At 54.4% G+C, this 279,552-nt stretch overlaps 7 protein-coding genes across 11 annotated transcripts; 1 reads left to right on the top strand and 6 right to left on the bottom strand.

Annotated features, from left to right (window-relative positions):
- Window positions 1-28,402: 28,402 nt before the first annotated feature.
- On the bottom strand, window positions 28,403-37,703 carry TNFAIP2 (TNF alpha induced protein 2). Its single transcript, XM_068991287.1, has 11 exons — window positions 37,357-37,703; window positions 36,426-37,068; window positions 33,777-33,891; window positions 33,544-33,666; window positions 33,278-33,378; window positions 32,582-32,680; window positions 31,864-31,987; window positions 30,868-30,990; window positions 30,556-30,711; window positions 30,249-30,370; window positions 28,403-28,625 (listed from the first exon to the last, which is right to left on the bottom strand). Exons 1-11 carry the CDS (start codon window positions 37,697-37,699, stop codon window positions 28,484-28,486), a joined length of 2,091 nt encoding a protein of 696 aa, XP_068847388.1. The 5' UTR covers window positions 37,700-37,703; the 3' UTR covers window positions 28,403-28,483.
- Window positions 37,704-49,316: 11,613 nt separating this feature from the next.
- LOC138095035 (exocyst complex component 3-like protein 4) lies at window positions 49,317-73,941 on the bottom strand. Its single transcript, XM_068990997.1, is given in 15 exon segments — window positions 49,317-49,806; window positions 50,831-50,952; window positions 51,576-51,728; window positions 51,805-51,924; window positions 52,724-52,838; window positions 54,333-54,413; window positions 54,615-54,715; window positions 55,074-55,105; window positions 55,108-55,195; window positions 55,433-55,544; window positions 56,486-56,732; window positions 56,735-56,876; window positions 57,342-57,427; window positions 72,258-72,407; window positions 73,845-73,941. Coding segments are annotated over 15 exon segments (1,839 nt in total). The 3' UTR covers window positions 49,317-49,613.
- Window positions 73,942-86,719: 12,778 nt separating this feature from the next.
- On the bottom strand, window positions 86,720-98,898 carry LOC138095034 (tumor necrosis factor alpha-induced protein 2-like). The gene is made up of 14 exons (XM_068990996.1): window positions 98,841-98,898; window positions 97,554-97,656; window positions 96,793-96,971; window positions 95,856-96,504; window positions 93,184-93,298; window positions 92,933-93,055; window positions 92,673-92,773; window positions 91,974-92,072; window positions 91,179-91,302; window positions 90,195-90,317; window positions 89,883-90,038; window positions 89,578-89,699; window positions 87,832-87,964; window positions 86,720-86,767 (listed from the first exon to the last, which is right to left on the bottom strand). Exons 1-14 carry the CDS (start codon window positions 98,896-98,898, stop codon window positions 86,720-86,722), a joined length of 2,133 nt encoding a protein of 710 aa, XP_068847097.1.
- Window positions 98,899-102,268: 3,370 nt separating this feature from the next.
- On the bottom strand, window positions 102,269-111,039 carry EXOC3L4 (exocyst complex component 3 like 4). The gene is made up of 11 exons (XM_068991419.1): window positions 110,634-111,039; window positions 109,126-109,777; window positions 108,074-108,185; window positions 107,714-107,836; window positions 107,262-107,362; window positions 106,980-107,060; window positions 105,388-105,502; window positions 104,468-104,587; window positions 104,239-104,391; window positions 103,486-103,607; window positions 102,269-102,463 (listed from the first exon to the last, which is right to left on the bottom strand). The coding sequence occupies exons 1-11, from the start codon at window positions 111,037-111,039 to the stop codon at window positions 102,271-102,273; spliced, it is 2,178 nt and encodes a 725-aa protein (XP_068847520.1). The 3' UTR covers window positions 102,269-102,270.
- Window positions 111,040-122,330: 11,291 nt separating this feature from the next.
- On the bottom strand, window positions 122,331-125,249 carry LBHD2 (LBH domain containing 2). Its single transcript, XM_068990995.1, has 3 exons — window positions 125,181-125,249; window positions 123,461-123,617; window positions 122,331-122,425 (listed from the first exon to the last, which is right to left on the bottom strand). Exons 1-3 carry the CDS (start codon window positions 125,247-125,249, stop codon window positions 122,331-122,333), a joined length of 321 nt encoding a protein of 106 aa, XP_068847096.1.
- Window positions 125,250-153,244: 27,995 nt separating this feature from the next.
- CDC42BPB (CDC42 binding protein kinase beta) lies at window positions 153,245-256,079 on the top strand. Of its 5 annotated transcripts, none has more exons than XM_068990915.1 (37): window positions 153,245-153,419; window positions 194,070-194,161; window positions 199,930-200,013; window positions 201,925-202,020; window positions 210,454-210,602; window positions 215,704-215,797; window positions 217,640-217,840; window positions 219,307-219,555; window positions 220,846-220,925; window positions 222,906-223,072; window positions 223,151-223,270; window positions 224,041-224,174; window positions 224,539-224,781; window positions 226,788-226,898; window positions 227,911-228,155; window positions 228,225-228,330; window positions 228,708-228,832; window positions 229,210-229,315; window positions 236,008-236,156; window positions 237,392-237,486; window positions 239,159-239,238; window positions 242,315-242,404; window positions 242,675-242,752; window positions 243,949-244,054; window positions 244,559-244,695; window positions 245,201-245,340; window positions 246,500-246,581; window positions 247,716-247,932; window positions 248,047-248,109; window positions 249,086-249,679; window positions 252,141-252,238; window positions 252,313-252,397; window positions 252,492-252,609; window positions 252,681-252,798; window positions 253,146-253,254; window positions 253,336-253,406; window positions 255,837-256,079. In XM_068990915.1, the coding sequence occupies exons 1-37, from the start codon at window positions 153,245-153,247 to the stop codon at window positions 255,966-255,968; spliced, it is 5,139 nt and encodes a 1,712-aa protein (XP_068847016.1). In that variant the 3' UTR covers window positions 255,969-256,079. The 5 variants fall into 5 exon arrangements, 4 of the variants coding, with proteins under 4 accessions (XP_068847016.1, XP_068847015.1, XP_068847018.1 ...); XM_068990914.1 differs by having other exon boundaries at window positions 249,086-249,682; XM_068990917.1 differs by lacking the exon at window positions 226,788-226,898 and having other exon boundaries at window positions 249,086-249,682.
- Window positions 256,080-258,835: 2,756 nt separating this feature from the next.
- AMN (amnion associated transmembrane protein) lies at window positions 258,836-269,091 on the bottom strand. The gene is made up of 12 exons (XM_068991502.1): window positions 269,049-269,091; window positions 268,237-268,355; window positions 268,083-268,127; window positions 260,922-261,009; window positions 260,596-260,813; window positions 260,326-260,463; window positions 260,035-260,143; window positions 259,832-259,914; window positions 259,475-259,652; window positions 259,192-259,381; window positions 258,994-259,087; window positions 258,836-258,922 (listed from the first exon to the last, which is right to left on the bottom strand). The coding sequence occupies exons 1-12, from the start codon at window positions 269,089-269,091 to the stop codon at window positions 258,836-258,838; spliced, it is 1,392 nt and encodes a 463-aa protein (XP_068847603.1).
- Between the last annotated feature and the right edge of the window lie 10,461 nt (window positions 269,092-279,552).

The raw sequence follows: 279,552 nt of genomic DNA, 5'->3' as shown, positions 1-279,552 counted from the left end.
CCTGTGAGGAGGCCTGTTTTGTGATCTGGCATCAGGAACTTATCCTCCTAGGCCATGTGACTCGTCAGAATCCCCAGGGCAGGGCCAGGGTGCAAACTGGCCTCAGCCTCACCCGCAGGCTGTTCTGATTCCATGGCTGGCTGGACCTAGTTCTGGGCCCTGGAGGAGCTCCTGGGCTTCTGGAGCACAGCCCAGCATTGGGCCCCCACAGCAACGAGCAGCCCCAGGGTGTTTCCAGGGGCTGAGTGTGAACACAAAACCACTGAGTCATTTCTTCAGGTCCCCCATTCTCCTGGCACCCAGGGGGAAGGCAGAGAGCCTGACTTTAGGCAGAAGTTGCCTTTGCAAATCTCCAGGCAGTGGCCACACACCTGTGCCATTGCCAAGCAGTGGAATTCAGTTGGTGGTGATCTCCAGAGTTCCACCTCTTAGTGTCTGATATATATATATATATATATATATATTTTTTTTTTTAGCTCTCAAAACTTGAAAAACTGGTTGGAAAGAAAACTTTTCACTGTCTCATCTTCCTTTTGAAGCAGAAGTTATCAGTAATTTCTGCCAGTTAAGAGTTGAACAGAGTCAATTCAAATTTTAAAAGACAGGTCCCCAATACCTTTAAAAATTGCACCAAAGACAAAAAAACTTAGGGAAAAACCTGACCAAGGAGGTGAAAGACTTATGTGCTGAGAACTCTAAAATATCAATAAAGGAAATGGAAGATGATTCAAAGAATGGAAGATAGCCCATGCTCTTGGATTGGAAGAATTAATATAGTTAAAATGGTCATGCTACCCAAAACAATCTATAGATTTATTGTGATTCTTATCAAATTACCCATGACAGTTTTTACAGAACTAGAAGAAATAATCCTAGAATTTATATGGAATCATAAAAGACCCAGAATTGCCAAAGCAATCATGATGAAAAAGAACAAAGTAGGAGGCAAAACTCTTCTAGACTTCAGAGGATACTACAAAGCTACAGTAATCAAAATGGCATGGTTTTGGCACAAAAGCAGACATAAGGATAAATGGAAGAGAATATAGGGCCCAGAAATAAATCCAGACACCTCTGATCAATTGATCTTCAACTAAGGAGGCAAAAATATACAATGCAGGAAGACTGTCCCTTTAGCAAGTGGTTCTGGGAAAGTTGGACAGTTGCATAAAAACCAATGAAGTTAGAATACTCCCTCATACTATACAAAAAACAAAATGGCTTAAAGACTTAAACATGAGGCAAAACACCATAAAAGTCCTAGAAAACAACATAGGCAAAACTTTCTCTGACATAAATTGTAAAATGTTTTCTTGGGTCAGTCTTGAAGCCAATAGAAAAGCAAAAATAAACAAATGGAACGTAAGAAATTTGCAAGCTTTTGCACAGCAGAGGAAACCATACACAAAACAAAAAGACAGTCTACAGACTGGGAGAAAATATTTGAAAATGACGGAACCAACAAGGGCTTAATTTCCAAAATACATAAATAACTCATACAACTCAACAATGACAAAATCCAAAGAATCCAACTGAAAAATGGGCAGAACAAAAGAAACATTTCCCCACAGAAGACATACAGTTGTTCAACCTTGCCAGGTATTAGAGAAAAGTAAATCAAAACTACAATGAAGTAGCTTCTCATGCCAGTTAAATTGGCCACCATTAAAAAGCCTACAAATAACACATGGTAGAGAGAAAAGGGTGGAGAAAAGGGAACCCTTGTACAAAAACTTAGCAGTGGCCAAAGGACTGGAAAAGGTCAGTTGTAAGACAGTAGGTGCTGAGAGACGGCATCAGAGGCAGACAGACCGAAGCTGGGTGGCCAAACTATTGGAGCTTCAGCTTCAGCATCAGTCCTTCCAGGGAATATTCAGAGCTGATTCCCTTTAGGATTGACTGAGTTGATCTCCTCACTGTCCAAGGGACTTGTGTGTGTGTCTGTGTGTCTGTGTGTGTATCTGAATCACTTTGCTGCATAGCAGAAATAAACACAATTTTGTAAGTGAACTCGAATTAAAAAAAAATATGATAGGCTCCCAGGCTCTATTTAAAAACAGACTGGCTTCTCTGGTGATGCGGTAGTTAAGAATTCACCTGCCAGTGTGGGGGACATGGGTTCAATCCCTGTTCTGGGAAGATCCCCCACGCCTCAGAGCAATTAAGCCCGTGCACCACAACTCCCGAGCCCACTCTCTAGAATCCACAAGCCTCACGACTGATCCCACAGCCACTGAAGCCCGAGTGCCCAGAGCCCCTGCTCTGCAACAAGAGAACCACTGCAATGAGACGCCTGAGCACCGCAGCTGGAGAGGAGCCGCCGCAACTCGAGAAAGCCCGGCCAGCAACGAAGATCCAGAGCCGCCTAAAAGTAAAAATCAGTAAAACCAGTAAAGAAATCTTTCAGAGTAAAACAGGCAAGAGGACATCTGATCTTATTTAAGATGGAAGAGCAAGGACCAGGTTTATCCTCTGACTTAATCAAGTGAAAACCTCAGCAAAGCTAGCGGACAACAGCTTTAAAGACACTGGGCATCAGGCCGTGAAGACAACAGACAACAAGGGAGGTGCGCCCTCTGCTGTGCACGCGAGCACCAGCTGGGGTATTTCCAGGACAAGAAGCAAGCAGGGGACCCGGAGTCTCCTGAGTGGAGTCCAGGACTAGATGCAAGCCCAGGACCCGGCGTCTCCAGAGCAGAGTCCAGGAACCACGCGCTGGAGCCCACAGGGCAGAGTGCTGAAGAGGAGAGAGACACAGAGAGTTCTGGAGGCCTGCACAGGCTGCCCTGCAGTGTCGGCTGAGCCCCAGTGAGCACGTGCTGGGTCAGGACGGGGTGGGGGGCCGGTGATCTACCCAAGGCTGGGAGAGAACCACCATGAGGACTGGAAACAGTAGCAGCTGGCGCTCACACAAGGCGGGGGGTAGTCGTTTGTACCATCAGCCAGAGTAGGCATGTCTCAGCTCAGGAGCAGGGAAATTACCCCGGACCAAATGCTTCTTGGACCCTACCTGTGAAAAGTGAAAATGTTAGTCACTCAGTCAGGTCCGACTCTTTGTGACCCCTGGCCTGTAGCCTGCCAGGCTCCTCTGTCCACGGGATTTCCCAGGCAAGAATACTGGAGTGGGGTGCCATTCCCTTCTCCAGGGGATCTTCCTGACCCAAGGATGGAATCGGTGGCTCCTGCATTGCAGGTGGATTCTTTACCATCTGAGCCACCAGGGAAGCCCTGGACCCCACCTAACAGAGCTTAAATGCAAATCCCAAAAGGATCAGACTGTTTCCAAGTAACTCAACTGCAACCAGAACAAATATCAAGAATAGTTGCAGGATGTAGAAATATCCAGCACCAAACGGTAAACTTCACATGGTCTGATTCCCATCAGAAAGTATTAAGCACGCAAGAAATAGGAAAATAGAACCATAAGGAGGAGAAAAAGCAGCCATCAAGATGGACCCATAAATAATACAGTTGAAAGAATTAGTCGGTAAGGATGCTGTCACACAAAACTCAGTTGTCAAAGATATATGCCCCCCAACCCCCCGTGTTCACTGCAGCGCTATTTACAACACTCAGGACACGGGCGCGGGAGGGGAAGGGGGCGCCAGAGGGTGAGATGGCTGGATGGCAGCACTGACTCCATGGACATGAGTTTGAGCAAGCTCTGGGAGACACTGAAGCACAGGGAAGCCTGGTGTGCTGCGGTCCATGGGGTCCCAAAGAGTTGAACACGAGTTAGTGACCCAACACCAAGAAAATTAAACAATGAAACAATTTAAAAAAACCCAAAAAGTTGACAACAATAAGAGCCTACTGTAAAGCACAGGGAACTCTATTCAGTGCTCAGTGGTGACCTAGAAGGGCAGGGAATCCAAAACAGAGGGAATATTTGTGTATCTGTGGCTGAATTCATTTTACCATAGAGGAGACATTGACGCAGCAGCGTCAAGCAACTGTATACTCTTTTGAAAAAACCCAATGGTCTACACTCCTGTATAAAAGGTAGAAATTGTGGAATTGGTTTAGAAAAACAAGACCCAACACTATGCTACCTACAAGAAACCCAGTTTAAATGTAAAGACACAGCAGCTTAAAAATAAGAGGAGGGAGAGAGATATGCCACATCAAATCAAAAGAAAACCGGTATTACTCTTACAACATCAGGCAAGATAGATTTCAGAGAAAAGAATGTTATCAGAGACAGAGGACAAAGGAGTCTATTAAAGAATGATGATTCTGAGCATACATGCACCTGTCAGCGAGCTGCAAAATATCCCATAATGAAGCCAAAACTGATGGAGCTACTGAGAGAAAGAGATGAACTCACACTTACAGCAGGACGTCCCAGCACCTCTCTTTCAATACAAGGACACAGAAATCGGGAAGGAAATAGAAGACACGGCTAACACTATCAACAAAGTTGACATTCATAGAACATTCCTACCAACGACAGCAGAATACACCTTATTGGCAAAGGCACACAGAACATTTGCCAGGAGAGATCATATTCTGAGCCATAAAACAAGTGTCAAAAAATTTTAGAGTCATACAAATATTTAAGTCACACAAAGTATGTTTTCTAACCAGAGTAGAATTAAATTAATAAGCAGTAACAGGAAGATCTCTAGAAAAAACAATCCTCAAATATTTGGTAATGAAAGTCATGCTTCTGGGACTTTCCTGGCGGTCCAGGGAATTCTGAGTAACTAGTAAACACACGCTATGATGTTACCCTAGCTGCCATGGTGATCAGAATTCTGCTTGTAAACAGGATACAGTGTTCCCAGCATAAATAAGGCATAAGGACTGACCCATCTTGAGGCAGTGGGCAGCCTGGGTGAAGGACACACACAGACCTCCAGCACTGGGTGCTGCTGGGACCTCAAACGAAGCTTTTAAAATGACACCTATTCCCTTTGATATCTGGGAAGGTGTCCTGGGAAGGTGTGCCTTGAGCAGGGAAAGGGGCACGTTCAAACCTCCCTCGACGGCTCCAGCCTGTCAACTACAAAGTGGCATTTGCCAAGGTGGGTCAGTCAGCAGAGAATCCACCTGCAACGCAGCAGAGCTGGGTTCCATCCCTGGTCAGAAAGATGCCCTGGGGAAGTAAAAAACCGACTCCAGTATCCTGGCAGGCTAAAGTCTGTGGGGTCACAAAGAGTTGGATGCAAGTTGGCAACTAAACCGCCACCGTCGGCCTCTCCAAGGATTAAGTCATGCCCTGCTGAACCTGCTGAACTTCAACACCCCCTGAAGGCGTTCAGGGTGCAGAGCGGAAATGTGGCGCCCTCTGCTGGGGTGGGGGGAACTGCCAGGACAGGTCCTCACATAGATATTTTCCGGAGCCGATTTTACGAGCCCAGTTCTTGTATCTCCCCGTATCTGAAAAGCACTAAAGTCCCCCATGGTGACCCCTGTTCCACGTGACGTGCAAGGCTTCACGAGACGAGTGGAGACTTTCCGGGAAAATACGTGCGTCCTGGCGTGTATCCCCCTTCACCAGAATCACATGGATCCTGACTGTCCCCTTTCTCTTTGGAGCAGTCCCTCAGAGCTCTCTGAGGGGCTGGCTCCCAGGCTGCAGCCCTCATTTTGCCCCAGATAAAACTTCACTCGCAACTTTCAAGCTGTGTGTTTCTTAGTGACAAGCCCTAAGGGCTGCTACTGCTCTGGTCACGATGGGCCCAGGGCAAGTGTATGTCCGGCACCGGGGAAATGGCCTGTCAGCCTCTCAGGAGAGGGTGCAGGCCCATGCTCCAGAGCCCCCTGGAGCTGGTGTTGTGGTGGCATTTCTTCCAGAACTGAGCAGCAGGACAAGCTCTGGATGCCCCTCTCCTCAAAGTCTCGACCTGCCCCTCCCCCCGCCCTTAGGAGGACTGCTCACCGTATACGCTGGGCAGAGAGCCCCAGGGCTCCATATATGTGTGTACCTGCCGCCTTTGGACCTGAGAACTGTCCTACATCCGGAGCTTGCGAGGGGCCATGATTTTTCCACGGACGAGCCAGTTAGCATCAGCCTTCTGCTTGCTGGCTCCGGAAGCTGTTACTGTCCAAAATGCTATCTCACGCACACACGACACTCTCTGGCCATCACTATGGGTTAAAAGGATTTTACAAATACAAAATGTTTCTCCTGTGGCCACATGGAACATTTTTGCCGGCAATGTCCTGCTAAACAGAGACAATAAGCCATGCCAATTAACCCCAGGTAGCTCAGGACTAGACCTCAGCTCCACCACCGCAAAAATATTAACCCCTGATGTGCCAGTTACGCCGATTCCAACGGGAGTGGCTGGCCCCCTGCCTGAGGACATTCTGCACTTGTGCTAGGGCGTAGCTTGCTTTCTTTTCAAGAAATTTCGGTGGTGTCTGGTGTAGTAGATTCTGATTATACTGGAGAAATTAAAGTTTTGATCTTGCCGCCTGCTAAAACTGTGCAAATTAATAAAGGTCAAAGAATATCACAGCTTTTGTTTTTACCTTATTATCAGACAGAAAAACCTTGACTTCTCAAGCTAGGAGCCCCAGAGGATTTAGATCTAGCTTTTTGGGTGCAGGAAATTACATCTTCTAGGCCTTTTAAAGATTTTTTAATTCAAGGAAATAAAATGTCAGGGCTGTCAGACACTAGAGCAGTTTCTTGCATTGCTGGAAAAGATTGGCCTAGCTCCTGGCCCACACATACTACTGAAAATGACTTGGTGGGATTAGGAAGAGCCCCCACAGTAGCTAAGAGTGCAAAAATATTAGATTGGAGGTTTGAGGGTATCTGTAGAACTTCCCAACTCTATGTAGTTCCTTTGCTCCCCTTTACCCTATGGGGGAGGGATGTGTTGTCTCAAATAGCAGATGCTCAGAGAAGGATTTTTCTCAATTTCTTAGTTATCAACAGGCGGTACAATTAACAATACTTTATATATTGTTATAAGTACATAATATAAATATACTTGCCTAATTACAGTTTGCCTAATTAGGTATGGGTATAAATAAAATATAATAAAGGTATACCTAATTCTATTTATAAATCTATACTTAATGTGTATATGAATATGTATACTATATATACATATTATATATATACTGTATAAATGTATATATTGCAGTAATATGGTATGTATGTGGCTGATATTAGTTGGTATAGATTGGTGTGCTGTGATAATATATATTATATATACTGTATAATTATATATGTGTGATATATATTATTACACTATATTGGTTTGTGTTGGTTGGTATTAGTTGTGCACAGGTTGTATTGCTGTAATATATATTAATTAATATGTTAATTATAAAGATTAATTCAAGTATATTGATTTATATATATTATATGTCAATAAGTTTATACTTCTTGTCATATATAAATACATATATAAATACATTTTGCACTTAGGTATATCTGTATACCTAAATGAGATAAAGAGGTTATGCATGTATTATTTAAATTTATACAGAGACCTAAACTAAACATTAGACCTAAATTAACATATCCCTAAATTTATGTTGTTAAAACATAATTTAAGTATAGTTCTCCCCATCAAATTTTACAACATGCGCTCTTTGTAATAAATAACTTAAATGCTGATTCGTCTGGAACAACAAAATGCAAAGCCGTTGGTAAAGTGGAAGGACCTCCTCTCCGGGCAATGGAAAGGTCCCGACCCATTATTAACTGGCGATCGAGGATGTGCTTGTATTTTTCCACAGGACGCAGATTCACCAGTTTGGATCCTGGACAGGCTGATTCAGCATGTCGCAGTCCCCCAGGCGCCTGGTTCCTCTGCGGTCACCGCCACATGGAACAGCCGCGCCCTGGGAGCCGCGGGCGGGGCCAGCCTGACTGACAGGACCCAGTGCCCCGCCGCGCCCACCGGCAGGAGAGGCAAGATAAACATCGAGATCCCGGCGGGACGGACAGCTGCTGCAGCGCGAACTCCGACCAGAAAATCATTCTACTTATTCTGCTTTGGCTTGTTTATCCTCTCCCTATGTGTTTCTTTTCACTAATGACTCTGGGAGACTTAATATACAAATGAATCATTCAGGTGGACCTAATGCAGTGACCTGTGAACAATGTGTGCGTTCATCTTGCTTAACTCCTCAATATAATGTTTGCTCTCTTGTGGTGTTCAAACGTCCACCCTATCTTATGGTGCCTGTAACTGTAACTACTTATTGGTATGATAATTATGGTCTGGCTGTGTTACAACTACAAGATTTAATGTGAATGCGACGGTTTGTGGGCTTACTTATCTTAGGAATATCAGCTTTAATAGCTGCAATTGCTTCTGTTACTGTGGCGGCAATATCATTGACTCAACAAGTGCATACTGCCCAATATGTTGATACTATGTCTAAAAATGTCTCTCTAAAGCTGGCAACACAGGAAGCTATCGACAGGAGACTAGAAGTGAGGGTAGATGCCCTAGAAGAAGCTATAATGCATATTGGGACTGAATTATGGGCTTTAAGAGTGAAATTGACATTGTCTTGTCATGCCAACTACCGGTGGATATGTGTTATACCTCTGAAAGTAAACGAGACAGATTATGACTAGGAAAAAATTAAAAATCACATTTCAGGTATCTGGAACAGCTCAGATATTGGTTTAGATTTAGGGAAACTTCATAATCAGATTCAGACCATGGAAGACTCCCGATTAGATTTTACTGCTGCAGGAGCAGCTAATGACTTTTTCCACACCTTCTCTAACTTTATTTCTGGAAAGAACATTCTGTCTACTATTTTTAGCTATGCTGCTGTAGCTGCTGTGATTCTGCTTCTCATAATTATTCTTCCTTGTATTGTCAGGATTCTTCGACAGAACATTGAGAAGCTCACAACTGAACTACATCTGGCTGTCTTAAGAAATAAAAAAGAGGGAGATGCCGGGAGCCAGCACAGGCGATCCCACCCATGACAAGGTCCTGCGGAGAGACCTGACGGGCAAGGCGAGTCAGGTCTCAAGGGGTCCTCTGTCTGAGCATCTACCCCGAAACCAAAATCTGTCTGTTTACTGTCTGCTATACTATACTCTCTGACACTACAGGGGGCTATCCCCGACCACCTTTCTCTGGAAAAAGTTAACTTAGAGCTCCAATTGACAGTCTCCTGCGTATAACAGGAATGTTTCAGAGCAAATCCCTCTGATGGCTCTCTAACTTGCCTGACAGATTCCCCTGGACTTTTACAACTGGTGATTGTTTACGGCCCCCAATCGCGAAAGGCACAAAGCTTAAAGCATCTTAAAGATATAGAGCCTTTTGTAAAGAGCTAAAAATTATATTGGTGATGGGTTTCAGTGTTGAGTCAATGACTGCTGCCAGGTCTCCATATTCTTTATCTTTTAGGCACCTGAAGGATATTAATCAATGTAATTGGGATATAGAAAAAAGAATATAGTAGTTTTGATATTAGCAACACTAGACTTCTGAGTTAATGAATTTTCTCTTCGTTATAAATCACTGTACCCCTCTTTCATTGTTATAAATTCTGGTGTCCTTGCTATGTAAGAATGTAACTTTATTTAGTGCTTTCTGAGAGTGGCGCCAGACTTAGGGAAGAACAACACTATTAAGACAAATAAATTTTCTGGTTGATAGACCCTTATCAGAAAAGGGCCGTAAGATGTTAATTGGCCTTCTGGCCAGAAGATAATGTAAATCACCTAAGACCTGTGTATACAACTAGGTATGCAGAGAGAAAGCCTGGTCTTGATAAGAGTCAGGGCTGCTGATGCTACATAATTTTGTATTATCCATTGATCCCTATGTACAAAAAAAGTATAAAAAGCCTTTCTGGACAATAGAGGATGGGCCAGTCACTGGAAAGACTAGTTTCCCCCGTGTCAAATCTCTCTCTCTTTCTCCTTCTCCCTCCCTCTCCTTTTCAGGCTGAATTCCCATCTGGAGCATGGAGGCTGGCCAAGTCTACTTACTTGCCCTGGCTTCTAAGACTCATGCGAGAGGGGCATGCTCCGCTATTCAATTGTGCACTGGTGGCCTATCGTAGATGGTGCGGACCTCTTGTCTCGAGGTTTTATTAGTTTTCCATGTAAACCATGTTATTCAGCCTCTTTTCTCCACTAATTTTCCTACTATACTATTCTAATCTAATCTCTCTTTATATTTCTAATTAAATAGTCCTTTCCCAGACTCCTACTCCGTCCCCGCTTCGAATTCCCTGGATCCACCGGGGCTGGACCCCGGCACCCCACCGTGCCCTGACTGCCACCGTGACCTCCTCTTTATCTCAGTAATCGTGTCCATCCTGTCTCCGATGGTGAACACAGGGCAGCCTCTCCTGCCAAGCGCGGTCTGCAGACGACAGCCGTCCCCAGGCTCTAATAGGTGCTGAAGCCCGTCCAGTTCACTGCCTGACGCAGAGCCTTCTCCAGGACACCGGGTCTGGTGGAAGCTCTCCAGCCTCACCTTGCAGCCCATCCCACAGGGCCTTCAGCGCCCCTCCCTCAGTCCTCTGTGTAAGGCCTGACCCTGGGAGCCATGATGGGCCGCCCCTCCTCTCCTTCCCACCAGCGGGGGAAGTCCCTAATGGAGGGAGCCTCCCAGATCCCGGGGACTAATGACAGCACACTTCACCAGCTAAAGCCACCCCACCACATCCACGTAGAAGGACCTATCAGCCCACGACGCCTCAGCCTGGCGACCTATCCTAACCCCCGTCCATCTAGTCTGACCATCCCTTGCAATGAACATATAAAAACCACCCTCAACATGGTCCAGGCACAGACTTCTTTGACCTGCCTCATTCGGGTCCGGGAACCACGCCCGGGAGCACTTCGCCATTAAAAAGCCTGTTACACACTCTTTTTGGGGTCCTGGTCATCCTTACCTAACATTTGGCACCCAACGTGGGGCCTGAGGCAAGGGCATAGAAGTTAAATCCCGCAACGAGTGGGATTTGTGGCCCCCTTGGGTCTGGCCTGCGCTGGACCAGGTCACCCCGTCACCCCTCTGGGACCATTCAACCATCTGGCAGGATACAGGGTAAGTTCGATCTGTCGGGCTCTGGGAGTTGTTGCTCCCATGGCGATTATGCCTAGGCTGTCCCGGTTTCTATAAATGGCGGCCGCATCCAGAACCCTCCTCCACAAGCCAGGCTTGCTATTCCTCAGTTCAGTTCAGTTCAGTTGCTCAGTCGTGTCCGACTTTTTGTGACCCCATGAATCGCAGCACGCCAGCCTCCCTGTTCATCACCAACTCCCAGAGTTCACCCAAACCCATGTCCATTGAGTCAGTGGTGCCATCCAGGCATCTCATCCTCTGTCGTCCCCTTCTTCTCCCGCCCCCAACCCTCCCAGCATCAGAGTCTTTTCCAGTGAGTCAACTCTTCACATGAGGTGGCCAAAGTACTGGAGTTTCAGCTTTAGCATCATTCCTTCCAAAGAAATCCCAGGGTTGATCTCCTTTAGAATGGACTGGTTGGATCTCCTTGCAGTCCAAGGGACTCTCAAGACTCTTCTCCAACACCACAGTTCAAAAGCATCAATTCTTTGGCGCTCAGCCTTCTTCACAGTCCAACTCTCACATCCATACATGACCACAGGAAAAACCATAGCCTTGACTAGACGGATCTTTGTCAGCAAAGTAATGTCTCTGCTTTTGAATATGCTATCTAGGTTGGTCATGACTTTTTACCAAGGAGTAAGCGTCTTCTAATTTCATGGCTGCAGTCACCATCTGCAGTGATTTTGGAGCCCCCCAAAAAAACTAAAGTCTGACACTGTTTCCACTGTTTCTCCATCTATTTCCCATGAAGTGATGGGACCAGATGCCATGATCTTCGTTTTCTGAATCTTGAGCTTTAAGCCAACTTTTTCACTCTCCTCTTTCACTTTCATCAAGAGGCTTTTTAGTTCCTCTTCACTTTCTGCCATAAGGGTGGTGTCATCTGCATATCTGAGGTTATTGATATTTCTCCCGGCAGTCTTGATTCCAGCTTGTGTTTCTTCCAGTCCAGCGTTTCTCATGATGTACTCTGCATAGAAGTTAAATAAGCAGGGTGACAATATACAGCCTTGACGTACTCATTTTCCTATTTGGAACCAGTCTGTTGTTCCATGTCTAGTTCTAACTGTTGCTTCTTGTCCTGCATACAGATTTCTCAGGAGGCAGGTCAGGTGGTCTGGTATTCCCATCTCTTTCAGAATTTTCCACAGTTTATTGTGATCCACACAGTCAAAGGCTTTGGCATAGTCAATAAAGCAGAAATAGATGTTTTTCTGGAACTCTCTTGCTTTTTCCATGATCCAGTGGAGGTTGGCAATTTGATCTCTAGTTCCTCTGCCTTTTCTAAAACCAGCATGAGCATCAGGTAGTTCACTGTTCACGTATTGCTGAAGCCTGGCTTGGAGAACTTTGAGCATTACTTTACTAGCATGTGAGACGAGTGCAATTGTGCAGTAGTTTGAGCGTTCTTTTGCATTGCCTTTCTTTGGAATTGGAATGAAAACTGACCTTTTCCAGTCCTGTGGCCGCTGCTGAGTTTTCCAAATTTGCTGGCATATTGAGTGCAACACTTTCACAGCATTATCTTTCAGGATTTGAAACAGCTCAAGTGGAATTCCATCACCTCCACTAGCTTTGTTCATAGTGATGCTTTCTAAGGCCCACTTGACTTCACATTCCAAGACATCTGGCTGTAGATGAGTGATCACATCATCATGATTATCTGGGTCGTGAAGATCTTTTTTGTATAGTTCTTCTGTGTATTCTTGCCATCTCTTCTTAATATCTTCTGCTTCTGTTAGGTCCATACCATTTCTGTCCTTTATCGAGCCCATCTTTGCATGAAATATTCCCTTGATATCTCTAATTTTCTTGAAGAGATGTCTAGTCTTTCCCATTCTGTTGTTTTCCTCTATTTCTTTGCATTGATCGCTGAAGAAGGCTTTCTTATCTCTTCTTGTTATTCTTTGGAACTCTGCATTCAGATGCTTATATCTTTCCTTTTCTCCTTTGCTTCTTGCCTCTCTTCTTTTCACAGCTATTCGTAAGGCCTCCTTAGACAGCCATTTGGCTTTTTTGCATTTCTTTTCCATGGGGATGGTCTTGATCCCTGTCTCCTGTACAATGTCACAAACCTCATTCCGTAGTTCGTCAGGCACTCTATCTATCAGCTCTAGTCCCTTAAATCTATTTCTCACTTCCCCTTTATAATCATAAGGAATTTGATTTAGGTCATACCTGAATGGTTTAGTGGTTTTCCCTACTTTCTTTAATGTAAGTCTGAATTTGGTAATAAGGAGTTCATGATCTGGGCCACAGTCAGCTCCTGGTCCTGTCTTTGTTGACTATATAGAGCTTCTCCATCTTTACCTGCAAAGAATATAATCAATCTGATTTCAGTGTTGACCATCTGGTGATGTCCATGTGTAGAGTCTTCTCTTGTGTTGTTGGAAGAGGGTGTTTGCTATGACCAGTGCATTTTCTTGGCAAAACTCTATTAGTCTTTGCCCTGCTTCATTCTGTATTCCAAGGCCAAATTTGCCTGTTACTCCAGGTGTTTCTTGCCTTCCTACTTTTGCATTCCAGTCCCCTATAATGAAAAGGACATCTTTTTTGGGTGTTAGTTCTAAAAGGTCTTGTAGGTCTTCATAAAACCGTTCAATTTCAGTTTCTTCAGCGTTACTGGTTGGGGATAGACTTGGATAACTGTGATATTGAATGGTTTGCCTTGGAGACGAACAGAGATCATTCTGTCGTTTTTGAGATTGCATCCAAGTACTGCATTTCGGACTCTTTTGTTGACCATGATGGCTACTCCATTTCTTCTGAGGGATTCCTGCCTGCAGCAGTAGATATAATGGTCATCTGAGTTAAATTCACCCATTCCAGTCCATTTTAGTTTGCTGATTCCTAGAATGTCGACGTTCACCCTTGCCATCTCTTGTTTGACCACTTCCAATTTGCCTTGATTCATGGCCCTGACATTGCAGGTTCCTATGCAATATTGCTCTTTACAGCATCAGACCTTGCTTCTATCACCAGTCACATCCACAGCTGGGTATTGTTTTTGCTTTGGCTCCATCCTTTCATTCTTTCTGGAGTTATTCCTCCACTGATCTCCAGTAGTGTATGGGTCAACTAATGACCTGGGGAGTTCCTCTTTCAGTATCCTATCATTTTGCCTTTTCATACTGTTCATGGGGTTCTCAAGGCAAGAATACTGAAGTGGTTTGCCATTCCCTTCTCCAGTGGACCACATTCTGTCAGACATCTCCACCATGACACGGCCGTCTTGGGTTGCCTTGCAGGCATGGCTTGGTTTCACTGAGTTAGAGAAGGCTGTGGTCCTAGTGTGATTAGATTGACTAGTTTTCTGTGAGTATGGTTTCAGGGTGTCTGCCCTCTGATGCCCTCTTGCAACACCTACCATCTTACTTGGGTTTGTCTTACCTTGGGCATGGGGTATCTCTCCACAGCTGCTCCAGCAAGGCACAAGCGAGGCTCCTTACCTTGGACAAGGGGTATCTCCTTACCACCACCGTTCCTGACCTTCAACGTGGGATGGCTCCTCTAGGCCCTCCTGCGCCTGCGCAGCCACTGCTCTTCCCACTGCCTGTCAATTTGGAGACGTCCATCTTGGCTGAGTGGCCCTCTCCTCGCTGGGTTGATGGCCTGTTCGGGGATGCCTCACTGGGCCACTCCCAGCCCCGTTAACCAAAGGTCCAGGACCTTCATTTCATATTCGCCATGGGGGTGGCTGCCTCCAAGGCCGACCAACCAACCCTGGTCTACACCGCTAGAGTGTTTACCTGCCAACCTCAGAACTCTACATATCTCCAGAGAAATTCGTTCCAAACGCTTAACCATCCTTTGTTCTGAGGCATGGTCCCAATATTCTTTAGATAACGGCTCACAATGGCCGCCCACCGGAACTTTCTAATTTAACATCCTCCGTGACTTAGATAATTACTGCCAGTAGACGGGAAAATGGTCTGAGGTACCCTAGGTACAGGCTCTCTGGCTGTTGCGCTCCCGTCCCACCCTATACACCCACTGTTCCCCTTCTGAAATTCTTCTAGCTGCCACCCTTGCCAGTCTCTCCCATGTCTTCCCCTCCCCCACCGCCCTCACAGCCCCGCCCTCCTGTGACAAAGCCGCCTCTATATTCACCCCTCCCTTCGTGCCCGGCTTCACCGACCTGTCCCACACCAAGCCCCCCTCTATCGCCCTTGTCAACGTCTCCCATGTCTTCCCCTCCCCCACCGTCCTCACAGCCCAGCCCTCCTGTGACTACGCCTCTCACCGTTCCCTTGGCTCCACCTCAATACCCACCCCTTCCTCCATGCCCACCCCTTTCTGGCTCACCAGTCAGCTCACACACGAGGTCGCAGACCGCTCCCAATCTGCCGCCAGCTCCCGTGCTTCCTCTCCGCCAGCTGGCCAGCCCGGAGGGTCTCACCCATGTCCACGTACCCTCTTCACTCCAAGACATTGCCCATATTGAACAGCGGCTAGGCTCCTACTCGGCCAACCCCTCCAACTACATCAAAAACTTTACCCAGCTGTCTCGGTCTTACGCCCTCACCTGGCAAGACGTATTTGTCATCCTGGGGTCCACTACCACCCCAGAGAAAAGAAAGGCCATTTGGGCGGCAGCAAGAGTGGTTGCAGACCAGAGACATGTAGCCCACCCTGCAGACCCAGCCCGGCCACCCGGAGCGGCTGCTATTCCAGACGCAGACCGAGACTGGGACTGTCAGGAGGGACAGAGAGGCGGAGCCAACACTCAACACATGGGATAATGCCTATTGGAGGAAATAGACACCACCTCCCTCAAGGTGGTAAACCTACTTAAGCTAGATGAGATAACCCAGGGCCCTGATGAAAACCCAGCAGCCTTTCTTAACAGACTGACAGAGGCTCTCACCACCTATACCTGGATTGCCCCAGATTCTCCAGCAGGGGTTACTACCCTAGCCAACCGTTTTATATCCCAATCAGCTTCAGACATTAGGAAAAAAAAAAAATTCTCCAAGGCTGAGGATGGGCCTCAGACCCCCCTCAGAGACCTGGTAAAAATGGCCTTTACGGTTTACCACGCCTGGGAAGAAGCCACCAAAGCCAGCCGCAAGGCAAGTCTTAAACAAAAAGCCGAACTCCAGGCTAACCTCCTTGAGAGACACACCCAGACACTGGTAGCAGCCCTGCGGCCAGCCACGGGACAGAAGGTGGGTCCCCAGAAGCCACCGCCAGGAGCCTGCTTCAAATGCAGTCATGAGGGCCACTGGGCCCACCAATGCCCAAATCTCGGCTCCTGACAAAGCCCTGCCCTCGTTACAAATAGCCGGGACATTGGGCGAGTGATTGTCCCCAGGTGACTCAGGCCCCGGCCTTACCGGGCTGAGGTCTGGGCTCCCAAAAGGACATTTCCTCCCTGCACCCCACCTTGGGACTTCTCTCCTTTGATGAAGATTGATGGCGCCCAGACTCAGGGACCCCCATAACCCAAGCCGAGCCCAGGGTAATGCTTCAAGTGGCAGGTAAGCTATCAATTTCTTGATGGATACGGGGGCTACTTACTCGGTCCTTCCCTCCTTCGGGGACACCTTGCATCCTTCCCAGGTCTCGGTGGTGGGTATAGATGGCACGTCTTCACAACCCTTGCAGACTGGGCCACAGCCCTATCAGCTTGACCACTTCCTGTTCGCACATTCTTTTCTGATGATCCCTTCATGCCCCACTCCCCTGCTGGGGCGGGACATTTTAGCTAAGCTTAGGGCCTCCATTCACCTACCGCTCTCATTTTCCCAATCTCTCCCCTTGCCCCTACTCTTCCTCTGCTCCCCTGAGGCTCCAGTTGCCGACCCTACCATCTGGGACACTGAAATTCCTCTGGTAGCAACCCATCACACCCCCATCCTGATTAAACTACGTGGTCCTTCCCACTTCCCAAGCCGCCCTCAATTCCCCATCTCTCAGACTCATCTATGCTGTCTTAAACCAATCATAGACCGTCTCTTAGGCCAGGGCCTCCTAGTCCCCACGGCCTCGCCCTGCAATACCCCCATTCTCCTGGTACGGAAAGCTGCTGGCAGCTACCAACTGGTCCAGGACCTTCGACTGATAAACGAGGCCATGATCCCTCCCCATCTGATTGTCCCCAATCCCTATACCTTACTTTCTGACATCCCTAGCAAGACGACTCACTTTACTGTCGTAGACCTCAAAGATGCCTTTTTCACTATTCCCTTACACCCAGACTGCCAATTCCTCTTTGCTTTTACATGGACCAACCCAGAAACCCAACCGTCCTCCCAGCTGACATGGACAGTCCTCCCCCAAGGGTTTAGAGACAGCTCCCATTTTTTTGGCCAGGCTCTGGCCCAGGATCTGGCTACGTGCCCTTTGGCCTCTAGTGCCCTCTTACAGTATGTGGATGACCTTCTGCTCTGCAGCCCCTCACAAGCTCTCTCTCTGATACATACCACCACTCTTCTTAACTTCCTCAGCTCTAAAGGATACCGAGCATCTCAACAACAAGCCCAACTCACCCAGACCTCTGTAACTTACCTAGGTCTAAAGATTACCCCAACAACTAAAACTCTAACTACTGACAGACTCAGCCTTCTCCAAGACGTCTGCCTCCCTTCTACTGGGGAACAAATCTTGTCCTTTTGGGGGTTAACAGGATTCTTCTGGCACTGGGTCCCCAACTATGCTTCACTGGCTAAACCCCTCTACACAGCTCCAAAAGACACCCATACTGGACCGCTCTCTTCAGAAACAGAGGTCCAAAAGGCTTTCTACAACCTCCGCTCAGCTTTGCTGTCCCCTTCCCCGCTCTTTCTGCCCAATTCCAACCCCCCCATCACCTGTATGCTGATGAAAAAGGGGGCCTAGCCTTTGGAGCCCTCACACAGCCTGCGGGCCCTGAAATGCTGCCAGTGGCATTTATCTCCAAACAGTTAGACCCCACCGCCCGGGGATGGTTCCCCTGCCTACACGCCCTGGCAGCAGCAGCTTCTCTATACGCAGATGCAAAAAAGCTAATTCTAGATCAACCCCTAACTATATTCTCACCACACCACCTGGCTGACCTCCTGGCTTCCAAATTCCTGTCAGACCTTAGCGACTCTCGGCTCCAGCAGTTCACCATTACTAAGACACCCCTGCCTCCCGCCAGTGAGTGACATGCCCTGTCCAATGCTTGTCTGGCCTCATCCGCTGTGGCTGTTGCCAATCGCAACTTTGGCTCTACTCTTCACCACTGGACTGGCTGTCACGGGCCCCTAGGACTGGCCGCCCACACTCCGACTTTCACTGGCCCTTACTTACCTTATCATCTGTTCACTACTCCTGGGGTGCTATTCCTTTGGAATGACCTGACCTGGCCATATGTCTCTAGCCTGCCTTGAGGACTTTATCTTGACCCTACTACAAGACCTCTGGCTGGCTACCCCAATTATTGACTGTGACTCTTTCATCCAGGCAATTTCTGATCTGCACTTACAGGAGACCTTCCTCCTTTTCACAAAAGCTCAAATTGATTTTTTCTCCTTTATCACTCTCCTCCTAATATCATAGCTAAACATGCTCTTGTCACTATTCCTCCAGGCCGAGAAAACACAGGTGGGACAACCTACACCCTGCCCCTGGGGCTACACCAAATGAGACCACTAAAAAACTGGGTTCACAGCCTACACTTATGTCCACCGAGACTGCTATGTCTCACCCACCCAGCCATGCTCCCATGGGGGTAAATGGTATTGGACGGCCAAGAGCCTTGGGACTGCCAAATCAAACTCAGCCTCTAACTGCTATAAAGCTAGAGACAAAGACCTCTGTTTCACCATACAATCCCACTGCGATATGACAGACGGAAAGGGGGCCCAAGATCAGAGACAAAAATCCAACATAAGCTCCAACAGGACTTAATAAAGTTGACAGCTGAAGCCTCTAATCCACACCATGAGCCCAGTAAACTCCTACCCTGGGTTGTGCATACAGCAAGGTGAAAAATGCAGAGTCAACTCAACATCCATCTGTATTAACTTTTATCAATATCAGGTTCCTTCCTGCAAGAGTCTTATTTTTTCTACATTATCTTCTGGCCTGGAGGCCTGTTGATATTTTATGACCGCTTTTTGATAAAGGTTGGCCAGCCAGAACAATAATTTTCCCTTGAAGTGTTTCTTCTTAAATTCCTAGCCTTCATCACCCTGAAAGTACAGAGTTACATTTTTATGGAGCAAAGATTCAGTGGGTTACAGCAAAGAAAGAACTTATTAACTCAAAGTCTAATGTTGCTAATGCTAAAGCTGCTGCTTGTGTTTTCTACATCCTGACTATATGCACTCCCAGGAACACGATGGATAAGGGATGTGAGAACTTGGCAGCAAGCATTGTCTCAACAATGTTGCACGAGTCTGGATAATCCTGCCAAGTAAGCTAGAATGCTAACAGGGGGTTTGAAACACTCTTTTCATGCCCAGGAGATTTATCACCTAGAGCCCTAAATTAACTCTTTCCAGAGAAAAGTGGTCAGCAACAGCCCCCTATTAATGTTGGAAGAGTTGGTGAAAGGCATAAAATAGTAAGACAGACAGATTCTGCTTTTGGGGTAGATGCTTGGGCAGGTCCAGGGGGTCCGTCGAGTCCTGAAGCCTTGCTTATCAGGATTCTTCCTGCATGACCTTGTCATGGGTGGGATCTCCCGTGCTGGCTCCTGGCATCTCCCCCTTTTTAGAGCGGCCACAGCAGCATAGCTAAAAATAGTAGACAGAATGTTTTTTCCTAAAATAAAGTTAGAGAATGTATGGAAAAAAAATCACTTGCTACTCCTGCAGCAGCAAAATCTAATCGGGAGTGTTCCATGGGCTCTGTCTTCCCTTGAGACCCCGACTGTTCCTCGCCCAACTGATCCCAAAAAAATAGATAGAGGCCCAAAATCTCACTCAAAATGCCACTGAAGTAACCTGGCCAATGGGGCCCTTGACCACCGAGGTACTGTACCTCCCAGCCAACACCTCTTGTGTTCTGGCCAATGACACCTCATTAACCACAGTGGCCTGTGATGGCTCGAGACGAGACCCCCCTATCCCCAAACCCTCCAATATGAGGAAAACCCGGGATAATCTTTCTCCGCAATCAAATCACCTTGTTACGATGCTTCCCACCCAACGGGACTCAGCCTTACACCCCAATCTTCCTTCCTGCCTACCTGACCTTTCTGACACCCCAGGCAATGGAGGACCAAACCCAGTCAACCTGCCGCCGGCGGGCACTAGCTGCAGCTCACCTGCTCCTCGGGGGACGTTCATTCACGGCCTTAGGACTGGGGACGGGAGGACTGGGATCAGCCACACACTTCTACTATAAGCTGTCCGCAGACATCAATCAAGACCTGGACAAGGTGGCAGATTCCCTGATGGCATTACAAACCCCGATAACCTCTCTGGCAGCAGTGGCTCTCCAAAATCAAAGGGCCCTAGACCTGCTAACAGCTGAAAAAGGGGGAACCTGTCAGTTCCTAAGGGAAGACTGTTGTTTTTTTTTTTTCATTAATGCCTTGGGGATAGTTCAGAACAAGGTCCGAGAGCTGAGAGAGAGCATCAGACTTGGACAGGCCGAGTCAGATGGTTTTAGATTTCTCGGGATGGTGGAAGTCGTCTTGGGCAAGACGGCTTCTCCCACTTCTCGGACCCCTCGCAGCCTTGTTTCTCATCCTGTTGATAAGACCTTGTGGTTTTCAGATCATCCTCTGGAGGTTCAGGGAGCTGACCCAGATGGCTACTGGACAGATGTTGATGGTAGCCGCATACTCCAAGCTCCCGTCCAGAGACCCTGAGGCCCCCTAAAGGTCACTGGGATCCAGCCACGACCCTCAGCCACAGCGACGCCCCAGTTCAGCAGGAAGTAGCCAGAAGCGATAACGGCGCACCTTATCTGATCAAAAGGGTCAGAATGTAAAGCCGGACCCCGAGGGCCACAATGGGCCTCCCCTCCTCTCCCTCCCGCTGGCAGGGGAAGTCCCTAATGGAGGGAGCCTCCCAGATCCCGGGGACCAATGACAGCACACTTCACCAGCTAAAGCTGCCCCACCCCAGCCATGTAGAAGGACTTGTCAGCCCGCGACACCTTGGCCTGGAGACCTATCCGAACCCCCGTCCATCTAGCCTGATCATCCCTCACAACGAACGTATAAAAACCACCCCCAACACCGTCCAGGTGCAGACTTCCTCGACCTGCCTCGTTCGGGTCCGGGAACCCCGCCCAGGAGCACTTCACCATTAAAAAGCCTGTTACACACTCTTTTCAGGGTCCTGGTCGTCCTTACCTAACACTCTGCCAAGGAGGCCCCGGCATCCACCTCCTTACTGAAGGCCGCTGTCACAGGCTTCAAGCCGCCGTGCCAGCGGTGAATGTTGACTGCGTCCTTGCCAGGCACTGAACTGGAGTCCCGGTTCAGTGACTCCGTGTGAGTCACTCATTTCTATCCATCTGTAAATGTCCTCTGCCCATCCCCCTGACAGTCTCATTACCCTCAAGCTCCGTTCCCAGAGTCCTCTTCCTGCAGTTCGGGTGCCTCGGCCCCTTTGGTCAGGAAGCAATTTGCTCCCAGAGACGACATTTCCCTGCTGGGCTGCTTCCAAAGCTGACACTGTTTATCTGGGTTTCCCTGGTGGCTCAGACGGTAAAGAACCTGCCTCCAGTGCAGGAAACACAGGTTCAATCCGTGGGTCGGGAAGATCCCCTGGAGAAGGGCATGGTGACCCGCTCCAGTGTTCTTGCCTGGAGGATTCTGTGGGCGGAGGAGCCAGGCGGGCTACAGCCCATGGGGTCACACAGAGTGGGACACGTCTGTGCGTGCGGGCACGGGTACACTAGGTTTGTCTGGTTGATCCGCTTGGAGGTAATGAGGCACGACAGGGACAGGCCTGTAGAGAGACCTGTGACCTCCTTTTCCTTAGAGTATTTGCTCTAGAAGTCATTGTACACCCTTTCTCTGCACCCTTGAAATGTCTGAAGCTTAGTCACGTTGAGGAAGACGCTCAGGTTATCTCGGCCACCGGGTGCCAGGGCAGGGGGTGGGCGGCCATCCAGGCTCAGCTCCCGGGGACCAGGGAGCCACCCGTGCGAGGATGAGCTGCCCCCAGGGGAACCCGCAAACATCGCATTGGCCAGGATTCTGTTCCTCAGCAATTTCACCTACTGGTTTTAGCGTTCTTCACATCTTTGGTAGACCACTGTACTCAGGACTGTCCCCAGGGGACTGTCAGTGGTGAGGTGAAGTTCTCCCAGCAGGGCAGGAGGGGCGAGGGAGAGGTCTGCGGTAAGGATACGCTGATTCCTGGGCAGTGGTGAATGGCTGGCTGTTGGTCTGGGATAAGAAAGGGGCGAGACTGAAAGACTAGTAATGAGGAGGTCTGGGGAAGAGGCATATGAGTGTGAGGGGGCTGGGCGCAAAGCAGGCAGATCTTTGTGCCACCCGAGCCCGCCCGACACCCCTCCCCTCTTTTAAGGAAGTACTTGACCACATGGTAGACAAGATGGCTTGTCCAGTAGACGACAGGGGCCTCCTTCCTCAGCCCCTGTTTACACAGGGGGCCATGACCAGGGACAATGGGGGCCAGGCTGGAGGCTGGGTGGGGGCTTCCTCTCCCTGAGACTCAGCTCACTGATGACCCCTCCAAAGGCCGCCCTGTCATCATAAGAGCTGTTGGCCCTCAGTGTGACACCATCCCTAGAGAAGACAAGCCACTCACTTGCCCAGTTGATTACATGAGACCTCTTCGAAGCAGGAGATGGAGAAATGCTTCCTCAACAGGGCAACGCCTACTCTGGATATAGACTTTCTCTGTGCCCACAGTCGCTCTGCCAGGTTACCTGATGTCTGATCGATCTTTCGTAGCATCACCTCCGCGTCAGAAGAGCTGTGACAGCGGGCTGTGACTGCAGGCTCTTCTGTTCTGACACAGATCATGTCGCTGAAGCAACCAGGCAGAGAGAAGATCAGGATTCCCTTCAGCTAAGACGTGGGCTGGGGACGTCACCCTGCGGGGCTGAGGCTCTGTTCCCCAGCGTGCAGGGTACGCCCTGAACCGATGGCCCATATATACTACATCCAAGTAGCTAGAGGCACTGTGTGGAGGTGGGAACAGCCGCTCTCATCACTCCCGGAAACCCAAGGGAAGCTCTTTTACTTCTGGTCCCCGAACATTTAGGTCCCACTACATTGTTATCCAGGGGATGAAGTCTTGCCCCAGGAACAGTGTTCCTCTGAACACAAGCTGGAATCAAGATTACTGGTAGAAATATCAATAACCTCAGATATGCAGATGACACCACCCTTATGGCAGAAAATGAAGAGGAACTAAAAAGCCTCTTGATGAAAGTAAAAGAGAAGGGTGAAAAAGTTGGCTTAAAGCTCAACATTCAGAAAACGAAGATCATGGCGTCTGGTCCCATCACTTCATGGGAAATAGATGAGGAAACAGTGGACACAGTGTCAGACTTTATTTTGGGGGGGCTCCAAAATCACTGCAGATGGTGACTGCAGCCATGAAATTAAAATACACTTACTCCTTGGAAGAAAAGTTATGACCAACCTAGATAGCATATTCAAAAGCAGAGACATTACTTTGCCGAAAAAAGTCCGTCTAGTCAAGGCTGTGGTTTTTCCAGTAGTCATGTATGGATGTGAGAGTTGGACTGTGAGGAAGGCTGAGCGCCGAAGAATTGATGCTTTTGAACTGTGGTGTTGGAGAAGACTCTTGAGAGTCCCTTGGACTGCAAGGAGATCCAACCAGTCCATTCTGAAGATCAGCCCTGGGATTTCTTTGGAAGGAATGATGCTAAAGCTGAAACCCCAGTACTTTGGCCACCTCTTACGAAGAGTTGACTCATTGGAAAAGACTCTGCTGCTGGGAAGGATGGGGGCAGGAGGAGAAGGGGACGACCGAGGATGAGATGGCTGGATGGCATCACTGACTTGATGGACGTGAGTTTGAGTGAACTCCGGGAGTTGGTGATGGACAGGGAGGCCTGGCGTGCTGGGATTCATGGGGTTGCAAAGAGTCAGACACGACTGAGCAACTGAACTGAACTGAACTGAATCAATCTGTTAAGTTCACTGATTACAAAACAAATGTCTGTACAAAACTCCTTAGATTAACACTTTTTGCCCAGGACCTTATAAGATAATTTTTATAGGGAAAGGTCTGATTCACAATATTGGCTAAAACCATGAAAAGCCTAGTAACAAGTTTGAAAAGAATTTTTTAAGACCTATATGACAGCAACTCAGTAGAGAACACTTAAAACTAAAAATCAAGGAGGAGGACCAGAATTCACAGGTAGAGTGAAAGGGGCTGCCTGCGGTGGTGAGGGTGGCAGGGGCAGAGACCTGACTTTTTAATTATGAGCTTAGAACTGTTATTTGACTTTTTTGAACAATAGTTGCCTTGCTGACCTGGTAAAAATATAAATTCAAACTTAAAAATTTCACAGGACACAACAAATTTGGTGAGGAGTTACAAGATAATTTTGAAACCTTGGAATACATTTTTAAAAATATTGAAATGTCCTTGAGAAATTTTGTGCTAAGTTACAGTCACACCAATGGTGGGTGCATGTCTTAATTCCCAACACTTTTCTCATGTAACCCTGGGAGTGAGTGTCATCTAAGGAGTGAGGCACCTAGGGCACCAATTTTATGTGCGGGCTTGGTATTTGCGTGATCCTGAGATGAGCACCTCTTTAAAGTTTGTGTCCTGGTGCTTCACTGTTTGATCCTGGTCCTACCCCTGACTGTGTCCCTGGGCAACTGCAAAGATTACTGCCACCATGAAGACTTGAAAGAAGCAGGAATGGGAATGCCTATTACGTTCCCACACACCCCGTTGGATGGATCTGGGAGAAGGACTCTGGACTGTGAGAAATGGAATCAGGCGGTGACTCCACTTGTATCTGCTGTCCCAGATGTAGCAGGTTTACTGGGGCAAATCACAACGGCCCTGGCACTAGGCATGTGACTATTAGACTCGTCACTGTCTTCTTCTCTGTACTAATTATCAGGGACCGTCAGAAACAGTTTGCTTTTACCTGGCAGGACCAGCAGTATACCTTAACAATCTTGCCTCTTAACTATGTAAATTCTCCTGCTCTCTGCCACAGTATATTCCACAGAGATCTCTACTATCTTTCTTATTATTTGTAACTGGTGCTTTTTTAAAAGCTGAGGAAAACTTTTAATTTGCATATGAGTCACCTAGGAATTCTTCCTTTATGAATTCTAATCCAGAAAGTCTAAGGCAGGCATTCTGCATTTCTAAAAATGTTCAGGGGAATGCCATGTTGCCAATCTTTTGGCCACTCTGATAGTATCAAGGTCTTAACACACTGACTTTTTAAAATACACTCACACAAAAACACAAAAATTTTGTTTTAATCTATGCTTAGCTTACTTTTTTGCAGAAAGAAATTCTTTTTTACATTGTGGTAATATACGCATAACATAAAACTTCCTGTTTTAACCAATTTTAAGTATACAGTTTAGTAGCACTGAATACATTTATGCTGTTATGCAACCATCACCATCAAGTATCTTGAGAATTGTTTTCCTCTTGCAAAACTGAAACTCAGTTCCCATTAAATAATAACTCCCCATTCCCTCCTCATCCTAGCCCCTCACAACCACCATTGTATTTTTCAATGAATTGATCTTATTCAACTGATCATTACAACTGGTCGACCCATTGATGGCATCATGCTGATTAGATCTGATAAAGAGGAAATAGGAAGTACTTCAGATACGTTAATAAGATACATGTGAACTATAGGATGGGTGATAACCCCTCCCCCACAAAAAAAATTTAGGGGCCTGTGATTTTAAATTTCTGGGAATTATTTGGTATGGAGATTTTTAAAACATCCCCTCTAAGATGAAAGGGAAATTGCTGCATGCTTTACCAGCTACCATGAAAAAAGGGCTTCCCTTTTGGCTCAGCTAGTAAAGAATCTGCCTGCAATGTGGACCACTGGGTTTGATCCCTGGGTTGGCAAGATCCCCTGGAGAAGGGAAAGGCCACCCAGTCCAGTATTCTGGCCTAGAGAATTCCATGGACTGTATAGTCCATGCTGTTGCAAAGAGCTGGACACGACTGAATGACCTTAACTTTCATGAAAATAAAAGAGGCAAATTCTTGGTAGGTCTTTTTAGACTTTGGAAGCAACACATCTTGGTGTGCTGTGAGATGACCCATCTGCAGAGTTCCCTGTTGGTAGCCAGTTTCAAGAAAAGACCAGAGCCCACACTTGGAGCTCAGCCTGGGGTGGCCTGTCCCTCCCTCCCCTGGGTGCTCCCCACGATCAGTGGGTCCATCCCACCCGCATCTCATCCCAAAGGGCCTTCCCTCTGGCTCTGGCCACTGATGTCCAGGCCTTTCCAGCTGGACCCCAGACTCCGCCCACTGTCATCGGTCCTCTGGCCGCCCCAACCCTCAGCTCTCTGGAATGAGCTCACCAAGGTTCCCCTTTGCCTCCCAGGGACTCTGCCCTTCTGCAAATCCTGGGCCAGGATGGGGGTGTAGAGGAGAGCTGGGCCAGCTGTGATCACAGCTGGGCCCTTCGAGGTCAGTTCCAGGAATACAGAGCCAGTTCCCGCTGGGCCAGACACACAGAGCTGAAATGTCGCTGTCCCCCTCTTCTGCAAAGGACTGTGGGGGAAGTCAGACAGGTTCGTGATCACCACCTCCAGGTGAGGAAACTGAAGGGTGAAGTGAGGGGCCTTGGCCCACAGCAGACCCTCCCAAAGGTCACGCTCACAGGTGAGAGGTGGGCAGGAGGCGCTTGGGGATAGAGTCTGCCAGACCCCAAGAGGCTGAGAAAGCCTCTCCCAAGAGAAATCACTCCACAGTCACTTTTGAAATCAGCTTTATATTAAGCTATGAAAACCAAGAGTTTGTTCTTAAAAAAACATACAAAAGCATACTATCATAAAATAATAACATCAAACCTGCAAACTTCTACAAATGTACAAAGGCCTTCGTGAACCATTTACACGGGCCAATTTCTGGCCACAGTACCTGGAAAGAGGGGGACAAGTCCAAGAGAGCCGGCTACAAACCCAGTCACAGAGGGGCGTTCCCGCAGGCACAGGCGGGGTGGGTCACGCCTGAGGCTCAACTGCCCCAGGCCGAGGAGGGTGAGTGAACCTTTGCTTTCCTGGGGAGGATAAGGCACGCTACAGGGCAGGGGATGGGTGAAGGCTGTGGTGGGCAAAATAATGTCCACCCCATAAAGATGCTCACATCCGAATCCCTGGGCCTCTGACTATGTTAGTTTCCACGGCAGAGGAATTAAGGCTGTCAGGTGGAATTAATAATGAGCTGACCTTAACATCAGAAGAGGATCCTGGAGTGCCTGGGTAGGTCAAAGGTCATTGTCTGGTGGGTTAAAGGTCACCACCAGGGGCGAGTAGGAGGGCAGTGCTGAGATGCAAAAGGGATTTGACAGGCCGTTGCTGGTTTTGGAAATGGAAGGGGGCCACGAACCAAGAAACTTGGGAGGCTGGCCTCTAAAAACTGGAAAAAGCAAGGAACTTCCCCGCCAGAGTTTCCAGAGGAACCGCCTGGCTCAGCCCACCAGACCCACGTCAGATTGCTGACCTCCACAACTGAAAACAAGTTCTCGTTTTAGGCTCCTAAGCTGTGGAAGTTTGTTAGATTGGCAACAGGGAACTGACCCAGAGGCCAAGGGGTCAGAGGTCAAGATATTCCTGTCCCGACCTCAGCCTGACTTCCAGGGAGGACCCACAGATGCATCTCTGGGTCGGCCCCTTGTCGGGGGACGCAGAGCCCGAGAAAACCCAGCAGGTCCTGGCCCTCCCAGGCCCATCCTCAAGGGACACCGAGGGGAATGAGAGGGGTCGGGGGCTCGGACACTGGCTTTGCCCCACTTGCCCTGTCCTCCAAGGCCCTTTTCCAGTCCCCCCACCTTCCCAGACAGGAGCTCATCTTCCCCTTTCTCCTCCTCCAGCTCTTCCTTCTGCCCTACTCACAGGCTGAGGCCGGCTTGACGCAGCCCTGGACCAGAGCAGGCAGGAGGGATGAGGCTCGGGCCCACTCAGGAGCTGGGGAGGCTGGAGACCCAGCCTGAGCAGGGCGGTCCTCAGACAGGTGTGGCAGGACCTCGAGGACAGGCGGTGATCCCGGAGCTGGGTCCCCGAGCCACACACCCTCCTGACCCCTCCTTAAGGGCGTGCAAGCTCCACTCTCATTCACAGAGCTTCCCCTCACGGCTCCTGCCCCACAGGAGGGGTCAACACATCATGGCTTGTCCAGTTCCAGCGGCCCAGGGGCCCACACCTCGGCCAGGCCTGGGCAGAAGCAGCAGCAGGAGGCAGGACTCCCGGAGGGGCCGCATGGGGCTGTGACGCTGGTGCTGGTCTGACGGCCCCCAAACGGAGTGGTGTCCCATGCTCGCCAGGCGCTCCTAAGGAGGTCAGGCCACAGAAAAAGCTAACCAACCTTTATAAGCGAAAATAGAGCCTTGGAGGGCTCGTGTGCCCCCGTGTTGATGTCTAGAATGCTCCGGATGCTCTTGGCGTCACTGCTGGACAGGTTCCCCTTGATGGCCAGGATGGCACTCAGGTGGCCCTTGCTGGTAAAGACAGGGTCCTGTCAGTCTGGCCCGCTCACCAACACCCCTGCTCACACCCCTTCCCAGCTCCCCAGACTCCTGGCTGGAGCCACAGAGCCCAGCAGCCAACCCCCCTGCCCACGAGTGTGCCCTACTCTGTTTAACCCACTGTGCTTGGGCGGCATGGGCCACAGTGCCTCCAGAGGGTGCCAAGCTCCTGCCCAGTCTGGCCTTTGCACTGGCTGTTCCTCCCAGAATGCTCGTCCCCAGGTCCTTGAGGTATCCAGCTCCTTCTCACCCCTTAGCACTTAGCTAACATGTTACCTCCCCGTCAAGAAGCCACCTGCCAGTGCAGGAGACACGGGTTCCACCCCTGATCTGGGAAGATCCCAAATACCACCAAGCAGCTAAGCCCATGGACCACAGCTACTGAGCCTGTGCTCATGAGCCCTCAAGCCCGCGCTCTGCAATGAGAGAAGTTACTACCATGAGAAGCCCGGGCACTGCAACTCGAGATCAGTCCCCACTTGCTGCAACTAGAGACAAGCTCACGCAGCAGCAAACACCCAGCACAGCCAAAAGTAAACAGTAAAACTTAGAACAAGTCACCTCCCCAGAGAGGATTTTCCAGCTCTAAAGTCAGGACCTCCGCCACTCACAACCTTGGTTAAACAATCTTTAAAACTTCCAAACAGTACTCCTTCGCTGGATGACTTCATCATTGCTAACCCTCATCTGACTGTCTGTCAGAAGGCCTGGTGTGCCTTGTACCTCCTTGCATCCTGGTGCCTAAACAGAGCCGGGTAGCTAGTAGGAGACCACTTGATAACTGCTGGCGGGCTGGGTGGATACAAGGATCGGTGAATGGATAGATGATAGGGGGCCAGGTGGATGACTAGATGGGTGGATGGATGGATAGATGGAAGGACGGACAGATGGGTAGATGAGTGCGTGACCAGATGGCTGGATAGCTAGATGGGCGTCCAGATGGGTAAGCAGGGGCCTGTATGATGGGTAGATGGAGGGGCGAGTCTGTAACTGGATGGGCGGCTGAACAGGTGGACCAGATCAGCCAGCAGCTGGACCAGGCTATAATGGGACAGGCCGACCACACCAGAGGACTCAACCCACAGAGACCGCTGCCCTGGCTCACCGGATCCTCAGGCAGTCAGGGATTGAGCCTCCACTCTAGAACAGAGGCCCCAGGACACAGTTCAAGCCTCGGAGGACCCCTAGGCTGACTGGCGGACCCCAGCTTCACTACGGACGTGCCACGGCCTCCAGCAGGTCCCTGGTCCCTCTGGTCTCGGATCCCCCTCTGAAGGAAAGGCTCATGTGGTGTGGAGCCGGATGCCTTGGCTTTGTTGTCTCGGCTCTACGACTGACCAGCCACGTTACCCTGGACCCATTCCTCACACCCCCCAGGTCCCATCTGGACGATGGAGGTGAAGAGGGTCAGCCCCAGCAGGTGGCAGCGAGGACCGAATGAACAGCCGCTGTAAAGATCTGGGCACAGTGGCCAGTATCTATCTGCTCTCTGTCCACCCTCAGGGACTCACTCTGCACACCCTCAATGCTCCGAACGCAGCAGGGAACCACGGGACCACGCTGCCTTCCCTGGGTCCTGGAAGCCCCGGTTCTCACCTGAAGTCAGGGTACAAGGTGGCGTACGTGGCCACCTCAATCTTGATGGCACTGGGGTCTTGCAGGCGAATGATCTCGGCAAGCGTGGGGAGGGCGTGGTGCAGCCAGGTGGCCGGGGAGCCCTGCGGGCACAGGCTTGTTGAGAGAGGCTGGCCCTGCCCGGAAGCGCGCCCGGGGGCCCAGAGAGGCTTGGGTCGGACCTCATCAGGTTTGGAGAGGCCCAGAGGGGCTATCCTAGCCCGTGAAGAGCTTGGAGCAGGAGGGCAGCCCACCGTAATGGGAGGGTGGGGGGTGGGCGGGGGCTTACATTCTGGGCGCAGAACTGCTGGATGTGCTGGGCGTTGGCCTGGACGAGCCCCGCCAGCTGCTGCTGCTGCTCCGCCGTCTTGAGGACCAGGCGCCGCTTGCAGAGGCGGGTGATGTACTCCTTCACCAGGTGCAAGTGGACCGCCTCCAGGAGCTCCTGGGTGGGCGAGCGAGCAGGGCCATGGGAACCCACCACCTCCCTGAAGGCCAGGTCCAGGGAGGGGCAGATGCCAGAGCGAAAAAGCACATCCGGGTGTGCCCACACACACGCCTGCCTGCGTGTCCCCCCACCGGCAGCCCAGCACCCCCTCACCTCTCGGAAGCAGTCCTGCAGCTCTGAGAACTCAGGCATCCTCTCGGCCACGGCGGAGATGATTTCCTCCAGGATCTGCTGGGGGGCAGCCCAGCGGGTCTGCGTGAACTTCTTGAACAGGGGCTACCAGAGAGAGTCAGGCTGTGTGGCCACACCTGGCAGAGGAAGGGCCTGCCCAGTAGACACGCACGCACAGACACACACGGGGCGGGGACACGGGTCGGGTTATAGTAAAGACTCCTCCGGCGCTCCAGCAGGAAGTGGAGGCCGGGTTTGCGTCCCCTTCTCCAAGGCTGACCAGCCAGGACTGCCATCTGCCTGCCCTGAGGCCTTCTCCACCATCTCCCTCCTTAAATAAATAAATTCCTGCATAAACACAGCCCTGTGCTTGGCTGGGCCTATGATGATGATGACCCTGCCGAGTCATCCAGGGTCACCGCCTGGCCACTCGCAGCCGCAGGGCACTGGGGTGAAGGGGGGCTCCCCCGGATGGCAGGCAGGAGTGCCCCCTCTCCCTCCCCTAGGACCCCGGCCTCCTCCTGGGGTACAGGCACTAAGGGTCTCTGGGGATGCCCTGGCCCCCGCAGATGTGGCGGGAGCCGCCAGAGGCTCTGAGTGTCCTGGCTGGGAGGCAGGGTCCGGCAGGAGGGCCTGGGGGCGTCAGGGGAAACTACAGGCAAGCTTGAGGACTAGGTGGAGTCCAAACAGGGAGGGGCTCTGAGGCTTCTTGTTCCCACCCCAGGGCAATCCCGAGGCTGAAGGAGGGGGTGACTTCAACATCACGGGGGCCACCAGCCTCCTTGTATCTGCCCAATGCTGAGACTTTCTCCAGCCAGGTCTTCATTTCTGCTGCCCAATGCCCCACCTCACCCCCCCAGGCCCTCCCCAGCACCCCCACCACTAGACTCAGCATGTGCTGCTGACCACCCCCCAGGCCCTCCCCAAGGAACCCGGCACTAGACTCAGCACGTGCCGCGGGGCAGGAGGCTGGACTACCTTCAGGTCCCCAAACAGGCTCTGGAGCAGAGTATCAAAGCCATGGCTTTTTAGCTCATTCAGGGGCCTCAGCAGGGAGCTCCGGAGGTCTGGTGGTGTCTGCCACCTCTGCTCCACAGACGTTCTGGAAGCACAGGAGGCAGGGAGGTCACGCCAGCCCCATCCAGCCTGCAGCCCTAAATCCAGACAGCCCAGGAGCCCCAGGCGAATCTCCCTAAACCATCGCTCTAGAACCCTCCCTGGCTCCCCTGTCCCAGCAGGAGCAAGACCAAGGCACTCCATCCAGGCTCCCTAGGCGGGACCCAGCCTTCCCACCTAACACCCGCCTAACACCACATCCTGTTCTAACTGAGGACAAGTGGCTCAGCCTCTCCATAGCTCAGGGTGCTCATGGTTCAATGGACACAGTCACTGTATCTGCTTAACAAGGTTGCTAACAGCATAAATGAAACCCTTTGCGAGAGCGCCTGACCCGCCAGCACTAGACAAATGCTTGCTGTTGCCCTGTAAGCCCGGGCATTTCCTCTCCAGCTGCTCATTTTAATTCAACATCGCTGCTTAGGCTGCTCCTCCTCCCCCATCCCAGGCACCTCCCCCCGGCCCGCCCCTCTGCACCCCCGCCCCCTCCCACCCTCCCCACCCGCCGGCTTCCCGGCCCTCCCCCCACCAACGCAGGCAGGCAGCCGCAGTAACTCCCCACACTGTCCAGCGCCCTTACCGGAAAGGGAGGCAGTTGTTGATGTTAGCGATGACATTGGCCCTGTAATTTCGCAGCTGTCTGCATCGCTCCAGAAACTCATCAAAGGCGCGCTGGTAGCTGGTGGAAGGGAAAGGGCACACGTAGGAGCAGCAGAAACACTGGGACAAGGGCAGCCTCGCAGCCGCCCGGCCAGCCTCCCGCTCCACACGCGGCCCCTGCGGCACACGGCGGGCGCAGTAGGCATCCCGGAACTGGCTTCACACGCTCAGCCCGGCGCGGCCAGGGCCCCTGCAGAGCTCCTGGAGAGGGCGCTGCAGAGCCCCAGGCCCCTCTAGACCTGCAGGCAGAAGGGGGAAGGCGGGCAGCCAAGAGAACTCGGGGCGCGGACCGGGGGCATCACCGAAGGGGGGCCAGGCCCTCAGTCCCTTGCGGGGCGTCTTTGCAGTTGGAGGCTGCTCTTCCTGGCACTTTGCTGACCGGGGTCGGGGGCGGGTGGGGGTCAGATGACCTGAGGCTCTCAGTGCCCTGGTAGGTCGTGCAGGGGAACAAGGACTCCTGCTCATAATAACAGACACCCTAGTGGCCGGGAGGGGGCGCTGGTCTAGCTAACATCCCCTCCTGGGGCCCAAGGGAGGGACTGGAACCCTGAGAGAGGGGGCGCCAGGGACCCCTCAGCCCCCAGCCCTGCTCTGGGCATGCATGCCCATCACCCACCTCCTGAGGAACCTGGCCAGCTCTTCCAATAGCAAGGGCTTTATCTGCGTGCCCAGGTCCAGGGTGATGCTCTCGGCCTTGTCCTGGCCCTGGGAAATGATCTGCAGGGGTGGGGGTGGGGGGTGAAACTGAGCAGACGCCCACCTGCTCTAGGGCTGGGGCAGGGGTGGCCATGGGTAAGACATGGAGCAAGGGGGTGTGTGCTCAGTGGCAGGCGCGTCTGCCCACAGGGATGAGGCCAGTGCGGGCAGGGCAGCGGGCGCTACCTGGATGATGTCGATGGCCAGCTCACTGTGGCAGCGGCCGTCCAGCCTCTGTGGGGCCTCATCCTTGGTCCAGCGCTCCGACTCCAGCTCCAGAGCTCGGGCTGTCAGCTCCCTTATGCTGGCCTGGAGGGGAGGAAGGGCCCTCTCAGGGTAGGGCGAAGCCCACGGGGGCGTCCTTGCCAGGCTCCCTGCTCGCCCCCCCTCACCCCGCCCGGCACTGGCCCTGGACTCACCACCTCGTTGGAGAGGAACGTGGCCTCTAGCAGCCGGATCTGGGTCTGGGGCAGGAGGGTCCCCAGTCTGACTCCCTGCAGCTCGGGCGACAGCTTGGGGCTGTTGAGGATGTCGCTGTGGGCAGAGCGGCTGGCGTGAGGAAAACCAGAGCTGTCCCCCCCGTCCTGGCCAGAGCCCTGCACAGCTCAGTTGCCTTCCCTCCAGTGCCTCCCACCCCTGCCTCTCCATCTCGTTTCCATCCAGGCCCGAACCCCGGATCACCCTGCCTCCGTTCACTCTCTCCCCGCGTCCACTCTTACTCCAGGTCATGCTCCTGACACCCATCAGCCTCGAGGCACCCGGCCAGAGGCACCCCACGGCCCAGCCCCCATCTCCCGCCTGGCACACTGAAGGACCCTCCTCCAGGCTCCCTGCCTTGCCTCCAGCAGTGCCCCCTCCCCCTGCTGCGGCAGAACCGCATTTCCGGTCTGATGGCCCTGCTCCGAGGGCTCCCCCTCCCCTTCTCACCCTCTGTCTCCTTCCCACCATCCTCCACCGTGCTCCCACTGCACCCCACCAGCCCTGCCCTGCCTTCCCCTCAGACCCGCTCTGCCGCCCCCAGAGGAGGGCCAGTCCCAGCAGGAACGGCTGTCTGCCCCTCCCCAGCCTCTTCCTGGACGGAGGCATATCCACCCATCCTTGTGGCGCTTCCATTGGGTCCCAGAGCCCCCTGGGGACTGCCCAGCCCTGGCACTTCCTTAGGGCCTTTGTCTGCCCGGAGGCTCAAGAATAGCCCTTTCTGCTGCCAGCACCCCTGCCCCACCAGCCTGGATGTGCTGTGTCCCTTTGCTCCCCAGACTTCTGGCCACAGGGACCTCCACGGAGCCACCCGGGTCTCCTCCTCTCAGGGCTCAGGTCAGGCTGCACTGACCCCACGGGGCCCCAGGTTAAAGCCCCAGAGGTCACCAGGACAGGAAGGTGGAGGGGCAGACGGGACAGGCCCGGCACTTCCTGGTGAGTCAGGACCAACAAGAAGGAACCCGCTCGGCTGGCGGGACTCTCTGGCATCCCCTGCCCCGGGCCAGCTTCCCTGCCCTCCTTGACTCCTTACTCACCACCCCAACCTCGTCCTCATCGGGCCCCTGCTGGAGGCTGACCCACCAGCACCAACCGAGACCACTAACATCCCTGAGAGCCTCAGACATCGCTTACAGGGTCTACACCTCCAGGCTTCCTGCAGGCTTTATGCTACAAGTGGGGCCAGCCCCGAGCTGATCCACACTGCAGGTTAAGTCTCTCCCCACCCAGGTTGATCAAATGAGGGACATGCTTGTTGCAGGAAAATAAGGGAAAAAAGAGGTGTCGTGCTGTTTTTTTCCTCCAGTTCTTGACCTGTTCCTGATCTGCCGTCTGTAACTAAGTTTCTTTATCAAAAGATTAAACCTCATTTGAGAATTACATGCTGCACCTATAGTCCCCTCAAAACATTCTGTATCTGGGGCTCAACTTCACAGCACCCTCTCTGCAAACCACCTCTTCGAGTTTTTCTCTCCTCTGCATTATAGAAAGAACGTCTCACTACAGTCCACAAAAGACAATGGACCCAACAGCTGGGCCAGCAGACTGCCAGCCCCAAATTACTGGGCTACCCAATGCCAGCCTGATGACTATTTTTGAAACAGCTGAGGAGAAGCACGCAGGATCCTTACCCCTCTGTTCATCTCCAACCACACACTGCGAGCCCCCAGCTATAGGATCCCCTAGGTTCCTCATGGAGCCAGGGACACAGTTCTGGAGGCAGGAGCCTGCTGTGTTTTTGCCTCTGTCTCCAGATTTTCTTATCCAGCTTCAGTGGGCAGAGAAAGCCAAGATACTGGCAGCAACATGCTCAGGGATGCATGGGGTCTGGGTGTATCAGGGGATGCCCGGATCTGAATCCAGTTGGTACCGGGGATTCTCCACGGCAGCACCAGGCACCGTCCAAACTGGGAGCTCCAGGCCTCGGTGGCCAGAACTCAGCTCTGCCACTGGGGGACACCCTGCACAGTGGGGATTTCCCCAACAGGCCCAGTGCCCCCCATCCCGCCTGGGACTGCTCCCTCGGCCTGCTTTGAACCACACTGCTCCCAGAAGGCCTCCCAGCTCAGCCTTGGGCCATGCAGGGCTGCTCGCTTTGCTGGGAACACCACCCCGCCTCTCCCTCTCCCGGCCTGTCCTCGCTCCCCCCTGCCTCACTCCCTTACTTCTGTTAGACTGTCAGCGGCCCCAGAGCAGAGCCCCTGCCTCCTGCGGCATGTAGAATCCTGCACCTCCTCCTCCGAGCTGGCTTCCTGGGCTGACCCAGGCCAGGTCAGGGCCCCTGCTCCTGGCCACAGCCCTTCCTGAGTCTTGATCACAGGCAGCTTCACCCCCTAACCCAGACTGGAAACTCAGGAAAGAAAGATGAGGTCCTTGCCCCCATTCTCTGTGCCTCAGTTTCCCCAACTGTGGGATGCAGCTAAGGCCAGAGAGACTAAGGATTCCCGGGGCAAAGCAGACCCATCGGAGGCCCTGCCCATTTGATTCCAGGCCCGCCTGGGCCGTTCTCCCAGCGGACTCCCTGCACTTGGTGACACCCAGGCCCTGCCCACCCGGGGAACGCCCGCCTGGCACCCCGCGCCCGAGCTCACTTGGGGTAGAGGTTTTGCACCCAGAGCAGCAGCATGGAGGTGTCTCGCGGGCACAGCTCCAACTGCGTCAGGGCCGCCAGCTGGGCCGCGAATTCCGCGTGGTAGCTCTCGGCATAGGCGGCCACCACGCTGAAGTCTGCGGGGGAGAGCGGCTTGAGGCGCTCCACCACGGCCTCCAGGTCCTCCTTCACGGTGCGGCCCATGTGCAGGAAGGCGCGCTCGGCCTCCGTGCGGCCCTCGGCGTCCGCGGCCGGCCGCCGGCTCAGGCGCTCCGCGGCCGCCTGCGCCACGCCGTCCCGCCACAGCTGCAGCCAGCCTCGGGGCCGCGTGGCCGCCAGCCCCGGGCACCCCGGGGGCCCCGCCGCCGCCGCCGCCGCCGCGCGGTCCTGGCGCTCCTGCTCGGCCAGCACGGCCAGCGCCTGGCGCAGCCGCTCGGGCGCCGCTTCCAGCGGCCGGCGCAGCAGCCCTAGCACCTGGTCGCGCAGCAGCGCGTACAGCGCCTCCACCTTGCTCTGGCGCCGCACCAGCTCCTCCTCGCTCGCGAGGCCCGCCGCCGCGGCCTCCTGCAGCTCCAGCTCCAGCGCCAGCAGCGGCCCCGCCGCCTCCAGCCGCCCGCGCTCCAGGTCGGCCTTGAGCTCCTCCACTGCGGCCAGAACACGGCGTTAGCGCGGCCTGGGGTTCTGAGACCCGCCCCCCGCCCTGCTCACCTCCCAGGGGCCGAGACCCCCAAAACATGCGGGGTGTCCCAGCCCGGGCAGGGGACACCAGGCTCAGATCCTGAGATCAGGGGGCAGCAGATGAAAGCAGGGAGGGGAGGCCCTTCGACGCCCACGTGCCCTGCCCCCTCTGTCCCGGCTGATTGGGGCATCCACTCCAATGAGCCCCCATCCTACACAGATCCTGCCCTCCTGGGGAAGGGGCTCCCGCCTACCTGTGGGCAGCTGGGCAGGCGGCCGCGGACTGGACTCAGACTCGCTCTCAGTCTCTGCTAAGCTGGGCTGACCCTTCTTCTTCCTCCCTTTGGTGAAGACGCTGAACATGGTCGCCAGGCCTTTCGACTTCTTCTTCTTGCCGGCCTCTTCTTCATCCCTGTCCGCGGCCACCTCAACCTCCAGGGATGGCACTAGGTCCTCAGAGGAGGTCTCCGACATGGAGGCCTCAGACTCTGCCTCTGAGGTAGAGGGCAACTTCTGGGCACTTCTGGGGAAGTCAGGGGCCCCGGACACAGGCTGCTGGCCTGGGAGTCCTTGGAAGAAGGTCAGCATCTTCAGCATCACCCCGACTCAGGCCTGCAGGTTGACCAGCGGAGGGAATGAGAGGGTCAGTGGTTGTGGAGGACTGGCCCCTGGCTCCCCAGCCCAAGCGTGCGGCCAGGTTGATCTGTTTTCACCTGTATGACCGCCAGGGCTCTGGCTGTCTCCTGGCCCAGATGGGTACCAGCAACTCAACCTTCCCCCTGGACGCCACTTCCGCAGAACCCGCAGGCCCTCCCTGAAGCTCCAGACAGAAGGGGACTTCGTTTTGGCAAATCCTTCCTTGTCAGCCCATCCTCTGGGCAGGGAGGGGGACCACAGGCTCACTGAGACTCTGGGGGAGGGGGCAGAGCTCGGCTGCTGGCCCATTGCACAGAGCGAGAACCGAGGTCCAGAGCAGTCACAGGGCGCTAGGGGCTGGGCAGAGGCAGGAATCCCGCCCCAGCCCCATCCTCCGTTCTGCTGGGTTCTCCTCTTGACTCGTGTGGCTTGGGGTCCCAGAGGAACGCGATGAGCAGAAACAGGGCTGCTCCCACTGGGACCACGAGGCAGGCAGGGCCAGACACCGATTATGACCTTGGGGGGGCTCAGGTTTACAGAAACCACAGTGCCCCCTCAAGCCCTTTCCCAGGTTGGAGGGACAAGCGGCCCAAGGAGGCGCAGGCCTGTCTGAGGTCACACAGCAGCTCAGAGAGGAAACTCCAGCTTCGCAGCTCCACCGCACCCGCACCCGTCCTGCTCCCCAACTGGGGTGACGACACCACCACAGAAGCTTCCATTTCCTGGGCCCTTCCTGAGTGCCCATCCCATCACTTCCCCACTGCCTTCCAGGAGGGGTGCTATTTTCCTCATCTCAAGTAACTAGCTCACAGAGGTTTAAAACGCCCCCATGGTCAACAGCCTGGAACTCAGCTCACCAGGCACTGGGCACCGCCACCAGCCAGAGAGGCAGCACCCACGCCGGCGCCTTGACCGTGGGGGAAGCCAGGCCCGGACGGGTGGAGGGGAAAGTGGCTGACCCTAAGGAAGGGAGGGGGGCAGGGCTGGGAAAGGGGAGCAGAGGGGAAGGGGCCTCCTTGGTAACTGGGGTGACCCATAACAGGGCCTGCCCCACCACCCAAGAGTAAATACACCAAGTCGTGACTCATACAGCACGGCTTCAACTCGGCCCTGCAGCAGCCCTGCGAGGCACACAGGGTGATCCACCCCTGCAGAAAGGGGAACTGAGGCGGCAGGAGGTGGGGTAGCGGGTGGGATTAGGCCCCTGAGACTGTCCACAGCCCCTGCTGCCTTCCCACCAGCCCAGCCACCTTCGCCCATCCTCCCAGGAACGCTTCCCAAAGCCCCGAGCTTGACCAGAGACACTCAGTGGCCAGGAAGCCAGGCTTTCTCTCCTCTCACAGCCTCACCAGATACCGGGGGCAGAGTCCTACACTGCGGGGTCTCAGCTACCAGCCGGTGCCATTTGGACTGCGAGTTCCCCTCCAGAACCAAGCTGAGGGTCCTCCTGGGAGCCCCAAAGCCAGGGTCCCCAGGTGCAAGGCCACTGGGCACTACTGCCCTGCCCATCCCTTCCCTCAGCATCCCTCCCAATCCATGTCGCTTTCATGCCAGGCACCCACAGGAGCTGGTCTGGCTGTTTGGCAAGGGCCGCTCAGCCTCACCCTGGGCCCAGGCCCCACCTCTCCCCGCACACACAGCCCCTCCCCCGCTGCCAGGGGAGGAGGAGGGCCCTCCCGGGTGGCTGTGGACCCACCGGCCTCACTTCTGCCTCACTGCCCCGCCTCCTCCGTCCCTAGGCGTGCCAGGCTCCCGCCAGCCTCCCGACCTGGTTCCTGCAGGTCCCTGCAGGGCATCACCACCTCCTCCTCGCCTCTGGGGCACAAAATCTCCTCCCGCGCCAAGGTCCGCAGCAGCCCCTTTGGCCCCCGCCCAGGCCTTCACTCTGAGGCCGCTGGTGCAGCAGAAAGAGAGACCACTGTGGGCTTGGCTGTACCATCCACTAGGGTGTAGACCAGACACCACCCTTCCTTCATAGACCTCAGTCTTCCCATCTGTGCAATGGGGAGGAGAAGCCCTCCTCACAGTGCTGCTGAAAGGAGGCTGTGAGGGGAGCACACAGCCGCATATGCTGGCCCCTGGCCAGGCCTCAGTGAGGGTCTGAGTCTTGTGTCCCAGGGTCTGTCAGGCTAACCCTGGTGGCCGGACACAGCATAAGAGGGCAGGAGAGGCATTCCTTTCAGCCGAGGCCAGTGGCTGGGCACACTCAGACAGGAAGGGGTATGCTCCGAGTCACACCGTGTGGCCACAGCCTGGGGCACCTCCCTGGTCCGCCCAGCTCCCCCAGTTTCTATGCGGGCACACACACTCTCACTCTCCTCCCCCGGGTCAGGACTGAGGTCCAGGCCAGCCTCCCTGGTCCCTGCACGTGAGGACATTCGAGCTCGGCAGGTGAAGTGACTCGGCCTCTGTCATACAGCCAGGCGCCCCCACCCCGCCCTGGGCCACCCCCGCCCCTCCTACTGCAAAGGAAGGGACACTAGGGCCCCTTCCCACAGCCCCCTCCTCCCGGCTTTCCCAGGACCGAGCCCTCCGCTGGGAGCATCTAACTCGACCCTCTGCACCCTGACGCAGCAGCTGAGCCCTAAGGCTTCAGTTTCCCTAGAAGGGCGGGCTGAGGAAGACCTGGGGTTCTCCGCCGGGGTTCCCTCCATCGCGCCAGCCACCCCCTAGCGGGATTGGGCCGGAGACGCGGGTCGCGTCGGGGCGGCTGGGCAGCCGCGCGGAGAGTTTGGGGCGGACGCACCGGACGCACCGCGAGCGCAGGTCACTTACTGTGTCCCGGCCGAGCCTGTCGCCTCAGAGCCGGGCGCCGCCTGAAATAGACGCAGGCTCCACCCCCGTCGGGCCGGCCCGCCCCGCCCGCCGTCCCGCGGAAAACCCCCGGGCGGAGGCCAAAGCCGAGAGAGTGTGATGGGGGGCTGCCCGGGTCCCCGCGCCCGGGGCCGCGCGTGCACCCCCTGAGGCGAAGCCTGCCAAGCTGGGGTGTCCGGGAAGGGCTCACTCTCTCCCACCAGCCTGGGCGGGGTGTCGGGGCTGGGTGCGGCCAAGCCTGAGTGGGGCCCCAGACCCGCACCCCCCAGCGGACAGTATGGGTTCGGTGCTGATCCATTGTCCGACAACAGCTTCTGATTGGCTGACTGGAAGGGGCTCTGCGCTCAGAACCACTTTCAAGCATCACAGAGCCAGCACCTCGGGCAGCTCAGAGGACCTCCTAGCAACCCAGCTCACCCCCAACTGTGGGGAGTCCGCTTCCTCCCGCCGGGTACTGGGGACTGTCCCACCTAACTCTGAGGCTGACCGCTCGGAGGATCACCCCTTCCAGAAAGGGTGTTCACACCCTGAGGGTCACTGTGGCCACACACATCCTTGGGGAGGAGGCTCCCTAAGGGACCGGGTGCTGGTCAGCCTTTGACAGAACACCCGCGCTGGTGCCTGGCATACACTCTCATTGCCCAGGCTTCCTTAAAAAGGGGAAATGGCTCACAAAAGTGAGTGACTTGCCCGAGGTCACACAGGCAGTAAATGGGGGTCCGAACCCACAGCCAGGCCTGCAGGACTCCCACTGAAGCGCTTTCCCTTTCTGGGACCCAAGCTGGGTCAGCCCATGCTCCTAAAGGCACCAGCTGGGGGTCCCAACAGCTCAGGCTTGAGTCTCACTCAGCCTGGCTTTGTCCTCACTTGGTGTGGCCTTCAGCAGGTCACATTGCTTTCTGGGCCTCAGTTTCCCATCTGAGGCCTGTTTCTCTGGGTCAGTCAAGGGGCCGGAGGGGAGCTGGGGAAGAGGACCTCTTCCTTGTTTCACATCCTAGAAATTCCTGCCCTCTGAAAAGGACCTTGCAGCTCAGGAATTTCCCGTCTGGGCACTGGCTTCCTTTTTGCTCCTGAACAGAGCTTCTGCTCCTCCCTCCCTTTTGTGTGGCCCCCTCCCCCTCCCCTCTGGTTCCCTGGTCCCCCGGGAAACTGGGCACAAAGCTCTGCAGCCCGGGAGGCACGGCCAAGTGGGCAAGGCAGGGGGGAGATGGGGGTGCCCCTTGGAACTGAGAACTTCCTCTTCCTCCTTGGGAAAGGCGGCCAGGGGCCAGTTTGGGGCTTGGGCATCGATCCTGTCTCTGGACAGTGTAGGAGGGGGTTGGGGGGTTGTTGTGGGAAGAGGGGGCTTCAGGAGGCTGGAGTAAGCCAGACTCTAGCCCCTTCTCGCCTGTGGCCTCAGGGGTGACATTTTTTAGATCTGAAACAACAGTCACAGGGGGTCATTCCAGCTGCTCCCAGTGCGTCGAGTGGAAGACTGAAGGACTGCCCCCAACCACAGCAAGTCCATCCAGCCGGAGAGGGTAATGAGGCCACGACCCAAGGGGTCCTGGCTCACTGCCTCCGTGGCTGTCTGCTGTGGCCTCATTGGGCAATCCCCAGTCCTCCCTGCCAGCCTCCTTTTCTAACCCCAGATTGGGAAATCGCTGGAGAATCCAGAGTGCTCTGGGTCATGGAGGAGGGGACGGCGTCAGGCTCACAGACCCACCACCCACTCAGAGCTCCAGACTCTGACGGGCAGGGCCAGGAAGAACACGCCCGGGCAGGCTAGGCACCCCCTTACCCAGCTGCCATGATGCCCTCCCTCCCTCCCTGGGGCCCCACCCGAGCTCCAGGCTGCAACCGGGGCATGGGAGACGCTGCCTCGCCCTCCTGTGGCAGTCACTTCCCCTTTCCCTGAGTTCTGGCATGAGGGTCAAGGGTCATGTCCGTGAAGCCCCCAGCTCAAGGGCAACCCTCTAACAATAGGGCTGCGTGGAGAGCCAAGGGGTGTGACCGTCAGTGGGGCCCAGGGGGCAGGAGCTATTCTTACTCCCTCTTGACAGATGAGGAAACAGTCCTCAGGAGACCAGACACTTCCAGAAGGAGCCAAAGGCCAGCCAAGAATTCCACCCTCAGCAGGAAATGAGCATCAGATGCGAGCTGGGAGTGTCCCTGGTCAGCTGCTGTCCCATTACCCTCCTCCCCAGGGGGCTGGGGCTCAGGCTGCAGGCCGGTTCCACCTGGCAGGAGGCCAGCAGGCAGGGGTGGACTCCAGCAGACCCCCCCAAGTCCAGCCCAGACGTCAAGTGCCCCCACACCTGGCCCAGAGCTATGGTCTGCTCTTTGCATGCAACCCAGGACTTGGGAGGCCCCGGACACCCCATGCCTTCCGTCTGCTTGGAAATGACAGGTGACTTTTCTTACTGTTGTAGAATCCACGTAACCTAATGCCCCGTTTGGACCATTGTAAGTCCACAGTGCAGTGGCAGTAAGTCACACGCTGTTACGCAGCCGTCACCACCATCCAGCTCCAGGACTTTTTTCACTTTGCAACACTGAAACGCCATACTCATTAAACACGACCTCCCCTTTCTCAGCCTCCCTCCAGCCTGGCATCCGTCAGTCTACTTCCCATCTCTCTAAACTTGACCACTCAAAGTAGCTCATACAAGTGGAATCCAACGGACAGTGTTTGTCCTTTTGTGACTGGCTTACATAACTTCGCATAAGATCCTCAAGGGTCATCGTGTTGCGGCATGTGTCAGAATGTCCTTCCTTTTAAAGCTTGAATAGCGTTTCACTGTTTATCTTTTCATCTGTCCCCAGACACCTGGGCTGCTGCCACCTCTTGGCTGTTGTGAATAATGCTGCTGTGAGCCTGGGAACTCAACCAGCCCTGCCAGACCCTGCTTTGGGTTCTTTTGATTAGACAGCTGACTTGTGTCCCCCTCCACAGGCATCAGGCTCTTTCCTAAGTGCTTTGTATGCGTTAACTGGTTGCATCAGACAATCTGATGAAATGGGTGCTCCTTAATTATCTCCTTTCCACAGACGAAGAAATCAAGGCACAGATAGGTCCAGTCACGTGACGTTCATTGGTGGAGCTGCGAGCCCGCACTTAACATATTGTTGTGATTCGGTCATTCATGCATCTTCCACGGTTTGCAACCCCACGGCAACCCTGCAGCACACCAGGCTTCCCAGTCCTTCACTATCCTGGAATTTGCTCCAACTCATGTCCATTGAGTCAATAATGCCATCCAACCATCTCATCCTGTCACCCTTTTCTGCCCTCCATCTTTCCCAGCATCAGGGTCTTTTCCAATGAGTGTGCTGCTGCTTATCCCCCTGATGTCGATCAGAGCTTCCCAGGTGGCTCATGGGTAAAGAACCCACCTGCTAATGCAGGAGACTCAGGAGACATGGATTCGCTCCCTGAGTCAGGATAATCCTCTGGAGGAGGAAATAACAACCCACTCCAGGATTCTTGCCTGGAGAATCCCGTGGACAGAGAAGCCTGGCAGGCTCCAGTCCATTGGGTTACAAAGAGTCAGATAGGGCTGAGTACGCGCACACACACAGATCAACTGAAATACAGCTTGATGCATTTAAGTCAGATGCAAGGAAGGACTGTCTGCCGGGCAAGGAAGCTTAGATGCAGAAATGGAAGGTTTTTTTTTTTTACTGCCCTCTACTCCTTTTTCATCTTTGAAAAAAAGAAGTATTTCCCAATCTGTTTCATGACCTCGTGCGGTCGGTTAATTTGAGTCTCCGCCCTCAGCCTGCCCGGCAGCAAGAGGGGCTGACAGGGGCCAGAGAATATAACGCGGGTGGTGTGTGCTGATCGTCCTCCCTCGATTCCCCCTCCCGGAGCTCCCAGGGCGAGGGGGAGGGGACGGCAGAAGGGCGCGCATCCTGCCACAGGGCTCGGCAGGTGCAAGAAAGCCCGGTGCGTGCGGGATGGGACTGGAACACACCGGGGCTGTGGGTCGCTGGGTCTGGCCGCCCCTGGACCACCGGGCGGGAGGGCAGGGCCCGGGGCGGGGCTCCTCCACGGCCCCGCCCACTTCCCTTCCGGCGGTGACTTTGCGCTTCCCAGGCCCCAGCTCCGCTCGCGCGCTGCTTCCCTCCAGGACACTTGCTGGGGCCTCTAGTTTCTCGGGGCTGTCCCCGCTCGCTCCCGAAGTGCACTGGGCAGAGCCATGGGATCCTCTGTTGACAGGTGAGGAAACCGAGCCTTGGAGGCAACAAGTGGACGCAAAAAGCGGAGGCCTTGAGGCTGGGATCTCTGCTGCCACCCAGCCTCCCCCAAAGGGGAAGTCACTTGCTCAGGGTCATTGGCAGCTGCACCTGACCTCGGCCCGAGTCTCCTGACCACCCGAGGACCACGGGATGGTCAGGTCAGCTGACCAGGAGCCACCCTCCCAGGACCGCCCGTCCCAGGAGAGCCCCCAACGGGGCAGGTGCACGCAGACAGGCAGTGTCCTCCCAGGCCCCCATGAAGCTGTCCGCTTGTTAACAGCCCACCCTTCCTCCAGGGAGGAAGCCAGGCCCTGCACTCCTTTCTGTGTTTGCCTGATGGGGAAAATGAGGCCTGAGGAGAAAGAGCTGGAGGTGCTAGAGGTGGGTGGGGCCACATGGGACAAAGCAGGGCCCGCTGGGCATAAGAACCCCAATCCCAGTGGCCTGCTAAGGACGGCACTGCCTCCAGGGCACCAGGGAATCTACTGGCCCCAGTGGCCTGGGCTCTTTCCTAGAAGGCCCTGGCTTTCCACAGCAGTTTTTGGCGGTGATGCAAATTGACCTACTTCAGACCCGGGGCTGCCCGGGCTCTTCTCCTCAACAGCACAGTTTCCGGGAAAACAGCCTTGCTCCACAAACAGTCCCACCAGGGACAGAGCGGGTCACATGGCAGGAGTTGTGGGAATCCCAGTGCTGCGCAGGGCGCCAAGGCCGAGGGCGGAGGGAACCTGCCCCAAACCACCACCGGGCCTTCCCCTTCCTCCAGTCTGGGTGCTGGAACACCTCTCATCAGGGAGCTCTGCCCTTTCCTCTTTGGAGAAGGAGGGCACGATGGTGGGGGCTCAGGCACGGAGACCATTTGGGCCCTGGGGCATCCCACCACCTCCATCTATGGTTCCTGATTTTGGCTGAACTGAGCAGTTTGTGGGGGCTCAGTTCCCCTGAGGAGGGATGGAACCCGAGCCCTTGGTGGTGAAAGCGCAGAGTCCTAACCACTTGACCGCCAGGAAGTCCCCCATCTGGGGCTTTAGACACATTGCTTCTAGCACCCCTTTGGCCTCAATCCTTTCTAGAAACAGAGCAGACACTCACTTAGGGGGCTGCCAGACAGGGCTTCAAGGAGCGGGTGCATCTAAATAGCAATAACTGCCATCCTGAGGGAGTGCAGACAGGCAGGCTGGGCCTCGTCCTGCACATTTGCACTTTCTCCCGTAATGCTCCCCACGTTATACCAGGAGCTGGGGCCCAGAGAGGTGGAGTAAGCTGCCCGACGTCACACAGCTAGCAAGGTGCAGAGCTGGGCTCCCAGCCCAGAGGTGTCTGAATCCACAGCCTAATCCTTTTTTAAAAAAATTTAAATACAGTTGATTTACAGTTGATCTGCAATCAACTAATCTATATTAATTTTGATCGCCCTGCCCAGTACCAGGGCACAGGCCGGCCACCCAGCGCTCCACACTGGAAGACGGCTGGGGAAGCACCATCTAGCCCAAGGCGGCCCAGTCCCAGCTCCTCCCCCCGGGCCAATGGACGGTGGGCAGACATTGACCTCGGTGGGAGGGGGACCCTCTGACTTGCTGGAGGTCCCTAAAGGACTCTGAGGTAGTAAAGGAGGAGGTGAGAGATGGGACAGCGTGGCTCTGGGGACCCTGCAGCCCCCTCTCCCCTGGGGCAGCTATGGGGGCTCTGTGAGGACTGCATCCCAGCTGCCAAGGGGGCCGCCCACGTGTCCAGGGGCCCCTTGAAGTCCAGGAAGGAAGGGGCCAGGGTTAGCAGACCAGGGAGGAGGAGGGAGAGGATGCGTGGGCACGGAGGTGGCAGGCTGGCTGCCCCTCCCGGCGCCCCACCTGCAGGGTCTCTGGCTGATCCCACCTCCCCCTGAGCTCCGCTCCTGCTGGGCACAGCCTCCCAGCATCTCCTGTGTCACAGAGGAGGGTACCCAGACTCAGAGAGGACTGGGCTGGCTCACCTGCTGTAGGAGATAGCAGCAGAGACCGGAACACCCTTGAGCAGGGTTGGCCCAAGGCTGGGCGGAGGGCCACAGAGGGAACACGCCCAGGTGGAGTGAGGGGGACACCAGGTCCCTCCTGTCGCCCAGGCTGTCTTGGGTCAGCAGATTGGGTTTCCTGTCCTTGAAGCTGAGCGTCCTGCCTTGGGCAGGCTGGCCCCCGCACCCTTTCACCCCCAGCCTCAACAAGGAGCCACAGGCTCAGGGCCAGAGACGACCCTCCACCCACAATGGAGCCCCAGGAAATGTGGGCAATGGTAAAGCCAAGCTGAGCCCAAGGGGGAAGAGCAGGGGGCCGCGCAGGGGGAAGGGGGTGGCCAGGCTAGCTGGGGCCTGGTACCCGCGCTCTGGGGGCACGCAGGATGTCCTGCTGCACAGAGGAATGGACACTGGGCAAGCACCCCCACCCCCCCATCCCTGGGCACTGACAGGGGCTGGCACATTCCAGGAACACACACATACATGAACACACACACACACATGCACACACACTTCCTTATCAGCCAGACAACCTGGTCCTCAAGTCCGGAAGCAGCTCGGAGAGCCAGCCCTCTCCCTCCCAGCGCTCGGCCCGGACAATAGAATGGCCAGGGAAACACTTGGCTCTTCGTGAGGCCTCCTGGGACGTGGTGGTGGGCAGGGTCCTGAGCACAGACCCCCATCCCGGGACAGGATGGCCAATGGCAGGGCCCTGGACCCGAGCCAGTCGGGGTGCCCTGGCCTCCGTCCTGCCTGCAGTCCCCGGCCTCCCTGGCTGCACCCTGCAGAGTAGCTGCCGTCTAGCCTCCTATTGACCCCAACTCAGCCCTGGGAAGCCGACCCCAGCCCCTCACGCTCTGCTGGGCTCACAGGAACACAGCCGGGGCACACAGAGCCACCTGGGCATGGAGGGTCCTGCCAGGAAAACCCTGCCTTTCTGGCTCTGGGCCTGGGTCTCCGCCTATAGCCTTCCCGCTGCCACTCACAGGCTGCTTAGCCCCTGCTGGCCCCGCCTCCCGTGGGGGTGTTCCCCACTCACGGCCCCGCCCACCTCTGGACTCACTGACAGACCCCCCCTAGCCCTGCACCCAGGGTCTTTTCTGCTTCTTTGTGCCAGGCCCATGGGAACATGGGGTCACGTGGCCCCAAACCTGGCTTTATGGCAGGCCCTTGCTTCACTCCTCCTGGCCTGGGAGGCACAGGCAGCACCCCCATTTCGCAGCTGGAAAAAACAGGTGCAGAGAGCTGACGAAACCTGCCTACAGCCTCTGACTGGAGAGCAAGTGGCAGAACTACGCCTGGCTCAGAAACCAGCCCGGGACCCTCTGCCTGCAGCCCAGGGGCTCAGGCAGCGCCAGGCCCGTCGGTCAGGGCCGGGGCCGGGGCTGCAGGAGGGGTCTCCTTGAGGGGCCGGGGACGCAAAGCTGTCGGGGGTGGCAGGGGCTCCCCGTGGGAAGCTGGCCAGGACCAAGCCAGGGCAAGGCTTCCTGTAGCACGGCTCCTACCCGAACTCTGCCGGCCACCGGGCTGACTCGTGGGGTCAGGCTGGCCTGTCAGTCCCCTGCCGCTCCCGAGGGAAAGAGGTGCCCCTTGGATACCTGCCCACGCCCCCGCTGGCTGTAGCACCTCAGGCCACCCGTGCTGGGGCCTGGGGTGATGCAGCGCAGATCCCCATCCTGTGCTGGCCTCAGTTTACCCAATGAGACTAGGGCTACCTGCCAGCGTCAGCACTCACACGCCCCGACCCCACCCCACAACTGTTCCCAGGGCCTGGAACACCAACCTCTCCTCTTCCTCCTTCTGGCCCCGCCTCTGGCCAGGCTGTGCCTGGCACTTGCTCCTGACCCCCCAGGAAACCAGCAGGAAGGAGGGTGGGGGAGAGGCAGCTGATGGGGCCTCCATCAGCACCTCCCTGTCAATCTCCCACCTCAGCACCCCCTTTCTTGGAGAGCCCCAGGTTGCCAATGCAAACGGGGCTTCCTAGCAGCCTTGCTTGCAGGCTGGAGCCAAATTTCAGTGCCACGGGTTCGAGAGAGAAAGATGAAGAGGGAGGTTTGCAGGGGTCAGGCCTGAGTATGCTCCTTGCAGCCTCACGTTCAGAGCCAGGACTGGCAGGGTCCACCCCTCCACACACTCACTCCAGGCTGACACCTGCCCTGTGGTAGCATACAACTTTCGCTGCTGGGAAGTCCCTCGCACATCTAACCCAAACACCTCAAGCTGTAGAACAAGCTTTGGCCTTTCCTTATCTGCCAGGATGCAGGCTGTAGGGCAATGCTCACTTGGCACGTGAGGCCAGGGGCCTTGGGAAACCAGGGTCAAAGTTTGTTTTGCTCTGTAACCATGGCGGTGGGCTTTCCCAGTTCAGACTTGCCTCAGTCTCCCTGTTGGTACAGTGGGCAGGAAAAGGCAGTCAGCACAGAACCTCTGGCCAGCCCCTGGGTGCGTGGGGAGACAGACCTTCTGTCTGCAGTCAACTTGGCCCCGCGTCTCCTTAGACAGATAGCATTTTATTTCATGTTCATATTAAAAATAAATACTCTGTTCTTCATTTTCACATTGGGGTGGTGCCGGTCAGTTAGGCACGGAGGCCTTCCCGGGTGGGCAGTACCAAAGGGAACTTCTGCACCAAACCCTCCTCCAAATGCCTGGAATGCCTCTCAGGCTTGCTGGCATGCCTGGCATGACCTCCCCTGGCCATCAGGAGGAGGAGGATGGACGGTCCCCCACGGGGGGCTTCAAGCCTGGGGCTGCGCTGGGGCTGCCTCCTGGTCCCCGGCTTGGGGCTCGGTCCCTAGGGGCAGGTGGCCACCCCTCCGTCCCCCGGGGCCGCCCCCTTTCAGGCCAGCAGCGCTAGATGCAGGTGACCAGCACGTCCACGCAGGTGCCCAACTCGATCTCCTCCAGGAGCACGCGGCCCCCAGTGGCCCCGGATCCGCCAACCTTGGCCGCAGCCCTCAGCACGGCCTGGGCGTGGACCAGGAAGTGCTGGTTCCGACGGCAGCCCAGTCGGCGCAGTGCCAGGATGGCCAGCACGTGGTCCTGCCTGCAGAGACACGCGGGCCCCCGCTGCAGACTCGACAGCTCCAGTGACACCCCGGACCCCAGGGCGAGGGGGACCCTGGGGCTCGGACTGGAAGCGCTAGGGCACCCAGCATTCCTGGGGGTGCCTGGGTCTTGAAGGGTGCAAAGCCCGGCGGAGACGGGAAGAGGCAAGCCTGATGGGAACGGCCTCTGAGCCCCAGGCAGAGGTTCCGGAAACCTAGCGGACCTAGGGAGGCAGCAGGGCGCCGCGATGCCAGGAGCGGGGCAGGCAGGGGAGTCAGAGCCTCTTCCCCTGAGAACCGTGCTGGGGAGCCCTGGCCCAGCGGCAAGCAGAGAGGCACGTGGGGTGGGAAGCTTAGCTCAGTGTGCCGCCCCTCCCGCCCGGAGCACCCCAAAGAGCTGGAAGCACTGTCTCCCGCAGCCAGGGAGGGCTGGCCAGCCTGTGCAGGAAAACCCCGAGGGGCCAAAAGGGGAACCTTCCTCCTGTGCTCAGTTACTCTGAATCAAGGCCAAACAGATGCAGCGGGCTGGGATCAGAGGATTCTCAGATGGGGCGGGGCGGGGCAGGGGACCAGGAAGGGGCTAGGCCTGGGCTTTCTGTAGCCTCCCCATCCTGGAATCTCCAAGGCCATGGAGAGATTCAGCTGGGATTTCCACGTGCGTGATGACTCAGCACCCCCCCCAACACACACCCTAGGATCAAAGCCTTCTTCCTGCTGGCAGGTCTCTGGGCTTCCAGAAAGGGCTTTCTCCTGGAGCTGGGGGCCTGTGCCTCCCCCTAAGACTCGCTGGAGGAAGGGCTCTGGCTCCCTTCAGACTCCAGGGACCACAAGACTGAATGAGGACAGTGAGATTAGAACAGCGGGGAAGGGCAGGGACGATCCCACCAGGGCCCCCACAGCCTGAGGGTCCGGGGCCCGCAGGTCGCGCTGCTGGCACCTGTGCACGGAGGCCGGTGCTAGTCCGAGCCCCGCCCCGAGGCCCCTCCCCGTCTCCCGTCCCAGAACCAGTTCTGGGGTAGGAACCTGATGTCGGGGTAGCTTCTGATGAGCGTCTCCAGGTGCCGCCTGATATCGTCTTTGTAAGTCTCACCCAGTATGCCAGCCACGCATGCGATAGCTTGGCCCAGCCCCGGGGCCTGGGAGCCCTGCGGAGACGCGGCGCGGTGGGCCACCCCTGCCCCCGCCTGCAGCCCCTCAGTGAGTGCCCGGTTTAGCCCTCCTGCAGCCACCACCGCGGCCCCACCGGGACTGCCTCCCGCCCCGCGGAAGGTGACGCCCCCGGCTCTGGGTTCCTCTTCCCTCCCCATCCCACGGCGCAGAGGAGGCTTTCCGTGTCTGCTCAGGCCGGTGAGCCCAGGCCCCGCGGGGAAGGCCTGCCTTGCATCAGACGGGGAGTCGGGGACCAGCGGCCCAGATGAGGGGTGTCTGTGTGAGCAGGACATGCCTGAGCTCGCTCTGCTGGGGGTGGGGTGGAGGAGAGGTCCCACACAGTCCCGGCCCATCAGACAGGGCTGCGACCCTCATCCATCCTCTACACCCCCCACAAAGTACATGCAAATCAATGCAAATATATGCAACGTGTCCTCCCCACCTGGCCCGGCCCCTGCACGCGGAGAGTGCCTTGAATCCTTTGCCAAAGCCAGCCCACCGGGGAGTCTCTAACAGGGGGGAGCTGAAGTCAGACTGAGGGGTGCGCTGCTGGAGGGTTCGCGGGCTGGAGAACCCCCAAGAAGGCCAGTGCCCCGGGGCAGTCGGGCGATGCTCCTACCAAGCCCTGGAAGGTGCTGCTGATGGCCTGGACCTCGAGGCCCATCTTCTGGGAGCCGCTCCGGCGGTCCACACCCCGGAGCCGCTCACGGGGTCGCAGCGCCTGCGCCAGGTACTCGCGGACAACATAGCGGTGCACCTGCTGCAGAGTCTCCTGGGGGTAGAGGTCAGGGTCACCGGGAGGAGCCCTGGGCACGCCCCCACCAGCGTCCGCCCCCGCCCCCGGATACCTGGGCCAGGGGTGGGGCCATGTGCTTGAGGAGGCCCGAGAAGGCCACCACCTTGTCCATGAGGGGCTGCAGCAGGTCCTGGGTCAGCCAGGCCTTGGTGCACAGGGCCCTGAACAGCAGCTGGGGGCAGAGCAGTGGGCAGTTTGCCGAGGGCTGACCCCCAGCACCCACTAGACCCTCCCCTGGGCACCCAGGGCATGGCTCCGGACAGGGGCGATTCAGGACAAAGGGCGAGCTGGCATCAGGAAGAAAGTCTGGGGAGCTGAACCCCTTTCTACGGTATCTTGGGGACAGCCCCTGTCCTTGCTCTAGACCTTTCACTGATGAGAAATCTCTGAGACTGCCTCCTCCAGGCCGGCTGGCCCCGTGGGCATGGTTGGAGTTTGAGCCTCTAGCCAGCCCTTGCCTTGGGAGTCCTGGCGGTGCCTTGAGGGGCTGGATGAGGCACCATTCCCTAGATGCACCCGCTCTGTGGAGAGGGTCCTCAGAGAGTCTCAGAGTTCGTCTCTGAGAGGCGAGTGAAAGCGTTAGTCGCTTAGTCCTGTCCGACTCTTTGTGACCACATGGACTGTACCTCCGTCCATGGGATTCTCCAGGCAAGTGTACTAGACTGGGTTGCCATCCCCTTCTCCAGGGGATCCTCCTCACCCAGGGATGGAATCTGGGTGTCCTGCAATTATAGGCGGATTCTTCACCAGCTGAGCCACCAGAGAAGCCCAGGGCGTGAAGGAAGAAGGCAATTGTTCCCAACTGTTCTTGCTCAGCTGGGAACCTGTCTGGGTTCCCTGCCTGCCCCCGAAACACCACCCCAACACGCCCCTACGGTAAATGAGTGCTGTGACTTGGGCCCCCAGGCTCCAGGACACAGGGTGCACCTGCTGGGCAAGGAAAGTGGAGAGAGAAGGGCCCGCCCCCTCACCTGCACAGTGCCCTGAAAGCCCTGGAGCAGCCGTTTCTGAAAGGCTCGGGTGGCAGCCCCCAGGGCCTTCTCCAGCTCTCCAAAGCTTTCTGGGAACTTGGCCAGAAGGTGAGTCCTGGGGAGGGGGAGGGGCCAGGATTGGGGAAAGTGGGCAAGGGCTCACGGCCTGGCATACAGCCGTGAAGGCTGGGTGCCACCCCAGCTCCGATCACTCAGACTATAGTGTGAAGGGCAGCCCCCTGGGGCGGCACAGTGGAGAAGCCCTGGGAACGGTCACGTGAGGGGGCAGAAGTGCGCCCGGGAGCCGAGCACGGAGGGGTGGGCTAGGGGAGTGTCGAGGTCCCACCGCATGGCAGGGCCCCTGTGGCAGGGCTGAGCCAGACCTCATCCCTCCTGGCGACAGAACAGTGCAGCACAGCCCCTCCTATCAGACGCTCGGGATAGTTGCTCAGTCGAGTCTGACTCTGTGACCCCATGGGCGGTAGCCCGCCAGGCTCCTCTGTCCATGGGATTCTCCAGGCCAGAATACTGGAGTGGGTTTCCATTCCCTTCTCCAGAGGATCTTCCCAACCCGGGGACTGAACCCAGGTCTTCTACATTGCAGGTGGATTCTTTATCCTCTGAGCTCCCAGGGAAGCCCTTTGAGCCTCATAACTGCCTCTCCAAATATCACAATGTCCCCATTTCATCATTGAGGAGACAGGGCTACGCTCTCCAAGTTTGCAGCCCAGGGACACAGAAAGTGAAGTCTCTCAGTCGAGTCCAACTGTTTGTGACCCCATGGACTGTAGCTCGCCAGGCTCCTCCATCCATGGGATTTTCCTGGCAAGAGTACGGGAGTGGGTTGCCATTTCCTTCTCCAGAAAGGCAGGCTAAATTTCTATCAGGGCTTGACCAGAGATGGCCTACACCAGAGTCCCCTGTGCCCAGGACCAGCCTGGCACAGTCTAGGGACAGAAGAGTGTTAGTGAGCCAGCGCCTGATCACGGTCATGCTTTGGGTTCCCAGATCCAACAAGTACTGCCTGCGTGACTGTCGACCAGCGGCGATGCCTTTCTGAGCCCCCACACTGCATTCCCGTCTGTCTGTGGGGACATCACACCATCAGCAGTAGCTGATGCTTCTTCAGCTGGGGACACTATGGCTTGGCCTGGGGCTGAAGGCTCTGGCAGCCCGCAGGGGAGGGCCATTGCCCCCTGGAGGTAGAGGAACCCAGGCCCCAGCACCAGCAAGGCCCTGAGGGTTGGGGTCGGGAGGGAGGCAGGCTTCCAAGAAGAGAGAGGGTCCTTCAAAGTAAGAAGGCTGAGCGGGATGAAGGGAGGAGAGAATGGAGCCCGGGGTGGCAGGGATGAGCTGGGCAAGGGTGGCTGGAACCTCGGCCTCTGCTCAGCCCTGAAGCTCCCTGCGTCCCTGCCAGGGCCTCAGCTCTGCGGGGCCAAGAGAGGACCCCACGGAGGGGACAGGGGCGGGGACGAACACGGAGACAGAGTCCCCTCCGGAGTCCTCCGGGCAAGGCCACCAAGGGGCCACAGGGGCGGTGTCTGCGTTGCGGTTCCCAGGGCTCGCGCGCCCCCTGCCGGTCGCGCCTGGCACCGCGGGACAAACCCACCTGAGCTCTTCGCTGGCATTGACGCTGGCGCACACGTGAGGCTCGCTCACTGCTCCTGATTCCAGAAAAGCCTTTTCGAACCTGGGGGGCGGGGTACGCAGGGGCCTTGGAGACTCTCCCCGGCTGCTAAGACCCCGAGCCCGCCCTCTAGTCTTCTCCCTCCCGGTTGACTGGAATCTCGGATTCCGAGGTAATGGGATGGGTGGGTCCCCCCCAGGGACAACCAACGTCCACACCCTGGCCACCCCGCCCACCACATCCCGGCCTAGGATCCGCCCCCACTTTTTCAGGAAGAGCCCCAGCGCCGGCGCGCAGATCTCCAACGTGGTGGCCTCCAGTTCTTCGGAGATGGCACCGGCCGCCTTCACGTGCTCCGCCACGAGCTGCGAGCGAGCGCCTCTGAGTACTGGATCCCGATGGCCCCAGCGCCCAATCGTGTAGCAGGGACGTCTCCACCCTCCCCGCTCTGCCTCCCAGTCTCGGCTCCGACTTCCAGGGGCCCCGATTTCCAGAGGGTCAGCCCTCCCAGCTCCGCACATCCACAGGGTCCCTCAACCACCCCGCTCAGCTGGGAGCTGTGGCCTCGCTCTCCCAGTCAGGTCATGAGACCCGAGGACTTCTGCCCGCGCCCCACGTGGGGCCTCAGGCTCCCGTTCGATGGGGAGAGGCTGTTGTGACTGTGTCTTATAAGAGAGTCTCCACCGCCAGAGGCCTAAACCCACGGCCTTCCCTCCGGCGCACCATGCAGACGTCGAAGGACAGCGGCGTGTGCAGAGGCCCTGAAGCTCTTCGGGCGCCTCCGCAGCCGCCCAGCGACTCTGCTCCAGCTGCAGGATGCCATCGAAGCAGCTCGCGATCTTGGTCTGTGCGGGCCAGGGAAGGGGCCGCGGTGAGACCCTCCCAGGAGGGAGACCCCCTACCTCCAAGCCCTAGGGCACGCCCTTGGTGACAAGGGCACCCCTGCAGGGACACAGGCCCACGCCCGAGGCCGTAGAGCGGAGAGGCTCGGACCCTGGGCACTGCGCCTCCTTACCCCGCTGGCATTGACCACCCCCTACCTGGACCCCGCCCCCTTCGGCCCGGCCCCGCCCTGGTCTCACCTCTGGGAAGCTGGTGTAGTCGTCTTCCAGACGGGCCCAGAAGTCCAGTGCCAGGAGCGGGGGCAGCGGCTCCGAGGGCAGAGCCTGGTCCTGGGAGCCCAGGAAATCAGGACTGGAAGGCAGGGCGGGGCCTGAAGGTCTGGGCGGGACCCTGATGTGGCCGCGGCTGCACCCACTGCCCTCTGCCTTGGCTCAAAGCCTAATGCCATCGCTGTGAGGCCCGGAATCTGGGCTTCCGTTCACACGCCCGGCACCCCAGCCCGCCCTCCGGGATTCCGTGCCAAGCGCCTATCCACTCGGTTTCCCACCTCAGGATTTCCTGGCTAAGCAGTCGGCGGAGCGTGCCCCGAAAGCATAAAGAAGGCAGCCCGGATGGACCTCGACCAGCTTGCTTCGGGAGTGACCTCCACCCTCTCGCTCGGGGTTCAGCCAAATTGAGCTCTAAACGCCCCCAGGACCTTGCAGTTCAGGGTCCAGCTAGGATCCAGCCCACACCGGGGCGGGCGCCTGTCTGCAGCCACGCAGAATATTAAGGAGCCCAGCACTTTGGCGCCCCTCCAACTGCCCGCCTGCCTGGGGAGCTGGGGAGCGCTCAGGGGCTCGGGGGACCCACCCCATCACGTTCTGCAGAGCCCTGAACCGAGGTGTCCATCCAAAGCAAGAGTGGGGGTGAAAGCCAGCCCTCAAGAGCGCGGTGAGCCGTGGTTGTGTCCAGCCTGGAGGGGGCGCCCGTGGCCAGTTCACTCAAAGGCCCCGCGTGGACTAGGGGGGACTCCCTGGGCTCGCCGCCTCGGAAGCAACCCCGCCCATAGCGCTTTCCAGCTTCTGAACCGAGAGGGAGAGCACCAGTGTCTGGGAGGGGGAGGAGAGAATGTCAAAGGGCTCCCGGATCTGGGATCTTGGGTGCCTAACAGCCAGCACTCTCCCGGGGAGGAAAAGGAGGAGAAAGGTGCCCTGTGCCCTTCAGAGCAGGTTCCGGAAGGCCTCGCGGGCGGGCAGTGCCAGCCCCTCCTCGCCCTCGCCCCACCCCCCGGCCGCCGGCCCGGGCCTCACCTGCTGTAGACGCTGGCGGCCCAGTCCAGCAGCACGTAGAGCTGCTCGCAGCCGCGGGCGTCGTGCGCGAGCTCCTGGAGGCGCCCGGCCACCGCGCCGTGGAAGGCACGCAGGTAGGCCTCCCACGCCGGGAAGCCGGCGGCCGCGTAAGCGGGGTGCACCTCCCGCTGCACCGTCTGCAGGTCGCGGCGAACCAAAGCGCCGAGCTCGGCCAGGAGCCGCGCCAAGTCGGGGGCAGCGTCGGCCCCCCGTAGGCCTCTCTGGCGCCCTCCTGCCCCACGGCTTCCTCCCAGTACTGGCGCTTCTGCTCAAAGCGGAGCTCAACGGCCCCCGAGGAGGACGTCCACCCCTTTCCCTGGATGTCCCAGCACTGGACGGGGGTGGGGTCAGGCTGAAAGGGCCGGCCCAGGCCACCGGGGGCTTATCGAGGCCTTGCAGCCCACGGGGAAGGCTGTGGGAGGGGCCTTGGTTCTATATTTAACCAGGGGCTGGAGGCTCCTAACTCCGATTCTCACCCATCGATCTTCTCCCCGCTGCCCCTCATAGAGGACTGGGAGGGGGTCTCCAGGGCGTGGGGGCTTGGACGCAGGGCCCTCACCACCCCCAGGCTCCCTCAGGTTCTGCTCACTCCCCACCCCCTTTCAGCCCCTCCTGCTGTTGGGGAAAAAGAAGAGAAACTTCTTGGCCTGCTGGGACCTCCCACCCTCCCCACTGTGTAAAGACAAGTTCCAGGTGGTGGGGGGCCAGCAAGTTCTCACTTCAGCCCAGGGAACTAGGGCCCAAAGGTGGGCAGGACCTGCTGAAGTCACTGACCAACCAGAGGCTGAGCCACCCCCCTTTCCCCGGCCACCCCCACCAGGGGGACAAAGGCCAGGTTGGAGCCAGCACCTGACCCTTGGGTGATATTGGGCCGGAGCGGCCTCTCTGCAGGCCTCAGTGTGCCTGGGGTGATTGACACCAGGATGGGCAGGGCCCAGTCCCTAATTCACCCCACTCCCCACACCTGCCAACAAGGTGTCCGTCCAGGGGACAGACATGCAGAGGGATGCCAAGGCCTATCTTCCTCTCCCAGAGGCGGCTCAGCAGCTGGAAGGAGGCTGTCCCGAGGGAGAGGCCGGCCCAGGTGCTTGATGCAAGCCTTATCAGCCCCGCCCTGGCCACAGGTCGTGGTTCCCCCAGATGCCAGGACTCAGGGACCATGCCCTCAGGTCAGCCCCGACACAGCAGGGAGCATTGTGCCAGTGGCCCTCTGACCCCGCCCCCCCCCCACCTCCCACAGTGCCCCACAGCGCCCAGCAGGGGCAGGAGTGGTGATGAAGGAGCCATTCGAGGGGGGCCGAGCCTGCCCTGCTCTGGGCTCTGTCTCTAGGGAGTGTGGGGGCAGGACAAGCCAGCCTACGTTGGTTGGCAAGAGCTCACATTTAGTAAGCACCTACTGTATGCTCGGTCCAATGCCTGGCCCTGTCAGATCCCCATGACAACAAAGTGACAGGGTGACATTCTCCCCACTTTATAGATAAGGAAACAGGCTCAGAGAGGGGCAGAGTCTTGCCTTAAGCCACACAGCTCAGGGGCAGGGAGTCAGGACCAGCCCAGGTCTGGCTAGGAACCTGGGAGCAGGTGCTGAACCCTGTCTCCCAGTAGCAGCAGCCCAGCGTTGCTGCCCAGGGAACCCTTTCTTCTGGCAGAGGGTCTGAAGATGGGCAGGCTGCCAGATGCCAGGAGTGGCTTCAGACTTGAAGTTCTCCATGAAGCCTAGGGGATAATTCTGGGGGAAAAGGGGCAGCTGGCAGCTGGGTCTCACGGGAGGTAACAGAGGCAGACGCTTGAAACCCAGCCACCCTGCCTGACCACCTCGTCCCAGAGCCCATCGAGGCCCCCTGGTGTTCCCTCTGCCCCCTGCTCCCTGAATCCTGCTTCAGCAGCTTCCCAAGTCATTCTTGACCTTCAGGAGGCACCCGTCAATCAGGTCACTCTCCTGCTTTAAACCTTTCTGTGGCTCCCCACAGCCTGGCATTTGAAGCCGCCCTCTCCCCCCTGTGCGGGCCCTCTTGGGAATCAGGCTGGTGTCTTCTGTCCTGGGCCCCTGTCCGGGGCCTGCCTCCCCAGCCAAGGGGCCTCTTCCTGGCTCTCTCTCTCTGTTCTGTTGCCCTGAGTGTTCAGAGGCCCTGGCCCCTGTACCTTGGCATCAGCTGAGCTTCAGGAGCCAGGAAATGCAGGCCTGGGCTTCGCCCTGAGGCCCATGTTCTCCAGGTCAGGGTATCGCGCCCACTGCAGGGCCAGTAACAGGGGTGGGAACACCACCCAGAAGCCATGCTTACCGGAAGCTCCCACCTGAGGCCACCCTATCTGTGACCAAGTCAGGTCTGGGCTCCCCTCACCACTGGGTATCTCCACCCTAGCTTCTACCCACTTTCCCCAGGCCTGCCGTCCTATAGCACCTCTTCCCACGTATTCCATCGCAGTCCCAATCTTTCCAACTCCCCAGGGCCTGGGCATCACCTCATCCTTCAAAGCTCCAAAGTAGCCACCTGGGGCAGAGGACTGCGTCTCCCTCGTACCTCCCACCCGTCCTCCCCCCATCACCTGGTCACAGGTCCTACCTGTACTCCTTCCTAGACCCCCTGGATTCCATCTCCTTAGAGGGGTCGGGGGTCTTGCCAAAATATAACCCTCCCTTAAAGCCCTTCTCTGCAGGTAAGATTCTTCTGAAATAAGGAAGAAGACAAGCATGTGTGCTCTCAGCATTCAACATTTGCCTAGAAGATCTAATTAAGTCAATAAGGCAAGAAAAATGAATAAGAGGTATAAATATTGGGAAGGACCTGATAAAAATGTCATTATTTGGAGGTGATATGATTACCTGCTTAGAAATAGCTTTCTTAAACTCCAGAAAAGCCTATTTTTAAAAAGTTCTTAACCAGACATGGAACAATGGACTAATTCAAAATTGGGAAAGGAGTACGTCAAGGCTGTATATTGTCACCCTGCTTATTTAATGTCTAAGCAGAGTCCATCGTGTGAAATGCTGGGCTGGATGAAGCACAACTGGAATCAAGACTGTCGGGAGAAATATCGATAAATTCAGCTACGCAGATGACACCACCCTTATGGCAGAAAGTGAAGAGGAACTAAAGAGTGTCTTGATGAAGGTGAAAGAGAGTGGAAAAACTGGCTTAAAATTCAGCCTTCATAAAACGAAGGTCATGCCATCCCGTTCCATCACTCCATGGCAAATAGATGGGGAGAATGGAAACAGCGACAGACTATTTTCTTGGGCTCCAAAATCACTGCAGATGGTGACTGTAGCCGTGAAATTAAAAAACGCTTGGTCCTTGGAAGAAAAGCTATGACGAAGCTAGACAGCATATTAAAACGCAGAGACATTATTTACTGACAAATGTCTATAGACTCAAACCTATGACTTTCCCAGTAGTCATGTATGGATGTGAGAATTTGGACCACAAAAAAGGCTGAGTGGCGAAGAATTGATGCTTTTGAACTGTGGTGTTGGAGAAGACTCTTGAGTCCCTTGGACTGTAAGGAGATCAAAACCAGTCAATCCTAAAGGAAATCAATCCTGAATAACTATTGGAAAGATTGATGCTGAAGGTGAAGCTCCAATCCTTTGGCCACCCGATGCAAAGAGTCGATTCATTAGAAAAGACCCTGGTGCTGGGAAAGATTGAAGGCAGGAGAAGAGGATGACAGAGGATGAGATAGTTGGATAGCATCACGGACTCAGTGGACATAAATCTGAGCAAACCCTGGGAGATGGTGAAGGACGGGGAGGCCTGGCGTGCTGCATCCATGGGGTCGCAGAGTCGGACACGACTGAGCGACTGAACAACAACAAAGAGGCGCTTAAAGCCTCGCTTCTTGAGGCTTCCTGGTGGCTCAGTGGGAAAGAATCCACCTGCCAATGCAAGAGAGGTGCGTTCGATCCCTGACCCGGCAAGATCCCATCTGCTGCGGGGCAACTAAGCCCTTGCACCCCAACTATCGAGCCTGTGCTGCAGAGGCCGGAACTGCAGCTACTGAAGCCCGCGTGCCTAGGCCCCGTGCTCCACAGCAGAAGAGACCACTGAAATGAGAGCGGCCTGCCCGCCACAACAGAGCACAGCCCCCGCTGGCCAGAGCTGGAGAAAAGCCCTGCAGCAATGAAGGCCCAGCATAGCCAAAAATGAATACATAAGAACCAATTTAAAAAGGCTTCCCGTAATACAGCAGCAAAAGATAGCCCTTGTCCCCACCCTGCGCTGCTGTCACCCTCAGGAGAAGCACACCCTCCTCCTTAGCGCGGCATTCAAGGAAGCACCTGGCCCGATGTCGGGAGCCGCGTTAGGCATTACTGACAGAATGGAGGCACGGCCCCAAACCCCTCTCCTCATTCCGCAGGCATGGACCTGGGATGAAGGAGTTAGGCCTTGTGATTCTGACTTGTTCTTTCCTTTCTTCGGTTGAGTTGACTGGAAAGAATGTTAAGGTGATTATTGTGCTTGACAGAAGCATGAGAAAGCACAAAGCCTTCTACACTTGTGCCCAGAAAATAATCTATAAAATAACCATTGACACTTGTTCAAGGATCTTTACAAAGAATGTCCCGGGATGAGCACATGGGCCACAGCTTGAGGCCATGGGAAAGATTATTATCTGAGACCTATTTGTGAGGGGAATGTTTATGGCCAAAGGAGTTTGCTGAGTTTAGGGTTTAGGATTAATTAGGAATAGCTAGAAGCCTTTTTAGGAGATGATGATCTTAAGATGCTAGGGGCAAACAGGATTTAGGAAGATAAGAAATAAACTAAGAAATGTAGCATGTTCAGTTCAGTTCAGTTGCTCAGTCGTGTCTGACTCTTTGCAACCCCATGAATCGCAGCACGCCAGGCCTCCCTGTCCATCACCAACTCCCGGAGGTCACTCAGACTCAAGACCATCGAGTCAGTGATGCCATCCAGCCATCTCATCCTCTGTCGTCCCCTTCTCCTCCTGCCCCCAATCCCTCCCAGCATCAGAGTCTTTTCCAATGAGTCAACTCTTCGCATGAGGTGGCCAAAGTACTGGAGCTTCAGCTTCAGCATCATTCCTTCCAAAGAAATCCGAGGGCTGATCTCCTTCAGAATGGACTGGTTGGATCTCCTTGCAGTCCAAGGGACTCTCAAGAGTCTTCTCCAACACCACAGTTCAAAAGCATCATTCTTTGGCTCTAAGCCTTCTTCACAGTCCAACTCTCACATCCATACATGACCACAGGAAAAACCATAGCCTTGACTAGACGGACCTTTGTTGGCAAAGTAATGTCTCTGCTTTTGAATATGCTATCTAGGTTGGTCATAACTTTCCTTCCAAGGAGTAAGCGTCTTTTAATTTCATGGCTGCAATCACCATCTGCAGTGATTTTGGAGCCCAGAAAAATAAAGTCTGACACTGTTTCCACATTTCCCCATCTATTTCCCAATAAGTGATGGGACCAGATGCCATGATCTTTGTTTTCTGAATGTTGAGGTTTAAGCCAACTTTTTCACCCTTTTCTTTCACTTTCATCAAGAGGCTTTTTAGTTCCTCTTCACTTTCTGCCATAAGGGTGGTGTCATCTGCATATCTGAGGTTATTGATATTTCTCCCAGCAATCTTGATTCCAGCTTGTGCTTCTTCCAGTCCAGCGTTTCTCATGATGTACTCTGCATAGAAGTTAAATAAGCAGGGTGACAATATACAGTCTTGACATACTCCTTTTCCTATTTGGAACCAGTCTGTTGTTCCATGTCCAGTTCTAACTGTTGCTTCCTGACCTGCATACAGATTTCTCAAGAGGCAGGTCAGGTGGTCTCTTATTCCCATCTCTCTCCAAATTTTCCACAGTTTATTGCAATCCACACAGTCAAAGGCTTTGGCATAGTAAATAAAGCAGAAATAGATGTTTTTCTGGAACTCTCTTGCTTTTTCCATTATCCAGCTGATGTTGGTAATTTGATCTCTGGTTCTTCTGCCTTTCTAAAACCAGCTTGACCATCAGGCAGTTCACGGTTCATGTATTGCTGAAGCCTGGCTTGGAGAATTTTGAGCATTACTTTACTAGCATGTGAGATGAGTGCAATTGTGCAGTAGTTTGAGCATTCTTTGGCATTGCCTTTCTTTGGGATTGGAATGAAAACGGACCTTTCCAGTCCTGTGGCCACTGCTGAGTTTTCCAAATTTGCTGGCATATTGAGTGCAGCACTTTCACAGCATCATCTTTCAGGATTTGAAATAGCTCAACTGGAATTCCATCACCTCCACTAGCTTTGTTCATAGTGATGCTTTCTAAGGCTGACCTGACTTCACCTTCCAGGCTGTCTGGCTCTAGGTGAGTGATCTCACCATCGTGATTATTTGGGTTGTGAAGATCTTTTTTGTACAGTTCTTCTGTGTATTCTTGCCACCTCTTCTTAATATCTTCTGCTTCTGTTAAGTCCATACCATTTCTGTCCTTTATCGAGCCCATCTTTGCATGGAATGTTCCCTTGCAAGAGATTCCCTTGGTATCTCTAATTTTCTTGAAGAGATCTCTAGTCTTTCCTTTTCTTTTGTTTTCCTCTATTTCTTTGCATTGATCACTGAAGAAGGCTTTCTTATCCCTTCTTGCTATACTTTGGAATTCTGCATTCAGATGCTTATCTTTCCTTTTCTCCTTTGATTTTTGCTTCTCTTCTTTTCACAGCTATTTGTAACACCTCCTCAGACAGCCATTTTGCTTTTTTGCATTTCTTTTCCATGGGGATGGTCTTGATCCCTGTCTCCTGTACAATGTCACGAATCTCATTCCATAGTTCATCAGGCACTCTATCTATCAGATCTAGACCCTTAAATCTATTTCTCACTTCCACTGTATAATCATAAGGGATTTGATGGAGGTCATACCTGAATGGTCTAGCGGTTTTCCCTACTTTCTTCATTTTACGTCTGAATTTGGCAATAAGGAGTTCATGAATTGATGCTTTGGATCTGTGGTGTTGGAGAAGACTCTTGAGGGTCTGTTGGACTGCAAGGAGATCCTAAAGCAAATCAGTCCTGAATATTCATTGGAAGGACTGATGCTGAAGCTGAAGCCCCAATACTATGGCTACCTAATGTGATGAGCTGACTCATTGGAAAAGACCCTGATGTTGGGAAAGATTGAAGGCAGGAGGAGAAGGGGACCACAGAGGATGAGATGGTTGGATGGCATCATGGAGTCAATGGACAGGAGTTTGAGCAAACTCTGGGAGATGGTGAAGGACAGAGAAGCCTGGCGTGCTGCAGACCATGGGGTCACAAAGAGTTGGACACGACTTAGCGACTGAACAACAAAGATATGGGGGAAAGACGTGAGCTTCCATGCTCTCTCCCAGACCCCTGGGCAGCTTTGGGAGTGGTCTCAGAGGTCCGGTGCCTCGGGATTGCCTGGATTGCTGGTAACATGGAGCTGTAGCCTGTGGCTTTGCTCTCTTAGGTTAGCTGGTCTCCCCAGAGTTGGAGAAACATTTTCTATAGCATAGTTTTAACCTTATTTCACTCTACTCGAGAATGTAATAGTTCCTTAGTCATTTTATGAATTTCACATCTAAGTGGTTTCCAATATTTTGCCTTCTTTAGCAGTTTAAGGTAACTGCTGTGTTTTTATCTGGAGTCCATGAGCATTCCAGGGACTAATTCCTCAAAGAAGATGTGATACGTGTGATGAATGTATATATCATATCTTCTTTGGAATCTAAAAAAAAAGTGATACAAATGAACTTATTTGCAAAACATAAGTAGACCCACACACATAGAAAAGAGACTTATGGTTACCAAAGGGGAAAGGTGCACGGGAGGGATAAATTAGGAGCTTAGGGTTAGCAGACACACACTACTGTATATATAAGACAGATCAACAACAAGGTCCTACCACATAGCTCAGGGATCTATGTTCAACATTTTGCAATAACCTGTAATGGAAACGAATCTAAATATATATTAAATCTATACATCTGAATATCTATGTATGTGAATCACTGCTGTACACCTGAAACTAACACAACTTTGTAGATGAACTATACTCAATGAGAACCAGCTTAGTTGATTAAATAAAAGAGCTCACCAGGTAGACCAAGGCTGACTGAAGGCTTGTTTTCCGGTGATTTGATCAATAACAGTTTTGAGTTGACTTTTAGGATCTGCACCAGATGTCCCCACAAAGCAAGGTGGGGGTGATGGGAGCTTTTAAAAGAGGAGACGTCCCAGCTGTTGGTGGTGGCTGGCGTTTTTCTCCCTGTTGTCAACCCCAAGCACTTAGCAATACCTTCTGCTGGGGTCTCACGTGCTGGAGGCTATCCCAGAGGAAACAGCTGAACAAGCTGTGCTTCAGTCCTTAACAGCATCCAACGATGGGACAGTTTATAAGGAAAGCCATACCCTACAGATGTTAGGTCAGATTTTATTAGTAAGCAGAAGCATGATATATATATAAGATATATCGAAATCCTAAATGTCCAGCTGGAAACAGTTTTATGAAGTCAGCTCCTCCTGTAACCAGGAGCCCAGAAGCCCATATCAGGACTGCTCACACCTCTGCTGGATCCTCAGCTTGAGCTTCTAAGACAAGGCACGTGGCTTCAACTTGAACCGCAAGCTGACTAGAAGGCTGGCCCTGGGTGCGAGTTACAGAGGAGACTTTCTAAGCATTCAGGGCTCGGGCCAGGACAAACGTCTTCCGTGCCACCCTTAGATGGAGTTCTCCACCTCAGCCCACCCTCCCACTGAGAGTCCAGTCCTTCCTGGTCCTGGAGTCTCAGTGCTAACCTTGCCCAGGTCCCGGCCTGCTAGCCCATCTCTCGTGGCTGTTGCAATGGAAAACCTTTGGTGCCCCGGATGAGCAAACAGCCCCAGGGCCCATGGCATCAGTGCTACCCAGCACACTGGTTGTCAGAGTCTTTTTCATTTTTGGCCAATGGACTTTTCTCTTTACTGGGATCCCGATTAAGGATTAAAGGACTTTTGTTACAGTTCATCCAAAAGTTCTAAATGTTTCCCTCAGGAAACGTCTTAGGGACCCCACTCCCCTGGATTCTGGGATGGTATGCGGCACGGATCTTGCAGTGGTGCCTGTATGCTGTGTCTGGATGGAGGCCCTTTGGCAGAGGAGCCTGGGGGTGGGGGGCCTGTGCGTGGCCACTGAGGCCCCCCAGCCCCAAACCTGCCCTTTCTCTCTGCAAATGCCAGCAGCCCACAGTCCACGCTCCACTGCTTGTGAGTCTGCAGAATTTCACGAATGCACTTAAAGCCTTGTCTGCTCATTGCACTAGCACAGCCCCAGCTGGATGAGATCTGGAGACCCTCCCCCACAATTCCCCAGCAAGCCAGGAGCCCAGGTTTCAGGCCTCAGGAACACATGAGTCAACAAGGTCTTTGGATAAAGCTGTAGTTGGAGAAGCTCACAGCAGCGCAGGAGGCAGGCCCAAGGGAGCAGACTGTGAGGAGGCCTGTTTCGCGATCTGGCATCAGGAACTTATCCTCCTAGGCCACGTGAGTTGTCAGAATCCCCAGGGCAGGGCCAGGGTGCAAACCGGCCCCAGCCTCACCCGCAGGCTGTTCTGATTCAGTGGCTGGTTGGACCTAGTTCTGGGCCCTGGAGGAGCCCCTGGGCTTCTGGAGCACGGCCCAGCACTGGGCCCCCACAGCAATGAGCAGCCCCAGGGTGTTTCCAGGGGCAGAGGGTGAACACAAAACCACTGAGTCATTTCTTCAGGTCCCCCATACTCCTGGCACCCAGGGGGAAGGCAGAGAGCCTGACTTTAGGCAGAAGTTGCCTTTGCAAATCTCCAGGCAGTGGCCACACACCTGTGCCATTGCCAAGCGGTGGAATTCAGTTGGTGGTGAACTGCAGAGTTCCACCTCTTAGTGTCTGGTATGTTTTGTGTTGTTTTGTTTTGTTTTTTTTAGCTCTCAAAACTTGAAAAACTGGTTGGAAAGAAAACTTTTCACTGTCTCATCTTCCTATTGAAGCAGAAGTTATCAGTAATTTCTGCCAGTTAAGAGTTGAACAGAGTCAATTCAAATTTTAAAAGGCAGGTCCCCAATACCTTTAAAAATTGCACCAAAGACAAAAAAACTTAGGGAAAAACCTGACCAAGGAGGTGAAAGACTTATATGCTGAGAACTCTAAAATATCAATAAAGGAAACTGAAGATGATTCAAAGAATGGAAAGATAGCCCATGCTCTTGGATTGGAAGAATTAATATAGTTAAAATGGCCATGCTACCCAAAACAATCTATAGATTTATTGTGATTCTTATCAAATTACCCATGACAGTTTTTACAGAACTAGAAAAAATAATCCTAGAATTTATATGGAATCATAAAAGACCCAGAATTGCCAAAGCAATCCTGATGAAAAAGAACAAAGTAGGAGGCATAACTCTTCCAGACTTCAGAGAATACTACAAAGCTACAGTAATCAAAATGGCATGGTATTGGCACAAAAGCAGACATAAGGATAAATGGAAGAGAATATAGGGCCCAGAGATAAATCCAGACACCTCTGATCAATCGATCTTCAACTAAGGAGGCAAAAATATACAATGCAGGAAGACTGTCCCTTTAGCAAGTGGTTCTGGGAAAGTTGGACAGTTGCATAAAAACCAATGAAGTTAGAATACTCCCTCATACTATACAAAAGATAAAATGGCTTAAAGACTTAAATGTGAGGCAAAACACCATAAAAGTCCTAGAAAACAACATAGGCAAAACTTTCTCTGACATAAATTGGAAAATGTTTTCTTAGGTCAGTCTTGAAGCCAATAGAAGAGCAAAAATAAGCAAATGGAACCTAAGAAATTTGCAAGCTTTTGCACAGCAAAGGAAACCATAAACAAAACAAAAAGACAGTCTACAGACTGGGAGAAAATATTTGAAAATGACGCAACCAACAAGGGCTTAATTTCCAAAATACATAAATAACTCATACAACTCAACAATGACAAAAACCAAAGAATCCAACTGAAAAATGGGCAGAACGAAAGAAACATTTCCCCACAGAAGACATACAGATGTTCAACCTTGCCAGCTATTAGAGAAAGCAAATCAAAACCGCAATGAAGTAGCTTCTCATGCCAGTTAAATTGGCCACCATTAAAAAGCCTACAAATAACAGATGGTAGAGAGAAAAGGATGGAGAAAAGGGAACCCTTGTACAAAAACTCAGCAGTGGCCACAGGACTGGAAAAGGTCAGTTTTAAGACAGTAGGTGCTGAGGGAGGGCATCAGAGGGCAGACAGACTGAAGCCGGGTGGCCAAAGTATTGGAGCTTCAGCTTCAGCATCAGTCCTTCCAGGGAATATTCAGGGCTGATTCCCTTTAGGATTGACTGGGTTGATCTCCTCACTGTCCAAGGGACTCTCAAGAGTCTTCTCCTACACACACGCACTTGTGTGTGTATCTGAATCACTTTGCTGTATAGTAGAAATTAACACAACGTTGTAAGTAACTCGAATTTAAAAAAAAATGTGATAGGTTCCCAGGCTCTATTTAAAAATAGGCTGGCTTCTCTGGTGATGCGGTAGTTAAGAATTCACCTGCCAGTGTGGGGGACATGGGTTCCATCCCTGTTCTGGGAAGATCCCCCACGCCTCGGAGCAATTAAGCCCGTGCACCACAACTCCCGAGCCCACTCTCTAGAATCCACAAGCCTCACGACTGATCCCACAGCCACTGCAGCCCGAGTGCCCAGAGCCCCTGCTCTGCAACAAGAGAACCACTGCGATGAGAAGCCTGAGCACCGCAGCTGGAGAGGAGCCGCCGCAACTTGAGAAAGCCCAGCCAGCAACGGAGACCCAGAGCTGCCAAAAGAAAAAATCTGTAAAAGCAGTAAAGAAATCTTCCATAGAAAAACAGGCAAGAGGACATCTGATCTTATTTAAGATGGAAGAGCAAGGACCAGGTTTATCCTCTGAGCTAATCAACTGAAAACCTCAGCAAAGCTAGCGGACAACAGCTTTTAAGACACTGGGCATCAGGCCGTGAAGACAACAGACAACAAGGGAGGTGCGCCCTCTGCTGTGCACGCGAGCACCAGTTGGGGTATTTCCAGGACAAGAAGCAAGCCCGAGACCCGGTGTCTCCTAAGCGGAGTCCAGGAACCACGTACCGGATCCCACAGGGCAGAGTGCTGTAGAAGACAGAGACACACAGAGAGTTCTGGAGGCCTTCAGAGGCTGCCCTGCAGTGTCCGGCTGAGCACCAGTGAGCACATGCTGGGTCAGGACGGGGTGGGGGCCAGTGATCTACCCGAGGCTGGGAAAGAACCACCGTGAGGACTGGAAACAGCAGCAGCTGGTGCTCACACAAGGTAGGGGGTAGTCGTTTGTACCATCAGCCAGAGTAGGCATGTCTCAGCTCAGGAGCAGGGAAATTACCCCGGACCAAATGCTTCTTGGACCCCACCTGTGAAAATGAAAATGTTAGTCATTCAGTCGGGTCCGACTCTTTGCAGCCCCTGGCCTATAGCCTGCCAGGCTCCTCTGTCCATGGGATTTCCCAGGCAAGAATACTGGAGTGGGGTGCCATTCCCTTCTCCAGGGGATCTTCCTGACCCAAGGATGGAATCGGTGGCTCCTGCATTGCAGGTGGATTCTTTACCATCTGAGCCACCAGGGAAGCCCTGGATCCCACCTAACAGAGCTTAAATGCAAATCCCAAAAGGATCAGACTGTTTCCAAGTAACTCAACTGCAACCAGAACAAATATGAAGAATAGTTGCAGGATGTAGAAATATCCAGCACCAAACGGTAAACTCCACATGGTCTGATTTCCCATCAGAAAGTATCAGGCATGCAAGAAATAGGAAAATAGAACTATAAGGAGGAGAAAAAGCAGCCATCAAGATGGACCCATAAATAATACAGTTGAAAGAATTAGTCGGTAAGGATGTTGTCACACAAAACTCAGTTGTCAAAGATATACGCCCCCCAACCCCCAGTGTTCACTGCAGCGCTATTTACAACACTCAGGACACGGGCGCGGGAGGGGAAGGGGGCGCCAGAGGGTGAGATGGCTGGATGGCAGCACTGACTCCATGGACATGAGTTTGAGCAAGCTCTGGGAGACACTGAAGCACAGGGAAGCCTGGCGTGCTGCGGTCCATGGGGTCCCAAAGAGTTGAACACGACTTAGTGACCCAACACCAAAAAAATTAAACAATGAAACAATTTAAACACTAAAAAAACCCAAAAAGTTGACAACAATAAGAGCCTACTGTAAAGCACAGGGAACTCTATTCAGTGCTCAGTGGTGACCTAGAAGGGAAGGGAATCCAAAACAGAGGGAATATTTGTGTATCTGTGGCTGAATTCACTTTGCTGTACAGGAGACATTGACAGAGCCGTGTCAAGCAAGTATATACTCTTTTGAAATAACACAATGGTCTGCACTCCTGTATAAAAGGTAGAAATTGTGGAATTGGTTTAAAAAAACAAGACCCAACACTATGCTACCTACAAGAAACCCACTTTAAATGTAAAGACACAGCAGCTTAAAAATAAGAGGAGGGAGAAAGATAAGGCACATTAAATCAAAAGACAACCAGTGTGACTCTTACAACATCGGGCAAGAGAGATTTCAGAGAAAAGAATATTATCAGAGACGGAGGACAAAGGAGTCTATTAAAGAATGACGATTCTGGGCATACATGCACCTGTCAGCGAGCTGCAAAATATCCCATAATGAAGCCAAAACTGATGGAGCTACTGAGAGAGAGAGATGAACTCACACTTACAGCAGGACGTCCCAGCACCCCTCTTTCAATACAAGGACACAGAAATCGGGAAGGAAACAGAAGACACGACTAACACTATCAACAAAGTTGACATTCATAGAACATTCCTACCAACAACAGCAGAATACACCTTATTGGCAAAGGCACGCAGAACATTTGCCAGGAGAGATCATATTCTCGGCCATAAAACAAGTGTCAAAAAATTTTAAAGTCATACAAATATTTAAGTCATGCAAAGTATGTTTTCTAACCAGAGTGGAATTAAATTAATAAGCAGTAACAGGAAGATCTCTAGAAAAAACAATCCTCAAATATTTGGTAATGAAAGTCATGCTTCTGGGACTTTCCTGGCAGTCCAGGGAATTCTGAGTAACTAGTAAACACACGCTATGATGTTACCCTAGCTGCCATGGTGATCAGAATTCTGCTTGTAAACAGGATACAGTGTTCCCAGCATAAATTAGGCATAAGGACTGACCCATCTTGAGGCAGTGGGCAGCATGGGTGAAGGACACACAGACCTCCAGCACTGGGTGCTGCTGGGACCTCAAACGAAGCTTTTAAAATGACACCTATTCCCTTTGATATCTGGGAAGGTGTCCTGGGAAGGTGTGCCTTGAGCAGGGAAAGGGGCACGTTCAAACCTCCCTCGACAGCTCCAGCCTGTCAACTACAAAGTGGCATTTGCCAAGGTGGGTCAGTCGGCAGAGAATCCACCTGCAACGCAGCAGAGCTGGGTTCCATCCCTGGTCAGAAAGATGCCCTGGGGAAGTAAAAAACCGACTCCAGTATCCTGGCAGGCTAAAGTCTGTGGGGTCACAAAGAGTTGGATGCAAGTTGGCAACTAAACCGCCACCGTTGGCCTCTCCAAGGATTAAGTCATGCCCTGCTGAACCTGCTGAACTTCAACACCCCCTGAAGGCGTTCAGGGTGCAGAGCGGAAATGTGGCGCCCTCTGCTGGGGTGGGGGGAACTGCCAGGACAGGTCTTCACATAGATATTTTCCGGAGCCGATTTTACGAGCCCAGTTCTTGTATCTCCCCGTATCTCGAAAAGCACTAAAGTCCCCCATGGTGACCCCTGTTCCACGTGACGTGCAAGGCTTCACAAGACGAGTGGAGACTTTCCGGGAAAATGCATGCGCCCTGGCATGTATCCCCTTCACCAGAATCACATGGATCCTGACCGTCCCCTATCTCTTTGGAGTGGTCCCTCAGAGCTCTCTGAGGGGCTGGCTCCCAGGCTGCAGCCCTCGTTTTGCCCCAGATAAAACTTCACTGGCAACTTTCAAGCTGTGTGTTTCTTAGTTGACAAGCGCTAGGGGCTCCTACTGCTCTGGTCACGATGGGCCCAGGGCAAGTGTATGTCCGGCACCGGGGAAATGACCCGTCAGCCTCTCAGGAGCGGGTGCAGGCCCATGCTCCAGAGCCCCCTGGAGCTGGCATTGTGGTGGCATTTCCTCCAGAACTGAGCAGCAGGACAAGCTCTGGACGCCCCTGTCCTCAAAGTCAGGACCTACCCCCTCCCCCCGCCCTTAGGAGGACTGCTTACCGTATACGCTGGGCAGGGAGCCCCAGGGCCCTTGCTCAAAGGCCACGGATATGCGTCTACCTGCCGCCTTTGGACCTGAGAACTGTCCTACATCCGGAGCTTGCGAGGGACTGTGATTTTTCCACGGACGAGCCAGTTACCATCAGCCTTCTGCTTGCCGGCTCCGGAAGTTGTTACTGTCCAAAATGCCACCTCATTGCGCACACGACCCTCTCCTGGCCATCACTATGGGCCCCACCACGCCCTGACTGCCGCTGTGGCCAGCTCTTCATCTCAGCAATCGTGTCCATCCTGGCTCCGACGGTGAACCCGGGGCAGCCTCTCCTGCCAAGCGTGGTCTGCAGATGACAGCCGTCCCCAGGCTCTAACAGGTGCCGAAGCCCGTCCAGTTCACTGCCTGACACAGAGCCTTCTCCAGGACACTGGGTCTGGTGGAAGCTCTCCAGCCTCACCTTGCAGCCCATCCCGCAGGGCCTTCAGCTCCCCTCCCTCAGTCCTCTGCCAAGGAGGCCCCGGCATCTCCACCTCCTTACTGAAGGCCGCTGTCACAGGCTTCAAGCCGCCATCCCAGCGGTGAATGTTGACTGCGTCCTTGCCAGGCACTGAACTGGAGTCCCGGTTCAGTGACTCCGTGTGAGTCACTCATTTCTATCCATCTGTAAATGTCCTCTGCCCATCCCCCTGACAGTCTCATTACCCTCAAGCTCCGTTCCCAGAGTCCTCTTCCTGCAGTTCGGGTGCCTCGGCCCCTTTGGTCAGGAAGCAATTTGCTCCCAGAGACGACGTTTCCCTGCTGGGCTGCTTCCAAAGCTGACACTGTTTATCTGGGCTTCCCTGGTGGCTCAGATGGTAAAGAACCTGCCTCCAGTGCAGGAGACGCAGGTTCGATCCCTGGGTCGGGAAGATCCCCTGGAGAAGGGCATGGTGACCTGCTCCAGTGTTCTTGCCTGGAGGATTCCGTGGGCAGAGGAGCCTGGCGGGCTACAGCCATGGGGTCGCACAGAGTGGGAGACGACTGCCCGTGGGTGCACGCGTACACTAGGTTTGTCCGGTTGATCCGCTTGGAGGTAACAAGGCATGACAGGGAGAGGCCTGTGACCTCCTTTTCCTTAGAGTATTTGCTCTAGAAGTCTTGTCATTGTACACACTTTCTCTGCCCCTTGAAATGTCTGAAGCTTAGTCAAGTTGAGGAAGACGCTCAGGTTACCTCGGCCACCAGGTGCCAGGGCAGGGGGTGGGCGGCCATCCAGGCTTGGCTCCCAGGGACCAGGGAGCCACCTGTGCAGGGACAAGCCACCACCAGTGGGCCCCGCAAACATCACATTGGCCAAGACTCTGTTCCCCCACAATTTCACCTACTGGTTTTAGCGTTCTTCACATCTTTGGTAGACCATTGTACTCAGGACTGTCCCCAGGGGACTGTCAGTGGTGAGGTGAAGTTCTCCCAGCAGGGCTGGAGGGGAGAGGGAGAGGTCTGCAGTAAGGATATACTGATTCCTGGGCGGTGGTGAATGGCTGGCTGTTGGTCTGGGATAAGAAAGGGGCGAGACTGGAAGACTAGTGATGAGGAGGTCTGGGGAAGAGGCATATGAGTGTGACGGGGCTGGGCGGGAAAGCAGGCAGATCTTTGTGCCACCCAAGCCTGCCCGACACCCCTCCCCTCTTTTAAGGAAGTACTTGACCATGTGGTAGACAAGATGGCTTGTCCAGTAGACGACAGGGGCCTGCTTCCTCAGCCACACCAGGGTTTACACAGGGGGCCATGACCAGGGACAATGGGGGCCAGGCTGGAGGCTGGGTGGGGGCTTCCTCTCCCTGAGACTCAGCTCACTGATGACCCCTCCAAAGGCTGCCCTGTCATCATAAGAGCTGTTGGCCCTCAGTGTGACACCGTCCCTAGAGAAGACAAGCCACTCACTTGCCCAGTTGATTACATGAGACCTCTTCGAAGCAGGAGACGGAGAAATGCTTCCTCAACAGGGCAACGCCTACTCTGGATATAGACTTTCTCTGTGCCCACAGTCGCTCTGCCAGGTTACCTGATGTCTGATCGATCTTTCGTAGCATCACCTCCGCGTCAGAAGAGCTGTGACAGCGGGCTGTGACTGCAGGCTCTTCTGTTCTGACACAGATCATGTCGCTGAAGCAGCCGGGCAGAGAGATCAGGATTCCCTTCAGCTAAGACGTGGGCTGGGGACGTCACCCTGTGGGGCTGAGGCTCTGTTCCCCAGCGTGCAGGTTACGCCCTGAACCGATGGCCCATATATACTACATCCAAGTAGCTAGAGGCACTGTGGGGAGGTGGGAACAGCCGCTCTCATCACTCCCGGAAACCCAAGGGAAGCTCTTTTTCTTCTGGTCCCCGAACGTTTAGGTCCCACTACATTGTTATCCAGGGGATGAAGTCTTGCCCCAGGAACAGTGTTCCTCTGAACTTAAACCTGTGAACCCCATCTGGTCACGTTGAGCTCTGTATTCTGATGGACCGGCAAACAAAGGAGTTACTTTCCTGGTGGGGGTAGTTGGCCCTGGTTATCCTGAGAAGTGACGGTGCTGCTATTCAGTGATGACAGAGAGGAACATATCCGAACCCAGGGCTTTCTCTGGGGCGTCTCTGGGTGCTTATATCCTAAGGGAAAATGGAGAATGGCTAACTGTTACAACCATCTTTTGACAAGAGAAAGGCGACGCCGACTCCTCAAGTCTGACAGTCCTGGTCACCCTACCAAGCGAGCGACCTGAGCCAATAGAAATGAACGTTGAGGGAGAGGAAAATCCCGTGAGAGGCGGAGGAGGAAGACGACTCTCAGCTGCATCTCTAGTCCAGTTGCACCAGTGACTCGGCCTCACCCCTGATTTTTGTGCAGTTAGCCCCTTCTGGAGATTGAAAGAAACTGAAGAAACAGACTTCAAATGTGCCGTGAGAGGGTCTGAGTGGTGCAAGAGGCGGACCGTATGTAGCTGACACCTCTGATGCCCTGTGTCCCACACCATCAGCCCCCTCTGTCTTCAGCTGGAAGTGTAACAGGCAGTTCCATGCAACCTCGGGTTGATAGCATCCCAAGTCAAGTGGGCACCATGCAACTTATCCACTTCTTAAAGCAAGGCTGGGCGTGCTAAGTCGCCTCAGTCGTATCCGACTCTCTGCAACCCCCCGGACTGTAGCCCTCCAGGCTCCTATGTCCATGGGATTCTCTAGGTAAGACTATGGAGTGGGTTGTCATGCCCTTCTCCAGGGCATCTTCCCGACCCAGGGATAGAACCCGCGTCTCCTGTGGCTCCTGCCTTGCAGGCGGATTCTTTACTACTGAGCTAGAGAGGAAGTCTTTTTTAAAAGTACTTTATTTTATTTTTGGCCATGCCCTGCGGCATGTGTGGTCTTAGTTCCCCAACCAGGGATCAAACCTGTGCCCCCTGCACTGGAAGTGCAGAGTCCCAACCACCTGGGGCACCAGGAAGTCCTGTAGGAGTTGCTGTTGAGTTGTTTTTTTTTTTTAATGACCTCAAAGTCTTTCATGCTCCTCTTTTCAAAAAGTGGCATCTCTCTGCTCCTTGTTTTCAGGTTTGGACATGTGACTTGCTTTGGCCAAGGTAATGTTAGCCAACATATCACCAATAGAGGCTTGAAAACTCCTTGTTTGTTGTGATTTATCTTTTCAATAATTTTGTATCCTATGGTGTATAGGTTGCTGAAGCTGAAACTCCAATATTTTGGCCCCTGATGTGAAGAACGAACTCAAGGGAAAAGACCCTGATGCTGGGAAAGACTGAAGGCAGGAGGAGAAGGGGACAAGAGGATGAGATGGTTGGATGGCATCACTGGCTCGATGGATGTGAGTTTGAGTAACCTCCGGGAGTTGGTGATGAACAGAGAAGCCTGGCGTGCTGCTGTCCATGGGGTCGCAAAGAGTTGGACACAACTGAGCGACCGAACTGATGGTTTATAGTCCAATATGGTCGGAAGAGTCAAATAAAAGCATCATCACCAAAAACTTGAAAGATGCGTGGATGGTGGTCTCTCCAAAACATTCATTTGATTCACCTGTCTGGCATGTACAGGACACGTAGCCTAGATGAATCACGGCCGATGCTGATGGGCTAATGTGAACTTAGGTGTAGTTCCAATTGTAGCTGACATGCTGGGCATGGTTAGTTTTTAGCTGAAGCAGACTGACCAGCCCTCTGGAATGTGATATACAGCTGTTGATTCAGTGAGTGGTTTAGTCTCAATACTTATGAAGACAGAGAAGCAAAAGCAACTCAACTCTATGCACCAAGGAGATCAATACCCCTCCTCATCTCGCCTCAGCTCCGAGTTACTAATAACTCTGCTGCCCTCTGTCCATGGTCAGGAGAGCTCTAATCCTCTTGATATTGTGCATGATGGCATGCTAGTTCCAGGAGAAGGAAATGGCAACCTATTCCAGTATTCTTGCCTGGAAAATCCCATGGACAGAGGAGCCTGGCAGGCTACAGTCCATGGGGTCACAAAGAGTCGGACACAACTCAGCAACTAAGCGTGCACGCATATGCTAATTCACTAGTACGTTGATGACACTGTGCTAATGGGATCTGTTAAACAGGAAGACGCAGGTACTTTGGATATTCTAGTGGGTCTTCTATGTGCCAGATAAGGGAAAGTAAAGATTACTCCATGGACTGGCACAGCAGCAAGTTGGTCAGGTCCAGGGGTCTGAGCATGCCGAAACACCCGCTAAGGGGAGAGAAGGAGTGGAAAGAGCGCTGCCTCTTGTGTCTCCACCACCGAGGAAGAGGTGCAGCTGGGTCAGGGGCTCTTGGTATATTGGAGGCTGCAGATAGTGGTGTCACAAAACCACATCATTAAACGTTGTTGTGTCTGTCCCAGGCTGTTAACAGGGGTGCTCTTAGCCAGGAGTATCTGAGGCACTGGCTGCGTGCTGTTACAGTAAACACCACAGGCCTTCTGCCACCAGGACCAGTGCTGTGACTGGGCTGGCCTTGTGTTTCTTGTTATGATTGCAGGACACACGTCAGCAAAAACCCCTCAGGGAACTTTGAGGAACAAGCTTTATTACTCACAGGTCCTGGAGGGTGCACAGCACACCGAGGACCACACAGGTTGTGGGAGAGAAAGAGACAGACAGAGAACGTGGGGGCTTGCCCTTGTCGTGGTCCAAAGATGGAGTCTGGGGTTGCATGGGTCACTCGTCATTGAAGCACGAGAGCAGGAGTTAGGGTTTAGTTTTCCTCCACGTTGTCAGTTTTCTAGATTTCCCACAGTGTTCCGAAAGGGGAACTTCTTGAGTGTGGCAGGCCTAGTTCCTTAACTTGCTGTTTTGATAGTAGCTGTTTCATACAGCTGGTAATATGTTTATTTAAAATGGATGTCTTCTGAAACAGATGCCTCAGCACTTACATTGCAATCAAAAGTTTAATGTTATGTACTTATATTACACATGTCTTCCCAAAAATATAAACCATTAATTCTTTTAAGTGCATTATTCTCCTAAATTTCATGTAAAACAAGATTTGGAGTTCCAAACCAAAGTTACAGTAATACTAGCTTTGCACTAGAAACTGTTTGTTTTCGTTTTTGTTTTTGTTTTTTAGTGTATCCATCACTTAATTCGGTAGAAAACAAGCAAAGGTACAGGTACCAACCACTCTTACAATAACACTAGCTTTTATAATTGCTCATGTATTTACCTTTACTGGGATCTAAACTTCTCCATGTGGCTTCACCTGGGATGACTCCTTTGGGCATCTCGTGCAGGTCAGGTCTAGTGGTCATGGAGTCTCTCAGTTTTGTTTGTTAGGGAGTATGATCATTCCTGGTCTTCCCAGGTGGTGCTAGTGGTAAGAATCTGCCTGCCAATGCAGGAGACATAAAAGAAGCAGCTTTGATCGCTGGGTCAGGAAGATCTCTTGGAGGAGGCCATGGCAACCCACTCCAGCATTCTTGCCTGAAAAATCCCGTGGACAGGGGAGTCTGCTGAGCTACAGTCCATGAAGTCACAAAGAGTCAGACACAGCTAAAGCCACTTAGCACACACGCACATGTTCATTTCTCTCTCACTTTTGAAGGACAGTTTTGCTGGATATACGACTCTTGGTTGACAGGTTTTTACATTTTAGCATTTGCATATATCGGCCCACTGTCTTCTGGCTTACAAAATTTTATATATATATCTGGCTGTGCCAGGCCTTAGCTGCAGCATGTAGGATCTTTAGTGGTGGCATGTGGGACCTAGTTCCCTGACTAGAGATGGAACCCGAGCCCCCAGCATTGGGAACGCAGTCTTAGTCACATGGCCACCAGGGAAGTCCCATGGCCTCCAAATCTTCTGGTGAGAAATCTGGTGATGGTCTTATTGAAAATCCCTTGTATGTGATGATGTGATGATTCACTTCTCTCTTGCTGTTTTCAGGAGAGTGAAAAAGCTGGCTTGAAACTCAACATTAAAAAAAAAAAAAGATCATGGCATCTGGTCCCATCACTTCATGGCTAATAGAAGGGGAAACAGTGGAAGCAGTAACAGATTTTCTTTTCTTGGGCTCCAAAATCCCTGCAGAGAGTGACTGCAGCCATGAAATTAAAAGACACTTGCTCCTTGGAAGGAAAGCTATGCAAACCTAGACAGTGTATTAAAAACCAGAGACATCACTGTGCAGACAAAGGTCTGTATAGTTAAGCTATGGTTTTTTCAGTAGTCATGTACAGATGTGAGAAGTGGACCATAAAAGAGGCTGAGTGCCAAAGAATTGATGTTTTTAAATTGTGGTGCTAGGGAAGACTCTTGAGAGTGCCTTGGACAGCAAGGTCAAACCAGTCACTCCTAAGAAATCAACCCTGAATATTCATTGGAAGGACTGATGCTGAAGCTGAAGCTCCCATACTTCGACCACTCGATGTGAAGAGCCAACTCACTGGCAAAGACCCTGCTGCTGGGACAGACTGAAGGCAGGAAGAGCAGGGAAAAATTGGATGAGATGGTTGGATGGCATCACTGACTCATTGGACATGAATTTGAGCAAACTCTGGGAGATAGTGAAGGACAGGGAAGCCTGGCCTGCTGTAGTCCACGGGGTTGCAAAGAGTCAGACATGACTTAGCAGCTGAACAACAACAAATTGTACTTTTCAGCCCCAGAATTTTGGGGAGGAGGGAGTTCTTTTCAGGTTTTCTCTTTGCTGGTATTTTCATTTTGTTCCCGCATTGTTTCCTTGACTTTCTTAGCCTCTTCCTGTCTTTGAGCTTCTTTAAGATAATTGTTTTAAAGTCTTGGTCGAGCTTATCTGCCATCAGGTCTTTTACAGAAATAGTTTCTGTTGGTTACTTTTCTCCTGTGAAGGGGCCGTATGTTCCTGTTTCTTTCTATGTCTTGCGATTTTTTGGTTGTACAGTGGGCATTTCCAATCGTAATGTAGTAGAAAATCTGGAAATCAGATTTTCCTCCTTCCCCAGGGTTTTCTGGGTTTTGTTATTGTTTTTCCTTTTATTGTTGCAGGCTGCCTCTGTGCAGAGGATTAGCCTGAGGTGTGAATATAATATCTTTGTGAGTCTTTCCTGAGTATGTTCTGTCACTTCCGAAATTTCCCCCAACTATGCAGTTCAGGCTCCTAAAAATGGAAAAAGCAAAAAATGAAGGTGGGAAGGGCAATGGCTCTTTGAGTCCTCCGCGAGCCGCTTTAGCTAGCGGGGGCGGGTCCTAGCGGGGGCGGGTCCTAGCGGGGGCGGGTCCCGCAGCTGGAGAGGGAGGCGCGCAGCCACGATGGCTGCCACCGCTTTGTGCACCTCTGTGATCAGACACAGCACCAGTGATCAGAGCACAGGTGCCCAGGATTTGGAAGGCAGAGTCCTTTTTGCCCACCTAAGCTCCCACCTGCTATGTGCAGGCCGCTCCAAGAACATATAAATGGCTAGCTGCCAAACGCCTGGGAGAGGAGGATGGGTAGCCGCTACTGTGCTAAGAGCTGAAATTGCCCAAAACTAATCACCAACCAAAATTTATCATCCAAATATTCCAGAACTTGCAAAGAACTTGCAAACCTTCAACAGACTCCAGAGTTCCAAAATAATTGCTTCAGAAACTCCATCCATGTGATTGTTGTCTAGGTGGGGAGACAGAGTTCTTGTTCTTCTTCTATCATCTTCCCAGAATCTTCTCCAAGGTGTATTTTGTACAGAGATTATGCAATGCACATATATATGTATGATGTCCCCAAATGCAGGATTGTTCACTCAGAAAATCAAAGAAACTGAAAGCCCTTTAGAACAAATGATACAATCTGATAAACTCACTGATTAGAAAACAAATGTCTGTACAAAACTCCTTAGATTAACACTTTTTGCTAAGGACCGTATAAGATAATTTTTTATAGGACAAGGTCTGATTCACAATATTGGCTAAAACCATGAAAAGCCTAGTAACAAGTTTGAAAAGAATTGTTTAAGACCTATATGACAGCAACTCAGTAGAGAATGCTTAAAATTAAAAATCAAGGAGGAGGACCAGAATTCACAGGTAGAGTGAAAGAGGCTGCCTGTGGGGGGGGGGGGGTTGGGGTTGGGGGGGGTGGGGGGGGTGGGGTTGGGGGGGGCTCGGCACATAGCAGGGGACAGAGAATTGACTTGAGCTTAGAACTGTTATTTGACTTTTGAACGATAGTTGCCTTGCTGTCCTGGTAAAAATATAAATTGAAACTTAAAAATTTCACAGGACAGAACAAATTGGTGAGGAAGTTACAAGATAATTTTGAAACCATGGAATACATTTTTAAAAATAAATATTGAAATGTCCTTGAGAAATTTTGTGCTAAGTTACAGTCACACCAATGGTGGGTGCATGTCTTAATTCCCAACACTTTTCTCATGTAACCCTGGGAGTGAGTGTCATCTAAGGAGTGAGGCACCTAGGGCACCAATTTTATGTGCAGGCTTGGTATTTGCGTGATCCTGAGATGAGCACCTCTTTAAGTTTTGTGTCCTGGTGCTTCACTGTTTGATCCTGGTCCTACCCCTGACTGTGTCCCTGGGCAACTGCAAAGATTACTGCCACCATGAAGACTTGAAAGAAGCAGGAATGGGAATGCCTATTACGTTCCCACACACCTGACTAGCCAGCTTAGCCTGTGCAGATGTTGGATGGATCTGGGAGAAGGACTCTGGACTGTGAGAAATGGAATCAGGCGGTGACTCCACTTGTATCTGCTGTCCCAGATGTAGCAGGTTTACTGGGGCAAATCACAACGGCCCTGGCACTAGGCATGTGACTATTAGACTCGTCACTGTCTTCTTTTCTGTACTGATTATCAGGGACCGTCAGAAACAGTTTGCTTTTACCTGGCAGGACCAGCAGTATACCTTAACAATCTTGCCTCTAAACTATGTAAATTCTCCTGCTCTCTGCCACAGTATATTCCACAGAGATCTCTACTATCTTTCTTATTATTTGTAACGGGTGCTTTTTTAAATGTTGAAGAAAACATTTAATTTGCATATGAGTCACCTAGGAATTCTTCCTTTATGAATTCTAATCCAGAAAGTCTAAGGCAGGCATTCTGCATTTCTAAAAATGTCCAGGGGAAGGCCACGCTGCTAATCTTTTGTCTACTCTGATAGTATCAAGGTCTTAACACACTGACTTTTTAAAATACACTCACACAAAAACACAAAAATTTTCTGTTTTAATCTATGCTTAGCTTACTTTTTGCAGAAAGAAATTCTTTTTTACATTGTGGTAATGTATGCATAACATAAAATGTCCCATTTTAACTAATTTTACGTATACAGTTTAGTAGCACTGAATACATTTATGCTGTTATGCAACCATCACCACCAACTATCTTGAGAATTTTTTTCCTCTTGCAAAACTGAAACTCAGTTCCCATTAAATAATAACTCCCCATTCCCTCCTCATCCTAGCCCCTCACAACCACCATTGTATTTTTCATCTCTATGAATTGATCTTATTCAACTGATCATTACAACTGGTCGGCCATATTGATGACATCATGCTGATTAGATCTGATAAAGAGGAAATAGGAAGTACTTCAGATACGTTAATAAGATACATGTGAACTATAGGATGGGTGATAACCCCTCCCCCACCAAAAAAATTTAGGGGCCTGTGATTTTAAATTTCTGGGAATTATTTGATCTGGAGAATTTTAATACATCCCTTCTAATAAGAAAGGCAAATTGCTGCATGTTTTACCAGCTACTGTGAAAAAAGGGCTTCCCTTGTGGCTCAGCTAGTAAAGAATCTGCCTGCAATATGGAGCCCTGGGTTTGATCCCTGGGTTGGGAAGATCCCTTGGAGAAGGGAAAGGCCATCCACTCCAGTATTCTGGCCTGGGGAATTCCAGGACTGCATAGTCCATGGGGTCACAAAGAGTTGGGCATGACTAAATGACTTTCACTTTCATGAAAAAAAAGAGGCAAATTCTTGGTAGGTCTTTTTAGACTTTGGAAGCAACACATCTTGGTGTGCTGTGAGATGACCCATCTGCAGAGTTCCCTGCTGGTAGCCAGTTTCAAGAAGAGACCAGAGCAAGGGAAAGCTCTGCAGGTGGAGGCCACTCTTCCACACAAGCCACTGTACCTGTTGTGTAGATTACCACCTATAATCCGGCAGATCCAGTGATGCTCAAAATACTCATGACAGCATCCTTAGGAAAAGCACAGCCAGATCTCTGGAGCAACCCTCCGCTCTCTTCTTCAGCTGACTGTTTTCCTTCTGAGAAACTGCTGGTGTGCATTTGGATTCAGTGGAGAGTGAATCCCCATCCATGGACATCCAGTGACCACTCAGCATGAGTTTCCCATCATGAGCTAAGTGTTGTTTGACCCACTAAGCCAGAAGGTTTGATGTGTCCAGTAGCTTTTCCATCATCGCATGGTCTGAATGAAAGACTCAAGCTCAGGCAGGCCCAGGAGGCACAAGCATTGGATTGGCCAAAAAGTTCGTTGGGTTTTCCTAGAAGATGTTACAAATGAACTTTTTGGCCAACCCAGTAATAAGAGTAGAAAGTGACTCCAACACCAATTCCTGTTGCATCGCCTCGCCTCCCTTCTCTCAGCCTATGCCTGAGGCCTCTTGGGCTGTTGAGTAAGAAACACTCAAGCCTGATTGTCTGCGGGTCTGTGGATACGCTGGTTCTCCCTGGAAGTGCACTGCGGCCCCACTCAGCAGTGACCCTGAAGGGTGCTGGTGAAGGAGCCTCCACCCAGGCTGCAGAGCTCGTAGCAACATGCTTGGCTGTCAACTATGTGTAGAGGGAGAGATGGCCAGAGAGATGGATTTACTCTAATTTAGACAGTGGCTAACACTTTGGCTGGAGGACACCAAAGAGAATTGGGAGTTTCTGACAAGAAAGCCTGGGGAAGAAGTGAGTAGATGGACCACCTCTCAAAGTGGGTGCAGACAGAGATCTGTCCCCCGTGTGAAAGCTTATCAAAGGGCATCCGCTTCGGAAGCGATTCGTTAATCAGGTGAGAGGACTAAGGTCTGTGTACTTGTCATCAACCTCTGTCATAGTTTGCTCCAGCTTCCTTAACAAAGTGCCACAAACTGGGTGAACAACAGCAGTATGTGTCTCACAGTTCTGGAAGCCGGAAGTCCAGGACTGAGTTGCTGGGAGGGTGCTCCTTCTGAGTGCTGGCAAGAAATGTGCTCGTGCTTCTCGCCTCGCTTCTGGAGGCTCCCTGGGGGCCTTTGGTGTTCCCGGGCTTGCAGGAGCATCGCCCCAATCTCTGCTCTCATCTTCACATGGCGTTCTCCGTGTATGTGTGTGTGTTTCCAGCTCTCTCTTAAAATCTACATATTGATGTCCTTTTGGCTGTGCTGGGTCTCAGTTGTGGCATGCAGGTTCTTTAGTTGCACTGTGTAGGGCTTAGTTGCTCCATAGCATGTGGGATCCTAGTTCCCGGTCCAGGGATCGAACCCACGTCCCCTGCATTGGAAGGCATAGTCTCAACCACTGGACCATGAGAAAAGTCCCTCACCTTTCTGCTGATATAAGATCAGCAGTCATATTGCGCTGGGACCCACCCTAATGACCTTATTTTAGCTGATTACCTCTGTAAAGGTGGTGTCTCCAAATGAGGTCACTTTCTCGGGTACTGGGCATCGGGACTTCAATATGAAGTGCGGTGGGGGGACACTGATCTTGCTGCGTGGCCTCCGGGAGGGGCTGTGGCATCCCACTCCCAGAGTAGCTGTGGGGGGGGCTCCTGGTGACTGTCAGCCTCGCCAGGCACTGTTGTCACCCACACACTTGGGGTTTGGCAGTCTATTCTTTTTAAATATTTTTAATTTTTTGACCATGCCGTGTGGTCAAAAAATGACCAGGGACCAAACCCGTGACCCAAGGGACCCCAAACCCATGACCCCACAGCAGAAGCTCTGAGTCTTCGCCACTGGACCACCAGGGAAGATCCGGGAGATCGGGGCAGCCTAATGAGCCACCCTCCCTTCCTGCGCATCTTTCAAACCAGAAACCCCAGCCTTCCCCCCAGGACTCCCCTGGCTGCCAGGAGGCCCCGCGGTCCCCGTCGGGATGGGAATGAGGCTTCCCCTGCCTCCCTGCCCTGGGCCAGCCTCACCTCCCCGTCTCAGCCCTCACAGACCAGGCCTCTCCCTGGGCACCCTGGCACTCCTCGAGGGCGCCCTGGCCTCCCTGCGGCACCCCCGCTCTGCCTACAGCAGCCAGAGTGTTCTTTCCGAGTCACAATCACAGCAAACGGCCTCTCCAAAGTCCCTAGTGCTCCCCCCTTTACAGTGAGTGAGTGGAGTGAGTGGAGCCCAACGCCCAGCCCCAACCAAGGCCCTCTCGGCGCCAGCCTGCCGCTTCGGGGGGGGGCTTGCTTGACTCCCCACTCCCGGCCAGCCCTGCCTTGAGCTCTTTCTTTCCCTAAAACCCGAGCCCTTCCCCGGTCCTAGGCTGTTTCCCTTGGGGCACTGCCCCTCCCCGCTCTGCGCACACGCGTGTGCCCCCTCCACAAGCCCCCGCCTCCCAGTGAGTACCGCCCTGGCCACAGCGGGACGGCCCCACCCCCATATCCGCTGCATCACCCCAGGCCATCTGCCCCGCACTTGAACCTGGACTGTTTATTAACTTGCTCCCTGTTCCTTCCGGGCCTCCAGGGATGTGAGCCCTTCAGGGAGAGCCCGGGCCACCCTCCCCACTGCCCCCCTGCAGGGACAGGGTGGGGTTGGAGGGTCCCATCCACGCTTGTCCCACCGCTGACTGTGGCCTCCCTGCCAGTTCACAGGAGCCTGGATGGGGCCAGGGCGACCTGCCCTCTGTCCCCTCTGCCCAGTGACCCACTCCTCGCCTCTGGGGCGAATCCTTCCCTTAAAGGAATTTTCCTTCTGTGACCAGGAAGTTACTGATGCAGAGCCCTTGGTGGAGGGGCCCGAGCTGGTGACCCCGCGGGACCTTAGCGGCTCTCCCCCTCCTACAGGGACAGCATGGATGGCACCCCCCACAGCGCCAGCATGGAGTCCACCTGGCCCGCTCCCCGACCCCAGGGCCCCGTCTCTGACCGCCTCTGTTCTCCTTGGACCCTGGCCCACCCTGCTGCAGGGAGGCTGGGGGGGTGCATCTCAGCACACTTTGCATTTTGGGGCCCAAATCCATTCTCTTTGGTCCATGAATATCTGCCTGGATCAGAAAATTTCCCCCTGGTCTTCAGCTTCCTTGAGCTCTCCCCTCCCCCTGCCCTCTCCTCCCATGCTCCACAGGGGGAACTCGGCGGCCATCCCCTACCCCGAGGCTCCAACCTGCCCAGGGCCCACACTTGGAGCTCAGCCTGGGGTGGCCTGTCCCTCCCCTGGGTGCTCCCCACGATCAGTGGGTCCATCCTACCCGAATCTCATCCCAAACGGCCTTCCTTCAGGCTCCAGCCGCTGATGTCCAGGCCTTTCCAGCTGGACCCCAGACTCCGCCCACCGTCAGCATAGTCATCCCTCCCCCGCCCCCACCCCGACAAGCCTCCAGCTCTCTGGAATGAGTTCACCAAGGTTCCCCTTTGCCTCCCAGGGACTCTGCCCTTCTCTAAATCCTGGGCCAGGATGGGGGTGTGGGGGAGAGCTGGGGCCAGCTGTGATCACAGCTGGGCCCTTCGAGGTCAGTTCTAGGAATACAAGAGCCAGTTCCCACTGGGCCCGATGCATGGAGCTAAAATGTCGCCGTCCCCCTCTTCTGTAAAGGACTGTAGGGGAAATCAGACAGGTTCGTGATCACCACCTCCAGGTGAGGAAACTGAAGGGTGAAGTGAGGGGCCTTGGCCCACAGCAGACCCTCCCAAAGGTCACGCTCACAGTGAGAGGTGGCCAGGAGGCGCTTGGGGACAGAGTCTGCCAGACCCCACGAGGCTGAGAAAGCCTCTCCCAAGAGAAATCACTCCACAGTCACTTTTGAAATCAGCTTTATATTAAGCTATGAAAACCAAGAGTTTATTCTTAAAAAAACATACAAAAGCATACTATCATAAAATAATAACATCAAACCTGCAAACTTCTACAAATGAACAAAGGCCTTCGTGAACCATTTACACAGGCCAATTTCTGGCCACAGTACCTGGAAAGAGGGGGACAAGTCCAAGAGAGCCGGCTACAAACCCAGTCACAGAGGGGCGTTCCCGCAGGCACAGGCAGGGTGGGTCATGCCTGAGGCTCAACTGCCCCAGGCCGAGGAGGGTGAGTGAACCTTTGCTTTCCTGGGGAGGATAAGGCACGCTACAGGGCAGGGGATGGGTGAAGGCTGTGGTGGGCAAAATAATGTCCACCCCATAAAGATGCTCACATCCGAATCCCTGGGCCACTGACTATGTTAGTTTCCACAGCAGAGGAATTAAGGTTGTCAGGTGGAATTAATAATCAGCTGACCTTAACATCAGAAGAGGATCCTGGAGTGCCTGGGTAGGTCAAAGGTCATTGTCTGGTGGGTTAAAGGTCACCACCGGGGCCTTAAACTGGAAGAGGGAGGTAGGAGGAGAAGGCTGAGATGCAAAAAGGATTTGACAGGCCGTTGCTGGTTTTGGAAATGGAAGGGGGCCACCAGCCAAGAAACTTGGGAGGCTGGCCTCTAAAAACTGGAAAAAGCAAGGAACTTCCCTGCCAGAGCTTCCCGAGGAACCGCCTGCCTCAGCCCACCACACCCGCGTCAGACTGCTGACCTCCAGAACTGAAAGCAAGTTCTTGTTTTAGGCTTCCAAGCTGTGGAAGTTTGTTAGATTGGCAACAGGGAACTGACCCAGAGCCAAGGGGTCAGAGGTCAAGATGGCCCTGCCCCGACCTCAGCCTGACTTCCAGGGGAGGACCCACAGAGGCATCCCTGGGTCTGCCCCTTGTGAGGGGAGGCAGAGCCGGAGAAACCCAGCAGGTCCTGGCCCTCCCAGGCCCATCCTCAAGGGACACCGAGGGGAATGAGAGGGGTCGGGGGCTCGGACACTGGCTTTGCCCCACTTGCCCTGTCCTCCAAGGCCCTTTTCCAGTCCCCCCACCTTCCCAGACAGGAGCTCATCTTCCCCTTTCTCCTCCTCCAGCTCTTCCTTCTGCTCCATTCACAGGCTGAGGCCGGCTCGACACAGCCCTGGACCAGAGCAGGCAGGAGGGGTGAGGCTCGGGCCCGCTCAGGAGCTGGGGAGGCCGGAGACCCAGCCTGAGCAGGGCGGTCCTCAGACAGGTGTGGCAGGACCTCGCGGACAGGCGGTGATCCCGGAGCTGGGTCCTCGAGCCACATACCCTCCTGACCCCTCCTTAAGGGCGTGCAAGCTCCACTCTCATCCACAGAGCTTCCCTCAACGGCTCCTGCCCCACAGGAGGGGTCATCAGGACACAGCTGTTCCAGTTCCAGCGGCTCAGGGGCCCACTCCTCAGCCAGGCCTGGGCAGAAGCAGCAGCAGAAGGCAGGACACCCGGAGGGGCCGCATGGGGCTGTGACGCTGGTGCTGGTCTGACAGCCCCTAAACAGAGTGGTGTCCCATGCTCGGCAGGCGCTCCTAAGGAGGTTAGGACACGGGAAAAGATAACCAACCTTTATAAGCGAAAATAGAGCCTTGGAGGGCTCGTGTGCCCCCGTGTTGCTGTCCAGAACGCTCCTGATGCTCTTGGTGTCACTGCTGGACAGGTTCCCCTTGATGGCCAGGATGGCACTCAGGTGGTCTTTGCTGGCAAAGAGAGGGTCCCATCACTCCGGCCTGCTCACCAACACCCCTGTTCACACCCCTTCCCAGCTCCCCAGACTCCTGGGCTTCATGGGCAGCCAACACCCCTGCCCATGAGCATGCCCCACTCTGCTTAACCCACTGCGCTCCAGCGGCACGGGCCACAGTGGCGCCAGAGGGTGCCAAGCTCCTGCCCAGTCTGGCCTTTGCACTGGCTGTTCCTCCCAGAATGCTCATCCCCAGGCCCTTGAGGTAACCAGCTCCTTCTCACCCCTTAGCACTTGGCTAACATGTCACCTCCCATCAAGAAGCCATCTGCCAGTACAGGAGACATGGGTTCCACCCCTGATCTGGGAAGATCCCAAATACCACCAAGCAGCTAAGCCCATGGACCACAGCTACTGAGCCTGTGCTCATGAGCCCTCAAGCCCGCGCTCTGCAATAAGAGAAGTTACTACCATGAGAAGCCCGGGCACTGCAACTCGAGATCAGTCCCTACTTGCTGCAACTAGAGAAAAGCTCACGCAGCAGCAAACACCCAGCACAGCCAAAAGTAAACAGTAAAATTTAGAACAAGTCACCTCCCCAGAGAGGATTTTCCAGCTCTAAAGTCAGGACCTCCCGCCACTCACAACCTTGGTTAAACAATCTTTAAAACTTGCAAATAGTACTCCTTCGCCGGATGACCTCATCATTGCTAACCCTCATCTGACTGTCTGTCAGAAGGCCTGGTGTGCCTTGTACCTCCTTGCATCCTGGTGCCTAAACAGAGCAGGGTAGCTAGTAGGAGACCACTTGATAACTGCTGGCGGGCTGGGTGGATACAAGGATCGGTGAATGGATTGACGATAGGGGGCCAGGTGGATGACTAGATGGGTGGATGGATGGATAGATGGAAGGACGGACAGATGGGTAGATGAGTGTGTGACCAGATGGCTGGATAGCTAGATGGGCGTCCAGATGGGTAAGCAGGGGCCTGTATGATGGGTAGATGGACAGGTGAGTGTGTAAGTAGATGGCCGGCTGAACAGGTGGACCAGATCAGCCAGCAGCTGGACCAGGCTATACTGGGACAGGCCGACCACACCAGAGAACTCAACCCACAGAGACTGCTGCCCTGGCTCACCAGATCCTCAGGCAGTCAGGGATTGAGCCTCCACTCTAGAACAGAGGCCCCAGGACACAGGTCAAGCCTCGGAGGACCCCTAGGCTGACCGGCGGACCCCAGCTTCACTACGGACGTGCCACGGCCTCCAGCAGGTCCCTGGTCCCTCTGGTCTCGGATCCCCCTCTGAAGGAAAGGCTCATGCGGTGTGGAGCCGGATGCCTGGCTTTGTTGTCTCGGCTCTATGACTGACCAGCCACGTTACCCTGGGCACATTCGTCACACCCCCCAGGTCCCATCTGGACGATGGAGGTGAAGAATGTCAGCCCCAGCAGGCGGCAGCGAGGACCGAGTGAACAGCCGCTGTAAAGATCTGGGTACAGTGGCCAGTATCTATCTGCGCTCTGTCCACCCTCAGGGACTCACTCTGCACACCCTCAATGCTCCGAACGCAGCAGGGAACCACGGGACCACGCTGCCTTCCCTGGGTCCTGGAGGCCCCAGCTCTCACCTGAAGTCAGGGTACAAGATGGCGTACATGGCCACCTTGATCTTGATGGCACTGGGGTCTTGCAGGCGAATGATCTCGGCAAGCGTGGGGAGGGCGTGGTGCAGCCAGGTGGCCCGGGAGCCCTGCGGGCACAGGCTTGTTGAGAGAGGCTGGCCCTGCCCGGAAGCGCGCCCGGGGGCCCAGAGAGGCTTGGGTCGGACCTCATCAGGTTTGGAGAGGCCCAGAGGGGCTATCCTACCCGTGAAGAGCTTGGAGCAGGAGGGCAGCCCCCCACCACGGGAGGATGGGGGGTGGGCGGGGCTTACGCTCTGGGCGCAGAACTGCTGGATGTGCTGGGCGTTGGCCTGGACGAGCCCCGCCAGCTGCTGCTGCTGCTCCGCCGTCTTGAGGACCAGGCGCCGCTTGCAGAGGCGGGTGATGTACTCCTTCACCAGGTGCAGGTGGACTGCCTCCAGGAGCTCCTGGGTGGGCAAGTGAGCAGGGCCATGGGAACCCACCACCTCCCTGAAGGCCAGGTCCAGGGAGGGGCGGATGCCAGAGCGAAAAAGCACATCCGGGTGTGCCCACACACACGCCTGCCTGCGTGTCCCCCCACCGGCAGCCCAGCACCCCCTCACCTCCTGGAAGCAGTCCTGCAGCTCTGAGAACTCGGGCATCCTCTTGTCCACGATGGAGAGGATTTCCTCCAGGGTCTGCTGGGGGGCAGCCCAGCGGGTCTGCGTGAACCTCTTGAACAGCGGCTGAGAGAGAGGGTTAGGCTGTGTGGCCACACCCGGCAGAGGAAGGGCCTGCCCAGTAGACACGCATGCACAGACACACACGGGGCCAGGACAGGGGTCGGGTTATATTAAAGACTCCTCGGGCGCTCCAGCAGGAAGTGGAGGCCGGGTCTGCGTCCCCTTCTCCAAGGCTGAAAAGCCGAGACTGCCATCTGCCTGCCTTGAGGCCTTCTCCACCATCCTCCTCCTTAAATAAATAAATTTCTGCATAAACAAAGCCTGGTGTTTGGCTGGGCCTATGATGATGATGACCTTGCCGAGTCATCCAGAGTCGTCCAGGGTCACCGCCTGGCTACCCTGAGCCACGGGGCACTGGGGTGAAGGGGGCTCCCCCGGATGGCAGGCAGGAGTGCCCCCTCTTCCTCCCTTAGGACCCCGCCTCATCCTGTGGTACAGGCACTAAGGGTTTCTGGGGATGCCCTGGCCCCTGCAGAAGTGGCGGGAGCCGCCAGAGGCTCTGAGCGTCCCGGCTGAGAGGCAGGGTCTGGCACAAGGGCCTGGGGACGTCAGGGGAAACTACAGGCAAACTTAGGACTAGGTGGAGTCCAAACAGGGAGGGGCGCTGAGGCCTCTCGTCTGCACCCCAGGGCCCTAAGTGGCCCTCTGAGGCCAAGCCCGAGGCTGAAGTAGGGGGTGACGTCAAGGGCGGGCCATGGCCCCATCACAGGGGCCACCAGCCTCCCTGCGGCTGCCCCGTGCCGCGCCTCCTCAAGCCAGGTCTTCGCTTCTGCCGCCCACCCCCTCATCCCACCCTCCCAGGCCCTCCCACAGGCCCCCCAGCACTAGACTCAGCACGTGCCACGCGGCAGGAGCCTGGACTACCTTCAGGTCCCCAAACAGGCTCTGGAGCAGGGTATCAAAGCCACGGCTCTGGAGCGCATTCAGGGGCCTCAGCAGGGAGCTCCGGAGGTCTGGCCTTGTCTGCCACTGCTGCTCCACGGACGTCCTGGAAGCACAGGAGGCAGGGAGGTCACGCCAGCCCCATCCAGCCTGCAGCCCTAAACCCAGAAAGCCCGGGAGCCCCAGGCGAATCTCCCTAAACCATCGCTCTAGAACCCTCCCTGGCTCCCCTGTCCCAGCGGGAGCAAGACCAAGGCACTCCATCCAGGCTCCCTAGGCGGGACCCAGCCTTCCCACCTAACACCCGCCTAACACCACATCCTGTTCTAAGCGGGACCCAGCCTTCCCACCTAACACCCGCCTAACACCACATCCTGTTCTAACTGAGGACAAGTGGCTCAGCCTCTCCATAGTCAGGGTGCTCATGGTTCAATGGACACAGTCACTGTATCTGCTTAACAAGGTTGCTAACAGCATAAATGAAACCCTTTGCGAGAGCGCCTGACCCGCCAGCACTAGACAAATGCTTGCTGTTGCCCCTGTAAGCCCGGGCGTTTCCTCTCCACCTGCTCATTTTAATTCAACATCGCTGCTTAGGCTGCTCCTCCTCCCCCATCCCAGGCACCTCCCCCCCGGCCCGTCCCTCTGCACCCCCGCCCCCTCCCGCCCTCCCCACCACCCGCCGGCTTCCCGGCTCCCCCCCCCGCCCCCCCCCCCGCCCCCGACCAACGCAGGCAGGCAGCCGCAGTAACTCCCCACACTGTCCAGCGCCCTTACCGGAAAGGGAGGCAGTTGTTGATGTTAGCGATGACATTGGCCCTGTAATTTCGCAGCTGTCTGCATCGCTCCAGAAACTCATCAAAGGCGCGCTGGTAGCTGGTGGAAGGGAAAGGGCACACGTAGGAGCAGCAGAAACACTGGGACAAGGGCAGCCTCGCAGCCGCCCGGCCAGCCTCCCGCTCCACACGCGGGCCCCCGCGGCACACGGCGGGCGCAGTAGGCATCCCGGAACTGGCTTCACACGCTCAGCCCGGCGCGGCCAGGGCCCCTGCAGAGCTCCTGGAGAGGGCGCTGCAGAGCCCCAGGCCCCTCTAGACCTGCAGGCAGAAGGGGGAAGGCGGGCAGCCAAGAGAACTCGGGGCGCGGACCGGGGGCATCACCGAAGGGGGGCCAGGGCCTCAGTCCCTTGCGGGGCGTCTTTGCAGTTGGAGGCTGCTCTTCCCGGGGCTTTGCTGAGCGGGGTTGGTTGGGGGGGGTGGGGTCAGATGACCTGAGGCTCTCAGGGCCCAGGTGGGTGGTGCAGGGGGACAAGGACTCCTGCTCATAATAACAGACACCCTAGTGGCCGGGAGGGGGCGCTGGTCTAGCTAAGACCCCCACCTGGGGCCCAAGGGAGGGGCTGGGGCTCTGAGAGAGGGGGCGCCAGGGACCCCTCAGCCCCCAGCCCCGCTCCAGGCATGCATGCCCATCACCCACCTCCTGAGGAACCTGGCCAGCTCTTCCAACAAGAAGGGCTTTATCTGCGTGCCCAGGTCCAGGGTGATGCTCTTGGTATTCTCATGGACCTGGGAGATGAGCTGTAGGGGTAGGGGGTGAAACTGAGCAGAAGCCCGCCTGCTCTAGGGCTGGGGCAGGGGTGAGCGCTGGTAAGACATGGAGCAAGGGGGTGTGTGCTCAGTGGCAGGCGCGTCTGCCCACAGGGATGAGGCCAGTGCAGGCAGGGCAGCGGGCGCTACCTGGATGATGTCGATGGCCAGCTCACTGTGGCAGCGGCCGTCCAGCCTCTGTGGGGCCTCATCCTTGGTCCAGCGCTCTGACTCCAGCTCCAGAGCTCGGGCCATCCACTTCCTCACGATGGCCTGGGGAGGAGGAGGGGCCCGCTCTGGGTAGCTTGAAACCCAGGTGGGCGACACTGTCAAGCTCCCTGACCGCCCGTCCTGTCTGCCCGGCCCCCCTCAGCCCCTCCCAGAACTGGCTCTGGACTCACCACCTCGTTGGAGAGGAACGAGGCCTCCAAAAGCGAGATCTGGGTCTGGGGCAGGAGGGTCCCCAGTCTGACTCCCTGCAGCTCGGGCGACAGCTTGGGGCTGTTGAGGATGTCGCTGTGGGCAGAGGGGCTGGCGTGAGGAAAACCAGAGCTGTCCCCCCCCCGCCCCCGTCCTGGCCAGAGCCCTGCACAGCTCAGTTGCCTTCTCTCCAGTGCCTCCCACCCCTGCCTTCCCCGAACCCCGGATCACCCTGCCTCCGTTCACTCTCTCCCCGCGTCCACTCTTACTCCAGGTTATGCTCCCGACACCCATCAGCCTCGAGGCACCCGGCCAGAGGCACTCCACGGCCCAGCCCCCATCTCCCACCTGGCACACCGAAGGACCCTCCTCCCGGGCTCCCTGCCTTGCCTCCAGCAGTGCCCCCTCCCCCTGTGGCAGCAGAACCGCATTTCCGGTCTGATGGCCCTGCTCCGAGGGCTCCCCCTCCCCTTCTCACCCTCTGTCTCCTTCCCACCATCCCCCACCATGCTCCCACTGCATCCCACCAGCCCTTCCCTGCCTTCCCCCATGCCCCCCACCGACTCTGCCGCCCCCAGAGGGCTAGTCCCAGCAGGAGGGGCTGTCTGCCCCTCCCCAACCTCATCCTGGATGGAGGCATATCCACCCATCCTTGTGGCGCTTCCACTGGGTCCCAGAGCCCCCTGGGGACTGCCCAGCCCTGGCACTTCCTTAGGGCCTTTGTCTGCCCGGAGGCTCAAGAATAGCCCTTTCTGCTGCCAGCACCCCTGCCCCACCAGCCTGGATGCGCTGTGTCCCTTTGCTCCCCAGACTTCTGGCCACACGAGCCTCCTCGGAGCCACCCTGGTCTCCCCCTCTCAGGGCTCAGCGTCCCGCTGCACTGACCTCAGGGGGTCCCAGGTTAAAGCCCCAGAGGGCACCGGGACAGGAAGGTGGAGAGGAAGAGGGGACAGGCCCGGCACTTCCTGGTGAGTCAGGACCAACAAGAAGGAACCGGCCTGCCTGGCGGGACTCTCCGGCATCCCCTGCCCCGGGCCAGCTTCCCTGCCCTCCTTGTCTCCTCACTCACCACCCTCACCTGGTCCTTCCTGGGCCCCCGCTGGAGGCTGACCCACCAGCACCAACCGAGACCACTAACATCCCTGAGAGCCTCAGACACTGCTCACACGGTCTACACCTACAGGCTTCCTGCTGGCTTCATTCTACAGGGTGGGGCCAGCCCCTACCAGAACCCCTGAATCGATCCACACTGCAGTTTAAGTCTCTCCCCACCCAGGTTGATCAAATGAGGGACATGCTTGTTGCAGTAAAATAAGGGAAAAAAGATGAAAAAAGAGGTGTCGTGCTGTTTTTTTCCTCCAGTTCTTGACCTGTTCCTGATCTGCCGTCTGTAACTAAGTTTCTTTATCAAAAGATTAAACCTCATTTGAGAATTACATGCTGCACCTATAGTCCCCTCAAAACATTCTGTATCAGGGGCTCAACTTCACAGCACCCTCTCTGCAAACCACCCATTCAAGTTTTTCTCTCCTTCTGCATTATAGAAAGAAAGTCTCAGTACAGTCCACAAAAGACAACGGACCCAACAGCTGGGCCAGCAGACTGCCAGACCCAAATTACCAGGCTACCCAACGCCAGCCTGATGACTGGTTTTGAAACAGCTGAGGAGAAGCACGCAGGATCCTTACGCCTCTGTTCATCTCCAACCACACACTGCGAGCCCCCAGCTATAGGATCCCCTAGGTTCCTCATGGAGCCAGGGACACAGTTCTGGAGGCAGGAGCCTGCTGTGTTCTTGCCTCTGTCTCCAGATTTTCTTATCCAGCTTCGGTGGGCAGAGAAAGCCAAGATACTGGCAGCAACATGCTCAGGGATGCATGGGGTCTGGGTGTATCAGGGGATGCCCGGATCTGAATCCAGTTGGTACCGGGGATTCTCCACGGCAGCACCAGGCGCCTCCCAAACTGGGAGCTCCAGGCCTCGGTGGCCAGAACTCAGCTCTGCCACTGGGGGACACCCTGCACAGTGGGGATTTCCCCAACAGGCCCAGTGCCCCCCATCCCGCCTGGGACTGCTCCCTCGGCCTGCTGGGTATTGAACCACACTGCTCCCAGAAGGCCTCCCAGCTCAGCCTTGGGCCATGCAGGGCTGCTCGCTTAGCTGGGAACACCACCCCGCCTCTCCCTCTCCTGGCCTGTCCTCGCTCCCCCCTGCCTCACTCCCTTACTTCTGTTAGACTGTCAGCGGCCCCAGAGCAGGGCCAATGCCTCCTGCGGCATGTAGAATCCTGCACCTCCTCCTCCGAGCTGGCTTCCTGGGCTGACCCAGGCCAGGTCAGGGCCCCTGCTCCTGGCCACAGCCCTTCCTGACTCTTGATCACAGGCGGCTTCACCCCCTAACCCGGACTGGAAACTCAGGAAAGAAAGATGAGGTCCTTGCCCCCATTCTCTGTGCCTCAGTTTCCCCAACTGTGGGATGCGGCTAAGGCCAGAGAGACTAAGGATTCCCGGGGCAAAGCAGGCCCATCAGAGGCCCTGCCCCTTTGATTCCAGGCCCGCCTGGGCCGTTCTCCCAGCGGACTCCCTGCACTTGGTGAGACCCAGGCCCTGCCTGCCTAGGGAACGCCCGCCCGGCACCCCGCGCCCGAGCTCACTTGGGGTAGAGGTTCTGCACCCAGACCAGCAGCATGGAGGTGTCTCTCGGGCACAGCTCCAACTGCGTCAGGGCCGCCAGCTGGGCCGCGAATTCCGCGTGGTAGCTCTCGGCATAGGCGGCCACCACGCTGAAGTCTGCGGGGGAGAGCGGCTTGAGGCGCTCCACCACGGCCTCCAGGTCCTCCTTCACGGTGCGGCCCATGTGCAGGAAGGCGCGCTCGGCCTCCGTGCGGCCCTCGGCGTCCGCGGCCGGCCGCCGGCTCAGGCGCTCCGCGGCCGCCTGCGCCACGCCGTCCCGCCACAGCTGCAGCCAGCCTCGGGGCCGCGTGGCCGCCAGCCCCGGGCACCCCGGGGGCCCCGCCGCCGCCGCCGCCGCCGCCGCCGCGCGGTCCTGGCGCTCCTGCTCGGCCAGCACGGCCAGCGCCTGGCGCAGCCGCTCGGGCGCCGCTTCCAGCGGCCGGCGCAGCAGCCCTAGCACCTGGTCGCGCAGCAGCGCGTACAGCGCCTCCACCTCGCTCTGGCGCCGCACCAGCTCCTCCTCGCTCGCGAGGCCCGCCGCCGCGGCCTCCTGCAGCTCCAGCTCCAGCGCCAGCAGCGGCCCCGCCGCCTCCAGCCGCCCGCGCTCCAGGTCGGCCTTGAGCTCCTCCACTGCGGCCAGAACACGGCGTTAGCGCGGCCTGGGGTTCTGAGACCCGCCCCCCGCTCTGCTCACCTCCCAGGGGCCGAGACCCCCAAAACATGCGGGGTGTCCCAGCCCGGGCAGGGGACACCAGGCTCAGATCCTGAGATCAGGGGGCAGCAGATGAAAGCAGGGAGGGGAGGCCCTTCGACGCCCACGTGCCCTGCCCCCTCTGTCCCGGCTGATTGGGGCATCCACTGCAATGAGCCCCCATCCTACACAGATCCTGCCCGCCTGGGGAAGGGGCTCCCGCCTACCTGTGGGCAGCTGGGCAGGCAGCCGCGGACTGGACTCAGGCTCACCCTCAGTCTCTGCTAAGCTGGGCTGACCCTTCTTCCTCCCTTTGGTGAAGAAGCCATACTGGGTGGCCAGGACATTCGACTTCTTCGTGCCGGCCTCTTCTTCGTCCCTGTCTGGGGCCACCTCCCCCAGGACCCTGGGGGAGGGGCCAGAGCTCGGCTGCTGGCCCATTGCACAGAGTGAGAACCGAGGTCCAGAACAGTCACAGGGCGCTAGGGGCTGGGCTGAGGCAGGAATCCGGCCGCAGCCCCATCCTCCGTTCTGCTGGGTTCTCCTCTTGAGTCCTGTGGCTTGGGGTCCCAGAGGAACGCGATGAGCAGAAACAGGGCTGCTCCCACTGGGACCACGAGGCAGGCAGGGCCAGACACCGATTATGACCTTGGGGGGGCTCAGGTTTACAGAAACCACAGTGCCCCCTCAAGCCCTTTCCCAGGTTGGAGGGACAAGCGGCCCAAGGAGGCGCAGGCCTGTCTGAGGTCACACAGCAGCTCAGAGAGGAAACTCCAGCTTCGCAGCTCCACCGCACCCGCACCCTTCCTGCTCCCCAACTGGGGTGACGACACCACCACAGAAGCTTCCATTTCCTGGGCCCTTCCTGAGTGCCCATCCCGTCACTCCCCACTGCCTTCCAGGAAGGGTGCTATTTTCCTCATCTCAAGTAACTAGCTCACAGAGGTTTAAAACGCCCCCATGGTCAACAGCCTGGAACTCAGCTCACCAGGCACTGGGCACCGCCACCAGCCAGAGAGGCAGCACCCGCCCCGGCACCTTGACCATGGGGGAAGCCAGGCCCGGACGGGTGGAGGGGAACGCGGCTGACCCTAAGGAAGGGAGCGGGGCAGGGCTGGGAAAGGGGAGCAGAGGGGAAGGGGCCTCCTTGGTAACTGGGGTGACCCATAACAGGGCCTGTCCCACCACCCAAGAGTAAATACACCAAGTTGTGACTCATACAGCACGGCTTCAACTCGCCCCTGCAGCAGCCCTGCAAGGCAGACAGGGTGATCCACCCCTGCAGAAAGGGGAACTGAGGCAGCAGGAGGTGGGGGTTGCTGGGATTAGGCCTGTCAGACTTTACACAGCAGTTTTTGGCAGCAGTTTCTGGCAGCAGTTTTTGGTGGTGATGCAAGATGAACTGCTTCAGACCCTGGACTTTCCCGACCTGGAAACCCAGGCTCTTCTCCTCCACGGCACAGTTTCTGGGAAAAAGCCTTGTTCCACAAACAGTCCCATCAGGGACAGAGCGGGTCACGTGGCAGGAGTTGTGGGAATCCCATTGCTGCGCAGGGCGACCAAGGCCGAGGGCGGAGGGAACCTGCCCCAAACCAGTACCGGGCCTTCCCCTTCCTCTAGTCCGGTGCTGGGACACCTCTCATCGGGGAGCTCTGCCCTCTGCACTTTGGAGAAGGAGGGCACGATGGTGGGGGCTCGGGCACGGAGACCATTTGGGCCCTGGGGCATCCCACCACCTCCATCTATGGCTCCTGATTTTGGCTGAACTGAGCAGTTTGTGGGGGCTCAGTTCCCCTGAGGAGGGATGGAACCCAAGCCCTTGGAAGTGAAAGTGCAGAGTCCTAACCACTTAACCGCCGGGAAGTCCCCCATCTGGGGCTTTAGACACATTGCTTCACCCTTTTGGCCTCAATCCTTTCTAGAAACAGAGCAGACACTCACTTAGGGGGCTGCCAGACAGGGCTTCAAGGAGCGGGTGCATCTAAATAGCAATAACTGCCATCCTGAGGGAGTGCAGACAGGCAGGCTGGGCCTCGTCCTGCACATTTGCACTTTCTCCCGTAATGCTCCCCACGTTATACCAGGAGCTGGGGCCCAGGGAGGTGGAGTAAGCTGCCCGACGTCACACAGCTAGCAAGGTGCAGAGCTGGGCTCCCAGCCCAGAGGTGTCTGAATCCACAGCCTAATCCTTTTTTAAAAAAATTTAAATACAGTTGATTTACAGTTGATCTGCAATCAACTAATCTATATTAATTTTGATTGCCCTGCCCAGTACCAGGCCACAGGCCGGCCACCCAGCGCTCCACACTGGGAGACGGCTGGGGAAGCACCATCTAGCCCAAGGCGGCCCAGTCCCAGCTCCTCCCCCTGGGCCAAAGGACGGTGGCCAGCCATTGACCTCGGTGGGAGGGGGACCCGCTGACCCGCTGGAGGTCCCTAAAGGACTCTGAGGTAGTAAAGGAGGAGGTGAGAGATGGGACAGTGTGGCCCTGGGGACCCTGCAGCCCCCTCTCCCCTGGGGCAGCTATGGGGGCTCTGTGAGGACTGCATCCCGGCCGCCGAGGGGGCCGCCCACGTGTCCAGGGGCCCCTTGAAGTCCAGGAAGGAAGGGGCCAGGGTCAGCAGCCAGGGAGGAGGAGGGAGAGGATGCGCGGGCACGGAGGTGGCAGGCTGGCTGCCCCTCCCGGCGCCCCACCTGCAGGGTCTCTGGCTGATCCCACCTCCCCCTGAGCTCTGCTCCTGCTGGGCACAGCCTCCCAGCATCTCCTGTGTCACAGAGGAGGGGACCCAGCCTCAGAGAGGACTGGGCTGGCTCACCTGCTGCAGGAGACAGCAGCTGAGACCAGAACACCCTTGAGCAGGGTTGGCCCCAGGCTGGGCGGAGGGCCACAGAGGGAACACGCCCAGGTGGAGTGAGGGGGACACCAGGTCCCTCCTGTCGCCCAGGCTGTCTTGGGTCAGCAGATTGGGTTTCCTGTCCTTGAAGCTGAGCGTCCTGCCTTGGGCAGGCTGGCCCCCCGCACCCTCTCACCCCCAGCCTCAACAAGGAGCCACAGGCTCAGGGCCAGAGACAACCCTCCTTCCATAAAGGAGCCCCAGGAAATGTGGGCAATGGTGAAGCCAAGCTGAGCCCAAGGGGGAAGAGCAGGGGGCCGCGCAGGGGGAAGGGGGTGGCCAGGCTAGGTGGGGCCTGGGACCCGTGCTCTGAGGGCACGCAGGATGTCCTGCTGCACAGAGGAACAGACAGTGGGCAAGGCACCCCCCCCATCCCTGGGCACTGACAGGGGCTGGCACATTCCAGGAACACACACATACATGAACACACACACACACGCACACACGCTTCCTTATCAGCCAGACAACCTGGTCCTCAAGTCCGGAAGCAGCTCGGAGAGCCAGCCCTCTCCCTCCCAGTGCTTGGCCCGGACAATAGAATGGCCAGGGAAACACTCGGCTCTTCATGAGGGCTCCTGGGACCTGGTGGTGGGCAGGGTCCTGAGCACAGCCTCCCAGCCCAGGACAGGATGGCCAATGGCCAGGGCCCTGGACCCGAGCCAGTCGGGGTGCCCTGGACTCAGGCCTCCCTGCAGTCCCTGGCCTCCCTGGCTGCACCCTGCAGAGTAGCTGCCGTCTAGCCTCCTATTGACCCCAACTCAGCCCTGGGAAGCCGACCCCAGCCCCTCACGCTCTGCTGGGCTCACAGGAACACAGCCGGGGCACACAGAGCCACCTGGGCATGGAGGGTCCTGCCAGGAAAACCCTGCCTTTCTGGCTCTGGGCCTGGGTCTCCGCCTACAGCCTTCCCGCTGCCGCTCACAGGCTGCTTAGCCCCTGCTGGCCCCGCCTCCCGTGGGGGTGTTCCCCACTCACGGCCCCGCCCACCTCTGGATTCACTGACAGACCCCCCCTAGCCCTGCACCCAGGGTCTTTTCTGCTTCTTCGTGCCAGGCCCATGGGAACATGGGCTCACGGGGCCCACACCTGGCTTTATGGCAGGCCCTTGCTTCACTCCTCCTGGCCTGGGAGGCACAGGCAGCACCCCCATTTCGCAGCTGGAAAAAACAGGTGCAGAGAGCTGACGAAACCTGCCTACAGCCTCTGACTGGAGAGCAAGTGGCAGAACTACGCCTGGCTCAGAAACCAGCCCGGGACCCTCTGCCTGCAGCCCAGGGGCTCAGGCAGCACCAGGCCCGTCGGTCAGGGCCGGGGCTGGGGCTGCAGGAGGGGTCTCCTTGAGGGGCCGGGGACGCAAAGCTGTCGGGGGTGGCAGGGGCTCCCCGTGGAGAAGCTGGCCAGGACCAGACCAGGGCAAGGGTTCCTGTAGCACGGCTCCTACCCGAACTCTGCCGGCCACCGGGCTGACTCGTGGGGTCAGGCTGGCCTGTCAGTCCCCTGCTGCTCCCGAGGGAAAGAGGTGCCCCTTGGACACCTGCCCGCCCCCCCACCCCCTCGCTGGCTGTAGGACCTCAGGCCACCCGTGCTGGGGCCTGGTGTGAGGCAGTGCAGACCCCCATCCTGTGCTGGCCTCAGTTTCCCCACTGACACTAGGGCTGCCTGCCAGCGTCAGCACTCACACACCCTCCCCCCCAACCCTTGTTCGTGGGGCCGGAACCCCAACCTCTCCTCTTCCTCCTTCTGGCCCTGTTCCTGGCCAGGCTGTGCCTGGCACTTGCTCCTGACGCGCCAGCATCCGAGCAGGGGGGAGGGTGGGGGAGAGGCAGCTGGTGGGGCCTCCATCAGTGCTTCCCTGTCAATCTCCCATCTCAGCACCCCCTTTCTTGGAGAGCCCCAGGTTGCCAATGCAAACGGGGCTTCCTAGCAGCCTTGCTTGCAGGCTGGAGCCAAATTTCAGTGCCACGTGTTCGAGAGAGAAAGATGAAGAGGGAGGTTTGCAGGGGTCAGGCCGGAGTAAGCTCCTTGCAGCCTCACGTCCAGAGCCAGGACCAGCAGGGTCCACCCCTCCACACACTCACTCCAGGCTGACACTTGCCCTGCGGCAGCACACAACTTTCACTGCTGGGAAGTCCCTCGCACATCTAACCCAAATACCTCAAGCTGTAGAACAAGCTTTGGCCTTTCCTTATCTGCCAGGGTGCAGGCTTGCTTAGAACAGGACAGAGCAGTGCCCACGCCTGTGGGACAAGGCTCACTTGGCACGTGAGGCCAGCGGCCCCGGGAAACCAGGGTCTGTAACCACAGTGGTGGGCTTTCCCAATTCAGACTTGCCTCAGTCTCCCTATTGGTACAGTGGGCAGGAAAAGGCAGTCAGCACAGAACCTCTGGCCGGCCCCTGGGTGTGTAGGGACACGGACCTTCTGTCTACAGTCAACTTGGCCCCACGTCTCCTTAGACAGATACCATTTTAATTCATGTTTAGTTTAAAAGTAAATACTCTGTTCTTCATTTTCACATTGGGGTGGTGCAGGACAGTTAGACAGGGAGGCCTTCCCGGGTGGGCAGTACCAAAGGGAACTTCTGCACCAAACCCTCCTCCAAATGCCTGGAATGCCTCTCAGGCTTGCTGGCATGCCTGGCATGACCTCCCCTGGCCATCAGGAGAAGGAGGATGGACGGTCCCCCACGGGGGGCTTCAGGCCTGGGGCTGCGCTGGGGCTGCCTCCTGGTCCCCGGCTTGGGGCTCGGTCCCTAGGGGCAGGTGGCCGCCCCTCCGTCCCCCGGGGCCGCCCCCTTTCAGGCTAGCAGCGCTAGATGCAGGTGACCAGCATGTCCACGCCGGTGCCCAACTCGATCTCCTCGAAGAGCACGTGGCCCCCGGCGGCCCCAGAGCCCCCGGCCTTGGCGGCAGCCCTCAGCATGGCCTGGGCGTGGCGCAAGAAGTGCTGGTTCCGACGGCGGCCCAGTCGGCGCAGTGCCAGGATGGCCAGCACGTGGTCCTGCCTGCAGAGACACGCGGGCCCCTGCTGCAGACTCGACAGCTCCAGTGACACCCCAGACCCCAGGGCGAGGGGGACCCTGGGGCTCGGACTGGAAGCGCTAGGGCACCCAGCATTCCTGGGGGTGCCTGGGTCTTGAAGGGTGCAAAGCCCGGCGGAGACGGGAAGAGGCAAGCCTGATGGGAACGGCCTCTGAGCCCCAGGCAGAGGTTCCGGAAACCTAGCGGACCTAGGGAGGCAGCAGGGGGCTGCCATGCCGCGATGCCAGGAGCGGGGCAGGCAGGGGAGTCAGAGCCTCTTCCCCTGAGAACCGTGCTGGGGAGCCCCGGCCCAGCAGCAAGCAGAGAGGCATGTGGTGTGGGAGGCTTGGCCCAGTGTGCCGCCCCTCCCACCCGGAGCACCCCAAAGAGCTGGAAGCACTGTCTCCCGCAGCCAGGGAGGGCTGGCCAGCCTGCGCAGGAAAACCCCGAGGGGCCAAAAGGGGAACCTTCCTCCTGTGCTCAGTTACTCTGAATCAAGGCCAAACAGATGCAGCGGGCTGGGATCAGAGGATTCTGAGATGGGGCGGGGCGGGGCAGGGGACCAGGAAGGGGCTAGGCCTGGGCTTTCTGTAGCCTCCCCATCCTGGAATCTCCAAGGCCATGGAGAGATTCAGATGGGATTTCCACGTGACTCACAACCCCCCAACACACACCCTAGGATCAAAGCCTTCTTCCTGCTGGCAGGTCTCTGGGCTTCCAGAAAGGGCTTTCTCCTGGAGCTGGGGGCCTGTGCCTCCCCCTAAGACTCGCTGGAGGAAGGGCTCTGGCTCCCTTCAGACTCCAGGGACCACAAGACTGAATGAGGACGGTGAGATTAGAACAGCGGGGAAGGGCAGCGACGATCCCACCAAGGCCCGCACAGCCTGAGGGTCCGGGCCCGCAGGTCGCGCTGCTGGCACCTGTGCACGGAGGCCGGTGCTAGTCCGAGCCCCGCCCCGAGGCCCCTCCCCGTCTCCCGTCCCAGAACCAGCTCCGGGGTAGGAACCTGATGTCGGGGTAGCTTCTGATGAGCGTCTCCAGGTGCCGCCTGATGTCGTCTTTGTGAGTCTCGCCCAGTATGTCAGCCACGCATGGGATAGCTTGGCCCAGCCACGTGGCCTGGGAGCCCTGCGGAGACGCGGCGCGGTGGGCCACCCCGCCCCCGCCTGCAGCCCCTCGGTGAGTGCCCGGTTTAGCCCTCCTGCAGCCACCACCGCGGCCCCACGGGGACCGCCTCCCGCCCCGCGGAAGGGGACGCGCCCTGGCTCAGGGTTCCTCTTCCCTCCCCACCCCACGGCGCAGAAGAGGCTTTCCGTGTCTACCCAGGCGGGTGAGCCCAGGCCCCGCGGGGAAGGCCTGCCTGGCATCAGACGGAGAGTCGGGGACCAGCGGCCCAGATGAGGGGTGTCTGTGTGGGGAGGACATGCCTGAGCTCGGTCTGCTGGGGGTCGGGTGGAGGAGAGGTCCCACACAGTCCCCGCCCATCAGACGGGGCTGTGACCCTCATCCCTCCCCTACACCCCCCACAAAGTACATGCAAATCAACGCAAATATATGCAACGTGTCCTCCCCACCTGGCCCGGCCCCTGCACGCGGAGAGTGCCGCGAATCATTCGCCAAAGCCTGCCCACCGGGGGGGAGGGGGTCTCTTACAGGGGGCGAGCTGAAATCAGACTGAGCGGGGCGCTTTTGGAAGGCCCGCGGGCTGGAGAACCCCCAAGCAGGCCAGCGCCCCGGGGCAGTCGGGTGATGCTCCTACCAAGCCCTGGAAGGTATTGCCGATGGCCTGCGCCTCGAGGCCCATCTTCTGGGAGCCGCTCCGGCGGTCCACACCCCGGAGCCGCTCACGGGGTCGCAGTGCCTGCGCCAGGTACTCGCGGACAACATAGCGGTGCACCTGCTGCAGAGTCTCCTGGGGGTAGAGGTCAGGGTCACCGGGAGAAGCCCTGGGCACGCCCCCACCAGCGTCCGCCCCCGCCCCCGGATACCTGGGCCAGGGGTGGAGCCATGTGCTCGAGGAGGCCCGAGAAGGCCACCACCTTGTCCATGAGGGGCTGCAGCAGGTCCTGGGTCAGCCAGGCCTTGGTGCACAGGGCCCTGAAGAGCGGCTAGGGGCAGAGCGGTGGGCAGTTTGCCGAGGGCTGACCCCCAGCACCCACTAGACCCTCCCCTGGGCACCCAGGGCATGGCTCCGGACAGGCGTGATTCATGCCAAAGGGCGAGCTGGCATCAGGAAGAAAGTCTGCGGAGCTGACCCCCTTCTCTACGGTATCTTGGGGACAGCCCCTGTCCTTGCTCTAGAGCTTTCCCTCATGAGAAAACTCTGAGACTGCCTCCTTCAGGCTGGCTGGCCCCGTGGGCATGGTTGGAGTTTGAGCCTCTAGCCAGCCCTTGCCTCGGGAGTCCTGGCGGCGCCTTGAGGGGCTGGATGAGGCGCCATTCCCTAGATGCACCCGCTCTGTGGAGAGGGTCCTCAGAGAGTCTCAGAGTTCGTCTCTGAGAGGCGAGTGAAAGCGTTAGTCGCTTAGTCGTGTCCGACTCTTTGTGACCACATGGACTGTACCTCCGTCCATGGGATTCTCCAGGCAAGTACACTGGAGTGGGTTGCCATTCCCTTCTCCAGGGGATCCTCCTCACCCAGGGATGGAATCTGGGTGTCCTGCAATTATAGGCGGATTCTTCACCAGCTGAGCCACCAGAGAAGCCCAGGGCGTGAAGGAAGAAGGCAATTGTTCCCAACTGTTCTTGCTCAGCTGGGAACCTGTCTGGGTTCCCTGCCTGCCCCCGAAACACCACCCCAACACGCCCCTACGGTAAATGAGTGCTGTGACTTGGGCCCCCAGGCTCCAGGACACAGGGCGCACCTGCTGGGCAAGGAAAGTGGGGAGAGAAGGGCCCGCCCCCTCACCTGCACAGCGCCCTGAAAGCCCTGGAGCAGCCGCTTCTGAAAGGCTCGGGCGGCAGCCCCCAGGGCCTTCTCCAGCTCTCCAAAGCTTTCTGGGAACTTGGCCAGAAGGTGAGTCCTGGGGAGGGGGAGGGGCCAGGATTGGGGAAAGTGGGCAAGGGCTCACGGCCTGGCATACAGCCGTGAAGGCTGGGTGCCACCCCAGCTCCGATCACTCAGACTATAGTGTGAAGGGCAGCCCCCTGGGGCGGCACAGTGGAGAAGCCCTGGGAACGGTCACGTGAGGGGGCAGAAGTGCGCCCGGGAGCCGAGCACGGAGGGGTGGGCTAGGGGAGTGTCGAGGTCCCACCGCATGGCAGGGCCCCTGTGGCAGGGCTGAGCCAGACCTCATCCCTCCTGGTGACAGAACAGTGCAGCACAGCCCCTCCTATCAGACGCTCGGGATAGTTGCTCAGTCGAGTCTGACTCTGTGACCCCATGGGCGGTAGCCCGCCAGGCTCCTCTGTCCATGGGATTCTCCAGGCCAGAATACTGGAGTGGGTTTCCATTCCCTTCTCCAGAGGATCTTCCCAACCCGGGGACTGAACCCAGGTCTTCTACATTGCAGGTGGATTCTTTATCCTCTGAGCTCCCAGGGAAGCCCTTTGAGCCTCATAACTGCCTCTCCAAATATCACAATGTCCCCATTTCATCACTGAGGAGACAGTTTGCAGCCCAGGGACACAGAAAGTGAAGTCTCTCAGTTGAGTCCAACTGTTTGTGACCCCATGGACTGTAGCTCGCCAGGCTCCTCCATCCATGGGATTTTCCTGGCAAGAGTACGGGAGTGGGTTGCCATTTCCTTCTCCAGAAAGGCAGGCTAAATTTCTATCAGGGCTTGACCAGAGATGGCCTACACCAGAGTCCCCTGTGCCCAGGACCAGCCTGGCACAGTCTAGGGACAGAAGAGTGTTAGTGAGCCAGCGCCTGATCACGGTCATGCTTTGGGTTCCCAGATCCAACAAGTACTGCCTGCGTGACTGTCGACCAGCGGCGATGCCTTTCTGAGCCCCCACACTGCATTCCCGTCTGTCTGTGGGGACATCACACCATCAGCAGTAGCTGATGCTTCTTCAGCTGGGGACACTATGGCTTGGCCTGGGGCTGAAGGCTCTGGCAGCCCGCAGGGGAGGGCCACTGTCCCCTGGAGGTAGAGGAACCCAGGCTCCGGCACCATCAAGGCCCTGAGGGTTGGGGTCGGGAGGGAGGCAGGCTTCCAAGAAGAGACAGGGTCCCTAAAAGTAAGAAGGCTGAGTGGGATGAGGGAGGAGAAATGGAGCCCTGGGTGGCAGGGATGAGCTGGGCAAGGGTGGCTGGAACCTCGGCCTCTGCTCAGCCCTGAAGCTCCCTGCGTCCCTGCCAGGGCCTCAGCTCTGCGGGGCCAAGAGAGGACCCCACGGAGGGGACAGGGGCGGGGCCGAGCACGGAGAGGGGTTCCCCTTCAGAAGGCCTCTGGGGATGGCCGCTTTGGGGCCGCAGGGCCGGCGTCTGCGTTGCGGTTCCCAGGGCTCGCGCGCCCCCTGCCGGTCGCGCCTGGCACCGCGGGACAAACCCACCTGAGCTCCTCGCAGGCATTGATGCTGGCGCACACGTGAGGCTCGGTCACCGCCCCGGACTCCAGAAAAGCCTTTTCGAACCTGGGGGGCGGGGTACGCAGGGGCCTTGAAGACTCTCCCTGGCTGCTAAGACCCCGAGTCCGCCCTCCAGGTTTCTCCCTCCCAGTTGTCCGGAATCTCGAATTCCGAGGTAACGGGATGAATGGGTCCCTCCCAGGGACAACCAGCGTCCACACCCTGGCCACCCCGCCCACCACATCCCGGCCTAGGATTCGCCCGCACCTATGCAGGAAGAGCCCCAGCGCCCGCGCGCAGATCCGCAACGTGGTGGCCTCCAGTTTTGCGGAGATGGCGCCGGCCGCCTTCACGTGCTCCGCCACGAGCTGCGAGCGAGCACGTCTGAGTACTGGATCCCGATGGCCCCAGCGCCCAATCGTGGCGCAGGGACGTCTCCACCCTCCCCGCTCTGCCTCCCAGTCTCGGCTCCGACTTCCAGGGGCCCCGATTTCCAGGGGGTCAGCCCTCCCAGCTCCGCACATCTACGGGGTCCCCCCCGCTCAGCTGGGAGCTGTGGCCTCGCTCTCCCAGCCTGGTCATGAGACCCGAGGACTTCTGCCCGCGCCCCACGTGGGGCCTCAGGCTCCCGTTCGATGGGGAGAGGCTGTTGTGACTGTGCCTTATAAGAGAGTCTCCACCGCCAGAGGCCCAAACCCACGGCCTTCCCTCCGGCGCACCATGCAGACATCGAAGGACAGCGGCGTGTGGTAGAGGCCCCGCAGCTCTTCCGGGGCTTCCGCAGCCGCCCAGCGACTCTGCTCCAGCTGCAGGATGCCATCGAAGCAGCTCTCGATCTTGGTCTGTGCGGGCCAGGGAAGGGGCCGCGGTGAGACCCTCCCAGGAGGGAGACGCCCCCACCTCCAAGCCCTAGAGCGCGCCCCTGGCGACAAGGGCACCCCTGCCGGGACACAGGCCCACGCCCGAGGCCGTAGAGCGGAGAGGCTCGGACCCTGGGCACTGCGCCTCCCTACCCCGCTGGCATTGACCACCCTCTACCTGGACCCCGCCCCCTCGGCCCGGCCCCGCCCCGGTCTCACCTCCAGGAAGCTGGTGTAGTCGTCTTCCAGTCGGGCCCAGAGGTCCGGTGCCAGGATCGGGGGCAGCGGCTCCGAGGGCAGAGCCTGGTCCTGGGAGCCCAGGAAATCAGGACTGGAAGGCAGGGCGGGGCCTGAAGGTCTGGGCGGGACTCTGATGCGGCCGCGGCTGCACCCACTGCCCTCTGCCTTGGCTCAAAGCCTAATGCCATCGCTGTGAGGCCCGGAATCTGGGCTTCCGTTCACACGCCCGGCACCCCACCCCGCCCTCCAGGTTTCCGTGCCAAGCGCCCCTCCGCCGGGCTTCCCACCTCAGGATTTCCTGGCTAAGCAGTCGGCGGAGCGTGCCCCGAAAGCATAAAAAGAAGGCAGTCCGGATGGACCTCGACCAGCTTGCTTCGGGAGTGACCTCCACCCTCTCGCTCGGGGTTCACCCAAATCGAGCTCTAAACGCCCCCAGGACCTTGCAGTTCAGGGTCCAGCTAGGATCCAGCCCACACCGGGGCGGGCGCCTGTCTGCAGCCACGCAGAATATTAAGGAGCCCAGCACTTTGGCGCCCCTCCAACTGCCCGCCTGCCTGGGGAGCTGGGGAGCGCTCAAGGGCACGGGGGACCCACCCCATCACGTTCTGCAGAGCCCTGAACCGAGGTGTCCATCCAAAGCAAGAGTGGGGGTGAAAGCCAGCCCTCAAGAGCGCGGTGAGCCGTGGTTGTGTCCAGCCTGGAGGGGGCGCCCGTGGCCAGTTCACTCAAAGGCCCCGCGTGGACCAGGGGGGACTCCCTGGGCTCGCCGCCTCGGAAGCAACCCCGCCCATAGCGCTTTCCAGCTTCTGAACCGAGAGGGAGAGCACCAGTGTCTGGGAGGGGGAGGAGAGAATATCAAAGGGCTCCCGGATCTGGGATCTTGGGTGCCTAACAGACAGCACTCTCCCGGGGAGGAAAAGGAGAAAGGTGCCCTGTGCCCTTCAGAGCAGGTTCCGGAAGGCCTCGCGGGCGGGCAGTGCCAGGCCCTCCTCGCCCTCGCCCCACCCCCCGGCCGCCGGCCCGGGCCTCACCTGCTGTAGACGTTGGCGGCCCAGTCCAGCAGCACGTAGAGCTGCTCGCAGCCGCGGGCGTCGTGCGCGAGCTCCTGGAGGCGCCCGGCCACCGCGCCGTGGAAGGCACGCAGGTAGGCCTCCCACGCCGGGAAGCCGGCGGCCGCGTAAGCGGGGTGCACCTCCCGCTGCACCTTCTGCAGGTCGCGGCGAACCAAAGCGCCGAGCTCGGCCAGGAGCCGCGCCAAGTCGGGGGCAGCGTCGGCCGCCCCCGGGGCCTCCCCCGCGCCCGCCTGCCGCACGCGCTCCTCTGCGCTCCGCCGCACGGCGTCCTCCCAGTACTGGCGCCAGCGGCGCGGCGTGCGCAGAAAGTCGCCGTCTGCGGGGGGCTCCGGGTGGGCCTCTTCTTCCGCGCGCACCACTCGGGCCAGCTCCGCGAGCGCGGCCGCGTCCACGCCATCCGGGCCCAGCGTCTCGCGCACGATGGCGCAGATCTCCGCGGCCAGCCCGTCGTAGTGCAGGCACACGTCCATGGCGCGCCGCGCAAAGCCCGTGGGGTCCTGCTGGAAGGTGCACGAGGCTTTCTCGGTCACTAGCCCCGTCTCCAGGTGCCGCAGCCGCTCGAAGGCGGCTAGGAGTTGCCGCTCGGAGATGAGGTCTGCGACGGACGTGCCTTTTGCAAGGTCGGGCGAGAAGAGGGCCAGTGAAGGGGGCGCTCCAGGTAAGCTGGTCCCCAGAGCGCCCCAGAGCGCTACGGAAGGCCTGCACCAGGAGCAAGGGACCCGACTGCTCTATGTCCTTCGGAATTGCCTATGAAGAGGCAGATCCCAGGTCCCAAGCCTGGTTCAGATCATGCCTGGGATGGTTCCTGCCTCCCCTTGCCTTCAGCCCCTACTTCGGCCGCTGCTCCCTGCATGGAGCTGGACCTGGTGGCCTCCAGTGCAGTCCTGACTCAGCTCCAGTGGGGCCAGAGCTCAGTCTGGGCGTGCCCTTGGATGCCCAGGTTCCTGCCCGCAGTGTCCAGCTTCAGCCTTTCTTGTTCCCCGCTGTTCCCCGCTCTGGGCCAGCCTCCACCCCCAGGAGCCCTCCACTTTCTCCTGCACGCCCTCTTCAGGGCTCATCTCCTGGGTGGCCCCCTCATCTCGCCTCCAGGTGGTCTTGGCTCCCAGGCACCCTCCGTGATCCTGTGATCTGACTGGGCCAGTGCCTTGTCCACCAGTCCGGTTTGGCCAGGAGCCAGGCTGTGGAAGCCCGTGGAGTTCTGGGGCCCTGCAGATCTGGGTTCAAATCTCATTTTTCCACTTCCCAGCTGTGAGACGTGAGGCAAGTCACTTAACCTCTCTGAGCCTCACTTTTCTCGGCTGCCCTTGTTGAAACGCTGGAAGAATTTTACCGTGCAGTTGTGCTGGGGCACGGGTTTGGGGTGGCTGAGCAGGGTAACCCATCAAGAAGCCTGGGCCCCACCCCCCCCACCCCCCACCCCCGCCTTGGTTTCCTCCCCTGCTCAGTGGGGGCGGGGCAGCCCTCACCTTTGGCTTCCTCAGGCCCCGCCCCCGTGGACAACCGCCGGCCAACATCTTCTTTGGCCTTGGAGGACCCCTTCCTGCTGCAGGCTGGCCCTGGCTCCGAGGTCACCCCGGTCTGGTCCACGGCAGGGCAGTTGTCTGGAGTGCGCCGCAAAGACCCAAACAGGAAGCGGCCGCTGAGCCTGAGCACCCCTGCATCTCCCCGGGAGGCTCGAACCGAGGCCCGCTGGCTCGCCCTCGAGAGGGCCCGCCGCAAGGTGCCCAGGCCAGGCCTAAAGCCCTCGTGCTGGGCGCCGGGCGCGTCCTCGCTGCTCGCCCGCCGGGCGCCCTGGGCTGGGGTGTGCGGCTCCACCGGCTCCTGGGGGCGGTGCAGCTCCAGCCCAGAGGCCTGTGTCTGTGGCAACGGCATCTTGGCAGCAGCGGAGCTGGGGGTGAAAGGGAAGCTCAGGAACTCGGGGTGGGGTGGTGGTGGGGCGACCAGTCCCCGGGAGCAGACACCAAAACCCCATGAGATCCGCAGGGGGCGTGGGGGGGCCCAGGCGCTGATCAGGGAAGCTTCCCACCACCACCAGAGGTGACCCCAAAGCTGTCAAAAGGAACTGTCGCCAGGCAGCTCCCGTGGCCTGAGCCGTCCTTATGCCAGGATGCAGCTGCTTCTGCAGACACGGACAGCTACTTCTATAAGGAAGCCTCCCCTGACACCATTTTCCATGACGGTCTCCCCTGAGTACCCACCCACGCTGGGTCTGCCAAGCCAGACCCTCCCACCAGAGCTGGAGAGGGAAACGAAGGTGCAGATCCCAGGGCTTAGCCCAGCCCGCAGCCCACAGTCCCCAGAGTGGGCTCAGCAACCACGGCCAGAGCTTCCTGAACCTCGAGTCCTGAGGCCTAGCGTGTCTACCCCCTCCACAGCGCCTTCACTGCCCCCTCACCCCTCAGCTCACCCCCTTTCAGCCATCACACTCACTGCTTCTGCTCAAAGCGGAGCTCAACAGCCCCCTGTGGAAGACGTCCACCCCTTTCCCTGGATGTCCCAGCACTGGACGGGGGTGGGGTCAGGTTGGAGGGGGCTGGCTCAGGCCACCCAGGGCTTATCGAGGCCTTGCAGCCTGCAGGGAAGGCTGTGGGAGGGGCCTTGGTTCTATATTTAACCAGGGGCTGAAGGCTCCTAACTCTGATTCGCACCCATGATCTCCTCCCCGCTGCCCCCCGTAGAGGATGGGGAGGGGGTCTCCAGGGCGTGGGGGCCTGAGCACAGGGCCCTCACCACCTCCAGGCTCCCCCAGTCTCTGCTCATCCCCACCCCCTTTCAGCCTCGCCTGGCTGTTGGGGAAAAAGAAGAGAAACTTCTTGGCCTGCTGGGACCTCCCACCCACCCCACTGTGTAAAGACAATTTGAAGTTGGTGGGGGCCAGCAAGTTTTCACTTCAGCCCAAGGAACTAGGGCCCAAAAGAGGGCAGGACCTGCTGAAGTCACTGACCAACCAGAGGCTGAGCTACCCCCCATCCCCCGGCAACCCCCCACCACGGGGACAAAGGCCAGGTTGGAGCCAGCACCTGACCCTTGGGTGATATTGGGCTGGAGCGGCCTCTCTGCAGGCCTCAGTGTGCCTGGGGTGATTGACACCAGGATGGGCAGGGCCCAGCCCCTAACCCACCCCCTTCCCCGCACCTGCCAGCAAGATGTCCATCTAGGGGCAGACATGCAGGGGGTTGCTGAGGCCTACCTTCCTCTCCCAGAGGCGGCTGAGCAGCTGGAAGGAGGCTGTCCTGAGGGAGGGGCCGGCCCAGGTGCTTCATGCCAGCCTTATCAGCCCCGCCCTGGCCACAGGTCATGGTTCCCCCAGATGCCAGGACTCAGGGACCATGCCTTCAGGTCAGCCCCGACACAGCAGGGAGCATTGTGCCAGCGGCCCTCTGACCCCACCGCCCCCCCACCTCCCACAGGGCCCCCCGGTGCCCAGCAGGGGCAGGCGTAGTGAAGGAGCCATTCCAGCGGGGCCCAGCCTGCCCTGCTCTGGGCTCTGTCTCCAGGGAGTGTGGGGGCAGGACAAGCCAGCCTACCTTGGTTGGCAAGAGCTCGCACCTAGTAAGCACCTACTGTATGCTCAGTCCAATGCCTGGCACTGTCAGATCCCCATGACAACAAAGTGACAGGGTGTCATTCTCCCCACTTGATAGATAAGGAAACAGGCTCAGAGAGGGGCAGGGTCTTGCCTTAAGCCACACAGCTCAGGGGCGGGGAGTCAGGACCAGCCCAGGTCTGGCTAGGAACCTGGGAGCAGAGGCTGAACACTGTCTCCCAGTAGCAGCAGCCCAGCGTTGCTGCCCAGGGAACCCTTTCTTCTGGCAGAGGGTCTGAAAGTGGGAAAGCTGCCAAATGCCGGGAGTGGCTTCAGACTTGAAGTTCTCCAGGAAGCCTAGGGGAAAATTCTGGGGGGAAAGGGGCAGCTGGCGGCTGGGTCTCACGGGAGGTAACAGAGGCAGACGCTTGAAACCCAGCCACCCTGCCTGACCACCTCGTCCCAAAGCCCATCGAGGCCCCCTGGTGTTCCCTCTGCCCCCTGCTCCCTGAATCCTGCTTCAGCAGCTTCCCAAGTCATTCTTGACCTTCAGGAGGCACCAGTCAATCATGTCACTCTCCTGCTTTAAACCCTTTCGTGGCTCCCCACAGCCTGGCATTAGAAGCCGCCCTCGCCCCCATCATGGTCTGAACTTCCTCCAGCCTCGTGGCCGGGCCTCCTGGGCCTGCACCCAGCCCGGCTCCCGGCTTCTGCTCAGGCAGCTCCTCCTCCCAGCCTCTCCCTCTGCTCCCCAGCGCTGACCTGGATTTCAGAAGTTGGGGTGCAGTCGCCTCCACCTCCCAGCAGTCCGTGGGCTGCGCTGTGCCGCCTGCCTGCTCATCAGGCCTGGACTGGCTCCCTGGAGATGGGGCCGCCTCACTGGCCTGGGCACCTCTGTCCATCCACCCCTCCTTACTGCCCAGAGGCAGCCTGCGGGGGCAGTGAGCCTTCGGCGTGAGGATCACCCCTGCCTGTGCGGGCCCTCTTGGGTATCAGGCTGGTGTCTTCTGGGCTGCAGAGTCCCTGCTGACTCTGCCGTGGCCCCGTCCCGGACCTGCCTCCCCAGCCATGGGGCCTCTTCCTGGCTGTCTCTCTCTCTGTCTGTTGCCCTGAGTGTTCAGAGGCCCTGGCCCCTGCACCTTGGCATCAGCTGAGCTTCAGGAGCCAGGAGATGCAGGCCTGGGGTGCGCCCTGAGGCCCATGTTCTCCAGGTCAGGGTATCGCGCCCACTGCAGGGCCAGTAACAGGGGTGGGAACACCACCTAGAAGCCATGCTTACCGGAAGCTCCCACCTGAGGCCACCCTATCTGTGACCAAGTCAGGTCTGGGCTCCCCTCACCACTGGGTATCTCCACCCTAGCTTCTACCCGCTTTCCCCAGACCCGCCCTCCTATAGCACCTCTTCCCACGTATCCCATCTCAGTCCCAATCTTTCCACCTCCCCAGGGCCTGGGCCATCACCCCATCCTTCAAAGCTCCAAAGTAGCCACCTGGGGCAGAGGACTGCGTCTCCCTCGTACCTCCCACCCGTCCTCCCCCCATCACCTGGTCACAGGTCCTACCTGTACTCCTTCCTAGACCCCCTGGATTCCATCTCCTTAGAGGGGTCGGGGGTCTTGCCAAAATATAACCCTCCCTTAAAGCCCTTCTCTGCAGGTAAGATTCTTCTGAAATAAGGAAGAAGAAGCATGTGTGCTCTCAGCATTCAACATTTGCCTAGAAGAACTAGTTAAGTCAATAAGGCAAGAAAAATGAATAAGAGGTATAAATATTGGGAAGGACCTGATAAAAATGTCATTATTTGGAGGTGATGGATTACCTGCTTAGAAATAGCTTTCTTAAACTCCAGAAAAGCCTATTTTTAAAAGGCTCTTAACCGGACATGGAACAATGGACTAATTCAAAATTGGGAAAGGAGTACGTCAAGGCTATATATTGTCACCCTGCTTATTTAATGTCTAAGCAGAGTCCATCGTGTGAAATGCTGGGCTGGATGAAGCACAACTGGAATCAAGACTGTCGGGAGAAATATCGATAAACTCAGCTACACAGATGACACCACCCTTATGGCAGAAAGTGAAGAGGAACTAAAGAGTGTCTTGATGAAGGTGAAAGAGAGTGGAAAAACTGGCTTAAAATTCAGCATTCAAAAAACGAAGGTCATGCCATCCCGTTCCATCACTCCATGGCAAATAGATGGGGAGAATGGAAACAGCGACAGACTATTTTCTTGGGCTCCAAAATCACTGCAGATGGTGACTGTAGCCATGAAATTAAAAAACGCTTGGTCCTTGAAAGGAAGGCTATGACAAAGCTAGACAGCATATTAAAAAGCAGAGACATTATTTGCTGACAAATGTCTGTAGACTCAAACCTATGACTTTCCCAGTAGTCATGTATGGATGTGAGAGTTGGACCACAAAAAAGGCTGAGTGGCGAAGAATCGATGCTTTTGAACTGTGGTGTTGGAGAAGACTCTTGAGTCCCTTGGACTGTAAGGAGATCAAAACCATCAATCCTAAAGGAAATCAATCCTGAATAACTATTGGAAGGATTGATGCTGAAGGTGAAGTGCCAATACTTTGGCCACCCGATGCAAAGAGTCAGAAAAGACCCTGGTGCTGGGAAAGACTGAAGGCAGGAGGAGAAGGGCACGACAGAGGATGAGATAGTTGGATGGCATTGCCGACTCAACGGACATAAATCTGAGCAAACGCCGGGCAATGGTGAAGGACGGGGAGGCCTGGCGTGCTGCATCCATGGGGTCGCAGAGTCGGACACGACTGAGCGACTGAACAACAACAAAGAGGCGCTTAAAGCCTCGCTTCTTGAGGCTTCCTGGTGGCTCAGTGGGAAAGAATCCACCTGCCAATGCAAGAGAGGTGGGTTCGATCCCTGACCCGGCAAGATCCCATCTGCTGCGGGGCAACTAAGCCCTTGCACCCCAACTATCGAGCCTGTGCCCCAGAGGTCGGAACTGCAGCTACTGAAGCCCGCGTGCCTAGGCCCTGTGCTCCACAGCAGAAGAGACCACTGAAATGAGGGCGGCCTGCCCTCCACAACAGAGCGCAGCCCCCGCTGGCCAGAGCTGGAGAAAAGCCCCGCAGCAATGAAGACCCAGCATAGCCAAAAACGAATACATAAGAACCAATTTAAAAAAGGCTTCCCGTAATACAGCAGCAAAAGATAGCCCTTGTCCCCACCCCGCGCTGCCGTCACCCTCAGGAGAAGCACACCCTCCTGCTCAGCACGGCATTCAAGGAAGCACCTGGCCCCTGCAGGTTCCTCTCCTACCCTCTCTCTCTCACTCACTCGCTCACCCACTCTGGTCACTCGGATGCACTCACGTGTCCTCCACACCTTTGTACAGACTGTTCTCTCTGCCAACAGTGACCTCACTCTCACCTTCTCCAGCTGCTTCACGGCTCCTTCACGGCTCAGCACAGGCGGCTCCTCCTGCAAGAAGCCTTCCCTGACCACCTGAGCCCCAGACCACAGTCAAGACCTCCTGCTCCACGCCTGGTTCCTGACCTGTGCATGACTTCTCCCATGACTGAGGGGCACTTCCAGGGTCTGGGGTATCTTCCCCTTGACCAGGAGCCCCCCAAGCAGGGAGTGGGCCTGACCTAGTGTCTAACCATGGCAGGCGCCAAGGAAAACAGATAAGCAGTTTCATGTAGGCGCCTCAGCCCATGGGTGTGCAGCCACTTTTGTGACTGTGGTGTCCCCTGGTGTGTGTGTGCCTCGGAGGGTCTGTGAGTGGCTCTGTCTGTGAGTTTCCATCTGTCTGCATGTCTTCATGTCCCTGTCTGTCTGCTTCCTATCTGTGTGTGTGTGTGTTCATTGTGACTTGAGCTGGCATACTGCTCTGGGCTCTAAGCTGAAGCCGATAGCCTGGAAGGCCACTGGCAGAACCGGAATTGTCCTCAAGCCCTCGAATCCCCGCCTCCTGCCCACAACACCCCAGAGGCCCTCCTCCTCTACCTGCGTGGACATACCTGCCGGATGAGTAGATGCTGGGCCCCAGGCAGAGCAGAGCCACCAGGGGAAGCCGGCGGGGCCGGGCCCTCAGAGCAGGACCCGGGCGATGGGGCCCCTGAAGCAGCCAGAGGGATTGACCCACGGCTGGGGCTTTCCAGCTGCAGTCACGCAGGCCGGCCCCAGCCCCACCCCAAGCCCCACCCTCCACCAGGAGCCCTGCTTTCACTTTGAGATGTCCTCCCCCCACCCCCCGCCCTGCTCAGAGGCAATCATGCCAACCTTTGATTCCTGCAGCAGTGTGGAGCCCAGCCCAGGCTCAGGTCAGGGGCCTTGGTGGCTGTCAGCTTAAAAAATACTCACAGCCTAAAAGTTGAGAGTTGCATTCCATTTGGTGGGAAGTTTTCGGACTTCAAGCCTGGGAAGCAGCACCTCAAGTACTCTGAGAGAACTGCTCAGAGAAGGGGAGCAGGGGACTGGTTATATTGAAGTTTTGCAATGAAAGGTAGTCTTGTTAAAGAAAACCAGATATCCCAAGTCACGAACTTTGGCACTTTTCTGTGTGGGAAGACACAAGAGTCTGTCACTGAAATCATTGCTTTCATTGGACCTCAGCTGGCAGGGCCGGTCATCTGCTCTTCACATCCTGAGCTTCCTTCCTTTTCTCAGGCCTCACTGTCGGGAGTGGCTGTAGTCTGATGGTTGCTAGATAGCAGGTATTCTTGTGTCCCCTTAGGGCTCACAGGTTCACACTGGAGGGCTGCAATTGCGGTCAACTGTGACACCCTTGTTTACTGATATGACAGGAAATATTCCATTGCTCCTTCCCAGGTGGCTCAGTGGTAAAGTTGCCAATGCAGGTGACCCGGGTTCGATCCCTGGGTCAGAAAGATCCCCTGGAGAAGGAAATGGCAACTCGCTCCAGCATTCTTGCCTGGGAAACCCCATGGACAGAGGAGGCTGGCAGGCTACAGTCCCTGGGGTTGCAAAAGGGTTGGACACAGCTTAGCGACTAAACAACAACAACAGTTTCACAGGGTGAAGGAGAGGATGAGGGGGTAGCACTCTGGGGTCTGTAGGGAGCTGACCTTGCTGGGGACGGCTGGGACAGCCCGTCCCCCGTGGTCAGACTGAGGCTCAAAGGAGCAGGAGCCAACCGGCTGGAAGTGGGCACCCAGCCCACGGTGTCCAAGCCCAGAAGGACCCTTCCCTCCAGGGCGGAGTCGCCAGCACCAGCCCTGTGCCCTGCCAAGCTCATCATGAGAGCCCCTGTGCCCTGCCTGGTGCTAAGAGCCCCGAGGGCAGACATGGGGGACCGAGAGCAGGGAGGGACACGGAGACAACACAAGGAACATTGTAAGCCACGCTTCAGCAGCTGGGAGGAGGACAGATCAGCTCTCACTCAGGGACGGGGATGGATGGCAGGGGTCAGCCCATGAGGGACGGCGCAGAGGTGGGCCTGAGACTGATCAGCCACGAGCACGCAGCCTACTTCCCCACGGTGACTCCAGTTAAAGACATTTAGTGGGAAGGGTCACTGAAACTTCCCAGAAGAGGTAGGCCCCACACCTTCCTGGGGGGATTCCGCTGCTGGCGTCCTAGGGGAAAAAAAACTTAGGGAAAATCCAGGGAGGACAGATCCAGGCCTGTTCACTCGGGCTGGAGCCACAGGGCCATGGCGCAGAGCAGCGGAGGTGCTCCAGATAGCATCCTGGAGACAGCAGACACAAGCCTGTGGACCATCCCAAGGCTGCCAACGCAGACATTCATTTTCTCGAAGTTCTGGGGGCTGCAAGGTTCCAGATCAAGGTGCTGGCAGGGCTGGCTTCTCCCGAGGCCTCTCTCCTGGGCTGCGGATGGCCGTCTTCTCCCTGTGTCTTCACATGGTTATCATCTGTGGGTCTGTGTCCTGACCGCCCCTTCCCATAAGGCCATGTTGGACTAGGACCCACTAAAATGGGCTCGTTTTAACTTGTTGTGGTTGTTCAGTCCCTAAGTCGGGTCTGACTCTCTGGGACCCCGTGGCTCTTTAAAGACCCATCTCCAAATACAAACCCACTCTGAGGTCCTGGGAGTTAAGACTTCAACAGAAGGAAGTTTGGAGGACAAAGTCCAGCCCACAGCAGACTGGAAGGCACCCACGGTGCTGTGGCGCCTTGCTGTCGTCTGCAGACAGACCATGCTGTACCTGGAGCAGCCAGCACCTCCTCCAGGAAGCCCTCTAGTTTCCTCTTGAGTCATTAGATCCTAGAGCCCTGGCTTCCCCTCTGTGAGGTAATCAGAGTCCCAGCTCAAGCCTGTGAGGCACTGGCTACTTGGGTGAGCCGTCTGCCAGCTCAGGCTAGCCTGCCTGCCGGCTTCCTGTCCCATGCATCTCTCCAACGGTCAGAAGCTAACAGATCAGAGGGCCAAGCACAACTCTTGACAGAAGGAGGGGTCCTCGAGGAGACCAACCAGGGCTCTTTGGTGGGAGCCCTGGGACTTTGTGGGGTAGCTGGTCCCCACCCATGTTGCACTGGGTCACCAGCTCAGAAAGGCACAGGAACCTGCTACATGGCAGGCAAGTCCAGGTCTCTGCCTCTGAAGACTGGGTCTTCCCATGGGGCCACGCGTGGGCACTGGAAGGTCCTCAGTCCACCCCTCCTGTCCTCCAGCTCAACGAGGCTCATCTGGGTGCTGGGACCTCCCGTTGTGGGTCACCTCCACTTCAGAACCCAGGATGGGGGAGCTTCTCCCAGAGCTCCCAGCTCCCAGCTGCACCCCACCCCTGCCCAAACCTGTGCCCACTTCTCAGCACGAGGCTGGGATGTTTCTTTTGTCCTATTTCTAGGTGGTTTCCCCCAACTTTCTCAGTAAAATCCTGTCAGCAAAGTCCCAGCCTTGTCTCAGAGGAGCCCTGGGCACAGGGCTGGTCTGGCCTGAGTCAGGAGAAGGCTGAGCCGAGGGGCAGTTGGAAAGGGGCACACAGCTGGGGACCCAACGAGGAGAACAGGCCCTGCTGCCTCATGCTGGACTGCACCGCCTTCAGAGAGGCAGCCCTGAGTCTGCCTCAGGTAGTTGTTGTTGTTCAGTTGCTAAGCCCTTTCTGACTCTTTTGTGACCGACCCCATGGACTGTAGCCCACCAGACTCCTCTGTCCATGGGGATTCTCCAGGCAAGAATACTGGAGTCGGTTGCCACGCCTTCTCCCAGGGGATCTTCCTAATACAGGGACGAACCCAGGTCTCCCGCGTGGCAGGCAGATTCTTTACCGGCTGGGCCACCAGGGAAGCCCAAGAATACTGGAGCGGGTGGCCTATCCCTTCTCCAGGGGATCTTCCCCACCCAGGACTCGAACTGGGGTCTCCTGCATTGCAGGCGGATTCACCAGCTGAGCTACCAGGGAAGCACCCAGCCTCAGGTTATTTCTCCATAAAACGAGGTTGCTGTTGGGATCCAGTAGGTTCACCTCGGCAGAGCACCTGGCGCCCAGAACTGGAAGGGGAGAGACAAAGACCACACCACCAGAGGCCTGCCCGCGCCCTAGAGGCTCCTGGGGAGGAGCCAGGCTACCGCACGCTGAATATAGGGGCCCAAAGTGCCTGAATTCCAGCTTCACTGCTGCGGGGCCCAGGACAGAGCTTTGCCTGGGAACAGGACACCGAGGCTGCGGTCTCTGCCCCTCACCGGCTATTGGCCTGCACGAGGGACAGTGTCTGTCTCCAAGCCTGGATCTCTCAAGCCGGACGCTGCGTTGCTTAGGTGTCCCTGGCCCGGCCTGCCGGTGGGCGGGGCCGTGGGGACGGGGCGGGGCGCCGGTGGGCGGGGCATACGTCTGGCACCGCCCCCTGCACCTATCACGGCTTCTCGCAGGTCGATCGCCTTGCGTGTGGACTCAGCCCGCTCTGGTCGCTACAGGGCAGGCCCATAGGGTAAGGCTACTCTGCCCCGCCCCACCGGGCTTCCTCCCTGGGGCTGACTCCCCCGTTCCCCTGCTCCCGGGGCACGACGGGGTCCCGAGACCCCCAGTTGAGGCGGCGTCTCTTCCCCCGATCTGCCTTGATCGGTGGTGAGCTCGAGGGTGGCGTTGTGGGCACTCTGGCGCTTAGGTCCCAGGCGCACCGGGAATTCTGCCTCAGCCCGGCTCTTTATCAGCCGCGGGACCTCTAGAAAGTCGCTGTGACACCCTGCCCAGGAGGGGCGAGAATGAAATCTCAGCACCATCCCCCGCCACACACACACATTCCGCACCCGGAAACCCCTGCCTGGGAAGGACTCTCGGCTTGCTCGAGCCCTGGACCCAAATCCCCCGTGTCCGCAAGCCCTGGCAAGGCTTTCTGTGAAATGTCTGTCCCCTGCCCCCTTGTGGAGGCGACAGGAAGGGCCGGAGGAGGACCGGAGGGACCTTGAAGGACAGCCCAATCCCCCCAATCCCCCACCCTAAGAGGAGCCAGCCTGGGCCCTGTATACTGGCCACAGGTTTAAAATTAAAGCTGGCTGCCAGGCAAACTTCTGCACCTCCGCCTCCCACCTCTCCTGCATTTGGGGGGTGGGCTATTTTTAGAAGGCAGGCGGGTTGGAAAGTGCTTTATTCATCTGGAGGTTAGCGAGGCCTGCAGGAGAGAACAGAGGGGCCTGTGTCTCCCTCTGCCTCCTCCATGCTGACTCTGACCTTGCACCACCCACTGGGCCTGTGGATTTACTGAGCTAACATTTACTCAGGGCTCCCCTTGGCGGGCCCTGAGCTTCCTCAGGCCTGGATCAGGCCTGGGGTGATGGGAGAGAGGGTGGCACACCTGGACAGTGAACCCAGGCAGTGATCAGGTTTCCGCGCCCCAGGTGCACCCTGACCAGTCAGCAGAGCCAAGAAGCCATGTCGCTGGACCCCTCGGAGGGATAGGCCCCTCACGTGGCTCAGGAAGAGGTGCTACCCAGTCTCCCGCATGGACTGTCTGTCTGGCTGGATGGTGGCTTCCCAACTTCAGGAGTCCTGTGCTAGTTGAGGCCAGCACTAGCCTCGGGCACCTCAGTTTCCCCATCTGTACAATGGGACTATGCAAGATTCAAGCTGGGACAGGGCACCCCACCCAGGTACCATTCCTGTGTCCTACTGCACTCAGAGTGGGTAAGGGGTGACAGGAGGAGTCCTGCCCTCAGGGGTCAGCCAGGACTGGAGGCCCCAAGCAGAGGTGGGGAGGCCACCTGGAGGACGCTGGTCTCAGCCTCAGCTGAAGTGGGGCGGAGGGTCTCGGCAGGGCGCCACAGGAGCGGACAAGCCACCCCCACGTCCAGTGTGGGACAGCCAGTGGTCACTCTGGTCTGGCAGCCTGAGCTCTGAGCAGAAACCCTCGCCCGGAAGGTCACTGGCAGGACCCAAATTGTCCTCAGGCCCTGGAGTCCCCACCCAGTGTGCCCAGTGGCCACCAGGAAGAGCCTTTATTTGTGCTTCCCTCCAGAGAAGTAGGAGGGGTGTGATCCAAACCCTGGGCTGCGGCTGGGAGGGGGCGGAGGAGGGCGGTACTGGTGGACCTGGTGAGGCAGGGGGGGTGGTGGTCAGCTGTGCCCACTGGGTGCCCGGGCAGGCCCAGGCCTCTCAAAGCGTCAGCCCAGCCCCTCCGAGGCAGAGGCCCCCTCTCAGCTGTCAGAGCCCGGGGACGGCAGGATCCGGCCGGTCCTTGTCCTACGGCCGGGAGCAGGGGTCCTGGCCCATGGAGCTGGCACGCTCGCCATCAGGAGCCTCCCCCGGTGATTCTCCTGGCGGACGTGGTGAGGGGGCTGAGGAAACACGCAGGCCTCTGTGTCGGCGGGACACGCATTTCTGACAGGTCTGCCAGGAGAGGTGTGAGGGTGGGCAGGCCACAAGCTCCCCGCCGGTGAGGGGGCAGGGGGTCACTGGGTGCATGGTTCCCGGTGCAGGGGGAGGGCAAGGCCAGGCTCCAGAAGCAGGAGAACCTTGGCCCCCGGCAAGGCCACCAGTTCGAGGGTGGCCAACTGGGCAGAGACCCAGGGTCCTCCCCAGAGCCCAGGTCTCAGTGGTTACCCAAGGGGCAGGCCCCAGGCAGACCTGTCGGAGGTTGAGGGGACTTTCGGGAGAGGTGGCAGTTAAGGTGCAGACAAGCTCCTCTGGGCCCAAGCTCTGGGAGCGGCGGACCACAGGGGCTGCAGGGCTGGGCCAGGGGCCGATGGCGGAGGAGAAGAGGGCAGGCAGGGAGGAGCAGCCCCATCTGAGGCCAAATCCCCCAGGACTGACCCCTCGGGGGCTCAGGGGACAAAGCCGCCCAGGGCACGGCTCACCCCTCGAGAACGCTTCCCGGGGGCCCGGCCAGCTGTTTCTCCTACGCGGCTGATCCCTCTCCTGCCCACACATCCTCCTCCTAGAAACTTCCCTGGCCCTGGCAGCCCTTCGGCCTTTAACCAGGGCACCCACACCAGGACAGAAGCCTGCCACCAGCTTCTGCACCCCCACCCACCCTGCCTTGCACCCATACCCTTACCCCTTCCAGGCCTTAGTGGGCAATGCACACTTGTCCCAAAGGTGATGAATCGTGAGAGCAAGGGGAGAGGGGCCGGGACCGGGTGTTGAGAGGTGAGAGCAAGGGTGTACCTGTGTGCCAGGCCTGGGGCCACATCTGGACGGGGGAATCGCCTGTGAAGATGGTGGGGAGGGTGGCAGGGAAGGCCAGGCCAGGCGGTGCCCAGGCGACAGGAGCTCACGGGGCGGGCAGATAGGTGGGGTGCAGGCTGGCTGGAGGGGTGGAGGACCAGGCGTCTGACCTCTCCTGGGACCCCTTCAGGCCGCCCCTCACTCACCAGCAGCAGCCTGGCTCTGGGCAGACGCCCTCTGGGCGCCCTCTGGAGGCCAACGCAGCTCCCCGCTCTCCACCGCACCCAGCTCGCTGGGTTCCACCACGATCGAGGGCAGCTGCTGGCCCAGCCCAGGGCCCTTCTCCTGGGCACCCACCATAGCCTGCAAGGGGGGTAGGCAGGGGGTCAAAGCAATGGCAGGCCTGAGCTCCCCACGGCCTGCCACTCCTGTCCTGCATTGTCCACGGGGAGAACAGGCGTCCCTAACCTGCCCAGTCTCCAGGGCCAGGTGAGCTCTTGTGCGTGCATGCACATCCCCCAGAGGGTCGCGGCCCTCCCCCTCCCACCCCTGGAACTGGGGCACTCAGCGCCTGGGCCACACAGATCCCACCTGGGCTCGGCCCTCTGCCCGTTTCACAGAAGGGCCTGTTATGCGAAAGGCCAAGGTCACACAGTGAGCGAGCTCAGGGTGTTTGCACCTCCCTGGCAGGCAGCCTCCCGCATCCCACTGGGCCCCTTCCTGGGGTCTCTCTTATGGGCCCTTGGCCTCCTCCCAGCTCAGGGGAGCTGGGAAGCTGTTGCTATGGCAACCTGAGCAACTTCTCCGGGCTCATTGTTCAGTGCTCACAAGAGCCTGCGGGAGCTGCCTCCCCAAGCCCTCCTGGAGCCCTCAGCATCTCCGCCTCCCATTCAAGGCCTTCCAAGGTAGAGGCCCCAAGACGCCCCGTGCTGTGCGCAGACCTGCAGCCCTAACTCTCCTGCGCCAACCCACCTCCATGCCTTTGCTCCTGTTGGTTGGGCTTGTCCCCAACCTCTTACCCAGAAGGCTGGCTGCTTGTGCACTCTGCCTTCCCCAAAGACATGTCTAGGCGGGGAAGAGCAGGCACACGGCTGGCAGGACTTTGCTAAATGGCCCTCGCACCTCCCCGCCCCCGCCCAGCGGAACCATCTGAACACGTGTTTCAGTGCACTGTCTGATCAGCCTTTGAACAAGGTACCGCAGAGATCCTGAAGTGTGTCACTAGGCTGGGACTTCCATGGGATCAGAGGGACAAGACCAGCGACCCCACCATGGCCCAGTGACTGGATCTCCTGGGCCTCCCTGCTGGCCTTGCCTGTCCAGGGACTCCTCCCTGCCCAACCCCCCTGAACCCCTCTCCCCCTCACCCTGCCAGTCTCCTTCCCGCCCTCCTCCCGGAAGCCCTGCTGGGCCCCACCCAGGGCCGCTCCTCTGCCCAGATGGTGCAGGAAGACCTGGGCCAGTCGAGTTTGGTGTCCAGCCTCTCCATCCGCCCCCCAACCCCCTGCCAGGAGGGCAACCCCAGGCTCCAGACTGGCCCTTGGGCTGGACCCCCTCAGGGGCCCGCTGGCCCCGACAAGGAGAAGAGCCCAACTCCAGACTCAGAGCGGCAGGCCTGGGCCTCTTGGGCAAGAACCTCCCTTGTCAGCTCCATCAGCATCTCCTGCAGGAGCTGAGGCGGGAGCAGGAGGCCCTGGCACGGCCTCACCCAGCAGAGAGGAGACTGACCTGGGCGCAGGCCCTGGGCCCCCAGGGCTGGCTGGGGAGCTCCCTGAGTCAGGAGAGCTGGGCCTTCAGTGACTGTGCACATCATACTCCTGCGGAGGGGCAACCGCCTCCCCCACCCAGATGGGTAAACTGAGGCACGTGCTGCCACAGGCCAGGGCTTGAGAGCGGCAGACGGCCGGTCCCCAACCGCACACATACCTCTGCCGGGCCTCCGGCCTGCTCGTCTGAGCCCAGCTTGGGCGCGGCAGCGGGCTGGGGGCCACTCATGCTGCAGCTGCTGTCCAGCTGCACAAAAACAAGGAGCAGAAGCGGGGTGCATGTTAGGGCCCAGCTGCAGTGCCCCGTCCACTCCCAGAAGCCCCACACTGCCCCAGCCCGCAAGCACCCCACCCCAGGCCCGCAGCCACTGCCCAGGCTGGGCCTCCACCACTGCGGCCGCCCGCCCAAGCCACCATCAGGGAGGCGCTGGACAGGTCCCACGTTGGGGGCCCTAGGCTGTGGCAGGAGGGCCCACTCCTCCCTGAGAACAGATGCCCCACACACACACCCGAGGCCCCACCCTCAACCCCCACAGCTGAAGGGAGACTGACCCTCTGTCTGCCTGTGGCCACTTCCCCTCAGGCCAGGCCCAAGCGCCAGGGAGTCCGGCTAGAGACCACACAGCGAGGGCGCTGGGAAGAGGGGCCCTGCCAGGACTGCTGGGCACCAGATTCAGACGCTCCACCTGCACCAGGCTGGGCTGGGTCTGGCGGGCAGGCAGCTAACTTGGGCACCGGCTGGCAGGCAGCAGGAGGCCTCTGACAAGGGGCAGGAGTGCTGGGAGGGTGCCAGGCAGAGGGAGGGCACTGGCCAGCTGGCTGCAAGGCTCCCAATGCCCTGCTGGTTGTGGGGGAGGGGTGCTGTGCACACCCAACAAGAGGTAGGGGGCAGCTATTCCAGGAAATGAGTTCCTTTGACTAAAACCCAGCTTGGGTCAGCTCAGGTCCCGCTGGGACCCAGGGATTCTGGGGGGTGGGGGGTGGGCCACGTGTATGCAGCATGGGGCCTCCAGGGCGGTGGGCAGCCAACATACCCATCCGAGCCTCCACCCAGGCACAGAGCACGCGAGAGCCCTCCCCCAGGCCCGAGGCTCCGGGTCACCCCTTCCTGGGATTCCACCCCAGGATCCCAGAAGCTCAACTGGAGCCCAGGGCAGCCAGGACCAATCCCAGGAAAGTGGACTCAGAGATCCAGACAGATGCCATAAAGACCGGAGGGAGGTGCAGAAAGAACCGCGCGGGCCACAGAGAGGACGCACGGATGACAAAACTAGAGATTCAGAGAGACGACAGAAAGAGGTGAGAGATGATGGAGACGCAGGAGGAGAGAGGGCGGCTGATGGAGATAGACGGTGGAGCCAAGGGGGCGGCGGGTGGCGGGCGGCGGGCAGACGCCGGAGGGCTGCCTCCCCGCAGCCTGGCACCAGGGGCCCCTGCCAGTGGGGCATCCCCGCAGCGAAGGCTCGGCCACCCACACCTGCAGCGGCGGCCAGGTGTGGCGGGCCAGCCGGCAGAGACGCTGCTCGAGCCCAAAGCCCGGCAGCCAAGGGCTGGCTGTGGTCCCCACACCTCCCCTTCTCCGGGGAGCGCCGACTCAAACCCACCCTTCGCCGCTTCCTGCTCTCCCAGACGCCGCGCACTGTGGGGCGCGGGCCGGACGAGGGTGGGGAGGGGGCACGCCCCGCGTCTCGCTCACACTCACCGCCGGCGGGTGCTCGCGCAGGGCCGGCACTGTCTGCTCCGCCGCTGCCAGTCCGCCCGCCCTGGATGGCTCCCCGCCTTCCTCCCGCACGCTCTCCGCCCACAAGCGCTCCCTCGCCCGGCCCCTCGTCCACACTCGCGCTCCCAGGTCCAGCTCCCAGGTAGCACGCCCGCGCCGTCTCCCCCCTTGCCAAAACCGCAGCCCCCCAGCACCTGATCCTGGTCACTCGAGGCACGCAGCCTCAAGTTTGAGGTTCCGGAATTCAGCGGGGCGGAATTCAGGGCGACTAGATAGATCAGAGCGAGGACACGCTCCAGCTGGAAGGAGGAGTGAAGAGGACAAGGGGCACACCCGAGTGTGAGGGCCAGTGTGTGTGTGGCGGGAGAGCGTCACCACACCAGGCCCCTCTTCATCCCTGATTCCAGTCCCCCAAAGGGACAGTCTCATTCAGCCAGCGTGTAGACCTGACACCTGAGGCCAGGATGCACGCCTGTTGGTCCAACCTTCCACCATCCGCACCTCACCTCACCACCATCATCTACCCAACATCCAACACCCAGCCCACACCCACAATCCACCATTCAGCATCCGCTACCCAGGCACTGTCATCTACTACGCCCATCTATTCATGTCTCTTCTACCATCCAATCATCATCCAACCACCAGCCAACCTCAGCCATCCGCCATGCGTCCCCCACCACCAATAAACCAACAACTGTCCCATACAACCCACCACCTAACTTCCACCATCCAAGTTCCATCCACCATGCTTCCATCCACAGTTTGTTGTGATCCACACAAAGGTTTTAGCATAGTCAGTGAAGCAGAATTGGATGCTTTCTGGAATTCTTTTGCTTTTTCTATCATCCAACAGATGTTGGCAATTTGATCTCTAGTTCCTCTGCCTTTTCTAAATCCAGCTTGAACATCTGGAATTTCTCAGTTCATGTACTGTTTAACTCTAGGTTGGAGAATTTTGACCATTACTTTGCTAGCATGTGAGATGACTGCATTTGTGCTGTAGTTTGAACATTCTTTGGCATTGCCTTTCTTTGGGGTTGGAGTGAAAACTGAGCTTTTCCAGTCCTGCGGCCACTGCTGAGTTCTCCACATTTGCTGGCGTATTGAGTGCAGCACTTTCACGGCATCACCTTTTAGGATTTGAAATAGCACAACTGGAATTCCATCACCTCCACTCGCTTTGTTTGTAGTGATGCTTCCTAAGGCCCACTTAGCTTCACACTCCAGGATGTCTGGCTCTAGGTGAGTGATCACACCATCGTGGTTATCCGGGTCGTGAAGACCTTTTTTGCACAGTTCTTCTGTGTATTCTTGCCGCCTCTTCTTAATCTCTTCTGCTTCTGTTAGGTCTATACCATTTCTGTCCTTTACTGAGCCCGTCTTTGCATGAAATGTTCCCTTGGTGTCTCTAATTTTCTTGAAGATATCTCTAGTCTTTCCTATTCTGTTGTTTTCCTCTATTTCTTTGCACTGTTCACTTAGGAAGGCTTTCTTATCTCTCCTTGTTACTCTTTGAAACTCTCCGTTCAAATGGGTATATCTTTCCTTTTCTCCTTTGCCTTTCACTTCTCTTCTTTTCTCAGCTATTTGCAAGACCTTCTCAGACAGCCATTTTGCCTTTTTTGCATTTCTTTTTCTTGGAAATAATTTTGATCCCTGCCTCCTGTATAATGTTATGAACCTCTGTCCATAGTTCTTCAGGCACTCTATCAGATCTAATCCCTTGAATCTATTTGTCCATTGTAAGGGATTTGATTTAGGTCATACCTGAATGACCTAGTGGTTTTCCCTACTTTCTTCAATTTAAGTCTGAATTTGGCAATAAGGAATTCATGATCTGGGCCACAGTCAGCTCCTGGTCTTGTTTTTGCTGACTGTATAGAGCTTCTCATGTTTGGCTGCAAAGAATATAATCAATCTGATTTCGGTGTTGACCATCTGGTGATGTCCATGTGTAGAGTCTTCTCTTGTGTTGTTGGAAGAAGGTGTTTGTTATGACCAGTGCATTCTCTTGGAAAAACTCTGTTAGCATTTGTCCTGCTTCATTTTGTACTCCAAGACCAAACTTGCCTGTTACTCCAGGTATCTCTTGACTTCCTACTTTTGCATTCCAGTCCCCTATGATGAAAAGGACATCTTTTTTTTTGGTGTTAGTTCTAGAAGGTCTTATAGATCTTCATGCTGCTGCTGCTAAGTCACTTCACTCGTGTCCAACTCTGTGTGACCCCATAGACGGCAGCCCACCAGGCTCCCCGGTCCCTGGGGTTCTCCAGGCAAGAACACTGGAGTGGGTTGCCATTTCCTTCTCCAATGCATGAAAGTGAAAAGTGAAAGGGAAGTCGTTCAGTCGTGTCTGACTCTTAGCAACCCCATGGACTGCAGCCTACCAGGCTCCCCCGTTCATGGGATTTTCCAGGCAAGAGTACTGGAGTGGGGTGCCATTGCCTTCTCCGATAGGTCTTCATAGAACCATTCAACTTCAGCTTCTTTAGCATTAGTGGTTGGTACATAGACTTGTATTGAATGGTTTGCCTTGGAAACGAAACAAGATCATTCTGTCATTTTTTGAGACTTCACTCAAGTACCCCATTTCAGACTCTTTTGTTGACTATGAGAGCTACTCCATTTCTTCTAAGGGATTCTTGCCCACAGTAGTAGATATAATGGTCATCTGAATTAAATTTCCCCATTCCAGTCCATTTTAGTTCAGACTGGTTCAAAATTGTGAAAGGAATACATCAAGGCTGTGTATTGTCACCCTGCTTCTTTAACTTATATGCAGAGTACATCATGTGAAATGCTGGGCTGGATGAAGCACAAGCTGGAATCAAGATTGCCGGGAGAAATATCAATAACATCAGATATGCAGATGACACCACTGTTATGGCAGAAAGTGAAGAGGAACTAAAGAGTCTCTTGATGAGGGTGAAAGAGAGTGAAAAAGCTGGTTTAAAACTCAACATTCAAAAAACTAAGATCATGGATCCAGTCCCATCACTTCATGGCAAATAGATGGGGAAACAATGGAAACAGTGACAGACTTTATTTTCTTGGGTTCCAAAATCACTGCAGATGGTAACTGCAGCTGTGAAATTAAAAGGCACTTGCTCCTTGGAAGAGAAGCTATGTATATGAGAGCTGGACCATAAAAAAGGCTGAGTGCCGAAGAATTGATGCTTTTGAACTGTAGTGTTGGAGAAGACTCTTGGGAGTCCCTTGGACAGCAAGGAGATCAAACCAGTCAATCCTAAATGAAATAAGTCCTGAATATTCACTGGAAGGACCGATGCTAAAGCTGAAACTCCAATACTTTAGCCACCTGATGGGAAGAACTGACTCAGGTGAAAAGACCCTGATGCTGGGAAAGATTAAAGGCAGGAGAAGGGGATGACAGAGGATGAGATAGTTGGATGGCATCACTGACTCAGTGGACATGAGTTTGAGCAAGCTCCAGGAGATGGTGAAGGACAGGGGAGCCTGGCGTGCTGCAGTCCATAGGATCACAGAGTCAACAACAACAAAATGCATCCGTCCATTCACCACCCCCCCCCACCACCATTCACCAAGCATCAGTACACCGTGAAAATACCCTTCAGTCCTAAATTAATTCAGCATCCATCTATCCACCATCATTGACTGTCTAACAGCTTTCCATCTATTTAACAACTGTCTATCCATCTATGGATGATGTATTCATTCCCCGCATATCTGGTTCTCAGTCACTAATCCAGCACTACTGCCCGTTTACCTGAATTTACCCCCCACTCACCCATTAGCCTCCAGCCAGTCAGTCACAGTTGGTTGTTGTTTAGTCACTAATCTTGTCTGACTTTTTTCGACCCTATGAACTATAGTCTGCTAGGCCCCTCTCTCCATGGGATTTCCCAGACAAGAATACTGGAGTGGGTTGCCATTTCCTTCTCGAGGGGATTGTCCCGACCCAGGGAATCAAACTCATTGGCAGGCAGATTCTGTACCACTGAGTCACAATTCATCTATCCACAATTCAGTCACCAGTCACGCCCCATCCCTAACCCATTCATATGTCTATGGAGCCACCATCTACCATCCACCCACTTCTTATCTCTGTTCACCACCCATCTAGCCATTCATTGCCCGTCTCACAATGTCCTCCATCCATCAATACATCATCCAGCCATAATTCATTATTCATTCAAAACCCATTCGTGAATCATCCACCATCTATCCGTATTCATCCACTCTAGAAGAATTCATCGAGTGCCCTCTGTACACCAAGCGTTAGTTTAGATGCTGGGGATAGAGCAGAGAGACAGCACTGAGATCCATCCACCATCACAAACCACCCAGTAATTATCTGCACATCATCCCCCATTCGTTATTCACTGCTCACTCAATATCACCTTCATCTATCATCCATTTGCCGTCTACCAATCTTCCTCCCTCTATACATCAAGCCGTCGATTTATAATATGCTGCTGACCATCTACCATCCGTCTGCAGTCTCTCCACCATCTTCCCATCCACCACTCACCTTTCATGCATCTACATTCCAAGATGCATCTGTCATTTAGCCATCATTGATTCATCACCTAATTGACATCTCTCTATCCGCTATCCACCTTCCATCTACATGTCCACAGTACACAACCCATTATCTGTTGACCCAGCAACCATCTATTGATTTGCCATCCAGGCACCATTCAGCCACCATTCACGGTCCATCCATCAATCATGTATCCATTCACATGTATCTATTAATACCATCTAGCCATCCATTCCCTGTGGCTCAGAGCCTTCACAAGCATCCCCTATTTATCCTCCATCCAACCATACTCCCATGATTCAGTTATTGAACAAGCATCCGCCACTCACCACTTATTGCCTATAATGCACTATCTGTAGATTATTTCAGTATCAATCAGTCCAAATTTAGTGTCCAAGTTCACCCACCCTCCATCTACCAATCTATCCACTCATCGTCACTTAACTGCCATTATAGATGCATCCACCATCCGCCATCCTCTGGCCATCAGCACCAGTATCTGCCATGCTTCCAGCACCCAGCCAGCCACTATCTGCACACCAGCCTCCCATCCATACACACATTCTGCTTCCGTCATCCATCCCTTAGTTCACCTCCCCGTCCAGTCATTCATCCCCCACTAGCCACCTATCCACTGAGTGCCTTACCCATCCATCATTCTGCCATGCATTCATCTATCATCCTTACATTATATTTGTGTTATCCATACACATAAATATGAGTAAATCTTTACTTCTATTTTTCCACCACCCACCTCCACCCTTCACCAATCCACTCATCTCAACAGTCTTCTGTCCATGCATTCATAAACTAAGCACTTATTTATTAATAACTGTTAACAGTAAACATAAATATCAAACACTTATTACTCAGTGCTATTGCGGGATTCTAGAATCATCAAGATGAAATAGATCCCATCTATATTCAGTCTGATGAATTCAGTCTGATGGCTCAAAAAAGGGAAATGTTACAATAGCCAAGACATAGAAAGAACCTAAATGTCCATCAACAGATAAATGGATAAAGAAGATGTGCGCACACACACACACACGTGTGCACATGCTAAGTCGCTTCAGTCGTGTCCAACTCTGGGCAACCCTGTGCACTGTAGCCCGCCAGGCTCCTCTGTCATGGGATTCTCCAGGCAAGAGTACTGGAGTGGGCTGCCAAGCCCTCCTCCAGGGGCTCTTCCCATCTCAGGGATCAAACTCGTGTCTTTTACATCTCCTGCACTGACAGGCAGTTTCTTTACCATGAGCACCACCTTGGAAGAATAAATATATATACTGTGGAGTACTACTCAGCCATCAGAAAGAATGAAATAATGAAATAATTTGCAACAACATGGATAGACCTAGAAATTATATACTAAGGGAAGTAAATCAGACAGGGAATGGGAACATCATATGACATCACCTATTTGTGGAGTCTAAAATACCATACAAATCAGATGCATGAAACAAAAACACACGTGCAGATACAGAGAGCAGCCTTGTGCTTGTGGGGGTGGGGAGGGAGGGACTGGGAACTTGGAGTAGCAGAGGCAACTATTACATCTGGGATGGAGAAACAGCAGGCCATACTGTGTAGCGCAGGGAATACAGTCAGTGTTCTGTGACAGACCATGGTGAAAAATATATATATATACCATTTCCTTCCCCAGGGGACCTTCACGACCCAGGGATCGAACCTGGATCTCCTGCACTGCAGGCAGACGCTTTACTATCTGAGCCACCCTACCATGCTATATATACATATTCATCTGAATATCTGGGTCACTTTGCTCTACAGAAGAAATTAACACAACATTGCAAAGAAAATAAAAAAATTTCAATAAATTTCAATAAATTTTCAACAAATTTTTCAATTTATTCAATAAAATAAAAATTTTTTTTAAAATGGACCAGGTCAGACAGAGAATGATCAATGTAAAATGTATATTGTGTCCGAATCTCGGTGTATCCACCCTCTGGCCCCGGGGTGGCCGTAGCTCTTTGCACCAGTTTCCAAAGAGGAGGGCCGGGGAGACGGCATCAGGGCAGGATCAGCAGAGGCCTGATCTGGGCAAGGCGGCTGCAGCACGGGCCACCTGATGATGTGGGTGAGAAAAGAGGTGAGGGTGTGAAAAGCGGCTGCAGAGACGACGCGATGCTGGGAGGAGCAGCCAGGGGACTGGTCCCTGATGATAGCGGGGAGCTCTGGGAGCGTTTTAGGCAGCTAGGTCCCCCAGTCAGCTACATGCTGAGACGGGACCCCCATACACACATCCACCTCCTCACTGGACAGAACTTGAACCCCAAGGATGGTGGGGTGCTGTTTTAGGGTCATGCAGCAATGCTGGGACAGGCTCTGGCTGCAACTATGCTATTAAAACACCCTGGCACCCTGTGTCAGGAGAGTGCCTGCTGGCATGCCCCCCCACCCCATCCCCCAAAAGGCCATGTCACTTCCTTTCCACCTGGGCGGGATTTTCTTTCCCTCCTTGTTAACGAGGGTGTCAGCTGTCACCCAAGGTGCTGGCTTTCACCCAAGGTGTTAGCCGACAAGGGCTCCTAAGAGGGCTCTCGGGAGGAGCTCAGGGCCACTGAGGCTCCAAGCCCCGATGGAGGAGCAGCGGACTGGGGACGGGGAGCCTCTTTAAAGACAGACCTGGAGGCCCAGAGCTGAGCCCACAGCAGCCATCTTTGGGGCTCGTCTTTGCCTCCAGCCTCCGATTCTGCTTCTCCCCCTCCCTGCTGCCCTCCACCGTGGGCCCTTCTCCACTAGGGGCAAACAGATCTGCAGGCGGGAGCTGTGTGTCCCGGTGGCGCCCAGCCTTTGCTGTGTGCCCTTGGGAGGCCCTGCCTGCTCTGGGCCGTGGTGTTCCTGCCAATGGAGTAAGAGAATGTTGTGTCAAATGAAGAGTAAGGACCAACCATCCCTGAGGCTCCCTGGCCTCGGCGAGGCTGCAGTTCTCCTCCTCCCGGCCCCCTCCCCTACACGTACCCTCCAAAGCTTGCTTGAATGGAGGCAATGGCACCGCGCGGCTTGGGGCACTCAAGAGTGGGTGGAGGCCGGGCTCTGGGCAAGGGAGGCTTGCTCTTGGCGCCCTCTTGTGGCGATTCTGGAGTAAAACACCCCAAACTCCTGCGAGGGCCACAAAACAAGAGCAAAGGGAAATTCCGGTGTTAATTTAACGTGAGCACCGTGGTCCAGGGCTTCCCTGGTGGTTCAGACAGTGAAGAATCTGCCTGCAATGCAGGAGACCCAAGTTCGATACCAGGGTTGGGAAGATCCCCTGGGGGTAGGGCAGTGGCTACCCACTCCAGTATTCTTGCCTGGAAAAGCCTTTGATCCCGTCCCTGGGATCAAAGAGTCAGAAACCACTGAGTGATGAACACCTCACTCTCACCTTTTTCCTATACTTTGTCCTCACGTGCTGATCTTCTGTGAGAGGCAGGGCCAGGACGGAGTCCCTCTGCCCTTGGTGGGCTGCTGGGCGGAGGGGCCTAAGTAATGAGCCCAAGAGAGGAGTGGACGGGCCCTGGGGATGGGTTGACAACGAGGCAAGAGACAGGCCCCGGCCGGAGCTGGAGGGAAGGGCCCTGAGGAGGGATTTCCAACCGTCTAGCTCCAACACTGCATCCCCAGCCCCTAAATTAGACTGGCTGACCGCACAATGTTTCTGGACGTTTCTCTTTAACATAAACAATCCGATTTCAGCCTTTTAAATGCAGTAATAAGGGAAACGCACCAACAGAGGGAGCCCCTGGAGGCACCGGCGCCATTCCCAGCCGCTCGAGGTCCCCAGGAGCCGCCGACGAGGCCATCAGTCCCATCACAGCACCCCTCGAGGCCTGCGGCGTGTCCACCCAGGATGAGAGCCGCGCCAGGACAACTGGGGGACAGATCCCCCGGGGACAAGTGGGGGCTGAGGGGACCTGTTCTCCCAGTGAGGCTGCAGTGGGGATGGGTGAGGGGCACCCGGGCCTACCCTCAGACCCGAGCTGCCCTCGTTGACCTGCACTGCGGCTGCCCCGAGCCTGAGCGGGGACCGCGCAGGTTGGGGTCCTGAGACAGGCGTCAGCCGGGCAGGCCGACGGCCGCGAGGCTCTGGGGTGCGGGCGGGGCGGTCCTCGGGGCCGCGGGCCTTCTCTCGAGCGCCCGCTCCCACCGGGGTCCCTGCGCGGCCCCGGCTGCTCGCGCCCGCGAGCCCAGATTCGGGACAGGCAGGTTGCGGGCGGCGGGCCCCCCTCCGACGGTGGGGGCGGGCGGCGGAGGAAGCGCCCAGCGCCCCCGGACACGCGCTCTCGGCTTGGACGTGGGCGGCCCGGGGTCTGTCTCCCGGTCTGTCTCCGGGTCCCGGCCCCCGTTCCCCCCCCACGGGGCGGGGCGGGGATTCCGGTTGCGGGAGCCAGAGCGGGGGTCGGGCTGACCTTCCTTCCTAGCTCAGCGCCGCCGCCCTGCCCCGTCCGGAAAGACCGAGGCTCGGGGAGCGCGGGTCGCCTGGGAACCCGAGGCGGAGGGGCACAGGATCCGCCCTCTGGCCGAGGAAGGGCTGGCTCCCCATTTCAGAGCCCCGGGGAGCTTGCTCGCCACCCCCACCCCCGTCCCCCGACCGGCGCAGGGAGCTGCGCTTGGGAGGAGAGGGGGCGATGGGGGTCCGGCTCCACCCGCCGCGCCTGGAGGACAGGTGACCTGCGACGGGGCGAGGGGGGTGGAACGGGGTGACGGGGGGACGTGGGGGGCAGGGGGGCCGGGGGTTGAGGATGGAAGCGAGAGAGGCCGGAGGAAAGGCGAGGGCGCCGCGGGCCAAGGGACGAAGGGCCGCTGCGGGGGTCCAGAGCCCGGGCCACCGCGGTGCTGATCGAGGCCACGGCCGCAGGGGCCACCCGGTCATCCCGGCCACAGTGCTCCGCCTGCAGAAGGGAAGGTGTTAGCGCCTGCCCCTCTTTCTGCCTCACCACAGTCCTTCACGCTGTCCGCAGCGCGGGGTTGGGGTTGGGCAGGGCTCCTGGTCCTGGGTTTTAGTCTCTAGAGCCTCCCGAGGGCTTGCCCACGGCCAGGAACGGAGGGCCGCACTCAGCAGGCCTGCATCCGGAGGCTCCAGGTATTGCCCCACGTGGCCACCCCGGCGGCGCGCCAGCTCAGCTGCAGTCTCTGCTTCGCAGCTCCCGGGGCAGGTTGCCCTTCAGGTGCGCATGTTCTACCTGGCTCAGCTGTGTCTGACTCTGTGTAGCCCACCAGGTTCTTTTGTGGGATTTTCCAGGCAGGAGTACTGGCGTGGGTTGCCATGCCCTCCTCCAGGGGATCTTCCCGACCCAGGGGTCCAACCTGCGTCTCTTACTCTCCTGCACTGGCAGGCGGGTTCTGCTAGTGCGCCTGGGAAGCCCAACCGCACTGGTAGATGAGCAGTGACTGTCCTGAGCCCCATGTGTGCTTAGTTCCTAAGCTGAGTCTGACTCTGTGACCCCCCGGATTGTAGCCCGCCTGGCTCCTCTGTTCATGGGATTCTTCAGGCAAGAGTGGGTTGCCATTTCCTCCTCCAGGGGATCTTCCTGACTCAGGGATCAAACATGCCTCTCCTGCGGTCCTGAGCCCCTTTGTGTAATAAACAGAAAGTTTAAAATATGTGCCCTTTAATGCATGTACATGTTTGTACAGCATCGAAATGTTTTGCAAGTCCAGCAGTATTCTAGCTGAGCCTGCCTGGCTCTTCCTGTGTACAAGACATGGTTTGGTGCTTTGCCAAGCTCATGTAATCTCGGAAACCCTGTGAGATGGTATATTATTATCTCATCCTACACATGAAAAGACAAGGCACAGAGAGGCTGAGGAACCTGCTCGGGGTCACAGAGCTGCGAGGCGGGGCTCTGCTTTGAATGTTCACGTGAGACTTGCTGCAAACCCCCGGGCTTGGCTGCTGTCCTAGGGTGCAGGGCTCGAGTGGGCAAGCCGGCACACCTCTCCCCACACATCCATTTAACACTGTCGGGCCACAGCCCTGTCAGGGCCGGCCAGTCCGGTGGGTCCTCCAGACACCACAGCAGCCTGGAATCGAGGGGCTCAGACACCGAGACCAGAGTCCAGAGCGGGAAGCGGCTTGCCCCAGGGCTCCCAGCACAGAACCCAAGCTGGGACTTGAGTCTTCCCAGCCCCTCCTGCCTTCCAAGGGGAGCCCTGGAGTCCTCCCGCTTCCCCCTACCATCCCCACCCCAGGGGCAACCAGTGGAAACTGCCCACTCCCGGCTCCCTCTCGGTTTACTGGTTCTCCAGAGCTGGACTCCAAAAGAGGCTACAGTGGGATGTCCCTGGCAGGCCAGTGGTTAAGACTCTCTGCTTCTACTGTAGGGAATGTGAGTTCGATCCCTGATGGGGGGCTAAGAGCTCACAAGGTGCGCAGACAAAAAATTTAAAATTTAAACAAAAAGCCCCGGAGTGACCAGCCCCGCTACTCGCCTGGGGGCAAGGCACTGACTGCCGGCAGGAGCAAGTCCTGAGCAAAACTGAGGTGGGGGCCAGTGGAGAGCAGGCCTCGGCCGGCCGGACTCCTTTCTGGGCCCCAGCCCTGCCTGCCGGTGGGGCGGAGCAGGGTTCAAGGCCCGGAAGCCCGGAAGAGCTGCAAGCCCAGGCCCGGACACCGGTCTACCTGCTCCCAACGCCACCCCCACCTCCAGCTGGTCCTTCAGCTGCGGGGCCACCATTTCCTCCCACGTCCATTCACTGAGTGCCAGGGTGACATCCGCTGCTCCGGGCGCACCTCGCCAGTGGGAGCAGGGGCCCCCTAACCCTGCGCCCCAGGGCCCCTCGCTCCTGGCCCTTCCTTAGTTGGGTGGGAGGGTGGGGGAAGGCCAGAAGAACTGCCGGCAGGGGTGGCCAGGCAGCAGGCCCCATGAGCCGAGACCCCCAGACTCAGGGCAGTCAGCAGGGGGCCCGGCCCTGGGTCCTGAAGGCTGTTGTAGGGAGATTATCCCTGAGCTCTGCTAGCAGCCGCGGACGGTGTGGGGGTGCAGGTGTTAGCTCCACCGTAAAAATAGCAATTTTAATGGTAAAATAGATGACAGCACTCTAATGGCAGAAAGCAGCGAGGAACTAAGGAGCCTCTTGATGAAGGTGAAAGAGGAGAGCGAAAAAGTTGGCTTAAATTCAACATTCAGAAGACAAAGATCGTGGCACCCGGTCCCATCACTTTATGGCAAATAGATGGGGAAACAATGGAAACAGCGACAGACTTTATTTTCTTGAGCTCCAAAATCACTGCAGATGGTGACTGCAGTCATGAAATTAAAAGACACTTGCTCCTTGGAAGAAAAGCTATGACAAACCTAGACAGTGTATTAAAAAGCAGAGACATTACCAGCAAAGGTCTGTCTAGTCAAAGCTATGGTTTTTGCAGTAGTTATGTATGGATGTGAAAGTGTGAAAGTGAAAATCCCTCAGAAGTGTCCTACTTTTTACGATCCTGTGGACTGTTCCACGGAATTCTCCAGGCCATAATACTGAACCGGTAGCCTTTCCCTTCTCCAAGGTATCTTCCCAACCCAGGGATTGAACCCAGGTCTCCCATATTGCAGGCCTATTCTTTACCAGCTGAGACACAAGGGAAGCCCAAGAATACTGGAGTGGGTAGCCTATCCCTTCTCCAGCGGATCTTCCCGACCCAGGAATCAAACTGGGGTCTCCTGCATTGCAGGCGGATTCTTTACCAACTGAGGAAGCTGCATGGATGTGAGAGATGGACTGTAAAGAAGGCTGAATGCCGAAGAATTGATGTTTTTGAACTGTGGTGTTGGAGAAGACTTTTGAGAGTCCCTTGAACCGCAAGGAGCTCAAACAAGTCAATCCTAAAGGAAATTAGTTCTGAGTGTTCATTGGAAGGACTGATGAAGCTGAAGCTCCAATACTTTGGCCACCTGATGCAAGAGCTGACTAATTAGAAAAGATCCTGATGCTGGGAAAGATTGAGGGCAGGAGGAGAAGGGGACGACAGAGGATGGGATGGTTGAATGGCATCACCGAGTCGATGGACATGAGTTTGAGCAAGCTCCGGGCGATGGTGATGGATGGGAAGCCTGGCGTGCTGCGGTCCATGGGGTCACAAAGAGTCGAATGCGACTGAGTGACTGAGCAACACCAACGACGGTGATGGAGAGGGGGTTTAAGAGGAGTCCTTCCTGCCCGCTCCGCCATCACCTCCCTTACTCCTCTCACCTTTGGGAGGTGGGGATGTGCAGCAGGGAAGAGGGATTGGCTGTTGGGTGTGATCATCCCTCGGACTCGATCAAGTGAAGCGGGGACTGGCCAGGCCGTGTCCTAACTAGATGTCCCCCCAGAGGTCACCGGGGCTGCCCCTCCCCTTCTCACTCAGCTCTGAGGAACTGAGGGGGGAGTAGGTGGGAGGTGAGTGCCCACCAGGGCCCAGGGCAGAGGCCCTGGGAGGAAAACAGCTCCTGGCAGTCCCCAGGGTTGATATTGGATCAGAATGGCATGACGGCCCCTGGCCTGGCGGTTCTGGGTTCTTGGGTCTGGGGTGCATCAGTAGCAAGTTCCCAGGGGTTAAACGGAGCCCTGGCCCCTCCATCCACTCCCTGTGTGCCCCCAGACAGGTCTCTCACCCACTCTGAGCCGTGATCTCCTTGTCTGCACAGTGGGGAGGAGGACAAGCTGTGTGCAGATAAGCGCTAGTGCTGTGTAAAGTGCTAAAGTGCTGGCACACAGATGGCCCTGGGGCTAGCGTTCCTCATCGAGTTTTTCTTTCTTCCCAGGAAGAAGCCTGGGCTAGAAGGAGGAAGGAAAGGCAACACAGCAGTGGGCCAGGGTGTCTGGGCTCGGAAGCAGGCCCTGCCATGTCCCAGCAGTTACTTCGCCTCACCCAGCCTCAGTTTGCACCTCTGGAAAATGGGGTGACTCCTGCCCCTGCCTCACTGGGTTCTTAGCAGGTTAGTCTGTAAAGAGCTGTGCATCGGGTGCGTAGAGTGCTTGCAATCTTTGCTGTGACACCTTGAAGTCTCCACCGAAGCCCCTCCACCCCCACCCCATCCCACGCCTTCTCCCTGACTTCCTAGTTGGCCCTCCACACCAGCAGCGAGTAACTCCCTCTGGCAGGCAGCGCGGTAGGCCCTGGGAGGGGTGGGTGAGTTGCTCAGCCGTGTCCGACTCTGTGCGACCCCATGGACTCTAGTCCACCAGGCTCCTTTGTCCATGGGATTTCCCAGGCAAGAATACTGAGTGGGTTGCTATTTCTTTCTCCAGGGGGATCTTCCTGACCCAGGGATGGAGCCCAGGTCTCTTGCATTGCAGGTAGAGTCTTTACCGACTGAGCCCCCAGGGAAGCTCCTAGATTAAAGGCTCAAGGGGACACTCTTATCCTTGAGGGAGTGGGGAGCCACGGAAGCAAGAGAGCTGTGGTCAGAGCCCAGCTTCGGGAAGATATGCGTGGCAGCCAGTGGAGGGTGGGGGACTCCTGGCCCCAGTGGTGGGAGCCGGGGAGAGGGGGCCGCCTCCGGCCCTCGCCTTCCACCAGCAGCACTGTCGTTAGCTCCGGCCTGGCCGTGTGAGCGGACGAGCTGCAGTCAGGTGCCCAGTGTGGCAGCAGGCTGCACCCGTGACTGCGCTGCAGTCTCCCTGTGACTGCGGGTCAGGGTCTCCAGCCCCCTTTCAGACGGGGAGCTGGGCTCCCAGAGTCGGCCCGGGGCTCGTGCCCTCACCTAGCCCTCGGAGCATCCCACGTGGGCAGCTGCGGAGGATGGCTGGGGGGGCGGGTGGTGGTGCTTTTGGATGCAGAGAACATTCCAGGCGTTTCCTGCAAGGATGTGCCTGGGGGGACCAGCGGGGCGGGGCTCACAAACCAGGTCTGGGTCGCTGCCCCACCCCACCCCGTGCCCCCTACTCTCCACCCCATTCCTTCCTGCACACACATCCAGGGGGCACTTTTGTCGGGTCCACCCTTGGCAGAGGACTGGTTCATGCCCCTGACCTTCAAAGTCCTCCATGTCGTCAGCTGGGAGGCTGAGAAAGAGGAAGAGAAGCACCCTTCAGGAAGAGCTGTGGCCTAGCGAGCCAGGCAGCAGGAAACCTCAGGAACCACTGGCGGGGTCACCGTGGCCACGGGACCCCGGTGGCGGCTGGCAGGGAGCGGGGAGTCGCTGGGCCTACCAGCCAAGACCCGGCCACGCACGCGCAGGCCTGCCTGCCTGCCTCTCTGCTGGGCCGCCTGGACCGCCCTCGGTTCCCACTCTGAGCGGCGAAGCCTCACGGGGCTGCTTCTGCTTCCTTTCCACTTGCTTCTCAGCGACAGTGTGCTGGAGGCAGGAGCCAGCCCCCGCGCCCCCCACCCCACCCTGCCGCCTCATCACCGTGAGCACTTCCTCCCAAGCCCTCACTGTCTGGGATGCTCTCTTTCGACTCTGTGCGCTGCTCTGTAATCTGTCCCTGGACCAGAGAGGATGCTCGGGTGACAGTCTTGGCTGCTGCCATATCTTCGGCATGCGGCATCTCAACAGGGATTGAACCCTCGCCCCTGGCATTGGGAGCATGGAGTCAACCACTGGACTGCCAGGGAAGTCCCTGTTTCATTTTTTCAGTGGCTCCATGGAATTTCATACTTTGGAGGTACCATTATGTATCTATTTATCTATTGAAGGACACTTTAGTTTTCATTATTTTAATTGTAAGTAACCGGAGAAGGCGATGGCATCCCACTCCAGTACTCTTGCCTGGAAAATCCCATGGACGGAAAAGCCTGGTAGGTAGGTTCAGTGATCAGTGCAGTCCTATGTACAGTGATACTCATGACCTGGTTGCTGCTGCTGCTGCTAAGTCACTTCAGTTGTGTCCGACTCTTCGCGACCCCACTTTCACTTTTCATTTTCATGCATTGGAGAAGGAAATGGCAACCCACTCCAGTGTTCTTGCCTGGAGAATCCCGGGGACGGCGGAGCCTGGTGAGCTGTCGTCTATGGGTTCGCACAGAGTCGGACACGACTGAAGCGACTTAGCAGCAGCAGCAGCAGCAACCAGGTCATGAGTATCACTGTACATAGGACTGAACTGATCAGAGTCCCAGCAGAGGCACACGGAAGCGGGCGAATCCAGGAAAGCATAAAAGTGGGTTTATTTACTGGGATCTGAGCAGGATCCTGGACACTCAGGGAGGGACGGCAGCTCCGAAGGTGGTGACAGGTAGGTGGGGGAAGGGCCATGGAGGGAGGGGTGGCTGGAACCTGGGGGCAGGTGTGTCAAAGAGAGGGGCCCCAGGGCAGGCTGTGGCTGCAGCCATGGGATGGGGCAGCAGTAGGGACAAGATCCCATTCTTCCTCTCCCAAGCTCCCCCTCCCACGGGCCCGTCTGGGGCACAGAGCAGGCAGAGAAGGGCGGAGAATGGCCCTGGAGGGGCACCTAGCCCCGAGGCCTTCAGCATCCACCCCGTCCCCTGGGGGACATGTGTCCTCAACACTCAGGACACACGGGCTGCACCAGCCTCTGATCACCCTGGGTGATAACAACCAGGGAGGGGGCCAGCCTGAAGCTGGAGGCACCCCCCCTCAAATAAGGTCTCAGGGGATGGAGCGGGACAGCTGGGAAGAACACAGCCACCCTCCACCCCTCCCCGGGGGGTGCTTGCTGGGACAGAGCCTGCTTCCAACACGCTCTGCAACTGCTGAGCCCTGGGTCAGCCCTTCAACAGCACTTTTTTTTTTTTTTTTTGCAGCTTTATTTATTTATTGGCTGTATTGGATTTCATTGCTTCGAGGACTTTTCTCTAGTTGCGGCGAGCGGGGCTCCTCTCCAGCTGCGGTGCAGGGGCTCATCGCGGTGGCGTCTCCAGCTGTGGAGCACGGGCTCTAGGTATGCGGGCTCCAGTAGCTGCAGCTCACTGGCTCCGTAGTTTTGGGGTATGGGCTTAGTTGCTATGTGGCATGTGGAATCTTCCTGGACCAGGGATCGAACCCGAGTCGCATGCATTGGCAGGTGGATCCTTATCCACTGTTCCACCAGGGAAGGCCAGCAGCGCTTATTTTTTAGCCTTCGTGGGATGACCCAAACTTTTGTTCCCTCGGGACCTGAGTGCTTTCCAAGCCCATCTTTGAGGAGCGCCCTTCCTTTTGCCCAGTAAGAACCATTGAGCACCACAGTGAAATCTCAGGGTGCCACATGTAGTCCACCTGGCCCCAACCTGTGGCTCAGATCAGATCTCCTCTGATGACTGGTATCAATATGCCCTTCTCTGCCTGCTGGTTCAGTAGCATGAGGAACCAGAAGTACCCGGTTGGGGGAGGAGACAGCCTCGGCTTTAATTCATCCGAAGCATGAATGCGTTTCCTGATGGAGACATTCCTTTCTTGGACACTAGTCCAAGGTCACAGGAAGGAAAGCAAAAATTCCTCCAGTGTGTTCTTTGGTGTAATTGTGGGAGGGATGACTCCCACCTCCACTGCTGGATTCCTGGATCCAGGCGTTTGGGCTGTGGGGGAAGGGCACCCTGTAATGCTTGGTGGGTCAAGCATACCCCACACCCTGGAGAGCAGCACTTAAACCTTGCAGGGTGTTGTCTCTCACCCGGCATGGTAAGTGGTCTCTACAGACCATCCCACTATTCTCCCAAGCCAGCTGCTTCTGGAGGATGGGGCATGGGGTAAGTCCAGGGAATTTCTTGGGCAGGAGCTCTCTGCCTCACTCTCCATTAGAAAATGAGTCCTTCAGCCCGAGGCGATGTTGCCTGGGTTGCCATGGTGATGGATAAATAAAGCATTCTCCGAGTCCACAAATGGTGCTGCCGGTAGAAGGAACGTGACTGAAAAAAGGCCTCACCTGAAATACCCAAGGGCAATGTGCCGCCCTTTCCGTGATGAAAGGGGTCCTATGTCATCAAGCTGACCACCAGGCACCAGGCTGGTCCCTCTGGGAAATGGTACCATATTAGGAACTCAGTGTGGGTCCCTGCTGGTGACAGGGTGGGCACCCAGCCATAATGGAAGCCAAGTCAGCCAGGGTGAGGGCAGTTCATATGGCTGAGTCCCTGCATAGACTCCATTTCTGCCCTCTTGGTCACTTGTACATGGACCTGTTGAGCAAGCACTGGGGCAAGGGAGGGGAGAGGCTGACGTCCTCAGAAACAGATCACCTTGTCCACTCGACACTTGAGAACCTCCTCCATGGCGGATGTCCTTCGGTGAGTATTCATTCTCACTGTGCGCCCTTTCTGACAGGTGCATTTGTGTGCCTTTCCCCCAGATCTCCAAGGAAAAGGTTATTCTTTCCAAGTCTCTGATCAGCTGGCCAACCTGTTAACCACTGCCCATGAGTCCACATCAGTTCAGTTCAGTCGCTCAGTCACGTCCGACTCTTTGCGGCCCCATGGACTGCAGCATGCCAGGCCTCCCTGTCCATCACCAGCTCCCGGAGTTTACTCAAACTCGTGTCCATTGAGTCGGTGATGCCATCCAACCATCTTATCCTCTGTCGTCCCCTTCTCCTCCTGCCTTCAATCTTTCCCGTCATCAGGGTCTTTTCCAGTGAGTCAGTTCTTCACATTAGGTGGCCAAAGTATTGGAGTTTCAGCTTCAGCAGCAGTCCTTCCAATGAATATTCAAGACTGATCTCCTTTAGGATGGACTGGTTGGATCTCCTTGCTGTCCAAGGGACTCTCAAGAGTCTTCTCCAACAGCACAGTTCAAAAGCATCCATTCTTTGGCGCTCTGCTTTCTTTACAGTCCAACTCTCACATCCATATGTGACTACTAGAAAAACCATGACCTTGACTAGATGGACCTTTCTTGGCAAAGTAATGTCTCTGCTTTTTAATATGCTATCTAGGTTGGTCATAACTTTTCTCCCAAGGAGTAAGCATCTTTTAATTTTGTGGCTGCAGTCACCATCAGCAGTGATTTTGGAGCCCCCAAAATAAACTCTGTCACTGTTTCCACGGTTTCCCCATCTATTTGCCATGAACTGATGGGACCATATACCATGATCTTAGTTTCCTGAATGTTGAGTTTTAAGCCAACTTTTTCACTCTCTTTCACTTTCATCAAGAGGCTCTTCAGTTCCTCTTCGCTTTCTGCCATAAGGGTGGAGTCATCTTCATATCTGAGGTTATTGATATTTCTCCCGGCAATCTTGATTCCAGCGTGTGCTTCATCTAGCCCAGCGTTTCTCATGATGTACTCTGCATAGAAGTTAAATAAGCAGGGTGGCAATATACAGCCTTGATGTACTCCTTTCCCAATTTGGAACCAGTCTGTTGTTCCATGTCCAGTTCTAACCGTTGCTTCCTGACCTACATACAGATTTCTCAGGAGGCAGGTCAGGTGGTCTGGTATTCCCATCTCTTTCAGAATTTTCCACAGCTGGTTGTGATCCACACAGTCAAAGGCTTTGGCATAGTCAATAAAGTAGAAATAGATGTTTTTCTGGAACTCTTGCTTTTTCGATGATCCAACAGATGTTGACAATTTGATTTCTGGTTCCTCTGCCTTTTCTAAAACCAGCTTGAACATCTGGAAGTTCATGGTTCACGTACTGTTGAAGCCTGGCTTGGAGAATTTTGATCATTACTTTACTAGTGTGTGCTGCTGCTGCTAAGTCGCTTCAATCGTGTCTGACTCTGTGCAACCCCATAGACAGCAGCCCACTGGGCTCCTCTGTCTCTGGGATTCTCCAGGCAAGAATACTGGAATGGGTTGCCATTTCCTTCTCCAATGCATGAAAGTGAAAAGCGAAAGTGAAGTCGTTCAGTCGTGCCCGACTCTTAGCGACCCCATGGACTGCAGCCTACCAGGCTCCTCCGTCCATGGGGTTTTCCAGGCAAGAGTACTGGAGTGGGGTGCCATTGCCTTCTCTGTACTAGTGTGTCAGGTGAGTGCAATTGTGCGGTGGTTTGAACATTCTTTGGCATTGCCTTTCTTTGGGGTTGGAATGAAAACTGGCCTTTTCCAGTCCTGTGGCCACTGCTGAGTTTTCCAAATTTGCTGGCATATTGAGTGCAGCACTTTCACAGCATCATCTTTTAGGATTTGAAATAGCTCAACTGGAATTCCATCACCTCCACTAGCTTTGTTTGTAGTGATGCCTTCTAAGGCCCACTTGACTTCCCATTCCAGGATGTCTGGCTCTAGGTGAGTGATCATACTATCGTGATTATCTGGGTTGTGAAGATCTTTTTTGTACAGTTCTTCTGTGTATTCTTGCCACCTTTTCTTAATATCTTCTGCTTCTGTTAGGTGCATACCATTTCTGTCCTTTATTGAGCCCATCTTTTCCTGGAATATTTGCTTGGTATCTCTAATTTTCTTGACGAGATCTCTAGTCTTTAGAATCAACATATTTGCCTTCTGGAAGAATTGCTCTTCACCGTAGTCTTCCAGGGCTTCTCCTGAGTGTGTCTGTAAAGCCACAGCCATCCATCTTTTGTGGGAGTCACCACACCAGGCAGACCAATCTTTAAATCAGACACACATGTTTTCATCCTCCATTGACTGATCACCACACTTCCCATGGGAGCATAGCTGTGGGGGTTTTTAAGAGCTGGTAAAACAGATACCATGGAGTCTAAGTCACCTACTCATGAAGTCTACTCATTCCTTCCAAGTCTGTTTGGGATGAGTTTCATTCTACAGTGGAATGCCATGTACGTATCTACACTTAAGATTTAGTAGGTAAGACGATATCTATTTCATGATGGACATCTTGAGTCATAATTCCTTGGTTATCTGTGGTTAGGCACTAAGTCCCCATCTAGATCCACCAGGAAGCCAGGAACAGTCCTTGAAATGGAGAAGAGTTGTTGGCAGAAGAAGACATGGTCTGCAACTTCCCGGTGGTCCAGTGGTTAGGAATCCACCTGCCGATGCAGGGGACCCAGGTTCGATCCCTGGTCCAGCAGGAGTCCACATGCTGTGGGGCAGCTAGGTCTGTGCAGCATGACTGCTGAGCCCATGTGCCGCAATGACTGAACCCCCCACGCCTTAGAGCCTGTGCTCCACAGCAAGAAAAGCCCTGCGTGCAGCAACAAAGACCCAGCGCAGCACTCTCCCCACAGACAAACCAACCAACCCAGGGTCTGCTGGATCTTGGGGCTTAACTGCTTATGTGGCAGGGCAGTTTGCACCAAGGCCTGGACCTGCATTGTTCTGAACCCACTTTTTCTCTGGGTTTCCCTCAAAACTGACAGTCTTCATGGGTACCCAGCAAATGAATCAGAGAAGCTTACCCAAGTAGTAAGCGTGTCTAGAAAAGCAAAAGAAGTCAATCAGGCACTGTTCCTCTGCCTTCCTGGTGGGCCTTCATATATTTGAAAATGTCTTTATTTCCACCTTCATTTTTTGAAAGATATTTTTGCTGGGTATAGAATTCTGGGGGTGGCAGTTATTTTGCTTTTCTTTTGGTACATTAAAGATGCCACTCCAGGGAGACGTCTTCTCATTTACACAATTTCCAATGAGAAATTTGATGTCATCTTTGTTCCTCTGCACATAAAGTATCTTTTTCCTCCTTTGGCCGATTTCTTTTTCTCTTTATCAACAGGTTCTGAGCAGTTTGATCATGATGTGCTTTAGTATTACGTGTTTGTTTGGGGGGTTTTATTGTTTTTTCTTACGTTTCTTGTGCTTGCGTTTCACTGAACCTCTTGGATTTGTGATTTATGGGTTTCATCGAGTTTGGAAATTTTTCAGCCATTATTTCTCCAGATTGTTTTTTTTCTGTCCCTTCTCTTTCTTGTTCTTCTCCTTTGGGACCCCAATCCATATATTGGATCACTTGATATTGTCCCACAGTTCACTGATGTTCATTTTTTTTAATTAAAGAATTCTTTTTTGGCTGTTCTGGGTCTTCCTTGTGGCACGCAGGCTCAGTAGCTGTGGCCTCGGCTCGGAAGTTGCTGTGCAGAAGCTTAGCTGCCGCATGGCTTGTGGTGGCTTCTTTTTCCCACCAGAGATAGAACCCACATCTCCTGCGCTAGAAGGCAGACTCCCAACCACTGGACCACCAGGGAAGTCCGTTATTTTTTTTTTCCTCGCTTTTTAATTTTTTTGGATAAGCTCTACTGCTGTACCTTCAAATTCAATAATATTTTCTTACACAATGTCTAGTCTGGCATTAATCCCATACAGTATGTTTTTCATCTCAGAAAGTGTAGTTTTAATCTCTGAAAATTCTGTCAGGTTTTTTTAAAAATTGTCTTTTATGATTCTACTAATGTTTTGAACATGTGGAATGCAGCTATAACAACTGCTTTACTGTCGTTCTCTGCTGATTCTAACGTCTGTGGAAGTTCTGGGTTAGTTTTGATTATTTGCTAATTCTCTTCATTATGGGTTGAGTTTCCCTGACTGTTTGCCTAGAAGTCTTTGAGTAGATGCCAGACATTGTGATTTGATCTTTTTTGGGTGCTGGATATTTTTGTGTTCTTATAAATTTTCTGGAATTTGGTTCTGGGATGCTGTTAAATTACCTGGAAACAGTTTGATACTTTGGGGTCTTGTTTTTATGATTTGTTAGTAGGCAGATCTGGAGCAATCCTCAGTCCCAGGCTAGTTCCCACACCCAAAGCACAAACTTCTAGGGAATTCTGCCCAGTACCGAATTATCGAGCTTTTCTAGTTTGGCTGGTGAAAAACAACACTAGTTCCGGTATATGTGAGTACCAGGCGCTACTTGCTATAGTCCTTTTGATGGTTCTTTCCCCAGCCTTGGATAGTTTCCTTCTGCACAAGTGCTGGTCAGTATGCTGCTGGAAACCTGGGGGACCCCCTGCAGATCTCCAGGGGTCTCTCTCAGTGCAGTTCACTCCTCTTGGGTACTCTGTCCCGAGTCTTCTACTTGCCAGACTTTCAGCTCTGCTTCCTCATCTCAAAACAGGTTTCCTTGCAGTTTCAGAGCTGTGTAAAGATGCTCTTAAGACACACTGTTCGATTCCATGAGAAAAGAAGTTGGGGAAGAGTGTTCCGTGAGTGTTGACTGCCATACCTGTTGTTACCCTAATTAGGCGAAACTGTACTATTGGAAGACTTCCTGTCAAGAAGTGGCACGTAGGCTGTTTCAGAAAACTCAAATATTTGAAAAAGTTGTTATTGTAAAGAAGAGAAAAATGAACCTGTGTGTTTTTCTGGCAGGAGTGAGGTTGCAACTATCCAGCTTTCACAGGGGAAATCACTGCTTTTGGAATCAGGCCCCATTTCTCAGGTTCACAAAAACAAGTTTCCCTGCGGTTTCAGAACTGTGTAAGAAGAGAGGTCAGGTGAGAGTGTTCTCTGAGTGTTGGCCTGTTGTTACTCTGATTAGGTGAAACTGTGCTGTGGCTTGATTACTGTATGTTGTGCATGTTTCAGGGCCTGGGGATAAGGCTAGGCTCAGTGTGATGTTTTTTAGGAGGTGGGGCTTTGGTAAATGATTAGGTCATGAGGCTGGAGACCTCATGAATGGATTAGTGCCTGTTTATAAGAGGCCAGAGCTACCGCTTTCCATCATGTGAGAGCACAGAAATACAGCCCTCTGTAACCAGGGACAGTGAAGTCACCCAGAACCAGACCACACTGGCATCCTGATCTTGGACTTCCAGCCTCCAGAACTGTAAGAAATAAACTTCTGTTGTTTATAAGGCATCCAGCCAATGGTGCTTTGTTATGGCAGCCCAAAGTGATTAAGAGACACAGAGGAACCTCAAGGATGGATGCCTGAGGACACTGGGATTCCCTGCTCTGGGGAACCCAAGACACTCCACCCATCAGCTGGCCACAGAGTCCCTGCCCCTGGTTTTAGATATAACAATTCCAGTGCATGACACCAGCTATCAGTGTGTGAGCATGTGAGCCAAAAGGCAGTTCAAGGTGCTCTTGGGGTATTAATTTAGTTCTTCCAGAAACTTACTGAAATACTGGTGTAGGTCCCATTATCATTCTCTTTTTTATCTTTGAAGAAACTGAGGCACAGGAAGATTTCTAGTATCCTGACTAATGGGCAAGACTCACAGGTACCCACTTTGCCAAGTGCTAAGGAAAACTACGAAGCGGGGCCTGGGGAGTTAGGCAAGGCTGCCCTGAAAGGACGATTCTGAGACAGATTTGGGCTGAGCAAAGTGAAAATGGCCAGGGAGGGGAATCCAAGCTGAAGGGCTTGGCAAGTGCAAAGGCCCTGAGACAGGAGGGAGCAGAAACGGCAGAGGAACAGCAAGGCAGGCAGTGAGACTGAAGTCAGAGACCCAAGAGAAGAGAGTAAGGACGGGGCTAGAGGGCTGAGCAGGCCCAGGCCACCCTGCTGTGTCTGGGGATGAGAGAGCATCCTGTATAAATGGGGGCATGGCGGGAATGAAGGACATTGTTAGATGTACACTGGGACAACGGCAAAAAATTGGGACTGTCCCAGACAAATTCAGATGTTTGATCACTTAAAATGTAAGGTGTACAGCAGACACTAGCACAGCATTTTAAATCAACTATACTCCAACAAACAAACAAAGGTAAAGTGAAGAATTTGGTCTTTACCCTAAAACCAGCAGGGCATCTTTGGTTTCGAGCCTTTTGTTGGCTTGGCCTTTTTCTTTTTAATTGAGGTATAATACATGTGTTTGTGTGATGAGTTGCTTCAGTCATGTCCGACTCTTTGTGACCTTATGGACTGTAGCCTGACAGGCTTTTCTGTCCACCGGATTCTCCAGGCAAGAATACTGGAGTGGGTTGCCATGCCCTCTTCCAGGAGATCTTCCTGGCCCAGGGATTGAATACGCATCGCCTGCACTGAGCCACCTTGGGAAGGTCCATAACACACATGAGTACAAATATTTAAGAGCATGGTTTATTGTTTTGTTTTGTACCCTGGTGGCTCAGTCGGTAAAGAGTCTGCCCGCAGCACAGGAGACCTGGATTTGATCCCTGGGTCCGGAAGATCCCCTGGAGAATGAAATGGCAACCCACTCCAGTATTCCTGCCTGGAGAATTCCACAGACAGAGGAGCCTGGTAGGCTACGGTCCATGGGGTCACAAAGGGTCAGACACAACTAAGTGACGTTAAAAACAAATTTTTTCCCTTTTTCTTGATTAAACTTTATATATGTATAGACCCATATAGCAAGATGGGTCAAGATACAGAATGTTCCCAGTCCTGCACCACATATTTCCCCTGACGTATCCACTACTCTGACCTCTAACACCAAAGATTGTTTATGCCTGCTTTTTAAAAATTAAGGTATAATAGCGACATGCACTACTCAAGTGTACAGTTTAAGAATGTTCCTTATGTGGAGTCCTGCATAACCACCATCCAAGTCAAATTACAGAACATTCCTAGAAGCCCAGAAGGCTCGCCGCTACCCATGGCACTCAATGCCTCCCCAACAGAGGTAGCCGCTATTTTATGTCCGTAGGTTAGTTTTCTCACAGGCTTCTTCAGGGCGCGTCTTCAACCTCATCTGCTCTCCCTAGCTGGCCCCGCTCCTCCTGAAGCCTCCCGCTCGCCCCTCCTCCCACTTTAGGGATTCCCTAGCCCTACATGGTCATTGGAAAAGACCCTATGCTGGGAAAGACTGAAGGCAGGAGGAGAAGGGGATGACAGAGGATGAGATGGCTGGATGGCATCACCGACTCGATGGACATGAGTTTGAGCAAGCTCCAGGAGATAGTGATGAACAGGGAAGCCTGGCGTGCTGCAGTCCATGGGGTTGCAGAGTCGGACACGACTGAGCGACTGAACTGAACCGTACATCCCGGCTCCCCAGGCCTTGCGTGCTCATCCCCGCGGCCTCAGTAATGCGCCACGAGTTCTAGGCTGCCCCTCCTCTTCCGACGCCAAGGGTTCCTCTGGGTGCAGATATTCACCGTTACCCTCCTTCCCCAGACATGCGCATAAACCCGCAATCTGAGTACCAGCCCAGAGGGAACGGCAGGCAGCTTCCTACCAAACTGCCACCCTAAGGCTTCTATCTGCGGGGAGGGGACGGTGGGGTGCATCACGGATTCATGGGGCGCTGGGTGGCCCCTCTCCCGCAGCCCCCACCCAGCCCGGGCCTCAGTCTCCCGCCCGTCAAGTCGGAGTAGGGCCCGCCTTTTCCCAAAGGCCGCTCCCAGCTAAGAGGAGGCCCGGCTTTAAAACATCCCGTCGTGCGGTCGAAGTCGCCAGCACTGCGGCAGCGGGGCAGCCTTGACGCTCGCCTCAGCGCACCAACCCCGAAGCCCCCGGGCAGGCCAGAGCCCGCGGGCGTCGCCTCACGCCTCGGGGGCCCGTCCTGGAGCCGCGTCGCGCGCGCGCGCGGCGGGAGCGCGGGCCCCGCACACAGGCTCCGGGTCGCGCACCACGCGCTCGCGCGCGCCGGCCCCGCAATCTCGGCGGCGCGCTGGCCGCTCGCTCCGCCCGTCCCCGCCGGGCGGTGCTGCCCTCCGACCCCGCCCGCCCGGCCTTCCCAGCATCCCGGCCCCGCTACGGCAAGCGGCGAGGTCCGGCCGCGCCGGGAGTCGGGAGCCGGGAGCGCGGGGCGGGGCGGCGCGCTGAGGTCAGCGCGGCGGCGGCGGCCGGCCCCGCCGTGGTTGGCTGCGCCCGCGCTGGCCGCGCCCTGGTTGGCTGCGGGCCGCGGGGCTGGGCCGCCAGGTCGGGGCCTGGGGTCGGGGCTCGGGCGCCGGCCGGGCTTTGCGCAGCAGTGCTGGCCTCCGCGCTGCTCCAGGCCGACGGCGAGCTGCGGCGGCGGGCGGCGGGGAGGGCGCGGCCGCGGGTGGGGCCGCGGGGCGCGCGGCGGGGGCGAGGCGAGCGGCGCCGGGCAGGGCGGGCGGCGGCGCCGAGGGGAGGGGAGCGGCCCATGGACCCGCGGGGCCCGGCGCCCCAGACGCTGCGCCGCCGGGCCCGAGCCCAGGAGGTCGGCCTAGGCCGGGGCGCGACGACGCGGACGGGGCGGCGGCGAGGCGCCGCGACTGCTGGGGCTCGCGGCCGCCGGGACCCCGCGGGCGCGCCCTGACGGACCGGCCGAGCGGGCCGGCAAGAGGCCCGGCGCGTTGGGAGCGGGCCGCGCGGCACCATGTCGGCCAAGGTGCGGCTCAAGAAGCTGGAGCAGCTGCTCCTGGACGGGCCCTGGCGCAACGAGAGCGCCCTGAGCGTGGAGACGCTGCTCGACGTGCTCGTCTGCCTGTACACCGAGTGCAGCCACTCGGCCCTGCGCCGCGACAAGTACGTGGCCGAGTTCCTCGAGTGGGGTAAGTGACCGGCGGCCCTGCGACCCCCGCCCCGGCGCGCCCTCCCGGTCCTCGGGCGGCCGCGCGTCCCGCCTCGTCACCGCTCCCAGGCCTGCCCGGCCGCTGCTCGCGCCCCTTCGCGGCTCTCGGCCCGGCCCTGCCCTCCTCCCCGGCCTTCGCACGTCCGCGCTGGGCCGTCCCGCCCCCTCATCCTGCCCCTCGGAGCCACATCCTCCGTTCCCACCCCCGCCCCCACCGTCCCGCCGGGCCCGCGCCCCGGCCGCTTCCTAGATCCACCCTCCCCGAGCCTGGATATCGTTTCCTGCAGCCCTACCCGGGATATCCGCCCCTGGCCCCCGCTTGGGGTCCCGAGTCCGCGTCGAGTTCCTCGCCCCCCCACCCCACTCGCCCTGCGGGGTCGTATGGACAGCGGCGCGTGCCTTCTGCATCCGCCTCCCCACCCCCGCGCGTCTCCTGGGAGCCCCTCCTAGGTGACAGCTTGTCCGCATCCCTTGGTGTCCAGGGCCTGAACATCCGTTTTACTGTGCCACCTCCAAGGGAATTTTAAAGTTGAAACCCTTGTTTTGAAATGCCATGGGAGAGTCGGTTGATTTTTTTCATTGTAATTTTCCCAGACCCTGATAATGCTTGGGGAGGGGAGGGCAGCTGGAACTGTTAGTCTATGGAAGTCACTGTAAAACTTTCTTCATCAGATCTCTGCTTGCTTTTTAATCATGGGTCAGCTAAATTATTATGTTCTACTAGGACAGAAATTTGATTAAGCTGTGTAATAGTTAGAACCCCAGAAACAACTACACGTGAAAAGCGACGTCTTACCTTTCTCTCTTTCTAACTTGGGCGTCTTGTCAAGACCCTCAGCCTCGTTTAAAACTACCTAGAAGGAAGATGAGATGCTTCTGTTCAGGGTTCAGGTCAAAGCTATGAAAATCTTATCTTTGGGTTGTTTGCGTCGTTGGGCTCAGACTGTGCTGTTTGAACCAGTAATTTCTAATCTTTGGGGCTGATAAAGCTGACTTTTTTACATAAAGAAATGAATGTGTTCTGTAGTTAGGACCCCTGGTCTGCCAAAATGGTAATTGGAATTTGGGATTTTGTTTACCAAATACAACTTCAGTTGTTAGGTTTTTTAGCGAGCTTTCTCTTCTTCCCTCTTTAGTGAAATTTTGAAATCTTTTGAGAGCAGCAGGAAAAGGAGGCCCACAGCCCCAAGACAGCCTGTTTCGCTTTGTTTTGGGCTTCGTTTTGGTACTGACCACCCTTCCGGGTTACATACAGTATCAATAAAATGAGGATACTATTCATTTTCTGGCGTAATTCATTAGTGATGTGATTGCCAGCTGAATAATGAACTTGACTTCACAGTTGCTTTGAAAGTGAAGTCAAGCCTCTTACATCCCAGCCTTCTGAGGATCCTGTTTGCTCTTCCTTGCTGAGCATTTGATCTTGGAATCCAGACAGTTTCACAATCAGGTTCAACTCAGTGCTTGGCATGTGAGTCAATATGTGACTGAAAGGAGGAAGCAGATGGAAGCTTGAGTTAGCAGGTGAGGTGTGGTCCCAAAGTCCTCTGGCCTGGGAAGTGCCTAGGAGGGACTTTTTCCCGAAGGCTGAACCAGTGGTTGCTGTGCAGCCCTCTTGAAACCAGACAGTACCAGCCACTGTGAACTGGTGGGTTTCATTGGAGGAAGCTCTCAGCATGTGAGGAGGTCTTATTTTATGAGGTTTTGACTTTTCCCAAGTCTAAATAGAAGCTGTGTGCTGTAATATAGAAATATTTTGACTCCTTGGAAATTATGATTACAAATAAATGACATTATCTCTTAAGAATTCAGTCTGCATTGAGCTTTAAATCACAGAGAAGAGGAATGGACTCTAATTTAGGTGGCATTTTTTGTGGAATAGTAATATATTTGAGAAGCAGCATTTAATGTCATGTATGTTAAGATATGCACCATTGTGACTCCACAGTGTGTATCACTCGTTAGGATCTGGGCGGTTGTTATTTAGTGTTGCTTGGGACGCCCACTTACTGTGTTGGAAAGCAAAGAGTGGTCTTTCAAATGGAATTGTTTGTGGAGCATTACTAGGTACTCTCACTTCCTAGTGGAATTACTTCTGCTCCACTCAAGAAACATACATATAGGCTGTCACCCTGCGAGCTGTTGATTTACACTCTGCATGATGTTTGCGACCTCTAATGTGTCGAGTCCTGGCATGCAGAGGACCAACCTTGGTAGGTATCTGCTGACAGTTATGGAGAAGTCTGGAAGCTCAGTGAAGGAAAATACCCGATTCAGCCCAGATTTGAGAATTATTGGGGATTTTTGAGGAAATTTGGAAGGTATAAGTAATAAAGTTTTTAAGTTTTAAAAGAGAATTTTCCACAGTGGTTGCATGGGCCTAGACTCATCCTAGCCTTCACTGTAGGTTTTGCCTTTAATTTTCCCTTGATTATGTTTATAGTTTGATTAGTTTCCTCTATGAAATCCTGGACCTTAATTAAACGTTGGAAGTACCCTGCTTTGCATGTGTATTTCTTTAAGCTATTTTTTAAATGCAAATTTGATACCGTTGGAAGCAGAGCATGTGAAACACTTTGAAATTTCTACAAGTAAACAGCAATAAATACGGACAACTAAATGAGGTGAAGTTGTCTTTCATCTTCATTATATAAAAATACTTGTACATGTGTTAAAATTTTTTCCCCTGACTTAAAAAGAAATAACCACGGCTATTATGTTTGGACAGAGCCGATGTTGCAGCCCATTGGCGTTGGATGGACCACAGTGGTCCTCTGCCCTGGCCCCCATGTGGCTTGCAGGCCAGGCGGGAAGCAGACCTCAGCCTGGTTCCCCGATTCCCAGTCCAGGCCCTCATCTTGCTCTGTGCCACCATACTTCTTCTGGAAGGGGTAGAATTCATCTCTGTAGCCCTCTGTTTAGTTTCCTCATTGGTGATTTTTCTTACGAATGAAGCATTACCTTGTCAAAGTTCTGTCTCATCTGTGTGAATTCCTGTAGCTTTTGGCACGGGGATGCTCAGCGCCCAGTGTAGGTGGGAAGTCTCTACCAAATTGAATGTGTTCAGGGCTTAACTGATGGTGCTAAATATCTCAACATACATTTTAATCTCAGTGGCTTCTCGAGATAGAATTTTTGCATGACAGGGGAACACTTTTTTTTTTCTTTTAAGTAACAGATTTGGAGAAACATCTTTTGAATAAAAAGATGTAACTTAGTAGAGGAATACTGGGATTGTGTAATAAAAATTAGGTTAACACAATTTGGATTTGTAAATAGCTATTTGAAGTGCAGAGTGATATTGACTATGGCACTGTGACGGAACAGCTGAAACCATTAAACATTAACCAGCCAGCCTTACCTTTTCTCTCTTGAAACCTCCTCCATTGACAGTTGGGCTTTGAAGTAGACAGCAGTGTGTCTGTTAAGTTTAGACCTGCGGCAAATGAAACTGGAGTTGGAGTGAGTTGCTCTCACTTGATACCGCTGCCTGAAAGAGCTTAGGAGGTGCGGTGCATGGCTTTTCAATTGCAAATGCACGCAAGGTAGAAACCCCAAACACAGCAGCAGTGTGGACAGGAGCCCCGCTTGGCTCTGCCCTGCCTCCTCCTGTAGCACCTGACGCCCTTGGAAGTCTTGTCCTGTCTGTGCTGACGTCTGTGATGCCGGATAAACATGCGAGCAAACAGGACTGTTAATACCAAACTATATTAAGTACAACAAAACTATTGAACTCTTTTCTTGGTAAAGAGGCAAAACGTATTTTTTTGAGAGTAATAAAATGAAAGGGTCATGCTGGAAGAAACCAAATACATATTTTTACTCTTTTTTTTCCCCATCAAAAAGGTGATAAAATGCAAGTAAAGAAGATTTTGAAAGAATTAAAAAGACAAAATTCCCTGTAATTCCCTCACCCCAAACCCCATAATATGACATCTTTTAGTCCCTGCCCTGAATTTGATTCTTAAGTTCCAAATGACAGTATGTTAGCGTTACCTGAAATTTGTGTGAGAAGCTCTCTTACTAATGAAAATGCATGAGAGGAAAATACACTTCCCTTAGATTTAAAATCATAAATATTTGGGGACTTCCCTGGAGGTCCAGTGGTTAAGACTCCACCTTCCATTGCAGGGGGCGGAGTTCGACCCCTGGTTGGGGAACTGAGGTCCCATGGTCCTTGGGGGTGTGGCCAAAATTTTTTTTTTTAATTAATAAAATCATGAGTGTTTGGCCAACATAAACTTCGTATGGTAAATTTTGAAGGCTTTATTTAGGTTTAAAATCTATCAGAGAAATTTTATTAAGACAATAAAACAGATACTATGTATGAGATGAAAGTCACACATTATAGTATGATTTTAAATGTGTTCAATATTAGATATTTGGTCAGTGTTATTGAGTGGTAGGTAACTGACAACAGAATTGTTTTCAGATTAAAACTTTGTGAAAAGGATCAGTATGTAATATAATAGGAGACTTTGGATATTTTGTTATCTTTAGGAAAGAATTAGAGATTTGAAGAAAAATTTGAATTAGAGAGTTGAAGAAAAATTTGAATTATATAATTTCTTTTTTAAATATAAATTGATTTATTTTAGTTGGAGGCTAATTACTTTTACTGGAGCATCTTTGAAGACATATGAGATTTACTCTTCTAAGGGGACCGTCGACATTACTGACGTGATGATGCTTCCTGTCGCTTCCAAGTTGTGGGTTTGAAAACTGTTGGGAATTTGAGAGATGGCATGGTCTTTCCTCCACCCACATCTCCCCTCTCTGTTGGGTAAACCAGGCTCTGGACTTTTCCCCTGATCATTTCTGAGCAGCTCGCCCTCCATCCAGGGTTTCTGTCCTCTGTGGGCTCCTGGTCAGCCATGGGCTGCCTTGCCGGCACCTGCTATGTAATACCTCAGTTTTATTTTAACCTTTTTTTCTCCTTCATTCCCATCCTCACTGGCCTAGCTGAAGGTCTCAAGACCTAAAGGAAAGCGTTTCTCCCTTGAAGATTTCAGTATCTCTGCCTGATCAGTCTTCAGCACTGCCTTGCATTTCATCCCTCGCCTTTTCAAAACTTCTGCCGTGACTTTGGATTCTGTTGCCTTGAGAAAAATCAGATCTGGAATCTGCAGTCCAACGGCAATTTAGAATTAACCAAAGGGGACTTCCCTGGTCGTCCAGAGGTTAAGAATCCACTTTGCAACGCCAAGGCCTTTGTTCCATCCCTGCTCAGGGAACCGCGATCCCACGTGTTGTGGGGTGGCTTGCCCTGTGGGCCTTAACTGCTGAGCCTGCATGCCCTGACTCAGAGCCCAGGAGCCGCAGCAGAAGGTCCTGCAGACTTGACAACGATCCTGCGTGTTGCAGCTGATACCTGCTGCTGCTGCTGCTGCTGCTAAGTTGCTTCAGTTGTGTCCGACTCTGTGCGACCCCATAGACAGCAGCCCACCAGCTCCCCCGTCCCTGGGGTTCTCCAGGCAAGAACACTGGGGTGGGTTGCCATTTCCTTCTCCAATGCATGAAAGTGCAGAGTGAAAGTAAAGTCGCTCAGTCGTGTCTGACTCTTCACGACCCCGTGGACTGCAGTGCACCAGGCTCCTCCGTCCATGCAGTTTTCCAGGCAAGAGTAATGGAGTGGCCACATACAAAAAAGTGAATGAACGAACATTACTCTTTCAAAGTAAATAAATAAAATTTTCCTGAAAGACTCCCTGATCCAGTGATGAAGACACTGCACTCCCAGAGCAGGGCCCGGGTTCCATTCCTGGTCGGGAAACTAAGATCCCGCCACCGCACAGCGCGACAGAAAAGGAGAAAAGAATAAAGACTTAAAAAGATACAGCTAATCCTAGTTTGAGAGGTTGAGATGAACGGCACATCTGACCATACCCTGTGGAGTGATTTTCTTTCAATGTAATTTTACTTTTATCAAAGTAATGCATTTACTCAGTTTTAAAAGTGAAGTAGTTCTACAGAGTTAGGATGAAAGACAAAAGTCCCTTTACCAGCCAGCCTGCTCTGGGTTCTCAATTCTCAGAAGCAACCAGTTTTAACCCTTCTGTTTCTCCTTATAATCAACTGTCTTAGGCTGCCAGTGACAGAGAACCAGATAACAGTGACCTAAACAAAATCGGGGCTTCCCTGATAGCTCAGTTGGTAAAGAATCTGCCTGCAATGCAGGAGACCCCGGTTTGATTCCTGGGTCTGGAAGATGGAGAAGGGATAGGCTACCCACTCTGGTACTTTTGGGCTTCCTTTGTGGTTCAGCTGGTAAAGAATCCACCTGCGATGTGGGAGACCTGGATTCAGTCCCTGGGTTGGGAAGATGCCTTGGGGAAGGGAAAGGCTACCCACTCCAGTATTCTGGCCTGGAGAATTCCATGGACTGTATAGTCCATGGGTCGCAAAGAGTCTGACATGACTGAGCAAGTTTCACTTCACTTCAAACAAAATCAAGGTTGATTTGCCTTTCATGCGGCTTGTGAGCAGTCCAGGGCTGGTTTGACAGCCTCATTCCAAGAAGTCTTCAGGGACCTGCCCTTTCCTGCTCAGTCCACGGTCTGGTCTGAGGGTGACCCTCCTACCTACATTCCAGGCAGAGGGCGAAGGTGTTATTAAGTGGATGGGGGAAGAACCTTGGATGCTGATGGTGGGGGCTGTAGAGTCGCTAAGTCGTTTCTGACTCTTTGCAACCCCATGGACTGCCGCACACCAGGCTTCCCTGTCCCTCACTATCTCCTGGTTTTTGCCCAAGTTCATGTCCATCGAGTCGGTGATGCCATCCAACCATCTCATCCTCTGTCGTCCCCTTCTCCTCCTGCCCTCAATCTTTCCCAGCATCAGGGTCTTTTCCAGTGAGTCGGCTCTTCGAATCAGGTGGCCGAAGTATTGAAGCTTCAGCGTCAGTCCTTCCAGTGAGTATTCAGGGTTGATTTTCTTTAGGATTGACTGGTTTGATCTTGCTGTCCAAGGGGCTCTCAAAAGTCTTCTTTAGCAACACAGTTTGGAAGCATCAGGTCTTTGGCGCTGATGAGTACTTATTTAGCAATTCCTGCCTCCAATTTCATGTGTCTCTGTAGCACGCTTATGCTGCTTATTTCTGGTTTTCCACTTTATATGCCATCTGTTAACTTCTCCTGTGGAAGAGAAGGCCATAGAACTTTAGATGTCTCCTCCCCTGCATTGCCAAGACACACACACCCTTCCTCCCTCTTTGTTTTTCCAAATCTGGCTATATAATAATTATTGTTTAAATTGATATTCAGTGTGTGTTATCATTGGGTAAACATCTTAACAGCTAAGCCACATAGGATGCGGTTAATTCCCAGTCTACTAAGACAAGGAATTATTTTTGTGTTAATTGGGATGAATTATTTTTTCTCTCCCTTCGTGTGGATGCAAATGTCTAGTCATGAATTCAGTGCAGGTTTTAACTAGAACTCCCCAGTGCAGTCAGCCACCTCAAGTGATCTCTGACGTTTCAGCCCTTGCAGAACCTTGCATTTTCCTGTTCCACTTGAGGCTGTGTCTTCTCTAGGCCTGCTGCTTAGCTGCCATCCTGGGATTTCTCTTCATTCCTTATGGGAATTCTTTCTGTGCCTCTCCTCTGTTGAATGGGAATTCCGGGACCCCATGTCTTATGCTCTGGTGGCTTCCCTGGAAAGAGTCCATCAGAGAGAAATTTTTTTGAGAACTAAACTGTCTGAAGATGCCTTTTCTTCCTTTGTATTTGAATGGCAGTTTACCTGGGTATTGAATTCTAGGTTAAAAGTCATTTTCCCACAGAAGTTTGAAGGCCTGACTCGGATGTCTGCTGGCTGTTGTTACAAGGGGAGGCCTGAGACCATTGTGATCCCCATGCCTTGGTGAGATTTGTTCATCCCTAGTATTCCTTGGGGGTCTTTCTGGAGGCGGGGGCCACTTGGGTCCTTCAGCTCTCCAAAGCTTTCCTGTATTATTTCTCTATGAGCTCTGATTTCTTTATTCTAGCCTTTTTGATCACCTGTTATTCATATGTCAGATCTTCTGAGTCTTCTGTTAATTTCCTTTCTCCTACTGTTTTCTAGTTGTTGACCTTTTATCCTTTTTCTGGGCAAGAGCTTCGACTTTCTCTTCTAGTCCTTACATTACATTTTTATTTCTGCCGTCATCATAACTTTCATTTCTAAGTGTTTTTGTCCCTAGTATTCCTTTTTATAACATCTTGTTTTTGTTTCATGAAGGCAATCATCTTAAAAACCATTTCTCTTTGTTGTTAAGTCACTAGGTCGTGTCTGACTCTTTGCAGCCCCATGGACTGCAGCACGCCAGGCCTCCCTGTCCTTCAGTATCTCCCAGAGTTTGCTCAGACTCATGTCCATTGTATCAGTGATGCCATCCAACCTTCTCATCCTCTGTCGTCCCCTTCTCCTCTTGTCCTCAGTCTTTCCCAGCATCAGGGTCTTTTTCCAATGAGTCAGCTCTTGCATTGGGTGGCCAAAGTATTGGAGCTTCAGCTTCAGCAGCAGTCCTTCCAATGAATATTCAGGACTGATTTCCTTGGGGATTGACTGGTTTGATCTTGCTGTCCAAGGGACTTGGAAGAGTCTTCTTCAGCATGACAGTTCAAAAGCATCAATTCTTTGGTGCCCAGCTTTCTTTATAGTCCAACTCTCACATTCATATACAACTACTGGAAAAATCATAGCTTTAACTAGATGGACCTTTGTCGACAAAGTGATGTCTCTACTTTTTAATATGCTATCTAGGTTGGTCATAGCTATTCTTCCAAGGAGCAGGCATCTTTTAATTTTGTGGCTGCAGTCACCATCCACAGTGATTTTGGAGCCCAAGAAAATAAAGTCTGTTACTGTTTCCATTGTTTCCCCATCTGTTTGCCTTGAAGTGATGGGACCGGATGCCATGATCTTCATTTTTTTAACGTTGAGTTTTAAGTCAGCTTTTTCATTCTTTTACCTTCATCAAGAGGCTCCTTAGTTTTTCTTCCCTTTCTGCCATTAGAGTGGTGTCATCTGCATATCCGAGGACGTTGGTGTTTGTCCTGGCAGTCTTGATTCCAGCTTGTGATGCACCCAGCCCAGCGTTTCGCATGATGTGCTCTGCATGTGCACACACTTGAGTTATGCAGACATTTCCTTTCGTTTCCTGTGTTGTCTCTGTCTCTTCTGAGTCCTTCTTAGCCGGTTTCCTACTTTGGCCTTCGTCTTTGGTGTCAGAAGCTCTTCCAGTGCCTGGTGATTATTGGCTGTCTTCCACAGTTATGAGTGGACTGATTGGAAACTCTCTGTGTGCATAAACCGTAAATGTGAGGCTCACCATTAGGAAATGGGGTGGGGACCTGGCCCCATTTGAGGGGCCCTAGCAGAGTTGCTAGAGTAGTTCCTTCTCTGGGCCTGTCGGTTTTCCCAGAACAGGGCTTCTGGTGTCCAGCCTAGATGGTGGCGAGGGTGATACAGGCCCAGCTGCCAGCATTCTGGGAAAGTGGGGCAAGCTGGGGTTGGGGGGCAGTGGGTTGGGGATGGGAGATGCCTGGAGTGTAACCTCTTCTCCTGCAGACTTACAGCCCGTTCTGCGCTCTGTCGCTTACTGTTTGCATGTGTGTTAGTCACTCAGCCCTGTCTGACCCACTGTACCCGTGATGCTCCTCTGTCCATGGAATTCTCCAGGTAAGAATACTGGAGTGGGTAGCCATTTCCTTCCCCAGGGGATCTTCCCCATTCAGGAATCGAACCCATGTCTCCTGTGTCTCCTGAGTTGGCAGGTGGACTCTGCCACCTGGTGACGCTCATTTCTGTTTAGTCTGCAAGACTCTGCTGCTGCTGGTGATCCCTGTTTCTTATCCCCGCCTCCCATGGCTGACTTTCACTTCTCTGTCTTTGCTGAATTCAGTGCTGCTTGTCCATTTCCTCTGTGCCAAATCGTGTTGACTTTCTAGTCTACTGCCATCTTCTGTCCTAAGTGCCCAGGCACTGCAGTGGTGAACAGAATTCCTGTTCTTTGGAGCCCATGTTATCCTTGAGGCTACGTCCCATTGTAACCCACGCTATCATTTTAGTAGGGCTTCCAGATGGTGCAGAGATACGGCTGTTCTATACACTAGAGGTAACTGAAAGGTACCCTGATTTTCATCTCTAAATGGAGTCAGGGTGTATAGTTACCGTTTTAGTTTTTTTGGCCGGATCGTGTTTCTGTTACATGTACTCATTTATTAGAAAGCTTCCCCTCTAAGTAGAAGGGAGAAATGCAGATAAGGGAGGGCAGCGTTTTTTTCCGGTAATTGCACAGCACTGGAAGAAAGAGAAAGGAGGATGGGTAAAACGATGTGAAGACTGGGGACCTGGATATCTTGAGAGCTGGCAAGTGGCTGGAGGGACGCTGGGGCGGCACCCTGGGTGGGCTGGGGGCGAGGCAGGGGTGGTGTCTGAATTGGCCCCTTGTGCCTCAGGGACCCTGTGTGTGAACTTGATCTTTCTTGAAGTGACACAGACTGGTTCTGTTTAACTCCAAGGCTTTTGGTACGGAGGAAGAAATCACTAATTTAAAACAAAGAGTAGAATAAGAAATGCTCTTGCCAGTCGTGATTTTCTAAAACCATAAATAAATGAAATCCAAAGGTAGACAGACCTCCCTTAACCATGACACCCAAACTGCATTTTAGGGCTGTGTTCTCTTGTGCTGTACCCCGTTCGTATGAAAGAATTCACTTGAAAACACTGGGTTACTCTCTTTGTTTAAAAATTTTAAATTAGGGGGCTAAATTAATTTTTTAACTTACTATTTTAAACTTGAAATAGCATTTGTATTGATTCTTTGTTGAGGAAGATGTCGATTTATAATTAATGGGTTTGCAGCAGTTCTTAAATATTGCAGCTCAGATGTGTTTCTTTTTTAACCCTAAGTATTTGAAATCAGATTGTTGAAACATCTTTAAGTATACTAACAAATCATCTTTCAGATGAATCTGGGAGAGTGCTGATGAAGTATTGCTTTCAGATACATAGGATATATTGTCTAATTGGCAGCAGATTGGGAAATTATTGAGAATGCTCTATGCCAGTTTCACCAATTAAGCTGTCAAGGGTAGCATTTATGTTAGACTGTATTCGAACATAAAAAATGTTCTCAAAACATCAGGTATTATTGTGGTTTTATGTAATCAAAGTGATAAGCCTGGATAAATTTTCTTCTACAAATATATAATTTTTTTTAAAACAAGATTTGTGTTCATGAAGTTTTGATAATCCTTGTGAAATGATATGTTAAGAAGGTTACTGAACAGAAACGAGAAGTCTGTCAACAATATGAAGCTTGAATTGAACTGCACAGCTAACTGATTATTTTAGTGAAAAAGGAAGATTTCTCTGCCATTTACAGTTACCAGATGATTTCTTTCATTTGTAAGTTTTATTGAGATATATAATCCACATGCAAATTACCTACTTAAATTGTAGAGTTCAGTAGTTTTAGTATTTCACAGAATTGGGCAGCTATCTCTGTTATTTATTTCCAAATATTTTCATCACCTTAAAAAGAAATCCTAAACCCTCTAGCTATGACTCCTAACTCCTTCTTTCCCTCCCCGCCCCCAGGCAGCCGCACATTGTTTTATTATATATTCGCACATTCTGGCCATCTCCTACAGATGGAGTCATACGATACCTGGTGTTTTGTGATGGCATTCTTTTCACTTAGTGTAATGTTTTCAAGGGTATATCTGTGTTTCGTTCCTTTTTATTGCTGAATAATGTTCCGTCGTATGGCTCGGCCGCATTTTGTTTGCGCGTTCCTCAGTTGATGGGCGTGTGGGCTCTTTCTGCCTTGGAGCTGTTCTGAATAACGCTGCCGTGAACGTTAACATGCCGGTTTTTATGCGACATGTTTTCCTTCCCCTTGTGTGTGTGCCTGGAAGTGGAGTTGATAGCTCCTTTGGTAACACTATGCTTAGCGTTTTCAAGAACTGCCAGGTGGATTTCCATGACAGCTGTCCCAGTTTACATTCTCACCGGCTGCGGTGGGGTTCCAGCTTCTCCTTATCCTCACAGATGCGTGTCGTTATTTGTCTTTCTTACTCTAGCCATCCTGGTGTGTGTGTGAAGTGTTAGAGTCGGACACGACTGAGCGACTGGACTGAACTGAAAGGCCAGTGATGCTGAGTATCTTGTTTATTGTTTTGTTATTGGCCATTTGTGTATGTTCTTTGGAGAAATGTCTGTTCTGTTTCTTTGCTCATTTTTTAATTGTGTTGTCTGTCTGTTTTTCTGTTGTGAGTTATGTACCTACTGGATACAGATCCTACATCAGACATGTGATTGGCAGATATTTTCTCCTTTAGGTTGTCATTTCACTTTCTTACAGGTTTCCTCTGAGTCCCAAGTTACTAATTTTGATGAAATCCAATTTAACTTTTGTTGCATCTGGTGTCATGTCTAAGAATCCGTTGCTAAATCCAAGGTCACAAGGATTTTATACCTGTGTTTTCTTCTAAGAATTTCATAGTTTTTATAGTTTAGCTTTCACATTTAAGTGTTTGATCTGTTTCGATTTTTTTTTTTTTAGAAATAAGGTGTGAAATGGGAAGTTATAATTCATTCTTTTTCATGTAGCTGTCCTGATCTCCCAGCAGCATTTGTTGAAGAGACTTTTTTTTTCCCCCATTGAATAGTCTTGACCCCCTTGACCATAAATGTGTGGTCTTATTTCTGGGCTCTTAGTTCTGTTCTGTTGATGTATATTCCTGTCTTTGTACAGTACACTACCACACTCTCGTGATTACTGTTGCTTTCTGCTGAGTGTTGAAATCAGGGAGTTTGAGTTCTCCAACTTTGTTCTTTTCGAAGAGTGTTTCGCTATTCTGGGTTCCTTGACTTTCCATGTGCATTTTAGGATCAGTGTGTCAGTTTCTATAAGGAAGACATCTGGCATTAGGGATCACATTGAATCTCTAGATCACTTTGGGGAGTATTGCCGTCTTACAGTGTTAGCTTTTCCTGTGCATGAACATGATACGGCTTTCCACTTGTTTAGATCTCCAAATTGAAGTGTGTGTATATATATATTTTGTAGTTTTCAGAGTTTAACTTTTTTTTACTTTTTTATTGTGGTAAAATATATATGATACAAATTTTGCCATTTTAGCTTTTTAAGTGTTCACTTAGTTGCATTAATTTCATTCGCAATGCAAAATGTAAGATTTGTACTTCTTTTGTTAAATTATTCCCTAATGTCTTTTTAAAAATTCTATTATAAGTGGAATTGTTTTCTTAATTGCGTTTTTGGATTGTTTGTTACAAGTACAAGTACAATTTTTTTTTTAATAGCGATTTTGTATACTGCAAAAATGTTTAAATTTTTTTATTAGTTCTAATGGTTTTTTTTAAGTGGATTTCTTAGGATTTTTATATACAAATTCATGTCACCTGTGAGTAGAGGTTGTTTTAGTCCTTCCTGTCCAGTTTGGGTGCCTTTTGCTAATTTTTGTTGCCTATTTGTCCTGACTAAAACCTCTAGGACAGTGTGGAATAGGAGTGGCAAGCATGAGCACTCTTACTCCTAGTCTTAGGGAGAAAGCATCTCAAGTCTTGCACCATTAAGTAGGCTGCTTTCTGTGTTTGATGAAAGTCAGCTGTGAAGCCAGCTGGGCTTTCTTTGTGATTAGCCTTTGGATTACTAATTCAGTCTCTGTACTTTTAGATCTGGTCACATTTTCTGTTTCTTCTTGAGTCAGTTTGATAGGTTCTGTCTTTTTAGGAATTTGTTCATTTCGTTCAGGTTAGTTTATTGGCATACAGTTGTTGGTAGTATTTCTTAATCCTTTTATTTCTGTAAGATCTACAGTAATGTCCCTCTTTCAGTTTTAGACATTTGAGTCTCTTTTTTATTTTTTAAAAATGATTAAAATGGCAACTTTTATGTTACATATTTTTTACCCTAACAACAAAGTAATTGCAAGTAAAAGTAATTGAAATCCATCCATGTTACTGAGTGTAAGTAACAATAGCTGGTTCTTTTCTGGTTGCTGTATTCCACTGAATTCCTTCCCCACAGTTTATCCATTCATTCAGTGTACATCTCAGCTATCCAGCTTGGGGCTATTAATGAAGAGTGATACTACCAGAAATTGTTTTGGCTTTTAAAATTCTCCAGAGAGAATGAATGATTTTTCTAAATCCAACGCGTTTCCCTTAATGTTGAATTCTGTTGTAGTTTGTGGAGGGTGGTCACAGGTGGTCCAAGTCACAGTTCTTTGTCATTTAGAATTGTCCTTCATACCAAGTATTAAAATGTCAGCACCTGTATCACAGAAATTGTATTGGGCCAGTGCAACTTTTATTTTAAGTAGTGCTAAAATCATAGAAAATAACGTATGCTCGTGATTGTAGTGAATTCAAGCAGTATAGAAGGGTGTGTCACAGAGTGAAAAGTTGCCTTCCCTCTGGTTGTGTTATAATTTTTTTTAACTTCTTTTTAGATTTTAGAGCATAATCTAGAATTTCCATTAAAATTGAATGTTGACTTGAAAGGTTTTTTTTAACATCAAAATGTTTATATTAAAATTTTTAATAAGGAATTAATGTTGAAATACGGCTTCCCTTGTGGCTCAGCTGGTAAAGAATCCACCTGCGGTGTGGGAGACCTGGGTTTGATCCCTGGGTCGGGAAGATCCCCTGGAGAAGGGAAAGGCTACCCACTCCAGTATTCTGGCCTGGAGAATCCCATGGACTGTATAGAGTTCATGGGGTGGCAAAGAGTCGGACACGACTGAGCGACTTTCACTTTCACTTCACTTTCATCAATTTTATGTTGTCAGAGTTTCTAACATTTATGGTATGCTGTGACTTAGAGAAGTCTTTTTTGTTTTGTCTAAGTTGGTTGTACGATTTGGAAACTAATAAATAGAATTTAAAATAGTTATAGGTATGTAATTGTTATCCACTGTAAAACCCAGCTGTGTGACTGGACCCAGAGAGAGGCACCCGTCCTGTGTCTTGAGCAGCAGAGTCATCGAGGTGCTGGTGTTGAAGAGTCCCTGGACTTGCTTCCTAACTTCCTTTGCTGCTTCTGGGTCATACGCAGATGTCTCTGTTTCTTATGCTCATGTCACTTTCTTGGATTCTTTCATTTTGATGATTGGCTAGAGTCTTTTCCTGGTGGACTAATGCTGAGTTGCTTCAGTCGTGTCCAACTCTTTGTGACCCCATGGACCGTAGCATGCCAGGCTCCTCTGACCGTGGGATTCTCCAGGCAAGAATACTGGAGTGGGTTGCCATTTCCTCCTCCAAGGGACCTTCCCCACCCAGGGATCGAACCCACAGTCTCTCAGTTCTCCTGCATTAGCAGGCGGATTCTTCACCACTAGCGCCACCTGGGAAGCCTTTCATGGTTGGGGGGCGGGGATATGTATATGTTATACATACACACATAAGTGTATATAACATTTCCTCCCATGTAGGATCAAGGGTGGTAATCTTTCCAAGTTACTGCATTTCTAAAAATGTCTTCCCTTACCCTCATTTTAGTGGTGTGTGTTTGACTGAGAATGGAACTCGGGTCAGAATGTCTCCCTCTTGGAGAAGATGCTGCTCTGATTGTGGTGAGGTGCGGCGTGGTAGGAGGCTAGAATCTGTCCTCTTTCTGAGAATATTAATCAGATTTTTTTTTTTGGCTGCACTGGGTCTTTGTCGCTGCAGGCAGGCTCGCTCTCGTGGTGGTGGGTGGGGGCCGCTCTTGGGTTGTCGAGCGTGGGTTCTGGGCGCACGGGCTTCAGTAGTTGTGCATGGGCTCCGGAGTGCAGGCTCAGTAATCACGGCACATGGGTTTAGTTGCTCCACAGCATGTGCAGTCTTCCCAGACCAGGGATTGAGCTCATGTCCCCTGCATTGACAGGCATAGTCTTAGCCACTGGACCACCAGGGAAGTCCGTTAATTAGAATTTTTTAAAGTTTTCTTCTTCCCGATTTATCTGTTTTCTCTGGAGTCAGTTCTTGGTTCACCTTGGAACTTCTCCTCTTAATGATTTTCCTGGTCTTTTTGTCATGCAGTATTTAGAAATCTTCCCTAAAAATAATACAGAATTACTAGTTGTCCCTGTTTGAGGGGTGATGTTTTTGAGTTCTAGATCCTTAGTCCTTCAGGTTTGATAGTTTTTAAACTCTAGTTTGTGATATAGATAAAACTTCATTTCATAAGAATTTAAAAAAAATTCATGCCATTCTTAATATCCATTTCACAGTACCACTCGTGTATCTTATGGCTTATTTTTTTCCCTACTACGGTTATTATTTTGGATTGTATTGTAAGTTTAATGATGCTTAAAATATTACATTTATTATCTGAGAAAAATATCTGGCAATAAAATGAATTTTAAATCTTTTTTAAAATGAAGTTTGGAGTGGAAAAATTTAACTGTTTCCCCCACTTTCCCCATAGCATTCTCATTTCTCCACAGTGAAGGGGGTCCTTAGGTAAACATTGATCAGTCAGAGCATCACCCGGCCCTTCTGGAAGTGGAGTCTAGAGTACTCAGTGCTGTGCTAGCGTCAGTCAGGTCAGGGGAGAGAGCTGTTGCACCGAATACTGAAGCTGTTAGTCATGGCAGCTTTTCAGAGTTCGTATGAAATGTTTACCAGCTCATAAAACTGTTTTATGACCCAGAAGGAATTCCAGCAATAAAGCAAATGAACTCATAACAAATAACCTGGGCATGTAGTTGATTTTCATGCTCAGATACGCTTGCTGTGTGATTTGTGACAAGAGAAGAGCTCTGGTGATTTGGATTCATTCTGTTTGGAATTCAATTGGTTTGAGTATTTGTAAAAGGAAACTTAATTTTTCAGAAACTTCTAACCTAATATCCCTTGTCATGCCTTCAGTTGTCCTCCATTTAGATATGAAATAGTCAAGGACACCATGTTTGAAAACGTCATTGTTCCGTTTTGGAGGGGCTTGAATTTTTCATATATTGATACTGTTTTTATATTTAGTGTTAATAAAAGTGATAGGTATTGATTATAATTCCATTTAACATGTTTATTATAGGGGCTTCCCTGGTGGTGCAGTGGATAAGAATCCACCCACCAATGCAGGAGCCACGGGTTCTGTCCCTGGTTCGGGAACCCTGGTTCGGGAAGATCCCACCCGACGTGGGGCAGCTAAGGCCATGTGACGCAGCTGTTGAGCATGTGCTGTAGAACCGCTGCTCTGTGGCAGAAGCCACCACCACGAGAAGCCTGTGTGCCACCATGAAGAGGAGCCCCCGCTCACCGTAACTAGAGAAAGCCTCGCACAGCGACAAACAGCCAGTGCAACCAAAAAAAAAGAAAAAAAAATTTATTATAGGAATCTTGAACGTGTTAAAAAGTAGAAATAGTTGACTAATGAACCCCTTGTTTCAGTCACTCCCTTCAACAGTTGTTAAGTCACCCCCGTCTTCATTTTGATACCTTTTTCCCCCAAAAAGAGTGATTTTGAGGCAAATCCTAGACATCTGTCATCTCATTTGTAAATATTGCCCTGTATGTCTCAGGAAGATTAAGGCCTTAGCCATATAAACATAGCATATAACATAAAACCATAGTAGTATCATGTCACTGAAAAAATGACCATAATTCCTCAGTACCATCAAATACGCAGTCAGGGTTTAAATTTCTCCTTTTTTGCTGCTGTTTTCAGTTAATTTGTTGTGTAGCAGCCAAAACAAAGTTACTTACGGCGTTTGGATTGCCCACCTCCCGGTTCTCCTTTAACCTATAGACTCCCTCTCTGTCTTCTCCCCAGTTGCAGTTTGTTGAAGCAGCCAGACCACTTGTCTTGTTCTGCTCCTTCCGTTTGAATTTATTTCTGGCTGGACAAATTTGGCTTTTGACAAATCATTTCTATACTATTGGCCTTGTATATTTTGTGGGAAATAGAGCTATTAGGGGACCAAATTGATATAAAAAATTAGATACTTCTTACTTCGTTTGAAATCCCCCTTTTGTGAGGAGTATTGCAGTCAGTACCTGACTTGGCCTAAGATCCTGAGTGTGAGCTGGGTGCCCGAGGGTGCTGTGCCAGAGGTCAGTGGTTGGCATTCTGGGTGGTGATGCAGGGGCTTGGTGGGGGCTGGGGCAGTTATTGCCTCCCTTCCCCTCAGTCCCTATGGAGATGCGGAGGCACCAGTTTGACAGTGGGCACCTGCCTTTCTCTGGAGCCCACGTGTCTGATTTGCCCCTCCTGTCCCCTTGCCCCTCTCCCCCAATGAACACTGTGTGACTATTTGAAGAGTTGATTATTGTCTAGCTGGTATCCTTCCCCTTTCTCCACACTTCATATTGGATTGTTGCTAGAAATTTCTTAGAACTTTATGTTCTAACATTTCCTAATATGTTCCTGTTAGAGGAATTAGCCTAGCCTCTTTTTTGTAGTCTGTACTTGATAGCTTTCCTTTGGTTTTTGTTAGCACTTACTGGTGTTTTGGTCTTAGTTTTAATACTGCAAGTTGAACTGGAGGGTGCCAGGGCCTGACGTTTCCCGTGCTGCTCCCTTCCTGTGCCGTTTCTCCCACTTCCTGTGCCGTATGCTCTCACTTCCTGTACCGAATGCTCCCACTTCCTGTGCCAGATGCCCCGCTTCCTGTGGTGGGGTCCCCCCACTTCCTGTGCCAGATGCCCCACATCTTGTGGTGGGGTCCCCCCACTTCCTGGGTCAGATGCCCTGCTTCCTGTGTTAGATGCCTCCGCTTCCTGTGGTGGGTTCTCGCACTTCCTGTGGTGGGTCCCCCCGCTTCCTGTGTCAGATGCCCCTGCTTCCTGTGTCAGATGCCCCGCTTCCTGTAGTGGGTCCCCCCACTTCCTGTGCCAGATGCCCCACATCCTGTGGTGGGGTTCCCCCCCCACTTCCTGTGTCAGGTGCCCCGCTTCCTGTGGTGGGGTCCCCCCACTTCCTGGGTCAGATGCCCTGCTTCCTGGGGTGGGTTCCCCCACTTCCTGTGCCAGATGCCCTGCTTCCTGTGGTGGGGTCCCTCCACTTCCTGTGCCAGATGCCTCACATCCTGTGATGGGTTCCCCCACTTCCTGGGTCATATGCCTCCGCTTCCTGTGGTGGGTTCCCGCACATCCTGTGGCGGGTCCCCCCCCTTCCTAGGTCAGATGCCCCGCTTCCTGGGTCAGATGCCCCGCTTCCTGTGGTGGGTTCTCGCACTCCCTGTGGCGGGTTCCCCGCTTCCTGTGTCAGATGCCACACGTCCTGTGGCGGGTCGCCCCGCTTCCTGTGGCGGGTCCCCCCGCTTCTGTGCCAGGTGCGCCCCGCTCCTTTTCTGGGCCGGACGGTGGGTAGGTCTGGCTCTGTCACCAGCTCCCTTCAGCTTCCTCCGTCTGGAGGAGAAGAGGCCTCGCTGGGGGGAGCTGGTCCCAGGGGAAGATGGAGTTTTGCTGGGTGGCGGGGAGGCCTTGTGGGGAGCCGGGTGGCGGGGCTGACTGTAAGGTGCCGAAGAGGTTCGTGGAGGTGCGGGCTGGGAGCCGGGAACCCTGAGGCAGGGAAGGTGGGTCAGGGCCGGCGGAGGGGTGAGAGCTGTCCTCAGAGGGTGGCAGCCACTTGGGGAGGGAAGGAGGTGTAGACAGGCCTGGTCTGGAAGCCACCGCCTGCCCCAGGCCAGCGCCAGGTCGTGCCACCGGCAGGCCCTCCCTGAGGGGCCCCGGGGCTACGGGAGAGGAGGGGGCAGCGCACACCCCCTCGCCCGATCCGACGCCCCTCTGCCGGCTCTGTCTCGCCGCCTGCCCTCTCACGCCAGTGTGGCCCCTCTGCTCGGGCCTGCACCTGGGGCGCCCCCTCCGCCCGTCTTCCGCTGGGGTTCTGGAGGGCCGCGTGGGGGTGCAGGGAGACCGGAGCCCAGCCGGAGGCGGCCGTGGACGGGGCTCGGGGTCCCTCTGTGCCGCTTGTGCACCCCGCCGCTCAGCGTCCTGTGTCGGTCGGTGCTCGGTTCCCCGACCCGCTGCAGCGGTCCAGGGCCTCTGGGTGTGCGGGGGCTCGTCCCACAGGGAAGTCACCGTGACTCAGGCTCTCCTCTTACACTGGGGCTCGCACGGGCAGGGTCAGGATGGGACGAGTCCACGAGGCCGGTTGGGAGGTTGAGCGTGTCATCTGCACTGGAGGGAGTGACACCTCCCCATGGGGACTGGGATGGTGTCCTGAGACCAAGCCGCAGCATGAGAAGTGAGAGGTGTGGTGTCGCTTCCCGGGTCCTTCCTGTTAAGAAACGCCCATGCTGCCCTTTCTTTCAGATGCTTGTTCAGCTTGGGTGACCGGCAGGGAGCTCTGAGAGATACCTTGGACTCATAGCATCAGATATTTTTTTTAATACAAGAGCGGTCTTACATAGAACGTAACAGTTGTTTGCTGGAGACACTTTGGGATTAACATTGTGACTTCTCAGTTTTTAAAATACCTTTTTAAGGTTTTGGTTTTTTAATCTGACTTCGGAAAAAGTGGTCCCTACTTGTCCGTGTCTGACAGTGATGCTGTAGCCTGCAGTGCATCCAGGTCTTCCTTTTTCTTTAATCCAGCTCTGAAAAGTCAATAGGCCGGACAGACACTGTGTCTGGAAATAGTAGGAGAGCCAGGCAGCTTCCTGCTGAGAACATTCAGGGGAAGAACTAAGTAGGAGTGTGTGTGCAAAGTCAGTTCACTCACAATCACCAGACATCCTGGGAAATCGTGATTCAAAACAACAACAAAAAATCCAATAACACTTGTAATATAAACCTTTCATTTTTACTGAAGGATTAAGAAGGCTGTTTTTTGATTGGTTCTTAGAACATGCAAATGTAGGCTCCGCAAAGCTAAGTGTTCTTTTTTTGAAATGTTAAACATGTGCCAACCTATCAGTAAAATTCTGTTGATTTATGGGAAGCTTTTGTCATTTGCTAATTTTCAGTGTGTCTCATCTCTGGCTGTCTAGTGGGAAGATGACCAGCTTACCAATGGCTGGATAAAACCAGAATGACTGTCTTATGTACAAAACAGCTTTCTTCCTGCTTACTAACTCACTTATTTTGTGATGGTGAGCTAAAGATAAGACAAAGGAAGACATTACTCTCTTTCTCTACTTTGTGGCTTGATAATTTTCCTTTGTGTTTCATTCTCTTTATGCTGACATTTTATTAAAATATCAAGCAGGGGACTTGTTTGCCTATTTTTTTAAAAGTGCCTCAGAAATGCATAGGTTCCGTTGGATAATTCAGTGCAGGTAGTGTGGCATCCGGTCGAGGGCACATGTAATGTTGATGTTCAAATAAACAGCATTGAACACGAGTGTAGCTATTTTTGTCACATCTAAAATACAACTTCTCCTTAAACAAGCTTCTTTTAAAAAAAACGAAAGCACACAACTTGGTTCTTCTATACATTCATGAGCATTTTGAAAATGCACGGTTTCCATCTTAACCTTGCAGGGCAAGGGTGTGAAACTGCCTTGAGTACCCAGGAGCACCAGCCTGTGTGGGACTGAAGTGGGTGACAGCTGGTGAGAGGTCAAAGCCGCCGGGGCAGGCGGAAGGGCCGGCTGCTCCTCATTTCCTCCTCTTGGAAGAGAAGTGAGTGCGTTGCTCAGAGGGCCGCTTTCTGGGTTCTTCCTCTGGTTCAGAAGCAGTTGCCTTGAGAGTAGGTTAAGTACTGCAGTTGCTGGGCGAGTTACTGTTGCCGTTTTGAATGTTCTCGTTCTTCATGTCTGGCCACGGGGGGGCTTCAGGCTACCGTATTCTTGTCTCCTGAGATGTCTGACATAGGATTCGGTTCTGGAAGATGCATATAATTTTTGGTAAAAACACTTCCTTTCCTTCCAGAGACATTTATTCCTTGTGTAAAAATATACAAAACTAAGTATGGTGAACAGCTTAAACGAATTTTGGATAAGAGAAGATTACCTGTGAAAAGATGTAACTTTTTTTTTAAACACCACAGTACTCCTTGTATATCAGCCATCCAACTCAGAGACTTTGTCAGGTTGGACTTGGATCATTTAGCATTCAGCTCTGTACAATTGTTATGAACACTGATGTTGTTTAGGTACAGAAGGTTTAGGAGCTTAAATAACATGTCCTGTTGGTCTCAGGACGTGTGCTAGAAATTTTTTTTCTAGAACCGTGACATAAGTTTGTTTTTCTGTTGTTTTCAGTTGTATGAGTTTAAGATTTACTCGCACTCCCATTAACCAAGTGTTATTTACTAACACTCCCATTAACCAAGAATTCCACACACTTGCGCCCAGACAGGAGCGTCCACGCCATACGCACAGATCACCAGTACAGAGTATAAGGACGGTTACACAGTGGTGTTGGGAAACTTGGAGGCAGTAGACTCTGCTTTATTCAGCCGGGGTCAGCGCTCAGAGGCTCTTCCTCAGGGCTGGGCAGGGAGTGGCCCTTAGTGGGGAGCGGCAGGCAGTGCCGTGGGGCCAGGCGGGGCCCAGGACAGCTGCCTGGGTGTGGGCTCACACTGGGAGGAGAGTCGAGGTGGGGGGCACAGTGAGTCTTCTCTGGTGAGCCTGCGATCACAGGCGTATAGTGACCCGCGTCTGGAGACACTGAGCTCATGGTCTCTGTCCACGGCTCTTGTAATTCTCCTGATAACCCTCAGTCCTGCATTATCCCTAATTGGCCATTGAGGAAGCTGGGGCTCGGATCACGCGTCCCGCAACACCAGCGGGGCAGCTAAGTCTTAGCTCAAGCGCATGCTGTCAGTCACTGTCTGCTTCATCTCAGTAATTTTTTTTTTGGCTGCACTGGGTCTTCATTGCAGTGCGCAAGCTCTCTGGCTGCGGCAGGCAGTGGCTCAGTTTCCCCTCGGCGTGTGGGATCTTAGTTCCGCAACCCAGGAGTAAACCCTCGTCCCCTGCACTGGAAGGTAGATCCTTAACTAGGGAAATACCAGTAGTTTCCTTAAATATCCCTAATACCTTTTGAATAAATGAATGAATGAGTCAGGGACCCACGCAGGCTCTGCTGTGCCCTCTTCACCCCTCAGTATACGACTCTTCCCCAGAGTGGGGGGCACTGTGTGACCTGCATCACACGTTAGTTAATGCCCGGGTTTTTTTTCAAGTTTATTTTTTTATGTGTATACGATTTGGTGATTTTTTTTTCTTTTTTTGTATATTCACAGAGTTGTACAACCACCACCACTGCCTAATTCTAGAGCATTTTCATCACCCTGCAGAGAAACGCAATTTCCATCAGTGGTCCCTCCCTATCCCCCTTGCCCTGGCCCTCGGCAGCTGGTAGTCTACTTCCTGTCTTCATGGGTTTGCCTGTTCGGGCATTTCATATAAATGGAATCATAAAACACGTGGTTTTTGAAACTGGCTTCTTTCACTTAGCATAACGTTTGTAGGCGTCATCAATGTTGTATTGTATATCAACATTTCTTTTTTATGGCTTACTAATATTCCATTGTATGGATAGACCACATTTATCCAATTAAAGGAACAGAAAAGAAGTTTTCCTCATAACATGATAAAGAGGCACAAGCTTTCAGTTACAAAATAAATGAGTCACAGGTATGAAATGACCAGTATGGGGAATATAGTCAGTAGTTATGTGTAATTGTGTATCCTGAGCCAGAAGGCAATGGCACCCCACTCCAGTATTCTTGCCTGGAAAATCCATGGATGGAGGAGCCTGGTAGGCTGAAGTCCATGGGGTCGCCAAGAGTCGTACACAACTGAGCGACTTCACTTTCACTTTTCACTTTCATCCGTTGGAGAAGGAAATGGCAACCCACTCCAGTGTTCTTGCCTGGAGAATCCCAGGGACAGGGAAGCCTGGTGGGCTGCCGTCTATGGGGTCGCACAGAGTCGAACACGACTGAAGCGACTTAGCAGCAGCATGTATCCTAAGAGTTCTCATCACAGGGAAAAATACATTTTAAAAAATTTGTTTAATGTCCTGTCTATATGAGGTGATTGTTGTTACTCAGCTGTGAAGTCACGTCCGACTCTTCGAACTCCCAGACTGCAGCATGCCAGGCTCCTCTCTCCTCTGCTGTTTGCTGTAGTTTGCTCAGACTCATGTCCTTGAGTCGGTGATGCCATCCAACCATCTCACCCTCTGTCATTCCCTTCTTCTCCTGCTTTCAATCTTGCCCAGCGTCAGGATCTTCTCCAGTGACTCAGTTCATTGCATCAGGTGGCCAGAGTACTGGAGCTTCAGCTTCAGCATCAGTCCTTCCAATGAAGATTCAGGACTGATTTCCTTTAAGGTTGACTGGTTTGATCTCCTTTCAGTGCACGGGACTCTCAGGAGTCTGCTCCAACACCGCAGTTCAAAAGCATCAATTCTTCCACACTCAGCCTTCTTTTTGGTCCAACTCTCACATCCATACATAACTATTGGAAAAAAACATAGCTTTAAGGACCTTTGTCAGCAAAGTGATGTCTCTGCGGTTTAATACACTGTCTAGGTTTATCATAACTTTCCTTCCAAGGAGCAAGTGTCTTTTAATTTCATGGCTGTAGTCACCATCTGCAGTGATTTTGGAGCCCAAGGAAATAAAGTCTGTCACTGAGATGTCCATGAGATGATGAATATTTACTAAACCTGTTACAGTCATCATTTCACAGTGTATGTAAGCCAGATCATTACGCTCTGCACCTTAAACTTGAAAAGATTTACAAAAAGGATTTACTGTCTTAACATCTTGCATATATAATGTACAGCAATGCTGTACAATGTTAGTTATATTTATAATGTTGTCCATTGCACCAGAGTGCTTATTCGCCTTATGACTGGAAGCGTACATGTTTAGTTTTGATGAAGCCTAATTAAAATTTTAAAATTTTCTCGCTTGTGCTCTCAAAACTTCATTGCCTAATGCAAGGTCACCACGGTTTGTAGCATTTTTTCCCTAAGAAGCTAATGGTTCTAGCTCTCACTCTTGGGTTTTTGGCCCACTCTTAGCATCTTAGCTAGTTTTCATCTTTGGTCTGAAGTAGGGGTATAGTTGTTTTCCTGCGAGTGGTTGTCCACTGTCTCTGCACCATTGGTTGAAGAGACTGTTCCTTCAACCCTTTGAGTTTTCTTGAAGTTGTGTCTGTTTTGAACTTCATACAATGGAATAATGAGTACTTTGCGTCTGACGTGTGTCTTCTTTAAAATCATAGTGCATGCGTTAGTTTTGGCTGGGCTGGGTCTTCCTTGCTGCTCTCAGGCCTTCTCTGGTTGGAGCGGCGGGGCTGCTGCCCAGCGGCGGCCCCTGGGCTCCTTGCAGTGGCTTCTCCCCGTGGAGCACGGGCTCTAGGGTGTGCAGGCTTCAGTAGCTGCGGCGCCCGGGCTTAGAGCCCAGGCTCAGGAGTGGTGGCGCTGGCAGGTGCTCCGGGGCATGTGGGATCTTCCCAAAGCAGGGATCAGACCCGCGTCTCCTGCGCTGACAGGCAGGCTCCCAGGGAGGCCCTGTGTCTGATCTTGTGCACGTCCCCCTCTGCCCTGGGGACAGATGCATCAGGGCTGTGTGCCGCAGCGGGTCACTCTTTCTTCTTGATGAGAAGTATCCCACTGCAGGAATAGGACTATTATTATCACAGATAATATTAATTATATTATTATTATTGTTGTATTATTATTATTATAGTAATACCTTGTTATCACAGATTATTCTCCATTCTCCTGTTAGCGGACATCTGGGTTGCTTTCAGTTTTTGAAGGTTATAAATAAAGCTGCTGTGGAAATTCTTGCAACTTTTTGGTAGATGTAACTAACTAGGTCATAGGGTATGTTAACTTAAGAGATACAGACACAAATGGGGGAATGGATGGGCAATAAATCAAATACTCTGTATAGAGGATAGTGAAAGAATTGTTTACTTGGATTACCAGTTTTCAAAGAATTTGAGACTGTTAGCTTTCACCTAAGATGATACTGGCTACCATTGACTGTTAGTTCCTCAGAAGCTTTACTAATCATGAAATTAGAAGCAGCTATTGCTTTCCTGTGCAGAAAGAAATCCAGGCCTTTCTGAAATGCCAGCAGTAGTACACAGAATTTTGATAAAATACTACCTACTCAATGATTAAGTTAAGAACAACAGCAAAAATAGTGGAGTTAATTTTTTCCTATGATTTTTAAAATTGAAAAATTTTAATGTTTATGAAACATGAAGAGTCACTTATGTGAGAAATAAATAACAAGGGGGTAAAAATGCTGTATATTTATATGAACTTGGGCTTTGTGTTTTCAGGTTTTTTTTTTTTCCATCAAAAGCAGATGATATCTATCCTGCAGGTTTTAGAGACTATTTTATGAAATTCCTGAAACATATGTAGATGTTCAGAAAGTGGTGATGATTTTATAAACTGTTTGGGGTGCAAGAGAGAGTAAAAGACAAATTTAAAGTCAAGATTTTATGTCTTTAGGTTTCTTAAATTGAACCATGCTGCAAGTTTGATGTAATCATAACGGAATGCCAGTGGATATTTCTGGTTGCTAAAAGTTCCCCCAAATGACTGATTACTGAAAAGAAGTTGCCTTCTTTTCAGTGTATCAGTTGCTGGTGATTTGCAAACTTCTTATTTCACTCTTCCCGTTCCTTCTTAGTTGCCCTTTCTTCCCCAGATACTATTTTCACCAATGTCCTCTGTTAAAGAGCAGTGTCTTCTAGGAATGTGCCAGCAAGGCTGGGAGTTGGGGGCCAGGAAGAGCGAGTGAGGACTCACTGTGGTACAGGGTTCTGGGGGCGGGAGCTTCTCTGTCCTCCTGTCTCAGTCCGCCGGGCTTTGTGAATCCGAAGCAGCCTGGGAGGAAGAGCTGCAGACACCCCCTTCCTTGTCCTGCTCAGGCCTCCTTCCTGCCTGCGGGTTCCCGCCCAGTTGTCATTGCGTGGGAGGGCGGCGGGTCTGGCTTTGTGCTGGGAAAGGGTGAGGAATCAGGGATTTCTCTTCCTGCTCCGCACAGCAGCTCAGCTCATTTCCGGATCCCTTTTCCTGGTGACGGCCTCGCCCTCCAGGGGTGTCTCATCCTGGGCGTGGGCAGCGCCCTGACCAGGTGACCTGCAGGGCGTCTCCTGTCACCACGGGGTACACGGGGTGCTGCCTTCTGTCTCCGTGGGTGTGTTGATAGCTCAGTCGTGGTTCCCACATGACTCTGCCACCCCGTGGACTGTAGCCCAGACTTCTCTGTCCATGGGACTTTTCCAGGGAAGAATACTGGAGTGGGTTGCCATTTTCTTCTCCAGGGAATCTTCCCTACCCAGAGATCGAACAGGAAAAACTGAAGAAAACCATTTTGTAAAATCACTCATTTCTCCCCAAGACTCTTGGGAGGGTGCCCGGGCGGGAGCCTGATGCAGGCTAGCAGGCCCGTCTGGGCAGGGCACTGCCGCCAGGCCCTGGTGCTAGCCAGAGACGCATCCTGGGCCATTGAGTTCGTTTTAAAGAAATCGTTGTGTTCTGTGGGTTGCTGTGCTGGGAGCTTGAGACATTCATCTTTGTAACCTAGAGTCATGGTTTGTTGTAAACAGCCAAGCCAGTGAAAATGAACTTTTTGTTTACAACCTCTGATACGTCAGTAATACCCCAGCCCCATGCTGGTGGGCTAGGTGGTCATTGTGATGCCAGCACGGGTTTGGAATAGATGGACTTGCCCCCCACTCCAAGATGAGTGGGGATGTGGCCTGAGGGATCTCAGGATCCCCACCAGGAACCGGACCCCCAGCCTTGGCAGTGAGAGCAGAGTCCTAACCGCCGGACTACAGGGAGGTCCCATCGTTCTTTAACAAAACATTTGGTGAAAATGAAGTCAGACATTTAAACTAGGCTCCCCTCCTCCCGTCTTTTTTCTTGAAAGCAGCAGGCTCTGTGGAGTTGTCTGTCCTGTGCCTTCACTTCCACTTCCCCGTTCGCAGACTCAGTCTAATCAGACCGCTGCCTTAGTCAGGGCCGCCCGTGGCCCTTAGTTCTCAGCCTCAGGTTGGAGTCCTGGCTTCCTGCGCCCGTGCTGGCCGCTCCCCCAGGCTCCCGCCGCTTCCTTCTCTTCTCCCGTCCTCCTCCTCCCAGAGCTCCCTGGGCGCCGTCCTTGCCCTCCTTTGCCCCACCGACTCCTCGGGGCCTTGTCCAGGCTCCTGACCCTGATGCAGTCGGGTCCCAAGACCCCAGTTCCCACCCCTAGCCTGGTCTCCTCTCCAGAATCCAGACTCTTGTAGCGGCCACCTCGGAGCGCCCGCTGGACACAGCAGCCGCCGGCCCCGCCTCATCCGAGGCAGCTCCCTCCTCCCGCTTGCTTAGGCCACACCTTGGATAATTCTCCAGGCACACGTCCAGTCCAGCAGGAAATCCTGTCAGCTCCACCTTCAAAATACAACCAGGATCCGACTGTTGAGACCACTGTCACCTTGCGAGCTGTATGTGAATATCCCTGCCCCACTACACTCCCATTTTCCCTGCCCTTTTTTTTTTAATCCGAAGGGTTTACAATTTTCTGTATCATCTACTTGTTCCTTACATGTGTTTTCTTTTCTCTCTTATTCCACTAAAATGTAAGCTTGATGACGTTAGGGATTTTTGTTTGTTCACAGGTTTATTCATGCTGCTTAGTGTCATTCTCTGCAAATAGTGGGTGTGGTCCTGTGTAAAAATGCTGTTGTCTGTGCTGTGGTGATACAGGAACTACCACCTATCCAATAAGAACCCAAAGGGCTTTGTTTATACGTCGCAAAATCAGAATCAGTTTAATAGATATTTATTAAGCTCCCACCTTCTTTTCCGTTATGGCTTGTCCCAGGATGTTGAGCATAGTTGCCTGTGCTGTACAGGAGGACCTCGTTGTCTGTCCATCCTGTATGGAATAGTTTACATTTTCTGATCCCAAGCTCCCAGTCCAGCCGTCTCCCAGCCCCTTCCCCCTTGGCAACCACAGTTATTCTGTTTCCCTGATTCTGTTAAATTATGAAAACTGTTTGAGTTAAATTCTGGAATGGGGTACATTAGAGGGTAACAAAACCTAAAGCTTTTCTCCATTTATATCTGTCTCTCCAGTGTATCCCCCAAAGCCAGAAGGTAGCTTAGGTGGTCTCTTGGGGAAGATTACTAGAACTGATCCTCCTGACACGGCCCTAGCACTTTCTAAGCTTCTAGCTGGCACCTCGTTTTTCTTCCTTTGGATCATCTAAGACACAGAAGGGCGAGACAGCACTCCCCACCAGCCCCGGAAGCCTGACCCCAGGGCCCTGAGAAGACCCAGACCTGAGGGGCTGCGCTGGCTTTGGGTTCGAGAAGCTCTGGCGTGAGGGTGCAGATCCGCAGTCCTCTCGCTCGTGGGACGGGGTGAGGCTGCCAGGCTGTGGGGTGCTGGGCGCGGGGCTCCGCCCGTACCTGCCCAGGTCTGGCGCCCACTCAGGGCTGCCGTCCAGTGGCCACTCGGCTGCAGGCGCACTAGGAAAGGCTCTGAGTCGGTGGGTTCCTGTTTCACAGTCACACTCCCTGTAGACGTCGCCCTCTTCTCTGCCCTCTACCTGTCTTACCAAAATGAGGTCAAACAGAACAGAAAGAGAGCTAAAGCTCTTACATCAGAAATTCTACTTCAGAAAAAAATACGAAGCGCTTAAAAGGTTTTTGTCCCATTTTCCCCGGAAGCAGAAGGGCGACACACCCGCTGTGCTCGTTCAGGCCTGTCTTCAGCACCTGCGTTTTCCGGTCGCCGTCCTGTAATTAATGGCGAGCCTTTGAGCAGGTCCGGGAAGCTGACAGCGGCTGAAAGCCCTGACCCAGGGGCCTCTTGGTCTCTGCCTCAGGCAGAAATTTTACTTTCGTGGCCCTTTGTGTTTAGAAATAGGTTCTTAAGCTGAAGGAAAGTAAGTCACATGTGTGGAGACGTGAAGGTCATTACAGCAGTCAGAAGGTTCTGCCGCGCCTCCACGAGTCACAGCTGCTCTGATGTGTCCAGGGAGAGCGATAGAAAAGCTGATTAAAGTGGGGGGTCAGCGACAGCTAGTTCCCTGGGGGAAGGGGAGGCGGAAGGGCGGCTGGCCGGTGGTCTGGACCTTGCAGGTGAAGCTGCAGGTAGCAGCTCCAGGCGCCTCTGCTCCAGGGCAGCACTGCTGGGTGAGGCGTGCCTGTGAGTCGCGTCACGCCCTCTCCTGGGTGAGAGACCAGCCTCCAGGGCTGCGCAGGGCCCTCTTGGAGTACCTGGTTTACAGGGCTGCTCAGTGGCAGTTACTGGGTGCTACCCGGGAGTCTTCTACATACAGCCTGCCTGGCAGAGCTTGTTGGTAGTGAGTGTACCTTCTTGGTTGGTAATACAGCTGGATTCTAGGATAATTTAGGCAGTGGTTTCATTTGTTGATTTGCTGGTTGTAGTTCTTCAGTCACTAAGCCATGTCCAACTCTTTATGACCCCATGGACTAGAGCACGCAGGCTCCTCTGTCCTTCAGTGTCTCCCGGAGCTGGCTCAAACTCATGTCCATCGAGTCGGTGATACCATCCAACCATCTCATCCTCTGTTGCCCTCTTCTCCTTTTGCCTTCAGTCTTTCCCAGCATCAGGGTCTTTTCCAATGAGTCGGCTCTTGGCATCGGGTGGCCAAAGTATTGGAGCTTCAGCATCAGTTCTCCCAGTTGAATATTCAGGATTGATTTCCTTTAGGATTGGCTGGTTGGATCCCCTTGAAGTCCAAGGGACCTGTTGGTAAATATGACATATAAACAAAAACAAAAAGAGACGTGTCACCCAGCAGTAATGACAGAGCTCCCGAGTAGTGAGGACGTACCGTGTGCTGGCCCAGTGCTGAAAGCTTTTGGATTGATCGGGTCTCACGCTCCTGTAACTCCTTGGATGCGCACTCTCACTCTCAGTCCGCAGGGGAGGAGACGAGCTCGGGGATGCCTTGTGAGTGTGCCGGGCTCCTGCAGCAGCCTGTGCTGGTGGGGCTTCACCTCTGGACCCACAGCGGTTGTAGTCGGCCTGGCCACACGGGGGCGCCTTCTGCTGAGTGACGGGAGAGTGATCTTCAGCGAGCTTCCCCTCCCCCGCCAGTCGGTTACCGGTATACATTCTGTACTCCTGGACTTTCTTTTCCTTAAATTTAGCAGGTTGGTGGCCAGGATGACTGTGGCTCAGGTGGAAGGGCCTGGACGTGCACGGTCTGCCTGGTCCACCCATCGAAGCATCGTGCAGTCGTCTTTTGTTCTTAGGTCACATTTTTGCAACATGTGCACAAGTGTTCCTTGCTCATCAAAAATTAGGTTTTTGTGCAGGACCTCCATTAGTACCTGTTCTTGGTAACGAAGAGAAATTCTAGGACAATTTTTATGTTTCGGAAAAAAAGGCAGAAAGTGAAAATACTGACGAGTGTTTATGTTGCAGAGCACCGTTTATAGAGGCAGCACCCCCAGCAGAGAGAGGGCCCCGCCAGGCTCCCTCCCCAGGAGCCCCCCCAGCTCTGCAGTGTCTGAGTGTCTCTAGTCGTCTCTGTGGATCAGTTAGCAGACGTGTCCTGAGGCGATTGCATCTTGGCTTAGGAAGGATTTCCATTCCCTTCTCCTAGGGGATCTTCCCCCAGGGATTGAACCCCGGTGTCCTGCATGGCAGGCCAGTAGCTTACCATCTGAGCCACCAGGGAAGCCCCAGGGAAGATGTCCTGGGAGCACTCTGTTTTGGGTAGCGGGGAACCCGTGTGTGACTGTTGGCTTTTTCATAACGTGGCATTGTACACTGGGATTTTTTTTTTTTTTTTAACAAAACATATATTTGTATTCACATCCTCGAGGGATCTGGCTTTAGAAAAGAGATGTGTTGTGAAGGCCACTCACTTTACACGGGTCTTTGCTTTGACAAAGGAATCCCAAAGGACAGGGCCGCGGCTGCTCGTGGAGAAGACGTCACAGTCTCAGAGTTGCTGCCTCCTTGACTGGGAGCTGCGGGCAGGAAGGCAGGCCGTTCTGAGGGATGCCCGTCAGTGAGGCAGCAGGATTTTACCGCAGTGACGTCGAAGCAGGAGCGACCGCGTGAAGAGGAATTGAGGAAGGCAGTCCATCAACTCTGGAGTGGGGGCAGAGATGCAGGGTCATGTGACTGGCCCCAGGGTTGGTCTGGGAAGGCTCGCCTCCTTCGCATGGCATGGCATAACATAACGTAACAGCGGGCTGCTGGAACGAGATTTTTCCTGGTTTTCTGTTGACTCGCTGCGGCCTCCCCACCCCTGCTTCTCAGATGTTCACTGACTTAGTCGGAACCTTACTTGTCTTCTCAGTCAGAGCATTAAAGGACTTCCTTCTCAGTCCTCTAGGATCTTACACTGCTTTAGGTTAAAATTAATGTTTCTTTACTTCACAGTATTGTACTCCCTGATTTTCAGCTTATCTGAAGAGTTCATGGTTGGAGAATTGTTACTGGGAGTTAACAGGGCTTCTTGGAAGCTTCCACTTTATCAGCTTCTTATGAAGTATAGCATTCTGTCATTTAACCAAAGATCATCGTTGCTACAACAAGTAAAGTCCATTTAATGTAACGTAAGCACATTTTCCACAAACTCTGGGACAGGTGTGACTCCTATTGGGGTGTCAGATCTGCGCTGTGGGGACAGACTTCACCCCGTCTTGGAAGCGTGAGCTCCCCGGAGCCAGTGCTGGGGAGAGTGCTTGCTTCCTGCCCGGCTAGGTCAGGGCCTGGCCAGGGGAGCCCTGCCCTGGACGCGCAGTGGGGCTGAGGTCACACCTTGCCCTTCACGGTCCTCTGGTGGCCACACTCTTGGGTCCTCGGGGTGCTGTCCCGCCGCCCCCCACGTGGGATGCCCATCACTGCACCTCTTGAGTGGTGGGGGTGGGGGGCCTCCCCAGGATTGAGGCTGACTGTTCGCAGAGGAAGCAGAGCCGCCCCTCGCATCCTCTGCGTGTTCCTGGCCCTCGGGCTCGGGGTTCCTCCCTGGTACGTGTACTGTTTGGACTGGGTGCTCTGAAAGGCCAGTTCCCGGGTGTGAGTGCCCTGGGGCCTAGGCTGGGCCCGGGGGCAGGGGCCCAGCACGCCCCACCCCGCGACACCAGGCCGCCCCTCCCGGCACCCCGTCCAGCTGGTCTGCTCTTTCCTCTCTAGATAAACAAACCAGAGGGTGGGGCATCAGTTTCTCATTTCACATTTTCAGTCAGTTTCAGCGAAAGTGTCTCCCTCTGCCCCAGTCCTTCCTGGTAAAGCCATTCTCTGTTTAGAGGGAACATAGGGATCCCCGTTTGCCCTTGGAGTTGCCAATGGTTGTCCTTGCTTGGCTGATTGATTGCCCTTTAGAATCATGAGAAGTTCTGTAGGAAGAGGATTAGGTTATAGAAGAATGAAGAGAATAGGAAAATTTTTTTCCTAATCAAGGTTTAGCTGTCTAAGGGCTAAGCTTTATTCTGTCTTTTTTTGGAGGAAAATATCCCAAGTTGTTGAATGTATTCTTAGGAAAAAAAGGTGCTCCCAGTGGAGATGGTCACCTTTCCTGATGACTGGTTGCTGAGGCAGCTGTGTTTGCTGGTTCCCTTGTGTTCCACTTGTGGGGGGCGTGGGGGGCGGGGTACCCCTCATGGGGCCCTGCTTCGTAACACCACATTCAGGCCCGAGGCACTGAAAGATGAGTGTAGTGGGACTGAGGGGCGCACGGAGTGTTGTGGAGGAGGGGCGGCAGCAAGCTCTGTTGAAGGATGCTCAGGTCGGCAGCAGGGAAGTGCTGGGACGGTGCTGGTTTGGAAGAAGATGGTACTGAGGGCTGGAGGGTGCATGCAGGCCAGCACCGGAGGGCGGGGTGGTGGCTTTGTGACTGCCTGATGGGGTGGGCTCTTGGGGGTGGTCTCAGGCTGCAGCTGCAGGTCACCCACCACGCGTGTGGGGCGGGGCTCCGAGTGGTGCCCACCCCAGCAGTCGCTGAGCGTGGGTCCCCACCAGCCGGCCAGCCCACGCCCGCCGTGCTGCCCCAGTGCAGGGCCCTCCCGTGTTTGCCGGTTGCTGGCATGAGAGGAGAGGTCACCTTACTTTTTCTAAGGTTCGGAGTAGTTGTGTTGTCTTACTTCAGAATCTGTGGGTTCGTTATTACCATGAAAAAGCAAATGTTATTTTAAGCATTATAATGAATCTGTTTTCTTCAAGCTACCCATAATATCTGACTTCTGAGAGAATCTTAATATAAATTATGTTTAAAATGAATCCCTAATGGTGTTTTGGTTGTGATTTTGCTTTGCAACCTGACTGTTTAAAGAGTGTCGTGACGAGCTGCTTGCTCCCCATTGGGCACAGCTCATAGAATCCTGGTCTTGTATTCTGAAGAGCACCGGAGCTCTAGGCTTAGTCAGTGGAGCAGCGTTCAAAATGCTGCTGCCCGGCTCCCTCCCAGTGAGCTCCAGTTTCCTCCCGATAGGAAGCCACCCTGGGGTCAGCTGGCTGCTCTGAAGTGAGACACTGGTTTGAAACATGAACCAGCAGTAGACTCTTGTGAGAAGTCCGTTTGGTCTCGTCTCCGTCTCCGACTCTGCAGCAGGAGCCGTGAGTCCTGCCCATCACTGCTGCCCACCCACTCGCCCTGGAGTCTCCCCCTGCTCCGCCCACATCGCAGGCAGCGCTCTTCCAAAGGGTGACCCGGTGCAGCATCGTCATCCTCACCTATGCTTCCTCCCGCCGTGGTGGGAGGCGGCGCCCCCCCCCCATGCCTGCCCCACAGCCCCACCCGCGCTCCAGATACCAACTGATGATCTTTAAAAAGAGGTTAAATGTTTTGAAACAGTCTCAAACTTACAGAAAAGCTGCAGATAGCAGTATAAAGAATTCCCTCAACAATTTGAGGGTGAGTTGCTTACATAACCCCCCCCTTGAAGGCTGAGTGTGTGTTCCCTGGACCCCGTAGTCTGCACCCCCAGATCAGGACTTAGCATGGCACTCCCCCAGGCCCGCTGTCCCACCTTCTCCCGCAGCAGAGGGGCCGAGATCCCAGCCCCTCTGTGCTTCCGTCCTGTCTCCCTCCCTTTGCGGGGATGTGCCTGGCCTTGCCTAACTGTCACGGCTGAGCCCTCTGTAGGCCAGTCATTTCGTGGGCTCTCTCCACAGCTTAGGCTTCGCTCCTGTGTCCTCGTGGTTGAGTTCAGAGTCCAGAACACGGTGATTCTTGTTGTGTCCTCTGGGTGGTGCAGTCTCACTCCGATCCCCGGGTCTGCAGCCTGTCGGCCAGGCTGCACTGTGAGGTCGCTGTGTCTCTGTTTGATCCATTAGTATCCGTTTGGATGTACTTTGAAACTGTAAATATCCCATTTCTCATCAGATTTTAAAACTTCTTGATTAATTTACTATCCTTGTGTATTCCTGAGCTTGTTTTATTTAATGGGTGGGATGATCTGTGGCTGTGACTGTTTCCATTCACTCTCATTCTTTGAGTGCTTGCTTGCTTTCGGGCACAACAGGGGGCTCCAGGCTCACCTGTGCTTGTCTGACCCAGCTGTGGAATCAATGGAGGAGCCCTCGTTCCTTAGCTGGAGAATGGTGTTTAGAAACCAAGATCTTTCCTAATGATGCTTCTTGTTGGGGTGATGCTGCCTCCTGGCCCTCCATGGAGACAGAGCGCGGCTTCTGTGTGTGTGTTTGCACACCGATTACATCCACACATTGAAAGCCATGAGTTCTCACTGCTGCCCCCACTTCTGACCCAGTACTGCGGGGCCTTTGTCCTCCCTTTTCTGACAGTCGTGGCCCTGGCTCCCATGGCCCTGGGTCTGGTTACTGAGGGCATCAGGCTTTCCGTGTGGAACAAGCCCCCTGTCCCTGCTGTTACTGTGTCTCCCACACGGATGTCTTCCTCACCCCAGCATCACCCAGTTTGGGCTCTAACCCTGCTCCTTGCTGGGCTCTGCCCAGGGTGCCCCAGAGGGAGACAGAGGGGGCTGAAGGAGGGAGAAGGGCCTGGCAGCTTCCTGCCGGCTCCTCTTCCTTCGGGGCATTTGTGAACCCTGGGCAGAGGGCTCCGCGCAGCCCAGACTCCTTCCCAAGTTTCAGAGTTGAATCTGGGCTCACCTCTGCAGGGGACACCTGGCCCCCAGCTTCTTCCTGGCAGGAAGTGTCTTCCGGTCGTGGGCTGTGGGCCCCGGTTTGGGTGTTTTCCCACGCTTGCAGAGACCCCAGCCGCAGCTGGCCAGTGCCCCTCTCAGCTTGCGGGCCTCCAGCCCCTGTGACCTACCTCTGTGCTCAGAGACCCCGGCGGCCAGCCCGGCTGCCGCCCACCCTCCGAGTCCCCGCGGTGCGGAGCCCTGTGCCGGCCTCACCAGCCCTGCTTCTCCCTGTGGCTCTCCTGGCCCCCGGCGTGTCGGCTCTTCCTGCCCCTGCTGCTCCATGGTAATCCCGCGCACTTGCGTCTCTTCGGTCACCTAGCCACCAGCCCTGCCTGTCACATCTTCCTCAGACACGCCCATGGGCTCTGCCTCTAGACGCGGCCTGGTCCGATGGCGGGCTCCCCGGCCTCTGAGCTGACACTGGCGCCCTGTTGGAAAGGTGGCTCTCTCCCCTCCCCTTGTCTCCCTCAGTCCCTCCCGCCAGAGCGGTTTCTGGCCTCTCAGCGCTGCTGGGCTTGCAGGGGGCCTGCTGCTCTGAGGTGACTGTCTGTTCGGGTTCTAGCTAATGCAGTCTCAGTGATTTTTACCTAGCACTGTAACATTTTTACTGTGTCTTCAGAACTGTTTGAAAATATTCAGGATTCTTCAGAAATAATGCTTTCCTTCTGGATTCCTTTTAGTGCTCTTTATTTTAAAAATTAGATTTTGTTCTCATAGTTAACTTCCTGTTGCTTGAGTCTCACTTCCTTTATCTTTTCAGGCTTTCATTTGGGGTGTTCCCATGGTTCTTCCCCTGTTTATCAGACTGGACCCGATAAACCCGTGGTCATGCATTTCAGGGAAGTTGTTCAGAGCTGTGTAGAACGCATCAGCAATAAAAATTGTTCCATCAAGAAAGAAAGAGGACAACTTGAGGAGCATCAAGTAGGACCGTTGATGCGGAAAAAAGAGGCGTCGAGAGAGCCGGCTGGGGCTCCTCTGCCACAGGGGCCTCCCGCCTCCCTGCCTCGGCCCCTGCTGATGGGTCCCTGAGGAGGAGGGGCTTTTTGCCCATTTTATGGAAAATTTAGTCAGAGGAGCAGATGCCTTTTCTAAGGTAGCAGAGCTACCAGGTGTCCCACTTAGAACTTGACTCCCCTGATGGAAGGAAACCAGGACTTTCCTGGTTCCGCGGCCACATGGCCGCCTCCTGCCGATACGGGAGGCATGAGCAGAACTTGGGGATGTTTTCCTGGACTGTTCACCTGCTTACAGATAGTCACCACTGGAAATCAAGACAGACGCTTCTCACCAGGTTCCAGAGTACTCTGAACAACAGATGAATGATGAGTTGACTGTTGTAAAAAGCTGTTTAGCCAAAAATAGGGTTGACTATCAGATCTTTATTAAAGAGTTACAACTTTCTAAGCTCTAAGAATAGAATTACAGGAAAAGTGAAGTTGGTTTTATTAAAAGTAATAATTGCCATAAAATAAAAATAGTGCAATTCAGATGAAAAGAGGCAGCGGAGTGGAGGCCTGGTGTTTACAGTCGTTATGTCTGACAAAACCAAAGTGAAGTACTAACGTACAGTGGATTAAAAAGGGTGAAGCAGATGTCATGAGGTCATGAGGTCAGTGAGCAGATGTCATGAATGGATAGTTAACATCCCAGGGCATACAGCCGGATATGGGAGAACATTACCTAACCAGGCATCAAAGAATGTTTTAATTTCAAAGGAAGACAAGGCATCAGTGTGGGGTGGAAGACAGGTTAGGAACCAGAAAAAATGTTAGCACCCAGAGGAGAGTCCTGGAATTTCATCCTAAAAATTAACTTAAAATAGTGTAAAAAAAAAAAGAAAGAAAAATCTGTGTGTATGAAAAGTTTCTTGCAAATTTATTCATCATAAGGAAATAATTTTAAAGAAGTAAACCTTTAAGCTCTGCATTAGGTAGACACAATTTTAAGTTGTGGGTGTGTCAGCTTACTGAAATATTATGCAGCTGTTAAAATGATAGTTGAGTGGTTTAGGAAGATGCAAAACATGAGAAATTGAAAGCAAAATATGAAAAATAGCTGTATGGACATTTACTGTGTCTACAGTCAAGGGCTGGAATGGGAACGTGGGAAGTTACAAGGATTTGCACAGTTAGGGGTGAGTTGTCTTTGACCTCCATGAACACTGCTGTTGGGCCTGTGCATTTATGACAGCGGGCTGCAGGCTGCGTGAGTCTCCGGGCTTTTGCAGCAGAGTGCCCCGTGCTGTGTGGAGCCCCTGCCAAGGAGGAGCGTCTGCCGGGCACACGCCGCATGCGCAAGGCTCAGCTCCTTCCCAGGAGCGCCGCAGCATCGCCTTCCCAGGCTTGCTCTCCTGCTGGGGGAGGATGTGCTGGGCACGTCAGCTTCGCCGGGAGTGTCTTCTTCACGGTAAAATGAAGGTACCATTTGGTTCCCCCAGAAGATGCCGAGAGAGGTGATGATGGTCTTCAGTGGCTGTTGAAAGTCCGCATTTGCATGAGGATTCCTGAGAATGGATATTTTGGGCGATGTTTGAAATAAATCATGAGGCGCCATAGGTGACCTTTTAAGTTCTATCTCAAGAGTTTTCTTTAGCCTTGCTTTTCGCCCCTAAATAATTCAGACCCGGTGTGTTCTGTTCCTTAATCTCAGCGCTGATGGATATTTACAATGGCGGCGGTGGTAATTTACTACCAGCAGGAGCCAAGAACCTTCTGCTGCTCTTTGTTCCTTGGATCAGCAAACCTTGTTTGTCAAACCTTGGTGGACTGAGCAGCTATTTAAGGAGGAAATAATTGAGTTAAATTAAGAATGTGGAGCTCAATTGGAAGTCCAGAAAAGATGAGATTTGTAGGATTTGAGGAGAGATAAGGTAGCTGCAAGGAGATCCAGCCAGTCCATTGTGAGGGAGATCAGCCCTGGGTGTTCTTTGGAAGGAATGATGCTAAAGCTGAAACTCCAGTACTTTGGCCACCTCATGCAAAGAGTTGACTCACTGGAAAAGACTCTGATCTGGGAGGGGTTGGGGGCAGGAGGAGAAGGGGACGACCGAGGATGAGACGGCTGGATGGCATCACCGACTCGATGGACGTGAGTCTGGGTGAACTCTGGGAGTTGATGATGGACAGGGAGGCCTGGCGTGCTGCGATTCATGGGGTCGCAAAGAGTCGGACACGACTGAGCGACTGAACTGAACTGAACTGAGCTGATGTAGGTGCACATGCGGTTATAACAGAGAACCCAGAGAGAACCTTCATACGTTTGCCCACGTCCCCCCAGGGCAGAGCTGGCGAAGCTGTCCTCGTGGAGGACCTGAAAGAGAGCTATGGAGAACAAGTCCAGGTCGGCCAGACACAGGACTGCAGGCCTGAGGGTGTGAGCGCTGTGACGGGCCAGGCGAGGGCCGGGCGGATGGCGGTCACGCTGCGTCCTGTGCCGGTGGGGCTCCCGACCCTGGGGCTGCTCTGAGAGCTCACCACCAGCTGGGGGCCCCAGAGCAGCAGAGAGCTCCTGTTCTCCCACAGCTCTGGGGCCAGAAGTCCCAAGTCGGGGGGTCGGCGGGGCCGTGCTCCTTCTGCAGGCCCTTGGGGAAAGCCTGTCCCTCCCTCTCCCAGTGACTGGCAGCAGCAGCAGTTGGGGGCACCCCTTCCTTGTCACTGAACCCCTGGGCTCTGTGCCTCCATCTTCATGTGACTCCCCTCGTCATCTCTCTGGTTTAGGTTTTTTGTATGTGGGTGCCAGTCGTGCTGGGTTTAGGACCCACCTCTTTCCTGTTTGGGACCTCCTCTTAGCTTGATGACATCTGTAGAGACCCCACTTCCAAGTCAGATCACATCCACAGGTTGTTGGGGAGGCACTGTCCAACCCAGTCCACATTGCACAGGAACCTGGCTCTGTTTTCTTCTCCCTGAAGCGTGGGTGATCACACAGTGAACCTTGAGAATGGCGTGCGGCTTGCGTGGGGGCGCAGTGCTCCCAGCCTGCCCCCCGGCACCGCCAGGGGCTCCAGCAACTCAAGCTGGTTACCAGGAGTTGGGAGAGTGCCTGGAGTCCCGAGGCTGACGCGTGGCACCCAGAGCTCACAGATCTGGCCCGCTGGCCTGTGCTGCCCTGCAGGAGAGTCGAGCGTCCACAGCTCGCTCAGTGGGGAGAGCCGCACTGCCCTGAGTTTCCCAGGGGCCTCTGTTGTGACGGTGTTTGCTATGACGCATGTTGAAGTACAGGTCCAGTATGAATGCCCACCTTAATCTGGTGTAACTTCCGGTTCTCCAGCTGTCCATGCCTTCCCAAAGGTTGGTGCTTAGTCGCTACATTGTGTTTGACTCTTTTTGCAACCCCACAGGCTGTCCATGGCATTTCCCAGGCAAGAGTACTGGAGTGGGCTGCCATTTCCTTCTGCAGGGATTGAGCCCCCTTTTGCTATGTAGGCAGGTGGATTCTTTACCACTGGCTTGCCAAGGAAACCCTTACGGATATATTGCATGTTTTAAAAAGTATTCATTTAAAAAGTAAACTGCTTCTAAGTAAAATATAACTTCTTAGAATGCCCAATTATAAAATTTTTATCTGTTATCAACTTATTAGAGCAAATTGTTGATTTGATTTCTTTTCGTTTGTAGCAAAACCGTTCACGCAGCTGGTGAAGGAAATGCAGCTTCATCGAGAAGACTTCGAGATCATTAAAGTGATCGGAAGAGGCGCTTTTGGCGAGGTGAGGTAGACGTCTTCCCTCCCTCCTCCCTCCCTCCCATCCTTCAGTTTTGCCTACAACTGTTATCTAGCGTTTCTAAGGTCCTTTATGTTGATTTTGAGATGAGGTAATTATTGGTATCATTTGGAGAGTTTTTGGTGGATAAAATCTGAAAGATAGAATTAAGGAGGAAAAAAGAAAAAAGGTGGTGACTGGTGAATTACCCTAAATATTGTCTGGACCAGAATAGTTCTTTCTTACAGAGTAAGTTTTTAAAATTATCAGCTGAAAAAAGTCTTAGAAAAAAAGAACCACCGTCTGGGCAGTGCTCACTGTTGGTAGCCTGCCTGCCGCCTGTCGGTCCTCGTGGGGTTGAGTCCAGGCGTGTGTGTGTGTGTTGGGGGTGCAGAGGGGAGCAGCCTGTGCACCCGGGCCGGAGCCGCTGACCTCCTGTCTCCGCGCCCAGCACCCTCCGCGGGCCACCCAGCAGCGGGCCAGGATCCGGTGCGTTCACAGGGCGCTCTTACTGAACCGCAGTAACGCCGTTCCTTCGGATTTGCCTCAGCGCTCTTGGGCCAGGAGCTGCGTGTGTTGGTGAGCCAAGTACCCTGTCACGTCCCAGCCGCGCGTGTGCTCTGCTCGCCAGCGACCCTGCTGGACGTGACTCGAGTGCTGCAGACTGTGAGATAGCATTCGCCGTGTGCAGCGTACACTTCACATGGGGCGAAATATACACGGAAGGAAGCAGAGCAGGATTTAATGAGATGGCTTCTTTGCCCTGGAGTTTCTCATGAGTGCTGCGGACTGGCATCTGTTTTAGAAGACATTTCAGCGTTTTTTATGATTCTTGTGCTGCCAGCACCTGGTGACAGCCGCGCTGTATCTGCAGGCTTCAGTAGAACACCCAGGAGGAGAGAGCTGCTGTGGAAACACCTTCAGAACACCTGCATGGGAAAGCCTGGCCTGCCGGTGTAAATGAGGGCAGCTGTGTGTCACGCTCCTGTTTCTTCCTTGGAAACCCTCAGCCTCGGGTCAGACCCTGGCCCACGCTCTGGGGGGGGCCTGTCATCCTCATACCTTCCTCTCCCCCGCCAGCCCTGAGAGTGGATCTCTCCAGGCCGCAGGGGATGGGGTGGCCTGCCACTGGGGCAGCTCAGACCCGGGGCGACCCCAGACCGGCTGTGGGCTGGGGCGGGACAGGGGGATGTTGGCTGTTGCTTTCAGATACTGAGGTGCACCTCCCCATGAGATGCACAGATCTGGGGGAACGGTTCTAGTTATGACAGCCGTCTGCTCCTCTGCAACCAGCTCCCCAGTCAGTACGGAGCATCCTGTTCCTGGAGAAGTCCTTCCCTTTTCTCCTCAGAGCCCCCACCTCCTGGGAGCCCTGCCCTCCCTGAGCAGGGGAAGAAGTGAGCTCCGTGGAGAAACAGCAGATCTCTCTTCAAACGGAAACCCAGCTCAGTTCAGTACACCCTTCCACCGACTGTCTCCCCTCCCAGGAGCGGGGCGGTCTGCTGGGCACAGCGCTGGCCACGCAGAGCTCCACACTGACAGCAAGCCCTGTAGGGTGTTGGGGTGGGGAGCAGGAGGAGAGCCCAGGGCAGGACAGGGATGGCCTTCAGGAGGAGAAAACAAAAGCACAAGGAAGGAAGTTGTTGTGCCAGAATAGTTGACAAGTTATTTTTAGTGCCCTTTTTTGCCAAAGAACTTAATGCAAAAGTCAGTTTCCGATTTTCAAAGAAGATAACATCGATCACTTTTCAGTTCCTCCCGGATGAAGAGAGACGACGCATCCTTGGAGTCCAGCCCTGGCTCCCTCTCCAGGTTTAGCAGCTTCTCTATGAGGCACACAGTCAACCCTCCCTGGGCCCCCACACCAGCCCTCCTCACCCAGCTCCTGTGGCCATCAGCTCGCTGCACACGGGTGCCACCCTTGCCAGCGCAGCTGGAGTTCGGGGCTCTGTGGCTCACCTTCCTACCACTGCCGATCCTCCCGGAGTGGTCTTGTCAACACGTGCCTGAAATGTGGCCCCGTTTCAGCTTCTCTGTCTCCAGAGCACCAAGCAGATTGTGGAAATGGGAATGCCCTAATCATTGTTGTGTCCTGAGTGTTCTTCACACGTGGTTTTAATTGAATGATTGCTTCCTCGTGACAAGCCAGGGATGGGGGAGAGTCTGTGCAGATCTGCCTTGTGTGTGCAACTGTACACAGGTGTGTGTACCCCTGTGTAGACAGGGGTGTGTGTACCCATGCATAGACAGGGGTGTGTACATCCATACACAGACAGGGGTGTGTGTGCACCTGTGCATAGATGGGTGTGTGTACCTGTGCATAGGCAGGTGTGTGTACACCCATACACAGACAGGGGTGTGCGCACCCATGCATAGATAGGGGTGTGTACACCCATACACGGGTGTGTGCACCCATGCATAGATAGGTGTGTGTGTACCCATGCATAGACAGGTGTGTGTACACCCATACACAGACGGGTGTGTGCACCCATGCATAGATAGGTGTGTGTGCACCCATACGCAGACAGGAGTGTGTGCACCCATACGCAGACAGGTGTGTGTACACCCATACACAGACAGGGGTGTGCACACCTGTGCATAGATAGGGGTGTGTACACCCATACGCAGACGGGTGTGTGTACACCCATACACAGACAGGGGTGTGTGCACCCGTGCATAGACAGGGATGTGCGCCTGTGCCTCTGACACCATGGCGGCACTGTTCTGCCTGTAGATGGAACTCGCAGAGTCCGCTTGGAGTGGAGTATGTCCCTCTTATCTCAGAATTGTAGCAGAGCTCAGCGAATAGGTTATTATTCAGCCAGGGCTTGGAGTCTCAGGGTGTTGGCTTGTTCCTGAGCTTTGAACACGTCTCCGTCCTCCCCTCAGTGTGGAGAAGCGGCCCGAGAGGTTCCTCTGACCCAGGATCTGCAGTGGGGCCCACTCCCCAGCTTCGAGGTGTGGTGCCCAGGGCCGTGGCTTTGGACGTGACGGCAGGTCCCCGAGGGTGACCGTGTGCTTGGCACCACAAGCCTCACATGCTTTCACAGACACAGAGAAGATGCGAGGCTGAGGCGCAGAGCGGGGGCCTGACCCTGGGTGGGCAGTGGGGGTAGCACTGACCCCTGTGCCTGACGCAAAGCCCATGTGTCCAGCCACCCTGCCTTGCTGCCCCTTGTTGCTAGGATGACTTAAAGAAGCAAAGCTGTGAAAGCTTTGTTTAGAAACAGGTTCAAATTAAGAGAACAGCTGTGTGCATAGAACGGTTCGGAGATCGGTTCAGCCCTTTACTCAGATGCCCCTTTGTCGACGTTTTATCTCACTTTCTTGATCACTTTATAGCTGTGCTGCTCTCGATTGAGCTCCCTCCCCCTCCTTCCCTGCCTCTGTGCGTGTGTGTTTCATCAGAACCATCCTGTGTGTTATCTGAAAGTTTTCTGTGCCCTGGCAGAGCTCCTCTCTAGAGCCACGCTCTCTGGTGGTCTGTGTCTCGTTCCCGGCAAGGTCTGGATCGTCAGTGATGCTTGTCATTTTCAGAATCTCATTCTTTTTCTCAAAGGTTAGCAGCTCTACCTTGCTTACCAGGTTAGACCGTTTCTGTGCTAAGCACTAGTAGTTTTTTCCCACTTAATATCTTACCCTCTCAGATTATAGCTAATTCCCAGGAAGAGATAGACACTCCTCACATGATGGCAGTGTGTGTCCAGAGTTCCTGTTCTTAGACATGTTGGAGAGCCCACTAAATGTGCACTTGTTGTTATTTGTTGTTATTCTTAATTTATTCAGAGTTGTAGCAAGTTTGGTCAGTGGTTTCTGAACCGGCAGTGGACAGACAGCCACTTAGGTGTGGTATGAGGGGAGCGGCCCTTGGAGTGGCGGTGACGGGGTGAGGGGGGTGAGGGCCAGAGGGTGGTCGTGGGCACTTGTGTGGAGGGGACCCTGGCCAGGAGCCCAGCAGTGCAGGGCACGTACCTCCAACCCTCTGCAGGCTCTGGGAGGATTATATCTAATTGTGACCATAGTTGTAAGACAGTCCTTCCCAGCACATGCCTGAGGGAGTGAGGCTCTGCATCTCAGATGGCACACCTGTGACGTTATTAGAAGTAGCCACCATCTAGGACTGTGGAGAGGGTGAGCTGAGAGACAGTGGGTCCGCTGCTCGGCGCAGCCCCGGACACAAGCGGTGTTTTGTGCGTGTCAGCTCCTGTGGTTGCTGCGATGATGTTGCTGTGTGGTGTTGTTTAGAAAGCAGGGGAATAAGTGGTTTGCTTTTGGAACTCTCTGTCCCATCCCTGTGTGTGGCAGCCCCTGGCAGCAGAGCCCAGGTGCAGGGGTCAGTATCACTGCTTATGGTTTTGTGATGGGGACTTAGGGCAACGAGTGAGTGATTTATTTATATAGGGTAGGGTGTGCCATGCGATGGTGCAGACATCACTTCTCACATGTAGCGATGGAAGAATTCATCTTAGATTTGATGGGGACCAGAAGTCCAAGAGGACTTCCTGGATGAGGTGGCATTTGCGTTGTACCTTGAAGAATATGGCTGACAGCCAGCATGCCAAGGGCTAATAACTATGTGTCTAAACCATCCTGAGCCACGTTGAACGTGTCGAGTCTTTTGATTCACGCAACAGTCTTAGGACAGTCCTGCTGTTGCCCATTTCCTAGTTGTAGAAACTGAGGCACAAAGAAGTGAATCTGCCCAGGTTACACTTTGGAGCCCCCGTAGGGAAAGAGCAAATTAGCTGAGACAGCGGTGGTCAGGCTCTCTTGTCCCACGGCCTCTCACCCCGCATTTTGTAAATACGTGGTTATGTAACAGCTGAGACCACATATAGCACCGCACGTGCGTGTCACGACATACCCCATGGGCCACTTTTCTCGTACATAAGCTCCACCTGAAAAGCCCTTGGAGCTACGTGATGGTCTGCGGTAGGGCTGCTGCGCCAGCCCAGAGAGAGCATCAGCCACTTGCGCCTTGCCCACTGGGTTCAGTGAACAGTGAGATAAGAGGAAGACATCCCCTCCCGCAGTTACTCACCGCCCTCGTGAAGAAAAAATCCCGGAGGCGAGTCCTGGCCTGTGCAGGGCTTTGAGGTGGGGGTGGCTGGGTGTGCGGGGAGATGAAGCCCCAGAATGCAGGAGGGGAGCTTGGGAGCCCCTGACAGAATGCAAAGCCATCGCTGTGCAAATGCACAGACCCCAGAGAGAGACCGGCAGGCCGTGTGCTCCGGTGCTTCAGCTCCGAAGTGATGGAGGCTGAGCCAGCGACTGCGGTCATTCAGGCCTCATGTGGCTAGAACTGACTTTTTTTTTTTTAATCAATTTATTTTTATTTTTGTTTACACTGGACCTTTGTTGCTCGGGCTTTCTCTAGCTGCGAGAGAGCAGGGGCCGCTCTTGGGTGAGGTGCTCAGACCTCTCCCTCCGGTGGCCTCCCCTGTGGCCGAGCGCGGGGTGCGGGCTCGGGGCGCGCCGCACACGGGCTTTAGTTGCCCCGAGGCGCATGCAGCCTTCCCAGACCGGGGATTGAATCTGTGTCCCGGGCGTTGGCAGGTGGCATCTTACCCATTGTGTCACCAGGGAAGTCCTAAAATCAAGTTTTGATGCTTAAAATGGCAAATCTTTACTTATATAGAAAACTTTACTTTCCTTAACAGCTCGTTTTCCAGGGTTTCCAGGCAGTTAGGTTTTCTCTGTAATTAATGAAATGTGCTGCTGACCTTTTGTGCTTCGTTAACTGAATTTTTGTTGAACTCTCATTTGTATGGCAGGTTGCTGTTGTCAAAATGAAGAACACTGAACGAATATACGCCATGAAAATCCTCAACAAGTGGGAAATGCTGAAAAGAGCAGAGGTGAGTGTGGCGCCTGAAATAAATCCGTAAACTGGCAGTGTCTATGTCAGGAAAGGTCTGACGGAGCCCAGCGGGTAAGAACCACAGTCCTGCATGTCTGGGCCTTCCTTCCATCTGTCCGTCCTTCCCTCATTGATGAGAGCCGCTGCTTTCTGTCAGCAGGCCCTCAGCCCCTCCCACCCGCCCCTCCTGGTGTCGGCTCCTGGCCAGGTGCCTCTCTCGAGAGCCCCCTCGGGTGTGTCTTTGGGGGCGGTGGTCCAGTGGTTAGGATTTCCAAGCGTCCACTGCACGGGCCGTGGGTTCAGCCCCTGTCGAGGAGCTGAGCTATCATGGGCCTGGAAAAAAACAGGAAAAAACCCTCGGGCATCTTATCTCAGTTCTGCTCCCGGTGCGGAAAGGATTCTTGAATCTGGGAATGTTTTGCCCTCCCTCCTCTAGGGGAGGGAAGGTTATAAATAAAAGTAGGTGACCACTACAGGGCAGCCTGTTTCTTTCTTCCTTGTCCATCTGGGTGGCCGCTGTTTCGTGGCCCTGGCCTCGCTCTCCCTGTCCCCTCCATCCCCCTCCAGGCCGCTGCTGCCCTCTGTCTGCCTCGGGGACCCCCGTCCAGAACCACCACCTCCTCCTCTGGAAATTCCTTCTCATCCCGTCACTCTGACCCCTCCTGGTAACTCCAGGTGGCCCCTTTGCAGTTTTCGTGGATGTTTACCTGCCGATGCAAGTGGTCACGCTGTGTGGACAGTACACAGCGCTGCTGATGGCCACGCAGCTCTCCTGAGCGCAGGCCGTCCCTCCTCCTTCTCCGGGGCTCCCGCCTCAGCACCCTGCTGGCCACCCAGCTCCGTCCTTTTAAAGCATATGTGGCTTCTCCCCTCCCCTGTCCACACTCGTGTCCTCTTTCCAGCTGCAGCACCCATCACAAGGTCTTACACGTGTCATTGCTCAAGCGTGTGTTGGTTGACTGAGTTGTCACCAGTGTTGTGGTCACCTGGACTCAAAATGCAGGCGTCCCATGACTCGGCCTTTTCTGCCCCCCCCCCCCCCCGGCCCCGCCCCGTCCACTCCGTGTCCCCCCTCTCCATCTTCACCCATCACCAACAGCCCCAGCAGCCCTTCCTGTCATCGCTGGCAGGTCAGTGAACACAGGAAAATCACTGGAGCAGTTCTTGGGGGAAGAGCTACTGTTAAATGAAAGTTTAGGGACCAAATAAAGTACATGGTGAAAGAAATACTAGTAGCAAATTCTATTGAAGTTTAAATTCTTACGGAAGTGATTGATTTATGAAAGAAGCTAGTTGGGCTGTATGTAATGTAACTTGTTATGTTAATCTCGAGTGATGAGTGTGTAGGGTAAACGTTAAAAATTATAAGAGCTTTAGGGGTAGATGGCTCACCATATCACACTAGTCATGGTGCATGAGCACGTTTAAAGAGTTGAATATTGCTTCTAAATTTAAACCTGGTTACACAGAACCTATGATTGACATACTGTGCACCAAGTCCAAGCGTGAGCTGGGTTGAATCTCATGTGTTGGCCCTGGAAGGGGCGTGTGGAGGGGGGGGTGCGAGCCCCTGGGGGGAGGTGACTTCTCAGCAGCCCCAACACACTCGGGGTGGGGCCACGGGGGCAGGAGAGAGCAGAGATCCCTCTGCTGCTGTGGGAGCCCTCACGGGGAGACACCACGCACCTGGTCCCTGCGTCCTGGGGTGGGGGGACTGTGGCCTTGGAGCCAGCATCCGCTCAGAGCCTGCGTCCGCTCAGAGCCTCTGTCCACTCAGAGCCTGCGTCTGCTCAGAGCCTCTGTTCACTGCAGGGCAGGGGCTGTGGCCTTGGAGCCCGCGTCCACTCGGGGCTGTGCCCTGCAGGCGCCATCCCAGTGGACACAGCCTGGCTCTCTCCCCGCTTCACAGACGGCCTGTTTCCGGGAGGAGCGCGACGTGCTGGTGAACGGGGACTGTCAGTGGATCACCGCGCTGCACTACGCCTTCCAGGACGAGAACTACCTGGTGAGTGTGGGCCCCGCGGGCCTGTCCCGGGACGTCTTCCCAGGCGTTCTGACTCCTGTGTGCCACCACTGCAAACGAGCAAGGCTCTCTGGGACTGTCGTTGCCTAAATGTGCATTTGACGATAAAACCGAGGGTTGGTTTCAGTGTGATCGTCAGGTGAACTTTTTCCCTCTGATCATTAGATAGTGCGCTTCTTTTCTTCACTTGGTTTATTATGAAATGGGGGTTTTCTGTCTTGGATTATATGTAAGAATCAGAAACTGGGGGAATTCAGAACACTGGAGCCGTGACTTGAGTGGCTTTTCTGTCACGTCTCCCAGGCGGTCATGTCAGGCAGCAGATGCTGGTTTGCAGCCCTCCCCACTGGGGCTGCTGACATAGGTTTGGGGGTGACTCTTGGTCCCTGTGTTCTTGTCAGCTGTTTGTTCTGACTGGAGCTGGGGCTCACTTGCAGTGTCAGCTCATCACTTTGTGACTCGCCCGTGTGGGTAGGATGAGCTTGGACGTGTAAGAGAACAGGTGCAAAAGACACACAGATGGCTAACAAACACGTGAAAAGATGCTCAACATCACTGTTATCAGAGAAACGCAAATCAAAACCACAATGAGGTACCATCTCACACCAGTCAGAACAGCTGCTATCAAAAAGTCTACAAACAGTTAACGCTGGAGAGGGTGTGGAGAAAAGGGAACCCTCTTACACTCTTGGTGGGAATGCAAACTAGCACAGCCACTATGGAGAACAGTGTGGAGATTCCTTAAAAAACTGGAAATAGAACTGCCATATGACCCAGCAATCCCACTGCTGGGCATACACACCGAGGAAACCAGAATTGAAAGAGACACGTGTACCCCAGTGTTCATCGCAGCACTGTTGACAGTAGCCAAGTCATGGAAGCAACCTACGTATCCATCAGCAGACAGATGGATAAGAAAGCTGTGGTACATATACACAGTGGAGTATTACTCAGCCATTAAAAGGAACACATTTGAATCAGTACTAACAAGATGAATAATGAAACTGGAGCCTATTATATAGAGTGAAGTAAGTCAGAAAAACATCAATACAGTATATTAATGCATGTATATGGAATTTAGAAAGATGATAACGACAATCCTATATGTGAGATACCAAGAGAGACGCAGATATAAAGAACAGAGTTTTGGGCTCTGTGTGAGAAGGCGAGGGTGGGATGATTTGAGAGAATAGCATTGAAACATGCACATTACCACATGTGAAACAGATGACCAGTCCAGGTTAGATGCATGAAACGGGGCACTCAGAGCCGGAGCTCTGGAACCACCCAGAGAGATGGGATGAGGAGGGAGGTGGGGGAGGGGAATTGAGATGGGGGCACACGTACACCTGTGGCTGATTCATGTCAGTGTATGGCAAAACCCACCACAATATTGTAAAATAATTAGCCTCTAATTTTAATAATTAAAAAAACAAACAGGTACAGGACAACCAGTTTGGAGTGAGAGGTAAATCAGACCTTTGGCTTGGGCCCCGAGTGACTCATGATGGCTTTGTTAGGACTTTTAACTCTGAGAAGGACTTTCCAGGTTTGCCTGAACCTGGAAATGTCCACGCCATGGAGCTCTGAGTGGACGGAGTCTGCACGGACCTCGGGGAAACTGGTCTCTGCCTGGGGAGCGGCCGGCACGTTTCCCCAGCCGTGGCCGCACGAGACTTGCAGGGCAGGGCCTCAGGTGACATGTGAGTTCACTCTGAGTAGTGGACTCTGTGTGCTTCCAGGAAGTGGAGTCATGTAGAATTTCTTTTATTTATCTTAAAATAATCTCTTTCAGACCTCAGAAATCCCTTAGACTCAGTAGGCCAGGACTAGGTAACACAGTCTGTTAGACTCTTTGTTTAGATTTTTAAAAATATGTGTTTGTTTTGAGAGGGGACAGCTGGGGCTTATTGGGCACAGCCTGTTGATTATCAGTCAGTCTTCCCAGTGGCCAGGCGAGTTAGTCATCCGTGGTTTTTCATGATTGTGTGAACACTTTCTGGGTCAAGGGGAGAGGGCATCATTCATCCCAGGTTACCACACAGATCCAGGGACCGTGCTGGGACCTGGTCCCCACCCTCTGGCAGGAGAGGACCCCACTGCACAGATCCAGGGACCGTGCTGGGACTTGGTCCCCGCCCTCTGGCTGGAGGGCCCCCAGGGCCATCTCTCCGTCAGCCGCTGCTTCCAGATGAGCGTTGCTGCTTCGAGTGGACTGCCTCCAGTTCACTTCCTATTTTGTTAAGAACTGAATGAGGTCTCTACGGAGTACTAGGAAGAAGGAAGAGCACATCTTTTTTTCCCCTGATACTTTTCCTACAACCAGCACAGCGTATTGCCGGCTTATTCTGAGTTACAATGGCCAGTTAGGAATTCTGGGTGAGCGTGGGGGGCTGCCCCTCAGACAGGGAAAGCCGCGAGACAAGGCAGGCGAGGCCTGCCACCGCCTGGTGGGAACCCGAGGCTGCTGGCCGGGCGTGGCTCCTGCCTCTGCCACCCAGCGGCGCGCTTCAGGAGCAGTTACTGCCTTGTGGGGAGGAAGCGAGGAGGAGCGAGACTGGAAGCAGGTGGCTGAGCCCCACTGGGCGCGAGGCGCCGTGGGCTGAGGGGTCTTGTGACGGGGAGGCCACCCTGCAGAGCCCGTCCACGTCACAGTTTCTGCTGTGGGCATCTAAACTGGGCATTTCGTAGAAATTAAAGCTGTTTCACCAGTCTGAAAGGGGGTTGCCTTGTTGACTGAAGTCAGGATCCTGTTACGTGACATGAGAAATAGCCGGTCGCTTTCTCTTATTCACCTGCCTGTAAGCCCTTGCAGTTCCTTTTCCTGTAAACTTGTTTTCCAGGAGCCCGCTGGTCATTTCTAGCGCTGCTGTGACACACTTTCTGACTTCTCTTCAGATTTCTAGGTGGACAGGGAAACAGTGGAGGCTCGGCTAGCCGTGGTGCTGCCTGCCCCTCCAGTTCCTTTAGGGACCGAAGGTCTTGGCCGCTCATTCACGGGCTCTGCCTCACCCCGCGTGTCCAGCCACAGGTGCTGTGGCCTCTCCCCCGGGTTACCTGCCCTCTGTCGGGTCGTCTCCCCTTCCACCCTCCCACGTGCCGTCACCCTCACCTCCTGCCCAGCCCGCTCCAGCTCTGCTCCCCTCCTGCCGGTCTGGTCTGCGCACTGGGCGGCCAGGGGAAGCCGCGAGCAGAGTGGAGCCCGGAGCTCCCCGGGGCCTGGCCGCCCCTTCGCTCGCCTCGCTCACTGGCCCCTTTTTCTCAGACCCTTTGTCTGGTGGGCAGCCCCAGCTGGGCCGGCTCCCTCCTGCCCTCAGAGCCCTACCCCCAGGGTCCACGGTGGGGGGGTCCCTGTGCAGTAAGTAGCCACCGGTTGGGCCCTCCATCACCTGCGGTTGGGTTTTTTCCTGGCCCGTCACTCTGAATTCCTGTGTTCCCCTCCCTCCATGTGATGCCAGCCCCATGAGGTACCCATGGCCGAGCAGGTGCCAACAAGTCTGTCACTGAGACAGGGAATGAGTGGATGTTATTCTGGTCTTTTTGTCACAGTCAGGGTGTTTGTCCACTCCGTGTACTTTTTCTCCTGAAGAGCTGATGTCTCCTGCCTGTGCTGGTTTGCGTGTGCCTCTCAACACTATCTGTGAAGTCCTTCTGATTGTGGAGAGTGAGGATTTCTCACAAAAAGGTTCCTCTAGGAAGTTGTTATTCTAGCATATCTTCTGAAGAAGACAGTCTGTTTTTCATAGTCACGGAAGTTTGTTATTTGCACATCTTTAAACAATGAATAACCCCTGTGATTATACAGTGGAAGTGAGAAATAGATGTAAGGCCCTAGATCTGATAGATAGAGTGCCTGATGAACTATGGAATGAGGTTCATGACATTTTACAGGAGACAGGGATCGAGACCATCCCCATGGAAAAGAAATGCAAAAAAGCAAAATGGCTCTCTGGGGAGGCCTTACAAATAGCTGTGAAAAGAAGAGAGGTGAAAAGCAAAGGAGAAAAGGAAATATATCAGTATCTGAATGCAGAGTTCCAAAGAATAGCAAGAAGAGATAAGAAAGCTTTCTTCAGCGATCAGTGCAAAGAAATAGAGGAAAAGAACAGAATGGGAAAGACTAGAGATCTCTTCAAGAAAATTAGAGATACCAAGGGAACATTTCATGCAGAGATGGGCTCGATAAACGACAGATATGGAATGGACCTAACAGAAGCAGAAGATATTAAGAGGAGGTGGCAAGAATACACAGAAGAACTGTACAAAAAAGATCTTCACGACCGGATAATCATGATGGTGTGATCACTCACCTAGAGCCAGACATCCTGGAATGTGAAGTCAAGTGGGCTTTAGAAAGCATCACTACGAACAAAGCTAGTGGAGGGGATGGAATTCAGTTGAGCTATTTCAAATCCTGAAAGATGATGCTGTGAAAGTGCTGCACTCAATATGCCAGCAAATTTGGAAAACTCAGCAGCGGCCACACGACTGGAAAAGGTCAGTTTTCGTGCCAATCCCAAAGAAAGGCAATGCCAAAGAATGCTCAAAGTACTGCACAATTGCACTCATCTCACATGCTAGTAAAGTAGTGCTCAAAATTCTCCAAGCCAGGCTTCAGCAATACGTGAACCGTGAATTCCCTGATGGTCAAGCTGGTTTTAGAAAAGGCAGAGGAACCAGAGATCAAATTGCCAACATCCACTGGATCATGGAAAAAGCAAGAGAGTTCCAGAAAAACATCTATTTTTGCTTTATTGACTATGCCAAAGCCTTTGACTGTGTGGATCACAATAAACTGTGGAAAATTCTGAGAGAGATGGGAATACCAGACCACCTGACCTGCCTCTTGAGAAATCTGTATGCAGGACAGGAAGCAACAGTTAGAACTGGACATGGAACAACAGACTGGTTCCAAATAGGAAAAGGAATACGTCAAGGCTGCATATTGTCACCCTGCTTATTTAACTTATATGCAGAATACATCATGAGAAACGCTGGACTGGAAGAAGCACAAGCTGGAATCAAGATTGCCCGGAGAAATACCAATAACTTCAAATATGCAGATGACACCACCGTTATGGCAGAAAGTGAAGAGGAACTAAAAAGCCTCTTGATGAAAGTGAAAGTGGAGAGTTAAAAAGTTGGCTTAACATTCAGAAAATAAAGATCATGGCATCTGGTCCCATCACTTCATGGGAAATAGATGGGGAAACAGTGAAACAGTGTCAGACTTTATTTTTGGGGGCTCTAAAATCACTGCAGATGGTGACTGCAGCCATGAAATTAAAAGACGCCTATTCCTTGGAAGAAAAGTTACGACCAACCTAGATAGCATATACAAAACCAGAGACATTACTTTGCCAACTAAGGTCCATCTAGTCAAGGCTATGGTTTTTCCTATGGTCATGTATGGATGTGAGAGTTGGACTGTGAAGAAAGCTGAGCGCTGAAGAATTGATGCTTTTGAACTGTGGTGTTGGAGAAGACTCTTGAGAGTCCCTTGGACTGCAAGGAGATCCAACCAGTCCATTCTGAAGGAGATCAACCCTGGGTGTTCTTTGGAAGGAAGGATGCTAAAGCTGAAACTCCAGTACTTTGGCCACCTCATGCAAAAAGTTGACTCCTTGGAAAAGACTCTGATGCTGGGAGGGACTGGGGACAGGAGGAGGAGAAGTGGACGACAGAGGATGAGATGGCTGGATGGCATCACCGACTCGATGGAGGTGAGTCTCAGTGAACTCCCAGAGTTGGTGATGGACAGGGAGGCCTGGCGTGCTGCGATTCATGTGGTCGCCAAGAGTCGGACACGACTGAGCGACTGAACTGAACTGAAACAATGAAGTGGCGTCCTTTGCGCTTGCCGGTTTGTGGTCCATTCTAAGGGCATCCAGTGCTGGGTGCCTGTCGCCTGTCCCCACATACTGGCTCCCTCCCTGAACCATTCACAGCTCTTACCACCCTTGGCCCCGGGGGAGTTGAATCCCCCGTGGAGTCCAGGATCAGGCAAGTCACCAACAGCAGCCTGGTATACTTCCTGCTGGCATTACTCAGACGAGCTGTGGCTGCCCCCGAGGTTCCCGGGCAGAGAAAGCAGGTCAGGTGCAGGCGGCAAGCTTCTCTGGCAGTAGCGATGGCTCAGCTCCCCAGGGAGTGCGGCCTGCGATCAGGCTGCGGCGCGTGCTGAGCGCAGAGCCCGCGTGGGGCCAGAGCCTGAGGTGCTGTCTCTCACACGAGGGGTCCTCCCCGCACATGTGGAAACCAGCCCTGCGTGGAGCAGACCTTCAGGAGATGGAGGCTCAGCTCGTAGCCGTGGGCTGGGCCCCTCAGTGAGGCGCCGTGGATGTGTGTCTGCTCTTGCCTCGGCCACCTTTGCGCTAGGGGAAATTTCCATGAATTTCCAAAAATTTTCTTTTTGGATTTTGTATTTCATTAGACTCTCGCTCTTATCTATGAATCAACAAAAACTACTTTAATTTCCAGTTCTTTATAACATATGTTATGAGACGTCCTTCTCTTTTATTCTTCAGATACTTTGCAAATATTGTTTATTCTTCTTTAACCCAGTTAAGAAATGGGTGGAAGAACTGATTAGACATTTTTCCAGGGAGGAAATGCAGATGGCCGACAGGTACATGGAAAGATGCTCTTCATCCCTAGTTATCAGGACGATACAAATCAAAACCACAGTGAGATGTCACCTCACACCTGTCAGAATGGCTGTCACCAAAAAGAGCATATATAACAAGTGTTGGCGAGCTTCTGGAGAAAAGGGAGCCCTCGTGCTGTGTTGGTGGGAATGTAAATTGGTGCGGCTACTATGGAGAACAGAATGACAGTTGCTCAAAAAATAGAAATACCATGTGACCCAACAGTTCCCTTTTTAGGTATTCAGTTCAGTTCAGTTGCTTAGTCGTATCTGGCTCTTTGCGACCCCATGAATTGCAGCACGCCAGGTCTCCCTGTCCATCACCAACTCCCGGAGTTTACCCAGACTCACGTCAATCGAGTCAGTGATGCCATCCAGCCATCTCATCCTCTGTCGTCCCCTTCTCCTCCTGCCCCCAATCCCTCCCAGCATCAGAGTCTTTTCCAAGGAGTCAACTCTTTGCATGAGGTGGCCAAAGTACTGGAGTTTCAGCTTTAGCATCCTTCCTTCCAAAGAACACCCAGGGTTGATCTCCTTCAGAATGGACTGGTTGGATCTCCTTGCAGTCCAAGGGACTCTCAAGAGTCTTCTCCAACACCACAGTTCAAAAGCATCAGTTCTTCAGCGCTCAGCCTTCTTCACAGTCCCAACTCTGCCATCCATACATGACCACAGGAAAAACCATAGCCTTGACTAGACAGACCTTAGTCAGCAAAGTAATGTCTCTGCTTTTGAATATGCTATCTAGGTTGGTCGTAACTTTTCTTCCAAGGAATAAGCATCTTTTAATTTCATGGCTGCAATCACCATCTCCAGTGATTTTGGAGCCCCCCCCCCCAAAAAAAGAGCAAAATACTGATTTGAAAATATACACGCACCCCTGTGTTCGTAGCATTTTTCTACAGTTGCCAGCGTAGGTGTCCATCAACAGATAATGGATAAAGAAGGTGTGGTTGTGTGTATGTGTGTACTCACTGTCTCACACACACACACACACACACACAATGGAATACTCCTCAGCCATACAAAAGAATGAAATTTTGTCATTTGTAGGAATATGGATGGACTTGGAGGGGATTATGCTAAATGAAAGAAGTCAGAGAAAGACAAATACTGTATATGTCACTTATATGTGGAATCTAAAAAATACAATATAAACTGGTAAACATAACAAAAAAGAAGCAGTCTTACAGAGAATAAACCAGTGGTTACCTACAGGGAGAGTGAAGGAGGAAGGGCAGTATAAGAGTAGGGACTGAGAAAGGAAGTTTTTGTGAGATTACATGAAATTATACATATGAAACTTGAAATTTGTGAAGTACTATAGAATAAAAGAATCATTCAATAAAAACAAAAAAGGGATTGGGGTAAAATATTTCTGAAGAATATGAAAAAAAGATTTGTACAAATCAAAAATAACATACTGCTAGTTTGCATAACAAGATGTAGCAATATCAAGAAATCAACAGTCCTCTGATCAACTTGTAAATTGAGTGTGGCTTCTTTATTGATACCATCTGGTTGTGTTGTGCAGGCAGAAATTTTATTGACAAGAATAGATATTTACTGAGCTCTGTTCCCTGGTGGATGCGTCACTTCATACCCAGCCGTGCCTCAAGGTCCACATTCAGGGGGCGCGTCCTGGGAACAGGAGCCTCTCGGGTGCCGTCCCTCCAGACCCCATGGGTCCAGAAGCTCTGCGGCAAGAGCGTGGCCTCTGATCGTTGGGTCTGGTGGTGATGGACGCTGTCTTCTCTGCCCATTTGCAGTACTTGGTCATGGATTACTACGTGGGTGGCGATTTACTGACCCTGCTCAGTAAATTTGAGGACAAGCTTCCAGAAGATATGGCAAGATTCTACATTGGTGAAATGGTGTTGGCCATCGATTCCATCCATCAGCTTCATTACGTGCACAGGTAATCACCTTGTTATGTGTTTTATGGAAACCACCATTAACGTGTTAAAGCATTCCTTTCAGCGCCCCGGCGCCAGGCTCTGTGGAGAATTTGGGAGGTTGGGGTCCTCTTTTTGGCTGCCACGATGTGGGGTGCCTTCCTGGTGCCTTCCTGGGTTGTTGCTCTGTGGCATCTGCTGTCAGCTGAGGTCACCTTGTCCTTTGGTGTCTGTCTCCCATTGGCTCGTGCTCTGCCCTGCCCGCCCCCCAGAGCTCATTTCCTGGTCACCCACAGAACACTGGGGTTAACTTGAGGGGGCTCCCATCACAGCAGCATAAAGGACTTGAATGAGTGTAACTGCTCCTGCACCGCAGACGGGGGTGGCAGCGCGTGGGACAGGCCCCCTCCTGATCACCACACAGCCCCCGCCCCCCGCCACCAAGACAGCGGCCTTAGTCGTTGCCCAGCCTGCGTCTCTGTGTCCATCTCATTCTGCTGTTTAAGACAAGGATTCAGTCCTGCGGGGTTGGGTGGTGGTGGGGGCTGGGGTTGTTGATTCTGTTTTACTTATTTTCATCAAAGTGTTTCATGGCGATAGTTTTAGGAATTCAAATAGTTGTACAAGACTTATAACAAAACATGAGTGTTCAGTCCTGCTCCACCCTGACGCCCCTGCCATAGGTAACTATTGTCAATTTATAGTTGTTTCTTCTGGTATTTGCCTGCATATTTCCAGCTAACAGAAATGTGTTTCTATTGCTGCTGCATTTTGTGGGGTGGGGGTGGGGGTCTCAGAGCACATCTGTTTAGGTGGAGGTTTGACTCTTACATAAGTAAGTCCATCTCTCTCATCCCTCCTTCCCGCCTGGTCCCAGTTAGCTTTGCACAATTCCCCCTTAGGCACCGTGAGTGTGAACTACGCGGGTCGCAGATTCTACATGGCTTCTTTCACTAAGTACTTTCCACGCCTCTGAGCCTGTCAGGGAATTTCCTAAGCAGATGCAGTTCGTGTTTCTAGGGTGGCGTTGGTGCCCAGGGTCAAAGGAACAGCCCTTCAAGCCCTGCCACGAGTGTGACCCTGTTGCCCTGGGAGGGGGTGGCTTGCCAGGGGCCCCGCGGTCCTGCCCAGGGCACTGGTCTCTGTGCCACTGGGAGCCTGGGGTGCTGCCCCCTAGCGGGTGCTGCTTTCAAGACACTGAGGTCTGGGCCAGAGCACCCTTCTCTCTCCTGTGTCCATCAACGCCACCATGCCTGCTTCTCTATCAGCCACTGTTTCTGTTTTCAACATCAGATTTTATACTCTTCTTCATGGAACTTTGCTTAATTCACTACAGAGAGATGAATGTCTTTGTAGTTGTCACAGATCTCCAGGGAAATTAATTTGGCTGCCTTTTGAACAGTTTATTCTTTCCTGTTTTTCCCTAAGTAGAAAGCTTTCTGCTCATTTTCTTAATTGGTTGTGTAGGAGCTTTGCTCTATGTTTTAACTTTAGGGCATAGTTCAGTTCAGTTCAGTCGCTCAGTCGTGTCTGACTTTGCGACCCCATGAATCGAAGCACGCCAGGTCTCCCTGTCCATCACCAACTCTGGGATTTCACCCAAACTCACATCCATCGAGTCGGTGATGCCATCCAGCCATCTTATCCTCTGTCGTCCCCTTCTCCTCCTGCCCCCAAATCCCTCCCAGCATCGGGGTCTTTTCCAATGAGTCAACTCTTCGCATGAGGTGGCCAAAGTACTGGAGTTTCAGCTTTAGCATCATTCCTGCCAAAGAACACCCAAGGCTGATCTCCTTTAGAATGGACTGGTTGGATCTCCTTGCAGTCCAAGGGACTCTCAAGAGTCTTCTCCAACACCACAGTTCAAAAGCATCAATTCTTCGGTGCTCAGCTTTCTTCACAGTCCAACTCTCACATCCATACATGACCACTGGAAAAACCATAGCCTTGACTAGAAGGACCTTAGTCGGCAAAGTAATGTCTCTGCTTTTGAATATGCTATCTAGGTTGGTCATAACTTTCCTTCCAAGGAGTAAGGGCATAGTAGGAAACATTAAAATACATAATTTGACATGGTTTTCTCCCTTAAAGTCAATGCAGTATTCCGACTAAGTGCTTGAATGACCTAGTCTAACAACAGAGTTCGCAGAGTTAGATAGAACAGGAAGTCAGTGCTACCCCCGTCTCAGGGGTGTGCCTGAGTAAGTTAAGGCTGCTTGTGGTGGGGCTGGAGGTGAGTGACTCCCATCAGAACTGTGGACATGACAGGCGGGTTCAGACCATAGCTTTGGGCCCCTTTCCCATGGGAGGTCATGGGCCACGGCGACTTCTTCAGGCAGTGCCTGCCACCCCCAAGCCAGGCTCCTGCAGACAGAGCAGCTGTGCCTTGCCTTTGGCAGCTGGACCCCTCCGAGGCTTGCTGCAGGAAACAGCAGGGACCTCCAACCCAGAGCCGAGCACCCCGGTGGGCACCACCCTTCCTAGGAAGCCAACAGAGCAGAGACCAAGAGGCACAGGCTCCCAGGGATTGCAGCCAGGCAGGGTTTTGTTTTTAATTTTAACATTTCCATTCAGCTCTTTGTTTTGTGTTTTTGTTTTTGTTTTTTTAATTTATTTGGCTCTACTGGGTCTTATTTGAGACACGGGGGATCTAGTTCCCTGATCAGGGATTGACCTCCGGCCCCCTGCACTGGGGGCCAGAGTCTTAGCCACTCCAGGGAAGTCCCACGGGCAGATTTTTTTAACGTAGTAAATTTATTGGTTGTTTTCTTCTAATGGTTTTATTTTTTACATAAATTCCATTTGGAGTTTATTCTTATATAAAGAATGGATCTGATTTTATCTTTAATTAAAAGGCTCTTCTGTTGTCCCTGCACGAACTTAATTTCCTTGTGTCTTTGCCCACTGATCTGAGGTAGCAGCTTTATGATCTGCTCAGTTTCTGTATGAGTTTGGTCTGTCTGGATATTTTATTCTGTCCTATTGTCTTTCCGTCTCTGCTCTGGGACCACATCGTGGAGGCTTAAATTCCATGGGGCCGAGTCCCCCATCACACCTCTTTCTTTTCAGTGTTTTCTAGCTGTTCTTACATGTTGGTTGTTCCGTATCAGCTTTCAATATCAACTGGTCTGGCTCCAAAAAAAGCAGGACACTTACTTATTTTTAAATTCGATGAGCCTTTCAGTCTGTAGATTCAGGTCTTCTTTTTTTTTGACTTCTGGAAAGTTGTCCTGGCTTCAGCTTCAGATATGATGTGTTATGTTTTGGTTCTTCAGGGACTCTTGTTACCCATATGTTGTGCCTTCTTCACCTGTCTTCCGTTTCAGTCTCCAGCTGCTCTGTCCTAACCCTTTTTAATCATTTGTCCCGTTTTTACTTTTTCAGATCCTTTCCTCCGTTTCTTCCCTGCCTTTCATTTGATTTTTTTTTTTAATGTTTTGTTTATTTTCAGCTCTGCTGGGTCCTGGTTGCCGCACAGGCCTCTCTCTGGTTGCGGTGCGCGGGCGGACCCCAGCTGGGAGCGCCGGCTCTAGGGCGGGGCTTCAGGAGCTGTGGCGCACACACAGGCTGCGTTGCTCTGAGGCACGGGGGCTCTTCCCGCATCAGGGGTTGAACCTGTGTCTTCTCCGTTGGCGGGCGGGTTCTTCACCACTGAGCCAGCAGAGCAGCCCTAGATTTTTATTTAAATTGATTCCTCTGTGGCCTCTTACACTTTAGTTTTCATTTCTGTTAAGATCGTCTTTTTCCTCTGTTTCTCCCTTGGGTTAAATCAAGTCTCTTTTCTCCTTATCTTTGTCTAGCTCTGTTCTTTGGTTTTGCCAGGACTTGTCGCATGTGGGATCTTAGTTCTCTGACTGGGCATCGAACCTTTGCCCCCTGCAGTGGAGGCTCAGTCTTAACCACTAGAACACCAGGAAAGTAGTTTTTATTTTTCTGAGTCATTGAGGGATTCTTTTGCTTTCTCTTTCGTATTCCTGAGTATTTATTTAAGATTTATTTCAGTTTGGAATGCTTTGCTAGAGGGTTTTTGGGTTTTTTTTTTTTTGCTTTACTTCTTTTGGATTAATCATCTTTTGCTCGCATGTGTTTGTGAGACTTACTGTGTTGTTGGGAGCAGCGGGGGCTTTTGTGTGTTTACATCAGGGTGTAGCATTCTGTCAGGCCAGAGTGGCCTGGCCTCTTGGAGGTGGTCCACACTCGAGCCCCCCTGCAGCATGTGGGCCTTGTCACAGCCCCTCTTGGCGGTTGTCACCGGCTGTGCTGCTGGGAGCATCCTTGCGGTCTTCTAGGTGAACACCTTCCTTCTAAAGTTTCTGTCCCTCGTCACGCTGTCTGGTCACACAGACTTATTCTGCCAGGAAGGAGGACTAGTCCCTTGAAGTGCACCGCACCGCCCCCCACTCCCTGCCCGGCGTTGGCCAGTACACAGGACAGTCGGTAGGATGGCGGGTTGAGGGAGACAGACTTCCCTTTCCTGCTGCGGGTGACTGGCAGACTGCTCCGCTCTGAGCTCCCCGTCGTCGTCTATAACATACACTTTGGGGAGGGGCCCGTGGTGCTCCGGGATACACGCAGGATACCGTCCTGCCCCAGTTCATCAGCCGACCTGCTACGCATCCGGTCCCTGCTCAGGCATCTCTTCTCCGTGGCCACGGCCACCTGGCTCCCTTCACAGTCTGTTCCTCTGCCTCCTCTCCTGTTTGCTCATGTTTCTTCATCGCAGTTGCCACACAGCTTACGCTCTGTGACGCCGAGACCTTGTGTGACTGTGCCGTGTGTGTTCGTGTGCTGACATCCTGGCCAGAGGGAGGCTTCCTGAAGGCAGGCAGTGCCGTCCAGCCCCTGCTGTGGGCCCGGGTCGAGAGTAGCGCCCAGCCCCGGGGAGGCCTGGGCTGGCGGGTGGTGCTGGGTGGGGTCCATGACCGGCCCCACAGTTAATGGGGGTTCACTGCTGCTGCACGCCAGCCACACCGCCGCAGGGACGCTCTCCTAGGTCCTGTTGCGACGAACTAGCGCTTCCTCTGGAGATTCTCTGCTAGTGAAGGGCTGTGACCTACCTGAGTGTCCCGTGGAAACACTCAGGTATGGCTGCATGGTGCATTTGTGTGTTTATTTTACTAACAGGGATATTAAACCTGACAATGTCCTTCTGGATGTAAATGGTCATATCCGCCTGGCCGACTTTGGATCCTGTTTGAAGATGAATGACGATGGAACTGTAGGTATTTTTGTTGAAACTTTTCCATTTGGTTTTGTGTTTTGCTTGCAGTTAGAAGGGGCTTATTTACAATTAAGAAACCAAGTGTATTAATGTAAATTAAGAAGACAAGTCCATTTAGAAAACAGTTGAAATTTTCTATTTATGGTTAAAACATCTTGACTGCTTCTTATGTTCACAAAAGTGGTCTGTGTGCCTTCTGCAGAAGGGGGAGTCAGGTGTCCTCAGATCCCCGGGTGGCTCCCGGGCGCAGACCCCGCGGCGAGAGGGGCAGCCCGCCCAGTGGGCAGACCTGAGCCGGGTGTCGGTACCTTCTCGTTTCTTTCCGGAGCAGGACTTCCTGAATGGGGGTACCCCCTCCCAAGGGCCAGCGGATGCTCCCTCTACAGAGCGGGAGGACACCCCTGGAGTGGCCATCCCACCCCAAGCTGACTGGGCTTGGGCTGGGTCAGAGCTCGCTGGCCGGGTGGCCTCAGTGGGCCCCCCGGCCTCCCTTGGCGGCCTCCAGCACATAGCTCCGCTGCGTTAGGGACTCGTCTGCATCCTTCCCCGTGGGCCCTGTCGCAGTTTGAGTTTTAGGTGTTTGGGAGTCTTTTTAAAACCTACGCGCGTCATAAAGTCTACTGTAACTGCTTCTCCAGAGAGAGCAGCCCCTCCCCCACCCCTTGCTGTGGGTTTTCAAGCAGCAGTAAAAGAACATAAAGCTGGCTGCATGTGACAGTGTTTTAAAAAGAGCAAGTCGGTTAACTCTCTCTCTCCACAGAGCCAGTCTCTTATTTCTAATGTGATGGGTCTATTGGTGCTGTGCCCAAAGCCAGTCTTCTAACGAGGGAGCTCTGGCCTTGGTCCGAGCCCGCACGCTGGGCGCTCTTCCCCCGGGGCTCACTCGCCTCACCTCCCGGTAGCTGTCCCCTGCTGCCCTGTCCGACTCCTGAGGACTCCCTGCTGAGTCCTGCCACCAGGCCCTGGGCTGTGACCAGGGAGAGGCTGGTCTTTTCGAGGACTGGCCTCCTTGGCTGTTGTCGTCACGTCTTGCTGACCCCAGTCCTGTGGACTCCGCATGCTCTGGGGCCGGTCTGCGGCCTCTTGGCGCACCCAGCCCCCATGCTGTCTCCGAGATGGTTGCAGCTCCCCATGGAGGCTGTGTCCAGCACCCAGCTGGGCCCTGGACCTACTTCCAGACGTTCCAATGTGGAGCTCGAGGGTAGAGTGTGGGTGAGCAGCCCGAGCTTCCCCTGGGAGCATGTCAGAAAGGCAGCATCTTAGAATCTCTGTCTCGCAAGTGCATGGTGTCTACGTATATACAAGTCAGGCTGCCTGGCCTGGACGGACGGGGTGCCTGGACCACACTTTGAGCCACAATGGGGAATGTGGAGCTCCAGGGATGTGTGGGGCTGGGTGGGCATCTAGGGATTGAAAAACCCGGTGGGCGGGAGAGTCTGGTGCATTCTGGAAACTGCCTGATGTTTAATGCTATAAAAATAGCTCTAAGTTGTATCTGACTCTTGCGATCCCATGAACTGTAGCCCACCAGGCTCCTCTGTCCATGGACTTCTTCAGGCAAGAGTACTGGAGTGGACTGCCATTTCCTTCTCCAGGGGAACTTCCCGATCCAGGAATTGAACCCAGGTCTCCCGCCTTGCAGGCAGATGCTTTACCGACAGAGCTACGCTGGAAGCCCCGGTTTAGTGCTATAGGAACATTTATTTATATTGAGTTTTTCATTATGAGGTTTTTAAATCATGACCATGTGCCAGGTTTATCTTGTGATTGTTTCTCCATCCACTGTCTGCTAGAGACATCCTCAGGTTTCCCTTCACCCTGTCCACCCTCTTCCCTAAGGTGCAGTCTTCCGTGGCTGTGGGCACCCCGGACTACATCTCCCCAGAGATCCTGCAGGCGATGGAGGATGGCATGGGCAAGTACGGCCCCGAGTGTGACTGGTGGTCTCTGGGCGTCTGCATGTACGAGATGCTGTACGGAGAGACCCCATTCTACGCCGAATCCCTCGTGGAGACCTACGGGAAGATCATGAACCATGAGGTAAGCTGTCGCGCTCCCACCCCGTGTGTGTCCCAGCCCCTGGGGAAGGGGGGCGGGTGGGGCAGGCTGGGCGGCCAGACGGGCCGGGAGACGAGGGCAGAGGGGACGCTCCCATTCCTTGGTGGAGGGTGGCGGGTCCATTGGGCCAGAACCCCTGCAGGAGACGTGGGCTTCAGGAGCTAGACACAGGTCCGAGGGCGCTCGCGGGCCACTGCCACCTGTGCGCCCACCCTGCCGTCAGGCGTCAGTTCTGCCCCTCCAGCCTGTTTGCCCCAAAGCCGTCGTCAGGAGTGGATCATGCATCTCAGCTCAGTAGTGCTCTTAGTCCTTTCTTGAGCCTATTTCTTTTCTTCTTGCTTTTCCCCCTTTTACCAGCTCTTCATTTTTCACTTCTTTTTCCCTCATTTTCTGTTTATTATTTCTTCTTCTCTCTAAGATTTTTGTCATCTGTGTTTTTTCTTTTTATCCCTTTCCCCATGTCCTTCTGACGCCAGGGTCAGCCTCTCTGCCCGTTGGCTCACAGCACCCTTCCCCACCTGCTCGGTCACTCACCCAGACAGGTGCTCACTTGTCTGCTCTCTCCTCCCAGCCTGGTCTCCCAGTATTTGCTCAGATAAGGAGCAGATTAACATTAAAGTCCTAAAGCATCTTTCTTTTAACTCAAGAAAAGTTATGCCTTAAAAAATTTGTTTTCAAAGTAGAAATTATTTTTATTTATAAATTAATATATACTATCAAAAACTTCAGACATGCCGAAGTGCATGCAGTAAGTTGATGGTGAAAGGCACCCCGTGAACTTCTGGTGGTAAGCGTGGTGAAGGGAACAAGTGGGACTTGCTTGCATTCTAAGACCTGCTGTCCCTGAGCGCCTGCCACCTGAGGACCACCCCTCCACCCCCCCACCCCCCGGTGGTCTCTGATCATTTATTCTGTCTCTGCCGCAGCCCCGTGAGGCAGCACTGCTGTCCCTTCTAGAGATTACAGGTGAGGTCTGGACCACAGGGGCGGCTCGGCACACAGGCCCACAGTGGGCCTTACCATATGTATGTGTGCAGTGTATCTTGTTTTAACAAGTCCCTCTGATGAGCATTGAGGTAGTTTTCAATTTCCTTGGTCAGAGTAGAATGGCGTCACGAACATGTCATGTGTTCTCTTTGATACTGTTGGCAAAATGCGTACTGAAGGGTGTGCCCGCTTCTCTCCCACCTACAGCCTATTGTCGGTGTTCTTTGCCACCTTGATAGGTGAAAATTTATCACCGTTTTAGTACATGCAGGGTGGTAACAAGTCTGCCGTGAGTAAAACCGGTGAGACTGAGGGTTTTCTGGAATGAAGCCTCATCCACTTCGGCTGCGTTTGGCCACTGGGATGCAGAAAGGGGCTGTAGCTGTGCAGCTGCGCCTTTGCTCTGCTCCCCACGATGCCTGCACACCACAGGTCCCCTGACTGCCCCCCTGCCCCCCCAGGAGCGGTTTCAGTTCCCGTCCCATGTCACAGACGTGTCTGAGGAGGCCAAAGACCTCATCCAGAGGCTGATCTGCAGCCGGGAGCGCCGGCTGGGGCAGAATGGGGTGGAGGACTTCAAGAAGCACGCCTTCTTCCAAGGGCTGAACTGGGAGAACATCCGGAACCTGGAGGCGCCCTACATCCCGGACGTGAGCAGTCCTTCCGACACGTCCAACTTTGACGTGGACGACGACGTGCTAAGGAACATCGTAAGTGTGGCGGCACCCTGCCCTCCGTGCCGTGTCACAGGTCTGCGTGCTCACGGCTTGCTCATCAAGGTGGTGAATCTGAGAACTGTGCCAACTTTAGAAACTGTGGCGGTTGCCTTGAGGAATGCACCTCTCATTCTAGCCTTCAGCTTGGTCCTGAAAGAGATGGCTTACTCAGTTTTAAATAGCTGTTCTGTTTTAGGGTTCATCAGAATTATTTGATGCCTTTGTGCCTTGTGAACAGTGCCACGTACACTGTTCCGTCAGAGTGTCCCTTCTGCCCTGTCCCCCTGCCAGGGGCCTGCCCGCGGCCCCACCGTGGCATGGCTCTCTGGGTCTCCACTCCTCATTGTCCCTGTGCTCGAGGACATGTCCACTCTTCTGCTGACACGTGTGTTCAGCATGTGCGTGACCGTTTGTTCACATGGCTGGAGGTCGGGAGCAACAGGGATGAGGCCAGTTTTGAGGCGCTGATGTCTCAGATTGTGGGTTTTCCACGTTGGGTGCTGGCCGTGGGGCCCATCTGGTATCTGACCTTGTCTTACGGGGCCGCTGATGAGTTCGTCATTGTACCTTTTGGGTCCGGAGAGTTTTGCTCATGTGTTGTGACATTATTTTGGTCTCATCAGACTCAACATTCAGTACGCGTTACTCTATACATGAGTCTTGGGGATAGAGAAACTGAGGTTTAACCAGGGTAAAGAAAACTGATTTAGAGGCTTTAGAGGCTCTTTCTTAGTAAAATAAGAGTGGAACTTTAGATGATGTGAGAAAAGACTGAGGAAAGTATTAATATTATTGTTGAAAGGATTTTTCCTGAACTTCAGATAAGCATTATTTCTACACTGAAATTTCCCAGGTAAATAACTGCTTTTATTTTTAATAGAGAAGGATCCTCAAACTGAAAAATAGCAGTAAACCCATATAAAACAGTCTCCCGTTGGGTTCCAGACCCCACTTCTGCCTGCGGCCTGTTTCAGGGCAGGAACCCAGTGCCCCTGCCTGTGCCCCACGTGCCCCCTGCTTAGGGTAACGGTGAGCGGCAGCTCCTGCCGCTTTAGAAGGTTCGCATTTACCTGATCCCACTTCAGCCTGAGCATCGCTGTCTCAGAAGCAGTGTGTTGAGCCCCTTCAGGGCCTCGCACTCTGGCCCAAGCCGGGAGTGAAGAGGGCAGCGTTGTGGGAGGCCCCATGGGGCTCCCGTGCACCGGTGGCTCCCCTGGAGCACTCTCCCCTACTCTCCGCTGGTTTGCACACAGTCTCGCTCACACCGCGCGTGTTCTCGTGCAGGAAGTGCTGCCTCCTGGCTCTCACGCGGGCTTCTCTGGACTGCACTTGCCGTTCATCGGGTTCACATTCACCACGGAAAGGTGCGTCTGCGTCTGCCTGCCCCCGCGGGTGGGGGTCTCCCCGTGGGGTTGGGGAGCTTCCATGTGGGGCTGAGCCCCATCAGAGCCGGGGACTCTGACGTGTTCCGTGCTTGAGGGAGCTTCTCTTTTAACAACCCATTAAAATGGAAAAGCCGTTTTTACCTCAGACTTGGGGCTCGGCCCACAGGCCCTGGTTTGCTGGCCCCAACCCCTGCCGGCCATCAACTGGACGGGCTTTGCCCAGGTGGGACACCGGGGGGCCTGGCCACGGCGGGGTGTCTGGCCACCCTGGCTGAGTGTCCACTCCGTCCAGGCTCTGCTGGCTTTCGTGGGGAGTTTTGCAGCAGCCACAGGGTTCCCGGGGCATGGGGCGGGGCTGTAGATGAGAGCCACGCCCCGCCTGTGAGCACAGTCCCGGGAGCCCTGGCTGGGGCCGTGTGTGTGGCCTGTCTCCAGGGCCTCTGCAGAGTTGTGGTGCCCGTGGTGCTCTGACTCGATTTTAAAAGGACCCTGGGCCAAGAAGAGGGGGCTGAGGAAGAAAGGCAGTAAAATAAGACAGATGGGGCTGCCTCGGCACCTGGAGCCGAGGTCACTGAGCTTGGTTCCTGGCTGCTTCCAGCTGCAGGTACCTGAATTGGGATAAATTTCTATGGAAGTGGCCTACTTCTGCCCAAGCTTGTGAAAGCTCTCTTCAGGTGTCAGATGCTGGAGTTAGTGGCGCTTAGGCCAGAGCGATTGCCTTCCAGTCCAGAGGAGGCGTTCTGGGTACGCTGGGCATGCTGACTTACTAGCCCCTCTGCAGAGGCTCTAGACCCTTCCGCCGCGTTCAGCTCACTGGGTGCCTGTCACACCTGTGGACCATGGCCCCCCAGCGAGGCTCCAGGTTTGGCAGGTTGACCCAGGGACCTCTTCCTGAAACAGACCCCAGCAGTGCTGGCTGGCCCAGCACCTTTGGGCCACCTTTGAGAAACACCAGCCAGGCCTTTCTGTGAGAGAGAATGTGTGTGTGTGTGTGTGTGTGTGTGTGTGTGTGTGTGTGCACGCGCACTCACTGTAGAACTCAGAAAAGCGTCCCTGACTGCCCTTCTGTGTATGTGTGTGCACACTCACTCACTGTGTAGAACTCAGAAACTCTCCTGACATTGTCATCACTTTAAAAGCAAGAGGAGCTAAGTGGCTTGTCCCCAAGTTCAGCTCCAATGGAGAGAACCTTCCTTGGCCCAAATCTGTGCATCAGCGTGTGCTCATGGAGAGGCGTATCGTGAGCCGCTGCTGGTTGGTGAGGACCTTGGCTGTACTGGTCCAGGGGTTGGACTTGCAGGAGCCATGTAGGGTGTTGACAGTTTGCAGGGGACGACAAGCCCCAAAGGCTGAGGGGACGGTCCTGGTGAGGGCAGAGCCAGTGCACCCTTGCCCCTCACAGTGCTGCAGTCGCCGCTGAGCATCAGGGCGCCTCTGCCCGCAGCCCCGCCAGCCCAGGCCCTCGTGCAGGAGGCCTTCTTTCAGCTCCTGGTTAGGTGTGCACGGTGGCTTAGAGATTACACTCTGTGCCATCACAGTGAACTGAATCCACGTCGTTTGTTCAGTGACTAAGTCATGTCCAACTCCTGCAACCCCACGGACTGTAGCCCACCAGGCTCCTCTGTCCGTGGGATTTCCCAGGCGAGAATACTGGAGCGGGTTGCCATTTCCTTCTCCAGAATCAACTGTACTTCAATAAAAGAAAGAAAGAAAGAAAATGATACTTCCCAGCCCTGCAGAGGCGCTCTGTCTGACCAGCCCTCTCACTGCCCACTGTCACCCAGTGGCTTGCAGTAAAGAAGACTCTTGTCTCATTTGGCTCCATAAACAACAGTCTTCACAGGTGATTGTGTTTACCAGTTTGAAAAGGCTTATCTTTTACCCCAGGAAGTTTCTAAACACTAATGAAGTCCTTGTAAAGTCTCCGTGGGTGAGAACACGCTGTTGCTTTATCTGCAGCTGCTTCTCTGACCGGGGTTCTCTGAAGAGCATCCTGCAGTCCAGCACACTGACCAGAGATGAGGGCGTGCAGCGTGATCTGGAGGCCAGCCTGCAGGTGGAGGCCTACGAGAGGCGCATCCGGAGGCTGGAGCAGGAGAGGCTGGAGCTGAGCCGGAAGCTGCAGGGTGAGGGGTGGGGCCTCTGCTCGGAGACTGCCCCCCGAGGCCCGCCCCCCACAGCCCTCACACGCGTCTCCTCCCCAGAGTCCACGCAGACCGTCCAGTCCCTCCACGGCTCAGCCCGGGCCCTGGGCGGCGCAGCCCGGGACAAAGAGATCAAACGGCTGAACGAAGAGATCGAACGTTTGAAGAATAAGATAGCAGGTGAGTGTTCCAAGGTCACCCTGCTTAGTCTCTGTTCTCGGATCTTCCTTTCTGCAAAAAACATTCTCGGGGTCCTTTCCATTGGATGGAAATGCGGGAAAAAAGTTAAACTTTAGCAAAGAGTTCTGGTGTTTTGCCAGTTTATTTTAAATGATTTCTCTAATAGGCCTAACTTTAACACTATAGGAACTGATTTGAGCTGTTAGAGTCAATGCTTTATATATGATCTCTCAGAGTATTTACACTTTCCCCCGTTAATTCTCCTCTTTGTCACTCTGAGGCAGAACTGCCGTAACGCACGCTCTCTGGAGCTCTCACCCGCGGCCGGGTTTCCCCTCCAGTGTTAAATGCTGGATCTGGTGTCACCAGAGTGCATGTTCCGTGGCTCCCAGTTATCAGAGCTTCCTGAGGACTCAGGGCACTGTTAAGTCCCAGCCCTTAGCCTGACCTGTGGGTCGGTGCTACACCTGATTCCTTTCAAATCACACCCAAGTCAGTGGCTGTCTCTCTGCTTCCTTCTGGGACCCACCATCCTGATCTGAGAAAAGGCTGCCGTTGAGTGCCTTACTCACCAAGACCCTCCCACACCGCCCAGCTGTGCTCATATGTTACAGGGGAGCGAGGAAGAAATGAGGCCACAGGCGCCCCGGGGCTCACGTCCCCGGGGAGAGGGTGTGGACATGCGTCAGAGCCAAGTCTGGGGGGCCTGTCAGCTGTGCCAGCGGCCGTACGCGTGTAAGGGAACCCGGCTTGTTTCCTGTTTTGCTCAGATTCCAGTAGGCTGGAGCGACAGCTCGAGGACACGGTGACTCTCCGCCAGGAGCACGAGGATTCCGCGCAGCGGCTGAAGGGCCTGGAGAAGCAGTACCGCGTGGCGCGGCAGGAGAAGGAGGACCTCCACAAGGTAGGCGGGCCCAGCTGTGGGGAAAGTGCGTGGCTTCACAGAGTGTGCGGTTGTGTTCACGGGGACGTCGGAGACTTGCAGGCCTTCATCTGCCTCTGTGATGGTGTGATGACACAGCAGAGGTCGGGATTCCCGAGCCAGGCAAGCTTGGGCGCCTCACGGGCTCCCTGGGCCCGGGTAGCCTTCAGGCTGTGCTGGGGCCAACAGAGGGCCTTCCCGGGGAGCTCAGTTTTCGGGGCCAAGGCTGCAGCCTTTCACCAGCATTTGCTGTCACTTCAACTCCTTGACACAGCAACAGGTGATGCCTCTCACCTTGCGGTCCTTGTTAGGCAAACGTAAACAGCCTGTAACTCTTTGCGTTCAGCAATTGATCGAGGCTTCCGAGCGGTTGAAGTCCCAGGCCCGGGAGCTGAAAGACGCCCACCAGCAGCGGAAGCTGGCACTGCAGGAGTTCTCGGAGCTCAACGAGCGCATGGCCGAGCTGCGCTCCCAGAAGCAGAAGGTGTCACGGCAGCTGCGGGACCGAGAGGAGGAGGTGGAGGCGGCCATGCAGAAGATCGACACACTGCGGCAGGAGGTCCGCAGGGCTGACAAGGGCCGGAAGGAGGTAGTGTCTCAGGGCGTCGGGCCGTGTTGATGGGGTGTCTGGAGGGTCCCAGGTAAAGTGGCTTTGAGAGCTCGGGCTGCATCCTGTAAATCACTGGGAAGTAAACTGGATCTTAAATTTCATGTGAAGCCAAGTAAGTTGCTCTGCCAAGTGTTTATCTTGTAGTTCTCAGCCCTTCATACATATTTGTGAAATTATTAAAACAGGTCTCTGTAGTAGTAAAGTTTTAGAGTAAAGTAGGTAGACGGCTTTGTGCCCAAAAAGTACCATAGAAATGCGCCGTGACGTGATGTGGCATGGCTTCCGAGAACTGAAGGCTCAAAGCGGGTGGAGGGCCAGTCTCAGCCCAGGGCAGCGTTCTGAGACTGACTGTAGGATCCTTGACACTCAGAAGGTCACCAAGGCCCCAGGGAGCTTTTGTATATTTGGTTACAGGCCTTAATGTTTAACAACTCAGAAGTTAGAACTGAAAAATGTTCAACATAACCATACTGATTCAGTTCATTTCAGTCTCTCAGTCATGTCTGACTCTTTGTGACCCTGTGGACTGCAGCACACCAGGCTTCCCTGTCCATCACCAACTCCAGGAACTTATTTAAACTCATGTCCATCGGTGATACGTTCAACCATCTCATCCTCTGTTATCCCCTCTCCTCCCGCCTTTAATCTTTCCCAGTGTCAGGGTCTTTTCCAAGGAGTCAGTATTTTGCATCAGGTGCCCAAAGAATTGGAATTTCAACTTCAGCATCAGTCTTTCCAATGAATGTTCAGGACTGATCTCCTTACAGTCCATGGGATTCTCAATAGTCTCCAACACCACAGTTCAAAAGCATCAATTCTTCAGTGCTCAGCCTTCTTTATGGTCTAGCTCACATCCATACACAACTACTGGAAAAACCATAGCTTTGACTAGACAGACCTTTGTTGGTAAAAGAATGTCTCTGCTTTTTAATATGCTGTCTAGGTTCTTAATAGCTTTTTTTCCAAGGAGCAAGCATAGTTTAACTTCATGGCTGCAGTCACCATCTGCAGTGATTTTTGGAGCCCAAGAAAATAAGTCTCTCACTGTTTCCATTGTTTCCCCATCTATTTGCCATGAAGTGATGGAACTGGATGCCATGATCATTTTTGTGCATTTCTTTAATGTTTGATTTAGTAGAAAGCACCCAGGTTCTCATATGTGTTTCTGTGTTGTCTGCAGTGGTAACCTTTTCTGTATAATTTACATGAAGAAAATCTAGCTCCTAGGATGGGGAATTAGAGGAGGAAGGCCTTGGAGAGCCTCCAGGGCCTCAGGACCCCGCTTTGAGAACTGCCCTCCTCGATGGTTCCACATGTTGTGCTCTTAACAGGCAGCACATCTCCTGCAGCCCTGCCTATAAATTTGCTGGGTCCCCTCGGTGAACTGCCGGGAGGGCCTGGAAACACCTGTTCCGCTCCATTCATGTTCAGGGCTCTTTGTCCTTTGGCCTCAAGATGCCTCTGTTTTCTTCTTAGACATTTGGTTGTGCAACCCCAGGACATTTGTGTTAATAATTACAGCCAACTACAACTCTCTTCAGTGAACCCTTGGTTGGGCACAGCCCTTCCGGTTCTGGGGGTAACCCTGCAGCTGAAGCAGCTGGGCCCGGGGTGCTCAGCTTGAGACAGGGTCATGGTACACAGACCTCGTTACTCTCTCCACCCTTGTGTGTGTTTGGAATCTCCCCTTTGGACAATGAATCTGTGTTCTGCAGGCATCAGAAGTCCCTGTTTTCATGAACTTGTATCTTTTCTTAAAATTTAGTTTCAGTGTATCTGTTTAAATTAGAATTTAAGCTAACCAGCCATTCCAGTTAAGTCCAGAAGTGTTATTTCTCAGCCATTAACTAGTGATGGAATCTGAGAGAGCGTGACGAATCAGGAAGCTTTCTGGAGGCTCAGTTCCCTGGGACTGCCTCCCTGGGAGGGCTCCAGCCAAGGTGGGCCTGGCGGGCGGGGGTAAGCAGCGCTCTCTCCCTCCTCAGCTGGAGGCGCAGCTCGAAGACGCGGTGGCCGAGGCCTCCAAGGAGCGCAAGCTGCGGGAGCACAGTGAGCACTTTTCCAAGCAAGTGGAGAGCGAGCTCGAAGCCCTCAAGGTAGCGCAGCGAGACTCTCCTCACCGAGGGAGCAGGGCAGGCCGTGGTCCTTGGCGGCCGCTGGGTGGGAGTCCTGGGAACCCGACGTGGAAGCTTGTGGGAGCTTTTCACTTTTCAGAACCAGATCCTTCACTTGACCTCCTAGAGCCAGCCCTTGTACCCCGACACCTCTTGCTTTCTCTGTGTCTTGGTCTGTGAATTCAGTGGGGGTCATTCTGGAAGAGCTCCTCACAGCCCATGTGCTGCTGGTCATCCGCAGGGGGCTGAGGTGGGGTGGGGCTGTAGGTGCTCCCTGTTAGCTGAGAGAGCTCAGATACAGGCCTCCACGTTCTGAGTCTGTCCTCCTCATCTGTGAAATGGAGACAGACAGCAGTCTTCTCCCTCTCACAGCTGGCCCTTCGCCTAGACTTGGTGCCATGACTGTGTCTCCCAGTCCCTTTCTCCACCTCTGTAGTCTGCCCTCTCCAGGCAGCTTGTCACTCCAGAGTGGGAGCCCATCACATCTCTACTGGCTGCTGATGGCTTCCCGCAGTTCTCAAATAACCCTGACCCGTCCCTTCAGCTTCCCCGATGCCCTCCTGTTCTCCAGCCTTGTGCAGCTCGCCCCCCACCCCTTTCTCCTCACCCCTTACCCCCACCCTCGAGACCCTCCTAGCCTGACAGCTCAGTGCCCACGTCACCGCCCGTGACAGCAGAAACCCTGTGTGACCCTGTCAGCAGGAGGTGCCTGACTCACGGCCCTCCAGAGAATGCTCTGGTGTGAGTGAACAGACCGCACGAGGGGACCTTGAGGGCCACTCACGTCAGAGTGTGAGCAGGGCCTCAGGGTCCCAGGCACATCTGGATTTCCCAGGGCAGAGCCCCGCACCCCTGCAAAGCCTGCCCTGCAGCCGTGGGGGAAGGATCGGTGCCCGCCGCTGGGAGCGCTTACTGTGTCTGTCTCGGGCGGGGTGAGGCGGGGCCCTCGAGGAGGACACAGAGATTTGTGATCTGTCCCAACCTTTGCCCTCAGATGAAGCAGGGGGGCCGCGGGCCAGGTGCCACCCTAGAACATCAGCAGGAGATTTCCAAGATAAAGTCTGAGCTCGAGAAGAAAGTCCTGTTTTATGAAGAGGAGCTGGTGAGACGTGAGGCCTCCCACGTGCTGGAGGTGAAGAACGTGAAGAAAGAGGTGCACGACTCCGAGAGCCAGCAGCTGGCCCTGCAGAAAGAGGTCATGATGCTGAAGGACAAGCTGGAGAAGTCCAGGCGAGAGCGGTGAGTGCGCCGCGCGGGGCAGGCGGGGGCGAGCCGGCCGGGGCCCTGACGCCCGTCCTGCGTCCTCAGGCACAGCGAGATGGAGGAGGCCGTGGGCACCGTCAGGGACAAATACGAGCGGGAGAGGGCGATGCTGTTCGAGGAGAACAAGAAGCTGACTGCCGAGAACGAGAAGGTGATTGAAGGGCTCTGAGTGCCGCTCTGTGGGAGCTGCCATTCTTTTCACTCTTGAGTCTTAGAAGTGGGGTGTTTCAAGTAACTTAATCTCTAAATGATAGGATATGTTTGGTCTGTAAAGTGGGATGTTTCCATTCAGTTACAAGCTGTTGATTACCTGTAACCGCTAGCTCTGATCACTTGGGCCCTCGTGTTTCTGTTGAAGCGGGGCTTAAGTTGCACATGGCCAGGAACCCCACATTGGAAGTTAGGTCGGCAGACCCTCATAACAGTGAAAGAGAACGTGAAGACGCTTTGAAAGAGCCTGCAGGTTTGCGGTGCTGACGTCACGTGTAAGCGAGTGACGAGCCGTGTGTCCCGACTGTTTCCCGCCAGCTCTGCTCCTTTGTGGATAAGCTCACGGCTCAGAATAGGCAGCTGGAGGATGAGCTGCAGGATCTGGCATCCAAGAAGGAGTCGGTCTCCCACTGGGAGGCCCAGATTGCGGAAATCATCCAGTGGTACGTGCCTGCGGGCCTGGTCACAGTTCCCCAGCTGCTGGCCCGCCTCCACAACTCAACTGCTCCTCTGCGGGCTCCGTACCCAGCTCACCTCAGCCTCCCCCAGATAAGTAACATCCAGGGGCAGCAGTTCTGTCCAGTGGCCGTGATGTGGGACTGCAGGTGGGAGGCAGCACCCCACGTGGCCCACGGTGTGGGTCGGGCTGGCCCCGCATGCGGAGACAGAGCAGAGCTTCCGGGAGTCCAGAGAGTGAGCTGGGACTGTCCTGACCAGGCGTCAGAGGTCACGGTTCCTGGGTGGCGAGGTGCAGAACCTCCATGTCTTGAGGAGGGATAGCGGGCAGCGCTCGCTCACAGGACGGCCCTTTCCCCTCTAGGGTCAGCGACGAGAAGGATGCCCGGGGTTATCTCCAGGCCCTGGCCTCTAAGATGACCGAAGAGCTCGAGACGCTGAGGAGCTCCAGTCTGGGATCAAGAACGCTGGTGGGTCTGGGTCTGGAAGCCGCATCTGTGTTGCTTTGTGATGCTCAGGGGCTCCACCTTGATGTGAGTTGAGTGATGCGAGAGGCTGCTGTGAGGCCCTGCGCCTTCTTTCTGATTTAGGAACTGACGGCTGTGCGGGGTCTCTGGCGGTGTGGGCTGCTCTCTAGTTCGGTGCGTGGCCTCTTGCTGGGGCGGGTCTCCTGTGGAGCATGGGCTGTGGGCACACAGGCTTCAGTAGCTGTGGCGCACGGGTGTAGCCGCTCTGCAGCAGGTGGGGTCTTCCCAGACCAGGGGTCAAAGCCATGTCCCCTGCATTGGCAGGCGGATTCGTTACCACCTGCTGCTAGCACCTTGTCAGTTGTCAGGGGATCGCAGGTTGCTTTGCCACCATTCATCTGGTTGGCAAATCCCTGCTGAGTCAGCAGGCTCGAGTTGGGACGGCACTCCGCCCTGGTAGAGGGTGCTTTGTTAGTGTGATGATCCACTGTCCGGTGGCCGATGTGACTCTGCGAGCATGGAGCGTGGCCAGCGCCAGGCTGGTGGTACTGGTCCCTCTCTCCTCCTCTGTCCCCCTTGTTAAAACATGCACGTGTGACTTACCTTGTGAGACTCACAGAGTAAGAGTGCAGGGAAAGTGAAACAGCTTCGTTAGAATCACAGCTAGAATTAAACTTTGTGGACCCACAGTTTAGTCCATGTTCTGGTTTGAGGCAGGGTCCGGGGAGACTGAGCGGTCTTTTAATTTCGTGGCTACAGTCACCATCTGCAGTGATTTTGGAGCCCCCAAAAATAAAGTGTGCCACTGTTCCCATTTTTTCCCTATCTATCTGCCATGAAGTGATGGGACCAGATGCCATGATCTTAGTTTTCTGACTGTTGAGCTTTAAGTCAATTTTGTCACTCTCCTCTTTCACTTTCATCAAGAGGCTCTTTAGTTCTTTGCTTTCTGCCATAAGGGTGGTGTCATCTGCATATCTGAGGTTCTTGATATTTCTCCCGGCAGTCTTGATTCCAACTTGTGCTTCTTCCAGCCCAGCGTTTCTCATGATGTACTCTGCATATAAGTTAAAAAGCAGAGTGACAGTATACAGCTTTGACGTACTCCTTTTCCTATTTGGAACCAGTCTGTTGTTCCATATACAGTTCTAACTGTTTCTTCCTGACCTGCATACAGGTTTCTCAAGAGGCAGGTCAGGCTCTCTGGTATTCCCATCTCTTTCAGAATTTTCCACAGTTTATTGTGATCCACACAGTCAAAGGCTTTGGCATAGTCAATAAAGCAAAAATAGATGTTTTTCTGGAACTCTCTTGCTTTCTCGATGATCCAGCGGATGTTGGCAATTTGATCTCTGGTTCCTCTGCCTTTTCTAAAACCAGCTTGAACATCTGGAAGTTCACTGTTCACATATTCTGAGACCCTGGCTTGGAGAATTTTGAGCATTACTTTACTAGCGTGTGAGATGAGTACAATTGTGCGGTAGTTTGAGCATGCTTTGGCATTGCCTTTCTTTGTAATTGGAATCAAAACTGACCTTTTCCAGTCCCATGGCCACTGCTGAGTTTTCCAAATTTGCTGGCATATTGAGTGCAGCACTTTCACAGCATCATCTTTTAGGATTTGAAATAGCACAAATGGAATTCCATTACCTCCACTAGCTTTGTTCGTAGTAATGCTTTTTGAGGCCCACTTCACATTCCAGGATGTCTGGCTCTGGGTAAGTGATCACACCATCGTGATTATCTGGGTCGTGAAGATCTTTTTGTACAGTTCTTCTGTGTATTCTTGCCACCTCTTCTTAATGTCTTCTGCTTCTGTTAGGTCCATACCATTTCTGTCCTTCACTGAGCCTATCTTTGCATGAAATGTTCCTTTGCTGTCTCTGATTTTTTTTGAAGAGATCTCTAGTCGTTCCCATTCTATTGTTTTCCTCAATTTCTTCACACTGACCACTGAGGAAGGCTTTCTTATCTCTCCTTGGTATTCTTTGGAACTCTGCATTCAAACGGATACATCTTTCCTTTTCTCCATTGTTTTTCGCTTCTCTTCTTTCACAGCTATTTGTAAGGCCTCCTCAGACAGCCATTTTGCTTTTTTGCATTTCTTTTTCTTGGGGATGGTCTGGATCCCTGTCTCCTGTACATTGTCATGAAACTGCATCCATAGTTCATCAGGCACTCTAGTGAGAGTCTAGTGAGATCTAATCCCTGTAATCTACTGCCACTGTATAATCATAAGGGATTTGATTTCGGTCATACCTGAATGGTCTAGCGGCTTTCCCTACTTTCTTCAATTTAAGTCTGAATTTGGCAATAAGGAGTTCATGATCTGAGCCACAGTCAGCTCCCAGTCTTGTTTTGGCTGACTATATAGAGCTTCTCCATCTTTGGCTGCAAAGAATATAATCAGTCTGGTTTCGGTGTTGACCATCTGGTGATGTCCATGTGTAAAGTCTTCTCTTGTGTTGTTGGAAGAGGGTGTTTGCTATGACCAGTGCGTTCTCTTGGCAAAACTCTATGAGACTTTGTCCTGCTTCATTCTGTACTCCAAGGCCCAATTTGCCTGTTCAGTCCAGTTCAGTTCAGTCGCTCAGTCGTGTCTGACTCTTGGCGACCCCATGAATCGCAGCATGCTAGGCCTCCCTGTCCATCACCATCTCCCAGAGTTCACTCAGACTCACGTCCGTCGAGTCCATGATGCCATCCAGCCATCTCATCCTCTGTCTACCCCTTCTCCTCCTGCCCCCAATCCCTCCCAGCATCGGAGTCTTTTCCAATGAGTCAGCTCTTCGCTTGAGGTGGCCAAAGTACTGGAGCTTCAGCTTTAGCATCATTCCTTCCAAAGAAATCCCAGGGCTGATCTCCTTCAGAATGGGCTGGTTGGATCTCTTTGCAGTCCAAGGGACTCTAGTCTTCTCCAACACGACAGTTCAAAAGCATCGATTCTTCGGTGCTCAGCCTTCTTCACAGTCCAACTCTCACATCCATACATGACCACAGGAAAAACCATAGCCTTGACTAGACGGACCTTAGTCGGGCAAAGTCTCTGCTTTGGAATATGCTATCTAGGTTGGTCATAACTTTTCTTCCAAGGAGTAAGCGTCTTTTAATTTCATGGCTGCAGTCACCATCTGCAGTGATTTTGGAGCCCAAAAAAATAAAGTCTGACACTGTTTCTACTGTTTCTCCATCTATTTCCCATGAAGTGATGGGACCAGATGCCATGATCTTCGTTTTCTGAATGTTAAGCTTTAAGCCAACTTTTTCGCTCTCCTCTTTCACTTTCATCAAGAGGCTTTTTAGCTCCTCTTCACTTTCTGCCATAAGGGCGGTGTCATATGCATATCTGAGGTTCTTGATATTTCTCCCGGCAGTCTTGATTCCAGCTTGTGTTTCTTCCAGTCCAGCGTTTCTCACGATGTACTCTGTATAGAAGTTAAATAAGCAGGGTGACAATATACAGCCTTGACGTACTCCTTTTCCTATTTGGAACCAGTCTGTTCCATGTCCAGTTCTAACTGTTGCTTCCTGTCCTGCATACAGATTTTTCAAGAGGCAGGTCAGGTGGTCTGGTATTCCCATCTCTTTCTGAATTTTCCACAGTTTATTGTGATCCACACAGTCAAAGGCTTTGGCATAGTCAATAAAGCAGAAATAGATGTTTTTCTGGAACTCTCTTGCTTCTTCCATGATCCAGCGGATGTTGGCAACTTGATTTCTCGTTCCTCTGCCTTTTCTAAAACCAGCTTGAATATCAGGGAGTTCACGGTTCACGTATTGCTGAAGCCTGGCTTGGAGAATTTTGAGCATTACTTTACTAGTGTGTGAGATGAGTGCAATTGTGTGGTAGTTTGAGCATTCTTTGGCATTGCCTTTCTTTGGGATTGGAATGAAAACGGACCTTTTCCAGTCCTGTGGCCACTGCTGAGTTTTCCAAATTTGCTGGCATATTGAGTGCAGCACTTTCACAGCATCATCTTTCAGGATTTGAAACAGCTCAACTGGAATTCCATCACCTCCACTAGTGTTGTTCGTAGTGATGCTTTCTAAGTCCCGCTTGACTTCACATTCCAGGATGTCTGGCTCTAGATTAGTGATCACATCATCATGATTATCTGGGTTGTGAAGATCTTTTTTGTACAGTTCTTCTGTGTATTCTTGGCACCTCTTCTTAATATCTTCTGCTTCTGTTAGGTCCAGACCATTTCTGTCCTTTATCGAGCCCATCTTTGCATGAAATGTTCCCTTGGTATCTCTAATTTTCTTGACGAGATCTCTAGTCTTTCCCATTCTGTTCTTTTCCTCTATTTCTTTGCATTGATCACTGAAGAAGGCTTTCTTATCTCTTCTTGCTATTCTTTGGAACTCTGCATTGAGATGCTGATATCTTTCCTTTTCTCCTTTGCTTTTCACTTCTCTTCTTTTCACAGCTATTTGTAAGGCCTCCCCAGAGAGCCATTTTGCTTTTTTGCATTTCTTTTCCATGGGGATGGTCTTGATCCCTGTCTCGTATACAATGTAACGAACCTCATTCCATAGTTAATCAGGCACTCTATCTATCAGATCTAGGGCCTTAAATCTATTTCTCACTTCCACTGTATAATCGTAAGGGATTTGATTTAGGTCATGCCTGAATGGTCTAGCAGTTTTCCCTACTTTCTTCAATTTAAGTCTGAATTTGGTAATAAGGAGTTCATGATCTGAGCCACAGTCAGCTCCTGGTCTTGTTTTTGTTGACTATATAGAGCTTCTCCATTTTTGGCTGCAAAGAATATAATCAGTCTGATTTCGGTGTTGACCATCTGGTGATGTCCATGTGTAAAGTCTTCTCTTGTGTTGTTGGAAGAGGGTGTTTGCTATGACCAGTGCATTTTCTTGGCAAAACTCTATGAGACTTTGCCCTGCTTCATTCTGTACTCCAAGGCCAAATTTGCCTGTTACTCCAGGTGTTTCTTGACTTCCTACTTTTGCATTCCAGTCCCCTACAATGAAAAGGACATCTTTTTTGGGTGTTAGTTCTAAAAGGTCTTGTAGGTCTTCATAGAACGGGTTCAACTTCAGCTTTTTCAGCGTTCCTGGTTGGGACATAGAGTTGGATTACCATGATATTGAATGGTTTGCCTTGGAAACAAACAGACATCATTGTCTCGTTTTTGAGATCACATCCAAGTACTGAATTTCGGACTCTCTTGTTGATTATGATGATCATTCTGTCATTTTTGAGACTGCATCCAAATACTGTATTTTGGACTCTCTTGTTGACTGTGATGGCTACTCCATTTCTTCTAAAGGATTCTTGCCCACAGTAGTAGATATAATGGTCATCTGAGTTAAATTCACCCATTCCAGTCCATTTTAGTTCGCTGATTCCTAAAATGTCAACATTCATTCTTGCCGTCTCCTGTTTGACCACTTCTAATTTGCCTTGATTCATGGACCTGACATTCCAGGTTCCTATGCAATACTGCTGTTTACAGCATCAGATCTTGCTTCCATCACCAGTCACATCGACAACTGTGTGGTGTTTTTGCTTTGGCTCCATCTCTTCATTCTTACTGGAGTTATTTCTCCACTGATCTCCAGTAGCATTTTGGGCACCTGCTGACCTGGGGAATTCATCTTTCAGTGTCCTATCATTTTGCCTTTTCATACTGTTCATGGGATTCTCAAGGCAAGAATACTGGAGTAGTTTGCCATTCCCTTCCCCAGTGGACCACATTTTGTCTGAACCCTCCACCATGACTTGTCTGTCTCGGGTGGCCCTGCACGGCATGGCTCACAGTTTCATTGAGTTAGACAAGGCTGTGGTCCCTGTGATCAGATTGGTTAGTTTCTGTGATTGTGGTTTCTGTCTGTCTGCCCTCTGATGCCCTCTCAGCACCCTACCATATTACTGGAGTTTCTCTGACCTTGGACGTAGAGTACCTCCTCTCAGCTGCTGGCCGCTCCAGCGCCGCGCAGCTCGCCGCTCCATCCTTAGAAGTCTTCACCTACTTCCTCCTGGGTCTGGTCACCTGAGCCTCCCTGTGGCTGGTCCCTCCGTCGCCTCTAGGTGGCGCCCCACTGTGCTCCCCACACCCCTGTCCCCACTTTACTCCTGCGGAGGAAAAACCAAAAATTCTTAACTGTTTTCAGTGAAAATGTAAATAGAAGCCAGCAAGACAGTCTCTCCAGATTTCTCTTATACTCTTGAAAGTCAGTGAGATACATCTGGAGTCTCAATAAGAAAGAATGCTGTCCCCAGCTGGTGTATGTCACTGTAGCCTCATCCTTCAGTTCATCCCGTCGCGCTTCCTTTCTCTTATTAGTTTAGTCTTTTAATGATGTAGTTACTAGGCTGATAACGGCACGATGTTTCAGGATGTAGAAAAATGAGAGTAACTCTGATCCTAGAATATAGCTTAAATTACTCTTTTACAGAGTGTAGTGGAACCATGTAGATAAATTACCCTATAAGCTCAGTTTTATTTTTAAGAAAGTAAATTTTATTCTTTAGAAGACCTCTAAGAAAAAAGTCACAAAATACCAAAACTATAATTGGGTCCCATGGACTTTAATAACATCTGAGAGTTAATATTTAAATATAATAATAAAGTCTTAAGATTCAAAGAAGATAAATTACCTGTTAGTATTAATGTTGTTAAAGGAGTGAGTTGGTTCAGAATGTGTTTTAACATCTGAAACCACCTCTGCAGGACCCCCTCTGGAAGGTTCGCCGCAGTCAGAAGCTGGACATGTCTGCACGGCTGGAACTGCAGTCGGCCCTGGAGGCGGAGATCCGGGCCAAGCAGCTCGTGCAGGAGGAGCTGAGGAAGGTCAAGGACGTGAACCTCTCGTTTGAAAGGTGCCTGCCAACCCGGGGCTGTTGGCACGAGCAGAGTGCTGTTTCTGGGGCACGGATGAGCACGTGCAGGGTTTTCAGGACAGAATGAGCGTGTGTGAGTCTGCAGTTTTGAAGCGTCTGTGTTTCTTTCTGAGTGTGAGTGGGGTGCTTGCCACCCTGAGCTGGGTGACAGGACCCACATGTCCATGGACACCTCTCTGGCCTTCCTGTCCACCTCTTCAGCTTAGCGGTTGTTTTCTTTAAAAGGTAAAATCACACACTAAAATATTCAGAATTTTTTCCCCATCTTCAAGCAGTCATAGAAAACACTGTTTGACAAGGCGGTGAGTTCAGCAGATGCTTGATGAGAGCCCATCGTCTGCGGGTTCCGCTTTGTTCCTCATGATCTGTAATGACCTGCAGCCTTAGGAAAGCTGGGCTGCCCTGCCTGCGGTGGGCCTGTCCACGTGGTTGGCTAAGCCCTGACACGTCTTCATGGGGGGGTGACCTGGAAGTGATGGTGTCACTAACAGGACATCGTGTCAGTTTGGGGCTGAAAAACTAATCATGGTAACAGCTGCTATTTAAAGGAACTGCTGTGAGACTGTTATTCTATGAAAGCACATGACCCTTCCAGCATCCCTGTGAGGCGAGCGCATGTACCACCCCCGACCTCACAGTGCGGGGTGAGGGGCGGGCGGTGACCGGTTCTCCTGGTGTCACCGTGATCAGTACAGGGCTCTGAGCGAGGCTTGCTGCCCGGCTCCCCCCTGGGTCCGCTGGGCCCTGCACTGGCCCGTCCTCGCCACGCTGAGAGCAGAGGCCCCGCTGCGCATGCAGTGGTGCGGCTCTTCAGCGTGGCCCGCTGTCGTGCTCATTCTGGGGAAGACATTTGGGGGCCTGACAGCTGAGTGACTGAGCCGTGGGTCCTCAGAGGTAAGGGCCGTCGGGGACCCCATTAGGGCCTCATGAGATAGTTTGTAAACTGTGACTTTTAAAGTGAAGCTCGTGTATGATCCATGATGCAGTGAGCAGCAGCTGTTGCTGAGGGTGGGCTTGAGTGTCCGTCCACTGGGTCTGGGTGCTTTCTCAGACACCTGGGAGAAGCAGCCCCCCCAACACACACACAGACACACACACCCCACACACACACCCACACACACACACACCCACCAACCTAGCCACTTCAACACTCTGAACCAGCACAGAGATGACCTGAGCTCAGGGCACTTAAAGCCTTTTATTTTGTATTTTAGCAAACTAAAGGATTCTGAAGCCAAAAATAGAGAACTACTGGAAGAGATGGAAATTTTGAAGAAGAAGGTGGAAGAAAAGTTTAGAGCAGATACTGGTAAATTAGGATCATAAGCTTCTGAATTGTTTACATATAAACCTTTTTTAATGAAATGGTTTTATGTTACATTTAATTTGTTTTAATTTTAATGGTTTTTAGTTCTATAAGAAAAGCGCTACCCTAATCCCAAAGCCCAAATTCTGGAATAGGGTATGTCCAAAGATGCCTCCCAAAAAGGCAGCCGTGGTTTCCGGTGTATTCTTCCTTTGTTCCATCTTGAAAATATAAAGCAGGTGCCTGTGTCTGTATCGTTAGGCCTCACAGAGGCCTGCCCTGCCCTGTCCTGTGCTCAGGCGAGGCCACGACCCTTGGCTGGCCCGAGTCCTTTGTGCAGCCGGCTTGGCACAGCACCCGCTGGGTGTCCTGCCGCTGCAGTCCCGTGCCGCGGGGCGTGCCGTGTGCGTGCGACATTTGCTGCAGAGCTGCTGGTGGAAAGTGAGCGTGCGCACACTCAGGCTCAGCTGTGCTGGCTCTGGGCTCTGCTCCCGGGCTGTGGGTCTGTGTCCCCGGCACAGGGCGGGTGGGGGTCCCTGCCCTGTAGCCTTGCCCACCAGGGGTGACCTCGCTCGGAGCGGGTGAGAAGTGGCACCACACTCACATTTCTTAACAAGTGAGGTTGCGCATCTTTTCATGTGTTTGAGGGCAGTTTGTACCTCACTCTGTGGTTTATGGATTTGTATAAGTTCCCATTGTGGCTTTAGAAGCTGTTTATATGTTGAGGGCTAGAGTCTTTTTTTTTTTTTTTTTTTTTTAGAGTCTTGTTTGACAAAAGTTGCAAATAATTTTCCTAGTTTGTCTTTTTGTCTTTTTACTTGGCTTACTATTATTATTCTTCTTCTTAATTTTGTCTGTCCTTGTGCCGGGCCTTCATTGCTGCAGGAGCCCACGCGATAGGCTTCTCGTTGCTCTGGCTGCTCTTGTGTTGGCAGGCACATTCTTTACCACTGAGCCACCAGGGAAGCTGCCTGGTTTTTTTTTTTTTTTTTGCCAAGCATTAGGTGTTTTTTGTTACTGTTTTCATTTTGTTTCACTATTTTAATTTTTATGTGTCAGATTTGTTAGTTTTTTTCCCTTTTTTAAGTCATAGGGAAATATTCCCCAAGTCCCCAGTTGTTCAAGTAATTCACCCATGTTTTCTTCAGATACTTCTGTGGCTTCATTTTTAAAATTTAGATTACTGATCCATTGGGAAGTTACTGTGACATAGAGTTTGAGGAGGACCCATTCTGTCTTTTTTTCTGAGACTTGTTAGTTGTCTGATGCCAATTATTAAAAGTTCCTCCCGATGCTGACTTCAGATGTCAGTCTCACCATAGATGAGATGAGTTGCCATGGAGGCTGAGGGCTGTTTCTGGGTTTCCACCTTGTTCATTGTCGATGGGCAGGACCCCTGCTTCTAATTAGAACATGTGCTTCAGTGAATCTGCATTAGTACTTGGTAGGCCTCCTCCCCTCCTAGCCCCTCATCTTAGAGACTCCCAGGTAGTCTTCTTGGTTGCTCCGGATGTCCAGCTCTGGGGCAAGTCAAATGGTATTTTTACTGTAATCGCATCATATTTGTTAGTTCACTTACAGAGAATCGCTGTCTTGATGATACTGATTCTTCCCATAAAGCTTAAGAAACAGTCTTAAATTTTGTACCTTGACAAGTCTTGTTTTATTCTTACAGGACTCAAACTTCCAGATTTTCAGGATTCTATTTTTGAGTATTTCAACACTGCGCCTCTTGCACATGATCTGACATTTAGAGTAAGTGTTTTTTTAAGTGACAAATGAATTTATGATAAATTAGAAATATTGATAGTTTAATATGGTTTGGCTACCTGTGACCACAAACATACCAGTAAGTTAACATGAGACAGTTGTCTCAGCTGTTGACCAGGGATGCTGAATGCGTGAGGTTTGAGACGGTTAAGGTACATGAAGTGTACCCAGAGAAGTGTTCCCACTTCCTTAAATCACATGGGGTGAAGGAGGTGCTTGACACCTTCAGGGAAGAGACCCCTGCCAGCCTCCGCCTGGGTAGTGAGTGTTTCAGACAGTTTTTAAAACACACATTCTCCCCCTGCAGCCGGTCACATTACCCCTTCAGTGGCTTCTGTGCAGACTCGCCGATGGGTGGGGTGGGTGGTATGGAAGAACACCCCGGCTCTAGGCCCCTGTGGAGGTCCTGGTGGTGCAGCTCAGGCCTCCACTCGGGGTGACTGCACCGGAGGCAGCCAGAGCGCCCGTGACGGGAAGCAGCTCCCGGGAGCAGCTGGGCCCGTCCTCCTCGGCCGCTGAGGCTCTTCACTGCACCCCTTGGAGATGGGGCAGTCGGTCCTTCTTTCCCCAAACTGCAGGGTGGACCCTTCCTGGCCACCCCTGAGACGAGCCAGTGAACATAGTGACCGCAGGTCTCACTAGCGGGGCCCCTGGTGTGTTTGTCGTTGCTTTTGTTTCCTTTTTACCAGAACCCTGTACACCTGCAGGAAGGCTGAAAGTAGCACGGCGAACATACACGTGCCTCTCGCCTGGCATTCTGCCCGTTGCTCTCTCCCTCTCTCGTGCACACTTGGAGCTTTTTGAGCACGAGTTGCAGGCATCGTGACCCCCAGACACTAAACTGTCTGGTGCTTCTTTGCTGAGGTCACTGAGCACAGGGCCGCCCCCCCGCAGGGATGGTTTGCACAGCTGCCCCCCCTCTGCCCAGGAGCCAGCGTCTCTCTGGTCTCCTTCCATCTGGAGTCACGGCCCCCACCTCACCCCCCTTTATAACTCTGATATCTCTGTAGCGTCCGCACCAGCTGTCTTGTAGATTGTCCTCCACTCTTCCTCTTGATTAGACATGGGTAGGATGGTTTGATGTGAACTCTGTACCGGAGATGGTATGTGCTTCCTGCGAGTGGAGGCCGCTTGGCTCAGCACTGGGGATGCTAAGCTTCTTGGCCCTCAGGTGGAGGTGGTGTCTGTGGACCTGCCCCAGCGGGACTCAGGAGGTACCAGTGGTCATCCGCAGGTTAGCGGACCACCGTGATCCTAGCCTAGCCCAGTTGTTAAAAAACCCAAGCAGATCTGTGTTGCTCACAGATCTGGGGGTGCATTCTGGGCACCCACCTATTACATGCACCTGTCAAGAGGGGTTTTTCTCGAATGTGTGATGCCGCCTTTTCCCGTAAGTCCTCAGTTTTTAAGAAGCAAATACATGTAACTGTTCACACTGGCAGCTCTTCCAGACACATGCTGCTGGTCAGCCCCATGCCTCCTCCCAGCGCTGCAGGGCCAGACACAGACTCCCAAGAGGCTGAGACTCGCGTCGTGGCCAGGATGGGGTGGCCTTTCTCTAGAGCTCGTGGACAGCGGCAGGCCACGGGCCAGGTGGTCTCTAGCATGTCCTTCCTGTCACCGGGGGCAGCCAGAGGGGCAGGCTGCACGTGACCCTAGACCCCGTCCCCTGTAGCCAGCACTCCTGCTGTTTCTCACGTTTAATTTTCATCCCTCCCTACCCCGTGACTTAAGTAGGAGGAACAGTTACTGATGAAAAGCTCCTTGGTCAGAGTCAGGGGTGTTAGGAGGGTTTGCAGACCTGAGAATCTTCTGATAGGAGCTCCTGGTCTGCCTTCCCCGTGCGAAGCTGTAGTTCACACTAAAATGCTGGCCACAGCACTGAACCAGTAGGTTTTCCTGGAGGTCTGTCTCAGGTGGAAACACTGGTTTTCATTCCTCTGTCTGTCACAAGCAAGGGCTCCGTCTCTTCCCACACATGCTCTCTGCCAGCCTCTTGGGAGGAAGTCAGTCACTGCCAGCGTGGGGCCCGCCCTCATCGCTCCGAGTGCGGCCCCTCCCCATCCCGCCTGCACCCTTTAGATCAATTGTCCAGCTAAATGAGACCAGTGGGCTGCTCCTTGGCTACAGTTAGATTACGAAATGTTCTTTGGCCCTTCGTTTATCTAAAAATGCAACTCTAACTCATTTATGTACCTCGTTTATGGGGGAAAGTTGCTTATATCTGTGGCTAATTGATCTGGCCTTTCCCTTACGAGTGTGCTTACAGATTTACACATCACAGTACGTAGGCACGCATGTGTTTCTGTGCACACCCTGCTTCCCGTGTGAATTTGGCTCCTTAGGCAGCAGCCTGGTTAATTCAAGCCAGTGGAAAGTGTTTCTCTGAAGCGGTTCGATGGGATTTCAGTGTGGAACTGCCTGCCCAGCTACCCTGGGTCACCTGTTGACAAGGCTATGTAAATTGTGTGTGTTCGTAAAACACAGTTGCTGGTGACGAGGGAATGTTCGAGTCGGGAGCGCTCCTGAGGTCGTCTGTAGGTGGTTTTAGAATGTGGCTTTAGCTCTAGCTTGTGAAAGTAATTTGAGAGTCTTGAATTCTTAGAACCAAGCGTTGCTTCCCTGTGTCATGGAACTTAAAGGGAAATTCCTCCTTCTGGTCATAGGTCCACAGCCCTTTTTGATGTTAGAATTTATTCTCGGTCCCAGAAACGAGGTTCTGGAGCACATGGCTACTTCAGCTTAGGGCTCCTGGGTGTAGAGTGAGTCATGGCCTGCGAGCTCAGAGGGTGGGCAGGCCAGGCTGCGGTTGGAGGGTGAGGCCTCGGTGGTAACCCTCCCTCACGGTCGCCCCCACCCCAGGACGCTGAGGGCAGTGGTCTCGGGAAGGCAAGACAGTTGTGAGTGAGATGGGGGTCCGTGGTGGGATACTGCAGGAATGAGTCTGGGCTGGGACCCCAGGTCCAAACGCACTTTTTAAATGAAGAACGTGCAGTTAGCCTCTGACTTCTGCAGGATGAGTTCCCTTATCCCCACAGTGTTTCTCTGCCTTTGTTTTCAGACCAGCTCCACTAGTGAGCAAGAAACACAAGCTCCAAAGCCAGAGGCGTCCTTAGCGGCCTCTGTGGCCGCGGGCGCAGAGCAGCAGGAGGTGAGCATCGCCCTGTCGATCCCCAAGAGCCGGGCTCTGCCCCCCTCCCCATGTCTGCGCGCCTCGCAGACCCTCACAGGCGCTACCCTGACAGCTTGTCCCTCTGAGGTGGCCTCGTTGAGAATTCCCATTGGGGCCTCAGCCTGCCAAGGGTAGCTCCACGGCCGTCCCGTGGAGATTGAGACCGCAGGACAGTTCCTGCTAATCAGTGCTGCCGAGTGAGGCGTGCGCTGAGCTGGACGCTGCTCACTTGTCCCCGCTTGTCCCCAGGACGTGGCCCGGGCCCCTCAGAGGCTGCCCGCCGCACCGCTGCCCACTGCACAAACCCTCGCTCTGGCGGGACCAAAGGTAGGGCTTCCTCTTCCCTGGGGGGCGGGGGGGTTTCTTGGTTTTAGGCAACTTTGTGTAAACAAGCCGAACTTAATGTTTTCGTTTACACAGTAATGTTTTGTTCTGAGTGGTGTGTTGAGCCATAAAGTGTCAGGACCCTGTGTTTTCTTAATTAAACCAGTGACACATGAATGCATTTTAATCGGAAAATTTCAGAGTCTGGTCTCCCCGGTCCTCTTCCCTCTCTCCCCAGACCGCATCTCCTTCCCCGATAGAGTGCCGCTCTCTGTTAAGTGTCTGTTAAGTCCCTGCTTCACGTGTATTCCCATGTATCTGGTTGCACTTCGGGCTCTAGAGAACCATGTGGCTTATGGGAGGCAATTTTCCCCCCACATAAATGGAAAGCTGCTGAAAGTGCCACTTCCTAACTTCTGCTCGTCAGTGTACCTTGGAAAGCTGAGCCCAGCGTTCAGGTGTGATGAGGTCCTAGGTTCCCAGTTTAGCAGGTATCTGGCCTCATGTGCTGGGTGCTTTTCTTCTTTAATGTAGGCACAGCCTCTCTTAAGGCGAAAGACACAGACAGCCATGCCTGCTAGAGACAGGGGGCTTGGTTTCATTTGAGTTGAGCCAACAGCCAGGCTTTGGGCTTGTAGCTCTCAGGGAGGCAGAGAGCAGGCCGGGCTCTGGGCTCTGTGCTGGTCGAGCCCTTGTGCTGGCATATGGCAGCACAGTGTGCCCTGAAGGGCGCTGGTCCTTCCCCTTTGCTGCCTTGAGCTTCACCAGCGCTGTGGCTCTCACTCCATTGTCCGTCATCCCCTGTCCGCTCTCCCAGTGAGGAGTGTTGGGTTTTTCCAGACTCTTCCTGGGAGGAATGAGCTGCTGTGGCAGGACTGTGCACCCCAAAATGTGGCCCAGGCCAGCCCTGGAGCCCCTGCAGGCGAGGGGCTCACGCCAGTGTGTTACCAGCGGTGTCTCCGCCCTGACCCCCCAGCCTCGCCAGTGTGGGCAGCGAGGGTGCTCGCTGTGGGAGGCGCATGTGGGCTCGTTCTCTGGGTCAGCCTCTCCGTGGATGGCACCCCTGGGAGCCACGTACCTCATGGTGAAAGCATGCGATTCAGCCTCTCGAGGTCGCACCCCAGAGGTTGAAACGTTTGCTCCCAAGTAGGCGGCCCCACGCTCACCTCCCTGTCTCACCCCCGATGTCCTTCCTGCAGCCGAAGGCGCACCAGCTGAGCGTCAAGTCCTTCTCCAGCCCCACGCAGTGCAGCCACTGCACCTCCCTGATGGTGGGGCTGGTCCGCCAGGGCTATGCCTGCGACGGTGAGTGCGCCCGCCCGCCGCGAGGGCGCGGGGCGGGGGTGGTGAAGGCCTGGAGCCTGGGGTGGCCCCACCGGGAGGGGCCCCCGCAGGCTCCTCTGTTGGCTGAGCCGGGCCCAGCCGTGGTTGAAGTCCTGCTGCAGTGGACAGTACGCTGCTCCGGGGCGGCCAGGGCACCTGCTCATCCTTGTTTGCTGTAAAATTAACATCCACATCTGTTTTCCAAAGTAAAGGAAAGCAGAGTAAAAAAAAGAGCTTTAAAATATTTTATTAGCAAGTCGTCTAGAGAGAAGCACCGCCATGTGGCTTCTGTTCTTCCGGGTCTGTCATTACTAGCAATTTACGCCGCCGAGTCGTGTGCCTGCCCTGTGCTGGGGCCGATGAGTGTGCAGAGAAGTTAATCGGCCCCGCGTCCATGGGAACTGTTCCCTTTTGGGGGTGCCACACATCCCCCGCGGCCGCTGCTTCGGGGGTGCAGGTCTCACAGCACAGCCCATGCTTTTGCAGTGTGCTCGTTTGCCTGCCACGTGTCCTGCAAAGACCGCGCCCCCCAGGTGTGCCCCATCCCCCCTGAGCAGTCCAAGCGGCCTCTAGGTGTGGACGTGCAGAGAGGCATAGGAACAGCCTACAAGGGCTACGTGAAGGTAGGATGTGACCCACGGCCATGCTCCGGCAGGCGGCCAGCCTGCTGACCACAGCCATGCCCGGCTGCACTGGAAATCCGTCCCTTTGCCCCATGTGCCGGTTCCGTGTGCCCTGCCCTCCTGGGGTCCTCTGGACCCCGCAGAAGCACCCATCCAAGGCCTCTTGTCCCACCTCCTGGGCTGATGGACTTTAACCCCAGTGCCATTTGAAGGCGCTGTGCCGGGCCCAGCACTCCACGCCACGCCACGTCTGCTGTGAGCACGCCCACGCTGAGCCACCCACCTTGTCCCCTGCAACCCTGTCAGTGATGGCGGGCTCCTCCCCATCAGCGTCCTGAGCTTTCCTGGGCCCAGATGCAGCTCTGCTACCAGCCTGGGCCGGCCAAGCAGCAGCCGGGGTGGACCCCGGCACGGCAGCCACCTCCAAGAATTCTCCCGGGCCTGCCTCTCCACTGCCTGCGACTGGTGCCCTGGCCCTGCGGGACACGGTCACTTTGATCTGCAGATCCCCAAACCAACCGGGGTGAAGAAGGGGTGGCAGCGAGCCTTCGCGGTGGTCTGTGACTGCAGGCTCTTCCTGTACGACCTCCCCGAGGGCAAGTCCGCCCAGCCCGGCGTCCTGGCCAGCCAAGTCCTGGACCTCAGGTCAGTGTGTGCGGTCTGCCCTCGTCCTGGGCGTGTCACCTGACCTGCGTATGTTACAGCAGGGGTTCGCTGCTTGGTCGTCTTTAACCTTGTTCCTTCCTTCATATCCTTAGTTGTCATGCCACCCTGTAACGGGCCCGCTAGAAACTTTCCTGCTATGGATGATTTTGCCCTGAATGATTTGCCAAATAGGCATCTGATGAGAAAACTATGTACCCCGGAACAAAGAGAATACAGCCCACGCACCGCGCAGCCTGGGGTGGCCTGTGTGCTCTGCCTCTGGGAGCCCTGATTCCCTGTGGCCACCGCGTCCGCTCAGCGGCACCTCTCACAACCCCCCTGTGCCTTGTCAGCTCCCTCCTGCCATCGACACAGGAAAACGCGGAGCCCCCCGTAAACGTCCCACTCCCTGAAATGGGCAGAATAGCAACGCTGTGAGGCCTGGGGCTGTGAGAAGACTAAGCCAGTTAAGAAACAGGGCGAGCTTAGCTTGGAGCCTGAGGGTGCAGCTGACAAAGCGGCCACATCCCCCACGTGGAGAGCCTGTCGCTGTGCCACCTGCCTCAGCCAGCTGCTCTGCCATCTGCCCTGCAGCTGCCTCGGCAGTGTCAGTACCTGGGGGGCCCGTGGGGCAGGGGTGACCAGGGGCACCTGCGGTTTGGAAACGTCCCCAGGTGGTCCTGCGCATCCCCACACACACACACACACACGCACGCATGCGCGTGCGCACACAAACACAGGTGTGCCCAGCCCAGCCATGCTGAGAATACACTGAGCTTCCCGGGCGTCTGCTGCTCACAGCCCAGGGTCAAGAGCTGCTGGGGGTGACTCCCCGGCTGCCACGGCAGACTTCATTCCCCTGTTTACAGCCAAGCAGAGGACACAGCAGAGGTGTGGTGTGTGCCTGCCGCACGGCCTGGCACAGCTAGAACATTGTGGCTCGGGGAGGGTTTAGTCCCGGACACCCCCCGCCATCAAAGCACACGCGACAGTCTTACCCTCTGTAAGGGCTGGTTTTGTCAGTGTCAGTGTTTCCTATCTGGGTGGAGGCAGGGAGCCACCATTGTGTTCTGGAAGGTTTTCCCAGAGGTGTCATCTCTCACCAAGGTCCCACGGGTGGAGGACGGGCCCCCTGTTCTGAATGTGTTATTTCTTACAGAGATGAAGAGTTCTCTGTGAGCTCTGTCCTGGCTTCAGACGTCATACATGCCTCACGCCGAGATATTCCATGTATATTCAGGGTACGTTTTCTTCCTGGTTTTTCAACATGTTTCATTAATCATTAAAGAAGTGCATGTGGTTAAAATGAAAAGGTTAATGAGCATGTTAATGAGCATTTTCTAGTGTGGTAGCAAGGAGTTCGCGTGAAGGGACCTCCTGTTTCTCTAGACTGTCAGCCTCTCCGCTCATCCATCCACCAGCCCCCCAGTGCCAGGCCTACCAGCTCCATCCTTGTCCTCGGTGTGTCTGTCCTGGCCCCTCCGTCCAGGGCACTGAACGCTGAAGCTGCCTCATGAGTTGGCACTAGGGAAACGGGCCCTTCAGCCTCCCTCCCGGGGACTCACTGGGCATTAACCTGAGCAAAGCAGGAAAGAAAAAGGTAGATGCTGCCGTCAGCAGCCTTGTTGGCGGAGGCGGGGTGTCCCCGCTGGGCGCGCCCTGCTGGGCTGGTGGTGGGTGCTGTGGCTTCAGGAAGCTTCCAGAAGAATGAGTTCCCCCTCCGCTGGGGATTTTCACAGCTACAGTAAAATCTGGTCGACCACACAACCAAGACCACGGATCATTTTCTGTTAAATCATGTCTCTGTTCAGAACCTGCCTCTGTACACAGTACAGAGAGTCGCCGTCACTGTGTGCCCGGACGATTCTGTAGCAGCTAGAGTCGTGCGCGGCTCCTGGTGCTTGGCGGGGGAGCCCCCGGGAGGTGGGTGTGCGAGAGCCCTGTCCTTGCGCACTGCTTTGTTTCTCCCCTTTCTCTCTGCCTTTTTTCTCTGCTTTGGCTGTGTCGTGCAGCTTCTGGGATCTCAGTTCCCTGACCTGGGGTTGAACTTGGGCCCTTGGCAGTGAGAGTGTGGCATCCTGACCACTGGACTGCCAGGGAACTCCCACTCTTGCTGGACACGATCTGAGAGTGTGTTTCCCAGCTGTGACAAGAGCAGTTAGAGCAAACAGTTAGCCGGTTTTGGTGAGAGTGGAGTGCCCTGCCCTCAGAGGTCAGGCTGCTCGTGGCCCCTGCAGGCGGCTGGACCAGGATCCCAGCAGCCCTCGGAGGGAGCGCTCCGGGCAGCAGCCTCAGGCTCACCCCTCCAGGCCGCCTGGCGCTGGCTCTGTGTGCCGTTGTCTTACGACTCGTCTGTCTTGTTTTCTGTCCTGAAGGTGACGGCCTCTCTCTTAGGTGCGCCTTCTAAGACCAGCTCGCTACTCATCCTGACAGAGAACGAGAACGAGAAGCGGAAGTGGGTGGGGATCTTGGAGGGCCTGCAGGCCATCCTCCAGAAGAACCGCCTGCAGAGCCAGGCGGTGCACGTCCCCCAGGAAGCCTACGACAGCTCGCTGCCCCTCATCAAGGCCGTGCTCACGGCCGCCATCCTGGGTGCGCGTCCCGCGCCACGGTGCCCGTTCCGGGGGCCAGGGCGGGTGGGCATCGTGGGAACTCATAGTTAACTCCAGAGACAGAGGATCGTGACTTCTTTTGCGTCGTCCGCAGACGGGGACCGGATCGCCGTTGGCCTCGAGGAAGGGCTCTACGTCATAGAGGTGACCCGGGATGGTGAGTGTGTGGCGCTTGGGCCGTCCGCTCTGTGCCACAGGCACGGGTCAGTGGTGGGGACGCATAGGCATTAAGGTGGGTTCCCTGGATAGCAGAGTTCAGTTTCCGCATCAGAGAGCTTCACAGAGAAGGGGATCGGCCAGCGGCTGAGGAGAGGAACAGGCCACAAATGAGACAGACGGTGGACAGCTGTCTGGCACTTGTCCGCCCGCCGCATGGGCTGCAGGCAGGGCCCGCCTGGTCCAGTGAGATGCCGAGAGCAGTCTCGAGAGTCCTCCCAGGAAGGATGGGGTGAGGGGAGACGGGTCCTTAATTCCCGGGCACACTGAGGCTTCATCAGACAAAACGCTCCTTCCTTGCTTCACGTTTTGACCTTTCGTTCCTCCCAGAAGAAAAAGCAGGAGTATCCCTGAGTCTCCCAGATGACTGCCTGGGCCTGGCTCCAGGGGTCTCCCTGGGGAACAGGGGGCTTCCCTGAGGGGCTGGTGGCCCCTTCCCCGGGAGCCCGGGGTCTTGGCGCTCCAGCCCCAGGGAAGAGTGGGGAGCGCGTGTGGCCCTGGGGTGGTGGCTGCTCTTGCGGAGCTGTTCCCCATCAGGATCCAGACCCAGGACTCTGACTCAAACCCCAGTGGAGGTCCTGACCCAGGGAGGGTGTCGAGGGTCCTGGGTTGGTCTGGGGCCCCCAGGAACAGGTGGGTGCATCCTGCGAGTGTATCTAAGGGTCCAGTGAAGCTGGTGACAGCCCTTTGGTGTCCAGATGCAGGGTCTTGGGTTCAGGGATGAGGGGGAATCGAGGGTGCACCCTCAGGGCCTCCCTGCACTCAGCACCTCCCAGCCAGGGGTCTGGGCCCGGGCTATGAGAGAGACGACACAGCGGCGGAGACAGCAGGGTGTGGACCAGGAGGGCTTCGGCGGGGGGGGGGGGGGGGGCGGCATGTGCAGAGCCCTCGCCTCACGCTCCCGCCCCGTCCCACAGTGATCGTCCGTGTGGCTGACTACAAGAAGGTGTACCAGATCGAGCTCGCCCCCAAAGAGAGAGTCGCCGTTCTCCTCTGCGGCCGGAACCACCACGTCCACCTCTGTCCGTGGTCCTCCTTTGATGGGGCAGAGAACAACACGGACATCAAGCTTCCGGAGACGAAAGGCTGCCAGCTCATAGCGACCGGGACGCTGAAGAAGAGCGGCCCCACCTGCCTGTTCGTGGCAGTGAAGCGGCTGGTCCTTTGCTATGAGATCCAGAGAACTAAGCCTTTCCACCGGAAGCTCAGCGAGCTCGTGGCCCCTGGCAATGTGCAGTGGATGGCCGCGGTCAAGGACAGGCTCTGTGTTGGCTACCCTTCCGGGTTCTCTCTGTTGAGCACCCAGGGAGATGGGCAGGCTCTAAACCTGGTAAATCCCAATGACCCCTCGCTTACGTTCCTCTCACAACAGTCTTTTGATGCCCTTTGTGCTGTGGAGCTCAAAAGTGAGGAGTACCTGCTTTGCTTCAGCCACATGGGACTGTACGTGGACCCGCAAGGTCGGAGGTCGCGCGCTCGGGAGCTCATGTGGCCTGCGGCGCCTGTTGCCTGTAGTATGTATATGTTTCCTGTTGCCGTACCCCGTCGCCGCCGCCACCCCGCTGATCAGCACGTGTCCTCCCTGCCTCGGTCTGTCCTCCCGCCCCTCAGCCGAGTGCTCGGGGTGGGCGGCAGGAGAGGCGGACCCCCAGCTTGCTGCAGAGGACAGGGTGGGCCTGGGGCCACTCCCTGGCCGGCCAGCTGGGCTTGCCCACCCCTCCATTGGGGGGCCCTCAGCTTAGGAGCCGAGCAGCTGGCTGGCCTCGCAGGGGGAAGGCAAGGCGGATGGGAGAAGGACCTGCGTTGTTTCACTTTTTAAAAAGATGTTCTTGGTGACGTGTAAACTTAACACGGTCATGACAACAAGCTACAGGTTTCCTTGGGCAGAAAGCACTCAGCCCTGACCTCTGGGGCGGGGTCCTCTCGGGACAGACGCCGTGCTACGGGCAGGAGCCGCTCCGGGTGCTCAACCGAGCGTCCTTCTGCCAGGATGACGGCGCCAGCCGCTGGAGTCTGTGCTCCACGCCCTGCCGGCCTGCCATCTGCTCTCATGTCAAAGAGCCTGACCGCAGATCCTGCCTGCTCAATACAGGACATAGGAGGTGGTCTGCGTGGTCACCCACACGTCACATGTGAACTTCCAGCTGGCAGGCAGGAGGGGGTGTCCTGTTTTTCCCTGATTCCCTTAAAGTATCCTCTTGGGTCTGCCTTGTCGCTGGCGTCACTAAACTGGGCTGTGACCAGGAGCCGGGGCCCGAGGGGGGCTGGCACAGCACCCATGGGCTGACCAGGAGCCGGGGCCCGAGGGGGGCTGGCAGAGCCCCCATGGGCTGTGACCAGGAGCCGGGGCCCGAGGGGAGCTGGCTCTTTCTCGGCCTTGTTCGCCCTTGGCTGGGGCCCAGGCACGGTGTGGGCAGCTATGGCCTCAGCATCTCCCCTCCTGGTCTCTCCCGCCGCGCCCCCTCATCCTCGTGGGTGGCCAGTGCAGGAATGGGCTCGCAGCCACCTGGTAACCCCAGCGGGATACAGATTGCTGGGGGCCATGCGCTCTGATCTTGGCTGTGAGGGAGCTGGCGTCAAGGTTGCTGCATTCTCTTCCGAGTCCAGCCCTCTCTCGTCTTCTGTGCTCGGTTCATCTCTGTGCACGGCACAGACACCAGCCAGTTCTAGAGCTGCAAGGCTCATTCAGGAGCTCTCGGTGGAGCACTAGCGCTGCTTCCTGCTCATCTCGAGCCCCACGTGAGCACGCGCGTCCTCTCACACACGCACCACCCCACCCCGGCTACAGGAGCCCCATCCTTCCGAGGAGCAGCCTGGGAACCACACAGCGCGGTGACCTGCCCAGCCGCACAGCAGGGGCCTTCCTGCTCATTTAACCGGTTACTATTTTTTTTAAGTGGGCAGCTGAGTGTATCAGTCTGTCAGTAAACTGTCTGCAGACGGAGCCCCACATGTTCCCGCATGAGGGGAGCTGCCCCTGGAGCCCCCACGTGGGTGAGGTCTCTGAGGCCCTTCAGGGCCCTCTTCATCATGTGCAGCTCTCAGGAGGCCTCACGGTTTGTCCGAAATGTCACTTCCGGGACAGTTTGGCGACTGGTTTCAGCATCTTTTGTTCCCTAAATCCTGTTGTATTTTCTTTTTTGTGCTCCAAAGAACAGGTGTGATCAGGCAGCCCATTTGGAATCTAATAGCAACATAGCAGAAGCTTTTTAGAAATGCAGTTAAGTGTGATGTGGTGAGGAGTGACTTCCAGCCCTGGGACATAGGACAGGAACCTAGGCTGAGCCAGAGCCCCCTGTCCACTCGGTGTGACAGCTGCACCTTCCAGGATGCTCTCTGGGCTGGCTCACATGTCTGCCCCATTGTCCTAATGGTTGGAAAGTTCCTGTCCCTGTAGACCTCAGGTGCTGGCGGGCCAGCAGGCCTCCATCTCCCAGCCCTGCCCCAGGAGGGTCTTCCATCCAGACTGTTCGCTGTGAGAGGGGAGAGCAGCAGGTCCCCAGCCCGTGGCAGGAGGGAGATTGTCACTGTGTGTGTTCAGACCGGCTCCAGGAGGGTGCCCTGCAGACAGCTTCGGGGAAGGCCAGCGCCTCACTCGGAGCAGATCGGTAGTTTCTTGGGGGAGATTTTAAGTATTTACTCAGAAGTCTGACTTCCTGGAATCTCAAAGAAGGAGTTTGCCTTAAGGAAAAAACGTTAGGCCCCTGCCTGGATTTGCAATGCATTCAGCCTGAAGTAACAGTAATAAGCTTCTGCTATAACTGTATAGCAAGCAAGCTAAATGAAAATCGAAGTTTTGAGTAGGTAGTCAGTGTTCAATGCGTAGTGGTATTTAAAACGCTGTCAGATGTCAGGAGCGGAGGTTCCCTCCGCAGTGGGGGCCCCGAGGCCTGGGCCGACGCACCCCCGTGCGGGCGAGTGGCCTCTGGCACCGGGCAGCCCAGGCTCACCCCTCTGCTCCGTGTGTGCCAGGTTGCAGCCCCACGCACGTCACGGTGTATAGCGAGTATGGCGTGGACGTCTTCGATGTGCGCACCATGGAGTGGGTGCAGACGGTCGGCTTGCGCAGGGTAAGGCTCGGGGTGCGTGTGTGGTGCCCGCCGCCTGCGCAAGGCAGCCACCTCACCCATCGTTCCCAACACAGATTCGGCCCCTGAACTTGGAAGGCAGCCTGAACCTCCTCAACTGTGAGCCTCCCCGCCTGATCTATTTCAAGAGCAAGGCCTCAGGTGAGCCCTTATTGCGGAGGGAGCGGAGGATGGAGTGGAGTGGCAGGGGGCGTCCCAGGAGTCAGCAGCCGTGCGACCCTTCCCTGGCCCACAGGAACCGTGCTCAACGTGCCCGACACCTCGGACAACAGCCGGAAGCAGATGCTGCGGACCCGGAGCAAGAGACGCTTCGTCTTCAAGGTCCCGGAGGAGGAGCGGCTGCAGCAGCGGCGGTAGGAGCCGCGGGGGCGGGGCGGGGTGGGGGCAGGGATGGGGCGGGGCCTCACGCCGCCTCCGTCTGCAGGGAGATGCTCAGAGACCCGGAGCTGCGGTCCAAGATGATCTCCAACCCCACCAACTTCAACCACGTGGCGCACATGGGCCCGGGTGACGGCATGCAGGCGCTCATGGACCTGCCTCTGGTGAGCCCCGGCCGATCCCGCCGCACCCCCTCCCCATGGCTCCCCAAGGGTCTGTGGCCGTCACCGTCTCTTACGGGGTCGTGAGGAAACCGCTGTCAAAAACGACTGCTGGAACAGCGCAGTAAGGGCAGGTAGCATACCTTGCTCTCTCACTGCCAGTTTTTAGCGCAAAGCTGACCCGCTGCAGCTCTCCAGAGGGCTTTCCCAGCCTGTTTCCCCACGGAGGCCCAGGGCCTCCGCCTGGTGGTGCTTCAGGCTCCATGGCCTGCGCACTCTGCCCGGGGCCTGGCTACCCGCCTCCGGCAGCCGGTGCATGTTCCCGAGCTGACACACTGCTCTCTGCGCAGAGCTCCGTGCCTGTGGCCCAGGAGGAGAGGCTGCCGGGCCCCGCCCCCGCCAGCCTGTCCCGCCCGCCTCCACCCAGGAACAAGCCCTATGTCTCGTGGCCCTCGTCAGGTAGGGGCCTGGAAATGGGGCTGGGCTTGTGGTTCTGCTCTCAAGTGTCTCCCCAGGGTGATGGCCGACTTTGTTTTGTAGGGGGATCTGAACCAGGAGTGGCTGTGCCGCTAAGGAGTATGTCTGACCCTGACCAGGACTTTGACAAAGAGGTGAGGTTCGCCTGGTGAAGGCGGAGGCCCGAGGTCTGAGGCTTAGGCTGCCCTGGAGCGGCAGCTGTGAGTCTGTTGGGAGAAAGGAGAGGGTTCTCTCCTCCTGGTCGTGGCCTCAGGAGACCGAGGACTCCTTCAGGCCCTGCTGCCCAGTGGCTTGGCCCCCTGGCCTAGCTGAGGAGGGTGCGGCCAAGGGCCCCTGAGGTGCTGGGGCCCAGCTCTCCTCCCTGGCGCTGACTGGGTGGGCATCCGCGTGCTTGGAGCGTGCAGGGCGGCTGCTCCCGCCGGCTTTTCTGTGTAGTCTCGCACACATGGCTGGAACTCCAGGAGGTGCCCAGCTGGCCTTTGCAGCTTGCTCTGTGTCCTCCTCCGACAGCCCCGTGGGATCGGAGTGTTGAGGGTCAACACAGTGTTCTCGGGCGGTCCCACTGCAGACAGCAGTGTCCTCAGTCCGCCCATGTGGTGGGGGAGGAGAGCGGGAGGCAGGGTGGCGTGAGGGCTGGGCCCCGGCAGCACTTCTGTGATGGGAGGCGAGGGGCGCAGGGCTGCTGAGCTGACGGCAGAAACAGGGCTCCAACCTCGCGAGTCCTTCACCTTCCTGGCCCGCCCGGAGCTCCAGGTTTGAGGGTTGGCTGTTGGCTCCTCCAAGGCCACCTCTGCACCCTTCACCCAGCTGCTCTTGAGGGACTGTCTGCTCCTACTTGTTCACAGAAACTCTTCGTAGATTGTGGGTATTAACCTGTTGCGAGTACTTTTCCCACTATCACTGACGTTTTAATTTTGTTTTTAATTGTAAAGGTATTGTCATATAGAAATATAACACATAGAAATTTTTAGTTCTTATACAGTCTAGTCTCTCTTTTTCAATTAAGATAAATTCTCTTTCACTCTCTGAGAACTTGGCAGGCTTTTCCTTTCTGTCATTGTGTTGTGAAAGTGTCTGAGGGGGTGTGAGAGCGTGTAAGTGTGTCTTAGCGCATGTGGGTGAGATCTGAGCCGCTTTCTCTCTAAAGCACATGGCACCACTTACTTCCCTCTATCCTGTAGGGTCACCCTTTAGTATTTGTTAAATTCTTTTCTTTACATGTTCCTATTCCTGGAGCCTCTGCTGCACCACCTGTAACCTGAGAGCTAGCACAACGCATCTGTTCGTCCCCCATTTTCAGGACAGTCTCTTAGCTTCTCCCTCAGCTTTATTTATTGGTGGCTGCCCGAGTCTCGGTTGCTGCCCGGGCTTTCTCTAGTTACAGTGAGCGGGGCCTGCTCTTTGCCGGTGCACAGGCTTCTCTTCACGGTGGCTTCTCCTGCTGTGGAGCATGGGCTTAGTCGGCCCGTGGTGTGTGAGATCTTAGTTTCCCGACCAGGCATCGAACTCGTGTCCCCTGAATTGGCAGGCGAGTCCCAGTGGTACATTTTGAAGTAGCGAGTTCGGGAAGTGTGAGTCCTCCAGCTTTTTCTTATGCAGTTTTCTTTTGACTCTTCTGGGTCCTCTGCTATTCTATGTGAATTTCAGGATTGGCTTTTCCAGTTCTATGCCTCCCCCAAAAAGTCCTTTAGGAATTTGGGAAGGACTACATTGAATCTGTAGGTTGATCACGTGGGGAATGTTGCCATCTTAACAGTAGTCTTCCAGTCCATGAAGATGGGATGCCTTTTGATTTATTCAGGTGGTCTTTTTAAAATTTTTCAGCAGTGTTTATGGTCTTAGTATACAGATCTGTCACCTCTGGTTAAACCTATTCTTAGATATACTTTACCCTTTTGGATGCTATTGTAAATGGAATTGTTTTCTTAGTTTCCTTTTCAGATTGCTCATTGCTGGTGTATAGAAGCAGAACTGATTTTGGGGTTGACCTTGCATCCTGCAGCTTTACTGAAGCCATTAAGCTCTTTAGTGTTTTTATCCCTACAGAGTCTGGTCAGCTGTGAGCAGAGATGCTTTTCCTTCTTTCTTTCCCCTCGTGGATGCCGTCTTTACTCACCCAGTGGCTGGACCTTGTAGCACGTTATTGAGCAGCAGTGACGGCAGCAGCCTGGCCTCGTTCCTGCTTTGAACGGGGAGCTTTGCCTTTCACCACTGGGCGTGAAGTTAGTGGGCTGCTCACTGACATCTCTGTCACGTGGAGAAAGTTCCTCTCTATCCCCTGTGCTTTTAGCATGAAAGAGCCTCACGTCTGTGACCTTGGACCACTTGGTTGCCACACTGCCTGGTTTCTTCACGGCAGAGTTACTCCTTTTTGTAATAGTTGCATGAGTTATCGGTGGTGTTGGGCCTTGGTTTGTGATCTCTCCAGCAGGGGCCACATGAAAAGTCTGTAGAGAGTGTGTCCTCATATCTCAGAAGGAGACAGCAGGGCTGCCCCTGCCCAGGGAGCTGCCCTTGCAGGCCCAGGGGATGGTTCTCACGCTTTCCCTGTTCTGTCTTCACAGCCTGATTCAGATTCCACCAAACACTCAACTCCATCCAACAGCTCCAACCCCAGCGGCCCGCCGAGCCCCAACTCCCCCCACAGGAGCCAGCTGCCCCTCGAGGGCCTGGAGCAGCCGTCCCACGACGCCTGAAGCCGCTGGCTCCCGCCACAGGGCCGGGGCCCGGGCGGCCTCCAGCGCCAGTGCCAAGACTGAGCTGAGCCTCCAGTGTTGTCCAAGGAGACGTAGAGTCGACTTGTAGATATGGAGATGGAGAAAATGCTTTATTATATTAACGACCAGTTCCGTGCCGCACTGTCTGGTGGTAGACCAGATCACCCTCTGCGCAGCTGTGAGGCGATGCGGCTCCGTTTGCACATGAAGGATGCCCCCGGCCCCTCCCACCCACCCAGGGCCAGCCACGGCCCCTGCGGGATGCAGGCAGCTCAGGACGGCCTCGGTGCCGCTTCCGGCCCATTCCCTGAAACCGTTTCCTAGGCGCTTAGGAGCATCGTAGGAAGTCGTATACCATTCCCAGTGTCACTAGAGTCTTGAAGACAGGAAACGTGGAGGTTAGTTCGTGGCCTTTTTGTTCATTTAGCCCGTACATAGTCAGAGGCGGAAGTCCTCCTGCCGACCTCGTAGCCGTGGACAGAGGCCCTCCCAAGTCAGTCCATTCCCAGTCACAGCCACCTGTTCACCAGTCTCTACTACTGTGAAGTCAGCTGTGCTCTGTCCTGCTCGCTTCCACTGCTCAGCCTCCTGCCCTGAAACCAGTGGGTGGCGGGTAGCTGGGCCCTGTGCCCACGGGCCGAGAGGCCGCGCCCAGGGGCGCCCTGCCCCGCATGATTCGTGCCCTCTACTGGATGGTGTAGACACCGCCACACTCCACCCCGCACCCTGCGCGCTTCTGCCTCCCCTCCTGGCGCCAGGGCCTGGGGCGGCCTCTGAAAGCTCGCCATGAGCCACCGGCAGGCTTCCTTCTGCCCTCTGCCAGCAGACGTCCTCAAGACGCTGTAGAAGACACGCATTTCCCATGAGTCAGCACTGAGTGACGTGGGCACTGCGGCCTGCCCGCCCCCCCGGGCCTTCTGCTGGGGCTGGCACCTGCTGGGGGTTCTGGTTTTTACTTTTTTAATGTAAGTCTGAGTCTTTGTAATTATTGAATTGTGAGAACATTTTTGAACAATTTACCTGTCAATAAAGCAGAAGATGGCAGTTTTAAAGTTCTCGGTGGTTTGTCTGAATGGCACGTGTGGTCAGCTGGTGCCTGAGGCCCCCAGCACTGGAAGGCCCACCCTGTGCTGGAAAGAACCATCTTGCCTTGGAGCGGTGGGGGATGGGATCCATGTGGCAGGAGCTGGCCTCCAGGGCCGGGACCTCTCGCCTGCGCAGATCCTGGGGGGCCTCCGGGGATGCCCTGCGCGGTGGTAGGCAGGGTCGGGGTGGGCTTCTGGCTAGAGAGAGGGGGCTGTCTGGCAAGTGTCCCTGCTAGGCTTCAAAGAGAGAAAATAGGATCGGCCAACCATCCCCAGGAGGGGGCGCTCACAGGGAGGTGGGGGTGGGTACATGGCAGTTGGAGAGCTCTGGGGGCCCAGGAGCCTCTGGCGGGCTGGGTACACTGACCCACAGTAAGCTCTTGGTGACACGCGGGCAGGGGGCGCTGAGGATGGACAGGACGCAGAGAGCTGGCGCACCACCCCTGGGAAGCATCCCGGGCCCCCTGCAGCTCCACCAGTCAGCACGGCCAGCAGGTCCGCCACCACCTCTGCTGGGGCAGGGGCACCACGAGCCGCCTCCCCGTCCCCACACAAGGCACAGGCAGACGCCCCTGAGGCCACGTCCAGCACCTGGCAAACCAAACGCGAGTGCAGGCCCACAGTGAGCAGGCGGTGGACAGCCAGGCAGCCGGGTCAGAGAGCGCATGGGGCATTGCCCCCCACCCCGCCCCACCCACCCAGACATCTGCCCCACAGGAGCACCTGTTGTCGGTCTGAAACACAGGTGCTCAAGTGTGAGCCTTTTCTAAATGAGATAGCTATTGTAAGTAACCACCACCCACAACGTGGGCGAGCTTCACAAGGTGCTGGCCGCGGAGCAGAGCGATGGGAGCTTAAGAGTGAGTTCACCGTCAGGTCACGGGTGGTCACCCTCGGGGGGACAGGTGTCCCCAACACGGGTCACACAGGTGTCTCCCTGACAGTTCAAGCTGGGCACGCATCCGTACACACACACACACCACCATCCCATGCCGGCCCGTCATTACCTACCAAGTCAGGGTCCTACCCCGAGCGGCTCAGCCCTCACCCACCGCAGACCTCACAGCTGCCCACAGGAGGGGGTGCAGGCCAGGACTGGCCTCAAGGCCTCCGCCACCAAAGAGCCCCCACCGGTCAGGACACATGCCAGCGCGCCGACGCCTGCGACCACGGCAGGCGGGCAGCTCTGACCCTGCCGGCAGAGGGGACAGACCCACTGTGCCGCTGGGCCAGCCTGCTGGGCGGGCCAGTGCCTAGCCTGTCGGAAGTCCAGGCCCAACTGTCTGGCCCCGGCGCAGCCCATGCAACCTGGGCCTGAGGAGCTGGCAGCCGGCTCTGCCATCCTCTTCCCTTCAGCTCCCGACTCCCCCCCACCCCCCTAGTAAGGGCCTCTTCCTGGGCTCCTCCGGAACACAGCAGGCCGTCCTAGTTATGGGAGGACCTTCTCAGGCCAGAACATTGGGCCGCCCCAGCCGATACGTAGCACCCAGGACCGCCCTGGGTGGCTAGGCGTCAGCGGGCACGGGCTCTGAGGACCACCCCTCACCATCCGACCTGGCCCTCCCAGCTCCGACCAGGCAGGGACAGACGGGCGCGGGACAGGCGCGGGGTGGGGGCGGAGGGGGGTGGTCCACGCTGACAGCAGGTGCAAGAAATCGCTTTATTGGGCCAGGCCACCCCATCCTAGGCCAGCAGAGGGTGGGGGATCCCGCGGGGCCCGCGATGCCCGTTGGATGGGGCTGGGGTCGGTCACGCGGCCGCTCAGGCCTCCGCCTCCCCTTCGCCAAACAGCGGATTAAGGAAGTAGCTGCGGCTGGAGCTCCTTTGGTCCGACTTCGGGGCCGGGAGCTGCGGGAGCGCAGAGTCAGGGAGCCCAGCCGCAGGGAGGTCCCGCACCCCCGACCCCGGGCGCCCCTCACCGCCTCCGCGGAGTCCGCCGCGTAGAACAGAGGGTTGTGGAAGCCCCGCGGCGCCCCGGCCCGTACGGGGTCCGCCTCGTCGCGCCTCCTCCACCTGGAGGCGAGGACGCATGTGACCCCGACACACCCGAGCCCCTAACGCCTGCCCCGCGTACTGGAGCCCCGAGCCCCCGGCCCGCGTCCCCGAGCCCCGCGTACCTGAGCCTCCCCTCCCGGCGCAGCAGCAGCAGCGCCCCCGCCAGCAGCACCATTAGCACCACCAGCCCCGAGGCCGCCAAGCCGCCCGCCAGCCCCGCGCGCGCCGGCGCGTTCAGCCCCGCCGCCGTGCCGCCCCAGACGGGCGCGCCCGACTCTCGAGCGGTCGCCGAGAGGACTCCGAGGGCCTCGCCTGCAACGCAGGGCGCCGGCTCAGAATCCCGGGGCGGGGCGGGGCGGGACGGGGGGTTGCGGGGGGGTACTGGGAAAGGGGCGCCGCGGTTACCGTGCTCCGCGATGTCCTCCAGGAGGGCCCGGGCCAGCCGCCCCGCGCCGCCTGTCTCGGGCCCGGCCTCTACCAGCACCACCTGGATCTCCGTGTCCGCCTTCGTGCCCGAGGCTTCGCGGAGCCCGGGCGGGCGCAGTACCTTGGACACGGCCACTTGCAGCCCTTGGTACTGGGGCTGGAGAGGGAAACAGAGTTGGCCCGGGGACTCCGTCCCTCGGACCTGCAGGGACAAAGGGGACACGGACAAGAGCTTTGCAGGCAGAAAGCAGACGCAACAAGGAGGCGGCGGAGGGGGTGCTCCCAGACCCCGGCGGCGGAAGGGTGGGGGCCGGGCTGGGGGCGCGGCCTCAGTACCAGAGCCAGAAAGGCGTGCAGCAGCCGCGCCCGGTACTTTTGCAGGTCAAAGGCAGAGCCGTGGGTCAGCGACACGACAGCTCCTGCAGCAGGAAGGGAAGGAGGGGTCAGCCCCGCAGGTCCGAGCCCCGCAGGGAAACAGGCTGGGACGAGCCAGGGTGGCCGCGCCGCCCCAGCTCTGAGGGGCGCGACGGGGCGCTCACCGCAGAGGTCGCAGCACTGCCCTTCGGGCCGGAGGGGCTCCAGGCATGTGGCCTGGGGGCAGCTACCACCCAGGGGTTGGAGCAGTGCGGCGCAGATCCACGGCTGCGCCTGCAAACGGGGAGCGGGGGTCAGCGCGGAGAAGGCGAGGGCCAGACCGGGAGAGAGCGCCGCGCGCCTTGGGAGAGAGCGCGCGGGAGACGGCGGGGCGCAGCGGCACAGGCCCGACCTCCCGCCCAGCGCCGGGCCCGGCCGCGCGCCACTCCAGCCGCCCCGCGGCGGGCCGCCCTCACCTCGGCGTTGCCGCAGACGCAGCCCGACGGGTCCGCGCAGGCCTCGGGGTCCACGCTCAGAGCGCCCGGCCCGTGGAAGCGCAGGCGGCCCGCGCGGGACGCCAGGAAAGCCGCCAGGTCCTCGTCGCGCGCGAACGTCTGCAGGTGGCCGGGTGGGCCCGGGAGCCGGCCGGGGCGGAGACCGCGCCTGAGCGCCCGGAACCCGCCAGGCTAGCAGGGTGGGAGGCGCTCCGGGGAGACCCCCGCCCGCCCCCCGCGCGCCCGGCCCACCTGGCCCAGCGCCTGGACGCTGCGGACGCGCACGGTGCCGGCGCCCGGGCCCAGGCCCACCCGGAAGGAGGCGGCGGCCGGGAAGACGACGTCGTCGTGGCGGCAGGGCACGCGCTCGGCGTCCACGGAGAAGAGGCCGCGCGCCGCGTCCCCCGGGCGCCACAGGCGCGGGTCGAGCCACAGGAAGCGGTCGGGGTCGAGGAAGCGCGCGCGGGCTGCTGGGCGGCGCGCGACCCTGAGCTGCGCCGGGAACGCGCCCTCCAGGCCGGCCCCGCCCGCGGCCGCGCCCCCTGGCCCCGCGCCCCCTGGCCCCGCGCCCCCCTCACCTGGGCCGCAGTCCGGGCGCGAGCCGGCGTCCGCGGCGCCGAATCCCGCTCCTGGGGCCAGGACGAATTCCCCGTCCAGCGGCAAGAGCTGCGGGAGGCACGGGCTGAGGCGGCGGGTGGGCACCGGAGGGTCCGGCTGTGCGCCCACCCCTGAGCCCCGTCCCCGCGGGCGGGAGAGTCTAGGCCGCCGACTGGGCCGCTGACGGCGGGGCCGGGGGGCGCTTCGCCCGGGCGGAGGGGCCGCTGGGCCGAGGGAGCGGGGAGTTTGCGGCAGCGTGGCTCTCGTCAGGGCCGCCGGCCCCCTGAGAAACTGCAATTCAAGGGCCCGTCGGCTCCACGAAGCCAAGCCGCCGGGGCCCCTGGAGCAGCCCTCACCGTGAGGAAGGGCCGCGGGGCGGCTGGGGAAGAGGGAACCGGGGTGGTGGGGCCGCGGAGCCGCGCGCCCCCTTCCAGCGCCGGCAGCTCCTTCCAGCAGACGCCTAGGCCTCGGGTGTCAGGCCGCGTGAAGGCCCGGAGCGGGGCACCCCACCCCACCGTGGGGTCCGGGCGGAAGGTGAGGGCGGGACCGGGGGGCTGCTTGGTGTGGGGGTCCCGGGCGCTCAACACCTCGGGGGAGAGGCCCCAGCTTGCTCCCCAGAGTCTGCTCTTCAGCCCCCCAGCACTGGGCCTGACCGGCAGGCTGACCCCAGGCAGAGCGAAGGTCACGGGCCAGCTTCGGCCGCGGCTGGGGGTGCAGTCCCGTGCCAGCCAGGCAGACCCCCCACCCCACCCCTGCAGGCGCCAGGGCCGAGCCCTGGGGACCGAGGGGCGCAGGCGCCTCGGGAGGGGCGGTGGGTATCCGAAGTGTGACGCTCCAACAAGAACTTGGTTTTCAACCGAGCCAAAGCGGGGAGTGTGGATAATACACGGTAAGTGCCATAGTTGAAAGACAGCAGGAAAGGGCCGAGAGAGAAAAACCAGGAGAGGTGGGGGCTCGACGCCAGTGCCAGCGTTCGGACACAAGGCCAGGGCGCGTCTGAAGAAACCGGCAAGAGGAATTCTCCGCATCCGAGGAAAGCTGGGAAACCTCGGCTGAAAGGTCTCACTGGGGACTTCCCTGGGAGCCCGGTGGCTAAGCCTGCTCCCAGTGTAGGGGCTCGGGTCCAGTCCCTGGTCAAGGAGCTAACATCCCACACAGCACCACCAACCATGTATGTAAAAAAGAAAAAAATAACTTTAAAAAGGAAAGGTCTCTGCTGCTGCTGCTGCTGCTAAGTCGCTTCAGTCGTCTCCGACTCTGTGACCCCATCCATAGACCAGGCTCCCCAGTCGCTGGGACTCTCCAGGCAAGAATACTGGAGTGGGTTGACATTTCCTTCTCCAATGCATGAAAGTAAAAAGTGAAAGTGAAGTCAGTTGTGTCCGACTTCGCGACCCCATAGACTGCAGCCTACCAGGCTCCTCCATCCATGGGATTTTCCAGGCAAGAATACTGGAGTGGGTTGCCTTTGCCTTCTCCGGAAAGGTCTCGTTGAATGCCAAATAAGGAAAATCACATAATGCTCTGTTTATGAATATCAAAGACAAAGAGAACGCTGTAAAAGTGGCAGAGGGAAAGAAATCACCCAGGAAGGAAAAACATTCAAGGATTGGGTTTCTCAGCAAGGACGCACACAGACAGCAGAACAGGCTGCCTGTAGACATCCCAAGTCAGCAGAGCAGACACTGCCCTGGACATGGCCCTGCCCTCCAGAACAGTGTGTCATATATTAAAGAATAATAAAACAATCTCTAAGCCTGAAAGACTTCAGAAGGATTGCCACACACAAACCTACGCTGAAAACATGCTTGGAGAAAGTAAGAAGGACAGAATTCAGAAGCTAAGAAGAGATACGGGAAGGAGGGTGATGAAATACTTTTGTGAAATACTTTCGTGATGAAATAACAAAAATACTTATTGCTGTCTCTTAACAAATGTTTAAATCAAGGTTTAAAATGTGATGGGGGAGGGAGAGACCACAAGGTCATGGACATACAGTAAAGACCTCACTTGAAGGGAAAATACAGATACTGAGAAGGTTAAGAAATCAGTAAGACTGCCAAACACCTAGATGAAATATACCAGTTTCTAGGAAAGTTTAAAATATCAAAGTTGATGCAAGAGGCAATAGGGAATTTGAACCGACAAGTAAGCATTAAAGAATTTTAAATGTCAGTCAAAGACCTCCTATTCCCCAAATTCCCAGTCCAACCAAGGGTTTTATAGGTGAGCTTTGCTAAACCTTCAAGTAAAATTTAATTTCTTCTTCCCGAAGTTGTTCTGGAAAATAGAAAAAGACTGAAAAATCACCAGTCCATTTTATGAGGCCACTGTAATCTTCATTCCAAAACCAAATGAAGGCACTTCCCTGGTGGCGCAGTAGATAAGAGTCCACCTGCCAACGCAGGGGACGCAGGTTCGATTCCTGGTTGGGGGCGATTCCACACGCCACGGAGCAGCTGAGCCTGTGCACCCTGGAGCCTGTGCGCCCTGGAGCCTGTGCTCCACGAGAGAAGCCACTGCGACAAGAAGCCCGTGTACCAGAAAGAGGAGCAGCCCCCTGCAACAAGGGAAGGTCCCCTCAGGAGCAAAGCCCCCCTGCAACAAGGGAAGGTCCCCTCAGGAGCAAAGCCCCCCTGCAACAAGGGAAGGTCCCCTCAGGAGCAAAGACCCCCTGCGACAAGGGAAGGTCCCCTCAGGAGCAAAGACCCCCTGCGACAAGGGAAGGTCCCCTCAGGAGCAAAGCCCCCCTGCGACAAGGGAAGGTCCCCTCAGGAGCAAAGACCCCCTGCAACAAGGGAAGGTCCCCTCAGGAGCAAAGACCCCCTGCAACCAACAATAAAACCAAAACCAAATGAACGACAAAAGGAAAAAAATATAGGCTCAGTTGACTTACAAACAAAAATGTGGAGATTCTAAATAAAATATTAGCTGATTGGATCCAATAACGTATTGGAAGGAAGGGATGAGAAAGGCCCCCATCCTGAGTTCTCTGCAGCGTGTGCGACGGTGTCCCAGCAGATGGCAGTGGAGAGTCTTGTACCACCGAAATCAGCGTGACAGGGAAGGCAAGTGTCTTGAAGAGGCGCACTTCGACCTGCACCTGAAGGAAGGTGCCAGGAAGGCATGCGCCTCACAAGGACGGTTACGCCTCAGAAAACCCCATTAACAGGCTACAGCGGGGAGGGGGGGGGTTACATCTCAGTCAATGTAGGAAAAAAAACAACTGGGAAGTTCAGCAACCCATCTATGATTTTTCAAAAAGCTGCCAGCAAACTAGAAATAGATTAGAATTTCCACAATTAAATAAAGTTATCTACAAAGCCCTACAGCAAACATTACACAGTGGAGCACCTCGACATGTCCTCTCTTTTATGCTGGAACAAGACAAGAAGGCCTATTTTCGTGACTTTTGTTTAACATAGGGGTAGAGGTCCTGGACAATGATATAAGGAAAGAAAAGGAGTTGGGACTGGAAAGGAAGAGGAACAAATGGTCATTGTTTACAAAGATAACCACATAGACGATATCATTCTTAAAAATAGGGCACCATTCACAATAGGAACCAAACTAGATGAAGGACTTATGAATTAGCCGCTACTACACAAAACCTCTACGTGCACCATTTTAAGCCTCTAGTAAAGAGTTTTATAGCCAATGACCTGAAATATTTGAAGAGAAAATCCATGCTCTCAAGCAGATGACTTGCATATATAAAGTTGTCATTCATTCCCAATCAAATTCCAGGGTTTGGGTGGCCAAAATCACTGCAGATGGTGATTGCAGCCATGAAATTAAAAGATGCTTGCTCCTTGGAAGGAAAGTTATGACCAACCTAAATAGCATATTCAAAGCAGAGACATTACTTTGCCAACAAAGGTTCGTCTAGTCAAGGCTATGGTTTTTCCAGTGGTCATGTATGGATGTGAGAGATGGACTGTGAAGAAAGCTGAGCGCTGAAGAACTGATGCTTTTGAACTGTAGTGTTGGAGAAGACTCTTGAGAGTCCCTTGGACTGCAAGGAGATCCAACCAGTCCATTCTGAAGGAGATCAGCTCTGGGATTTCTTTGGAAGGAATGATGCTAAAGCTGAAACTCCAGTACTTTGGCCACCTCATGCGAAGAGTTGACTCATTGGAAAAGACTCTGATGCTGGGAGGGATTGGGGGCAGGAGGAGAAGGGGACAACCGAGGATGAGATGGCTGGATGGCATCACCGACTCAATGGACGTGAGTCTGAGTGAACTCCAGGAGTTGGTGATGGACAGGGAGGCCTGGCATGCTGCTATTCATGGGGTTGCAAAGAGTCGGACACGACTGAGCGACTGAACTGAACTGGTGTTACCTGATAAACCTATTCTGTGATTTCTCTGCAACAGTCAGATTCACAAAGAACTAGTCAACCTTGAAACAGAAGGGTGAAGAAGGTGCAGGGTGGCCGGTTTCCACCTGGGTCCTCTGAGGGTTGACCGCTCAGAGTGGGCGAGAGGCAGGGGAAATTGACCCAGTGGCTTTTAAGACAACTCACAGAGCCTGAGTGGGAACACTGCGGTGCTGGCAGGACAACAGGCAGAAAGATCAAAGGAACTGCAGGCAAAGCTCGAAGAGAACCCCCACCACACCTTGGGCAGCTGGCGAACAGTGACCCCAGTGCCACAAAGCAAGGGGCAAGGCTGGTGGTTGGAGGGGGACATGAGAAACTGGGCTTAATCCAAGGAGAAGAATACACCTGGTTCCCTAGTTAGCGTCTGACTCAGACATGTGCCCCTGATGGGAAACCCATGACCCGACAGACATAATATATGGCTGATTATGGTTTTACCGAGAAACAAGGAAGAGACACTTAAACAAAACACCGAAAACACAGGTTTAAAGCAACCGATCTTGCATCTGATAGATTAATAATGGGGTTTTCTTATCAGCAAAGGGAAACACAGGCAGAGTCCATAGTGAGAAGACATTTGCAGTAACTCGACAATTAATGGGTAGAAAATAATAGATTCCTGGGCAATCTGCCCAGAAATGGGAGGGGAGGTGTTCAGGAAGAGAAAAATCCCAGGGAGAGATGTTCCAAACCAAAGTGAAAAGTGAAAGTGTTAGTTGCTAAGTTGTGTCTGACTCTTTGAGACCCCGTGGACTGTAGCCCGCCAGGCTCCTCTGTCCATGGGATTCTCCAGGCAAGAATACTGGAGTGGGTTGCCATTTCCTCCTCCAGGGGATCTTCCTGACCCAGGAATTGAACCCGGGTCTCTTGGATTGCAGGCAGATTCTTTACCACCTGGGAAGCCCACGTTCCAAACCAAGAAAATGCAAATTAAATCACTGAGTTGCTATGCCTCGTCACAGGTGACATCTCAGCAGCTGGACCACACTGGGGCCCCACAAGTAGGGCTGGAAGAGGGCCCTCAGGCAGCACTGGGTCCTTTCGGCCCCCTGTCTCCATGCCCCTGGGCTGTTTCCACCCAGGCCCTCCGCGGGCTGACCTCTCCCGGCAGAGCATAAGCAGGGGAAGTAAGGGGGGCGCCCCAAGGGGCCGTGCGAGGGGTACAGACGTGCGGGACGAAGAGGAGGGCTGGCTGGGCCGGGGGAAGGACAGGCCAGAGAGAGGGAGTGAAGGCTGAATGAATGCATGACTGTTGTCTCTCTTGAGAGTCCCCAAGCACTCCCCAGGGAGATCATTCAGGCAACTAAGACGGCCAGAAGGGGCAGAGACGTTGCTTTGTCGACAAAGGTCTGTCTCGTCAAGGAGATAGTTTTCCCAGTAGTCATGCGTGGATGTGAGAGTTGGACTATAAAGAAACCTGAGCGCTGAAGAATCGATGCTTTTGAACTGTGGTGTTGGAGAAGACTCTTGAGAGTCCCTTGGACTGCAAGGAGATCCAACCAGTCCATCCTAAAGGAGATCAGTCCTGGGTGTTCATTGGAAGGACTGATGTTGAAGCTGAAACTCCAGTACTTTGGCCACCTGATGCAAAGAGCTGACTCATTTGAAAAGACCCTGATGCTGGGAAAGATTGAGGGCAGGAGGAGAACGGGATGACAGAGGATGAGATGGTTGGATGGCATCACCGACTCAATGGACATGGGTTTGGGTGGACTCCGGGAGTTGGTGATGGACAGGGAGGCCTGGCGTGCTGTGGTTCATGGGGTCGCAAAGAGTCAGACACAACTGAGCGACTGAACTGAACTGAACTGAACTCCCCAAGGAGATCATCCAGGCAACTAAGACGGCCAGAAGGGACCCCCAGGTCCCAGCACCCCCATCTCCAACTGACTCCTCTATACACGGGTTCCCGCCAGTTCCAGGCGCCCCCTGCCCTCGCCAGGCCCCTGTCTGGTTGCCACAGTCACCAGGGCTGTAGGGGCTCCTGAGTGTGGCCACGGTTCTGCCACTTCCTCGTCCCCCTCACTGGCCCCTCCACACCTTAGTCTTTGTGTTGGACACGTGGGAAGGGCGTCTGGACCCGGGGTCTACAGGCACCAGCACATCCTGCCCAAGGCCCCCTTCCCAGGCTGCAGGTGAGGGCTGGGGTCTCTAACGCCCCCTGCCCTGTCCCCCATGGGGCCAGACTCCCAGAATTAATGCCGCTTTTGAAAACCATCAATTAACCTAGCTGCCTCCAGGTGGAAATAAGGGGTACCCAGACCCTGCATCTGGGCAGCCGAGTGAGTGGTGCCCAGGCCTCCTAGGCCACCGGTGGCCCCCGCTCACCCATAAAGTCCAGTGGCCTCTGGGTGAGGACCCCACCTTGGAACTCACACTGTGAATCAGTTTGATAAAAAGGTCCCCTGATGGAGTTCCGATGCACAGGACAGGGAAAGGCTTTGGTGGGGTGGGGAGCGGGGCTTCCCTGGGGCAAATCTGGAGAGGACAGGCTCCTGGGCAAAGGCAGGGGCAGGAGAGACAGGAGGTGCCCCCACACCCCTTCCAAAGCTGGGCGCAGCCTGGGCTGCAACTGTACGACTGGCGTCCCCTCCCATGTGGTTCCCCACCCTTCCAGAAACCCCTCCACAGGGTAAGAGCTAGTGGATTGAAGGGTCTGTCCCCCAGGTGGAGGCCCATCAGGAAGAGGCCTCGAGTTGACCAGGGCGGGACCCACAGGCCCCCTTCCCACTGGGGGCCCATTCCCAGCCCTGCTCACCATGTCTGAGATGCTGTGACCTTCTCGCACCAGGACCGACAGCGTCTGCAGGCAGAAGGGATGTCAGCAAGTGCCTCCCATCACTGGGCTCCCGGGGCCTGGACCACGCCGGGACCCAGCTCCCCCGCCCGGCCCCAGGAGTGGGGTCAGGCACCTTGTCCGCGGGGAACTCGACAGCAGCGCCCGTGCATGGGGTCCGGTTCTGGCTCCAGTTGGTGGCATCGTCAAAGTTGGTGTTGGGGACCCATACTTTGTAGGCGGCCTGAGTCAGGGCTGGGGAGGGGCCGGCTGAGTGCTGGGGTTCCTGCCTGGAACCCCCAGTGCCAGGAAGGACGACCTCACCCAGAGAGACCTGGAGCTAGAGGGTCCAGGCGTGGGACCAGACCCTGTGGGAGCCTGGCCCCGAGGCTCCCCAACTTCTACTGAATCTGCAGAGCCGGTTCAAACCTGCCTTCCTCAGGGACTCGCCGCCCCACGATCGCCTCCTGGCCCGCCCCCAGTTCGCCCTGCCAGAATGGTGGCAACCACAGGACTGAGGCCATCGGGGCAGGGAGGCCTCGGCCCAGGGGAAGAAACTGGGGGACCGGGCAGGGGGAGGGCGGCCGGCCGGATCTGCCCGGGGCTCAGAGAGGGGACCGGGACGGGCTGCAGTGCTCAGAGGGCCCGGGCCTAGGGGGCCGCTCCGAGGACGCGCCCCCGCCTACGGGCCGCGCGGGGGTCAGAGGCGCCCCCCTGGGTCCGGGGGCCCCGCTTCGGAGGGGTAGGGGCGGAGGGCGGGCGCGGCCGGCAGTCGGTCTGGCCCTGCGGCTCCGGGGAGCCTCCCGCTCGGCCCCGCGGGCGCTGCGCAAGGAGGGGCCGGGCGGCCGGCCGGCTTTCGCAGCCCCTCGCGCTCCCGCCGCGCACCCCTCGGGGACACGGGTCTCCGGGTGCGTCGGGCCCCTGCGCGCCACCCCCCAACTCCCTTACCGCACAGCTGCAGCCACAGCAGCACCCGGCCCCGCGCGCCCATCCCGCCGGACTTCGGCGTCTCGGACCCTGAGACTTTGCCCCGCGGGGCCCACGTGACCGGGCGGGGTGGGGGCCGCCGGGAGGGTTACACATTCACCTCCGACCCGCCCGCAGCGACCCCTGGGCCCCTCGGCGGCGCCGGGCCCCTCCCACACACCCAGCTCCAGGACCTGAGGACCGTGGCGCCCAGAAAGGGGGCTCGTGGGGACCACTTCCCAAGGAAACGGTGCGCTGGGGGCGGGGCGCCTCTCCGCCCCAGATGCCGCTCGGGCTGCACCCAGCTGCCTGCATTTCGGGGCCGGGTGTTGGCTTGTCCAGGGGCCGGGTCCAGGCAGGCCCTCCTGCCTCCTAGGCTGGTGGACTGTGGATGGTGGCAGACGGGTGGCACCTTGTGTCTGGTGTGTGGAGGATGGTGGGAAGATGAGCCTGGATGCATGGTGTGTGATGGAGGGTATTGCACTGGCCCCTGGATGGATGAGGAATGCACTGATGGGAAATGCTGAGTGAATGAATGAGTGGGCAGTAATGGAGTGCTGGTGGCTGGAGAATGACTGGTGTGTGACTGATGAGCGTTGGGTGGCAGAGAGCTGCATGAATGACTAGATGGTGGACGGTGGACAGAGGCTCGATGGTTGGTGGTGAAAAGATGTGATGAGTGGCAGGTGAATGCAGATAGCTGTTCACAGGTGGTGGATGGCTAAATGGATGATCACAGACGGTGGGTGGATGGATAGAGTAGACTGGAAGATAGGTGATGGAAAGTGGATGGTCGCTGGATGAAGAATGGTGGAAGGGTGGAAAGTGGAATGGTGATTGGACAAATGGACGGCTGGTGGGTGGAAGATGGACTCAGCATTAAATGGGTGTGTCTGTGTATGGACGGCGCGTTGAGCTGGATCAGTTCCGTTCAGTTAGGTCGCTCAGTCGTGTCTGACTCTCTGCGACCCCATGGACTACAGCCAGGCCTCCCTGTCCATCACCAACTCCTAGAATTTACTCAGACTCATGTCCATTGAGTTGGTGATGCCATCCAACCATCTTATCCTCTGTTGTCCCCTTCTCCTCCCGCCTTCAATCTTTCCCAGCATCAGGGTCTTTTTGGATGAGTCAGTTCTTGGCATCAGGTGGCCAAAGTATTGGAGTTTCAGCTTCAACATCAGTCCTTCCAATGAATATTCAGGACTGATCTCCTTTAGGACGGACTGGTTGGATCTCCTTGCAGTCCAAGGGACTCTCAAGAGTCTTCTCCAACAGCACAGTTCAAAAGCATCCATTCTTTGGCGCTCAGCTTTCTTTATGGTCCAACTCTCACATCCATACATGACTACTGGAAAAACCATAGCTTTGACTAGATGGACCTTTGTTGGCAAAGTTAGTGTCTCTGCTTTTTAATAAGCTGGCTAGGTTGGTCATAACTTTCCTTCCAAGGAGTAAGCGTCTTTTAATTTCATGGCTGCAGTCACCATCTGCAGTGATTTTGGAGCCCAAAAAAAGAAAGTCTGTCACTGCTTCCACTGTTTCCCCATTTATTTCCCATGAAGTGATGGGACCAGATGCCATGATCTTCGTTTTCTGAATGTTGAGCTTTAAGCCAACTTTTTCACTCACCTCTTTCACTTTCATCAAGAGGCTCTTTAGTTCTTCTTCACCTTCTGCCATAAGGGTGATGTCATCTGCATATTTGAGGTTATTGATATTTTCCCCGGCAATCTTGATTCCAGCTTGTGCTTCATCTAGCCCAGCATTTCTCATGATGTACTCTGCATAGAAGTTAAATAAGCAGGGTGACAATATATAGCTTTGACATACTCCTTTCCTGATTCAGAACCAGTCTGTTGTTCCATGTCCAGTTCTAACTGTTGCTTCTTGACCTGCATACAGGTTTTTCAAGAGGCAGGTCAGGTGGTCTGGTATTCCCATCTCTTTAAGAATTCTCCACAGTCTGCTGTGATCCACACAGTCAAAGGCTTTGGTGTAGTCAATAAACCAGAAAGATATGTTTTTCTGGAACTTTCTTGCTTTCTTGATGATCCAGCAGATGTTGGCAATTTGATCTCTGGTTCCTCTGCCTTTTCTAAATCCAGCATGAACATCTGGAAGTTCATGGTTCGTGTACTGTTGAAGCCTGGCTTGGAGAATTTTGCACATGACTTTCCTAGCATGTGAGATGAGTGCAACTGTGCAGTAGTTTGATGTTTTTTTGGCATTGCCATTCTTTGGGGTTGGAATGAAAACTGACCTTTTCCAGTCCTGTGGCCACTGCTGAGTTTTCCAAATTTGCGGATATATCGAGTGCAACACTTTCACAGTATTATCTTTTAGGAATTGACATAGCTCAACTGGAATTCCATCACCTCCACTAGCTTTGCTTGTAGTGATGCTTCCTAAGGCCCACTTGACTTCACATTCCAGGATGTCTGGCTCTAGGTGAGTGATCACACCATCATGATTATCTGGGTCATGAAGATCTTTTTTGTATAGTTTTTCTTTGTAATCTTACCACCTCTTCTTAATATCTTCTGCTTCTGTTAGGTCCCTAACATTTTTGTCCTTTATTGTGCCCATCTTTGCATGAAATGTTCCCTTGGTATCTCTAATTTTCTTGAAGAGGTCTCTAGTCTTTCCCATTCTATTGTTTTCTTCTATTTCTTTGCATTGATCGCTGAGGAAGGCTTCCTTATCTCTCCTTGCTATTTGGAACTCTGCATTCAAATGGGTATATCTTTCCTTTTCTCCTTTGCCTTTCATTTCTGTTCTATTCACAGCTATTTATAAGGCCTCCTCAGACAACCATTTTGCCTTTTTACATTTCTTTTTCTTGGGGATGGTCTTGATCACTGCCTCCTGTACAATGTCATGAACCTCTGTCCATAGTTCTTCAGGTACTCTGTATATCAGATCTAATTCCTTGAATCTATTTATCTATATATAATCTCTATATATCTATATATATAACCTGTATAATATTTCATATATGTCTTAATATATATTAAAATATTAAATATTAAATGTATATGTATATAATATAACAATACATAAATAATATATGTATATGTACATATATGTAATATATAATTCATATATTATATATTTAGATATATTATATATAATGATATATTTACTGAATTATATATTATATATTTGTATATAATATATTAATAAGTATTAAATTACATATAACATACTTTATATATAATATATAAAATGTTGTTATATTTAATATATAAATTATAATTATATTGATATATTTATATTATATAAATTGAATTATACATATACATATAATATACACTTTATATATTATATACTATATACTATTATATAATATTTAATAAATATAATATCTTAATATATTTATATTATATAAATTAAAATTTACATATTATATAAACTTTATATATCATAATACATATAATTTATATACTATTACATATATATAATATATATAATCCCTTGAATTGATCACTTCCCCTGTATAGTGGGATTTAATTTAGGTCATACCTGAATGATGAAAAACCGTTTGTGGATTTTTGATGGTGAATGGAAAATTTTGATGGAAATGGATGGTAAATGAGCTGAATGGTGGATGAATGTATTGATGGCGGATAAATGAATGGCAAATGGATGCAGGTGAATGAGCATGGGTGATCAGCAGAATGGTGGTGGCTGGCTGGATGACAGTGGAGTGGCGACCGGATATAACTGGATGGGTGGGTGGGCAGGTGAGCAGCGTGAATGAGTGCAGGACGGGTGAATGGGCGGAGGATGGGGGATGTGGAAGGATGAGACTGGGTGGACGGCTGTGTTTAATCAGAGAGATGGGTGCCTGGCTCTCTCTGGGGTGGGTGGTGGGGAGAGTATGGATTTGCTGGTGATGGGATGGCAGAGAGGGAGTGGGTGGGCGGATGGATGGGGTTTGGTAAACTGGATGACGGGTTTATGGGTGACGGGTGGATGGTGAACTGATTGTTAGGGGATGGGCAAAGTGTTAGGGGAATGAATGGCGAGATGAATGGGGTGATTGGTGGATGGTGGGAGACCAGCGCATGATGCCTGGTTGGTTATGGTTGACGGAAGGGAAAGGAATGGCGGGTGGGCCCCTGGCTTCAGGATTCCCTGGTGGTTGATGAATTAATATGCAAGGATGGGTCAAAGGGTAGATTGTGGAGGTGGGTGTGCAGGCAGAGTGAAGGGGTGAAGGGAAGCGACCCCCTCCTGCCTGTCTCCAAGCCACCCTCACCTGCAGACCTCCTGTCCTGGGCGCTTTTCTCTCTGACTGGTCTCTGCTTCTCCCCAACCAAGGAATTTCCTCCAAGGATGGAGCCCACCGCTGGGGCACTCAGATCACTTTCTGCCATGGGACAGAGACTTCTCTGACTGGGAGGGAGGGAGCGAGCCCACCAGCTTGTTCCACCCTTTCTCCTGGATGGGAAGGGGCACTCAGGAGCTCAGCAGTACAGGATCTGCCTGATGGGTGGCCCCCAGCCCAGCCTGGGATGGGGAAGGTAGGTCTTTGTGGTCCTGAGTTTGACTTTGTCACCAGTAGGGCTGACAGGAGAAGGCGATGGCACCCCACTCCAGTACTCTTGCCTGGCAAATCCCATGGACAGAGGAGCCTGGTGGGCTGCAGTCCATGGGGTCGCTAGGAGTCAGACACAACTGAGCAACTTCAGTTTCACTTTTCACTTTCATGCATTGGAGAAGGAAATGGCAACCCACTCCAGTGTTCTTGCCTGGAGAATCCCAGGGACGGGGGAGCCTGGTGGGCTGCCGTCTATGGGGTCGCACAGAGTCGGACACGACTGAAGCGACTTAGCAGCAGTAGCAGTAGCAGGGCTGACAGGAAGCTCCATCCTCCACAGCAGTCAAGGCAGGCTTCCTGGAAGATGTGGTGTTAAAGCCAGACTGGAAGTATGAGGTCACGGCTGCAGCTCCAGGTCGGACTGAAAGGGGCAGGACAGGAGGAGCCAGGGCTGCTGGGCTCGGCGTAGGAGCGTCCGTTGCCCAGCGCGCCATCCTGAGAGGAGGCAGGATGGGGTCGGAGTGGGGGAAAAACGCACATCCCAAAGAACTTCTTCCAGTAACTAGGAGGTCCACCGCGTAGCTGCTTCGGGCATGGGTGGGTCCAGGGTCCCTGTGTGTGTCCGGCTCTGCCTTGGCTTGACTGCCCTCTGTGGTCACCTTCCCCCAGCAGAGCTGGAGCGCCCCCGCCTCCATTAGGCCACCGCACGCCCTTGAAGGGTCCAGTTTCCAGCTGGGTGCCAGTCCCGCGGCTCCAGCAGCCATCGCAGCGCCCCTTAGCTGAGGGCGCCGACTGTGACCCTCCCCTGCCTGCAGCCATGACCCGCAGGCCTCCTCCCCCTGCACCCCCACTCCGTGGGCACAGATCCACCCCCAGGCCAGTTCCCCGGCTCCTTCTCCCGCATTTTGGTTCTTGACTAGCTGTGTGACCTTGGGCAAATTCCTGCCCCTCTCTGACCCTTAGTGTCCCTCTGGAGGGCCTGTGGCTCCGGCTTGCACAGTTTGTTCCTGGATCCCAGGAGGAGGTGTGAGGACGGCCCCCATCAGCAGGGCCCCCTTCTCTCAGTGTCTGCACAGGGCCACCCCCCGACTCTGGCCACACACACGCCCACTGTCAGCGTCTGCCACTCACCGCCGCCCCGTGGGGCTCCTGGGGCTTTGTTCACACTGCGCGGGAACTGCCTGGAACACCAGAAGCTCAAAAATATTCATGTGGGGGAGGGCCCTCCCCCAAGGCTGGCCGGGCACCTCCCAAGCCTTGCGGTCCTGCTCAGTCCTGCCAGCCCCAGGGTGCTGAGCCCTGGGAAACGCCTCCCTGTGGAACGCACATGGGCGGAAACAGCTGCCGCGAAGGGCCTGAGGCAGCAGCGTGCTGGGGCGAGGCGGGGCCGGGCTCAGCGTGTGGAGCGGGAGCGCAGGAACCGGGGTCTCCGCTGGGCTCTAGAGGGGCCGAGCGGACCACCCGTCAGCCAGCGGCTCAGCGGGGGCGGGGGTATGCCAGGCTCGGACGCGGGCCGTGCCCGGTGTGAGTGCTGTGGGCCGGCGGCTCGGCTGGCCGTTTCCTCCTCCGCCTGCAGAGCCAGGCAGCCGTGCCCGCTCACAGCCCGGGGGCGGGCCGCGGGGCGCGTGAGGGCCACCCCGGGAGGGCCTCGGTCCTGGCCAGCCCGCCCTTTCTCCACCTGCGAACGCCGGGCAGAGGACACCCGGGAGACTGTCCCCAGCCCTTCGGGAGGGTTCCGGCAAGGGTCGGTCAGGGGCCCGCACTGTCCCGCCTGCCCGCCCCTCCAGTGGGGGTTAACTTGTCGCCTGCCCCCGCGGGCCCCTGTATGGGGGGCGGTCCGTCACGGGAGACACCACGGGCCACTGGGCCCAGGGGAGCCACAGCCAGAGTCAGAGATGCTCCCGGCCACCCCGGGGACCGGCCGGGCCACGACAAGCGAGTGGACCTGGGGGCTGAGTACGGGGTGACCAGGCTCCAAAGCCAGCAGGGGTTGGGGGGGGCCTGGAGCCCAGTGCCGCGCCGAGGGTCCCTCCCACCCCCATGACGTCTGCGGTGGGAGGCCTCGCAGCTGAATGACCGGAGCCGCATCGTGGCCGGCTGCCCATCCCGTCCAGCAGGCCAAGGGCGCCCCGAGGCGCTTCTGCCCAGGGGTGCGGGAACCACAGGTGGAGCGTGTCCCCCCCGCTGCCCCACTGCCCCTCCCCTGGGTCTCGTGCAGCCTCATGAATGTCTGGGAGCAGAAGAAACAGAGGTGCCCAGGGTGGGGGCCCTGCCCGCAGTCCCGAACCCCAACCCGGGGCCAGCCGCCCTCTGGTCCTCAGATCCCGGGTCTCTGAGCTCTGCCCTCCAAAGCCCCGCCTGCGGTCCTGGGGTTGCTCAGGAGCAAGCCTGGGCGCGGGGTTCGGGCCCCTCACAGCTTCCCCTCAACCTCCAGCGTCTGATGGCGTGACCCAGGCTCGGGACGCGGCCCCCAGCCCACTGGAGTTCTGCAGGGACGCAGGCCACCGCCAGGCCAGCGCTGATGCTGTGTGTGGGGGTGGGGTGCAGAGGCCATCAGTCCTCACCTGGAAACACCCCCGCGAGGCCCCGATGCCCCACAAGCCAGCCACGCAGAGACAGTAGAGCGCAGCGTGGGCTCGGGGGGCCACACGGCTGTGGGGGTGACACACGGAGGGACAGGGATGGTGGGGAGGGCTGTCAGAGCCCAGGGCCTTCGTGCTGTGCCTGGGGTGCTGGAAGGCAGCCCCCACGGCTGCTGACTCGGGGGGAGCCTCGTGGGAGGAGCAGGGCTTCCTGCGCTAGGGCTGGACCCCCGTGGCCACCCGGGGAGGCTAGCCCCGTGGTGCTGGGCCTCCGTGAGTGAGCTGAGAAAGAAGCCGAGACTCCTCAGTCAGGTTTATTTTCCTCTAATGAGACAGTTTCAGCATTTCAAAGTTGGGCATTCTACACTCTTACAAACTTCAGTTATTAGCATCAGGAACACAAAAACGTTGCAAGACCTCAAAACACAAATAAATACCAAATAAAACCACACACGATATACAGTAAACAAAAATATCAAACATAATAATGCTATCAGGAAGTCAGACATGTTGTTGACCCACAGTTAACAACATGATTATTGCTGGGCAATAACTTACACGGTCCTTTTGTGTTTTTTTCTCAGAAGAGCAGAAGAACACGGGACGTGATCACTGGTCACAATCACTTGGACTGTCAAGATGGGTCCTCACAGCGAGCGGTTGTACAGACGCGAGTTTTTATTTTTTTAAAACAGGCAGATTAAAAGTACAGAGTCACGTGAGAGACTGGCCTTCTTTGGTCTTTGTTTGGGGTTAGAGAACTGAACGCAGAGGTGTGCCATCAGAGAAAGAGCCGATTCTCAAAAGTGTCTACGTGGATGTACACTTCCTTGACCACAGACTCTGTTAACTCTACAGGTAATTCTCATAGAAATCCTGGAAAATAATGCCAGCTTTTTGTGTTTACCAATTAGGTCGTTGAGTTTGCTGTGGAAGTTACCTCACTGGTCTAAAGGGACTACTCGGGAGCAGACCGCCACTTCCTGCAGGAGTGGTGCAGCCCTCCTGGACTCCACCTCTTTTGTTGCGAGTTCACAGGACAGACTAGACACAGCAGCAGCAGCAGTAGCAGCAGCAGCAGCAGAAATGAAATGCGAGCACTGCTTCGAGCCACTCACTCGGGCCTCTGCCAGTGGGGCCGACCCCCCACGCCCCGGGTCACCGAGGCCAGCAGAAGTCGCCTCCACCCCCACCGCCCCAGCTCCCTGGGGGCAACCAGCGCCGCCCGCCCGACGGCAGAGACGGCCCGGCCGCCTGCCCTGGCTGCAGCCCCCAGCCGACCCCATCCGACCTGGACCCTCGGGGACATGATCTACTTTGGAAGAAACAGAGCTATCGAGATTTGCGAACAGAAGGCAGAACCATGGTCTTGGGCTGAGCAGCAGACTGGGTGACGGACACCCCCCACCAGGTCACGGAGCAAAGGAGCGCCTGGATTTCCCCCAGCTCTCCTCGGCGGCCCGGTCAGCGACGGTCTGGACTAGGAGTTACAAGCGGGGCTTCCAGCTCTGCCTGAGCCCTTTCCAGCCCTGGCGGTCAGCACCAGCAGAGGGGCGGGTTTCGGAGGGCTGAGGTGTGGCTGAGCCCCACGAGGCTCCTCGTCCCTGGCCCGTGTGCGCCCGTAAGGGCGTATGGAGATGCTGGGGCTGGAGCGGTCAGCGCCCAGCTCAGGGTGACGGTCGCCCCTCCAAGTGCGGGCAGGGAGGCATAGTGGGCCTGGGCGGCTGGAGGTGTGCACCCCTGGGGTACACTCGGGGACCCATGCCTGCTGTGTTTCAGGGTTCGGCTGGCTGCCCACAGGCTGCAGGCTGGATGCCAGGCCCGGCACGGGAGACCGTCCCTCGGCACGCGACGGGGACACGGGGCCCCAGGTGGCTGGGGACGCTGCAGAGACGAGCTGTCAGGAGACTGTCTGCCCCTTTCTAGCCAGGGTGGCCACGTGGGCCCCCACCGTGTCTGAGGGCCTGGTGGGGCCCGCCTCCAGCACATGGGGGCCGCCGGCCGGGAGCCACCTCCTCAGCCGGCGGCGGGGCTTGGGGGCCTGGGGGGTGGACGGCGGCCCTCCTCGTCCACCTGCACAGTGACCGCGCCGCCCACCCGTGGGACGGGCCTGTGAACAATTCACACTATCTCTGTGTCACTGATACAACCGCCAACTGAAAACCCCTGACCTGTGACAGGGGCCCAGGTGGGCCAGAGCCCGGCTCCCCAGCCCCCATCTGCAGGCGAGACCCTCACTGGGCCCCCAGGGCCCCCGCGGGTCTCCGTTTCCATGACAGGTGATGGGCCGGGACGCAGGCGGGCCGACCTCGCGTGGGACTCACCGCGGTTCCTCTAAAGCACTGGAACGGCCTGTTCCGCGGGGAACCCGTCACTGAGATAATGCGAAAAATGCACCCGCGCACCATGTCTGAAACCCGTCCCTTGACCGGGGCCTGGTTGGGGTCGGGGGGGGGGGGCCGGAGGGGACCCAATGTCAGATGGACCACAAGCGGGCCGCCCCCCTGTGCGGCCTGTGCGGCCTGGAGCTCCCGCCACGCCCCGGGCACAGTGAGCCCGGCCCCATGGCTCCGCGGTGGGGCCGGGGGGTGGGGGGTCCATCTCCCACTAGGAGGGGCTCCTGGAAAGCGCCCCCGCCCCCCGCCGCTGGCCAGATGCTTCCGGAGTGCTGCCGACAGGCTCCCCACCCAGGGCGGGGAAAGAACTGTTCTATAACAACAGACCGAGACGCTGCTTCTGTCAGTATTGTCCGTCCTTCTAGTGAAGCAGGAGGAAGTGGCAGGCGGTCCCCGTCGGTCACCTCTGGCCTCCGGGGAACACCGTCTCGAGGCCAGGTGGGGGCTTCCGGGCGGGCCCCCTCCCCCGGGAGTCCAGGCACCTTTCGAGGGAGCGGTGGTCCCGCAGCACCTGCAGGAGCCCCTCCTCTGGGAGCGGACGGGGGTGGGGGGGCGGGACCGAGGACGCCGACCCACCCTCAAAGCAACTGGGGGGTGGGGCGGGGAGGGAAAGAAACAGAGATGAAGACGACGGAGCTGTAACTGCGGGCGGGCGGGTGCTGGGAACCCATGAGGTCACTTACGGAAGCCCAGGGACGCGGTGGAGAGGAGGTGCTTCCAGCAGGCACTGGGGCGAAGGCACACCCAGGGCGGTCGGCAGCACCAGAGACGCGGGGCCGCCGGGCACCCCTGGCCGCCCCCGCGGCCGCCGGCAGCCCGCGGCAGGCAGTCTGGGGCGCGCGGCCCGGCTGGCCCGTCGTGGGCGCGTCTTTTGGACGAGCGGCACAGATGCGCGGTTCACACACATTGGTTTCGCCTAAGAAGCACCCGTCACGTGTAGCACCCATCAGTGTAAGAGCACC

This window comes from Capricornis sumatraensis, chromosome 19 (assembly GCF_032405125.1).
Source record: "Capricornis sumatraensis isolate serow.1 chromosome 19, serow.2, whole genome shotgun sequence".
Lineage (NCBI taxonomy): Eukaryota > Metazoa > Chordata > Mammalia > Artiodactyla > Bovidae > Capricornis > Capricornis sumatraensis.
The sequence above is the reverse complement of the archived record's forward strand: the minus strand, read 5'-3'. Positions and strand labels throughout refer to the sequence as shown.

Excerpts from the sequence above, each read along its gene's own strand:
- AMN (XM_068991502.1), bottom strand. The coding sequence starts at position 269,091 with ATGGGCGCGCGGGGCCGGGTGCTGCTGTGGCTGCAGCTGTGCG. Across the intron at positions 260,144-260,325 it reads GCGTCTGCGGCAACGCCGAG|GCGCAGCCGTGGATCTGCGC; the intron begins GTGAGGGCGGCC and ends CCCCGTTTGCAG. Across the intron at positions 259,088-259,191 it reads CGCCGGGAGGGGAGGCTCAG|GTGGAGGAGGCGCGACGAGG; the intron begins GTACGCGGGGCT and ends CCTCGCCTCCAG.
- LOC138095034 (XM_068990996.1), bottom strand. The coding sequence starts at position 98,898 with ATGGTGCTTCCCCAGCCGTCTCCCAGTGTGGAGCGCTGGGTGGCCGGC. Across the intron at positions 97,657-98,840 it reads GGTGGCCGGCCTGTGGCCTG|GGTCAGCCGCGTTCCCCTCC; the intron begins GTACTGGGCAGG and ends TCCCTTCCTTAG. Across the intron at positions 89,700-89,882 it reads AGCAGTTCTGCGCCCAGAGC|GGCTCCCGGGCCACCTGGCT; the intron begins GTAAGCCCCGCC and ends CTGTGCCCGCAG.
- EXOC3L4 (XM_068991419.1), bottom strand. The coding sequence starts at position 111,039 with ATGCCGTTGCCACAGACACAGGCCTCTGGGCTGGAGCTGCACCGCCCC. Across the intron at positions 108,186-109,125 it reads GCCGCCAACGTCTACAGCAG|TCCTGATTTCCTGGGCTCCC; the intron begins GTGAGGCCCGGG and ends CCTGCCTTCCAG. Across the intron at positions 107,061-107,261 it reads CTGGGGCTCTTCCTGCATAG|GTTCGAAAAGGCTTTTCTGG; the intron begins GTGCGGGCGAAT and ends CCCGCCCCCCAG.
- LBHD2 (XM_068990995.1), bottom strand. The coding sequence starts at position 125,249 with ATGAGTGGCCCCCAGCCCGCTGCCGCGCCCAAGCTGGGCTCAGACGAG. Across the intron at positions 123,618-125,180 it reads AGGCCGGAGGCCCGGCAGAG|GCTATGGTGGGTGCCCAGGA; the intron begins GTATGTGTGCGG and ends CCCCCCTTGCAG. Across the intron at positions 122,426-123,460 it reads CCAGAGCCAGGCTGCTGCTG|CCCCCTCACCACGTCCGCCA; the intron begins GTGAGTGAGGGG and ends GTGTTTCCTCAG.
- CDC42BPB (XM_068990914.1), top strand. The coding sequence starts at position 153,245 with ATGTCGGCCAAGGTGCGGCTCAAGAAGCTGGAGCAGCTGCTCCTGGAC. Across the intron at positions 247,933-248,046 it reads GCTCACGGCCGCCATCCTGG|ACGGGGACCGGATCGCCGTT; the intron begins GTGCGCGTCCCG and ends CGTCGTCCGCAG. Across the intron at positions 252,799-253,145 it reads CGCTCATGGACCTGCCTCTG|AGCTCCGTGCCTGTGGCCCA; the intron begins GTGAGCCCCGGC and ends CTCTCTGCGCAG.
- TNFAIP2 (XM_068991287.1), bottom strand. The coding sequence starts at position 37,699 with ATGCTGAAGATGCTGACCTTCTTCCAAGGACTCCCAGGCCAGCAGCCT. Across the intron at positions 33,892-36,425 it reads GTGCAAAACCTCTACCCCAA|CGACATCCTCAACAGCCCCA; the intron begins GTGAGCTCGGGC and ends CTCTGCCCACAG. Across the intron at positions 30,371-30,555 it reads AGCAGTTCTGCGCCCAGAAT|GGCTCCCCGGCCACCTGGCT; the intron begins GTAAGCCCCCGC and ends CTGTGCCCGCAG.